At 51.6% G+C, this 249731-nt stretch overlaps 2 protein-coding genes across 4 annotated transcripts; one reads left to right on the top strand and one right to left on the bottom strand.

Moving 5' to 3' along the window:
• Positions 1-8566: 8566 nt before the first annotated feature.
• Positions 8567-66916, bottom strand: LOC114106837 (pseudouridine-5'-phosphatase). Its single transcript, XM_071606995.1, has 4 exons — positions 66815-66916; positions 42430-42648; positions 23105-23334; positions 8567-9872 (listed from the first exon to the last, which is right to left on the bottom strand). Exons 1-4 carry the CDS (start codon positions 66888-66890, stop codon positions 9696-9698), a joined length of 702 nt encoding a protein of 233 aa, XP_071463096.1. The 5' UTR covers positions 66891-66916; the 3' UTR covers positions 8567-9695.
• LOC139703511 (steryl-sulfatase-like) lies at positions 64399-165032 on the top strand. Of its 3 annotated transcripts, none has more exons than XM_071606994.1 (11): positions 64399-64496; positions 87431-87552; positions 115791-115931; positions 117625-117746; positions 117826-117948; positions 120649-121072; positions 126888-127024; positions 145029-145166; positions 152346-152505; positions 157999-158120; positions 164206-165032. In XM_071606994.1, exons 3-11 carry the CDS (start codon positions 115795-115797, stop codon positions 164583-164585), a joined length of 1743 nt encoding a protein of 580 aa, XP_071463095.1. In that variant the 5' UTR covers positions 64399-64496; positions 87431-87552; positions 115791-115794; the 3' UTR covers positions 164586-165032. The 3 variants fall into 3 exon arrangements, with proteins under 3 accessions (XP_071463095.1, XP_071463094.1, XP_071463093.1); XM_071606993.1 differs by lacking the exon at positions 64399-64496 and adding an exon at positions 65556-66153; XM_071606992.1 differs by lacking the exon at positions 64399-64496 and adding an exon at positions 66618-66845.
• Positions 165033-249731: the final 84699 nt, after the last annotated feature.

Below are 249731 nucleotides of genomic sequence, written 5' to 3'. Positions count from 1 at the left end.
AGCCCTGCTCACCGTTGTTTGGGGGACACTTGGGGTCCGCTCACTCGCCAGCCCTTGTGAGACACCGTCTTCCTCAGTGGTCCCCGTGCGTGGCCCAGTGCCGTCCACTGAGACTTCCACTGTCCGACTTCCCTTCTGTCTCACAGTCAGTTCTGAGCGGCGTCTCTGCAGAGTTCTGCTCCTCGGTGACACAGGACCCGCCACGGTTCAGCCAGGACACGGGGCACCGTGGCACAGGACCCAGACACCCCCGGCAGGGGTTTGGAAGGGGGCAGCCGTCCCCTGTGCAGAGAGGCGAAGGCCCTGGGGACACGTGAGGACTCAGGTGGCCTCCTGGCTGTGGCCTCCATGTTCCGACCCGCAGGTCCCTCATGTGGGCAGCCGCAGTGCTGGCTCCTGGCCGGGAACCCCGCGTCCCCTCCCTCCAGGCCTGGGCTGCGGCCACCTCTGTACGGACCATGGGAACGTGGACCTGAACCCTCCCGAGTGGCCTCCCGCCAGCGCTCGCAGCTGGATCGGGCGCCGCGTTGTCACAGGGGGTGGCAGGTCATGCCGGAGCTGTCCCCGGGAGGGGCTCCAGCTGCCTCCCCAGGCCTGCCCCTGTGTGACGTGTCCCCCCCCAGGTCTCCCTCCCGAGCCTGCCTGGGCCAGCACCTCACTTGGCCAGGTCAAACGCTGGCCTCCCTGCGTCCACTGGGCGAGTACGCGTCTGCCGACGGGCATCAGCCCTGGGCTTGCAGACGCCATCTTCTCCCTGTGACCTCCCTGGGCCGTCCCTCTGTGTGCGTCTGTCCTCATGTCCTCCTCTACAAGGACCCAAGTCCACTCCACCCCATCACCTCTGCAAAGACCCGTCTCCTCACACGGTCACGTCCCAAGGTCCTGGGGTCCTGGGGTCCTGGGGTCAGGGCTGTGCAGTGGCATTTGGGGACACACGGTCACCTCCTACCAGCAGACCTGGGTTTTTTAGTAAAGGAGACACGTAAACCATGACGAATGGAGCAGACAACGTGTCAGGAGCCGGTGGCCCGGGCGCAGCACCAGGCGGAGAGGACCTATGGAGGACACTCACCCAGCACAAGGTCACAGGTGATGGATGCTCACACCTCCACCCCTATTTCACCCCCGTGATAGATTTTCATTTAGCCTGTTGTGACAGAAAAGATCCCTGGGGACCGTCACCCGGGAGGGCGTGCCCCGCCGCAGAGAAAGGCCCCTATTTACGGGTGGAATTCGATGCAGCATCCCAGCGGCCACCTTCTGGGGACAGCCTATTCACGGCCCCGGAGTGGATCGATACCCTTCATTTAGGTCCCTAATTGGCAATTTCATCTCATTCAATCTACCCAGGGCACACGGGCTGCGGGGCGGGCGCGGGCCAGGGTGGGGCTTCTGAAGACGCCATTTCAACAGAGATGAATCCGAGGCCTTTAAGAATCTCAGAAAGGTCCACATTTGTTTTTTTCTTTTTTAATCTAAAGCTCTTCGAAGCCGATCTTCAGTGAATACTCGGAAGATTTATCTCGGGGTGTGTGTGTGTGCGCGTGGGGTGGGCCGCCTGACCCCCGATTCTCCATCCCCGCCCTGCGGAGGACGGAAGCACAGAATGCAAATGGGGGGACTTTGAGGCAGACTCACACTCCTGTGTGCACGACCTGGTGTGCACCGCACGGCGCGGTCACCTTATCATGGCTGGCCGACAGGCCTGACCACAACCTGAGAAGGTTCCTTTTGGCTCACGGCCTCAGAGCTTCAGTCCGCGACCAGCTCTGCTCTGGCCCAAGGGCAGGCAGACATCATGGCGGAGGGGCCCGGAGGAGGAGACCTGCCCGGCTCATGGCACCAGGGAGCACAGAGGAAGGCGGGGCGGGGGGACGATGGGCCTTCTGTGCCCTGCCCCCAGTGACCCACTCCCTCCAAAGAGGTCGCGCCTCCCCTCAGTTCATTCAGCTTCCAATGGACCAATCCATCAAGTGGATTAATTGAATCCCCCGATGTGGGTAGAGGCCTCGTGATCCGTCGCTGCCGAAAGTCCCACCTCTGAACTCTGCTGCACTGGGGACCAAGCCCTCAACAAACGAGGTTTGGGGACACTGCGTATCTGAACCGCGGTCGCCGTCTTCACCCACACACGGGCTACTGCCGTGTTCCCTCTCTGCTGGGGCTAACAATGGAGTGTCCCCCAAAGCCCACGTGTGGCCCAGTGCAAGAAAGGTTAGAGGTAAGAATAGTGGGTTGTAACAAGTGTAACCTAGTATGTGGATTAATCCACTTGGATGGACTCACTGGGTGGTGACTGCATCAGGTGGGTGTGGCTGGAGGAGGGGGTCCCTGGGCTGTGCCTTTGGGGTCTCTGTCCTGTCCCTGGTGAGCAGAGCTCTCTCTGCTCCCTGGTGCCCTGTCCTGAGCTGCTCTCCTCCTCCAGGCCCTGCCGCCATCTTGTTCTGCCTCCCCTTGGGCCAGAGCCATGGAGTCGGCCACCAGGGACTGAACCTCGGACACCATGAGCCACAGAGAGACTCTTCCTCCTCTAAATGCTCATGTGTGAGACGCTGCAGGAACATTCAGAGGTGAAATGAGTGGGTTCTGAGGGGTGTAGACTAAAAGTGGATTAATCCACTTGAATGGACTCACTGGGTGGTGACTGCAGCAGGTGGGTGTGGCTGGAGGAGGGGGTCCCTGGGCTGTGCCTTTGGTGTCTCTGTCCTGTCCCTGGTGAGCAGAGCTCTCTCTGCCCCCTGGTGCCCTGTCCTGAGCTGCTCTCCTCCTCCAGGCCCTGCCGCCATCTTGTTCTGCTCCCCTTGGGCCAGAGCCATGGAGTCGGCCAACCAGACTAAAGCCCTCTCCCTTTGTGGAGTGTATAGACCCCACTGACCTCCCTCCTGTCGAGGCCACTTTTAGGGAGCACTCTCTCCGTGTCCATGTCCGTGGGACCCTGGGGGGGGGTGTGGATGGCCGTGCTGACCCTGGTAGACTTCCTCGCCGCCCCTCCTCGGCCCCCCCAACTCCTCCCTCTACCTGCGGGTCTTCTTCCCGTCCTGGAGAGGCCCCTGCACCTTCTCCCCCACGCCCAGCCCCCAACCTGAGAGGACCGTGCGCCCTGACTTCCTGGCTCTGGCTCCCCTCTCCGGCAGGACGGTGTCCAGCTCCACCGCGCATCGCTGCCCGGCACGACCCACCCTTCTCTGGGCCGTGAACCTCCTTTGTGGCCGCGACGGCCGTTTCTTTACCCGCCCACTGGTGGGCAGCTGCCGGGGTCCACACTGGGCTGCTGTGAGTGGGTGCTGTGACACTAGAGGGCTGTACCCCGACGCTGCGCTGCGCTGATGTTATGTCTCCTGGATGAACCCCGAGGAGGCGGGGGGCCGGGTCACAGGCCGGTTCCATGCTAGTTCTTTGGGGGGAATCTCGTACTGCTCTCTGCAGTGGCTCTGCCACCCACAATGTGTCAGTGGGTCTTCTCACCCCACCCTCCCAGCCGTCATGGTCATTCATATTCTTGATGATCAGGGACAGTTGCTTTGAGGACAACACTATTCCTTTTCCTCATGCATCATACAGAGATTACTTGCATCAAGGGATGTGTCGCCCTTCACATGTGTCACAGTCGAAAACTGCCCACCCCTGGCACAGGAGCTGCCAAATCAACACTGATTTTTCCCACACTGAAAACTAAAAGAGCAGGTCTGGTGGCGCACGCCTCTCATCCCAGCGGCTGGGGAGGCTGAGGCAGGAGGATCTCAAGTTCAAAGCCAGCCTCGGAGAGGCCCTAAGCCAGTCAGGGAGACCCTGTCTCTAAATAAAATGCAAAATAGGGCTGGGGACGGGGCTCAGGGGTCAAGTGCCCCTGAGTTCAATCCCAGGTACCTGCCTCCAAAAGAAAAAAATTTAAAAAATAAAGATTCTAGAACTTTCCACGGGGTAAAGATGGGCTTGAAGGTGAGTAAGATGTCTTAATGTTCTTACTTTGAGATAGCACACGTGCCTCCAGAATGCAGCGTTCCCGGCCTGCCTGACCATCCTGCGGTCCTTTCTACGGGGTGAGTTGGGGTGCTGCCCTGCGGTCGGCCTGGGCAGGCGCTGACCCAACTGTAGCTTGGACATGGAACTGCGGAGGGCCCGCCCTGGGCTCACCTCACCCTCAGCTGCACCTGTGCGTTTGTTTTATTGTCTGAACGGGTCACACTCTCATCTACGACTGCCACGGTGGGTGACGTTTCTTTGTGTTGTCATTTCACAGGTGTAGACTCAGGTGTCCTTCAAGTCTGTGGTGACTCTTTTAGACACAGCTTCCCCTGGCTGCTGAGAGTCTACCCTGTTTGTTGGTTTGTTGGTACCAGGGATTGAACTCGGGGGCCCTCGACCCCTGAGCCCCGTCCCCAGCCCTATTTTGTATTTATTTAGAGACAGGGTCTCACGGAGGTGCTTCGGGCCTCGCTGTGGCTGAGGCTGGCTTTGAGCTCGGGATCCTCCTGCCTCAGCCTCCCGAGCCGCTGGGATGACAGGCGTGCGCCTCCGAGCCTGGCTACCCTGTTTGTAAACTCCCCACTGGATAAGGATTTCCAAATGCGGTTTCATGCATGTTGTCAGAAAGCCCTCAGATTGGTGTGCAGGGCCGTCATGATGGAGCTCCCCAGACTGAGTGGCTTGAACCACACGTACTTGTTCTCTCTCGGCCCCGGAGGGTGCAAGTCACCACCCGTGTCCCTGTCTCCTCTCCACACGAGGAGTCCTGCGCGGCACCCAGTGGGACCGTACACTGAGTCAGACAAATCTAAATCTCACACAACAAGAATCATCATCCCACGTCCCTTGTCCCCGTAGTCAAAGACGGACAAGAGATGATAGATACTTCAGGAAGACACTTTGGATCAGAGATGGAGTCTGAATGTCAAGATCATCCATCAAAAAGCACTCCCGATGCACAACCCAGAGGTATCAGTTTTCTTGGCAGCTATAACAAAAGGTCCCAGCCTGGGGGACTTCACGACACAGAACTCACTTTTCTGTTGTGTTTCGTTGCGTGGGATTGACCTTAGGGGTGGGCCTGGCTGGGAGCATGGGGACAGATAATCAATGCTGACGGGTTTGGTCACTCATACCACCAACCTCAGGCTCATGAAGACCTACAAAGTCAGAGCGAGGCTAGTAAAGCCGGCCAGGCCTCGGCGGAGCCAAGGGCCGTCGGGAAGTCTCAGCTCCCAGCGGTGGGCAGAGCCACTGTCCTCCAAGGTGGGAGGGCGGGACCAGGGCTCGATTCCAACAGAACCCCCCCCCTCGAGGGTCAGACAGGGAAGCGGAATCCTCAGATGGTGGGAGAAGGCTGCTTTCGAGCGAGAACCCGGTTTCCAGAAAAAAGGTATTTTTAAAGAGCAGTGGAATGAAGACATTTCCAAGCAGAGCACGGCCCGTCTGTCGGCACGAGACCCGTACCCGTGAGACGGCAGCCGTCACCCACCGGAGCTCAGGAAGGATCCAGGGCCTGATGGTGGCACCCCTTCCGTCGGCGGTATGGGCTCAGCGTTCCACATACCTGAAGGCCCTAAGCCGCCACAGGATTGTGTGGACCCAGGACCTTTGCAGAGGGGATAGGGTGCACTGAGGTCCCAGGGGGTTCCTTGTAGAGGAGGCGATGAGGATACAGACGCACACAGAGGGACGGCCCCGGGAGGACACGGGGAGAAGACGGCGTCTGCAAGCCCAGGGTAGAGGCCTCGGGAGGAGCCGGCCCTGCCCAGCCTGGACCTTGGGCTCGCGGCCTCCAGGACTGGGGGACAATCCACGTCTGTTGTTTAAGCCTCCGACTGTGGGATCGTGCCGTGGCACTCGGAGCAGACTAATACTCGTTGTTTCCAGCTTTTGTTCTTTTGGTACCAGGGACTGAACTCAGGGGCACTCGACCCCTGAGCCGCGTCCCCAGCCCTATTTTGTATTTTATTTAGAGACAGGGTCTCCCTGAGTTGCTTAGGGCCTCGCTTTGGCGGAGGCTGGCTTTGAACTCGCGATTCTCCTGCCCTGGCCTCCTGAGACCCTGGGATGACAGGCAAATATCTCCGTGCCTGGCCTGTTTCCAACTTTTTCAAAACAATTATTTTTTTTTGAGACAGGGTCTTGCTAAGTCGCCCAGGCTGGCCTCAAACTCATGATCCTCCTGCCTCAGCCTCCCAAGTAGCCAAAATCACAGATGTGCAGTACCGAGCCCAGTTTGCTTCTGAGTTTTAAATAAAATGTGTGTTTCACCACCAAGTTCTGTAGTTACTATTGGTTCGTGAAGAAATGTCTATTATCGTCACGTTAGTTAAATATGTATGTGTTTGCTTAGGTCTGAATTTACTAAGACACGAATATGAAATAGATCCTGTCTTCCTCGAGTGGACGTGGCTAAGTGATTCTCTGCATGACACATGAACTCACAGCTCCATGGCACAGCCGTTAAGTAGGAAGCGAACGTCTAGTCTGTGTGTTTGCCAAGGGCCCTGATCTGAATCCTAGGACCTCACATCAGAAAGGACAGGGGGACACCCACACTAGTTCCCTCAGCTTCCTGGGAACGGGGCCTCACCCCGGGGTCACTTCCCCAAAGGCACCCCCTAATGCCACCCCAGTGGGGACCAAGCTCAAATGCACGTGGGGGCTCCCCTTCAAACCCGAGTGCCAACCCGGGCACTCTGCACCTGGCTGCACAAGTCCCCTAAGGTGTGCGACTCGTCCGTGTGTCCGAGTGGCCTGCCCACACAGGCCAGCAGTGTTTCCTGATGGAATTCAATTTCGATAACAGGTGCAACTCGTGAACCCCCCGTGGCTGATGAAGGAGGTGAAGATTCTGTGCTCAGGCGAACAAGACGACGTTGTCCACTCCACAGACTCATGGGATGCCCCCCGAGGTGTCCTGAAGACCTGCTTTAGGACGCGTGAGCCCCTCCATCGACAAAGTCCTCACAAGAATCCTGTAACCTGAGAACCTTCAACCCACACCTCGGGACCCTCCGTGGGGTGAACTAACGCAGTCCGTCCCCCTCTGTGGAAGCCAGTTCTGCGCTGCCAAGGGCGACCTTAACGACAGACACACAGGGAGGAAGGACAGAGACACAGGGAGGAAGGACAGACACCCAGGGAGGAAGGACAGACACACAGGGAGGAAGGGCTCATCCTGTCTCGTGGTTGGGGGTCCCACTCCAGCCGCCTGGCCTGTTTGGCCTGTGGTGGGGCAGCACCCCAGGGTGGGAACCTGAGGCCCAGCAAGGTGCTCACCTCCTGGCAGCCAGGAAGGCAGAGAGAGGGGGAGGGGGAGGGGGAGGAGAAGGAGGGAGGGGGAGGAGGGGGGAGGGGAAGGAGGAGGGATGAGGGGGGGAGGAGGAAGGATGAAGGGGTGAGGATGAGGAGGAGGAAGAAGTAGGAGGGGAGGAGGAAGTGGGAGGAGGAGGGGGAAGGGGGAGGGGGAGGGGAGGAGGAACGGGGAGGGGGAGGGGAGGGGGAAAGGGGCCACCACCACGCCTGCCCCCGGGACACGCGCTCCTCTGCTGTGGACAGGGACCTTCCCGCTCCCTCCTTCTAGAAGAATCCCTCCACCTGTGCCGGAGGCTGTTGAGTGGGAGAAGCCTGTGACCAGGGGCGATCAGCAGTTCTGAGCGGGGCTGGGCGTGCTCCGTGAGGTGGGATGGAGGAGGCTGACGATGCCACCTCCCGGGCACTGCCACCGAGTCACCTAGGGATTCATGGTGCTTGAGCAAACGTGAGCTGCTGGTCAGCACAGGCCCGGGCACCTCTCAACTCTCTGCGGCCCCAACAGCACACTCTGCCATGGAGCCGACGGCAAGGTGACGGTTAAGCTCTTGAAGCCTTCCGGGCAGGTGTCCTCCTGCAGCGAGCGTCCATCTCCCACCCCCAGGAACTCGGAGTCACTGGAATAACACCCCGAGGTCGAGGTGGCAGGGAAGAGCAGCGTGAGTGGTGGCCAGGCATCGAGGGCCAGGGCTCCCCTCTACAAAAGCACCACGCTCTGCCCCAGCCGTGGTCAGATGGAAGTGACCGAGGGAAACAGCCAGGTGACGGGCTTCATTTAAACAGACGTCACCCCGATTGCCCCGCTGAGCCAGATGTGGGCGCCTACGGAAATTCCCAGGTAGACAGAACTCGGTAGGTGAGTCTCAGACCTGAAACGTGTGCGCAGCTGTGTGCTGTGCAATGAGGATGTGATGACTGTGAGTCCAACACACGCATCACACGGGAGCGCTAAGGTGTCTGGTACCTGCTGTAATGTGCCCGTCATTTGGTTAGGACAGTCGTGGGGTGAGGATTGGGACTTGCGGGTCGAGACCCTGCTCTTTCCCGGGGACGACGGCCCAATGATTAGAAACATCCCCAAGGGCACAGCGTCAACAGTGGCACTCACATGGAGAGCCTGTGTGCCGTGTCGGGGGCACGTGGCGCACTTCCCACGTCGGTGCCCTTGGCCAGCTGAGCCCACTGTGGCTAAAGGACAGAAGGCGGAGGGACTCGGGGCCCGGGGCCGGGTTTTGGAGGACATGGTGTAAAGGGTGAAATCTGGACTCACGAGCACCACGTGGACGGCTACAAGGACTTTATTACACCCCATCAGCCTGCGAGGACACCGGAAGGCACTGCCGTGGCGGCTCAGGAGGCTTCTGGGGGCAGGCGTGCCCTGAGAGCCAGGCGGGGTGCCCGGAGAAGGACCGTCCCCCCAAACACCCGCCCCTCTGCCTTCTCTCCACCAGGCACGGAGGTGACAGTCAGCTCAACAGTGGGGCACAGAGCCACCCGGACAGACAGGCGTGCAGATCAGACCGTTTCTCTGACAGGAGACAGCCCTCGCCAGGCAGAGCGAGCCCACCAGTGTGGGGAGGCCGACAGCACCCCAAGAGTTCCGTGGCGCTCAGGCCTCCCGGGTCCTACCCTAACCTCACCGTTTCCACCAAGCACCGGAAGGCCAGCGTCCCCGAGGGACAGGAGTGGGCTTGTGAGGTGGGAAACTCTCCTCAACATGGAGATGGGCCACGTCCAGGCCACAGGGACCCTGCTGGGGCGGCTCCTGGGAGTCGGGGTGGGGGGCCTCCTGGGAGTCGGGGTGCGGCTGTGCAGGGAGGTACTGTGAGGAGCAGGGGGCGGGGAGGGCTGCTCCTCAGGCTGGAGGCCGGCCCTCCTCTCAGGCTGCCGAGCAGAGGGAGTGGGTGCAGGCCCAGGGTGTGAAGCAGCGCAGCAGAGGGAGTGCGGACACGCCTGCACACACACACACACATGAATGCATACACGCATGCACACACACACACATGAATGCATACACGCCTGCACACGGGGCTGACATGGTGTAGCTGTCAATGTTGAGAGAAGTAGAATAAGGGAAGGGCCACGTGTGATCTCTGCCTGGAGGGCAGGGGGCACGCACGCAGACCACACACGACACGCGTGTGCCGGCGGCATGGGCTGCACGCTGGACCTTGCTCTGCACGGTCTCTGTCCTCCCTCAAGTGTCCAGTGGACGGCCATCAACCCTGGAGCAAAACTGGGCCACGGCAGCTCAGGGCACAGGCCGCTCCCCAGTAGGGACGGAGGTGACGCGGCTGCACCTGGCCTGGGTGCACCTGCGGCTGCCGACTCCCTGTGACCCTCCCCTCAGCAGGTGGACCCTGAACGTGGGCGGGGCCCAGGAGGCCCAGGCGGGCGGGTCGCGGTGGCCCTCAGTCGTAGGCGGGCAAGCCGAAGAGCTGGGGCTGCAGGTCCTGCAGGGAACGCAGCACCAGGGTGGCCTTGCTCGTCAGGTCGCGGCTCAGGCGCTCATCGGGGACCATCACCACCTGCATCCCGGCCGCCAGGGCCGCCTCCACCCCGTTGGGCGCGTCTTCGAAGACCAGGCACTGTGGGGACAAGAGAGCGAGATGCCGTGCACGCCCACACACCCAGGGGGCTGAGCGCCCTCCTCGGCACGGGCTCCGCCACGTGCGCACGGGGACGAGGGTGCTGCGTGACTCCTGGGTTAGAAGGCGGCAGAGCAGCTGCGGTGGACCCCTACGGGGACAGCGGTGGGGAGAGGTGTCCATCGCCACAGAGCATCGTGGACACGCAGAGAAGCCTTGCCCGGCTCAGGGCCTTGAGCCTCACCCGCGTCCTAAGGATCTGCTGGGCCAAGGCCTGGACACGCGGGGACCGGGGGAGGGGCTCGCAGGGAGCGAGGAAGGGACACAGCAAGACCCCGTCCTGCCCCGTGTCACAGCGGCACGGGTCGGGTCTCGCGGACTGTGGTGGGAAAGGGCAGGGATGGGGTGCTATAGTGCAGACCTGTGTCCCTGGGCGCACAGCTTACGTGACACATGAACCTCAGGAACACCAAGGCGTGGCGCGTCCTGGGGGATGGTGACAATCACCGTGCCACGGGGGATGGTGACAATCACCGTGCCACGGGGGATGGTGACAATCACCGTGCCACGGGGGATGGTGACAATCACCGTGCCACGGGGGATGGTGACAATCACCGTGCCACGGGGGATGGTGACAATCACCGTGCCACGGGGGATGGTGACACGAGGGCACACTGCCTCCTGGCCCTCCTCACCCGGTGGCCTGTACTGGCACTGGGTGTCCACATGTCGGTGCCCAGCCCCCCCCCACGGTGCCCCCCAACACCCCCACCCTGCGGCTCCCCCACACTCCTGGAGCCCCCAGACACCTCTGCAGCACCCCCATACCCTTGCAGCCCTCCTACACACCCTGCAGCCCCCCACCCCTGCAGCACCCAGCCTGTGCCCCCTGGGGCTGGGGTGGTCAGGAGAGCAGGCTGCAGACCCCCGCACGCCACCTCAGGGGAAGATGGTGTCCTTCTGCCCTGCAGCTGGCTGCCACAGCCCCTCCCTGCAGGGGAGAGCCGCTCCCTGGGCTCCGGGGTGCCCAGGGCGCTCTCATGCATCTCCCCTTCCCCTCAGAGCCGGCCCCCGGGGCTGTGGAGGTCGGTCCCTCTTTCTGCACCCTCCTCTGCGCCCCGCCATGATCTGCAGCCGTAGCGGGACATGGACTCCTGGCCCACCACTCCCTCCCCCAGCCCATTAGCCAACTCACTGCCCACAGGAAATGAGGAGTCCCTCCCGAAGAGCACTGAGGTCCCCGGGGGGTGCAGTCTGCCAGGGTCCTGGAGCCTGGGTGGGTGGGTGGATGGGGAGACAGTTGCTGCCCACACCTGGAAGGTCCTGGGCCAGGGCCAGGAAATGAGTCACCTGGGACCACCCAGGTGTGCTGTGCGCTTCACTGATTCCCTCTGCCTGTTCCTGTCCCAGCCTTTTTAAAGCCACGGGTGGTGTATTCTACCTGCACTCACCCAGAGCACACAGGCACAGACGTGTCCCATGACGGGGCGGGACAGACGCCCTGTCCCCCGGGGACCTGGGAGGGTGTGCAGTCGGCCCACAGGATGAGGGGTGGGGCGCAGGAAGACTTCGCCCATGCCCCAGGGTGACAGCGCTTGGCTCGGGTCACGAGGGCAGCCTTCCCGTGTGCCTGCGTGTGGCTGCTCTCTGGAGCATGGCGGGGGACCAGCTGCAAACGGGTGGCTCAGCACTAGACGCTGGCTGAGGAAGGGACGCTGTGCCGGCTGCCGGGCAGAGGGTCCACCCGCATGCAGCCCGGGTCTGCAGTGAGGGGCCACGACTGCGGGCCCTTCCCAGCTCAGAGCTCCCTGCACAGCTGCACGTGAAGTCAGAGGAGGGGCCAGGAGAGGGGCCCATTCCCGGTGGACTCCGCTCAGAGACTTCTCTTCCTCGTGGCTGTCACCCGACTGTGGTTTCCTGCGCTCAGCTCATCACTTGTCCCTCCAGATTCTAGAATCATCTAAACAAGGCACTGGCAGCTGAAATACCCACGCAGCATCTCCAACCCGAAAATCCACGATGCTCCGAGATCTCACAGTCCTGGCGCCCCCACGGCTACCAGAGGGAAAGCCACCCACGGAACTCACTGGAAGCCTGGCTCAGAACGGCCGAGGTCACGTGGACCAGGCGCGTAAGGGGCACGAGTGAGTCCCCTGAGTCCTGTGTTCAGACGGAGCCTCACCCCAAGGCACCCACCAGGTGTGGGCAAATATTCCAAAATGAGAAAGTACAGCCACTTGTGTCCCGGCAGGTCAGATAAGGGCTGTCCACCCGTGTCCTGCGGGACTGCCCAGAGAGGTGGAGAAGGGAAGGAGCCCTGAGACGGGGTGGAGCCGCGGCAGGCACGTCCGAGTCAGAATAGGAAGGTGACAGGAGCGCCCACAGGACTAAGGGCCACTGAAACCCGCCCCTGTGCACAGTGAGTTCCCAAGGGCCCAGGGATCCGCGGCCGTCCACGGTGCCTGAGCGCTACCAAGACGGGCGCTTCCAGCCGAGACCCCTCTGGGAGAAGAGCAGGGGGACCTGAACACGGGGAGTGTCCGCGCTGTCCGGCGCGGCCTGCCACCTCCTGCCACCAAAGCACAAATGCCCTGGTTACGCAGAAGGACCGTGCCCGTCAGTCCCAGGGCTTCAGGGTCACAAAGGAAAACAGACCAGGAGCAAAACCCAGCAGCCACTGGAGACGAAGCTCGTCCGACAGACGGTGCTCACACAAAGGAAGGCGGGCGGAGGACGCCCTGTGCCCAGACCCAGGCCCACCCAGGCCTGGGGACCAGCGGGACCCTGGCCGAACCCCGCACGGGCCACCCACGGGGACCAGCCTGTTCTTCCTGCGCGCGACCCTGACCTTAGATGCGGTCCTTCTGTGAACTGGGCACCTGTCCTTCTGGCACCTGGGGGAAGAAACTGCTCCCCGTAAGCAAAGGGACTGCGGCCACTCCCAGCAGGGGGTGGACCTGGGGGACAGACGAGATGGCGTTCCTCTCCAGGGATCTGGGGGACGTCTCCGTGGAGGTGGCCTGGGCAGGGGAGGCGGGAGCACCTGCCACCTTCCTGGGCCCTACGGGGCCTATGAACCCATGAGCCAGAGGACAGGCGCTGGGTGCAGGGGTGGGGCTGGGCCGCCTGCTCCCCGAGACCCTCTTCCCCAGGAAGCCGCCCTCTTGGCTCTGCACGTCACGGCCCCTTGGAGAGTCACCCGGATGTGCGTGGGCCTGCGGGCTGCACCTGGCTCCGCCCGGGCCAGGCACTGGTTTGGGCAGCCCCCACTGGACATCCTTGGACACGGCTGCAGGACCCGAGGACAGCTTCCTCTGCACCTGCTCAGAGCCAGGCCACCACGGGAGGCACGGGCTGACAGGGAGGCACAGGCCACCACGGGAGGCAGGGGCTGACAGGGAGGCACAGGCCACCACGGGAGGCACTGGCTGACAGGCTGCAGGGCGGGCGGGCGGCAGCCAGGCCGCCCTCTCCTCTGCTCAGGGAGGGAGCAGAGCCCAGGGGAGATGAAAGGTGAGCGCTGGGTCACAGTCACCTCGAGGAGGGGACTCTGAACAGCATCCACGTTCTCTCCCCACCCTGCTGACGGCGAGACCTAGCCGGGCCCCAGCTGCAGGAGAGGCGCAGAGCTTAATTAAACTGTAGCTGGAGGGATTTGATTCAGGAGGAGGACGTCTCCCAGTGGAAGGGAGGGAGGCACGTGGGTCACCGGGAGTCTCAACTGGCTTCTCTGAAGACGCCTGAGGTCTGCGTGGCCTCGGGGTCACGCTCCCTCCCTGGTCTGCTCACCAGGTGCACGGGACTGAGCTCTTGTGCCTTCGTTTTATAGAGCTACACGTCCCAGCTGGGTGCAGGGTACACGCCTGTCTTCCCAGCACCCGGGAGGCAGGGGCAAGAGGATCACAAGTTCAAGGCCAGCCTCAGGAACTCAGCAAGACCTTGTCTCAAAAACAAAAGGGCTGCGACGTAGGACAGTGGTGGAGCCCCCTGGGTTCCATGTTCAGGACCCCCCCCCAACAAAATGAGCTACATAAGTAAGAAGTTACGTCTTACAACCAGGAGGCCCTGTGAGGCATCTCATGTGACGGTGGCGAGCTGTCTTCATCCAGGTGGCTGCCATAACAAAACCCACAGCTGGGGTGCGCTGGGCAGAGGCAGCTGGTGGCCCGCAGCTCTGCTGTTGGAAGTGCAGGGCCCACGCAGGCAGGTTCAGGGTGTGCTCAGGGTTGCTTCCTGGTTTTCTGGAAGAACTGGCTTCTCTGAGAGAGTGGGGCACACACGGATCCAGGACACAGCAGACTCCGGAGCAGCTGTGTTCACGACACCTTCCCCCCAGCCTCTTTCCCCCAGCCTCTACAGCGCGGAGTCAGTCCAACCTGCAGCCTGGTAAGGGGCAGGCAGTCCATCCCCGTTAGCCGCTGTGTCGAGGACGGAGATCCGCCGTGGCTGTGCTAAAACTTCATGGGGGGTTCGGATTACACAGGTTGGGGAGGGCGCAGGACCTGCTCCTCGTACCCTGGCCTCCGCACTGAGCCTCGCCACCAACAGCAGGGCGTTAACAGCTGCAAGTGAGCGGGCGGCCTCTGTGAGCTGGTGAGGAACGCTGCCCGCCCGCCCGCTCTGGGCTGGGGTCATGGTGAGTGGTAGGGCGCCTGCCTGGCCCGTGGGAGGCCCTGGGTTCAGTCCTTGCCCCACATATAAATAAATAAGAGACCCACCACAACTAAAAACGTTTAAAAAAAAAAAGGAGGCGGCGGCCCGTTCCCGTGCCGAGCCAGGCTGTATCCAGAGCTGTCGGCCATTTGGGCCAGCTGCTGAGGTTCTGGGACAGCAGTGCCCACAGGACGTGCCGCCCGGGGAGACGATGACGTGGAGGAGGGTAGTGGCCCCCGTGCTCCTGGGGACCTGCCATCCCAGCCTGCCGTGGGGACAGCCACATGGGCGCACACGGGAGGGCAGACAGAGGGGACCCCGAGTCCATCCCCAGGATCTGGGAGGTGCACCTGCAGGAGGTGGTGGGGGAGGCTGCCTCGGAGGCTGCCATCAGGCAGGTCATGGGATATGGGGACAGTCGTTGCATGGACACGGTGCTGAGGCAGAGGCAGGAACCCCAGGCAGGGGAGCCTCGCGGACCTGCACACGTGCTCGCGGCTGCCCGTGGCGTGGAGGCCCTGGTGTGAGGGACACCCTGGCGGCCTGTCTGGAGGGAGACAGGAGAGAGGCTGAGGCTGCGTGGGGTGTTTCACGTGGGGTCAGCGAGGAGCCTGGGGGCCTTGGCGGAGGTGCTTTCCGTACCCAGGACGTGGAATTGGAGAAGAGGGCGGCCAGGTGGTGGGAGGCCAGCGTCTGGCCAGCTTGCTCCCCCTCAGGGCTGTGCCCCTGAGAGACGCCCAGAAGGTCCCGTGATGGCCCTGGATGGTCCAGAAATCATCCTGGAACATTCCTTCCGTGCAGGGCTGTGTTTGCAGAATGCACAGAGATCCTGGGGGAGTCTTGGGCTCCCTGGCCTCCAGAACCCCCTGGGCTATCCCATTTCTGATCCCTTAAGTCACAGGAACGTGGCCCAGCTACAGGGTCCGGTTGGGCCACGGAAAACGGCCGTCTTCTGACAGACGAAGATCTCCCTCAACTCCTGTCAGAACACCCAGGGGAAAGAGCAGGGCCTTTAGGGTCATCAGGCGAGAAACGGACTCGCTCAGGAGCCACGTCGTGCTCGGGTGTCACACACAGGCCACGTCTTCCTCCTCCTCCTTCAGCAGCGCAGGGTTGTCCTGCCACTTGGAACTCTGAGGAAGAGACCAGTGAGTGACTGCACCCTCCTCCGGCTCAGAAGACCTCAGAGGCGAGGCCCGCGTCCCTCTGCGAACGCAGCTCTCTGGGGACCAGCCCTGCCCGGTCCTGCACCAGGGCGAGCGGGGCACCGGCTCAGGTCGGAGGGCGCTGGGAGCCGCCTGCCCACCAACACGGGGACAGCAAGGACAGCTGTACGAAGGACACCTCGAGGTCAGAGGGAGCGGCTCCCAGCCTCCTCTGTCCAGGCGGCAGCGAGCGGCGGTCTCCAGGAGGGGAGGAGGGGAGGAGGGCCTGCCACCCCGAGGATCTGGGCACTCGTGCCAGCCCTAGGAAGCCCTCCCCTCTGCTGCTGTCCTCCTACTGTGTGTCCCCTGCCCACCCGCCCGGAATGGGGGTCCCAGATACATGCCCGGGTCCTGGCGGTCAGCTCCTGGCCCCCCAGCCATGCTCCTGCCCACGGTGGCTTTCACGCGGTGGTGACGAGTGTGCAGGCCGGCCGGGTGCACAGCTGCTGGGCCACCTGCGCAGTACCGTGGCCACAGGGCAGCACTGGGTGTGTGGGTGGGGGACGAGCACGCACCGTTTCAGGACCCTCACCTGGGAGGGCTGGACGGGCCTTTAGGGCCATCACCTGGGCTCCTGGGAGAGCGCTGTGGCCCTCAGCAACTGGATAAAGCCCCACAGAGAAACTTCCGCGGAGACAGCCCAGGTGGCCCAGGGGCCCCGTGTCCCTGCAGGGCGCCCAGAGTGCACTCTGCCGTGACAGGAGTGCCTTCTCCACCCCCAGGTCCCTCCAGCACGGCCTGCCCACGGGCCTGCACCCGCCCTGAGCGTCCTGCCTGTGGTGGTGCCACGCTGGGGCAGGCCAGGAGGTCACTCCGCACAGCCCTGGCCCTGTGCTGGCCGACACCCTGCTCTGGGAATGGTCCCAGTGCTCCCTTTCTAGCTGTGGTGACACACAAGCTGCAGGTGACATACCTTTCCTCCTGTCTGTGCTGATGGCCTGTGCCCTCACCAGGAAGCCACCCAGTCCAGGTCCCCAGGTGACAGCTTCTCAGAGGCTGTGGGACATGAACACTGCTGGGACCTGCTCACGCAGGGACATGGGGCTGCCACCCAGACAACACCAGGCCTATGGCGGCTGCAGGCGGCGGACCTCCGGGGACCTCCTCCCCCACCAGCACTTCAGACAAGCACCACCGCGGTAAGAGTTAGGCATCTGGCAGGACTTCCTTCAAAATTCACCAAGCGGCCGCCAGCCACCCCGAGAAACAGAACCAGGAGGGAAGAGGGCCTGTTGCCAAGAACAACACGAGTTTCCAAGTGAAAATCAGAATTTAGAAAACGGGCCTCTCCCGCCACGAGGCTCATCACTCGCCAGGATCTGGGCTTTTCTGGGAGATGGTGACCCACAGATGTGCGTGTTTGATGTTGTTACAATGAAATGCGTGCGCATTCTGGAGACCTGATTTGTTGGTTAACCAGGACCTCCAAAATGAGGCTATAAAACCATGCAGGGAGACAAGGCGGAGACGGAGAGACAGATTTCAATACCAAAGGGAAGGGTCAGGTCACCGAGAAGGCTTCCCCTTCTACGTTGCAGCACCTGGGAACCCACGACTTGTTGAATCTTAATGAAACATCAGAGAAAAATCGCTTAAATCATCTGAAAAGATTATCAAAATCTCTTTTCCAACTGATAATCTGCACAAGGCCAGACTTTCAATATGAACTTCAACCAATACAAGGGGCCCAAATGGACTGCATACAGAAACAAGATGAAAGAGGTACCTTCCATTAAGAAAGCACTAAAAATATTTGACATATGTAAAAATTTGGAAAAAAGCTATTTTCAAATATGGTGCTTATATTACCACGTAATCAGTTTATGATACTTTTTTTAAAAATGAGTATTTTTAAAACGTCAGTTTGACTTTTAACCCAGTAAACAAGAAGCAGCATAATCCACATCAGCCAAGTCTTATGGATAATGTTGAAGAGTAGAAAGAAATCCTAAGAATGTCTGAAAATGGCTCTTCTTCTAAACGGTATGGAAATGAGGTGCCCTGACCCCCTTGAATAAAAACTCTAGCTTAGCGGCAACCTTACAGTTGTAAATCATCACACAGTGCTTTTGAAATCATTGTTATTGCCAGAAGATTGACTTCCTGCCAGGCGTGGTGGTGCACACTGCAATATCAGCTATCCGGAGGCCGAGGCAGGAGGAGCAGAAGCTCGAGGCCAGCCTGGGCAATTTAGGGAGACCCTGTTTCTAGAATAAAATTTAAACAGGGCTGGGGAGTGTAGCTCAGCGGTGGAGTGCGGGCCTAGCATTCCCGAATCCCTGGGCTCGATCCCAGCACGACATGCTCGAAAACCGCAGCCTTCCTGTAAAATCCTGTGCACACGTGTGTACACACAGAAGCACCTACTCTCTCAGGTGTGCACACAGCGTGGGAAACTGACGCTCTCTGCAGTTGTGTGCACTTGTCGGAGATGACCCAACAGCCTCATGGCCGATTTTAAACTCTTCTTTACAGGACATGTCACCTGTGACGGATCTTTCTCCTGTTACCCACCCATCCACCCATCGTGTTGTCCACCACCTGCCCACCCACCCTCCCTCCCACCTGTGTATGCACCCCCTGTCCATCAGCTCTCAGTGTATCTATGGTCTAATTAGTATCTACCTGTCATCTTCCATCTATCTGTACCTGCATCCATCTGTCACCTGTCCATCATCTCTGTCATCCACCTGTCCACCAGCCTTCTTCTCTATCATCTGTCTACCTGTCCTCCAGCTGTCTGCCCACCTACCATCATGACCTGTTTGTCATCTGCCTGTGGTCTAATAGCATCTGCCTATCTGCTGTCATCCACCTGTTCACGTCCACCGTGTCCTCTGTCGTGCATCTACCCACCCACCCACACTCTCCACCATCATCGGCCTTTTTATCATCTGTGTGTGCACATAGGACCTATCTAGTTAGTGTGTGTCTGTCTACCCACCATCTTCTGTCTATCTATACCTACGCATCCATCTATTCAGGCCTACGTACCTGCCGTCTGCCCACAGTCATCTCTGTACTGTCACCTGTCACTTGCTTACCTGTACCCTCGCGTGTCGTCTACCTGTCTCCCCATGATCTATGTGGCAGTCTGCTCCCTGCTGCCATGGTGGTCTGGGGACCACAGTCCTCCTATGCACCCCTACTCCCAGCCTGGTGAGGTGTCACAGCCAAGGCCTGGGCTCAGCTCAGCAGAGCCACCCTCCCTGCTTGGTGGCAGGTCCTGGGTGCATCCTTTCTCCTGCAACGCCCTCTCTCTCAAGGGCTTCTCACCGTCAGTCACTCCTGTGTGGGACGCTGGAGGGAAGTGGCCGCGATGGCTGGCCTTAGTGCTTGGCTTTCCTTGCTGGGGTCCCGGCCGGCCTGTGCTCGGTACCAGGCCCCTTCAGATGTGAGGTCACTCAGTGTCAGGCCAGAGTTCACGCCCCTCTTGGTGGCAGGGCAGCCCTGCTGGGACTACTCCCTCTGTGACTCGCCAGCCGCAGAGCAATCTCAGATGCCCCCGCGCACCCTATAAATCCCCGGCCCCAGTGGCAGGTCACTGGTCACTCCAGCTGCCTTCGTGAGCTGGGGTCAGCTGAACCTTTTTCCCTGTTTCTTTGTGAGATGCTGGGATTCCGCCGAGGGCCTGGCGCCCGCTGGGCCAGAGCTCGACCACTGAGCCAGGTCAATCGATCCCTCCAAGTGGACAGAGGCCTTCCTGTTGAGTGACCTGAGAAAGGTACAGGGTGTCGAGGGTGGAAGGACCCATGGGCTTTGCTGCAAACCAGTGGAACCACTGTTGGAAAAGGGCACCATCAACTCGAGCCAGTGGAGGAGATGCGTCCTGGGGGAGACTCAGAGATGCGACACGTGGTGGTGTCACCCATGGGCCCGGTGTCCAGGTGACATGCACCGCCCTGTGACCAGGTGCTAGGCAGGGGCCCCAGACTGACACTCAACGAGACGCCAAGACTGAGCAAGGGCTCGGCACAGATGGCCCAGGACAGAGTCCGGGCCAGGACAGGTTCAGGCCGAGGTGCTCCAGCCTGGTGTGGCTGGGGGAAGCCAGCGTCGGGGCGCACTGAGCAGCCACACCCTCTGGGGCCCTGGGCGTGGGGAGGGCTTCTGCTCTGCGCCTCCCAGAGGCTCCTCTCCCAAGGCCGGCCCAGGCCTGGCGAGCTGAAGAGCTGCACTGGGGCAGGATCCGCGGGCGCAGCCTGGGGCGGCAGGTCTGCAGGCGAGAGCTGGACCTACAGTGCCCCGCAGGCACACGGCAGGAGGCCACAGGGGCTGACCACGGCGTGGCCTGCGCCAGGCTGAAGGACCCTCACAGAGGTGGCAGTAGGCGGGGAGCCAGACACCACAGCTCCACAGAGGACAAGTCCCCTGAGGGTGGGAGTGGGTGGGGGTGAGCTGGAGGCCGGCAGGGCTGAGGCAGGGGCCTAGGGCAGGTCCCCACCGGGGGCTGCTGGACAGCAGCCTGAGGGCACAGGCACAGGGAGAGGCAACAGAAAAGGAGATGGGCCGGGGCAGGGCTCTGTGCTCTTAGAATGGCTGAAGGGGGGCCGCAGCAAACCCAGAAACTGCTCAACTGCCCCCCCCCCAAGGGCTCCAGGGGGTGCTCCAGGGGGTGCTCCGGGAGAGAGCCCCAGGGCGAGGGCTCCACGGGAGCTGGAGGGCGGGCACATGCTCAAGGAGGCAAGAGGCCGCAGGGCGAGGGTCCCACAGTGCTCTGTCCACGGCGAGGCCTGTCCCCGACCGTAGCTGATGCAGTTTCTAGAGACACAACCTGTCAAGCAGCTGCCGACTGATACTGCATGTGGCCGTGGGGCTGGGGAGGAGCGTCTGTTCTGGGGTCAGGCAGGCGACCACAGAGGGACCAGTCACACTGGGAGGTCCCGGGTGGACAGGGGACAGGAGTGCTCCCACACGACAGGGTTTTCAGAGTGCCCTGGGGAGAGGTGACCTGGCTCACAGGCGGAGGGCTGACAGGGCCAGGTGACGTGGGAAGCCCCTGGACAGCTGCTGCCAGGAGGACAGCTGGGGAGACCCAGACGAGGGACAGGAGAAAGCCTACCAAGGGGGCGGACCCCAAAAGACATGGATCAAAAAGGTCGCAAGCAGAAGAGACGGAGGAGAGGGAACCCTGTGGTAAGAGGCGAGAGCCGCGGCCAGGAGGACCCACTGGGGGCGGAGACGCTGGGCCTGGCTGGGCGGCGGAGTCGCCAGGCGCAGAGGGCTCCGGGTGGGTGGGCCCTGGGACCCCAGACTCCAGACCGGGCTGAGCTGGGAGCGTCCCACCCCCCGCCTGCTCCACGGGTCCCCTGAGCTTCCCTGGGATTTCCTTAGGCCCTCCCAGGAGCGAAGGCCTGGAGTCCGCGCAGGAGCTCACGGGAGGTGAGCGCACCCCAAGGGCAGGGCAGAGGTGGGGCCGGGGCGGGAGGACCAAGACAGCACGCGCATGGAGGCAGAAGGGCCAGGATGGACACCTGCAGACAACGCTTTGCCACTTGGGCCCAAGTTCCAGGGAGACGGGGAATGGGGCGGGGTGGGGGGGAAAGCGATTCCCAGGCACCCCGAGTTCTGAACCCAACTCTCCTTGTCCGAGGGGAGGCTGCAGGACAAGGCCAGGAGCGGCCCTGATCCTCCTGCCCCGCGGCCGCGCCCCCACACACTGCCCAACACCCTGCGGGGGTGGCCCCCGGAGCAGGAGCCCGCCAACTCTACCACAGCACACCACCGTGGGAGGGCCCCAGAGCCCCCGCAGGGCAGGGGTGACAGCTGCAGGACACAGGTGCCCAGCGCCCACACGGTGCCCCGGGGTGAGAGCCTGGGAGCTGGCCTGCCCTTTCCACACGAAGGGCTGCTCTCCTCTGACCAGTCACGTGCCATCACGGACAGGACGGCAACGACCGTGCAGTCCCAGGGCCTCCCCAGCCCGTCTCCTGGACACACTGGTGTGCGCGCCCCTGTGACCCTGGCCTGGCCACCACACGGGATTGTGCACCTGGACCCAGGGCAGGCCGTCCCTCCGCCCTCACACAGCGCCCACACAACCTGGACCAAGCTGCCCCCAACACGTCCCTGAACACCCTGCGGGGTCCCCGGGAAGGACCCTGAGGGCCGCGGCAGGAAGTCACAGGGCCATTCCCACTAGGCCCTGCATGGACCACAGCCGGAGGCTGAGCCCTGGAGGGTTAGGGTCACTTTTCAGCTGCTTTGTAGGCGTCTGAAGCGCCCTGCAAGTTCCCCCGCCCTCGGGGAAGGAGAGAGGTGGCCTCTTTAAACTTCCCGCCTGCTCCCTGCCTGGACGAATGCGATGTTCATCTGTCAGGACTGGGTCCCCTCAGGACTGGGGTGCGCTGGTGGCCGAGGGGGACTGCAGTGTCCCAGGAACCGGGCGTCCCCCACTCCAGCTCAGAGTGCTCCTGGGGGCCACAGGAGTCCGGGCCGTCCTCTGGTGATTGACTGATCCTCGAGCCCCCGTCCCCAGCCCCCGGTAAGGGGACGCCTGAAGGGCGGCTTGCTTCTGCAGGGTGAGGGTCTCGCTGTGCCCCAGCCTGCCGCCCTGTCACCACTGACCTCCTCCTCGTGCCCTCACCCTGCTGAGCCAACCCAGCACCTGGTTTCCTCCAGCCGCGCCCAGGCAGACCCTCCCTCTTTCCCAGGGTTGGTTCGCCTCGCTGTCCTGCCTTGGGGTCGCGTGCTTCACCCAGTCTCTGTGTCGGGGAGGAAGAGCGTTCCCTCCCTCCCCGTGCAGGCTGGTGACTGGGGACTGTGGGATTCTTTTACCAAGAGAAGGCAGAGGCTTTGTTCCCAAGTGTCATGAAGGGGGAGTTCCCAGAAGTTGGGACCAGGAGGCCGGCAGAGTGTTGGCTTCCTGAGGACTTCATGGGTCTACGGAGGGGCCCAGGGCCCTGAAGGGCCGCAGTGCCCCTGCCCAGCTGCCTCCTCCCCGGGAGACATCTCAAGTCCGACCTCAGGATGGACGGATCTGCCCGAGGAGCAAAGCCCTCTGCACAGCAGAAAGTGGCTTCTCAAGTAGCTGGGGCAGCAGGGTCCTGCGGAGCTCCTCGGAACTCGGGGGACAGGCTGGGGGGGCCGGGGGACTCCCTGGGTAGAGCAGTGCTGCAGGGAGTGGCCCTGATTGAGGGAGGGTGACAGCCCTGGTTGGGGCAGGGAGCCCCTCCCCGCCCCGCCACGCTGTCCCCTTCGGGCAGTGGGGTGTCCACTGTGGGCCTGGCCCAGTGTCACTGGGGACTGGGGCGCAGCTCTGACCTCACCGGCTGCCGGCCAGGGACAGGCACCAAGCCCTGGTGTTCAGCGGGCGCCACGTGGCTCTGCTCGGTGCAGCCACAGCGGGACCCTCGCAGCCCGCACCCAGCCTACCTGCTCCAGGGGCGGCGCAGGGGAGAACCTCCGGGCGCAGGTGAGGAAGATGTCGGGGTCGGGCTTGCCGCCCTTCACCTCGGGGTCGTCCCCCAGCACGATGTGGTCAAACAGGCAGAAGAAGGCCTTGTGTCTGCCGGTCTTCATCTCGAAGGACGTGGTCCCCGAGCTGGTGGCCAGGGCGAAGGGTATGCTGTGCTTCCGCAGGTGGTGGATCAGCTTCTCGGCCCCTGTGAGCAGGACAGAGACCCCAGAGTGGGGGACGGCTCGCCTGGGGGGGGGGGCTGCAGGGGGGACTTGGAGCAGCCCCCAAAGGCCGTGCGCTGGAGGCTGGGTCCCCAGGCCGGGTGCCAGGAGCAGGGGTGGTCCTGCAGTGGGGCCCAGGAGCCAGGGGCCTGGCGTGGACGGAGACCCTGGGCACCTGCTCTTGCCCATCTCTGCTTCCTCGCTGCCAGGAGGCGACAGCCCTCCTCAGCCACCTGCCCCCACCTGCCGCAGTCTGCCTGGGCACTAATCTCGAGCCACTGAAGCAGGAACAAACCTTGTCTCCGAACTCCCGCGAACACCACCCACGCAGCCTTCTCCCGGGACACACCACACACCAACTGGAGATCCCTCCTCTGGAAATCCCTCCACTGGCACTGCCCCAACCAGTGGGAACTCTTTGGGAATCCCCACAGACCTCCAAAGTAGGCAGCAAGAGCGGCCCCACTGCCCGACAGTAAAGGTCAAGTACACAGTGGACCCGGCATCTCAGCGATCACACACAGCTCAACTCAGATCATCATCTCAGTGGTTCCCTGGCCTCACCCTTCAAACACTCCCTCGGCAAATGCCAGGCACCGGCCTGGCTCTCAACACCCACCAGATGCTGCCCTTGCCACAGACCCAAAGTGACCGGCCCCAGTGGCCACAGACTGAAACCTCTGAAGTTTTGAGCTTCCGTGAAGGCGGCTCACCTGGCGCCTGTCACAGTGAGCAACAGCAGGCTCCAGCCACCTCCTCCAGGGGACTGTCTGATGGCTGAGGGGCCGTCTAGGAGGGGTCCCCAGCTCAGACACAGCCCTACACAGAGGTGGAGACAGAAAGCAGGACGTCAGCGCAGGTACTACTGTGGCGCTGCCCTGCACAGGGAGCAGGAGACGATTTCCTGGAAAGAGGCGTGGCGGGCACACAGCAGCTGGGGGAGGCGGGGACCCCTGGGGCACGCAGGGCGCAGGAGAAGGCCAGGGCCCGGTGGAGCTGCCGACCCGACCGTGTCTCTGATCTCAGGCAGCGAGCACGCAGGACCACGCTCTGGGCCTTTCTGAGAACCATCTGTACTGCGCACACAGTGGGTGGCCACCCCACGCTGGGGTGAGGGGGGCCCAGCGGCCCCGCAGAGGGGAGGAGAAGCAGGACACAGGGTCAGCTCGGCACCCGCCCCGGCACCAGGGAGAAGCAGCCGCGTCCTTCACAGCCCAGGAGCAGCACCAGGCAAGAGCACCCCACGCGGCCATGGCGAGGAGCAGTGACCACAGGACATAGGGACACAGCTGCCCATCAGACAGGGACACAGGCTGGTACCTGGGTCACAGGAGCCACAACTGCCACCTGCCCTGAGACTGCTGGGAAGGACACCTGGACCAGCCGAACCCCAGGGCTTAGCTGAACGTATTCCAAACAACTGCCGTGTCACTGTTTACCAGTGACAAGGGGCAGGACCTCTACCTGTCACAGAAACTGGCACACCTACAATCTCCTGCGGGGGGACAGGGCCATGGCAGGGGATGACCTGGAGAAAGGGTGCCAGCTGAGGCTGAGAGGCAGGCCCGGCGGCCCCACCCCATGACAGGCAGGTCAAGGCGTCCTGCGCCCGCCGGGGTAAGGACACAGCGTCCCCACACACCGACACTGCAGTCCTGCAACAGACGAACACGACTCACCCAGAGGCAAGAGCAGTCAACCGGAGCAGACACAGATGAGGTCGTCGGCAGAACCGGCCCAGCAGCGGCTTCACACTGGTCACCAGTGCGCCCAAGCAGAGGTGGGGACCCAAAGGGGCAGCCCAGCGCCTGCGGTCCACAGAGACCAACTCCGAGGCAGACACAGAGCAGGTTAAAAGCACAAAGGGAGAGAGCCACAGATAACGCGGCTCCCCCGGACACCGCCAGACGAAGCACAGGCAGAAGGATCTCAGAACAGTGACGGGCCATTACCAGGGACACAGAGGGACACTCTGTTGTGATAACACACGACTCATCAAAGCAGACAGCTCTGAATGTGTGCATACCACGTGACACGGCTTCAGGCTACATAAGGCAAACACAGTAAGGATCAGTGAATGGAGAGACGCACGAGGGTAGACCGCAGCCTCCCTCCCGTCCCGTCTGGGTAACGGCAGGACAAGCACACAGCAAGTGGGCGAGGGAGGGCGGACGTCCAAGGTCTGACCTAGGGTCTGTAATATGAACACAAATTCACAGTAGAATCCTGGTCACTTTCCAGAAGACAGAGGTACTATAACCCATGATGACATCGTTCTCAAAGTTTTTCAGTCATTGAGATCAGGCAGAATCTGCTCCCTGAGCAAGACAGAGCTAAGTGTGCTATCAACAGTGGATGGTGCTGGGAAACCACAGGTGTCTGCATGTGAACAACACGCTCCTAGGTCAAGGTGACCTCCCGGGGACTCTGACAAGAGTGTAGAGAACAAGCCACGGCCGGGTCCCTGGGCACACCTAGAGGAGTGGAAGGGAGAAGGCGGCAGGAGGAGGAAGAGGAGGAGCCGGCGAGAAGCTGCAGGACCACAGCTGGTTCCTGGAAGAGGTCATCAAGCAGCAGGCAGGCGGGCCACAGCTGGCCGGCCCAGGGAGACAGGAAGAGGGAGCTCAGCCAGCCAGCCGGCCGGGGTCAGAGAGCGGATGGAAGCTGGAGCCCCTTCACGCCAGCAGCTGGGACCCTGGCTCCGGAGCCCAGCCTGGGACAGACACCAGCTCGTGGGAAGACAGGGACGGGCCGAACGGCCTCCAGCCAGGAAGGAAACAAGGTGCAGGCAAGGCCTTCCCTCTCCAGGCTACAGGGGCCTGAGCCGCAGGCAGGAAACTCGCAACCCGTTCAGGCAAGTGGAGGAGCGCTCCCCAGGTCCTCACGCCACCGCACTTCCCGGACGCCAAAGCCGCACACAAGCCAGAGGAAGAGAGCTGCAGCTGCCTCAGCCCCCGTCCACACACACGCCTGCGCCTGCACAGAGGTCCCCGAGCAAAGGCGCGCATCTGGGAGCTGCTGCGGAGCTGCCCACGAGTAGCCACACCCTGAGGTGGCCGGCAGCACCTGCAGACCCGCATCACACCTGACTGCAGGCAGGAGCCGCATCCCAGAGACCCGGGGACAACTGGACGGCGGGCAAAAGGCAATTACAAGAGCGGGGCAATAATGCACCTCCTTCTGGATACTCAGGGATCACAGCAGAGTCCCCCAAGCACCCCAACTAAAAAGATGCGCACATGGCATCTTAACCAAGTTCAAAAAGTCAAGGGAGTGCATGCTCATCTCTGAAGCATGCTGTAAAAAGAAAAAAAATGGTTCAGGTTCTTTGGTGCTATGAATTTTTAATGTCACCGCTGTGTTTTGTTGAAGCCGATCCTGTCACACTGTTCTTCCTGTGGTTATTTTCAAGGTACTAACGTAGCAGCAGCAGGGGCGCAGTCAGGGCGCACTAAAGCGCGTCTCCAACTGCAGGGCACACCCGCCCAGGAGCCCAAAGGGGCTTCGGGTAGTTTTCTGCAGTCTGGGGAGGGCCCTGAGCCGTGCTCCACAGCACTGTCCCCTACCTGCCGTCCACAACTGGTCCCAAGCAAGCTCACGGGCCAAGGTCCCGCGAAGCCTTTGGGAGCAGAGGGAAAGGGGCCCATGACAACCGTCTGAAGGCAGGTCTCAGGCTCGGGACTCTCGCCCTGGGCCTCCACTTCTGCCAGCGACCAGCAGCACAGAGGGACCCCTCAGCTGCTGTGGGTGATGCGAGTGCAGGGCAGGGAAGCCCAGTCCACGCGAGCCGGCTGCGCAGCCCTGCATTAACGCTCGGTAACAAGGAACGTGTCACTGTCCCTCCAGAAGCTCACGTCCAGGACATGCTGGCCACCAGCACTGCCGGTGCACTCTGAGAAGGACAGGGCTGTAGGGGGTACATGGGCCAGTCCTGGGGAGAAGCTGCTTAGTTGACAAGTAAGGGAACCCCCACAGCTCCCAGGGCTGGCTGCGGGGAAGGGCAGTGTCCATGGCCGGGGTCAGCTTCCCCAGGCTGCCCTGCAGGGCAAGGCACAGCATCACCACAGGCACAGGCTGGATCCTCCTCGGGGCCCAGGGTGGGGAGAACACTCTCAAGGGAAAGTGCAGCGAGACTGACAGCGCCACAGGCTTCAGGGGTGCTCCCCAAGCCCCCGTGAGTGACGTGTGCATGGAAACCGGCCAGCTAGCTCCACGGGCCCTGGCCTGAGCGCGAGGGGGGAGGAACTGGGCAAGGAGGGGAGCCCACCCGCACAGCTGACCACCCGCACAGCTGACCCCCTGCAGAGCCGGGCCCAGCGCGGACGCCCTGGGTGCAGAGACTCACGTCTGAAGAGCTCATGGCCAGGAGCGTGGGAGGGAGCCCTGGGGAGGGACACGTGGCTGGAGGGCCAGAGCCGCCCAGCCCCCTGGAAGCCACATCACAGTGCTGCGCAGGGGCCTGTCCTGCCGCCTAGCTCGCGCTGTCCGTCCACCCTCCTGCTGCATCCTGAGGAGTGGGGACCCCCGCACCCGGCCCAGGCTCCTCTGCCAGTCCCCTAGGGGCAGGGGACCCACAGCACACGCGCCACAGTAGAGGTTATGGGCTGAGTAGAGGGGGTGCACGGTGGCCCCCTAAGGTACGGCCCTCCTCTACCCGACCTTGTCTGGACCCAGGGTCTTTAAGTGAAGGACTCATCCTGGGTCAGGGTGGGCCTCATGCAATGGCAGTGTCCTCCCAAGACACACAGAGGGGACCCAGACCCAGAGGAGGAGCCCAGGAGCTGGAAGGCAGGAGGGAGCCTCCCTGGGCCCCCGAGCAGCAGCCCAGGTCTGGGAAGTGTGCCCTCAGGGCTGCAGCCAGCTGGCTCAGCTGCTGGTACAAGTCCCCGATTCCGGAGCTTCCTCACAGTGGCCTCGGGAACCAAGGCACAGGTCCGTCTCGACTGTGACGGAGCAGCACGCACGCAGGGCCAGGCGTGTGCAAAGGCTCCCATGTGAAGACCCAGGCAAAAGAGGGTCCTGCTGCTAACAGGAACAGCCACGTGCAATCAGGGCTCAGGGGGACGCGAGTCAGGGGGTCCCCAGAACAAGAGCAGAGGCTACAGAGGAGGGAGCCTCGGGACAGAGAGAGCCCTTGAAGACCAGCACCAAGAACCACCGGCCGCCGTCTGGATCGGCAGTGTCTCCCGAGGGCCTGGGCACTGAAGCCTCGGTCCCCAGGCTGGTGCCAACGGAAGGTGGCCAGACCTCCAGGAGTGAGGCCCAGGGGAAGGTCTTCATGTTTGGGGGCTGAGCCGTGGAAGGGGGCACTGGGACCCCAGTCTCTTCCTCTCCTTCCACTTGCTGGCTCACTCTGAGGGGGAGGGCTGCTTCACCACAAGGTCCCTGCCAGCCATGCTCTTCAGCCTGGAGCCAAGGGGCCATCTGCCCAGGGACTGGACCCCCCAAACCACGTGCCCACAGAGAGCCTCGTTCATAACTTGGTCATGTGAACCCCAGCTCTTCAGGAAGCCAGCAGCGGAGAGACGGGCAGGAAAGCACAGTGACAAGTGTCCCCCTACGGCTTGTGTCCTTGCTGGTTGGAGATGTAGGAGCCACGTAGACTCCAAACAAGGGACCACGCTCACACAACCCAGGCAGGTCCTGGCGGGGGCTCCTGAGGCCAGTTCCACTTCCTGGCTATGAAGACCCTCTGGACACCCAGGACAGCCTCTCCTGAGCCCTCCCCCCTCCCCTGGGGGACGCTCAGGGGGGCAGTTTCCTGCTCTGTCAAGGTCCCCTGGGGGCCTCAGCCCACTCTCCAAGGTCACACCCATCCTTGAAGCGGGAGAGACCCAGCACAAGGTGTCCTGGGCTGCTCCGCCCCTCCCCCTGTACCAGGTGCTGCGCTCCCCTCCCCCCGTACCAGGTGTGCGCCTCAGCCAACAGAAGGGCAGTGACCTCAGGGGAGCTGTCGTGACAGGCACCGTCTCCCTTCCGTCCTGGGTCTGTCCCAAGGCAAGAGGAGAGGAAGCAGGCTGAGTGGGGGTTGGGAGGCCAGGGCTCGGCCGGGCGTCTGTGCCCCTCGGGTCCTGCACTCTGTGTCAGGAGGCATGGGACGGGGTGGCTCTCAGGAGACCCGGGCAGGCTGCCCTAGATCCATCAGCGGGAAACTCGCAGGAGAGTCCTGCGCAGGGTTCTCGGCACAGAAGACAGCAGCATGTGACGTCAAGCCTAGGACGCAGCCACTGGCAACCACAGGTGTCTCCAAACTCTGTACGAGAGGTACGCGCTTCCAACCTGTGGATGGCCCCACGCTGTCCTAACCTCCCAGATGGGAGCCCCCTGTAGGACCTTACACTCAGCAACCAGTGATCACACACCTGTGTCACAGTAGATGACATCTGCGGAGCAGCAACCTCGGGGCTTCGCAGGTTAAACGTGGATTCAGAACTGCCGTTCAGTTACCTGTGCAGGGGCGGGGAGTCTGTCCAGGGCTGGCCCGTCCTCTCCGCGGGCCTTCGTCATAAACACTGGCATGTGCGGCGGGGTCCTAAGGCGCCCCCCGTGTAGGCGGAAGACAGCACTTGCTCTGACACCGGTTCCTCCCACAGAGGGCCCTGGCCTCAGCTCTGACCCAAGGCTCCCGAGGCTGTGGCCTGGGGATCCAGTTTCAGCCTGAGGCCCCCCAGGACACACACACAGCACCACACTCACGCGGTGTTTAGAATGGTAATGATAAACATCACATAGATTTGTAAGTGGCTGAAACACAGGCCTTTTCTGTTTCAATCTTGCACCTGTGCCCATGCCTAGGGAAATGTCCTGCACGACACGCCGTCTGCTTGTGGCCGCTTGCAGGAAGGTGGGGTGGCCGCACAGCTGTGTGTGGGCCTCTCAGAGTCCTCATTCAAGGCTGCCGACCCCATGGGCCTGGATGCCAGCTCCTGGGAACGCGCGTCCACCTAGGCCGTCGCTGGTGTTGGCAGGCCCCCCCCTTCCCCAGGCGGTCCCAAGGACTTCTGCACTGCGGGGAAGGCATGGGCTGCGACAGGGCACCGTGACCGTGCCCAGACCTGCAGCACTCATTCCCAGGGGCCTCTGCAGAGCGTGAACAGCTGTGGAACTCAGGGACCTGGCCCTGCAGCACGGGAGGCAGGGGGTGGGCGGGGGGTGGGCAGGGGGTGGGCAGGGTCGGGCCAGAGGGAGGAAGAGGCTGGGTGTACAAGAGAAAGACTCCTGCAGGAGGGAAGGGCTCTGGACCTTCTGCAACAGGGGCCCAGCTCAGGGCAGAGTGGGAATCCGCACCAGGGCCATTGCAGGCTGGGCTTGTGGGGGGATGCGGGGGACCCCTGGTGAAGAGCCCAGCTGCAGCCTGCCCTGGATGTCCCCAAGGATCCTGGGTCACAGGTGTGGTCCCCAGCCTGGGGGATCCTGGGAGGTGGTTGGTGGAATCTGGGGAGGCCTGTTGGGGGAGGTATCGGGAGGTCCCAGGAGGACCCCTGCGCCTTAGAGGGAGTGGGGGCGCCTTGCACCTGGGAGGGGGTGGGAGGGGGCGGGACCCTGCTCCTGGGAGGGGGTTGGGGGCCATGCGCCTGGGAGGGGGTGGGAGGGGGAGAGACCCTGCGCCTGGGAGGGAGTGATGCACCTTGGAGGGGGTCCCGGGGGTGGGGCCCTGCGCCTTGGAGAGGGGGTGGGGGGGAGGCGGCCCTGCCTCCCAGCCCTTTGCTCCAGGCTACCCTGAAGGGAGCAGGTCTGCCTCAGTGCAGCTCCCACCACTGCACCTGGGCCGCCCTGGGCTCAAAGGCCCGCAGAGACCAGGTCACGCAGTGGAGCCTCTGAAACCCCGGGCAACACTCACCTCCGCTCCCTACACGTCCAACCTCAGGCGCCGTGTCCCAGGGAGGGACCGACTAGCCCAACTGTCCTGCCCTGATGCTCAGATCCAGGCAGCACCTGGACGGATCTGGCTGGCCACAGGGCCTTTGCAGAGTCCCCCAAGTCAGCCTGAGGCCACTGGACTCCTGCTAACACTCCCTCAGCTCCCGAGTCCCAGGGCTGCCTCTGCGACACCTCCTCAGCACGTGTCCCCTGACCGCACCAGGCTGCCTGACCTTTCTCCCACCCGTGCCCTTGCAGGGAAGGCCACACCAGGCTTCCCTCAGGGGTGCCTGAGCAGAGCAGGGCTCTAGGCCAGGACGCGCCAGCTGGGTGGGCTCAGAGAGGTGCCCCCAACACGGTGGGCTGCCACGCAGCCTGTTCTGAAGTCAGGGCCACGGGACTAACCTCTGTCCTGTCCTCTGTCCCTGGTACCTTTACCGCCCCCAGCATGAGTCAGAGGAACCCCAAGTCCCGTTCCCTGGGCAGGTCAGAGAAACAACAGCTCTTCTGCCCCAAAGCAAGCCGTAAATTAGTAGCACCCTCCCTTCTCCCTGGAAGGCCCTCTTTCCAGAAGGCCCCGCTGTACCAGGAGGAAGGTGCACTGCCCACGGAGGCCGAGAGGAATCTGATGGAGCAGGCTGAGCAGTTGGCTTTCTGAGCCTGGGACCACAGCACCTGGCAGGAACGACTCGGGAGAGATTCATCACGGCTCACGGGAGGGAGGGAGGGAGGGCCGGCGGGCGCTGCCCAGAGAGAAGACGCACCCAGAGGCCTGCTCCGGCACCCAGGCTCCCCATCGCAGCTGCCAATCACAGCTACAAATGACTCCTCCATCGACAGAGTCAGAGGCCTCCTGATCAGCGCCTGCCCAGCTCTAAGGTTGCTGCTCCAAGGATTTGTCGCTTCAAACCAAAGTACAAAACATCTACTTAAACAGCACGTTGTTATCAGCAAGAGAACAATGTAAGTCAGAAGGTGTCGACGGCTTATTGAATCCTCTCCGTTCTCTGTTGCAATTCCATACGGCAAGACCATCCAAACTCACTTGTCAGAAAAGGACAGAGCTTCATGGCACAGATGTGAAGAAGGCGCTGGATTCGTCACACAGAAGACCCCACTCGATTCTCTCAAGGTGGCCCTGCAACGGCCTCCAAGCCGAGGTCAGCGTGCCACCCTCCTCCACTTCTCTGCATCCTGAGGTGACCTCTAAGGCGTGAAGTGGACCTGCCCTGCCCAGTGCACAGGATGAACAGAAAACTGGAGACGAGGGAAGACGCGGGAAGACCCCCCAGTTCAACTCCCGTGCAGCGAGGCACTGGAGGAGAGGTGAGCGCCTCTCAGGTCAGTCCCATGCAAGCCAACTGCTCAGCAAGCCTCCCGTGCAGAACGGACTCACCTGCCTCGAGCATGCTCAGCAAGACGGGCACGGTCCTGCGTCTCCCCATGGTCACCTCAAACCAAGCTGGACATCACTGACCCGGCCTCGGGCTTGTACAGGAAACCAAGACTGTTTCCTTTCACTGTTCTTCCCGGACAGCACCCTGCAGAGACGTCAACGCCGTGGCCCTAGCGCGTGCTGTACCGTGTCTGTGGGGACATTGAGCCGGTCCCCTCTAACGTAACCCCTGCCCTTACGCTTCCAAATCCATGGGAGTGCCTGCCGCCACGTGTTTACAAACAGAAACGCAGTGCAGATGTCCACGTGCCCAGTCACACCACATCTCGGGTCACTGGGGGCAAAGACCCGAAGGTCATTCCTTAGTCCAGGATGCGTGCGGTAGTTAGCAGCCTGCGGTGAGGAGCTTCTTAGCAGAAGGACTCCCGCCCACATCACCCCAGAGCTGGACTCCCCAGGGGACAGGAGGTGGAGGCTCGGGGCGTGTCCCCTTCTCCAGGGACACAGATATCTGCAGGGCTCCTTCTCTGCTCTGGGCACAGATGTCCCTAGACCCAGGCACAGTCTGGTGAAATACGCAGGAATGTTGGCGCGTGGCCGGTCACCTGCGTGCTTCTTGCCAAGTTGGCACAGCTGCCCATTAAGAACTACAGAGGCCCAGCGTGATCAAGAGTCAGCTGAACAACCCCAAAGACAGACGGCCACCAGCAGAGCCTTCGGAGGCAGGGCCCAAGTGCAGGGGCTTCTGCGACCAGAGGGTGATCCCCAAGCCAAGCCATGGCCCAGGGCACCAGGGCCGCAGGAGTCCTGGCTCAGAGCACCTCTGCATCTCCACCTCCGTAAAGGGGCCTGCAGGAGCTCGGGTGGTCACGCAGCCCCGCGGCCCCCACGTCCCCCCTGTGTGTCAGGAATGCCAAGGGCAACCACTTCCATGGGGGGACGGGCAGGAGGCTGAGGCCACACCCAAACCTGTGACCCCAAGTAGCAGGACACCGTGATGCTCTGGTGGCAAGGGACCTAACACCACTCAGGCCAGCTTCCTAGACGTGGCAAAGGTCACTCTTCTGGGGTCCATGGCTGTGCTAGTGAGACTGCAGCCCCTAACCCCTGTGGGACTGATGGGCACAGCCCACAGCCGGGTACGGAGACGGGGAGGGAGGGAGGGGGAGCTGCCCCTGCGACGGGACCTGGACAGATGCCTTCTCTCTGCCAGAGTTCCTGCCTCCTAGAGGTCATGTCCCCCCTCCTGCCGCTGCCCCCAGACAGGAAAGCAGTGGACAGCCAGAGGGACCCATAACTGAGGGCTGGGATTCCGCCCCTGGGCCCCCCACTGCCCGGAAGCAGACCTTGGTGCCATGTGGGTCCTAAAGGTCTCGGCTGAGCCCCGACCCCACCAGGTATGGCCCCCAGATGGGAGACTGCATGCCAACCTGGAGAGCAGGCCTGCACAGGAGGGGACGGTCAGGACTCTGGTGTGACCGCTGCTCTGTCCCCAGGGAGTCAGGCCCTAAGTGCAGGCCAGCATAAATCATGGCTGGCCACTGCCCCAGGCTGCAGTCCGTGCCTCCCAGCCCCCAGGTGCATGAGCAGGCTGCCACTGGTCCCCGGCAGTGAAGCCAGAATCAGGCAGTGTCCATAGGTAAGTGGAGTCAGGTTGGTCAGGGAGGCCCATCTTGAGCGAGTCTGGGAAGTTGGAGACTGTCTCCCCCCCCCCCAGGGGTCTTATCAAGAACCTGCCCTGCTCCAACCTGTTGCCAAGGTGACCTGTCCTAGGACCTGCCCCTCCCACAGGGAGCTGTAAGGTGTCCTGGGTGCTCCACGGGGAGAAGTCTGTGTCGCCCTTTTTAAGTGAGCCCCGCTCTGGGTGCTGGCCTGGGTGCTTCTCCAGCGCCCACACTTCAACCTGAGGGAAGCAGGACTGTCACAGGTAGTCACAGATGACCCGCAGTGTCTGCAGGACCAGTCCCTGCCGCCCAGCCCCGGGGCAGAGCAGCAGCTGGCCCTGGGCAGGTCGCAGAGGCTGGGGGACAGGGCTGGCCGAGCCCTGCACAGAGCAGCAAGCCACCAGGGGAGGCCGGCAGGGCTCAGGGGACGCCCACCCTCGTGCCGTGCCAGGCAAGTGCAGAAACGCAGACGCGAGCCAAGAGGAGTGGCCCCTGATGTGGCCTGTGGCCATGAGAGGACACTGTCCCCACGCCCGACCCTCCTGTCCTGCGTGGCGGCAGACTTCCTGAGGCACAGGAGCATGTGCCTGAGACTCTGCCTCCTCTCCTGGGAGCGGACCCAGGCCTTGGTGGCTCTGGGAGGGCCCAGCTGCCCCGCCTTCCGCTCAGCTCCTAGCTCGGAGGCCCTTGCTGCCAGGCCCGCAGGTGGGTCTAGTTGTGGCCAGCAACACGCACCCTGCCACCCCAGGGCTCGGGTCCACTCAGACCTTCTGACCCACCCCCACAGGCCAGTTCTGTGTCTTGGCCACAGGGGATGGGAATGAGCCTTGTCCTGGGAAAACCTGTTCCGGGGCACATAGCTACCCTGCAGAGTCATGTGTCCTACCAGTGTCCTTGACTCAGCAAATGTAAGACCAAAAGAATGCTTGAGGCCTACTTCAGAGCACAGCAAGAACCAACCAGCGTGACACAGGGGCAGTATCTGGAATGCAGGTGACCCTCCCAGTAGTTTAGGGGATGGATAACGTGATCCGGCCACCCAACCCCTCAGGGTCTAGACCCATCGGTTCAAATGTGTCCACCTCTTGAACTCACCAGTCACCCTGACCCACTTGTTCCTCCAGTGAGCGTGCTGGTCAGTGCTAAGAGTTCTTGTCTGACTTTCCCTGGTGTGGGGTGACCTGCTGTGTGGTGTTGTGGCCACAGAGTGTCCCCTAGACCTACAGATCCTCACTGAACTAAGGGCAGGACTCACTCCCTGGGACGGCTGTGGGGGAAACGGCTGTGTGTCCAGCTGGAGCTTCTGATGAAGACTCTTGTGTGATGGCATGGGCTCCGGGAGGTCTGTGGGGCCCAGGAATCCGGCATAACAATGCCCCTTCAAAGGCCCCAGCCTCTCTCCTCCCCAGGGAGCTGCCAGCAGGTCAGAGGTCAGCAGGGGCCGGGACTTGGAGGACAGAGAGGTCCTGGCCTGTTCCTGGAGCCGCCACAGGGAGGAGGAGCCTGGCTTCCAGGAGGACAGAAGCGTCCCCTTCCTGGCCCTGCAGACTGCAGTGTGCTGCTCCCCCCACCCCCCCACCCAGGGCGCTCCCCTGGCCCCAGCTCAGACCCCCACCCCCACTCAGGGAGCTGTCCCCTCCCCCCCCCACAGCAACCAGCTTCTCCTCCCCCACCCCTCCAGGGACCCCTTCCCGAGTCCTTCTGACAGGAAGCTGCCAGGGGGGCCCACTCCCCTGCTTAAAGCACAGCCCCCGAGGACAGAGACCCTCCAGGGGCTCCCAGCACCTGCTCTGGATGCCCAGGTCTAGGAGGGAGGGGAGCAGCAGCCCAGGAGCAGGAACGCCCGCCCAGGGTGGGGGTGGGAGGCAGGGGCAGAGGCCAGGGCAGAGGCAGAGGCCAGGGCAGGGGCAGAGGCCAGGGCAGAGGCCAGGGCAGAGGCCAGGGCAGGGGCAGGGGCAGGGACAGCTGCAGACAGCTCTGGGACCCGACAGGAAGGAGTGAGCCAAGAAGGAAATGATCCTTCCACAAAAGGCAGAGGGTGGGTCCCACAAAAGGCAGAGGGTGGGTCCCACAAAAGGCAGAGGGCGGGTCCCACAAAAGGCAGAGGGCGAGGGCGGGGGAGGGGGCGGGGGAGGGGGCGGGTCCCACCCAGCAAGGAGAGGGCCTGGGCTACCGGCAGGCTGCAGCTGGGCTTCCGTCCTGGCTGGTGCTCTCCTGGGCACTGTGCAGAGGGAGGGAGGCCACAAACAGGGCGGGCTTCACATGAGGGCGGAGCCTTCCCTGGGGGAGACCAGCCCCTCAAGAGCCAGCCACAGTGCCCCAGCACCCCCAGGGGGTCTCAGGGTGGGACCAGGGCGGGGCCAGGGGTGTGCGTAACAACACACCTGAGGCTGGCGGTTTGTAAAGAGGACAGACCCACTTCTTTCAGTTCTGAAGCTGTAAGCAGCCTGAAGTCCAAGAGACGAGGAACTGGCTCTGTCCCCAGAGAGGCTCCCTGGCCCCACATGGCCTGGCGCCTCCTTCATGAGCTCCCCTCCCCACCCAGGGGCAGCGCGCTGCGTGCTCACAGGGCAGCGGAGAGAGAGAAGGGCCGGAGCCGCTCTGCGGGCCCTCTGTGAAGCCAGCCCAGACCCCACCCATGGGGCTGCCCCTTCCCCTAAGGGTCCCACCTCTTAGCCCCACGCTGTGCCTTCACATGCACCAGGTCTGGGGCAGTCAGAGCACGGCACTGCACAGTAGGGATGTCAGTGCCCCCGCCTCGTGCCGTGACCAGGGCCAAGCAGGACATGCAGAGGACTAACCCCCACTGACCAGTCCCCACTGTCTGCTCCCCCCTCAGCTCTGTGCTCTGCAGAGGGCGCTGTGGGCAGCGGACGTGAGAGCGCCGAGCTCAGGCTTGGTGCAGCCGCAGTCCAGCCCCAGGAGGCCCTGCGTGGCACAGCGCCCAGCCTGCCCAGGAGGGAGCACAGCACTGCGGCCCGGGGAGGGCGCTCAGGACCTCGGCGCCTGTCCCACTCCTCCCCAGGCCCAGACGCCACTCTCCATGACAACATGGGAGAGGACAGGGCCAGGGCCCGGGACACGAGGAGGCCCTGGCTTTCTGGTCAGTGGCCTTCCAGTGTGAAGCTCTCCGTTCAGGGACACCAAACGCAGCTTCATCCATCCCAGAGGACCCCCTCCCAGGAAGAGGGGCTGGAAACACGAGGAGGTAGCCACAGGGTGGACACACTGCTTGACATCCCAGGTGGAGATGTTCTAAGGCCACGCGACTCGGGTGGAGTGACAGTGACTGTTTCAGAAACTCAGAGAGCTCCCAGGACGTGAGCCACATGCTCTCCTTCTCCAGGCCCCTCACCTGAGCAGCTCTGCAACCCTCGCTGCCCACAGCCGCGCGTCCAGGCCTAGGCGGGAGGTCTGCCCCGCCCTCGGGCAGCGGGCCCCTCCTCACCACCCTTCCAGGGCGCCCAGGGCACTCGGCGATGCAGCCCTGAGGTGCCGGGCACCGTCCTCCCGGGGGCCCCTCCACCCCACCCAGGGCCCTGCTGGCAGGCTCAGGCCCAGCCCAGCCTGGAGACACCCTCCTGAGGGCGACAGGGAGGGCCACCCACTGCGTCACAGCCAGGCGACACCTCCACTGCAAGGACACACAGAGCCCTGACCCCAATCGAGCAGACAGGCCCACGGGACACCAGGGCCGCCCGCTCCCCCAGCTCACTTGCCCAGACCTCCCTGGCCCCACGGTGGCCCAGAGAGCAGGAGGAGGAACAATGTGACATGAGGTCACCCTTCTCTGCAGCCCCTCCTTCCTGATGAGCTCCTGGTGACGTCCAGGCCCCACACTGTCCTCCCACAGGACGCTTCCAGGGAGAAGCACCCCTCGCAGCGCAGGAGGGGACAAAGTGGCAGGTGCACCAAAGCACCTCTCCAGACCTGGGAAGGGGACAGGGCCCTTCTGTGTCACTGAACAATGACACAAGTGTCCCCCAGGGTGGGACTGGGATTGGCTGAGGGCAAAGAGGAGACGGGTGGATGCAGAAGAGGCGCACCCCCCGCCAGGAGAGGGGCGAGGGGCAGGAGGCTGTGCTCCGCCATCCCTGCGCTCTCATCCCTGCGCCCTCGTCCCTGCCCTGCGCGCCCATCCTGTCCCTATGCGCTCTTGTGGTCCTCCTCTCCCTTCCCCTGCTCTGTCCCTTAGGCCACCTCCCCCTCCTCGGCCTCCCCTCAGGCCACTCCCCATCACTGTGGCGTCCAGTCTTCTCAGCCTGACTCGGTCTCTGCTCCGCAGGGCCACCCTGCACTGCCCTGCACCAGGTCCTCTGCCTCTGCTCAGGGTCCTGCTGAGCAGAGTGAGCAGAGCCAGGGGGCTGCCTGGGGCGTGCCTAGGGCCTCGGGCTGCGGGGAGACCTGTGCCGTGGCCGAGCAGGGCTCCTCCGTGTCCCTGGGAGGTCAAGCACACAATCTCCAGTTAAGGGTCACAGTGACCGACTAAGGGCGCTCTCCAGTACCCCCCACCCTGTCACAGGGAGGAACAACAAGAGCGCCCTGAGGCGCGTGCCAGGGGCCAGGCTTTGAACGTGGGGCTCCTGGTGGCGTTCATCGGCCAGGCCCTCCGTGACCGGCCCCTCGTCACCGGACACCTGGCCTCAGGGGACCAACGAGGTCAGCAGCTGAGGGCACTGCAGCGGCCTCCACCCACAGACCCTCGGCGTCCCAGCCAGGCGTCCAGGCCAGCAGGACGAGGGGTGCGCGCAGAACCACAGCAGAGCACGGGAAGGCAGGCAGGGAAGGGGCTGCACGGGCAAGACCCGGCGCTCCCGCTGCGCGCAGTAGCTGCTTCCTCAACCCGAAGAGAAGGTGGGCCACGGGAAACGGTCTCCACAGGCCCTTAGCCATCTACGGGAAAAGAAGACCTGGACACAGGAATCCGAAAAGAGGGGGCACTGCAGCCCCACAGCAAGGGAGAGCTAGAGAGGGGGCCGTCTGCCGGGGTGACCCCAGGAAGGGCACGCCCTACAGGAAGGGCACGTCCCAGACGCTCGGCCTGCAAGGCCTGAGTCGTGAGAGCAGAACTGAGCATGCCCACGAGAGTGGGGAGACTCAGCAGCGATCCTCACAGCGACCTCCGGTCCCAGCCGCTGGGGCCAGGGCTCCACGGGGAACCCCACGGAGCAGGGTAAGAACCGCAGGTCACACCCCTGATGAGGCGAGGCAGAGCTCAGGTTCAAGAGCAAATCAAGAGAGTCAGCTGGCAGCACAAGAGGGGCTCGCTCAACACAGGAAGAGCAGAGGACAGCACCCACGGTCACTCCCCTGGGGCAGGCAAAGCACTGCAGAGGCCGAGCACGGAGAAGAGCCAGCAGCTTCCCAGAACAGACGGTCACAGTCCAGCAAGGGGCCGGAGCCTTCCCCCCAGGCCTGGGCAGGACAGGAGGCCTCCCAGCATGGCAGGTCTAGCTAGAGCAACAGGGAGAGGGAGGAACACGGGAACCCACCCTGGAACAGAGGTCAGGTAAGATGGTTCACAGGTAAGATGGCAGTGCACACGGAGAAACTTGCAGGGGGACACACCTGTGCACACCAAACTGCTAAAGCAAACAGACCCACTCAGAGGAGTCGTAGGACACAAAGCCAACAGAATCAGCCACATCTCTGCACATACAACCAACAGCTCCAGAGGAAGTCACTGAATCCAGGGCGTTCGGATGGCCTAAAGAACACAGACTCAGGGACGACCCACTGCGGCTGATCGGCCTGTGCACCCAGACCCCAGAACGGCAGGAAGAGATTAAGGGGGACGCCCACAGACCACGCAAACGCCACGGCAGCCGACGTGCTCAGAGCCAGGACAGCAGCCTGTGAGTTCAAACAATCCCACCCAAATCCCAGTGGGGTCTTTTCAGGAATAGAGAAACCCACCCCGAAACCTGCCTGGAATTTTTAGAGACCCAGAGCAGCCAGGAGCCATCTGGACAAACAGGCCAGAGCGGGAAACCGTCACTTCCTGCTCTCAACAGGTGTCACAAACCTGTGGTCACCACAACAGTGTGGCCCATGGAGTCCACAAGCCCAGAAATGAGCCCTCCCACGTGGGGACGGACACTCTGTGACAAGACAGCCAGAGCCCTGGCCACAGGAAAGAGAAGACTGGAACACATGGCAGGGGACAAAGGGACATTCCCACGGGAGGGAACACAGTCGGACCTGTAACCAGGGCCACGTTCAGAATTCATCAAAGTGGAGCCAAGATGGGACCCAAGACGTGCAGTGATCAACTCGTGGGAGGAGACGAGGAGCGCACTGGAGAGATGGCACAGCAAGAACAAAAGACCACATCACGGAAGGACAAAGGGCGCGAGGAGCATTTCTCCACCGCTAGAGATGGGCAGAGCTCCTTCAGATGCTCTACATCCCCAGGAAACGCCAGTTCACAGCCACAGTGAGACGTCACCACACCACTGTAGGACAGGTGTCACCCACTGTGAACTAGGCACGCGGAGGGCTGAGGCGGGAGGACCCAGTGAGACGCGGGCCTCCGCAACTGAGACTCAGCAGTCTGGTGAGACCCTAGAGCTCAGCGGTCAAGCACCCCCGGTTCAACCCCCGGGACCAGCAAGAAGAGAAAGGGGATGTGCGGCCTCCGTGGCAGTTCCTTCACTTCTGGGCACACCCCTGAAAAACTGAACGCTGGCCCTCAGGGACGGCCCAGCCCAGGCTCAGAGCAGCATTCTTCAGAGGCCGGGAAGCAGGAGCACACACCGAGCCCCCAAGACGGTGGCGAGGAAAGGAGGCGCGGCCCGCACACGAGGGAACGCTACTCCGCCTCATGGAGGACACACGTCACGTGCTCCAACGTGGTGCTCCCAGGACGTGGTGCTCCCAGGACGTGGTGCTCAGTGAGACTGGCCCATCCAGAGGACCGACCCTGCAGGATTCCACCGAGCACAGGTGCCCAGAGGGGCCAAGCTCCCAGAAGCAGCGGCAGGGGGCTGGCTGCAGAGGCCGAGGGGGTGGTGTCAGATCTGCAAGGTGAAGGCCCTGCGGACCCGCGAGGTGGCAACAGAGTACAGGTGAACCACTCACCCACAGCACTGGTGAGGCGCCCGTGGAGGCCGTGCCGTGTGAACCCCAATGTGAAACACAAGTGTTAACTGTCCAGATGGGTTCCCTCAAGACTCGCCAGGGCTACTTCATGCACAAATGGTACAGGAAGGTCAAGATGCAGAGAAACGGGATCATACAAGTAAGAGCGCGACTGCACGATTCCCCTGACACAGCTGCAGGTCCACGGTGACCTGGTGGCTGCAGATCTCTCCCCTGGCCCCAGGAATCTTAGAGAGCACTCCCTCTTCACCTAGAGGGGTCAGAGAGCCCAATTCCTGGCCTGTACTCAGGAACCCCTGCCCTTCTGTCTTTAGCAGGCGATCGAGGGCCGACGGACCTCAGTTAACAGGCCCAAGGGACTGGACTCGGGCCAAGCAGCAGCCTGAGCTGGGGCAGGGAGGAGGGCAGCTCAGGGGAGCACTTCCCCGGCACAAGGCAGGCCCTGGGTCCATCCCGAGCACCCCTCCAGAAACTATTAAGAATTTAAGGGCTACCTGACAGGCATACAAACACGATAAATAAAAATGAATCAGGGCTCTAACTTTTTGAAAATTAAGGCTCTGTGGAGAGATTTAGCTGCTTATCGCACCGTTAAAAGTTTGAATAGTTGCTGAAATATTAATCCTATATCTGATTTTGCAAAGACCAAGGCAAAGCCACTGCTGGAGCTCGACTCTGGAGTAATTCCAAGAGGAACACAGCCGTTAGAGACGGCTGACAAAGAGCTGGGGGTGACTCGGGGTAGAGCGCCTGCCTCGCATGAGCAAGGCCCTGGGCTGGACTGCCAGCACTGCAGGGAAGAAAAAAAAAAAAAAGGCAGGATATTGATAAAAACAAAACCCAGGTGTGTTTGGACCCAGGCATCAGTGAAACTGACGCGTGTGGTTTTAGCAGCCCCCGAGAGAACACAGCGTCACCACACCCCACGGTGTGCACCCAACTCTGGGGTCCCGAGACTGTACGGGACACAGAAAGGTAAGCCGAGCGCGTGGACCTCGAGCGCCTCCCCAGGTCGGGGGCAGGCTTCCCACCGCGGCCCTGAGGCGGGAGACACGCACCTGGCATGAGCTGGGCTGCAGGGAACAGCCCCTGGAGCTTGGCCTGGCTCTCCTCCACCAGCTCCTCTTTGGACATGGGCAGCTGCAGGACGTCGATGATGATCTGAGCCGCTTCCAGGGCCGTCTTGCCCATGACCAGCGACTTGACGTCCCAGCTGTACTCCTTCCCGTAGCGACCACAGATTTCCTGGAACACCACGGAATACAGCCGCTCCGTATCTGCAGAGACGGAGAGACGGAGAGTTCTAGTGCCCAGACACACTGACAGGAAGTGGGAGACAGACACCACGCAGGCCTCGCTCTGCGCAAGAGGCTTCCGGGGAGACCCAGGCAGATGGCGGAAATGGCTGAAGGTCACTGCCATCGAGGGTGCCGGACGCAGCCGGCCTTGCAGTGCTTTGTACCCCCTGGACCAGGTCCCAGTGTGGCCTTGGGGACCTGCACTCCGTCCCACAGCTCTACCTGGCATTCCCCAGTATGCCGGGATGGCACCACGCATGGTCAGGCGTGAGGTCCACACCGTCAGAGACTTGTCACACTGTCCCCTGGATGGACTCCTAGTCAGGAGGCACCTGGCCACGGACGCTCCCACAGCCTTCGAGGTGAGAAGGGAACACACACAGGGTGTGTCCTGGCGTGGGGACAAGCTGGCTGAGCACTGAACCCCAGCTGTAAGGAGGGGGCCTCGCGAATGTCCACTTGTCCAGGGACACGGATGCAGATGCCTAGGAAACACTAGAAGCACGTCGGCTCTTGTGTCTGTGCTCCCCTGGAACTGCCCGAGTCGGCTCTGGAAGTTGTCCGAGTGCGAGATGCTCATAATCGAGAGTCTCTGCAGCTCTGAACCCCCACATCCTCTCCTCCCAGACGCCCAGGCCGCCAGCTGCACTGGTGGGCAGGGTGCCGGGTGGGCCTCGTCTCCCGAGGGTGGCCACCGCGGTGCCAGCTACTGCACTTCCCCTTGCACCTACCTCACGAGGGGAGGGACACCTGTGAGAGCATGGGTCCCAGCAGTGTGACCCTCACCCCCTGTGACACCCCAGTGCACCCAAGGCAGGGAGCAGCTCTCCTGCATGGGCTACGCCCTCCACCACCAGGGATTTTTTTTTTTTTGGGGGGGGGTTACCGGGGATTGAACTCAGGGCCCTGGACCCCAAGGCCCCTCCCGGCCCTAGTTTGCATCTTATTTGCAGACGGGGTCTCCCCAGCTGCTCAGGGCTCGCTGTTCCTGTGCCGGCTGCCCTGGGGTCTGCTCCGCACGGTGCTGGGTGCTCGTGGTCGGCCTCAGGGTCACCACAGGCCGCCCCGCAGGCCGCCCTCCTGGCCCAGGGCTGGCGGCCCTCCCTCTGGGAACGCTGTACCCTCCTGATGGGGCGATGGCAGCCCCCGCTCCTGCGTGGAGCAGCACAGGTGGCTGGTGGGGGCTCAGCTCCTGCCTGGGCTTCAGGGTGGGCCACGGCCCTGCCCGCCCCCTGCCCTCCTCCTGCAGCCCTGTGTGGCAGCCGTCCTGCTCCTGGGACCCTGGACAGGCAGCGAGAGTGACAGGGACAGAGAGGAGAGCCCGGGGAGGCCCAGGCACAGCCCGAGCCCAGCCAAGGTGAGCTCGGGGCAGGAGGGGGAACGCCAGGAAACGCGACTCCAAAGCCAGAAAACTCTGTCTCCTTTCAAGACGGTTCAGACAGTGCTTACTCAGAGCCGGGAACGTCACAGAGCTTTTGATTTAAAACACACAGAGCTGGAGGATTATCAATCTGTCGGGGACTGCACACACAGCCACTTTCCCCACAATGTAGATAAAATCACCCTAAATCCTCAGCAGAATAGGGACGGATCTAAACAAGTAATTAAATTCCTCAGATCAAATGACCCGACAAGCTGATGACAGCATCCTGAAAATTAAAGGTACAGCGCTTTCGAAGAACCCAGGGGTGAAGGTCCAAGCACGCTGTGCCAGGGATCCGGCGCGTTACCCGGCCCACGGAGGAGCGTCACCCTCCCGCCATCTCCACCAGGAAACCCAACTGGGTTTTCAACGTGTGGCAACCAGGGACCGAGGAGCTGCCTTAGGGGACACCGGACCCCACCCAGAGGAGCTCCAGGGCAGGTATTGAATGGAGCAAGCAGGCGAGGAAGGGGCAGGTAGGAGACGGAGCCACAGAGGCTGGCACCGTGAACCCCAGCGCAGGCAAGCTCCCAGGTGGGAGGACACAGCGTCCTGTCCACATTCACAACAGGGCTGCAGGAGGAGCCCTGGCCCCCCAGTGCCTGGTGCAGGCCCAGGGTCTGCGGCCGCAGGACTGTTCAGTCAGGCCGCCTCTGCACGCGGCTCCGACCATCTGTGGTCCCAGCAGCCAGACAGTGAGAACAGCAGGAGAGCAGCCCCGAGCCCTGCGCAGCACAGACGGCTCTCTTGCCGTCACCCCCGCGCACAGTGTGACGACCATCGAGTAGCACTACATCCTGTTCACTAGGGATAGGCTGCGCGGAGGCGACTGAGGGTCAGGGAGCAGGGCTGTGGGTTCCGGGCAGACGCCGCTCACTGGCATGTACGGGGCACCGTGTGAGCAGCCCTGGGCTGTGGTGTCACTGGGCGTCCACGGATGCCAAGGGAGACTTACGGGGAACCAACCCAAGAGCTGGCCGACGTTGCACTGCTACCAAACCCAGCCACGGTACGACACTGCAGTCACAGAGCCGTGCCCTTCTCTAGGTCACTTTTAACAAGCACACACAGTCGGCAAGGGGCGCTGCCGAGTAGGTTCAAACGTACCTCCAGGAATCCGCTCAGCTCGAGAGTCCACCACCTGCCTTCTTTACCCCGCGCCCCGTCCCTCCACGTGTGGTCCCTGGGCCAGCGGTCAGCGGCCGTGAGAAGCTGTGTCCAGAGCAGAGCCCCGGGCCGCACCAGCGAGCCACAGAATGGGAGACGGGGGTCGGCCCGGTGATGGGTGCCACCAGCCCTCCAGGGGAGGGCCCCCTTGCCCCCATCTGACTCACGCCCACACGTGATGGGAAAGCACACTTCATAACTGACAAATCTTAATAAGCCCCACGATTCCCAAAGGTCACCCCAGCAAATGATCCCAATCAGTGGGAGCCCTCAGTCAACCAAGGTGCAGAAACCACGTGGCACCCCAGCACTGAGAGGGGAGAGCAGGGAAAGTCAACACACCGCCTTCTCAAACAAGGCCCGGGTGCCCAGGCTCTTCTGAAAGGACACCCCAGTAAGCTGGTTTCTCCCCGAGAAATATGTATCTAGAACAAAAGCATCCTCAGTGGACACGGCGTGTTTAAGGAACTGGCTATCGGGCGCACCTGTCTTCAGTGGAAATCAACCAAACAAAAGAAAACACCCCCTTTCTCTAGAGCCTGGTTCAGCCTCAGCGTGACGGCTGCTCGGGAGGTCCAAGGCCGTCCGGCTTCCCGGCTGGGCGCGGGGGCCGTGGGCATCAGGGCACCGCCTGCCTGTTCTGTCACCCTAGAGCAGGGCTCTGAGGTGCTGTCCGCGACTCCCGGACAGTCTCCTGACAGGGTGGTGGAGGGGTCAGTGTGGAGGAGTCCATCTGTCCACGCCCAGCAGCAGTGGCTTCTGCTCAAGGCTGGCATGCCCCAAATGTCCACCCCCATTAAAGGGAACGGTCCAGGGCCTGCACCACAGGCAGCCCCCACAGGCCCCAAGGGTACGCCCCTGCCTGGCCTCGGGTGTCCTCCCACCTGTGACCACCAGCAAACCCTCAGTGTGGGATGGCCGGGGCCTCAGCACTCTCCAGGCTCACCCCCTCCCTTGCTCCCTCGGGGCACTGTCACCCGGGGCACATCTGCCTCCGGAACCATGCCACCCTCTTGGGGACAGTTCCTTAGAAGGAGCTGAGGTGCCAGCCACCTGCACATCAGAAAGACCCAGGACGGCGCAGGGGGTGCCGAAGCCAGGACCCGCCGTCCTGGGAAAACCTCAACACGATTTCTGCAAGTGTCACCTGGGGGCGGTGCGGCTGCTGCAGGTGTGGGTCCGCCCTGCCCGACCCCAGCAGGCTCCACAGGGAGAGGGCCTCGTGGGCCTCGTGGCCTGGCCGTGGGGATCACCCCAGAGCAGAGGAGGGCGGCCAGTATGAGCTGCAGGCAGAGCAGCAGGTCCCGGGCAGAGGGCAGGGGGACACTGAGATGGTGTCGTCCGAGACACCAACACAGGCTCGCTCCTCTCCTGAAGCTGGCTCTGCAGACCTGCATCCAAGATGCCCCTCGATCGACATCCACAAACTGGGACAAGAGCTACCGTGAGCCTCGTTGTTCATCTACGCCTCTCTCTCTCTCTCTCTGAAATGGCACCAAGTGAATGTGAACTAAGAGCATCCAGTTCCCACCTAGATCCCCGTTCAGTGCGAGGCTCACCCAGCGGAGAGGTCCTCCTGGACCAGCGTTTCCAAGTTGGAGACAGCGCCACGGGTCCCAGGAGGGAAGCCAGGTGCCCATCTCGGGAAGACGGCGCAGGCGCTGGCCCGGGAGGCGATGGGTGCGTCACACAGGCCCGGGCCGAGCGCCAGGCTGTGCTAGGACTGAGACAAACAGGGCTCCGAGGCCAAGGTGAGATCCATCCACACACAGAAAGGAAGACACCGTCTACGTTTCCTCAAGCAGCAAGGGACAAAGGAACACCTGCGAGGTGAGAGGCTCCCCCACAGAGTGGTGGACGGAATGGCTACGTGTCCTCAGCTGAGCGTCACCTGACGCGTCCCCTTCGGCCAAGCTCAGTGACAGTGTCCATACCAGGCCCTGCCCTGCCACAGGTCGACAGCGGGGATCAGGAGTGTGGCCGCCCTGGCCACGTGTCCCTGCTGCACTGTGATCAGGGAGAGGGACCCCAGTCCTGGGCCACTGCCGTCTGACCCTCCCTGGCGAGTGAGCAGGTTCAGGGAGCCCAGGCCCGACACGAACCAGGGACCCGCAGGAAACCGAGCGCCCTGACCCCTGCCTGGAAGGAGCCGCTGGGCAGGGGGAGAGTGCTGGGTCATCACCCGGCCGGCAGCCACCCTGCTAGACTGAGACCAAACAGACACGACACCAGGGACGACCAAGGAGCGGCGGCTCTGCTCAGCGCCCGGCAGAGCACACTGCACCCCGGGGCACGGGCAGGGCTCTGGAGCCAGGAGCCTTCCCACAGCCCGTGGTTAAGGAAGACGCCATTAATGTGCGGACTGGCGCAGCGAGGTGGCTGGGTCACTCCTACGGGGACACGTCTGCAGGGGGAAAGTGAACGCCAGAGCTGTGGGACTCGTGGAGTCCAAGGGAGGACAGCAAGGGCCACGGTGACAGAGGCAGGCTCGCTCGCGGGCCAGAGGGCCAGGACCCAGCTCCTCCAGGTGCCTCGGGCGGTGAAGGCCCCTGGCTCCTGGACCCACCCCCACCCCCCGACTCGGCCTCCCGCAGTGTGAGGTGACAACAGAGTGTGGGGCTCCAAGCCACCAGGGTGGTGACGATCTCTTACAGCAGTCACAAGACGCGCACAGCCCAGGAGGAGAGCGACTCCTGCCCTGTTAGACGCTGAGGCGCTCACCAGGAGGACGGCCTCATTGCAGGACCAGCAGTGGCCGTCCCCGTGGTGACCACCTGAACGGGGGAGGTCTGTGTGCGCTGAGCCTCGGCGTCTCGGTCCCTGAGCGACCGGCCCTGCTGCTGTGGACCTGGGGGCACCGCCCCCATGGGGGGGTGGCTGCCAAGGAGGCCTGTTCCCCCCGCCCCCACCTGGGAATCGAGAGGGCCCAAGACGACTGGGGGCCCCAGCACCCTGAGGACAAGCCTCCATTGACCAAAACCTCCCACCAGGCCCCCTCCTGAAGGTCCCCCAGCTCCTGACAGTGCCAAGCTGGGCACCGAGACTGCCACCCAGGTCACTGGGGTGCTCTGCAGATCCAAGGACAACAAAGCCATAGCTAATGTGAAGACTTCAGCACGAGGTCACTGCAGCAGCTTCATGTGCAACAGAAAGCTGCAAATGACCCATTCAAACTGCGGAGCCTCCACCCAATGGGATGGTACTCCGCAACCAAAAAGGATGCACACGGCTGGTGGCAGTCCCCAGACATACACGCAATGGAAACGGAGGACACGCTACTGTGACAGAATCCCTGAGGCGGGGTGCGGTGTGAAACCAGAGGGTCGCCGAGCTGCCATTGTGGAGGTTCAAGAGCGCGGTGCCCACACCAGCTCAGCCCAGGAGGCCCCGTGGGGATGACGCCTCAATGGTGGGGAGTGCCGACGGGGATTCGGGGGACCAGGCTTGCTCACCCAACCAGTCTCCTGCAAGGTCACGAGGAGCCTCCGAGCCACGGAGACGGACGACATCAATGTGGAGGACATGCTGCCAGCGACCTACTTCCCTGGCGGGAGGCTCCCATCTTAAAGGTCCTGCCACTGGGACATCCCCACGCTCCAACTGGAGCAGGCGCCACCAAGTGAGAACCGGGTCACACAATCCCTCCAGGGACCTCTGTGGAGCCTGGGATTTCTGGGGTCTCGTCCCCATTCCTGTCCTTCCCACGGCACGGCCCCAGGCACCTTCAGGGTGACTGGAGGCCCAGCTCCCGCCCACAGGGCCGGGCTAACAGCAGGCTCCGCTCGGTGACAGCGCCGCCTAATTATGGGGCAGGGGGAGTGAGGAGGAGGGCCAGCGAGGTGCCGCTCCAGGGCGCAGGCTCCCGGGGTGCAGACGGCGCTCACGAGCACAGGAGGGAGGCTGCTCCAGGAAGACACCCACAGGTAGGCGGCCGGCGGGGAGGCAGGCGCGGCGAGGGTCCCGGGGCAGCTCAGAGGCGCGCTGGTGGGCCTCTGGTGGGCTGCACAGCGGGACCCAGAGGTGGCCAGGCACAGGGTCAGGACACAAGGCCACCATTGCTCCCTGCTCATCTCAGGGCACTGCAGGGCAAAGGAAGGCTGCTCCCCTCTCCTGGACACAGCTGACCGCGTGTCCTCCTGTCCCTCTCAGAAGGTGCAGGTTCTGAGACAAGAAAGCCTTGGTTTCCCTTAGGGAGACAGCAGGTGCTCCCTAAACGCAGAGTGGGCCCTGCACCCTCTTTTTGAACCTGGGCTCCATCGGCAAGGGGCCCCCTGCTGCGCCTTCTCTAAGCAACTCAGCGCGACCCCGTCTCTAAATATAAAAAGAGCTGGGAAGGGACTGGGTGGTGGCTCAGTGGTAGAGCACTTGCCTAGCATGTGAGAGGGACCGAGTTCAATTCTCAGCACCACATAGAAGTAATCGGATTAAAGAGGTTCACCGACAACGAAATATGTACATTTTAAAAAGGGAGGGGCTGGGAATGTGACTCGGTGGTTAAGCACCTCTGGGCTCAGTCTGCAACAACCCCCCAAAAAGACCATGTACACAGGGCATGCTCGCGCACAGAGTCTCTGGACCAGTTAGGCTCCACATCCTCTGGGAGAAGACTTTCCTCCCAGGCCAGAAGCACGGAGACTACTACAGTCGCGCGTTTGACTCTGTTCCCCTGCAACGCCGCTTCCACTATCTGAATAGAGTTTTGCAAACAAAAAAGGTGCCGACTCAGATTTGTGGCTGACTTTGGGGGGCTGGGGGTGGAGCACAGTGGTAGAGCCCACCACGGCTGCATGCCCAAGGCCCGAGTGGTCTGAGCAGGACCAAAGACAAACGAACAAACAAAACTGAAAAAAAATTTTAAACTGAATTTTACTTCACTATTTTGGAAAATATCATCTAACCAGGTGTAAAAACACTTAAAACGAAACCCTTTCATACATGAACTTTTGAGAGGTTCGTTATCAGACAAAAACTGGCCAATCTGCTTGAAATGAGGCAAGAACAGTGACACTCCTACACACGAACATATGCACAGATTCATTAGTGCATTTTTCATAATCAGGGGTAATGTGATCATTTTCTTTGTAAATCTCTTTCCTTTTTGTGGTGCTGGGGATTGCACACCGCCATGCGGTACCACTGAGCTACCTCCCCAGCCCTTTTATTTTGAGACAGGGTCTCTAAGTTGCTGGGGCTGGTCTTGATCCTGCGACCTCCGGACTCAGCCCCCCGAGTCGCTGGGATTTCAAGTGTGTGCCTCTGTGCCCAGTTATAAGTCTCGTTATTCTTCGTAGCTGACGTAAAATAAAACGACAAGAATTAAAGGTTATAAATCTCTCCTGATGGCACCCGAAGTGTTAAGGTATGATTTGCCTGTCACCAGCACAAAGGGGATCTGAGGACGAGGCTCCCTGGGAGAGAAGGTTGGCGTCCCACTGAAAGTCAGCTGTGATTAAGACAAACTAGGTGACCGTCCATTAGGACGTCCAGCGTGATCTGCACAAGCACCCCACTAGGGAGGTAGCTCAACTTACTCCCAGGCGCATCCGGAAAATTCTCCAGCAGTGGCCATAACAGAGCCTCAAACACAGGAGAAGTAAGATCCACAAAGAATGTTCCTAGTCCCCACCGAGGGACACAACTAGAAATGAGGGACAGGAGACTATTGGGAACGTGTGCACACGCGCAGACTGCACAGGGCCGCCCTCCTGAACACTCCTGGCTCTAACCTCGCAGGAGAAATCAGAAGGTGCCCTGAGGAAGTGCCACAACTGAGGGGATGGGGAGAGCCAGGCGTGGAGAGGAGTCTGCGCCAGACGCTGCATGAACATACCACGCAGGAGCTCAGAGGTGGCAGCTGCGAGCCCAGGAACCTGGTGGCCTCTGAGGGCCAGGCCAGGATTGGCCCCAGAGCCTCCTCCAGGGCAGGCGGTCTCGCCTGCGCCCGAGTGGGCACCTGGAGGCTGCCATGGGACCCCCAGAGCCTGCAACCTCAGGTCCCCCCAAGGCCACCTGTTGGAGAGTGATAGAAACAAATGAGCATCAGGGACCTTCATTTCCCCTGATCAGGCCTCTATAGGACGCCCCTCAGACCATCACAATGACAGTCCCACAACAGGGTCTTCCTAGTGCTTCCCTCACAAAGGAGCACGGGGGCTACAGACGCGTGTGGCCGCGTCCTGGGGCAGCCCAGTCCGAGAACCCTGTGCCGGCCTCGGTCAGTGCTGCGGGACAACTGTGCACGCGTCATCTTGCCCGTTCCTGCCTTCACCGGGTGGGTGGGTGGCCTCAGGGTGCGTCACTGAGCCGACCTGCACGACTTGAATTTTCAGTCACTGCAGATGAGCATAGGGTCCCAGGCTCCAAGGGGACGTCCCAGGCTCCGTGGGGACGTCCTTTGGCCCAAACGCTCTGCTTCGGAGCCAGGGTCCCGGCAGGCCCTGTGTGGGCTCCTGCTGCACCCAGCTGCCTCGGGGCTCTGAAGGCAGGGAACCACGGGCTGACCTCTCGGTCCAGCGTGCACTTTAAAGGCCACTCCATCCTGCCATCCTTCCTAAGGGCCCCTGGCAGGGCCACCTCTTGCCACCCTTCCACTTCTGTCCTCCACCCTCGGCTGTGCTCCTGTGAGAGCGTCACCAGGAACGTAAGCACCACGGGGAGGGTGACCAGCCCATGCAGAGGGCCTCCCGCCAGGCCGGGCCTCACGGAACCTGGGAGACCGGGCGAGGGCAGACGGCGACCCACAGGTGAAGGGCCGGGTGTGGTCAGGGCCGGCTGGGCCTGGCGATCACGTGTTCTGCTCACGGACGTTTCGTGTCTGAGTCGGGGGGAGGGCGGAACGTCAGAGGACTCGTGTCGAGGAGACGGGGTTAAGGCTGGACACAGCGCACCCTCTGAGACGGGCTGATCACGGGGGTGTGGCCCGGGGCAACAGCGACCCTGTTCTTTCGAGGTGGATGGTCTGATGCACCACACATTCCCCGCCGATGCCTGATGTGCTACCACAGGCCCAGGCAGCAGCATCCACCTCCCAAACTGAGCCAAGATGAAGCCCTCTCCCTTTTCTTCTGCCCCCTGGGACGGAGCCCAGAGGGGCTCTGAGCCACCTCCCTGGCCCTTTTCATCGTTACCCATTTTGAGACAGGTCTCCACCTGCCTGGCCAGCTCACACCCGCACCCTGCCAGCTGGCAGTACAGGCGGGTGCCGCTACCTGTCACCTCTTCTCTTCACAGGCCGACTGTCGCGGGCGTTTTGCCAGTGACAGAACGTTGAGCACCATGTTGCTCCGCTAGGAGACAAGCTGTGTGTGTTCTATAAACGTGGCGACCTAGTGCCGAGGGTCGGGTTTATAACACATGGGCCCACAAGTCAAACACGGTAAGACCTCTCCGCGGCGACCTGTGAACGTCCTCGATTGACAAAGACCACAAGCAGAAACGGAAAGTCTGAGGACGGGGAAAGGGTGCTAGTGGCCAACTTGCGTGGCTGATGCATTTCCAAAGTCCAAGTGCAGGGGACCAAACTGAGGACACAGGACGTCCCAGCAGGGACCACACTACCCGCCCATAACTCCTCACCCTCTATGTGGGGGCTTTCTAAAGGGACAGAGAGTGAGGGACAGCTGCGTCCCAAGGGCCCACCAGGACAGAAGCCATGTGAGAGCAGGGCTACGCTCCTGCCCTTCAGAGCTGGCACCAGAGGGAGGCTCCCACGAGACCTGAAAGGTGGCCGCCCAGAGACAGCCGTGCAGAGGCAGGGGGTTCTCTGAACAGGGCGGGGTGAGGGGGCATTGATCTCTATGTGCGGCCTCTCCGCCACCCAGAGGCAGTTAGCCGTCCCAGCACTTGACCCAAAGAGTTGTTTGGGGCCCTCCGTTTACACTCTGGTAGGGGGGCTGAAGACGGGTGCTGGGGACCAACTTCAGGCAGGCCCGGGACGGCCACCACATGCACCACGCAGACCTCACATCCCTGTCCAAGTTCACGTGGCCATGCCCACGAGTGCACCCCCAGGACGGGGTGGTCGTAGCTGCTCGTTAAGTGATGGGACCCAAGTGCCAGTGCCCGTGAGCCCCGACGGGGTTACAAGTCACAACCCAGACCTCCGAGGGGAGAAGGACAGAGGGCCCTGGCCTCGGGCAGTTGTGCCAGCCGTGGCTGGGGCATAATTAGAGAGCGGACATGGGAAGCAGGTGCCAGAATATAATTAGCGACGCCCCAGCACGTCATTCACCACTCTTAATGACACCCCAAGATCACAGGCCACTCAGGGCCACCTTCCCTCTTCCTGGTTTGTGTTCTCGCATGGCCTGCGCTGTGTGGAGGGGAAGTGGGAAGGAAGAGGGTCCCCACGTGTGTCCACTCTTGGACCAGGTGCTCCAAGAGCCATGGGAACACTCTAGACCAAAGCCCTGCAGGGAGCCGGGGTCTATGGGAGCTCTGCTCGGGGTCCTGCAGAGGGAAGCACCGCTCTGTGCCTTGAGACTAGTGCCAAGCTGCTGCCCGCCCACCCGTGTTCCCGAAGGACTGCAGGCAGAGACGGGACCTCAGCACCGCCCTCTGGGCGCACCGCAGGCGCTGGACCCGTCCTTGGAGCACACCCTGCCCCCCACTCACTCAGCACCCTGCTCTTACAGCACCCCGTGCGGCTGGGCGCGGCGACTCCGCGGAAGGGAAAGGGAGCCTCCGAACCTGGGCCACCCCTGGAAACCATCCTCTCGGGAGGGGCCTCGTGCCCCTGGGTGTGACCGGCATCAGCTGGCAAGTGGAGCCCATGTGGGCACAACGCAGCAGTGCTCTGTCCAGCAGAGCCCCCGGGGTGGCCGCCGTCCAGGCTCCCCGCACTCCATCCGGCGCCCGGCACCGCCCTCCCCCGTGTCTGGAGAGTGCCGTGTGCCTGCAGACCAAGCCACGGCCGGCGGCACCAGCACAAGAGCAGAAGGAAGGGGGTGGAAGCCCAGGCCACTGTGAAGTCCCTCAGGGCCAGTGTGACCAGAGGGGCCTCCCATGGCAGGGTGGGCACAGGAGGGAGGGCCAGCAGCCCTGCATCAGGGCTGTGTACCTTCCTCCTGGCTCTGCAGGCCTGTCCTCCACGTCCATGGGGGATGGGGGGGCGAGAGGGAGGGAGGGGGAGGGGCGTGGTGACTGACGGGAGGGGGAGCTGCAGCCAGGGGAGGAAGAGTGACAGGAAGCGGAGCAGGAGCACAGCAGCCACCACTGACGTCATGGTCAGCAGCCAACCTGCTGGACCCTCCCGGGCAGCACCCGGCCACCTGTGGGCAGGAAGGTGCCCTGGAGCTGGGGGCCTCGGGGGCTGCTGCAGGGCCAGCCGCCAGCCCCGCGCCCCTGTAGCAGCTCTCCTTGGGAGGCCAGACCTGGGGTTCGTCCTTCAAAGTGAAGCTCATGAGGTTTCCACCCCGGTGCTGACCTAAGACACTGGACCTTGGGTCGCCGGCACTCAGCCTGCCCGGAGCCCAGGCCGCCCTCTCCGTGTGGCCACTTCCTGCCTCCCTGCCCTGCTCCGGCTGCGCTCTCCCAAGCCTTCGGGAATCCTCGCCATGGGCCGAGGACCGTCCCCTGTCCCCCTACACCTAGGGTCAGCGCAGCAGCCCCATGACCAGGCCTTCCCTGTCCCGCCCATTCCAACCTACAGGCCCTCCACGTGGGCCAAGACTGGTCCCCAGGACAGCTGTCCACCCCCAGTCCCTGACCTGGAAAACGGCTATCCGCAGACTGACGAGGACCCCACAAGGGAGCCTCTGCGGTCCCCGAGTGAGGCCCGAGTCCAGCGTCAGCTGTCCTGACGAGGACAGGAGACAAGACCTCGTGAAGCAGGCGGCAGGAGGGGGGGGTCCCTGGAGGGGACTCAGCCCTGCTGGCTCCCTAGTTTGAGGGACCCGGCCTGCACACTGTCAGAGAACACCATCTGCAGCTGTAAGCCCCCGGGTGTGGCTCAGTGTCACGGCAGCCCCAGGAAACTCCTGCAGACCTCCGTCACCTGAACGGGGAGGCGGCCACCAGCCAGCCTCCCGTGCCCAAGCACCAACCGCCACCACTGTCCACTGTGAGGAAACCCTTCCACTGAGCCCCCGCTAGCAAGGCCACAGGAGGCCCCAAGACAGGATCCAGAGTCCGCACCTGTCCCTGCTGGCCTTCCCAGCACCTCTGCTGCTGCGTTGGCAGTGACCTCCCGCCGCACGCACCCCGCCGCCTGCGCCCACCTATGCACAGGAGCGCCCTGTCCCAGATCACCCCGGGCCCTTCCTCCTCCTCCACCTGACACCCACAGCTCTGCCTGGAGCTCAGGATGCAGCTCCCGGAGGCCACCCAAGGAAACTGAGTCACCTCTGCCAGATGACTAATGGCGACCTCTCAGGATGGAAGGTGTCCACCTCCCTACAGGCTCCTGCAGTGTGAGTGACGCAGTCCCCACGAGGCAGGGATCTGGCCAATTGGGGGCTATGGAAGCTGCAGAGGCCCTGGTCCCCAGGTGCCTTCACAGCCCTGAGGAGGGGACGTGCCTGCCACCGTGCTTCCCCAGTTCCCAGGACTCGGCCTGCCCCGAGCCTTCCACCCAGCACACAGCCACGTGGCCTCTGGATGCAGGCACTCCATTTGCCCGCCTGGGGACTGACCACCTGCACTGCTCACCCAGGGGAGGCTCTCAGCGCTCCCGCCACAGGTCAGCACAGGTGGCCGCACAAGAGGTGGTGAGACACGGCACAGCCACAGGGGACAGAGGTTCTGGGCCGCAGCCGGACAGCTCGCCTGTTGGCATCAGACCAGAGCAGAGCACGGCAAGGCCTCGAGCAGAGCACGGCAAGGCCTCGGGCAGAGACGCACGCGCGCACGCACACCCGCAGACCACACTCGGGCTGAACCATCACAGCAGCAGCCCCCACCCAGGAAGCACCTGGGGCAGCTCAGGACCAGATTCCCTGGAGGGCGGTGGGGAGAAGAGGACGCCCCGGGAATCCCAGCCTCTACCTAACCCGCCCCCAGGACTCGCAGGGTCACCTGTGAACACCAACCCGCAGCCGCCACCCTGCCCCCTGCAAGCAACGCACAGACAGAACCATGGGTGCAAGGCGGCCATCCCCCAGAGGGGGCCTGAGAGCCCCAGGCATGACGGGCACCTGGAAGGACACCTGGTGCTGGTGCTGACCTAAGACACTGGACCTTGGGTCGCCGGCACTCAGGGGCTTGGAAACACTGAAACACGCAGGTCCTGGGGTGACTGCACCGCTGCGGGGGGCACAGAACGCAGGATGGGAGACTCCCGGCTCAGCTGTGGGCCCCAGGGGGCTCTCCAGAGACGGAGAAGTCGCAGGGCTGGAGAGAGGCCACCGCGCAGCACAGCAGGCCAGGCCGAGAAGCCCATCTGAGAGGGGAAAGGAGCAGGAAGGGGCCCACCCAGGGAGCCCGGCTGGGAGTGGAGGCAGGAAGGGAGATAAGCCAGTTTCAAAGACGCCCTGGCAGGGACGCCCACCTCGCGGCAGCCCAGCTGGGAGACACCTTCGTGGGCCAAACACAGGCCAGGTGCGTGCAGGCGTGGCTCAGCGCCAGGGTGACGCGAGGACGCTCCCTGTCAGCTACTTCACAGGTAGCAGCCTCCACCCAGAGAGGAGGTCATTTCCCTCCATCTGGTAGTACACACTCATCACGTGACCAAGGTCTTACATCTCTTTGCAAAATCCCGTCACACAGGCGGTCGCGGTCCTGCCTCGCACACTTAACATGGGCTTCCACCTAGTTCCTCTGTTATAAGCCCCCACACCCCGGGAGATGTCACCCATTGCCTGGGATGTGCCACACACAGGACAACGTGGAGACTGCACAAGGGCTCTGGGACGCTCAGGATGGGGACTTCACCAAGTCAGCACGGGGCCAGGCTTAGGAATGGGGCTGACGTCTCCCGGGAGCTGGTGGGGGCTTGGGCCGTGGCTGGCGCCTCTCTGTACATCACCAGGAGATCAAATCACCGGCAGTGTCGGCTTGGAACCCCGAGAGGGGTCAGCATGGGCACCGACAGCCGTGAGCGCCGCTGAGAACAGGATGCATGGCACAAAATCTGGGCAGAGCACAGCGCCAAGGCTGCGCAGGACAGCCTGTGGAGGCACCGGGGATGGGTGCGGGAGCCGGGTTCACGGGCTCTTCACCCACTGCCCTGGTTGCCCACCTGGTTTCTGGGTCGAGAGGACAAGTCTCCTCAATTCCTAATGCCAACCTCGATGACAACCCCACATCGAAAAGCTCCTCACCCCAACATACGACCTTAAAGCTGATGTGCAGCCATCGAAACACCCCCACAGAACCCAGGGTCAGGAAAGGGAGTCACTGACCTAGACGTCTGTGTGACCCTCATTCTATGCAATGCTCAGGCAAAAAGTGCGTGCACGCATGCACACACAACGTACAGCATCCCTTTGGTGAAACATGCAACGTGTAAGACAGACAAGAGCAAGAGGAACAGAGAGAATGACCCTCAGAGCTGCACCAAAATAGGAAAGTGTCTAATATGTAATGAAACCTATGATTATTTGTGGCCAAAACATAAGTGACACCTCGGCGTTAGCTCTGTCACAACAAGCACATGGGACAAACCCACCTACAGAGAGCAAAGTCTTACTTGGGCTCAGCTTTGGAGGTGCCAGTCCACGCTCAGAGGGTCTCTGATGGGGGGCGGGAGCAGGCCATGGCAGGGGACGGGGCAGAGCCGAGTGGTGCTCACCCTCACCGCCCGGCAGGAGGGTGAAGGGGGCCAGCAGCTGGGCTCCCAACCCTCAAGGGCATGACCCCTGTAGCCCAAGACCTCCGCGGGCTCCACAGGCTGGGGACCAAGCCCGCAGCTCTGGGCCCAGCAACCTGTGCACCAAATGCTCCCTCAGTGGCCACGTGGAACTGTTTATTCTTATTTTTTAAGGAAGGGCTAAAAGTGTCGACGCTATAGAAACTGGGGTGCACGGGGCAGGAGGACTACAGGTGCCCTCCAGGGCCTGGTGCCAGGGAAAGCTGTCCCAGAGATGTCACGAGACATGGGCACCACTCTGGGAAGTCAAGCCGTTACTTTGCTGGGCGACAATGTCCACCTTGGTTTGCGCAGCCCTGGGGCCAGGGAGGCCCTCAGCACAGCCCTGCAGCCCACCCAGAGGCCACTGGCCTGTGTCCTGCCAGGTCCCACGAGCAGGGCCACCTCCTGAAGACTACTGGGAAGCTGCCACCCCTTGTTGAACTGTGACGTTTGGACGGAACATGGACCTTTAAGACCCTCCAAGAGCAAAGGCCACAGGCGACCATCTGCAAACCCGGGGCGGCGCCGTGGCAGTGAGCTGGAGGACAGGGGAGCGGGGCTCTCTCCAGAGGTCCCTGCACAGCAAGGATCGAGGGGCCTGCCACCACCTCAGTCCTCCAGAAGGCCGCAGGCTCTGGGGATGCCCTCTAAACTCCTTCCAGAAGGTGGACCTTCCACAGGTGCAGGGAGTCCGAGGAGGAACCCACTCACTCCCTCTGTGGGAGTTCTCCAGGACAGACAGGAGCGTGCAGGCCCAGGAAACGCGCGTGTCCGCTCCGCCCCGGGCAGTGCCTTCCAACACGGGCGCTGCCCTCCTTTACTCCAGGGAGTGCTTTGAAGGAGGAGGACACCCCACACATAAAGCCCAGCAGCAGAGCCTGGCGGGAGCCATCCCTCAACACGACCTGGGGGGTGCACGTCACAGCTGTACACTCGTCACCACCTGGTCCTTTCCAGACCCCCGGGAGGGAAGTTAGGTCCCTTTAGACTATTCGTCTTGGTCAGCTATGGTCACTGTCACACACCTGAGAGAATTGACTCCTAAAGAGAAGAGGTTTGTTTCCACTCACAGTTTGGAGGTTTCCGTGCAGGACTGATGGGCTCGCAGCCCTCAGGAAACATCGCCACGCCCTGCCCTCAGAGCCAACCCAGACCCAGGGGCCCATGGGTGCCCCAGAGCAGCCCGCTGCACACCCTCCTGGCCACAGCCCCTCCTGCCTTCAACCCCGTGTTCTTGGCTTCCCTGGGTGACGGCTGTGCCCAGCGCTTAAGGTGGGGACTTCAAAGCGGGGACCACCCACCTGCACCATTCTCCCCGCATTACATTGCGTTTTTCCTAAGGGAGCCTCCCTCCGCCAACCATCACGGCACGCAAACCCCTTTCCCCCACGTAGAATGTCACTCTGTCCGCACTTTCTACCACACAAACTCGTTCTAGTATGTTCTATGGAAGACAGAATCCATTCTGCCCCTCCTCTTGCTCTCTGCCAGGGGACTATGGACGTTCCCCAGGGTCAGCTGTGCTCACCTTGTTGCTGCTGGCCCTGGACTGGGCCCCGGTGCTTTTCTGGGTCCTGTTTCCTTGCACTGGGCGACAGGTCTACAAACCAGGTGCTCACTGCTCCTCAGTGCCGTGAGCGGGCCTGGGCCGCCCTGCTGAACGCCAGCCTCGGGGCCAAACGCGCACCTGGGGGGGCCCCCAAGCCGGCCTTCCACAAGACACCAAGCACCAGCACCAGGATTGCTTCTCGGAACCTACGCTTTCCAAGGACAAGGCCAGGGCCACAGGCGTCCGGGTCTCATGGCAAATGGTCCTGCAGAGGCCGTGCTAGGAGACCCTCCCTCCCTCCCTCCCCCCCCAGCTCCCTCTGGGCTTCACACAGAGCTTCCTGCTCAGCCCTTCCTCCTCCTCCGGGGGCTGCAACGTCCCTTCCCTCTGCTCCCACACCCTCCCCAGCACAGCCCTGCGCTGACACAGCTCCAGACACTTCTCTGTCCCGTCTCCCACAGCCACCGCCATGTCGCCGAGGTCCTAATGGGGTCTGGGAACCCCAGCAGACTCACTCCGAGGCCCTCCAGCACCTGCCGATGCCGCGTGAACTGGCATGGGTGGCTGCATCGGGGCACAGGGCAGAGCGCTGGTCAAGTCTGGCAGAGCACCCGCAGGGAGCCGCTCACAAGCCCAGCTCCTCGGGGAGGCCGTCCACAGGGCCCACCCGCCAGCGGGGCTCTGCCTGGGGCAGCGCAGACCAGGGCATTCCCACCTCGGCACCCGCCAGCTGGGCAGTGCCAGTCTGCAGGGCAGGTGGGTGCGGGGTTCTCATGGAGAACACCTCCTCCTGCCTGCCGCCTGCGCAGGTGGGTGGTGCGTGGAGGGAGGCCTGCTGCTCATGTTGGCCTCGGGCTCCAGGCCCCAGATCAGCTGAGGGCCATCACCTGTGCCAATCTGCTCTCGCTGTACGGGCGCACCCCGCAGCGCTGGGGGTCACAGGAGCCGGGAGTGCTGGGGTGGGGTCCCGCGAACCCAGCAGCACTGGGGGGTGTCACACGTACCTGGCAGTGCTGGGGGGGGGGGTGGTCACGCGAACGCGGCAGTGCTGGGGGGGTGTCAAGCGAACCCAGCAGTGCTTGTGGGGGGTTGGGGGGTCACGCGAGCCAGGCAGTGCTTGGCGGGGGTCACTTGAACCCGGCAGTGCTGGGGGGGGGTCACGCGAACCCGACAGCCGCGGGAGGGGGTTAGGTACACCAGGCAGCCACGGGGGGTGGGGAGGAGAGTCACAGGGACCAGGCAGCCATGGGGAGAGTGGGGGTGTCATGTGAACCCAGCAGCCACAGGTGGGGGTCAGGCGAACTTGGTTTGCTCTCTTACCTATCTGGATGGCTGTCACCTGCAGCAGATTTTAAACAGATCACTGATTGCAGGAGAGCGTCACCGAGTCTAGCTCGCAGAACTAGGGGCAGAGAGTCTAGGGGTGCGAGGGCCCACCTCGGCGAGGACAGCAACGGCAACGCGGGACACCTGGTAACTCACAGGGAAGGAACACGGGACGGGAGGCCGAGGCGTCCTGCGCCCAAACCTGGCTGGAGCACCCCTGTAAAGCCCAGGGGAGGTCACGCTGCCCTGGGGGTGGTCTACGGCAGAGACGCAGGGGAGAGGACAGGGACAGTCTGTTTTAGTCAGCGACTTCACTGCTGTGACTGAAAGACCCGACCAGAACAACTGTAGAGAAAGAGAGGTGGACCTGGGGGCTCCACTCCTTGGGGGCTCCACTCCTCGGGGCCCAGGAGAGGCAGGACCCATGCAGAAGAGGTGGCGGAGGGAAGTAGGTCACATGAGGGTCACGGAGCAGAGAGGCCCTGCTGCCAGTCACAAAATATATGCCCCAGAGCCCCGCCCCCATGCCCGCCCCCTGCCGCCGTCCCACCTGCCTCCAGTTCCGCCCAGCTAATCCCCGTCGCGGGACTGACTCATGGTGGGCGAAGGCTCTCACAACCCACTCCTCCTCTGAACCTTTTTCCATTTCCTCGCACATGAGCTTCTGGGGGTCACTCACACCCACACCCTAACACTGTCCAAGAAGATTCTTGGTAGGAACCAAGGCGGCAATTTTAAACCACAAGAGCGTGGACCCAAATCCCTGCCCCCGCCCTGGGACCCAGGGGGACGAAGCTCATGGTGGACAGGTGCCACGTGTCAGGCACTGCTGATCAGCGACACCTGACGTGGGAGACGCCCCTTAAGCTGTGCTTCCCTCTGGCCGGACGCCAGGCTGCTGTCCCAGCTGCCGCAGCACTATGCCTGGCGCTGGGTCGGCCTTGGAGGGGAACGGGGGTGCCCCTGGTTCTGGAGACGGGGTCCAAGCCCAGGTGTCGGCAGACCTGGCGCTGGAGAGGCCTGCTCTCTGCTTTGCAGACGGCACCTCCTTGATGTGGGCTCCTAGGGCGGGCAGCTGGGGCCAATCAGCTCCAGGGCCTCTCCGAGAGGCCCAGAGGCCCACTGCAGAGGCTGGAGCCCTGGTGGCCTAGCCCCCCACCCCTTTCATGCGGCTGCACTGGGGACAGGTTCCAAGGCAGCAGTGACTCAGGCCACAGGTGAAGAGTCGGAGAGGTCACCTGGGAACCTAGAAAACACTGCCTTCAGCAGACATCTCTCAGGGGCTGGCTCTTGATGGCCACGGATCTCCATCTACCCCTGAGTAATGACACACAGGAACTGAGACTCGAAGCGCAGAAGCTGAAAAGAGCGAATCGGGGTCGAGAGCAGACCATCAGAAGGGTACAAGGAACCCACAGTCCCCTACCTACACGCAGCTTCTCCAGGAGAAAGGCAAAGTGACACCTGTCCCCAGACAGCAAACAAAGGCCATGAGCAGGGTGCCTGACTCTGCCCAGATCCCACCCCAGGGAGGAGGAGGAAGGGGGGGCGTGGTAAGGAAGCCCCCTCCCACCTGCAGCGCGGCAAGACGCTGTCCACCGCCAGCTGGACACGAGGCCCATCGGCCTGCAGAACCTGCAACTGAAACCGCAACCGGCTCCGTCACTCAGACAAGGGCAGCTGGGCTGCACACTCAACACGGACACACTGACAGACGGGGCTGCCCGGTCCAGGTCTGCGAGGAGACAGGACGCCCGGGGCTGAGGCCTCAGGTGCTCATGGGCCTCCTCCACGTGCTGAGGTTGCATAAGGGGAGTCTATTTTTGTCTTCAGGTCTGAGGACGTCTGTCCTGGGGTTTAAGGCAGGAGTCTGGGCCAAGTTAACAGGACACGGGACCCTGAGCCCGCTGACCTCCTGTCTGTGGGTGCCGGACCCACTGCCCACCGCTCAGCACACCAGTGACTGCCTGGGCACACGGCTCCCTGAGCACTCCAGGGACCCTGCCTCCAGGACCTGAGGGTGTCACCTGGGACCCATCAGAGGCGGTGCCATTCCCTAGAAAGAGGAAGCTGTGGGAGGGCGAGGGGTAGAGGACAGGCCTTGTCCCAGCACACGACGGTCAACCACAAATCCTCCTGTCACCCATCAAATCCTGCCATCTGGTACATCTGGGGGTGTGAACACCAAAACCAGAACACACATATTTTTACTTCCCCTCTCAGATTTATCATCTTGGTGTTTTCTGGAGCTACACGCGTGTGCACGCGCACGCACACACACACACACACAGTGTGATGCTGGGGATGAGACTCAGCACCTTGTATGGGGCAGATGTTCTACCACTGAGCTACACCCAGACCTTTCTGCCCATTCTTCAAGAATTCAAAAACACGTTTATTTCCTTGGTGACTCTCTAGGAAGTTTACATAACTACTGTGGGAGACTCCTAAAAACACCTTTCACATTTGTGTACACCAAAATGGCTCTTTCTGTGCCTTTTTACATCCACCTCCGCCTGGCCCTCCCACCTCAGCCTTCATCCAGAGGGGCTGCTGTCCCATAATCTGGGTCTGTGCTCTCCAGCCAGTAAGTGGCCAGTGACCCCTCAAAATGAGGCTAGCTCCCCAGCAGCTCAGGAGGCTGAGGCAGGAGGATCGCGAGGTCAAAGCCAGCCTCAGCAAAAGCGAAGCGCTAAGCAACTCAGTGAGACCCTGTCTCTAAATAAAATACAAAGTGGGGCTGGGGATGGGGCTCAGGGGTCGAGGGCCCCTGAATTCAATCTGCAGTACCCTCCCCACCAAAAAAGAAAAAAAAAAAACCACATCACTCTGAGATGTGTCGAGTGTAAAATACACAAATTTTGAGGACTTAGTATTAAAAACAAGTGTAACAAAACTCCAAGTTTCTTATACTAAGTGAGAACAATATTTTGGGGAACACTGAGTTAGACAAACACATCATCCAAATCAGAATTGTCTAAATCCTTCTGCTTGTTTGAAGCTGCTCAGAAAATCCCATGGCTTCACTGCATTCCTGAGACCCAGCCACTCCGGAAAGCAAGATCCCTCCACTTCTGAAGAAACCGGGATCTTTGGCTCTCGTCCCTACCCTGCTGCTGAGGGGCCCAGACACTTGGCCTCTTCCCTCAAAATCATGTCCCTCTTCTCTTTCTCTGATGGCATTGGCTATTATGTGAGTCACAGCCGATTCATCGCTACCTGTGTCAACAACCACCAAAAAAAACAAAAAAGATCCAGAAGTGCTTTTTCTGTTTAAAAGGACAATCAACAGCACAATAACACTCACTGTAAAGTGCCCGGGCGGGCGTCCTTGAGAATCTCGCTGAAGTCCTGCTGACTTCCTCATTCTTGCATTGCACAAGTTCCCCTAGAAACTGTTTTGGATTTCACTTCCCTGTGAACTGCACTATTGGGGCTACACGGGACAAAGCCGGCCTCCTGGGGAAGTGCATTCAAAACTCCAAAGACAAACAGACCCACGGAGAAAGGAGCCCTTAGAAATCCGGGATCCATTGTTATGCAAACAAGATATACAGCAGTCAGAATTAGAGGAGGTACGCTTTGGTCCTTGGGAAAGCTAAAAGGAGACTTGGGGAAGATAAGAGGGCAGAAAGTGGGGGAGGGTAACAGGGTTAGGTCTCTCTTTCCAAACATCAGGAATGCAACTCTCTGATCAGAAGAGAGGATCACCAGGGTAAGGGTGCTGATTGGCCTCTGAGAACCGGTCCAGCTCAGCTGTCAAGAGACCCTGGTCCATAACTCCATAACCACCCCCCACGAGCAATGCCACCCAAGTCACATCCATATGGCTCTATGTGAATCTAGGATCAAAATCAGGCATCAAGCTAATTTTACAAGTTGACTTTAATGAGAGATCTTGGTTTGCATTAAAATTCATGAGCCTCTTAGGACAGGTCACCTGGACCCTTCACTAGGGGGATAAGGAACGTATTCGACAATTAAACTTCTTGACCACTTGAGTAAGAAAATTCACATCTAGGAACTCTACTTAGGTATCCCAAACGCCTTCTGAAATGGAGTCATTTCAAACTGAGCACCTACAAGACACTGCTTGTTCCAATTAGGGACCTCTGTGGGGATTTCTTCAACCCTTTTGAAATTCAGCAATTTACATCTGTGTCCATAAAATGAAGAGACTAGTTGGTGTGTGTTAAAAAAAAAAAAAAAAATCAGTCTCATTACCACTGAATACTCAGCAGTATGAACAGAGACCAAGGTCACATTCAAACATGAAGATGAGCTAATTATCACACATATTTAGAAGCAAATCAATTCAGAATCCTTCTCTGCTAACTTCTGTACTGGCTGTGAGACCTTGGGCAAGTACTTTTAGGTGTCTTATAATTTGGAAATTGAATGTTCCCTATTGGTCCCCAATTGCACCAATGTCCAGAGGTGGGGCTTTTGGAAGCGACGGGATCCTGAGGGCTCTGATTTGTAATTTAATGACATTTTGGGGGAGGTGGTGGAAACTGTAGCGGGTGGGACCTGGTTGAAGGGTGTGGGTCCTTCAGGGTGTGCCCTTGGGGACTATATCTTTCTCCCCATCACTTCCTCTGTCTGCTTTCCAGTGGCCACAAGGTGAACAGGTCGGCTGCATCACGGTGTCCCTCCTCACCACAGGCCCGGGGCGGGGGAGACAGCCCACCACCGAGTGAAACCATGAGCCAGAACACATCTCTCCTCCTTGCAGCTTGTTTTTCTCAGTTGCTTTATCACAGGGACAGAGAGCTGACTTCACAGCTCTCTGAGCCTCAGACTTTGTTTTTGTTTTTAATTAGTCAAAGGCAAATACTTGCTCCTACCTAGCCGTGTTGTGAGATCAGCAATCAGCTATGCACACGCAGAGGTCGGCCGTGGAAGGGCAGTGTGTGGGATGTTGACTCATCTGCAGGTCTGGTGTGCATGTGAGCGTGGGACACGGAGCCAGGCTCACTCTGTTGGTTCTGCTGAGGTTGGGGGTCGAGTTCCTGTCTGCAGTTATCTACCTGGTGTTGTCTTTGAACTCTCCCTGGCTTCCTCCAGGCCAGCGAACTGTCCACGACCTGCACTGACCGGGGTACACCATCCAGGATCTGTTGGGCCTCAGATCCGCAGAGCGGCACTGCTCACACTTGCAGGCGCTTGGGTTCAAACGCAGAGTCCCACGGGGCAGGTGTGGGCTGGGGCACCAGCCCCTGCACTTCCCAGGTAATGCCCTGGCTGCTGGCTGGCCAGGCTGGGCGGCCAGGCCACTTGGCAGGGCTTCCCCACCTCTGCACCAACGGGGACACCTGGGGATGGATAAGTCCTTGTCATGGCTTGCTTCTGAGCTGTCTTGTGCAATGGGCTGGAGTCCACTAGGTGCAGGTAACCCCACCTCCCTGCTCCAGCTGGGACATTCAAAAATGCCTCGGATGGTGACCAGGTCCCCAGGGGGACGAGGCGGCCGGGGTGAGAAGCCACACCTTGCGGGGCGCGACAATCAAGGTGCGCTCACCTCGGCCGGCGGCCCGGGGGCAGGTACCCTCCGCGCCCCTTTGCAGTGGGGGACACTGAGGCTGGGCGCGGGGCGGGTGGCACACCGGCCGGGGGTCCCCAGGGACGGCGCCCCACGTGCTCGGGCCCCGCCGGAAGCGGGCGCTGGGGCCGCGGAGACGCGGCCGCGACGCGCACCCGGCAGCCTGGTCATGGGACCGCGGGCTCCGGCCGCCGCCCGACTTCGGGGACGGCCCGGGGCGGAGCGCGCGGAAGCCCGAGGGTCCCGGCCCGGACGCCGCCGCCGCCGCCGCCGCCGCGCCGCGGGTCCCCAGCCCTGAAACTCCCCGTCCCGCCCCGACTCGGCCGGCGGCCCTCGCCGGACGCTACCCACCCAGAAGCAGGCCGTCCATGTCAAAGATGAGGTGGGTGACGGGCCGCGGCGGGGACGCGGGCGCGGGCGCTGCCATCTCTGCCGGGGAGGGGGCGGGGAAGAGCGGCGCGCGCCCGGCGTCCCCGCGCACGCGCCGCAGCCTCGCTGCGCATGCGCACTGCCTGCCTGCCGCCCGTCGGCCGCGGGCCTCTGGCGCCCCCCGCGCACGCGCGCTCTCGGGCGGACTCGCGCGGCTCCGCGCACGCGCGCTGCGTGCCCGGGCCTCTGCAGCTTCGGCGGCCGCCGCCGTCGCCCAGCACAAAAGCGGCGCGGGAGAGGGGCAGGTGTTCACCGGTTTCCAGAAACTGGCTGAGCCTCGCAGCCTCAGGCCGCGCAGAGGCGAGTCAAGGAGGACTTGGAAAGGGAGTCAAGGAGGGGGCAGGCAGGGGTCAGGGGATTGGGCAAGGGGCCGGCAAAGGTGCTCCGAGTGCCACCGCCGCCCGCCACCGATTGCACACAAATGGCCTTGCCCACGGCCACCCGTAGCGGGTCGGTCCGAGCCCCCAGGAGCCGACTCCGGGTCACTGGGCCAGGCTCCCTCTCGGGTTTGGCCGCCGGCTTCCCTGCAGGGCCCGGAGCGGGGCCCGCGGCGCATGCGCAGTGGAGCATCCGCCTCTCTCTGAGCTGCACTAAGCAACTCAGCGAGACCCTGTCTCTAAATAAAAGGTGCAAAGTAGGGCTGGGGATGGGGCTTGGTGGTCAGGTGCCCCTGAGTTCAATCCCTGGTTCCAAAAAAAAAAAAAGAAATGCATGTGCCAATCCTCAGAGCAGTGTGCATTGTCCAGGGGGAAGCTGGGCAGAATCCAGAGAGTAAAGGAGGATCCTGAAATGATAGAAAATGATTAAAAAATAATATGCTGCAGCTGTTCCTGTCTTAGGGCTTTTTGCCTGCCTTTTCGCCCCCTTTTCCAATGTTTCAGGGTGCAACCTGAAAAGCTTGTCCCAGCCCCCCAACTTCAGAAATTACCTTCTGGTTACCATTTTTACATCTTCTCATCCATGAGGGTGCCAAATGAGCAAGAGGCAAGGGAATCCCTTGGTACTAAGGAATAGTATGTGGTCGACAAAATTACATTTTACAATCTATAGCCGCTTTCCACCATGTAATGCAGTCGCAATTTCCCTCTGAGGATGCTGGGAAGACAAGGGATTGTAACCCAAATGCAGTCATTCATGGATTCTGCATGAATTTACTATGGCTATTATAACAAAGTCCTACAAATTAAGGGATCTGAACCACAGAAATGTGTTGTCAGTTCTTATGAGAGCCCGGAATCCTAACTCAAGGTGATTTCAGGGTTATTTCCTTCTAAGTGCTGTTGGCAAAGGGTCTATTCCAGGTCTCTCTCCTTGGCTTATGTGTGGTTGTTATTTCCTGTATCTTGTAGTATCCTATTCCCTCTGTGAGTCTCTGTGTCCAAATTTTCTCCTTTTCTAAGAACACCTGTCATATTGGGTTAAAGTCTACCCAAATGATCACATTGCAACACCGTTATCTCTGTAAAGACTCTGCTTTCAAATAAGGTCACTTTTTCATGTATTGAGGGTGAGGAATCCAACATATCTTTGGGGGAGATACAGCTCAATCCACAGCAAACTCACTGCAGAAATATCGGTGGGATGCCAGGCGCGGTGGTGCATGCCTGTAATCCCACTGGCTTGGGAGGCTGAGGCAGGAGGATTGCATATTCAAAGCCAGCCTCAGCAAAAGCAAGGCACTAAGCAACTCAGTGAGACCCTGTCTCTAAATAAAATGCAAAGTAGGGCTGGGGATGGGGCTTGGTGGTCAGGTGCCCCTGAGTTCAATCCCTGGGACCAAAATAAAATAAAAAATGCTGGGTTTACTACCAATACTCAATAGCTGGAGTCTTTAGAGTTCTCCTCAATTTCCTTCCATTCTCTGGAATGGAAAAAAAAATGGATATTCAGATGAGAAAGTTATTTTTGTTTGTTTTGGTCACATCACGACATTCTTGTTTGTTAGGTCTTTTTTTTTTAAGTTTGTTTTAAAAACTTAAAACAAAAATCAGAAGGCTAGCTTACGTGTCATAATTGATCCCTAGGTCAGGGGTAGTTTACTCCTAGCAGTGAGCTGAGGGGTTTGCCTGTCTTTTGAAGCCTCCTAGAGATGTGCTACAAAAATAAGCCAACGTTTAGAAGAAGAGGTCGAGGGTGTCAGACTTCCAAGGACTTGAGATACTTGGGAGGGTCACGCTTGCTCGATTTCGTGTACAGCAGCTCCGGGCAGGAATCGCGGGAGGCGATTTCTGTGAACCGCAGTTGCCGCGGCAGAGCCTCTTGTGAACTGCAGAGGAGAACATCAGAGAAATGCGTGGCCTTCATCTTTATTGTTCCCCAGACGTGAAGACGTGGTGCATGTCATTGTGTTTTTTAGGAGTATATCTTTCTATTCATCTTTATACTCTCAGAAGCTAGCACACTGTTGTTTTAAAGGCTCATTTTCCACATTCTTCTGAAACATCCCTTGCATGCATAAGACGGAAGACAAGCTCTTGAAAATGGAATCAACCGCAGGGTGCAGTGGTTTATGCCTGCAATCCCAGCTGCTCTGGAGGCTGAGGCAGGAGAATGACAAGTTGGAGGCTAGCCTCCGCAACTTGGCAAGGCCCTGAGCAACTCAATAAGAGCCTGTGTCTAAATATCATATAAAAAGGGCTGAGGATGTAACTCAGTGGTTTAGTGCCCCTGGGTTCCATCCCCAGTACCCCCCCCCCCCGACAAAAAAAATTAAAATAATCCAGTATGATGATGAATGCTTCTCTATCACAAGCTAGATTGGGGTGATAGGTCTTGTACACAATACTTTAGCTCCTTTATGACCCTCCTAACAGCCAAACATGGACGGCGCCTATGCAGAGGTAGGAAATTGGTTTCCTTCTGTGAATTACAGTTTATGTTGGCAAAATCATCTTTTCCTCATGGGACACGGGGGCTTGCTGCTAAGTGATCCTTGGATGCCGTCCTGGCCTTAAGTTCACCTGGGAGGAGCCCGTGTGATGCAGGAGGAAGCTCCTCTCCCAGGGTGCTGGACACTTCCCAGTGGGGAGCCCCAGGTCCCCATCAGCCACAGGATCACCAGGGGGAACACAAGACCCTCTCCAGGGTGCTGGGTGGAGAAGCTGGGCTGTTCGGGAGGTTGGATGCATTCAGTACACTTGGCCTTACAAAGAGTTTCACCTCATGAACGGGTTTATCGGGACGGGATCCGAGTGCAAGTTGGGAAAGGTCTGCGTCTGCCTGGCGCCTTGGAGAGGGAGGTTGTGAGCTCCCGGCCCAGGAAGGATGCAGGCGGGAGACCTCGGACCAGCAAGCTCCCCTTTACTCTGCAGAGAAGCTGATCCATCGGGCACGGGAGGGCTCCTTTTCTGGGTAGGAAGATGGCCCCCGGGTGACAGAAGGAGTTTGGGATTTAGGGTTTACGAGGACGGTGAATTAGTCACTGGAGTCTGCGGACATGTGTTTGGACAGTCGGGTTGAGCCAGATGGATCTTAGCTCAGGAAAGCTGTTGGAAAAACTTTGAAACTTGTTGTCACTGTGAAAAACTCAGAACTGGGTTCATGCACCATCTTATCTCTGGGACCCACTGTTTCCTAGAAGTCTACTGTTTGCTTTCCTCCCTCCAGGACACATCTGCAATGGGCAAGGGTCAAAGGCCACGGTCCACCCGGGGTGGGTAGGGGGGTCAGTATCGCCTGGGGATCTGTCTTGTAGAAATAGACTTTTCCGCAGCCCATCAGAGGTCGTCCTCCTTGGCTGGTTTCACCACGTGAGTACAATCTGTGTTCAGGAAACAGGTGAGGTCTGCCCCCCTGCACTGGGGGACATCGAAAGTGCTCCCCAAACTGACGTCCTCCAGAGCTGTCTAGAAATACAGCATCCCAGCACACACACCCCACCCCACTCAACGCCCGCCCTCCCGCTACACCAGGGGGTCTGCTGTGGCGTGGACCGCCCTCCAGGGGCACACCGGAGGGAACGGAATTTTCCGAATTATTTTGTTGTGGCATGTACGAATGTGTCACAACGAACGCCACTATTACGTATAATTATGAAGCATTCGTGAATTTTTTTTTTTTTTTTTTTTTATAAAAAGAAATATTCGAAACGGCCTGTGCTGAGAGTCCAAGATTAAAGAACCATTCGTTGCTCGAGGGAAAAATGGTCTCCTTATTTCAGAAATTGCGTAGACGTAGCCACAAGCTCTCAAGTGGCTGGGAGTAACCACGTGTCATTCATCTCTTGTTCCGTCAACCATCCTGCAAAGTAGGCAATGCAACATTTCTTCTAGAAATAAGGACAAGGAGCTTCAGAGAAGTTCTGGTTGGACGTCCTTGTCCCCAGCTTGCTCATGTCAGCCTGGGCAGCCTTGGATAAGGCTCCGTCCGTCTGCAATCCACAAGCCACACGCTCATTACACAACTCCCATTCCTGTGGCCAGAGACTGTCTTCAGATTTCCCAGACTTGCCAACAGGGACCTTCATGCACCATCTCTAGCTATTAATGTCCCACTGAATTGGATCCCTCAAACACCCTTTAGAAATGCCAGATGAGCGGGGTGCAGTGACACACACCTGTGATCCCAGGGACTCTGGAGGCTGAGGCAGGAGGATTGGAAGTTGGAGGCCAGTCTCAGCAACTTAGTGGAGGCCCTAAGCAACTAACACTTAGGCTTCCTTTTGATTTTCAAATCCCGTCTCCCCCCCACCAGATATCTTGAAGCAATCAATTTCTAAGAACTTGGGATGTGGGCAAGGAACAGGAACATCAAACACACGGAAATCACAGAGTAAAATTCACAGATTCTCAATCTTTTGGAGGCCCTCAGATAGTTGAAATCTTGAGAATATTAAGGGTAATGGGATGTGGGCGTGTATACGTGTGTATGTGTAGACACAGTCACGTGCACATTTATTTTAGAAGTTCATAATCGACTGATGTGAGGACGTTGAGAGACCTGAAGGGTAATTTAGATATGTTTAATCACGTGCAAATACCATGTTACGTGTTATATGAAATTTGTTATATAATATATAAAAAGTAACGTGTCTGCTTTTAAGAAAATTAAGAAAAATATTGTATGCAGATTAAACGTATTTAATTTATATATGGTGTGTATTTACACATACTATATATGTTAGTTATATGTACATTATATGTCATATGCTAAATACACATAGATATTAAATAGATATGTATAAGTATATAAATATATGTTATATATTAATGCTCATTTATGTGGCATATATATTTTGTATATATTTATATATACATTTAATATATATCATGTATTTATATATAAATATATGCACCACATACCAGATTCATATGTTCCTCAATTATAATGGGATTATATCTTTAGTCAATTGAATATGTCTTTAGTTGGAAATATATCTACTGCATTTATCCCACCAAATGATCCCAGCCTATTTTTGAGGGGGTATCAGGGATTGAATCCAAGGGGTGCTTCACCCCTGAGCCATATTGCCAGACCTCTTTTTGCAGGGTGGGGAGGTGGTAACCAGGGATTGAACCCAGGAGCACTGGACCATTGAGCCCCATCCCCAGCCCTATTTTGTATTTTATTTAGAGACAGGGTCTCCCTGAGTTGCTTAGGGCCTCACAGTTGCTTTGAATTTACGATCCTCGTGCCTCAGCCTCCCGAGCCACTGGGATTACAGGTGTGCACCACCCTGCCTGGCTCATAGCTTTTTATTTTTAATTTTGAGACAAGATCTCACTAAGTTGCTTAGGGCCTTGCTGGTTGCTGAGGCTGGCCTCCAACTTACGATCCTCCTGCCTCAGCCTCCCGAGCTGTCAGAATCTCGCACAACATATCACTAGCCCAGGAATAAGATCCAATCCAGTTTTTGGGGTACAGTTCTACTGAATGTCTATCAAGTTCACATCATTGTACAGTAAAAAAATAAATTAAAATAAAATAAGAAAACACTCCAAGCATCCCAAGTCAGGGTCCCCTTGGATAGAGACACACGTGGGTGGTTACATAAGAGACTTAAAACCTTGCATCTAAGGTACTAAGGTACGTGTGTGCCTCTCTATATTTAAGTTAATACTGATTGCATGGGTTGTATAATAGGTAAAGTTGTATAACAGGCGAAAGAAGTAGAAGGCTCTCACAGGTACAATGTGTGCCTTCTTGCTGTTTGGTGGGCACATTTCATAGGCTCTGGTTGTTGAGGGCCGTGGTATTCATGTATAAAGAATAGCGTTTAAGAAGCCTATATTTCAGCTCCATTTCCTGGGGCTATTGAAACGACTCTGGAAAACCGTAGAGGCCATCAATTTCCCGGGCTCCTTCCTCCCGGAGTCCGACTGGAAGGCTATTTAAAGAAAGGTAATTTACGAGGACTTAGTTTTTTTGCTTTAATAATAAAGCTATAACTTCCAACGGCAGAAGGCAATACATCAGGGGGAGAACCATGATCAGGCCCATGTAGAAGCCCAGGAACGGAACGATAATTAAAACTCACAGTAACCCCAAACCACCGAGAGGACTCACAATTCTCCGTCTTGCTTATCTGATGGGCCCTCTCCCATGTCACTAGTAATGGTGGAAGCCGGATTCTGGGAGGGAGGGGGTTTCCCTTGGGTCCCCCCCCCCCTCCCAGTGCGACCTTGTCACCTTCATTTCAGTAGCTAAGGAGGGTCCTCAGGCCACGGACAGGACACTGAGAAGCCGTGTTAGCTTTCTGTTACTATAACAAATGCCCACGGTAATCAACTTATAAAGACAAAAGGTCCATTTGGGCTCCCGGTTTCTGAGCTTTGATCGTGCATTTCTAGGGGCACCAAGCGAACAGAGCCTCTCTGCTGTCTGACTTGGTACCGGTGAAGGTCGGAATGAGCCAGCATAGAGTGCATTTCCAGCACCCGTCCAACAAGGGCATGATCAGAGGACCTCCCAGAGCCGCTGGGAACCAGTGCGGAGGAAGGTTTGCCTTAGGATAGACCTTTGTTTCACAGAAACTCTTGGGAGGTGGACTATGGCAGCCCCCACCTGTGATCCCAGCAACCGTAGAGGCTGAGGCAGGAGGATCCCAAGTTTGAGGCCAGCCTGGATAACCTAGGGAGACCGTTGTCTCCAAATAAATAAAAAAAAAAAAAAGAGGTAGGGGTTGGCTTGGTGCTTGCTTAATGAGGCCACGGCTTCAATGCCTATTCCAAAAAGAAAACAAAAATAGTAATAATAAAAGCGTCCTTGGGAGGAGGAAGCAGGGTGGCCTCCAACAGAGAAGGAGAGGAGAGAGATGAGAATCCTGGACCATGCTGGCGGCTCTGGAGGCTGAGGCAGGAGGATGGAGAGTTCCAAGCCAGCCTCCGCCAAAGCGAGGCCCTGAGCCACTCAGGGAGACCCTGTCTCTCAATAAAATGCAAAATAGGGCTGGGGACGGGGCTCAGGGGTCGAGGGACCTGAGTTTAATCCCTGGTACAAAAAAATAAATAAATAAAAGAATGGAAAATAGGTCAACGCCAGCCGCGTTACGTCACACAGAGTCATTCCCGGTGAGCCCTGTTTGGTTGCTGGAAGCAGAGTTAGGAAAACAGAGGCTGAGCGTGCCCCTCGTTTTCTTCTTCATTTCCTAAATGGGGGGAGTGGGAAATGACATGAAAGAGAAGCCCTGCAGGTTACTGTGTGAGGTGTGGGTTTGGAGGCTCCCTGGGGATTTCGTCAGGGTCACCAGGGCACCTCCCTGCTCTGCACCCACAAAGGAAGCTTCCTGACCTCCCGGGCCATTGCCTCACCTGGGTGTGTCCACAAGAGAATGAATTCCTCGGGGCTCTTTGGACTGCGTCCCGGGGAACTCTCTTGGGTGCCTCCGAGACTCTGAACAGATCATCGGGAGCAGCCACCGCAATGCTTCCGCACAGAGGACAAGCGGGGACCCGGTGCCCACCCCTCGTCACACCTCTGGTGCACACTCAGTGTTTTCTTGCAAGAAATGCAAAGTGCAGCGTGTTCAGGAGACGCTCTCGGGGACCTCGTGTGCGTCCCCACTTCCCCCAAGGTCCCCAGAGTCCGTGGGTGAATTCGGATGGCAGGGAAGGACTCAGAGGTGACAGCAAAGCCCCCCCCCCCCACCCAGGGGACCGCAGGTCAGGAAGCGCACCTTATCTCTGACTGACATCTGAGGCACGTGGGGCGTGAGGCCAGGCAGGGACACGCAGGCAGCCACATAACTTCTCCATGATGGATGGGTCCGTGACCCGGCGATGACTTCTGCACCAGGGATGGCCTGATAAAACGGCCAGGGCCGTCGAGTGGATCTTCACACGTCGGGGAGCTCCTGGCCGGGCGCTGTCCCAGGCGATAATGTGACAATCTGCCCCGAGGATCCTGAGAGCGCAGGTCCAGAACTCGGGGAGCAGCCGTGTCTGAAGCCAGGCGTCCGCGGGTGAGTTGGATGGCTGTCACGCTGTCACCATCGTCGGCCTCTGTGCCAGGGAGATATTGAGATAGGACAGAGAAAAAAAAATCAGGGCGTCTGGGCTACTTACCTCCCTGTACTGCGTCCAAAGGAGCCTCGGGGCTTTGATTTCTTTGGCTCCTATATTTGTATTATAGCTTCTATAAAGAAAAAACAAGTTAATTAACCTGATGTATCTAGCGTTAGGACCACAGCCTCCAAACGGGATGCAACGTGTATAAATGTGTGTCATGCAAGACTGATGTTACTCTGAGATTGTCATTGGTTGCTATTTTGGTAGGAAAAAAAAAAGGATCGTGAATGGGAATTAATAGTACTTCTGCTTCTTTTTATTTTTTTCTTTCCGCTTTGTAAGTTTTTCTTAAATGTTAAAGATGTCAGCTGGGCGCGGTGGTACAGGCCTGGCATCCCATTGGCTCGGGAGGCTGAGGCAGGAGGATGGAGAGGTCAAAGCCAGCCTCAACAACAGAGAGGCCCTAAGCAACTCAGGGAGACCCTGTCTCTAAAAAAAATACCAAAAAGGGCTGGGGATGGGGCTCAGGGGTTGAGCGTCCCTGGGTTCAATCCCCAGTACCAAAAAAATTTAAAGATGCAGATTCCAAACTTATTGTGGACACCGTGAACCTGTATCCTAAAGAAACATGAAAAAGAACAGACCTTTGTCCTTGATTAAGAGGCGTGCACAGAAATTGCTGGGTGTAAGCCCAGGCCCACGGAGACGCGTGTTTGTGATCACGCTGTGCTGCATTCCTTGTAGAATGTGGTCTCTGTTTCTGATCGTCATCGCATTGTGTAGGTCTGCGTTTCCCTGTTCTTTCGATCATCTCTGTTAAAGGACTCAGTTTGCTGAGGAATGAGTATGAGGCTTAGAAATTTGTCCGTTTTCTGAAAATTTGTACGAATTCCGTTAAGGGAACGTTAAGCTGATGTTGGCAACGCATGCTGAACGTGAATTAGGAACCAACCGGATATATGATATTTTTCTCCAAAGAGAGACGCTGAGACATTTGATGTACGTGATCCCTTGTAAACTAGACCCCCCCAGATAAGAGGCTGAGCTTTATAGGAGTCCACAGTGAATTTCGATGTCCACTTTGTGCCCATGTGACATCATATCTGGGTGTTAAGAGATTCCGTGCACTTACCAATTACCTCCTCTGTGTCATGCCTTACCAGATGGAATTCGAAGGGTGTTGGAGACAATTTCATTGAAAGCAATGTTATTAAAATGCAGAAATTATTTTATAGAAAGATTGCCCCTCCCGTAGCCCTGTTCTGCATGCTCTCTCTTTGTTTTGCCAAATGCTTGATCCTTGATAGATGATCCCCAAGAGCTGGTGTCCGTATTGACATTAGCCAGAATGTCCCCATGGGAAAATTAGCCGATATTCATTTACAACGTGATTATGACGTAATCGCTGGTGACATCGGGGTGCAGAGATCTCTAGATATGAGTTCTATTTTCCCAAAAAAACCTGAATGGTAAATGTCAGGCATCTCTTTAAAACTGAAATACAGCAAGGATTTAAAAGTTGGCAGGGACGCTAGGCACAGTGGTGCATATGCCCCTAATCCCAGCACCTTGGGAGGCTGAGGCAGGAGAATCACAAGTTAGAGGCCAGCCTAGGCAATTTAAGACACCCTGTCTCAAAATACAGTGTAAAAAGGGCTGGGGATGTGGCTCCGTGGTTAAGCACCCCTGGGCTCAGTCCCCAGTACCACAGAGAAAATCATCATAAGTTTGCTGAGCAGCCACATTTTTTCTCTTATTATTATGTATCATGATAATGCAGTAGTAAAAAGCATGATTTAAAAAAATAACGTAAGCGTTTTGCTACATGGGCAGCTTCTTCCAGATTGCACGGAAAAACAAAGGCAGAATTTGCAGGGTTGAAGTCAGGGCTCCGTGGCTGGGCATGGGATCAGCCTGGGGGAGACCTTGGCTTTAATTCCTTTGGGGGGGGGAGTGGGGAGAAAGAAAGACAGAGGGAGCGAAAACCAGTGCTCTGCACAGCGTGTTTGGAATCATCCCTTGGACACCCTGGGCTCTGAGTCAGGGGAGCTTCCCGTGGGCCCTGGGGTTATAAGTGACAGGATGCACGGTGTCATAACAGGGGCCAGCTCACCTCCGGTGCTGTCTGCGGGAACAACAATGCTCAGTGCACATACGTCAAGTGCCAATGTCAATAATAATCCGACGCTGACTAGGAGACGGAAGTAGACGGAGGCAGAGGCTTGCTGCCGGATCCTTAGGAGCTGCTGTTCCCTGGACCTTGGAGTGTGCCTGGAAATGTGCAGACCCCGGGTCGCAGGTCGCTGATTTGCAGATAGACGACAGGAGGCTCTTTGGCAGAGAATTGGTCGCCTGCAGGGTTTCTGGATGCTGAGGTGGTGCATTGCAGCCCATGGCTCTCTGTGCACAAAGTGTCCCTGCAGCCCACCCACCGGGGACCCCTGGTGTGCCATTGTGTATATGTACATATATATATATATATACACATGGATGTCTGGTGTTTTGTTTGGGTTTGGGATTTTTTTGATACCACGGGATTCAACCCAGGGTCCCTTAACCCCTGAGCCCCGTCCCCAGCCCTATTTTGCATTTTATTTAGAGACAGAGTCTCACTGAGTTGCTTAGGGCCTCCGTTTGGCGGAGGCTGGCTTTGAACAGGAGGCCATCCTCCTGCCTCAGCCTCCCGAGCCGCTGGGATTACAGGTGTGCACCGCCGTGCCTGGTCTCACTGGGGCTTTGAACATGGAACAAAGATTGTGTGACATGTCTCTCTGCCCCTGTAGTACGGAAAAACTGTGTTGTTTTTCTGCACTATTAACCTTTTCAGTATGAGGATTTTTTCCCAGTTGAACCCTGGCAGGGCTGGGAGTCCTGAGTCCCATTATACAGGTGGGAAAAGCAGCCCCTGAGCATCTCGAGGTAGCGTCCGAGGTTTTGCAAAGTCATTGATTGGCCCTTGGTGGCAGACTGGGTCACATCAGGTGATCTGCATATTCCAAGGCCGAGTCAGCACCGTCAGCAATTTGGAAACGGTGCCAGGAAGTTCCAATTGCAGACGAGTCCAGGTGACAGGGGAGCTCATGAATGTTGCATTTCTAAGTCCTGGGCGCCTAGATCCCACAGGTCGCGTGACTCATGAGTTTTGAGCTGCCCCGGCAGAGAGCCAGGGCAGTCTTGCTCAACCCCCGGAAGGGATTTTTTTTTTTTTCAGTTGCAAAAGTAAAGAAGCTCACAGAATAGAAAGATGAACCGTGGGTGAGCATTGATTGCCTTGAAGATTCAATACTCTAACCGTAATCCATTGCCAGAACCAGTTTGCCTAGACAGTGACTTCCCATCTGTTCTCTCTTTTTGAACCTGCATCCTTTTCCATAGCTGAATACTATTCCGCGGTGTCGATGAAATATCTTCTGCCTGTCTGTCCCTCTCTTGACAGACACATGGGTGAGGGTGACCTCAAAGTCCATATCTTAGGGAGGGCTCTCTAGTTTGGTCCAAGAGTCCAGAGACGTCAGTCCCCTGATCTGCAGGACCATGTGACTTCAATCTCTAGAGACAGAACGGCCAGAGGATGGGTCCAAGGGTCTGTGAATGTCAAGGTCATTTCATTGGGTTTATCGGAAAAGCACCCCTCGGCGTCCACAGGAGGTTGGTTGTGGGAACCCCGCTGCAGATACCAAAATCCAGATGCTCTTTAGAAATAATGGAATAGTATTTACCTAGAACCAATGTGTGTTCTGGGCACTGCAAATCCTCTCCAGACGACTTACAAAACCTGATACAACGCAGATGCTGGGGACACTGTGGTCGTGCTGTGGTATTTGGGGAATATTGATTAAAAAAAAAAGAGGCTGTGTGTTATGTTCCGGGCGTTTTTTAGGTTTTATTAGAGACAGGGTCTCACTGAGTTGCTCTGGGCCTCACTTTGGCTGAGGCTGGCTTTGAACTCACCATCCTCCTGCCTCAGCCTCCTGAGCCACTGGGTGACAGGCATGTGCCATCGCACCAGCTCCTGGATGTATTTTTGCACTTAGTGACTTGTGGATGCACGTGACGTACATTTGTATACACGTATATGTAAATGGAAAAGTTAGGTCAGATTATCCCTCTGTCTTTCCCTACCCCGTCCCTCTTCCCTTCTGTTCATGCCTCTTTATCTACGCCACTCATCTTTCTACTGTCTTCTTCTTTTTAATCCCCCACCCCTTACGTTGGATAAACTTCCACATATCAGAGAGAACACTCAGCCTTTGGTTTTTCGGGATTGGCTTATTCCACTTAGCATGATAGTCTCTAGTTCCATCCATTAACCAGCAAATCCCATCATTTCATTCTTCTTTATGGCTGAGTAATATTCCATTGTGTACATACACCACATTTTCTTTATCCATCCATCTGTTGAAGGGCGCCTGGGTTGGTTCCACAGTCTAGCTATCGTGAATTGAGCTGCTATAAACATGGATGTGGCTGTGTCCCTGTAGTGTGTGCTGATTTAAGTCCTTTGGGTATAGACCGAGGAGTGGGATAGCTGGGTCACATGGTGGTTCCCTTCCAAGTTTTCTGAGGAATCTCCATCCTGCTCTCCAGAGTGGTTGCGCCATTTTGCAGCCCCACCAGCAACGCACGGGTGTGCCTGTTCCCCACGTCCTCACTAACGTTTATTGCTGATTTTAATCTTGATGATTGCCATTCTGACTGCAGTGAGATGAAATCTCTGTGTAGTTTCAATTCGCATTTCTCTAATTTCTAGAGACGTTGAACGTTTTTTCATGTATTTGTTGATGGATGGAGTTTCTTCTTCTGTGAAGTGTCTCTTTGGTTCCTTTGCCCATGTATCGATTGGGTTATTTGTGGTTTTTTTTTTTTTTTGGTGTTGGCTTTCTTGAGTCCTTATAGATCCTGGAGACGCGTGCTCTGTCAGAGGGGCAGGGGGTAGAGATTCTCCCGTTCTGTAGGCTCCCTCCTCACCATCTTGATGGATCCCTTCACTTTTGCATTTAGGACGATGTTTGCTTTATTGCGTGGCCCTGTGAACCCTGTGTACAAATGACCCTGAGGATGTCGCTCTGTATTTTACCAAAAAAATCTTGGTTGTGTGCATTGCGTGAACCAAAGAGCCTCGGCAACTTATTTTGCAAACCGAGTCAACACACATCCCTGTCTGTGTCCCCTGGACCTCCACGGAGCCCCCCGTCCTCCTGGGTCCAGTGCCCGTCACCACCCCCACAGTCTCAAGTGCCTCTCTGTCCTGCAGCGAGCAGCACCGGTCCCCAGACGTGACCTGGAGCCCTGGCTGGGGTCACCTCCCGCCCCCCCCTTCTCCTGCAAGGTGAGCTTAGCTGTCCCGGGTCCCCGCTGCCCGTCTGGCCTTTGTGCTAAGACCAGTGCCTGAATCATGGCCTCCGCCATCATGTGGCTTGTCCGTGCTGGATGGTTCTGGAAGGCAGAACAGGCTCACTGGACCGTCTTGCAGAGCACGGCCATTTCTGCACTGGACTTTGTAGGAGCTGTCGTCAACCAAGACTCAGAAGGGGATTTCTCTAGGGCCACTTTGTGCACGGAAAGATGTGGGGGAGTTACCGTCCCATGTTCAGTTTGGTGGCCGGGAAGTGTCCCCACCCACCTTGGAGGGGACCTAGGGGGGCCCTAGCACCTCCCTGTGTCACCCATCAGACACTGGATGATGGACCTGAGGACGAGGTCCAGTCCCTGGTGGCCGACTCCCTGGCTCTGGCCCAAGGGGAGCAGAACAAGATGGCGGCAGGGCCTGGAGGAGGAGAGCAGCTCAGGACAGGGCACCAGGGAGCAGAGAGAGCTCTGCTCACCAGGGACAGGACAGAGACCCCGAAGGCACAGCCCAGGGACCCCCTCCTGCAGCCACCCCCCACCTGCCTAGACTCATGACCTCACTGATCCACTTCGATCATTGGTACCAAATGGATGAACCTATTGGTGTGGTCCTGGCTCTCAAGATGAAGGCAGTTTACCTTGATCATAAAAATGGGGGTTTTGTGGGGGGATTCCTCCACTGCAACCCCCCACCCACCAAAAAAAAAAAAAAGATTTCTCACGCAGCTGCTGTTTCAGGTTGTTTCTTTTAGTGATTTTGCTGGAAATCCTGTTGACAACTTTTCTGAGTCCTTTTTTTCCCATTTGATTTAATTCGCCCACTTTTACAATTCAGAGGCTTTTATTAAATCCCCGAGCCGCCAGATCATCTGGGCTCGCTCGGCACCCCCGTGAGACCCCCCCGTGCCCAGGGCGGGAATCTCTGTCCCCACGCTCTGCTTGGATATGGCCGAGTGGCCTGACGCGCTGGGCTCCCTCGGGTCCCTTTGAACAGCCGAAAGAGCGTCAGGCCACGTGGTCACAAACCAGGGGCCTCCGTCAGGAGGCTGAGGCAGGAGGATCGTGAGTTCAAAGCCAGCCTCAGACAAAGGGAGGCCTTAAGCAACTCAGGGAGACCCTGTCTCTGAATAAAATACAGAATAGGGCTGGGGACAGGGCTCAGGGGTTGAGTGTCCCTGAATTCAGTCCCTGATAGCACGCCCCCCCAAAAAAAAGAAGTGTTTGACGTGATGGGTATATTTGTAAGCTTGATGTACCCATTTCTAAATGTTCACCTATGTCCAAATGTCATGCATGTCTTCGATTTATGCAACTGTCATTTCTCGGCTGTGCATGAATGACAATTTGAAAATAAAATAAAATTCGAATAAAATCAGAGTTTGAAATTAAATCATGATTTGAAAAAAAAAAAATAAGAGTAGAAATTATCTCCTCCTTTCATCTGCTCTCTGGGGCCAGGTAACAGTTTATTGGGGAGATTTGGGGAAGCTGAGATCCGGCCGTGATTTTTGGACCTGCGTTCCTATGTGACATTGGCGTGAGGCACTGGGTCTTTGGTATACAATGACGCCTCTGGATTATGATTCCTGCACAGGGTTTTTGTGATTTGTTTTGTTATTATCTTATTTTTTTTTCCTGGTAGGTAGAGCCTGAACCCCTATGTGCTTGTGCGCTCTTGGGGAAAGTATTAAAAAGATCCAGCGTCCGTCCGGAGGTTGCTTACAGCTCAACTGCGTGTTAGTTTAACTAAGTGGATGCACTGGGGTGAGGGGCAGGGTGTGATCCGGTGGGTTGATCCAGGTCTCCGCGGCTAACTGTCCAGCGTCTCCTTGGCCTTGACTGAGGGGCCAGTCCCTGATCTGGGCTTCCCCACCACACACCTGGCACGTCAGGAGCTCAGGCCAGCATCGGGGATAAGCCGTGGGGTTGGGGGCATTTGTCAAGTTACCTGTGACCTTGAGCATCAGCCGCAGGTCATCTGAGAGGCTGAGATAAGACCCACTGGTCCTGTGCATTGATGCCGGGAAGACGTCTTCCACATGTGAATTGGGTACCACGGATGGAACCCAGGGGTGCTCAACCACGGACCCTCACCCCCAGCCCTATTTTGCATTTTATTCAGAGACAGGGTCTCACAGAGTTGCTCAGGGCCTCGCTTTGGCCGAGGCTGGCTTTGAACTCGCGATCCTCCTGCCTCAGCCTCCGGAGCAGGTGGGATGACAGGCGTGAGCCACCGCACCCACTCTGTTTTGGTATCCTCATGGGGTCCTGGACCGAATTTCCCGTGGACACTGAGGACATTGGGGGCTAAATACCTCTGTGTTGTGTGGAAGGGAAAAGATGTGGGGCTTTTGCACACGTGGTGCCTTGGATGATGGCTCCATATTGACACTGTATCCGGCCATTGCTGATGGATGCGCCTTACCTGGCGAGATTCTACCCTGCAGTGGGCCTCTGACCAGACCTGGGGTACAGCTTTGAGGCCACTGTGTGGCTCAGAAGAGGCAAGACACTGCAGCACTATGCTGTGACCCTTAAGCCCTGGGGACCTGTCACCTGTAACGGGGGAAGCAAATACAGCCCAGCTCTGCAGACACGGGTGGAAGGGAGGTTGGACGCCCGTGTGTGGTGCACACGCACTAAATGCGTGCAGGTCCTGGAGGCTCCCTGGGGTCCGATGACGGATGCTGAGAACATCTGTGGACACTCAGAGCTGGGGAGGGAAGCAGTGGGCTCCGGCCCCACGCAGGTCTCTCCACAGACTCAGGCGGGGCGCCTGCCCTGCTGTGTTTTCTGCTGCTGATCGCATGATACCAAAGACTGAACTAGTTACTGAGGAAAAAGGTTTATTTGGGTTCCGGAAGTCCAGGGTTGATGGCAAGCTTCTGCGGCTGTGTTCTGGCCGGCAGGATCCCTGAGGGCAGAGCCCAAAGGCCGTTCAGAGCTTCCACCTGGCCCCACCTCCTAATGTCTCATGGCGAGCTTGAAATTTCCACACGTGTTTTGCGGGGGGCAAAGAAGAGTCGCTTGGTTAACAGACGCAATCAGGAAATTCACGATGAGCTCAGCCTGGTGTGGGGGTTGTCTCTGACTCGGGGTGACGGCTGTCCTCACGAGACCAGGAAACGAGACCCAGAGAGGGAGTCACGCGGGCCGACGGGAACAGAGACAGAGACGCAGCCACATTTCCACAGGCAGACGGGACGGCTACATCCAGGAGCCAAAGGCGGCCAGAATGTGTTCTAATAAAACTTTATCGACAAAAGCAGACGGTGGCCCTCACTGGTGACCCCTGCTCTGTGGGACGGGTTCACCGCTCCATGATAGACACCGTGACTGTTATCGTGATGCATGATCACTGCATTGCAAATATGAAGTGGCTGGAAATGTGTACCATGGGATGCTTCATGGAATTCTGAATGCTTTGGCCAGAAGACTAGATTATGGATGTTGCATTGGGGAAAAGATGAGCAAACATGACATTTCCAAAAAGCGTAGGGTAAGGAAACAAGACCGGAAATAATAATGATTTTTAAAAAAATAATGATAAATTTATTTTTATTATTAGAGGACTTGGGCCCCCTCGACCTTTGTTAGGATCTCTCAAGGATTATAGCCGAGTGGCCCAAAGATGCTGTTTCCTCAGCATGGTGTGCGTGATCAGGACAAAGTGTTTTATTTCACAGTGATTCTTAGGTTGAGTCCAGGAAAAAAGGTTGTGGGGTGATGACTGCCGGGGTGCGGGGGGGGGTGGTTTGTGGGTACATTCTTGGGATGGCCACAGTGTGGTCCCACGTTGACCCCCCCCCCCCCACTGTGCCAGGGTCTGTGACTTCATCTATTTCGATGTGATTCTTCTTCTTTGTCCAGCACCAGGGGCTGGTAAGCACCGAGAAGTGAGTACAGCTCACACCCCGATCTCTCTAAAAATCTCCTTTCTGAGACCGAAAGGTGTGGGCCAAACAAATGGGAAATGATATTTGGATCTTCCGTGGGTCACGAGAGAGGGTCACCCTATTGTTCAGATCCACGGCCGCTGAATCCCGGTCTTATCGACTGATGTCGTGGTGGGTGGGCAGAAAGACATTCTCGTCATCCCCGCAGCGAGAAGCCAAAGATCAGCTTTGACAGCACCCCACTCCATTTGTGCAAGAATCTAATGTGAAAAGGCACTCTTGGAAGATGGATTGCTGCTTCAAATGTCACCTCTGCACGTGGGGGGGGACATGTTTCTAGGATGCCGATGGAAACTAAGAAATTGTGGCTGGGATCTTAAACAAGATCCACACTTACCCAGATCTATGCTGTCGTGATTTTTCCCTAACGAGATGTTCTCCTGTGGGTAGGTTCCGCAGAGCGGGACGATATTTCATCAAGCATCAGCGATAGGTCGGATGGGTTCACAAACTGTGGGGGACACGGGCTTGTGTTGGTCGAAATGTCAGCTCTTACGCATGGAGGGTCTTTAAATTAAAAAGTTCTTCCTCAAGTTCATAGCCACCTTCTGGGCCGTCTTTGGAACTCTCTTTTGGATTGGTGGGTAGGGATCTGCGTCACCCTATGTTTATTCAGAAGAATTCAATGAGAAATCAGGGACCTGGGGCCAATGTCCCGTATGACCCCCAAGTTATTGGAAGTCAGGCCAGGGTGCAGTTGCATGGTAGAGCACTTCACTAGCATGTATGTGAGGCTCTGGGGTCCATCCCCAGTAGCACACACACACATACAAAAAAAAAAAAAAAAAAGAATGATGGAAAAGCATAATATATACCCATAGTTCTTATGCATATATTTATATATTGACATGATTCATCCTTCTGTTTGTCTCTGCCTGTATGCCATTCCATTCTTACCAAATGATGTCATGGTGGGTGGGCAGAAGACAGGCGCCTGGCTAGTTACTTTGTCATTCCTGTAGCAAGAGGCTAATGCTCAATGTAGATAATGCTGAGATATCTATGTGTCTATCCATTCATTCCTCCATGCATCTATCCATCCATCTATCTGTCCATTCAGCCATCCATCTATCCATCGATCCATCATCCATCTATGCATCTATCCATCCATTTGTTCGTCCATCCATCTATCCATCCATCTGTTCATCTATCCATCCATCTGTTCATCTATCCTTCAATCCATCCATCCATCCACATCCATCCATCCATCCATCCATCCATCTATCCATCTATCCATCCTTCCATCCATCCATCTATTCATCCATCCATCCATCCATCTATCCATCCTTCTGTCCATCCATCTATCCATCCTTCCTTCCATCCATCTATCCATCCTTCCATCTATCCATCTATCCATCCATCCATCCATCTATCCATCCTTCTGTCCATCCATCTATCCATCCATCCATCCATCCATCCATCCATCTATCCATCCTTCTGTCCATCCATCTATCCATCCATCCATCCTTCCATCTATCCATCTATTCATCTATCCATCCATCCATCCATCCATCCATCTATCCATCCTTCTGTCCATCCATCTATCCATCCATCCATCCATCCATCCATCCATCCATCCATCCATCTATCCATCCTTCTGTCCATCCATCTATCCATCCATCCATCCTTCCATCTATCCATCCATCCATCCATCCATCCATCTATCCATCCTTCTGTCCATCCATCTATCCATCCATCTATCCATCCTTCCGTCCATCCATCCATCTATCCATCCATCCATCCATCCATCCATCCATCCATCCATCTATCCATCCTTCCGTCCATCCATCCATCCATCCATCCATCTATCCATCCTTCCATCTATCCATCTATCCATCCATCCATCCATCTATCCATCCTTCTGTCCATCCATCTATCCATCCATCCTTCCATCTATCCATCTATCCATCCATCCACCCATCTATCCATCCTTCTGTCCATCCATCTATCCATCCATCCATCTATCCATCCATCCATCCATCCATCCATCCATCCATCCATCCATCCTTCTGTCCATCCATCTATCCATCCATCTGTCCATCCTTCCGTCCATCCATCTATCCATCCATCCATCCATCCATCCATTCATCTATCCATCTATCTATCCATGCATCTTTCCATCCATCCATCCATCTACCCATCCATCCATCTATTCAGTCATCCATCATCCATTCATGTGTCTTTCTATCATCTATCCATTCATCCATTAATCCATCCATCCATCCATCTACCTATCCATCTATCCATCCATCTATATTTCTATCATCCATCCATGCATCCATCCATCCATCCATGCAACCATGTATCCATCTATCTATCCATCCATCCATCCCCACCTCCATCCATCTATCAATGCATCTATCTATCTCTCTCTCTCCCTAGATGGCATATGTATATATGGAGAGATGTATCTTTGTGTCTCTCTTATGCACCAACATGCAGTACACAGAGCCAATCAAAGATGGCATGGTGGTACACGTTAGTTTAAAAACAGTGCCCAGTAAACTGATCATCCTGTTCGTAATGACACACATCTGCTCTCAAGGGGAAAAGAGGTCGTCTGAAGGTCAACCATGGGGGACTCTGTTTTTCCGTGGATTCACTGTGGAGGGCACTTCTTGGAGGCAGTGGCTGGAAGGTAAGGCCCGAGGATGGAGGAGACTTAAACAGAGTAGAGAGAGTAGCTGAGGCCGAGGAAACTTCTACGCAAGAGGGAGCTCACCTCATGTGAGTATCTCGCACACGTTTTTGAAGTTCATGAGTTTTTCTTCTTTTGGACAAATTTGCAGGGTGAGCCTGGTGCCGCTGGCCGATCGCCACTGACAGCTGAGCGCAGCCCAGCACATGTGATCTCCTTTCCTCACGATCTTTGGAGGACGAGTGCCGGAGACTGTCGGAAATCCAGCCCCAGGTGAGTGAGCGCACTGCCTGTGTGGGTCGCCCGTCCTGGAGAAGCACCCGGGGCTTGCTAGGTGCCTGGCTCGCCCCAGGTGCATGTGACACAGTGTACGTCTGGGATCTTTGAAAGACTGGTGAAATCGGCAAGGTGGCAGACGCAGGGCAGGCTCACGGCTGTAGGCAGAGGGACTCCTCTGGGGGCAGTGAATGTGTGCAGGGTCAGGTGGGAGGAGATGCGCAGGGTTTGCAAGGTCTCCAGGTGGGCAGCTGGGCTGTAGCCTGTGTTTAGCCTGTGTGGGCTCTGGGTCCACCCCCAGGGCTCCCAAATGTGTGCAGACGTCAGGAACAAAACCAGGGCTGGGGTGCGGCTCGGTGGTAAAGTGCCCGGGGTCCAATTCCCGGTTCCGCAACAATAAATAGATCGAAATAAAAATCTTTAGACCTTTTGTTAAATAATCGGCAGCTCTATGTCACGATGTCATCGAGGTGAGCCACCTTGGCGGGGACCCTGTGGTCACCCTCCTGTAGCAGCAGGCTCAGAGAAACGGAGCAGACAGATGGCTTCAGAGGGGACAGGTTCAAGTCTGTATGGAAAGGTCCCCAAAGACAGAACCATGCTTGCCCTCGGAGAGCCCTGGCGTGGGGTCGCAGCCCACTGTGTCTCTGGTGTCTCCCCTTGGTTCTGAATCAAAATGAGGATGAAGAGACAAGGTGGTGTCCTAGGATGGTTCCAGAAAGCGGAAAAGTTTTGGATGAACCTTGGGGGATGGAAAGTGGGTGGTTTTAAAAATCCAGAGGCAGCGTGGGGTTTGTGGTCACCGGTGGTAGGTGGCTCTTCCCCACCAGGGTGGAGACCACCTGGAGATGCTTGGGGTTGTCAGAGTTGGGGCCAAGTCTCAGTGGCATGTCCTGGGCGGGCCAGGGTGCTGCTGAGCCACCGGTGAATGCGTGGGGCACCTCCCTACGCACCCTGCGAGGTAGGTCCTTGGGGGGTGCTCCAGCTGGGGGTACCTGTTCTGGGGGGGCAGGAGGCTGCGGCTTCGCCTCCTCCTTCCTGGATCTTTGGGGTACTTCTATTTTCAGGGATCTGATTCAGAATAAGAATTTTTTTTTTTTTTTTTTACTTGTTCTAATCAGTTATCCATGAGAGCAGAATGCATTTTGATTCATGGTACCCAAACGGAGCACAGCTTTTCAATTCTCTGGTTGTACACGATGCAGAGTCGCAGCACATGTGCAGTTGTACATGTACCTAGGGTGAGGGTGTCCATCTCATTCCACCGTCTTTCCTGCCCCCATGCCTCCTTCCCTCCCCACCCTCCCCTTTGACCAATCAGATTCCTCCAGCCCCCCCCCCCCCCCCCCCCCCGCCCATTATGGATCAGCATCCACTTATCAGAGAGAACATTAAGCATTTGTTTTTTGGGGGATTGACTAACTTCACTTAGCCTGATATTCTCCAACTCCATCCATTTACCGGCAAATGCCATGATTTCATTCTTTTTTATTGCTGAGTAATATTCCACTGTGTATAGATAGCACAGTTTCTTTATCCACTCGTCAGTTGATAGGCACCTGGGTTGGTTCCACAGCTTGGCTACTGTGAGTTGAGCTGCTATAAACATTGACATGGTCGCGTCCCTGTAGTATGGTGATTTTAAGTCCTTTGGGTATAGACTGAGGAGTGGGATAGCTGGGTCACATGGTGGTTCCATTCCAAGTTTTTGGAGGAATCTGCATCCTGCTCTGCAGAGTGGTTGCCCCAATTTGCAGTCCCACCAGCAACGTATGAGTGAGCCGGTCCCCCCACATCCTCCCCACACTTATTATTGCTTGTCTTCTTCATAACTACCCCAAAAGACAGTGACCTCCTAGCACATATTTTTCCCCTGTTAAATTTAAACCGACAGCTGAGGATTCTCCTTCTGGAAGGTCCACCCTCTGTGGCTAAAAAGGTGCACCCTCTGGGCTTCTATTCCTTCCTGACGCTGAGCAGCTTAACAGACGCATGGGCTCCTGTCATGGCCGCAATTTGTTCTTCAAAAGGATCTCCGGGTTCCTTTTCTCTGTTTTGGAAACCAAAAAACTTTCCGGCTCTCTTCAAGGGTCATTTATTTTCTAAAGGTCATTGATCTTACAAGATCCTGCGTCGATTTCTAATCTAGCCTTTGGAAGCCTTCAGCACTTGCAAAGTAATTTTATTTTAGTTGTTTTTTTTTTTTTTATCCATTTGGAAAACAGCTATAAATTTTGCAGACAAATGCATATATATATATATATATATATATAGAGAGAGAGAGAGAGAGAGAGAGAGAGAGAGAGTGATTTTAGCCTCCAAAGGAGATTGACATTCTTTAGACCCAGCTGCAGAGTGCCCTGAAAAAAATTGACAGAGTCTGTAGCTAATTAAAAATATGTGGCTGAAAAGGTTCATGATTAATTCATGATAAACGAATACAGCATCCATTATCCTTTCTTAACGTCGTCGGGATGGAAAGTGGGAGTCTTTCAGTGTAGCCGAGTTGAACGGCGCCTCCTAGAAACCTACTAACAATACCCATTATGTCTCCCCAACCCGAGCCCGTTCTCCTGGGCTATTTTAACGCGCTTCACAATTCAGAAGTCGGCGTTCCCTGACACGGCATATTAAATCTCTTCCCTCGGCTGAAGTGGATGAAGACTTAAGAGATCATCAGGAAAATGCTTTTATCTTGTCCTCAGATTTTCTAATTTGTCCCCCTCTTTTTTAAAAAAAAAAAATGTTGGATGTTATTAAAATAGAGTTTTCGGACAAAGCAAGAGAAAATGAGAATTTTTTCGGTGGTACTGAGAGGTCTTTTTCGTGTAGACCGTGGATCCCTGGTGAGAATATTTGAGGGCGTCCAGTGCACATAAAAGGAAGCATATTTTAGAGTCAATCTGTTAATTCCAGCTACAGAAGTGAAGGCTGATTACGGTGTTGTCTCAGGACAAGATAAAGGAGAAAAATCAAATGGAAGGTAATGGCTAAGTGGGAAATGAGCCCCAGGGCCTTACCCAGGGGATGCCCAGGTGGTGGGCATCGGGCACCATCTTCCTTTGGCCGTGGACTCATTAGAAGGACTCAGGGTCACCTGCGAGGTGTCCCTACCAGGACCCTGCAGCCTGAATCCCATCTCAGGGACACCTCAGAGGCATGTCTAATACAGCACACGGTTTTAAGGCAGAGACCCAGGGTCTTCCAAAGAAGTCAGTGTTGGCGCTTTCTACGGAGCATGGCTACCCGACGGTCCCAGATTTTAAGAGCGTGGAGAACTGGACAGTCATGTCTCATCTGTGGATCCTGGATGTCGGGTGGAGGGCGGGGGGCGATGGGACCATTCTTTGGGGGTCTCTCTGCGAGTTGAGTTGCTTAAATCCGTGTTCATCTTGCATCGCTGATGGTGGAGACGTGGTTTCAAAGGGAAGGGCCCTTACTTGGGGAGTCTTGTGCGGAAGAATTGGGAGGGGAATGTTGTAATCCACGCATCTTGGTATAGATCATCACAGGGGCCGAGTGCGTTCCGTCTTACATTCCATCCTACACCACACACACACAAAAAAAAAATCATGATGCGTGAATGCAAATATTTTATTTCTTATCATTTTATATTGTAATGATGTAGAAAAAATGTAGCGTGTGCATGTGTGATTTATCTCTATCTACGCAGATGTATAGTTTCAGTCAGCTTTTTTTTGGTGCTGTGAATAAAAGACCTGAGAAAAACAATTTTAGAGGAGGAAAAGTTGATTTGGGGCTCACGGTTTCTGAGGTTCAGTCCCTGGTGGCCGACTCCATGGCTGTGGCCCAAGGGGAGCAGAACAAGATGTCGGCAGGGCCTGGAGGAGGAGAGCAGCTCAGGACAGGGCACCAGGGAGCAGAGAGAGCTCTGCTCACCAGGGACAGGACAGAGACCCCAAAGGCACAGCCCAGGGACCCCCTCCTCCAGCCACACCCCACCTGCTGCAGTCACCACCCAGTGAGTCCACTCAAGTGGATTAATCCACTTCTAGGTTACACCTCTCATAACCCAATTATTTCGCAGCTGAACTTTCTTGTAGTATATCACACATGAGCTTTTGGGGGACACCTCGCGTCTCAATCATAACATGTGTGTCCACATGAAAAACATCTGTAAACTGACAGGAAGGAAGAAACACAGGCAGAGAAGAAATGGTTTTGCTCCCCACTTCCTGGGTTCTACTAGGACAGAGCATTGCAAGAAGAGGGATTAATAATGAGAAAAACAAGGTGCGTTGGCCTGTATGCATCCCGTGTACCCAGGAGATCCCCAGGGGAGCCTCAGTCAATCTCCAAAAGGTTGTGTTCGGGATCACAGGACACCGTCTTCCGAAGCCAACAAACAAGGATATGGGAAGTCCAGGAATGGGAAGTCAGGAGGAAAAGAAGGGAGAGGTACATAACGCAGGTGCGCGTCCGTGCCTTCTTCCTCGGGGACCCCTCTCCCCTGACGGTGTCCACTCCTATTTATATGAAGTCTTCCACTGTCGCGTGCCCGCAATGGAAAGTCCTGTGGAAATCTCTCTCTTTTTTTAGGGCGTGAGCGCAGTGGAATTTCCCCCATTTTAATAGTGCCTTCTGGAATGTTCTGTGGAAATCCTTCATATTTCGGAGGGCTTTCTAGAAAGCTCTATGGAAATTCTCCATTTTAGCAGTGCTTTCTGGAAAGTTCTGATGAAACCCTCCATTTCAGGAGTGCATTCTGGAAAGTTCTGTGGAAACCCCTGTATTTTAGGAGTACACTCTGGAAGATTCCGTGGAAATCCGCCATTTGGGGAGTCCATCCACAACACAAATATAAAATGTAATATCGTATGAAGTTAATTAGGAAGTGACCCACTACAACTTCAAATTACTCAGCATATATTAGAATAAAATACTAGGAGGCAGTAATAAAATGTCCTATATTAGATTGATTTTGTAATTCAGGAGCAGAGTCTTCTAGGTTTAAAACAATCGCCTGTTGGTACGGCTGATATAGTAATTTTTTTAGACCTCTACTACTTTGTATCTCTATTTTTATTAAACTCTGAATAATTTGATGACACAATGGAAATTCACCATTTAGTATCACATTGTTAAAATTCTTGCATTTTATGGATTAAAACCTAGGGTTTCCCCCCGCTTTTATAGTTTAATAACTGTTTTTAGAATTCAGGAGTCCTTAGATATTTCCCTGTTTATCTGTACAGGCTGAGGGGATTTTCCATGCATATTTAATTGTACATCATTTCATATGAGGTGAATGGAAACTCAATTTAGTTTAAGATTTTATTTAGTTTTTTTAAATATTTATTTTTTAGTTTTAGGTGGACATAATATCTTTTATTTTACATTTATATGGTGCTGAGGATCGAACCCAATGCCTCAAGCGTGCTAGGCGAGCGCTCTACCACTGAGCCACAACCCCAGCCCCTAGTTTAAGTTTTCGAGTTTCTTATAATTTGGATGGGAGTTAATGAGCCCATAGTTAATTCACATTTAAAATAACTCATCAGACATTGATTCCTTGCTTAGTTACTTGCGTTCAGCTGGGCGTGGTGGTACACACCTGTCATCCCAGCAATTTGGGAGGCTGAGGCAAGAGGATCACAAATTCGAGGCCATCCTGAGCAACTGAGCAAGACCTTATCTCAAAATAAATCTAAAAATGGCTGGGAATGTAGCTCATGGGTAGAGTTCCCCTGGGATCAATCTCCAGTTCAAAAAAATTAAAATAATAAATAATAAATAATTAAAACGAGCGTTAAACTAGTTATTCTGAGAACAGAGACTTGGATTGTAGAATAAATGTATCTTTAAAGGTCATTTCTCTTTGCTAGAAATAGGAAATTGCCTAATAATATCCTTAGCTTTTGAGGACATTATCATACCAATGCAAAAGATAAGTGAGTTAAGCACATTTAATAACACTGAATATCATAATGATAACTCAAAGTCATTTGGATTCTGTATTCAGAAACCATACTTTTGTAGTATTAGAGAACTTTTGTGAACTTTAATTTTTTTTTGTAATAGTGTTCTGTCCCTTATTTTAAAGGTTATTGTAGGTTCCACTTTTTAAGAATATCCAGAATGAGTTTCCAATCCCCCGTTTTCTTCTTGGTCTCTTGAAACTATTATTTAACTCACATTCTTGTCGCTGTGGCTCTTTGATAATGCCAGAAAAGACTCAATAATTTCCCTTGATATAATTGATATAATTTCCCTTAAGACAAAACGTTCACCAGCCTTGGCAGAAAATTCGGATTCTGTATGGTAACTCTGGACTCTCAAATCTCCAAGCGTCTTGCAGAATCTGTGATGTGAAAATCCACTTGAGCTTTCTCCACCTTGGTGATGGCTTGAACCACCTCCCGTTGTCACCTCAAGGGGCACAATGGGGTGCTGGTTGGCACAAACATGGAAATAAGTGCAAATCAGTGCTAGGGAGTGGGAAGAACCAAGATCAACTTGAGCTGTTTGTTGAGTGACGGGGATGAGTCTCCAAGAACCAATATGGAAACCCTGGTGCCTTGGCCAACACGTTTCCTTAGCTCAGAGTCTTGGGGTGGGTGGGGGTCTCTGGGGAACCCTGGCTCCAGAGTATGCTGTAGCCGCGTCAGACTCACTCCCCGACACCACAGCTTCTCTTGGACACTCATTGTCTGTTCAGCCATTGTGTCTCTTTTCCTCCATGGCCCCCAAAGCCATGCATGTCCCTATCACCCCGGTTCCAAGACACTAGCTGCCAATCCACATGTGCTTAGCACTGAACCGAGCCTTACGAAAACCATAGACTAGTGATGGAAACAATCATGTTAGGTCACGGGAAAGATGATTGATGAGTTGATAGATAGGTTCACAGCTACATGGACAGATCCATCAAATAGATCAGTAAGTAAGTAGTAAGTAAGTAGGTAGGGGAGTGGGTGAATGGGCAGACAGATCTACAGAATGAATAGGTGGACGAATTGGTAGGTGGGTGGTAGGTAGGTGGATAGATCCATCAAATAAATGGGTAGGTATGTACTTAGTTTGTTAAGTAGATAAATAGAAGATTAGGTAGATAGATAGATAGACAGACAGACAGACGGACAATACATGGATACATAGATGAAATAAATGGATAGGTATGTACCAGTGGACAGACAGTGGACTAGATGGGTAAATAGGTAAGTAGGTATGTAAATAGGTAAATAGATGCATATATAGATACATTGAATAAATAGAGACTTAGGTGGGTGGATGGGTGGATGGACAGACATACAGAAACATAAGATAGAATAGATGGATAGATGGATAGATAAGATGGATCGATGGATGGACAGATGGAGGGATGATGGATGGATGGATGGATGGATAGATAGATAGATAGATAGATAGATAGATAGATAGATAGAATGGATGGACAGATGGATGGATGGATGAACAGATGGATGGATGGATGGATGGATAGATAGATAGATAGATAGATAGATAGATAGATAGATAGATAGATAGATAGATAGATAAGATGGATAGATGGATGGATGGATGCATGGATGGATGGATGGATGGAAGGAAGGATGGATGGATGGACAGATGGATGAATGGATGGATGGATGGATGGATAGATGGATGGATGGATAGGTAGGTAGCTAGATAGATAATATGGATGGATGCATGGACGGACAGATGGAGGGATGGATAGATAGATAGATAGATAAAGATGGATGGATGGATGGATGGAAGGATGGATGGATGGACAGATGGACGGATGGACGGATAGATGGATAGATAGATAGATAGATAGATAGATAGATAGATAGATAGATAAGATGGATGGATAGATGGATGGATGGACAGATGGATGGATGGATGGATAGATAGATAGATAGATAGATAGATAGATAGATAGATAGATAGATAGATAGATAGATAGAAAGAAAGAATGGGTAGGTCGGTAGGTACAAGGCAGGGAAGGAGGGAGGGGATGGTTGAGTGGACCAGGGTAGAAACAGATAGAATATAAGGATAAATAGGTAGATAGCTTAGCTGATTAATAGATAGATAATAGATAAATGACTAGGTGTATAGATGTAAGTAGATGATAGGGAGGTAGTATATTGATGATAGGTAGATGGTAGATTATAGATGTACATCTAGGTGATTAGAAAGATGTAAGTAGATGGTGGGTAGGTAGGTGACAGATTATAAATGGACGTCTGGGTGACTAGATAGACGTAGTAGATGGTAGGTAGGTAGGTAGGTAGGTAGATGATAGATTATGAATCTAGGTGGTTAGATAGATGTAGTAAATGGTGGGTAGGTAGGTAGATGACAGATTATAGATGGACGTTAGATAGATGTAGTAGCTGGTAGGTAGGTAGGTAGGTAGGTAGATGATAGATTATAGATGGACATCTACGTGGCTAGTTAGACGTAGTAGATGGTAGGTAGGTAGGTAGATGATAGATTATAAATCTAGGTGGTTAGATAGATGTAGTAAATGGTGGGGAGGTAGATGATAGATTATAGGTAGACATGTAGGTGGCTAGATAAATGTAGTAGCTGGTAGGTAGGTAGGTAGATAGATTCCAGATGGACGTCTAGGTGGTAGATAGACGTGGTAGATAGATGTAGTAGGTACACAGTAGAGACAAGGTACCTAAACAGATTGTTTCTGCCCCCCTGCCCCGTGGTGTCCATGCTGACACCGCAGGGACCCTATTGTGATTGAGTCACCTGAGCCAACAAGGACCCCTTGGAGAATGGTCTCTACGTAGAAGCCCACACCAGTCCTGCATCCCAGGCTCTTAGTGCTGCCTCTCAGGCACGTGGAACCCTTGGTTTGGCTCTCATGACAGAGTTGTCACTCTGGGAATCCTCACTGACCACGGAGCAAAGTCCGCAGGCTGATTGCTGATGGACAAGGATCTGCCTGGGCCCCTCTCGGCTTCCTGTCTGTGCTGGGGAAGGACGGTCCTTTACCCTCCCCTCCTGAAATGCATGCCAGTCCAGCAGGGAGCTGTAGGTACCTTCTGGATTTTTTGCAGGAGGCTGCTCTGAGTTCAAGGACTGCAGGGCTCTTTGAACACACTCTTGGGGGCTTCCTGCCCCCTGCTCTGTCCCTGAGTTTCAGGGACACAGGAATTTCTGTGACGTTATGGAGGAACAGGCAAGAGTTTGGAGATCCTGCGCCTCCTCGGGGTCAGGACTTGGCAGGGTCCCTCGTGCAAATGACCCCCACAGTCCTGCCCACTGTCTCCCTGGTTAAATCCCTCCTCTGCGGCTCACAGTGCTCTTAATTAGAATCCATCACTGAGCTGGGGGTGGTGGCACATGCCTATAATCCCAGCGGGCCCGGGAGGCTGAAGCAGGAGGATCGCGAGTTCAAAGCCAGCCTCCGCCAAAGTGAGGCTCTAAGCGACTCACTGAGACCCTGTCTCTAAATAAAATGCAAAATAGGGCTGGGGATGGGGCTCAGGGGTGGAGTGCTTCTAATTTCAATCCCTGGTACCAAAAAAAGAAAGAGAGAGACTCCCTCCCTGGACCTTGTATGTATCTCCTTGTTTCAACTGGATGCTTAGGGTCACGTTCTTCTGGTTGCAGTTAAAGAGATCCAGTTTGATGGTTATTGATGAAGGGTCCCCAAAATGGGCCAGATGCAGGAGTTGAGACCTAAGGTGTGTTGGCTACCGTCCTGTTATTAATCAGAGCCTTTTCCCACCACAGAAAACCTCTGTGTTCATTCAGTTCTCTGCAACAGGTGGTTGTTCGGCGTTTTGCCGGGTGTCTGCAAAAAGAATAAGGGCGCAACAAATCTCTCTAAAAGGGAACCGTATTCTTTTTTTTTTTTTCTTTCCATAATTATCTCACCAGGGCCAGCTGCAGTCACGAGCGAGCTCATCAGATTGAAGTTGTCTGCATCAGGGTCTCTTCAAGGCAACTTGAAACCCGGGCTCCTTTTCTTTCCTTCCCATTAGCACAAATTAATCAAGTTGGAGGAGCTTGGGACGCTGAACTGCAGCACCGCCTCATCAGCAGGAAGACAATGGAACTAAATTCTGCTTTGCAGTCTTTTCCCCCTCATTTTAAATAAGTAGAAAATCTGGTAAGTGCACGCATGTGTCAGAAAACAAAAATCTCCAAATAACCGTCATTAGTCCAGCTGTCCCCAAATGAATTACAAATAAAGGTTGTCATCTTGCTTCAGATGCATATGTACACACACCTGGTACACATATGCACATAATTTTTTTTTTTTTTTGGTACCGGGGATTTAACTCAGGGGCACTCGACCCCTGAGCCCCGTCCCCAGCCCTATTTTGTATTTTATTTAGAGACAGGGTCTCCCTGAGTTGCTTAGGGCCTCACTTTTGTAGAGGCTGGCTTTGAACTTGCTATCCTCCTGCCTCAGCCTCCCAAGCTGCTAGATTCACAGGTGCGCACCACCAGTCTCGGCTCCTTATGACGTTTTAAAAATTTGTGATCATTGACCTTTATATAATGATGGGTTCTAACTCTTCCACTCTAAATGCATACCGTGAAGTTTTTCTGCAGGATAAAATATCCTTCTGAAATCGAGAACTTTAGAGGCTACCTAATGTTCTATTGTGTAATTTATCTAAACATTCCCCAAGTCTTGGAGAAATAAATTTTCTAACATAGGTAAGAATATACTGATAAAAGGCATAAAGCTTCATTGTGTGTCTCTCTCTATATAGAATAAATCTCCATATAGAAACACGGAGAAAAAGAATGTGCAGATTTTGAGGGACAGGATACCCACTGTCTAAAATGTTCATGAAAACTCTGCCTAAATTTGCATTTTTACTACCATCCAGCAAAGGTCTCTGTCTCATCCTTTGCCAAGTTGAGTTAAAAATACCATTCCCCTTGTGCTTTTTAACTTGATTTTTGATCCCTAAAGAAATTAGAAATTTTGCATATTATAGTAATTCATAATTCTTCTCTGTGCACCGTATCTTTTTGACATTTGAAAATATGAGTTCAAAAATTTTAAAAATATATATGTAGGTACAAGATGGAGATGCACTTATAAACCAAGTATCTCTAGCCCAGGAATTCTCTGGCTTTAGAGAGAAAAGCATTTGCTTTCATATTTGTACATGTTTTATGCATTTTGGGGGTGGGGGTACTGAGGATTCAACTCAGGGACACTCAACCCCTGAGCCCCATCCCCAGCCCTATTTTGCATTTTATTTAGAGACAGGGTCTCCCTGAGTTGCTTAGGGCCTCACTTTGGCGGAGGCTGGCTTTGAACTCGTGATCCTCCTGCCTCAGCCTCTGAAATGTCGGGGATGACAGGCGTGGGCCATGTGCCCGGTTAATTTTATGCAATGTCTTTAGTATAGCTATCTGCATTTCAATTATGAGACTTCATAGAGGTCAAGTGTGGAATGTTCCGCTTGCATTCCTGCCCTAAGAGTTTGCTGTTTTAAATAGATCCCTCACCCACCCATCCAGCCATACTGCTTCTGATTTATTTGGAATACTGACTTATTTACATCCATATATGCTCTCCTCATTTTTCTTTTGATGTAAATGGCGAGGAATTAGTTTTACGCAAACTGATTTCTTTCTAACAAGGGTGGTGCTTGAGGGAATTTGCATGATTTAATTGTAATCAGCAGAACACTTAATGCCTGATGGGGAAATATTGGCACGTGGGGTTGTTTTTGGAAATGATGCCCAATGATGCCATCTCAAGGAGTTTTGAACAACGTTCTACTTTCCTGGAAAACAGGTGTGCCTAGTGACTCAGCTACATCCCCAGCCTTTTTAATTTTTTTTTTTTTAAGATAAAGTTCTTGCTAAATTCCTGAGGCTGACCTCAGCTTCCCAAGTAGCTGCGATGACAGGCATGCATGCCATTGCACCACCTCTTACTTTCTTGGTTTTTCATGTTTATTTGTTTTGGTTTTTTTTTTTGTCTTTGTTTGTCTGTTTTGGTACCAGGGATTGGACCCAAGGGTGCTTAACCACTGAGCCACATCCCCAGACCTTTCAATTAATTAGTTAATTTCTTTAAGTTGAGGCAGGTTCTCGCCAAGTTGCTCAGGGCTTCCCTAAGATGCTGAGGTTGGCCTCCAACTTGCAATCCTCCTGCCTCAGCCTCCCAAGCTGCTGGGATTATAGGTGTGGGACTCACTGGGAGACAAGCCCACACACATCTATGAAGCCAGCCCTGGATCAGACCCAGTCTGGCTCAAGCTGCCTCCTCATTTTGTCATGGAAATGAAACACCCTCTGATCTTACTCTCTAAGAAGTGGGCGGAGCCATTGCACCCACCTGAGGGCCGACAACCTGGTTCTGAAAAAGGGCTTCTGAACCTCCTGGCTGTGTGACCCTGGACAAGTCACTGTATCTCTCTGAGCTGTGCCTTTTTCATTATCAGAAGTAAGGGTTGAGATTTGGCTTTCATCGTAAGGTGCCGAAGTTCGGGGCCTTTGTCTTGCAGACTGGGGCACTGTGTAGGATGCACGAGGGGCCAGTTTGCCCTTTGGTGGTCTGTGTTTGTCATAAGCTCTTCATGGTGTCTGTGACATTCTAAGGTGTAGCTGTACCTACTGTGGGTGCAAGTCTCCAAGTATCTCCATCCACCCATCCACCCACCCACCCATTCATCCATCCACCCATCCACCCATCCACCCATACATCCATCCACCCATCCATCCATCCACCCACCCACCCATCCATCCATCCATCCACCCACCCATCCATCCATCCATCCACCCATCCATCCATCATCTACCCATCCACCCATCCATCCATCCATCCATCCACCCACTCACCCATCCACCCATCCACCCATCCATCCACCCACTCACCCATCCATCCATCCATCCACCCACCCATCCACCCATCCATCCATCCATCCATCCATCCATCCATCCACCCATCCACCCATCCACTCATCCACCCATCCATCCATCCATCCATCCACCCATCCATCCATGCATCCATCCATCCATGCATCCATCCACCCATCCACCCATCCACCCATCCATTCATCCACCCTTCCATCCATCCATCCATCCACCCATCCACCCATCCATCCACCCATCCACCCATCCACCCATCCATCCATCCACCCATCCACCCATCCATCCATCCATCCACCCATCCACCCATCCATCCATCCACCCATCCATCCATCCATCCATCCATCCATCCATCCATCCATCTATCCACCCATCCACCCATCCATCCATCCACCCATCCATCCATCCATCCATCCATCCATCCATCTATATTCCCACCTCAGAATTTCCACTGTTCCTTTGATAAACCACACTCTTTTTTGAGTCATTGTGGGGTGGCACCCAGAGCAAACCAACAACTGAGGCACGTTGTCCTCTTCCTTTCTGACCCCCTTCCATTCAGCCACCCTGCACTGCCTTCCTGCACTAGGTGACCCCAGTAGACCCTCATGGACACCCATTCTCTAACACAGACCTGCCATCTTTGGACTTGAATGGAAACCCACCTGGGCCAGGCCAGTCCTTCTCCTAGTCAGCTTTTGTGTCTTCTCTTGGCTCCTAGAGTGAAAAGAACTTACACATCCGTCAGGAGTGGCGACCACAAGGTGCAGGTCATCTTTGGTGTGTAACCATTTGGGTCACGAGTTTCCACCTTCCTGACGGGGTGAGGGTGGTGTGCACGCAGTGGAAACCGTACTTCAAACTTCAAATTTGGATTTTTCCTGGAATTCGAGGACCGCAAGGGCAATCAGTGGACTTTACAGAGTGCTGGGTTGCTGAGCCAGTAGTGCAGTAGCTGAGTGGTACTCAGTGAATTCTTGGCGGATGACGTTGTCTTTCTGTGGCGGGTTTTTGGGGATGTAGCCCATCCTAGGTGCAGGAGCATCTGTGCCAGGCTTCCATTGTAATTTCTTTTCCTTGTCCTCCTAGCCCACTGGGCCACTCTTCATTCTTGCACCATTGTCCACCCTGGAAGATGATCAGTGGGCGCCATCTTGTGCTTGGGCGCTGGTTGTGTCTGGACAAGTCAAGCCAACACACTGGAGAGCCATATGGACGTATCCACCCGCCTCTTGCTTTTTGGAGATTTATCAGGGAGGGTTGCACGCTTGAGCCTCGACAAATCTTTTAGAGAAAGGGGTGATCAGACATGCAGGGTGGGAGGTTCTTGTTCAAACTGGATTCTGCACAGAGGTGGTTCAGGTTGAGAGTGAAGGCAGAAGGTGTTGGCTGTGCCTGCCAAGAGACTAGGCTGGGGTCATGCCTCTTAACAAGGACCAATGTGACCATGGGGCAGGGCCCCGGCTGTCTGTCACTTAGCAAGATGACACAGCCCTGGCGTTGGGGATTTCCAACTGGGATAGAGGGGGTTTCCAGAAAGTGAGGCCATCTCAGTACAAAGGCAGATTTCATCAGCCTTAAATGAGCGCTTGCTCTTGCCACAGTGGTTTGAATTTCCTTTCTGAAAGAGACATCTGGTAACTGACCCCACTGAGTGCATGTGTAGAGAAATGGAAAGAGAGAGATGAAGATAGACAGAAGACAGGTAGGTAGATTGGATGGATGGAAAGATAATAATAGATAACTAGATCAATGACAGATAAATAGACCAGATGGGGATATGATTGATTGATAGATAGATAGATGGATGGATAGATAGATGGATAGATGGATGGATAGATAGATAGACAGTAGATGGGTACAGTGGATGCACAGAGAGATAATCAGAGTGGATGAATGGACAGGTGATAGATAATAGAATGAGAATCGTTCAAAAAAATAGACTGTAATAGATAACTAGACAGATAACTGATAAATCAAGTAGATGTATATGCATGATTGATAGATGTAGATGATGCAAAGCAGAGAGATGGAAAGAAGAATGGATAGATGGATGGAAGTATTAACAAATCAATGATAGCTAGGCATATGGTAGATAAATATATATAGATCAATGAGAGAGACGATAGGTAAGATGGATAGATAACGATGCATAGATAGATAGATAATCACAAAAACGTAGATGATAGGCAAATCGATGTGGATGATACATAAATAGGGAGACAGATAATGATGGGTAACAGAGAGAGATAATGGATAGATGGATGGCTGATGGATGGATGGATAGATATGTGAGAGAATAATAGACTGATAGATATAGATGGTAAAGAAATAAATAATGATAGAAGGTGGATGAATGGATGGATGGGTGGATGGAGAGAAATAGATAAATCAATGATATAAATATAGATGATTGGTGGATAGATAGTGATAGATGATAGAAATAGATACCTGTCATGATGTCAATCTCTATGTGTCTATCTGTCTATCTACCTGAAGAAAAGGGTCTAGCTAGCTCATTCTCCTGCATATTCAAGATGGCGCCCACTTCCACTTGCTCAGCCCAAGGCCCCAGGCAGGTGGGGTCCCCATGGTAGGAGTGATTTTGAGAAGAAGAGATCCCACAGACAGGAAACCAGGACTGTCACATTGTGCTCAAAATAACCCAAGTTGGGAAGTCCAAGAGAGCTGGCCGCTGGCCTCACGCCTTCTCCCGACCCGTGTTGGGTGGTACTGGTTTCTTAAATCTGCCGTCGCTGGGTGATTTCCATTGATTATAATGATTTTCTGCGACACTTGGCGAGGGAAGGTTCGGGAGGGGTTATAAATGGGGCTAATCAGGAAGATGCAAAGCGCTTTTGTGGCTGTTTCCAAACATCTCAATGACCCATAATTAAACCATGTTGCCAAATTGGGGGTTCATTATCATCTTCCTGTCGAGAGCGCTCCGTGAGGAGCTCTCACTCCCGTCCACGGGGCAGAGCAAGGGGCTTCACGCCAAGCCGTTTGCAAAGGAGGAGGAGGAAGATGGTTCTTTCTTTGGGGTTGCCTGTCCCCCTTTCTGTTTCATTTCGGCTTCTGTGCATCTTAGATGACCATGTTGCTTATGGACGGATGGAATCGTCTGGTTGCAAAGGAATGATTCTGTAATTCTTCTTGCTATGTCCCCCACCTGGGAGGATAAGGATGTGCACAGTTGGGCAGCTCTTATAAGATCCTGCAATTCATTGCTTTCTACGAGGCCCGTGCTCCGTCTCTGAGCCGACAGGGGAATCCTCTCTTCTGCAGACACACATTTGAATTTGCAAAAAGAAAAAAAAACAAAACAAAACTCAAATTTAAAGACACCTCTATTACTGTTTCCTGCCCCCAGTGAAAAGTGGCTAATTCCAGGCGATAACACCTGTCAAACATCTTCTGAATGCAACGCAGTTCTTTCAGGCACGGCATCCTGATTAATCTACCCTTGGCATGCCAATTACTAACCCCGTTAAGAGGCACTACAGGAAAATGTTCAACTCACTCCTTTCTGAGTTACCTTTCTTGTCTTAAAAATATCTTCCTATTAATGGATACAATATGGAGGATGCTAAAGAATCTAGAAAGAAGCTACCCTACCCGAGGGCCCCGCCACCTCTCCCCTGGGTACATACCCAAAGGAAATGAAATTGTCACCTCATGGACACACCCGTGCCCCGATGTTCAATGCAGTATTATTCATAAAAGCCAAGATGCAGGAAGAAACAACTTAAGTGCCTGTCAAAAAAATGGATGAATGGATGAAACATTGTGACCAATAATAGAATAGTATTCAGCCTTCAAAAAGGCTGCCATTTGTGACAATATTGATGAATCTGTAGGACGTGATGCTAAGAGAAGTCTCACGCAATCGCACCTACAAGTTGTACCTGGATAAAGAAATACTCCAAAGGGGTGTTGATTGCACAGCGTTTCATTGCAAAGGATTTTGAGACCCCAAGGAGGGAGCATGCTGTCCAGCGCTGGAGGCCACCCCCCCCAGGTCCTGGAGAGTTCAGCATGTGTCCTGCCTGTCCCCAGTTGGGACCCCGATGCACACAAACCATCCGTAGAAATGACGACTTGGGAATCTCCAGGCAGGTCAATGTCCGGCTAAAGGGTCTCTGGTCTTTTATGTCTTCTGTGGTCTCCTTTGAGTGATAGGGTAACCTCACTGTGTGCCCCTGGAATGTGTCAATGGGACAAAGGACACTGCTATTCTGTGGCTTAGTGGGCACTTGTTGCTTTCCTTTGCATAGGGGCTGCTGTGGTGCTGTAATTCTGACTCTCTGACTCCCCCCCCCCCCTCCGATTCCTGTAAACTGAATGGATCTGATCCCAAAATGTTTTCTGTTGGGAAACCTAATTGATGGTATTAGGAGGTGTTGCCTTGCACGGAGCTGAGCTCACAAGGTGCAGCCTATGAATGGGACGAGGGTCCTTATAAAAGAGACCCAGAGAGCCCTGTGCCCTTCCACCACGGAGGACCCAGGAGAAGGCACCACCTAGGAGCCAGGAAGCAGCCCTCAGCAGACCCTGTGTCCGCCCCACCTGGACCTCGGGCTGCAGCTGCAGAGCTGAGAGCAGTCGGGGTCTGTGCTCTATAAGCCCCCCCCGGGCTGGGGTGTTTTGTTACAGCAGCTCAGGAAGACTAATACAGTGATGCACCAGCCCTCTGACCAGTGCAGTGACCTGAGTGTGTGTCCCCAAGTTCCCATGTTCAATTCTCACCCCAGGTGCTGGTGTTGGAGGGGGGGCTCTGGGAGGGGCTGAGTTCCCGAGGTGCAGCCCATGAATGGGACGAGGGTCCTCATAAAAGAGACCCAGAGAGCCCCCTGCCCTTCCACCACGGAGGACCCAGCCCACAGAGCTACGAGCACTCACTGTCTGTTTCCACTACACCTAGATTTGAATGAATGAGTTGAAGCCTAGAATCCCGCGGGTGACTGCAGCGCACTGAATGTGTGTGGCATTTGTAAGTGGGTGTCACCTGCTGTAGGGCGTCTTCTTCACTTCCTGTGCCAGCCACACATGAATACCCTGGCGGGCAGGGATCCCTGCAGACCCGAGTTCCAGGCTTTCGAACTGAATAGCGGGAATGGTGACTGTCGCAGGTGGGGTGAGGCTGGAGGAGGGGGTCCATATGGTAATTCTGTTTTTAATTTATTAAGGGACCACCCCTCTGGTTTCAAAGGGGCTGGGCATTTGTACGTCCCCAGCAGCAGTGAGCAGGTGTCTCCCCCCCCCCCAATCCTCTCCAATACTCTCTCTTTGTGATTTCTTTCTTTCTCTCTGTGGGATAACAGCCATTTTGACAGGTGTGACGTAATCTCTTGCTATGCTTTTGATTTGCCTTTCCCCGATGATTAGTGATGGGGAGTACCTTTGGAGGGGACAAACCATATTTTAACCAAAACAGACGAGATGAAGGTCTTCTGTGGTGTTTTGGCCAGTGCATTCTGGAAGACTCCACTCTTCCAATTCTGTCTCGACCCAAGCTCTGTTCCTCCCCATGAGATCCCCAAGCAATGCCTATTTGCCGAAACGGTCTCCGGAGGTGGAGTAACATTGTGCTATTATTTCTAGCTCTGATCCTCGGATACCTCTAGCAAAGGAGATGAAAGTTGCACCAGAACTTGTTTCCTGAATGCATCTTGCTACTGTTTCCTAAGGCCAGGTGTAATGTTGGAAGCCATTGTGGATATGCAAGGAAAGACACATCTTTTTGTTCAACAGGAAAGGAACTAAGAGGACAGAACAAATAAAAGGAGAATGGATAGTTATAGAGGGTAGGGAAGAGGCTACAAGGGAGGAGGAGATGGTGACCAAGGAAGGAGAATTGACCCTGAAGTCAGTGGCGGCCCCGTGGCCCTTAGCTCGTTATCACTCTTAAGGCAGTCTTCAAGATCCTTATCTTCTCTGTACGCCTCCCCTCGGGATTCCGTCCCCTAACCAATGACTTCAAACCTGAGCATCCCTTAGGTCCTATGGGGATGTGGCCTTCATAGGGAATTTTTTGGTCTTTAAACTTGAGTCTGTCATAGGAAAAGGCAGAGAGAAGGGAAGCAGCATTGGATGCCAGCATTGAGCTCCCTCAAATGTATGACATCTGTGTTTGGAGGAGGAATGCACACTGTGGTCACTTACTATAATCAGCCCCAGTCCACTGAGCTTGAGAGGCATCACTCACACTCAGAGACTAGAACAGACTTCAGAAAAAAAGAAAATATTTGAAAAGGATTCAGTCTCCCAAAGCACAAGAACACTAAAGGCAGTGGAATTGCTTATGGGCATAACCAATGTTTGTTATTCACATTTACACATGTGCCTGCTTCTTTGGAGGGTGCCATTCCATTGAAACAATGCACTTTGCTCTTGGGTTTGCAGAAGGGAGAAAAAGAAATGTGCAGTTTATCATTAAGATAACTACTTGCATTAAAAGGCAACCCACTCATTACACAAATATAGTTTTAACAATCGGATGCTTTATCAAGACTTCATGACATTGCATATCTTCTAGGGAGTATGATACTGTGACTAAATATTTGCATACTATAAATATGAACTGTTATGCACAGAGTGGGTGAACTGCTAATCATCTTTTGCCTTCCAAGGAGGCCATGAAATATAAACACAGAACTCTGTGTTATAGATTCAACTATTTAGTAGGAAAATTAAAAAAAAAAAACATCAGGAGTTCATTGTTTGGTGATATTTGTGAAAACATTGGAATGCTAACTTTTATGAAGCATTGATATACATTGACCTTTAAAATAATTCTTTCAGATGTGTTATGGTTTAGATATGAAGCATCCAATAAAGCTCAAATGTGAGCTCATACAAGAATGTTCAGAGATGAAATGATCAAGTCATGAGAGTCTTGACCTAATCAGTGGATTAATCCACTTGGATGGACTCACTGGGTGGTGACTGCAGCAGGTGGGGTGTGGCTGGAGGAGGGGGTCCCTGGGCTGTGCCTTTGGGGTCTCTGTCCTGTCCCTGGTGAGCAGAGCTCTCTCTGTTCCCTGGTGCCCTGTCCTGAGCTGCTCTCCTCCTCCAGGCCCTGCCGCCATCTTGTTCTGCCTCCCCTTGGGCCAGAGCCATGGAGTCAGCCAGCCATGGACTGAATCTCTGATACCAGGAGCCCCCAAATAAAGTTTTTTTCCTCAAAAATTATACTTTTCAGGTCTTTTGGTCACAGCAATAAAAAAAGCTGACTGAAACAAGATGTCATATGTGTACATGTGTATAATCTATGCTTATATCTAGATCTGTGCTCTATTTATCTATCTGTGCCTATCTATACATAAACAAAGGAAGTTGTATGGATTGGCATATGCTGTTCTATATATATATATGCACACACATGTGGTAACACACACACAATTTATAATTTATATCCATAGTGTGCCAAAATTGCATGTTTTCACTTATTTAGAATTCAGTGATAAATTGTGTGATGAATAAAAGTTTTCATCTGTTATATTTCATAAACAGGAGCAAAGAAAGCAAAATACCACGTAGAGTTACCAAACCTGTTATACAGCTTCTTTGAAAGTGTCTGTATGTTTGTAAATTTTAATCTTGCAAATAGCCAAGATAAAGAATGCTCTAACCATGGTCAGGAGTCCCCAAGATTGATATTAATAGCAGCTAAGCATCTGGCTTCTCATTTTCTACAATTCCCCTTTATAATTGCACAGCTGATACAAATTTCTACAGTAAGTACTCTTCATGATGAATATGATGAATTCTATATTTGCTGCTCATTATTCACACCACCCAGCCACATGCACAATACATTAGAAGACTCCCTCCAGCCGGACGATGTCCCAATCTTTTCCAATTTGGGGGTGCATAGCGCCCTCCATTTTTCTGGGAGCTGGTTCAGAGTCAGGCAGACCTGGGCTAGGAGTTGCATTTCATCTGTCACTTGCCATTGTAATCCTGAGCATTTGATTTCACCTCTCAGCCTCAGTTCTATCATCTGTTAAATGGGGGTGGAAACCACGTCCGCCATATTGGTGATTGGAAGTGTGTCTAGAATGGGTAGCTCTCGGCTGGCGGTTCACTACTCTCTGAAGGCTCTGTGTTGCTGATATTGTTGCCTTTGATATTACTGTCATGCTGCCTGTCTGAATCCTTTGCTTCCCACCACCGCTTTTGCTAGTGAGGTTGAATTTGGCTGGGTCATTAGGAGGCAACAGAACCATTAATTTGAGAAATTCCCCAGCTTCTGCACTGGGCTGAAAGGTATCTGCCCTCATGACAGATTCAGTCACGTCTGTGCTACCCATCAACCAGAGCTCTCTTTTGGGTACCTGTCTTCCAGAGATGCAGTCTCAAAGTGCATCTCTGGTAACGAGAGCCCGTCGAGACAGGCAGAGCTGTACCCTGAAAATCAGGGAGCACGTTTATGTCAGCAGCTGAACACAAGGGATGTCACATACTCCTTTGTCCCTGCTTTTCACGCTGCCTGTTGAATTTCTCACTGTGTGCTGATAGATACTCACCGAGTTCACCCCCGTCCTTCCTTGTTAGAAAGTAATGGAGTCCGTTCCAGTTAGACTCGAGAAAAGCCATCAGATGATAGAATCGCAAACATCACGGGGCTGTAGACTGGGAAGGGGCCCTTTGGTTGTTGGATGGCAGAAATCAGGATGGAGTGACGTGTGCAAATGTGACCGGCTACCTGAACAGTAGGCACTGTGTCTGGACCCTTTGGTCTCTGAGCCTCCACTTTGTCCCGAGGCTGTGTGAGGTGGACCAACCGAGAGGAGGCAGAAAAGCAAGGTGCAGTCCACAGGAGAGTCTTCTTCTTGCAGAATCTAGTTAGGTGTCACTGAGCATATTTTAAAATACAAAGAGCCAGGTAATCTGCTCGGGCTGAATAGCCTATTAAAAGAGGTTTACGGAAGCAGAGACATCCGAACACTTATCTTACAAAAATCACAAGTGATTTGATGAGGCATTGAAGTCGGTAGCGATGCCGGCTGCAGATGGGTTTTTGCCAATTTTGCACGAGGCTACCTTTCTTTATCGATTTAAAAAGGACCTCTCTTAGAGGATCACACCTTGCAAGCCAAAACCCATGCATTCCGCAGGGCTCAGGCTGAACGAGAGTCTTGCATTTTCTTTTCCAAAAATGTGTGGCTTCTCATGGAGGTTCCCCACCCCCACCCCCCGTCAGCCTCGTTCCCCAATAAGAAAACCGATTGGGAACATTTTCCCCGCCAAGGTGAAGTTTCCCGTTATGTAAGCGCAACGTTCATTTTTCTCTTAATGAACAAATTGAATAGAATTGCATCTCTAGTTATGAAAATGTTCCTTTGTCTCCCTTCTTCATAATAATTGTGTTTTATGAATAGCTGATTTCTCCAAAAAAAAAAGATTTTTTTTTCCTTGGCTCTTATGCCAAATTAAGGGTGTTCAGAAAAAAATAATTTAATTTTTAAAGGGGGAAATCATGCAGGTTTTCTGTGAATGTGCTGTGCTCCTCATATGTCGGAATGGTATGCTTCCATTTAATTTTTAAGTACTTTTGCATCAACTGACTCTGTTCGTTTGAAACCTCTTTATAAACACCTTTTTTTTCTAAGGCTTGCTTGTAGGGAAAAATTAATTTAAAATAGAAAAAGGTCATCTGGTGACTTTAGGTGGTGCTAATTTATATGCAGCGGGATTCTAAGTGGCTCTTAACAAACTTCAATTCCCACACCTTCTTCACGTGGGCTAGATGATAACTCACATCCTAGCCCTAATAATAGCCACGCCAGGCACGGTTGGGAAGTGTCGTTAGTGCTCTGCCGTGCCACGGAGCTGAGCAAGACCATTCCGGGGTTCAGAGATGAGTGCAGACGTTAATATTATTAATGTGCTTTTATCCTTTGGGGGTTCAATTTCAGTAAAAAAAAAAAATCTGCTCAGGAGCAAGGTCAAGGTCATCATCCTGGGCTCCCTCTGTATATCCCATGCATTTGGTTGTACCTCGAGTCTACCGATTGAACCTGTCCCTCTCCTGCCTGCCTCCCGTGGTACCAAGCTCCTGGTGGGATTATACCAACAAGGGTCAATGTCACCTTGTTTTTTGGATTTTATTTAGAGACAGGTTTTCCATTAAGTTGCGTAGGGCCTTGCTAAGTTGTAGAGGCTGGCCTCTGATTTGTGATCCTCCTGCCTCAACCTCCCGAGCCACTGGGATTACAGGTGGGCGTCACTGTGCCTGGCTTCCTAGGCTTGTGGTTCCAAGGCTAGCAAGCACAGGAGCATGCATTGAACCGTCTCTGCACCTAGGACAGTTTCTCAGGCCACGGCTCGTGGGAGTGGGCCTTTGTGATGTAATGAATTCTAAGGATTTTATGTCGCCCCCACGTCTGTTTTGAACACAGGCTTAAATGTCTTGTGCCAGGAGCCTTGGGTGACTTTTCCCGCCATTTCTGTTTCCGTATTGTGCTCAAGTGGCTCACGACTTTCGGCGCATCTCCCTCCCGGTAAACTCACCTCACCCAAGCAGCTCAGCTCCTCAGTTATCCTGCAGACGTCTTCAAAGAACTCTGGGGCTTTTGACCCAGAGCTTAAACCCACAATTCATTACTTCATATAAAATGCTAGTTGCCTCTGTGTGAGTATGCACGTGTGTGTGCACGTGTGTGTGCATGCATGTGTGTGTGCACATGTGTGTGCGTGCATGTGTGTGTGTGCACGTATGTGTGCATGCATGTGTGTGTGTGTGTGCACGTATGTGTGTGTGTGTGTGTGCATGCTCATACACTCCTTGTGTTACACAAGACCGAGGACTACCTTCCTGACCAATGGCTTTTATTTCCTGATCCTGACTCTGCCCAGAATCTGTACATAAAATTCTTGGCCCTTGTTCCTCCAGGGGCGCCATATTGAATTTACACCTTCCATTGGAAAGACCAGCCCCAGCCTGCAGGGAGCCAGGTGTTCCCCCAGGAGAGCAGGGAGAAACACCAAAAGCAAGGTCACAAACACCAAATTCCCTCTCCTGGTTATTTTTAGATCCATCATGCATTAGTAGAAGTCCTGGCCAGAGCAATTAGACAAGAAAAAGAAGAAAATGGGTATGTCCATTGGAAAGCAGGAAGTTAACGGATCCTTGTTTGTAAGAGAGAGCTTCTTTATATAGGACGCCCTCCAGAAGACTGTTGGACTAACAAACCAGTTCAGTCAAGTGGCAGGATAAAAAACCCAGCGCACAAATCCAGTGCTGGACGAATGACCCCCAATTGAGCTGGGGGTTCTCAGAACTGTTCTCTGCCTGCGAATCCCTGACTGGATGATCAGAGCGCTGTTGGATGGTTCTGTGTCCCACTCAACCCCAAGACTGCCCCACCATCTTCTTCCCGGGATGGTCGCCATATGCATTTGTGGAATGGAAGTGGATCTGGTGGATCTGCTGGTGAATTGCTTTGGGTGGCAGAAAATAGATTAGGTCAGCCAGCAAGTGACCTCTGTCTACCACTTTATCATCCTGGCAACCTTTTATTTCTGTTATCCTAACCGAGTGCCCTGTGGTCAAGGTGGCATCTCAGGATGATGGGGAGGAGAGGGATTCAGAAGGGGGTCGGAGCTCATGGATAAAACCCGCTAGCTGGTGACCCCAGGTGAATCCGTACCCGACTTTCAATTCTGGGCTCATTTTACTAGCTCCCGAAAAAAACAGAAGCTACCAAATTAAGGAGAGAGAGAGGAAAGAGCAAATAGCTAACAAGAACAAACTGAGTGTTTCATTTTATTTTTGCAGCTAGTGCAAAAAGAATTCTTGCTTCCTTTCTCAGCCCACTGTTAGCAGAGAGGAGTGCAACTGGGCTTTGGATCCTACAAGTTTCCCAAGTCTGTTTATTAGTGCCAACGGTTTTCTGGTGAAGTCTTGAGGGTTTTCTGTATACAAGACCACACCGCCTGTAAACGGGGGGAGTTGGATTCCTTCCTTTGATTCTTTTTCTTGAATCGCTCTGGCTACGACTTCCAATAATGCACTGTGTATCTCGAGATAATTACAAGAGAGGGTTTTGAATCTACTCATAATAAAGGAATGATCAATGTTCGGGGGCATGGATATGCTCAGGGTCCTGGGGTTGATCATCACCCAATACATACGTGCATCAGAAGAGCGTGTTGTATCTCATAAATATTCGCAAACAGGAGGTGCCAATCAAAAACATAAAACAAGTAATCATGGAAAAACTAACAAAACTGCATGCATGACTTATTTCCTTGCTTGCTTATCTTTCAAGGAAGGGAATCGAGGGAAATTGAGTTTGCATTTTTTTTTTATGGAAGTGGAAGATATTTCAAAGGGAGAGGGGACCAAAGGGTCCTAAGAAGATGGAGAGCATTAGTAAAGCCTGGCTCTGCGGTACCCATGGGTGGCAGTAGGGATTCTCGGATTTGGGTTCAGACAGAGCCATGGTGGAGCGAGACGCTGGTACTCTTCCTGTGGTGCCCAGATGATGGAGATTTGGCCCCCTGGATTTACCAGATAAAGAATGAATTCCCTGGAATCAGAGGACTGAAATGGACAAGTCTTTGGATCGCTGGTTCAGGTACAGGATGATGTCCTCTGTTAAAACCTCGTGCTTGCCGTGGTGCTGACGTTAGGAGAGGTGTTGTTTTGTTTTGGTGCTGGGGACATAACCCAGGGGCACTTTGACACTGAGCTACGTCCCCAGCCTTTTCATTTTGCTATTTTGAGACAGGGTCTTACTAAGCTGCTGAGGCTGGCCTCCATCTTGCTGATCCTCCTGCCTCAGCCTCCTGAGTTGCTGGGGTTAAATCACACCCAGCCGGCTGTTTAGACGGAAGCTTGCTCTGTTTGGATGTTGCTGATCGTACTTGGAATTCTTTTTTTTCTCCCCTCATGGATATGGGGATGAAGTCTGGGTTTACCGGTGGCAGCATAAGTTAAATAATGGATTGCAATGGAAAATGGTCTCTCAAGGGTGATTCTAGGGGTGGGATGGTGTCTTCCATGGAAGAACCATTTGGTGGACTCATCATCTGTTGAGACCAGTCCCTTACAAACCCGTTCACAAGGTGGACCTCTCCTCGCTCTTTGTCAACAGGTGTGTGAGGAAGGAGCTACGATTCTGTTGGGACTTTCAACTCCAAGCTCAGTACTCATAGCCCCCCAGCTCAGGCAGCAAAAGATTTTACATTAAAGATGGATGTTTGAGTTGGCTTCTTCATTAATGTGACCAAAAGACCTGACAAGGACTATTTAGAGGAGGAAATGTTTATTTGGGGCTCACGGTTCCAGAGGTTCAGACCACGGTTGGCCGACTCCATGGCTCTGGCCCAAGGGGAGGCAGAACAAGATGGCGGCAGGGCCTGGAGGAGGAGAGCAGCTCAGGACAGGGCACCAGGGAGCAGAGAGAGCTCTGCTCACCAGGGACAGGACAGAGACCCCAAAGGCACAGCCCAGGGACCCCCTCCTCCAGCGACACCCCACCTGCTGCAGTCACCACCCAGTGAGTCCATTCAGGTGGATTAATCCACTTTTTAGTTTACAGCTCCCATAGTCTTATTATTGCACCTCTGAACATTCTTGCATGGTCTCACACATGAGCTTTTTCATGTCTAAACCATAACAATGTCACAGGGGATGATAATTCTCACCTGGGGGGACCCATGATCCTGAACCCACACCCTCACCCATCTAAGCATCCTGCAGCGTATGTATAATAGAACATGCTCCCTCCAACCCTGGCTCATCCATCCCCAGACGCCCATCCTGCAGCGGAGAAGAGACCCTGCCTGTCCCCTCCTGCAGCCTGCAGGACGACGGTAGCTCATGACCTTGCCGTCCACTTGGTATTGTGAGTGCTTTCTTGCTGAGTCTCAGTAAAACAATCGAGTCAATCCTCATTGACTCACAGGAGACCTGCCAAGGAAATTTGCGGGCGGCCTCACTCTGGAGGGTCGTGAATACCTCAACGGGAAGGCAGAGCAAACATGGTGGGGGGAAAAAATCCACTTAAAAAGCGCAAAGCCGGATGGACAAGGTCAGGCCCCGCCGAGTAGCCAAGGGAACTGAAGTGTTGACGGGTGGAGGACTGAGGAGGCCTGAGGGTATCCCATCCTGCTCAGCAGTTCTGCCCCGTCACCCGCGCACCTTGCTGTGGCTCTGCTGGGTCCCCCCTCGCAGCCCCGTCCCGTCCTGAAGTCGGCCCTGTTCCCCCTGAGCTGTTGGTGGCCCTGGTTGACTCAATGAGCAAACTCCGAACTCCTCCAACAGAGATGATGGGGCGTGGTCGGAGGCTCCGTTGGTGTTGGGTTGGCGAGATCTGCGGGCCTCGGGGATAGTTTTCTGAGCACAAAGTCCAGTTTGGGTCCAGGTTAGGAAGGAAAGATCTTGGCCGGCCGCTTGGAAGGAACTGCGTGTTTTGCAAATAAACACACTAGAAAGAGAATGAAGTTTATTCTTTCTCCTCCTCCTCCTCCTCCTCCTCCTCCTCCTCCTCCTCCTCCTCCTCCTCCCCCTCCTCCTCCTCCTCCTCCTCCTCCTCCTTCTCCTCCTCCTCCTCCTCCTTCTCCTCCATCTCCTCCTTCTCCTTCTCCTCCATCTCCTCCTCCTCCTTCTCCCCCTCCCCCTCCTCCTCCTCCCCCTCCTCCTCCTCCTCCTCCATCTCCTCCTCCTCCTCCTCCCCCTCCCCCTCCTCCTCCTCCTCCCCCTCCTCCCCCTCCCCCTCCTCCTCCTCCTCCCCCTCCTCCTCCTCCTCCTCCCCCTCCCCCTCCTCCCCCTCCTCCCCCTCCTCCTCCTCCTCCTCCCCCTCCTCCTCCTCCCCCTCCTCCTCCTCCTCCTCCTCCCCCTCCTCCTCCTCCTCCCCCTCCTCCTCCCCCTCCTCCTTCTCCTCCTCCTCCTCCTCCTCCTCCTCCTTCTCCTCCTCCTCCTCCTCCTCCTCCTCCTCCCCCTCCTCCTTCTCTTCCTCCTCCTCCTCCCCTTCCTCCCCCTCCTCCCCCTCCTCCTCCCCCTCCTCCTCCCCCTCCTCCTCCTCCTCCTCCTCCCCCTCCTCCTCCTCCTCCCCCTCCTCCTCCTCCCCCTCCCCCTCCTCCCCCTCCTCCTCCCCCTCCTCCTCCTCCTCCTCCTCCTCCTCCTCCTCCCCTGCCCCAGGGCCTTGTGCATGCGAGGCAAGCACCCTACCAACTGACCTCTGTTCCCAGACCAAGAATGAAGTTGTTGAGTAGCAATTTCCTAGACCTAAGTGTCTCTGGAGCCTATGGCGTCTGGGGTGGCTGGGACATACGTGTGGCCTCTTATAAATCTGCACAAGGAGGACGGAGGGTCACAGAGAAGGAAGAGGGGACCCCCCGCCCCACCCCACCCCATGCTACCGGCGTCTTTCAATTCTCTTTTGCAGGAAGATGAGGGTCCTTTTCCTCCTGCTGGTATTTCTGGGGGGAACCCAGAGCCACACAACGTCAAGGCCGAACATCGTCCTGTTGATGGCGGACGACCTTGGCATCGGAGACCCTGGGTGCTACGGGAACAAGACTCTCAGGTTTGCACGCCCGGCTCCTGGGTGGGCACGTGGCGCTGTTCACCGGCAACGGGCTCCCGTAGAGGTGGGCGCGGAGGGACAGAGCTCAGACCGCAGGGCAATGTGGAAGTCCCTTCAAGTGGGGCACCCCCGGGCGTGGCTTTATGTGCACACAGGGAGAAACGGGGAGCGTGGATTGTCCCTGAGTTTGGGCTTGACCTGGAAGACCTCAAAGCCACCACAGGAGTGAGCGCGCCCCTCCAGATGTTCTCTTGCTCTGCCGACGGTCCCCCTGTCCCCCCTTTCGTCCCGTTCCGTGTCTTTTCTTGGGCATCTGGCTGGGTTCCAGGTGGTCCCGAGCCTGTGCCAGCTCATCGGAGCTTAGGGACCTTTATTGTCACTTCAAGACCCACCACCCGGCTCTCTGTCCATCTCCAACCCACCTGCACTCTCCTGGGCCTCGTGGGCTGCAGGAACAGGACACCCCAGCCCGGGGGGCTTATCAGCAAAACGTGTCCTGCTCTCAGCCCTTGAGGCTGCAGCCCGAGGTCCAGGTGGGGCTGACCGGGGTCAGCTGAGGCTGCTTGCTTCCTGCTCCCAGAGGGGCCTTCTCCTGGGTCCTCCGTGGTGGACGGGCAGGGGACTCTCTGAGGCACCAACCCTATTCATGAGAATCTCCCCTCACAGATCCTACCTCCTAATACCATCACCTTGGGGCTAGGCTTCCACACAGGAGATTCAGGGCATCACTTGCATTCAGACCCTAGCCCTGGCCAAAAACCCACGAGGAGCAATGTCACATTCTACGGTGGTACAGCTTTTTAAAAACCAGGGATAACTCCAACAGTGGGGAGAACACAAGGTGGGGCAGATTCGGGGCACCCACCTCACGGGTATTAACAAGCACCTCCTGGAGGAGGACATAGGGTTGGGAAGCCCTGTGCCTAGAACTGCCATCACTCGGGATGTCATGCAAGGGCCCTGTGGTCGCTGTGTGATAGGCGATGGGAGTTCCAGATTCCTTTTCTCTCGTGAACAGTGAATAAACCCTGCTCCCTGTGCAGAAGACCAGTATAACCTAAATTAAAAGAGAGGGCACCCAGCTCTAAAACTGGATGATTCTTCGAAAAATAATAAGAACAACTTGCTCATAAGACATCGCCAAGGGTACCTCACGTTACGCCTGAATCTTCTTAACTTTTAGGCATTTATTCACTTATTTTTTAGCTGTTCAGCTTGTCGGGTTATTGTGTTTATTCGTGGTTGACGGATAAAGACAGTGAGGGACAGGAAATCAAGCAACTTGCTAAACTTCACAGCACAGGTGACGGCATTGAACTTGTTGTTTTTGAAAGAGTCCTGCAAACTGGGTGCCGGGGCGCCCGCCTATAACCCCAGGGGCTCCCGAGGCTGATTCAGGAGGATCGCAACAGTCTGCTTGGCATTCAAGCCTTGCCCCCCTTCTGTCCCACGAGTCCACTCTTCCCGTCCCCCAAGGCCAGAGGGACCAGGAGCCCGGTGCCCTTGGAGGACATGAGTGGACCCACGTGGATCATGGTTTGGTTCCCATCTTGAGTTCCGTGCCCCCACTTGCTCCCCTCCCCTACGTGACACCAGTTGCCCTCGGTCCCTGAGAGAGTTCCCCGTGTCCCAGAGGGACCAGGTCAGCTTGGCTGGCACGGTCCTCACCAATGGCGCGGTTCTTTCACCCCAGGACACCCAACATTGACCGGCTGGCCAGCGGGGGGGCCAAGCTGACCCAGCACCTGGCGGCGTCTCCCCTGTGCACCCCGAGCAGGGCGTCCTTCATGACGGGCCGGTACTCGGTGCGATCGGGTAGGTGACCATCATCCCGGGGGACGGCCAGCTCCAGGGTCACTCTGGTTCTTAAGGGCGTCTTCCGTTGGCCCCTCAGGAATGGCGTCGTGGAACAGAATTGGCGTGTACATCTTCACGGCTTCCTCTGGAGGGCTGCCCCCCAGTGAGGTCACCTTTGCCAAACTCCTGAAGAGCCAGGGCTACTCGACGGCGCTGATAGGTATGGAGTCCTCAGGAGGGTGCAGGGGGGCGTGGGCAGGGCTAGCCAGAGAGCAGGACAGGCTCGGGCAAGCTCAGGGCAACGTCACCCGCACAGGGCACATCGTTACATAGGGAGCCTCGGGGACGGTGTCACCCAGACAGAGCACATTTTACATGGGGGTGAAGGCACTCGGCTCAGGGCAAAACCATGATGAGCATGTCAGGCTAATTGTGTGTGAGTGTGTGTGTGTATCTTTATATGAGTTGGTGTATATGGATGGATGGATGGATGGATGAATAGATGGAAGGATGGAAGGATGGATAGATGGATGGATGGATAGATGGATGAATAGATGGATAGATGGATGGATGGATGGATGGATGGATGGATGAATAAATGGATAGATGGAAGGATGGAAGGATGGATAGATGGATGAATAGATGGATGGATAGATGGATGGATGGATGGATGAATAGATGTATGGATGGATGGATGGATGGATGGATGGATGAATAGATGTATGTATGGATGGATGGATGGATGGATGAATGGATGGATGGATGGATGGATGGATGGATGGATGGATGGATGGATGGAAGGATGGATGGATAGATGGATGGATGGATGGATGGATGGATGAATAGATGGATGGATGGATGGATAGATGGATGGATGGATGGATGGATGAATAGATGGATGGATGGATGAATAGATGGATGGATGGATTGATGAATAGATGGAAAGATGGAAGGATGGAAGGATGGATGGATAGGTGGATGGATGGATAGATGGATGAATAGATGGATAGATGGAAGGATGGATGGATGGATGGATGGATGAATAGATGGATGGATGGATGGATGAATAGATGGATGGATGGATGGGTGGATGGATGCATAGATGGATGGATGGATAGATGGATGGATGATAGATGGATAGATGGATAATAGATGCATAGATGGATGGATGGATAGATATGGTGGACACACAGAGTAGATAGAGAATGGATGGATGGATAGATATAGTGTGCATAGAGCAGGTAGAAAATGGATTGATGAATAAAGGGATGGATGGACAGAGTACATGGGTAAAGTGGATAGAGAAATATAGAATGAACGATGGATAGACCCATATATCTAGTGGATGGACAGAGGGGATACGTTGTAGATGGATGGATAGATAGAGTGGATCGATAGATAGAGAATTGCTGGGAGGATGGAAAGATAGACAGGTATGGTGGATGCATAGAATAGATAGAGGATGGATGGATGGATGGACAAACAGACACATACATATAAATAGTGCATGGATAAAAGATAGACAGATAGATGAGATGGATGGATTAGATAGATAGGGTAGAGTAGACAGGATGGATGGGTGGATGAATGGGTGGATGGATGGACGGATGGATGGATGGATGGATGGATGGATGGATGGGTGGATGGATGGATGGACAGATGGACGGATGGATGGATGGATGGATAGGTGGATGGGTAGATGGATGGGTGGGTGAGTGGATGGATGGATGGATGAGTGGGTGGATGGATGGATGGATGGGTGGATGGGTGGGTGGATGGATGAGTGCATGGGTGGATGGATGAGTGGATGGGTGGGTGGTTGGATGGACAGATACAATAGTGCATAGATGATTGATAGAAAGATAGATAGATAGGGATGGGTTAGATAGGATTGAGTAGTTAGAAAATAGATAGATAGAGTGGATGGAAGAGGAGATAGAAAATGTGCGGATGGATGGAAGTACAGAAAGGTAATGCACACCTACAGTGGGTGGACAGAGTGGATAGACGGATGATGGACGGATAGTGTGAATGGGAGAAGTAGACGGGCGGGTGGGTAGATAATGATAAATGGATGGGCGGGCAGACGGAAGGAAGAATGGATAGAGGGGTGAAACGTGAATGAGCCAGTGATCAGTAGGTAGATGATGGATAATATGGCGGCGGAGAGAGTCATGGCAGATGATAGACAAACAGCTGGACATGCACAGAGGATGCTTACAAACCTACACGTACGCACCGTCCTATCATATTTTCAGTTCTGGGAGACGGTCCCATCCACCTGAGTGATGTCCCCTTGTGCTTACTGATTGGTTTTAAGCTGCTCACCTGATGAATCCCAGATGGTGTAGCCAGGCGCGGTAGGGCACACCTGTGATCCCAGCGGCTCAGGAGGCTGAGGCAGGAGGATCGCAAGTTCAAAGCCAGCCTCCTCAACTTGGCGAGGCCCTAAGCCGCTCAGCATGACTCTGTCTCTAAGTAAAATATAAAAAAGGCTGGGGATGGGGCTCAGTGGTTAAGTGCCCCTGGTACCAGAAAAAAAAAAATCCCTATTATCTTTCTCCCTGCCCCCCACTCATTTGGTGACACGATTAATACTTTATAAAAACGTTTTGAAATGATTGCTGAGCCACTGGGTGTGACTTCCTCGTGCCCCTGGGGGTAGCTTTAGAGTCAGGGTTCATTTCCCGCATTTAATACCCAAAGAACTCGATTTAGGGTCCTCAGATTTGTTCTTACGGCACGGTTTGCCACCAGGTCTGGGGAGGACCCCGGAAGGTTCTGTGGCTGCTCTTTGGTTTCTCTGCTTGTGGGTAGTTTGCTGGTTTGAATCTCCAGGTCCCTTCTCCTCTGGGGGGGGGGGGATGCGTGGATCCGACACGCCCGGGACTCAAGTTGTCCCCGCCACTTGTCTTCTCAGGGAAGTGGCACCTCGGCATGAACTGTCACAACAAGACCGACTTCTGCCACCACCCCTTGCGTCACGGCTTCGACGAGTTCTTTGGGATCCCCACGACCAACCTCAGGGACTGCAAGCCGGGGGAGGGCACGGTCTTCGCCTCGGCCCACCGCTGGCTGGTGTCCGTCCCGCTGCAGGTCATCGGGCTGGCCGTGCTGACCCTGGGGGCGCTGCGCTGCCTGGGGCTGCTGCGGGTGCCCCCGGCCGTCTTCCTCGGCCTCCTGCTCCTGGTGGTCCTCGTGCTCCTCCTGTTCCTCTGCTTCCTGCACTTCTTCCGGCCGCTCAACTGCTTCCTGATGAGGAACTACGACGTCACGCAGCAGCCGCTGTCCTTCGACAACCTCACCCAGAGGCTCACGGCGGAGGCCACCAGCTTCATACGACGGTGGGTGTCCCCTGTGCGCCTGGGGATCCCCGGGGAGAGGAAGCCCTTGGCTTGATCCAAAAAGGGAGGAAGGTTCTCTAGACCCATGTCCCGTCCACGCCCAATGGGCTTCTCTGGCCGGGTCTCTGCAGGGGGGACGCAGGACCCACAGGCTATGCATTAAGGGGACTCCCCTCGGGAGGACCCCCTCGAGCAGGTGACCAAAGGCCCCGGGAGTCACCTCGGGGTCCACTGAGATGTGCACAATGACAGACGATGACCTTGGGGTCTAAACACATGGAAAGGTCCAGAATATCTTAGGCCGATCCTCGAGCCCAGAATCTCCGTGAATTAACTGTGTGACGTGTGCAATGGTTTGGGGTCTGGGGGATCCCATTTGGTCCGTGGTCTTGGATATTTGGGACTTAATTGTGAAACACACTTTTTAAAAATTCTTCTAAATTTGTTCTAATTATATATGACAGTAGAGTGAACTTTGATACATCACATATAATGGAGCATGACTTCTCCTTCTGGTTGTACGTGACGTAGAATCACACTGGTCATGGAGTCGTATATATGCACATAAGATAATAATGTTGGATTCATCTACTGTCCTTCCTACCCCATACCCCTTCCCTCACTTTCGCTCCCCTCTGCCTAATCCAGAATATCTTGATTCTTCCCTAGTGCAGCCCCCATTGTGAATTAACATCCACATATCAGAGAAAACAGTTGGCTTTTGTTTTTTGGGGAATTGGCTTATTTGACGTAGCATGATATTCTCCAGCTCCATACATTTACCAGCAAATGCCATGATTTCATTCTTCTTCAAGGCTGAGTAATATTCCATTGTGTATATGTACCACATTTTCTTTTTTTTTAAAGAGAGAGAGAGAGAGAGAGAGAGAGAATTTTAATATTTTATTTTTTAGTTATCGGCGGACACAACATCTTTGTTTGTATGTGGTGCTGAGGATCAAACCCGGGCTGCACGCATGCCAGGCGAGCGCGCTACCGCTTGAGCCACATCCCCAGCCCCCACATTTTCTTTGTCCATTCACCTGTTGAAGGGCACCTTGGTTGGCTCCACAGCTTAGCTGTTGTGAATTGAGCTGCTATAAACATGGATGTGGCTGCATCCTTTAACGCAGCTCTGAGAGAGACGTGCTCATGACTTGGTGGTCTGTTGTGGTTTGAACGGGGTTTGTGGGCTCTGGAGATCCAGCCGGTGGAGGCTCAGTCCTTGGTCTGGCAGAGTAGAGGTGGTTGGCCCTTTAAGAGGCGGGGCCTACCAGGAGGTCATTATTTCAAGGAGGACATCACTCCCGGAAGGGACTGGTCGGCTGCAAATAGCTGGGCATCTTTCTATGAGTCTGCATTTCCCAGCAATGTCTCAGAAATATCCATCTCTCGTGCAAGGACGGTCCCTAAGTGGCCCTTGGATTCTGTGGCCAATCCTTTATGAGACCAAGTTGTCTTTACAGAAGTGACTTAATCGCTTGATCGTGTGAATCTGGGGCATCATAGCAAGACATTGTTGTGGTCTCTCAGTGCAAGAGTTTGGAAGAGAATCAAAAATGTTTTCAATTATCATATTACGATTCTGAAGCCTGACCCGATTATTGGGATTCTATTGAGATTTTCTGCAATTTTCTCCCAGAACCAGAGGTTTGAGAAGTTTCAACAACACCGTGCTTGGAGATTACGGTTACTGAGTTATAATGAAAGGGATTTTTTTTCTCTGTCTCTTGGAAATAAATGGTTCTCGTGTACATGACTCTGATTCACACGGCTGGTATTAGGGAAAAAACTAGCATTTTTAGGCCGTGATGTTGTTGACAAAAAGATGCTTCTGACTTGCATGGTCTCAACATGCAAAGACTGAAAGCAACGAGGTAGAAATCACACTTGGATGAAATGGCCCTCTTGTGTTTTACCAGTTACCTGATTCAACAGAGATGTCAAGCAAGAGTCCCGAGAGATTTACCTCCAGATAGTGCCAAAGCGTCACAGCAAAAGTGGCTCGGCGCAGTGTTGACACGGCATCTTTTTCCCCAAAGATGTGAGACACAGGTGCCTTTGAATTCAAAATTGCCCAATTTAAGCCCAGCACAGTGGCACACACCTGTCATCCAGCGGCTCCGGAGGCCGGGGCAGGAGGATCGCGAGTTCAAAACCAGCCTCAGCCAAAGGGAGGCCCCAAGCAACTCAGGGAGACCCTGTCTCTCAATAAAATGCCAAATAGGGCTGGGGACGGGGCTCAGTGGCCGAGTGCCCCTGAGTTCAGTCCCTGGTACCAAAAAAAAAAAAAAGAAAGAAATCTTATTTAGATGTGTTCAAAGTTTTAAAAACTTGTGTGTGTGTGTGTGTGTGTGTGTGTGCCTGGCTCCCAGCGCATCATACATCAGAGATGTCGTAAGAAGCTCTTATTTATAAACGTCACCGTGCATGCCGTGTTGCTGGCGGGATTTCTGTGCACGGCGAGCTGCAGATCGGGGAGCGGGAGTGACAGCCCTCGGGGCCAAGACGCTTCACGGGTGTGACATGCCCGCAAATGAGGTCGGCTGCGTCAAAGCCGGAACGTGCCCCGGGATCCAAGGCACCTATTTCCGAGGCAGGAAAGTGATGGTTTGGCCTAGGGAGCTGCCTCCTCCCAGAGGGCCGCACAATTAGATGAGGGGTGACCCCGGAGCCGGCTCCTCCTCCGTGCCCTCTAGTTAGCAGGAGGTCCACGTCACCGCTGCAGAGAGGAGGGAGCTGCAGGGTTGGAGAAGGGACCCAGCCCTCCCCGTGCGTCCGGAGTCCTGTCTCAAAGCTCTGGTCTCGGTGCCGTGCGCCGCGAATCCCACTCAGGTGCAGGACCAGACGTGACAGAGACCAGCCCCTGGGTGGTGGCTGCCAGGTGTGCAATGAGGCACCGAGGACGTTCACATTGTCCTTGTGTGTGTCCTGCACACCCATGTCCTCTGCTCTCTCTCGGGCAGGTTTACTGACAGGCACAGTCAGCGTTAACGGGCAGGGAGCTGGGGCGTTGCACGGGGCCAGGGCCTTGGCTCCAAGCACAAGAGTCTGCACCCAATGCCTGAGTAACCAAGGGAAGAGACGGTAGCTGTGTCTTGTAACTGTGTCACCAAGTAGACCTCGGTGCCCTTTTCTCAGTCTAGCCATCACTATGAGGGTCTATCTTGCAAAAGAGAAATGATCTAATTTTTTTGTGTGTGTATCATGACCACACAATGAGAAAGGAGTGATAATGGGTGAATTTAGGCAGATCTTTGTTGTCGTTGTTTTTGCGATGCTGGGGATTGAACCCAGAGGCACTCTACTATGACCTACACCCCCTGCCATTTTTTAATTTTTTTTTTATTTTGAGACAAGGTCTTGCTAAGTTGCTGAGGCTGGCCTCCAACTTGTGATCCTCCGGCCTGAGCCTCCCGAATAGCTGGGATATCAGGCGTGTGCCACCGCACCTGGCTTAACTTGATGATTGTATTCACAAAGCAGTGTCTTCTTTAGTTCAAGTGAAGGTTGAATTTTTAAAAGGTGTCATCCTGTGTGTGGGTGGAACAAGAATCACGTTTTAAGTCCTCTCGCCCCAAGGGAGACAAACCTCGGTTACTCTGCTTTGTGAAAAGCCAGCTTTGCCCTCTAAATTGACCTGAAAGGGAGGCCTTCTTGCTGAGGATAATCATGAACATTTCAGAAATTACTCTGACTCATTCCTAAAAAAAAAATACATGCATGCTCACCGTGAAGGATGAGCCCTCAAGAACAGGGCTGGCTTTGTACCACCCGCGTCATCGGTGTGGCTTAGGGGGACCCAACTGTCAGGTTCACAGATTCATGGGACATTTGCTTTGCATAGTCTCTCCTCCAGGCCCTGTTGACGTAAGTCCTAACGACTTATTAAATATAGATGTGCACACTTTGAGAGGCCGTTATTAAAAGTCAGGTAGATGCTGATTCTTCTCAGTTGAGCTCAATCAAGGCTAACTCTGGTGCTTCCTAAATGGGTCCCTTAGCAAATCCCAAACTTGCAAATGACGTTTTTAACAGATCTGCTTCCCGTCTGCATCCCCCTAGAGTATTCCCTAGAAGGAGAGAAGTCCCTCCTTCTGGCCTATTTTTTGATTTTTTTGTTACTAGGGATTGAACTCAGGGACACTCAACCCCTGAGCCCCATCCCCAGCTGAACTGAAGACAGTGTCCCCTTAGGGTCCAGTGGGGGGGTTCGTTGCAGGATCTGTCCCAGATCCAAAGTCCACGGACGCTCAGGTGCCTGACCTCAAATGGCCTGGTGCTGGTGTGTAAGCGACGCTCGTCTTCTTACGTATCTCAACCGTCTCCCCGTGGCTTATAACACCTAGGGCCACGCCAACGCACACTTGTTAGTGTTATTGAGGGATTAATGACAAAGAACAAGATCTGTACATGCTCCGCACAGAGACTCTTCTTCTTCTCCCCGAATGCATGCATCTGGCCCGAGGTTGGTTGAATCTGTGGGTGCAGAGCCCCCGGATACAGCAGGCCTCCAGTGGACACTTATGGAAGGATGGTCTCCGTGCGCCATATTGGATCATGGAGGTGCATGGAATTCCTCGCTTACCGTGGCATAAGCGAGAACCGCTACCCTTTGCAGGAGTGGCCACGTGACTCCAGAGAGTGGCCTTTGGTGCCCTCGGTTTCCTGGTTCCTACCCGACTGTGGTCACCAGCCGCGGGGTGTGCAGAAGGAATCCCAGGTGCCCCCCCGGAGCTGGGTGGGTGCTGGGAGGGTGTGGCCAGACGCAGTGGGTAACTCAAGGTGCTGTCTTCACTGGGTACCAAGGTGTGTGAGAGTGTGTGTGTGCACGCACGTGTGTACAATGGGTGTGAGCATGGATAGATCGACAGGTAGACACGTAAATAAATATGCATATAAATACGTCAAGATACGTATGTGAGTAGAGATAAACACACACACACATTTAATATATATATTACCCTCTCCAAAGTGAAGATGGCCTGCAAGATGAGTATTTCAAAGTGAATGCTTTTTCCGCGATGTCCGAGTTCATGTTAATTGCCATATAGAGAAGGAAGAGTAAAATAAATCAACCCAATCTGCATCTCTCCCTGATCACACCGTACCTGCAGCACCTCTATGTCCACATGTCATGCCACCAAAATGCCTGGAAGAACAACTTACAGGAGGAAAGATATCCCTTGCCTCACTGTTTCAGAGAATTTGATCCATTGTTGGCTGGTTTCACGGCTCTAGGTCCAAGGGGAGCAGAACAAAATGGCGGCAGGGCCTGGAGGAGGAGAGCAGCTCAGGACAGGGCACCAGGGAGCAGAGAGACAGAGAGAGGGGCAAGAGGGAGCCAGGGACACACACAGTCCCCAAGGCCTCCCCTACCTCCGGCATGCCCCACGGCCCAGTAGTAGTCCATTCATGTTATTAATCCACCAAGTGGATTAATCCACTGATGACGTCATAGCCCTGGTGATCCAATTGTACCACCTCTGAACAGTGCTGCAAAGCCGAGATTTGGGGGGACCCTGCTGATGCAAACCAGAACAGGGCTCAGGTCTCAACGATGTCATCCTTCTTGTTGCCGTGGAGGGTCACAGTGGGCTGGCTGCTTCCCGGGGACCCTGCAGAGACTGGCCTGTCCTCCGATGGAAGGGCCCACATCAGGGAATGACACTGTGGACGTCTGTGCGTTTCCAAATGGCATCCCTGAATGCTAAGCTGGTCCTAATCAGAATGGAGGGGGATGTCCTCTATGGTCCCTGACACTCTCTCTCTCTCTCTCTCTCTCTCTCTCTCTCTCTCTCTCTCTCTCTCGCAGGCACACTGAGACTCCTTTCCTGCTCTTCCTGTCGTTCATCCACGTGCACACGGCCCACTTCTCCTCCAGAGAGTTCGCCAGAAAGAGTCTGCACGGCCCTTACGGGGACGGCGTGGAGGAGATGGACTGGAGCGTGGGTACGTGCGCCTCCGCGGCCGCCTCCCTCTTCTCCTTTGTCAGTTTCTCCCTGTCACCCGGACGCCATGGGCGACCAGGCATTTGTATTTCTTTTCAAAAAAAGAGAAGCCAGGAAGACTGTCCCGTTCAGACTTAGATTAAAAACGCATGCCGCAAACTGGGTTCAGTGGCGCACACCTGGAATCCCAGCAGCTCGGGAGGCCCAGGCAGGAGGATCGGGAGTTCAAAGCCAGCCTCAGCAACTTAACGAGGCCCTGAAAAATTCAGTGAGCCTCTGCCTCTAAATAAAACATGAAAAGGGCCGGGGATGTGGCTCCGTGGGTAAGCACCCCTGGGCTCAACACCCAGTACCCAAAATAACGTATGTCCTCCAGGCCCGTAAAGGATCCTAACTGTACCGTCGTCATCTTGCTCACCTGAGCAATCTTGATTTGTTCCATTGGGATTAGGGAAGGCCACGGTATGTGGATTTTGCAGAGGAATAAGCGATCACGGGGCGCGGGATTCTGTCTTGCATCCCAGTCGTCTCTGGCAACCACACCCATGCTCCAGTGTCCTCTATTTTTCCTGCCTCCCATGATGAACCTGGGCGATGTCTAAAATCTCCTGGGTGTTTTGTTTGTCTACTCTGAAGAATTTGGAGTAGGCAGGTGGTAGCTTCCTCCTCCAGCCGAGAGAACAGATGATTCAGCAAAAGAACAGGGGCGAGCAGCAATGATACATGCTCAGCTGGGAAAAGATGGTTGTGCATAAAGAACAGGATGACTCCGCCAAAGAACAGGAGTGGCACCAATGGTAAGTTGGGAAAAAAAAAAATAGGAAATGAGGACATTATCTCCGTGGAGCTTTTGTCTTACTCACAGGGTTGCTCTACTACTAGGTTTCATTTTTTTCTTCTTCTTCTCCGGATGATTTGGAGAGTGTTTTTCCCTCTGAGATCTGTTGCAGGCTCTGATGGAAGAGGTAATTGGGTTTTCTCCTGTTTGAACAAAAGATAAATTTCTCTGTGTGTCCCGTTCATCTGGGTGTTTTGAGAGCACGTTTAGGTTTGTCAGAAGGGCCTTTCTTCCTCACTCACGAGACTCCTGCAGATTCTGAGATGTTCTGCCATAAAGCACGCGGAAGGCGGTTTCTTAAAAAGAAATATTTTTTTCTGGGCAGAGGAAAGCTGACGCAGGATCGGTGAGCTACCGAGGACCCAGGGGAGCGGCTCGCGGGGATTTGTGTTGTTTTTTCAATCATCCTACCTACGTGTCTTACTGAAACACGCTAAAAAGGAAGGTTTGGACAATCGTCTTTTTTTAATTTGTTCTAATTAGTGACACAGGACAGCAGAATGAATGCACTTTGATCCATCTCATATAGATGGAGTGTCACTTCTCCTCCTTCTGGTTGGACATGGTGTAGCATCACCCTGGTCCTGTGGTCACACATGCACACAGGGTCATAATGTCCCATTCATTCCACTGTCCTCCCTGCCCCACACCCTCCCGTCCCTTCACTCCCCTCTGCCTGATCCAAAGCACCTCAGTTCTTCCCTAGACCCTCCCCCTTATTGGGAATTAGCATCCGCAGATCAGAGAACACAGTGTCAGCCTTTGATGTTTTGGGGACTGGTTTAGGTCACTTTGCGTGTTAGTTAGTTTCCAGTTCCATCCGTTTACCTGGAGGTGAAAGTCCATCAGGTTTTATTGCAAAAAATGTGAGGGCGCTACAGCGGCGACCTTCTCCCCCCGGGGTCTCGCGGACCTGGAAGGCGCGTGCATAACCAAGAAGTCTCATTATGTCATTGTCCCCGGGGTCAGTTCCTCCCTGGGACCTGGACTTGGTTGCTGTGTTCTTAGCTGCGTGTGTGGTTGTCGTATCCGGAGAAAGGCTGGCCGCACGGATAGAGCCCAGGGGTTTGGAAAGGGGCCTCACGGTGGGACCCTACAGGGGAGACCAGCCTCCCGGGTGGTGGTACCTCTGTGCAGATTCCAGGGGTGCTCCACAGCTGTGTGTAGAGTCACGGTGACTGCCTGGGGACAGCCTGCCCTGCGCCTGGCCCTGGATTCTGCACACATGTCCTTCCCTTTGGGCTGCTGGGGCCCCATGTCACGTTCTCATTCCTCGGGTTCCTCGGGTAAGGCAGGGGGGACTTGCAAAAGGTGAGGTGCACAGCCTCAGGTGACAGAATTCCTGATGCATCCTCCATGTTCACAGGCCGGTGTCCCCTCCTGAGCCTGAAGCCCACACCCCCTCTGCCCCTTCTGTCCACATCATAATAAAGACCGGGTCGTGGCTGGGCACGGTCAGCACAGAGTCTCAAGGAAAGGACTCCTTCCTTCATTAATCACGATTACGCGCTGCCACCTGGGTGCCTGGGCCTTGTGTGCAGGAGGGGACCACAGCGACGAGAAGCCGTTGGCCCCCCACAGAGATTGAAGAACCCTCCGGGACGTGGCGCAATGAGAACTCAAGGGCTGGCAGGCGCAGGAGATGGGTGCAGCTGGCCACCCCCTGCAGCCGTGGAACCCCTGAGGCCGTCATGGTCATGGGACGTGGCCACGTCGGATTTCCAGTCCCAACTCATGGCATTGGGGTCGGGGGAGGGCATAAATGTGTAAGACCCCAAGTGGGCACCTAGAAGGTCAGGGCCGTCCTCGGGGCCATTTGGACCGTGATGTCGGCGTGTTCATGGAGGACAGGGGGGTGGACGGAGCAGGTGGAGGGATACCTCGGTTTTTCCAGGGCCGTCTCCTCTGCAGCGTGTACCACCCTGGTGCCCCCAGCTGCAGTGCATTAAGCAGAATTTGCATTCAGTCAGCGTCCATTCCCAGCCTGGGGCTAGTACCGGAGCTTCGTGGGCAGGGTCAGACTCAGCGAGTTGTACGTGATTAAGAAGGGAACGCGAGCAGGTCAGGGTAGGTCAAGGCTAAAAGGGACGTCTGCCTTTAAAGAAAGACTCTTACTGGGGAACAAAAGAAATCCCAACCACGGCTCAGGGTCCAGGTCAAATTTTTTGGTCTATTTGTTTTTGACTTTCGAGAGTCTCAGTTTCCGAGGAGAGTGGTGAGTCTTTCTCATTAGCTAGAAAAAATTTTTAAAAAAGAGACCTTCAAGCTAGGTCCTGAGGTTCCCGGAGGCTTCGCGGGTTCAGGTGGTCAGTGCCTTGGAATCTGTGGCTTGGCCCCTGTTGGTGGTCATGTCTCAGGGTTGCTTTTCCTTTGATGGCAACATCCTCTCTGGTCTGCTGAGGGCTGGGTGGTGCTACGTGCAGAGGCTCGGCACAGAAGGAAAGAAGGGGTGCATCCATGACGATGCTCTGGGGAGACGGGGCGCTCTCAGTGCCTCTGGACTGCCCCTGACGCGTAGTCACACATGCACAGCAGACATGGCCATGCGTCCACCCCTCTGCAGGGGTGCAGAGTAAATCAGACGTTCTCCTTCATAAGAGCGCAGGATGGAGTCCAGGAATTATAAGAAATCTCTGTTTATGGAAAGCAGAGCTACGGTCTGAGTCCCTCCGATATACGGAATGATTTTATCCAGAGTTTGGCCACTGGACGGGGTGCTGCCGGGTTGCCCATCTTCAAATGCGGCCCTTCTAGGAGGATTGGAATAAAATAGTTATGGGAACTTAGGGTGCAGGGTGCAGCAAATAACCCCCCCCCCAGTTTATAGGTGCATTTATGGGTGCAAAATTGCCCTGGGTTAGGTTGCATGGGGAAAAGCGCTTTTTAGAATTTTATACACCAGGTGCATACTAGGTGCTCCATAAGTAACTTTTAAAAGTGAGATCCCGCTGGGCGTGGTGGCATAGGCCTGTCATCCCAAGCGGCTCAGGAGGCTGAGGCAGGAGGATCACAAGTTCAAAGCCAGCCTCAGCCACTTAGCAAGGCCCTAAGCAACTCAGTGAGACCCTGTCTCTAAATTTAAAAATAAGAAGGGCTGGGGATGAGACTCAGTGACAAAGTGCCCCTGAGTTCGATCTCTAGTACCAAAAATTAAAGTGAAATTCTAGAGGACAGGTGCCTGATGTTTGCAAAGCCCCGTCCAGAGATTGCTAAGAGCATGGTCCTCAATGAGGCTGGGTGTCTTTCCCCCGTCTATGTAGATGACGGCCCAGCCACGGGCTTAGATAAGACACCCTGCCAAAATGCTGAAGGCCACTGAGCACCCCATCACCCACAGTTTGTCTCCATCTAGATCTAGGATAAAAGCTGAGACGTCAACCTTCTTCTCTCGCCTTCTCGCAAACCGCGAGGCCTCCACAAAGCCCGCGTTCTCTTGGTCAACCTTCTGTTCAGCTCGGAAGGTGGCCCGGACCTCAGGGCTGTGTGTCTCAATAAGTAACTTGCAATTCAGTGTGTGACCTTTCCGTCTTGAGTAAAGTTACAGAAAAGTGGAGACAGATGGAATTCGGGGGGGGGGGGCAGAGAAGTTCAAGGAGGGAGGATCAACTCGAGATGCATCAGAAAGGGGTAAATAAAGGGACAAATTGAATGCAGCCTGTATCGATTTCAGAAGGGTTGTGCATGATATTGGGGAAGCCGTGGCCGATTGAAGACAAACGGGTGAATTTGCAAGAAGGCGTAACCTATCAGGCTGTGTCTGACGTCAGCTTTGCTTGCAGATGAGGATTTCGGTGTCGGTATCAGCAATGAGCCTGAATCTGTTTTCTGTTGCTATGAATGAAAGCCACAGACTGATTTATAAAGGATGAAGGTTTGCTAGGCACACGCCTGTCATCCCAGCAGCTCAGGAGGCTGAGGCTGGAGGATCACAGGTTGGAGGCCAGCCTCAGCAACATGGAGAGGGTGGGAGGGAAAGAGGGCAGATGGGAGCCGGTGCCTTGGCTGGCCATGGAAGAGAGACTCCAAAAGACCTTGCAAGGGACGGTCCTGGTTCCCTGGATCTGTCGGATGATGGGTGGGAGGCAAGTTCTGTGTCTCGAGGAGATGGAAGATTCACAGGGAGCCTCCACTTGACAGAGAACCCCCAGCTCAGCCGTGCCCGGCCGTGCTGGGGTTGTTAGGACTGAGTAAATGCAGTCACTTTCAGGGCAAGGTTGACGGCTGGGCAGGGAGAGGGCAGGTGGGATGGTGACCATCATGGCGAGGGAGATAGGCACATCATGCACCCCGCGTTCATCCACAGAGCCTCTTCCGCAGTAGTGGGCACAATGCGGAGTGAATTCTTAAATGTGCTGCCCATTTTCATTTCATTTAAACGTGGGCTTTGTGTCGTTCCGGTAAAAATCGATCCATAAATCCACACGTCATCAGCTGCAGGGTAGACTGATGATAGAACGGGAAGCCCAGAGGAGAATATGGTGGAAATGTGAAGGTGACGTTTCAAGGCAGACACCCAAGAATAGATGACATATTGAATGAGCTTTTGCTGGAGGGGAATAAGGTTGCTTGTTTCTGGCACTGTGCTAACGGTTTTCCGTGCACTTAATGATGGTGGTGAGGATGATGGTGGTGGTGATAGTGATGACAGAGATGATGGTGCTGCTGTTGATGGTGGTGGGGATGATGGGGATGGTGTTGACGATGATGATGGTGCTGGTGTTGATAATGATGATGATGATGATGGTGTTGATGGAGATGATGGTGGTAGTGATGATGACCATGGTGATTTTGATGGTGGTGATGATAATGTTGGTGATGGTGATGGTGATGGTGGGGATGTTGTTCATAAGGATGGTGGCACTAGTGTTGATGGAGATGATGGTAGTGATGATGGTCATGGTGGTGGTGATGGTGATGGTGGTGGTGATGGTGATGGTGGTGGTGGTGATGATAGTGGTGGTGGTGGTGACGGTGATGATGGTGGTGGTGACAGTCATGGTGGTAGTGATGATGGTCATGGTCATGTTGATTCTGATGGTGGTGGTCACGGTGATGGTGATGATGGTGATGGTAGTGGTGGTGGTGGGGATGGTGATGACAATGATGGTGGTAGTGTTGATGGAGATGATGGTAGTGATAATGGTCATGGTGTTATGGATGGTTTTGGTGGTGGTGATGGTAGTGCTAATATCATGGTGATTTTGGTGATCATGATGATGGTGGTGATGATGATGATGATGATGGTGATAGTGATGGTGTGGATGGTTTCATGATGATGGTGGTGCTAGTATTGATGGAGATGATGGTAGTGATAATGGTCATGGTGGTATTGATGGTGATGGTGGTGATGGTGATGCTGATGGTGATGGTGGTGATGATGATGGTGATGGTGGTGATGGTGGTGGTTGTGGTGGTGATAGTGATGGTGATGATGGTGATGGTAGTGGTTGTTGTGGTGGTGGTGGTGATGATGGTGGTGATGACAATGATGGTGGTAGTGATGATGGTGGTGGTGATGCTGATGCTGATGCTAATGGTGGTGATGGTGGTGATGGTGGTGGTGGTGATGGAGGTGGTGAGGACGATGATGGTGGTAGTGAAGATGCTCATGGTGATGCTGATGCTGATGATGATGGTGGTGATGATGCTGATGGTGATGGTGGTGATGATGCTGATGGTGAAGAAAACTTTGACAATGAATAAGAGATGAGGAGGAGGAAAATGGTCGAGGGGAGGGATAAGGGATACAGTCGTGATGCTTAAGATCAGAGACGTTAGTTTTATAGTGAACTGGCGTCTAGAAGACCATGAACCTTACCCCAAACACGAAAACAGCGTCTGGTGGTGTGCTGGGCTTCTCCCCGGCCCTGCCCGTCCTCTGGGCTCTGCGTCTCTTCCTCGTTGATCCCAGGAAACCTTTCCTGCCGGTTGAGTTTGGTCGGTGAGACTAACGCAGAAAACATATCGGGGCGTATTTACCTGATTAACGGTTGAGTTAGTCTTTCTGTGCATAAAAACCACGGAATGGATAAATCAAAGCGAAAAATCAATAGACGTAAGCACATGAAGTTGAAAATTTCTTGACGTCAGGAGAAAGGATCAATAATAATCTGGTTGAAAAAAAAAAGACAAAAAATACGTGTTACATTAATCTAAAATACAAAGTCCCCAAGATTCCGAAAGAATTCCTACGAAACAAATGGTAAAAAACCGAGTATCCTGAAGATGCATGGGTCGTACCCATTTTTTTTAATCAGTTCACAGTATATTTTCTAGCTTTCCATATTGTGGATTCTAGGGAAAAAAATGCTCAAATGATAAATGAAAAACAGCAACATTTTTTTAAAAAAAAAAAAAATCACATATGCCCTGTAACAATGGTTCCTAAAGAGATCGGAAATTTTTCTTGTATTTTTTTAAAGACTAATTAAACGACAAAGAGAAACAGAACAGGTCAGTCCCGCGGACCTTTCCGGAATTTTCCGGTCCTTCCCCTCGCGTCCTTCTTTCGGCCGACGAGGTGCACTTTAAATATGCAACCACCAACACCGTTCGCTTCTGAGTCCCCAGGCATCCGTGACACGATTATTAAACCTCAGCTCAAGCCACACGTTGGACGGCTTCATTGGCATGGTGGTGCTCGGGTGTACCACAAAGTCCCCTTTTGGGATCATGAAAAGGCTCTGTGTGTGAGTGTGTGTGTGTGAGTGTGTGTGTGAGTGTGTGTGTGTGTGTGGTCCAAGTCGTTTTCTTACACAGTCTTATCCAGTCTCTCCTTGATCACACTTGCAAAAGACAAGTTTATAAAAGGTCCTTAGGTCAGTAACTTTAATGGGCGTTAATTCCCCTGCACGCGCACTGGCTTAGTTGTGGATTCCTTGAAATATGGCCCCCCAGTCCCGTCATTGCAAACCCCTATTTAGTAGGTAAGTGTGGTATCGACCGTCCCTTCCCGGAGCTTTTGGAGAGGGGCTGGTCTTAAACCACTCTTGTCTCACAAGCAGGTTTTTCCATGCCAGCAGGCGTAGACAGGAGGGACGTGCCATCATCCCATCAGAGAACACCGTTGACCTAAACTTAAGATGCACCGCGAAGCCTTGGAATTTGAGGTAGACAGACGTCCAGGAAGGGAGGAAGCCCCATATCGTAGGGCAATTGCTAGTACCTGCCCGGCTCTGCATGACGCTCTCTCCACAATTGCCAGATGTGCTCATGAGACCCCGTATAGAAGCCCAGTTACTTGCTCGGCTGCAGAATGACCCAGTGAGCAAGGAGACACGAGTCGTTACGTGTTATTGCCTGAAGAGGTATTACCAACACTATGTAGAAATAGTTAAGATCCTCTGGGGACAGTAGCACACGCCTGTGGTCCCAGCTGCTCGGGAGGCTGAGGCAGGAGGATGGTGAGGTCAAAGCCAGCCTCCGCCAAAGCGAGGCCCTAAGCAACTCAGGGAGACCCTGTCTCTAAATAAAATACAAAGTAGGGCTGGGGACGGGGCTCAGTGGGTGAGTGCCCCTGAGTTCAATCCCCAGTACCCACCTACCCCCCCAAAATTAAGACCTGACATCTGTTTTTAACAACATTTAACATCACCTCTGCGTGATGCTTTACCGTCGTCTGTTTTTTTTCACTCAAAGATATATTTGAGCACTTTTTGTTTCAATGTTTTGAGTTTCCCTCTTAGACTACAATTTATTTAAGCATCCCTACATGAGGAACATCAGCAGATTCCTATTTCCAGCAGAGCTGTAGTGAATATTCTATTCTGTAAAGCTGAGTGAACTTGTGGGAACTATTTGGAAATGAAAAGTCAGCCAAATTAAAATGCTGTATCAGAAAGCATATTAAAAATTCTAATTTTATATTTCAATCTTGCCTAAAATGGGATATCCTTTTTCCCCCACTGTGACAATACAGTACTCACTGCTAATCTATGATAAATGCTAATTCGTCCATCCTCCCACAACCCTAGATATTATCAATCTATTTTATTTGTCAGGTGACAGCCACAATTTCATCGTTTAAATTTTCCTTTCCTCTTGCACACAGAGCTGAGGTGCTGTATGTTTTAGTGCATGATTTCATTTCTTCTTCTGAGAATTCTCTATTCATATTCATTGAGCGTTTTTTATTGGATTATAGATTTTTTTTATTATTATTGACTTGTATGGGCTATTTACATATTAAGGACATTACTATTTTATTTGTATGTCACAAATATTCTGCCTCATTCTTTTGTCTTTTCATGGTACTTATAGACACATGGGTATGATCAATGTCCTTGGTCAAGCCTCAGCATGCCTTCATGATGGGTAGAGTTTAATGGGGCTGACATACAGGGGGACCAGCCAGACAGATGTGGCCAGGTTCCTTATCTTGCTGGGTCTGCATTTCCTTATCTGTAAAGTAAGTCTGTGACCTCGTGTCTCTTGCTGGGTAAGGTGTTGAGAAATGCCAGGGAGAATCTGAGCACCTACGATTGTTCACAGGACTTTCATATCCTCCCAGCTTTGAAGGATTCTGTCCTTCTCTTTCTCCTGTGTGTGTGTGTGTGTGTGTGTGTGTGTGTGTTTAATGTTTTGGAGTGAATGGGACCCGAACGGCTATAGGTACCTTGGAGCCCAACTTCACGAGTCTGAGTCTTGGGACCTTCTTTGTAACCATGAGAAGGAAATCCATGCAGTGGGGTCTGAAATAGTTTGGGAGCAAGACTCTTCACCTATGGTCCGAAAGAGCCACTTCCCCAAGCGTATTGGAGTGGGAATTGGGGGGATTGCTCACAGGGTCTGCTGGGAGCCAGGAATCTGGGTCCTCGGGCAATTTCTGGGCTCCCCCTCTTGGAGAGCAACTTTCAATATGGCAGCAGGAGCCCCAGTGTGAACCACCAATGACCTTTTTTGAGGGAGTACCAGGGATTGAACTCAGGGGCACTCGACCACTGAGCCCCATCCCCAGCCCTATTTTGTATTTATTTAGAGACAGGGTCTCCCTGAGGTGTTTCGGGCCTCGCCATTGCTGAGGCTGGCTTTGACCTCACGATCCTCCTGCCTCAGCCTCCCGAGCCGCTGGGATGACAGGCGTGTGCCACTGTGCCTGGCCGCATGGATTACTTTAATCCACAAAGTGCTGCTGTAAGACATTTTACAGCAGCCCCTACACAGCCCTGCTTTCAGCAGCTTGAAATGACTTGAGGGCTGTTGGACTTCATGGAGACAGCGGACCTGGCTGGGGGTGAAGCCTCAGTTCTTGAGCTGCGGCAGGTTGTCTGTAAAACCAGCCCGTGTGAACTGGTGGCATCCACCGGTTTCCTTTCAGCCTCGGGTTTTTGCGTTTGCTTTGCATATTACAAATGCATTAACCCGAAAAGGGCACCTAGGCAGAAGACAGTAGAAATGTCACATGGGGAGGTCCTGGGAGACTTGGCTTCATGCTTTTTCTGGAACCACCAAATCCTTCCTTAGTAGCCCATTTAATTTGCTTGGTGACTATTTCAACAAAAGACACATGGGGGGGCCAGAAGCTTGGGTTCTATCTATAGTTAGTAGACTCCATGGCTCTGGCCCAAGGGGAGCAGAACAAGATGGCGGCAGGGCCTGGAGGAGGAGAGCAGCTCAGGACAGGGCACCAGGGGGCAGAGAGAGCTCTGCCCACCAGGGACAGGACAGAGACCCCCAAGGCACAGCCCAGGGACCCCCTCCTCCAGCCACACCCCACCTGCTGCAGTCACCACCCAGTGAGTCCATCCAAGTGGATTAATCCACTGATGAGGTCACACCTCTCATCATCTGATCATTTCACCTCTGAGCCTTCTTGCATTGTCTGACACATGAGCTTTTGGGGGACAGCTCTTATCTCAACCTCCGTACTGATAAGGTACAGATGTGGCTGTTGGGGGGGTCTCCTGCAGACCACGGCTGGCGTCGGTGTGTCTGGGGACCTGAGCTCACGCCCTGAGCTGCCCTTGTGGCCTTCAGTGAGGAGGGTGTCTGAAAGGAAGTGTAGACTGGATCACTCGAGCCATCCCCGACGAGTGGCAAGCTGTCAGTCAACGCATTTGGTCGTGATTGGAGTGGACAGGCAGGGACGGCTCTATGATTGATGTCCCGGGGGTCACCAAAGAGAAGCGCCCTTTTCCATTTTCTCTCTTTGGCTTTCGATATGGTCAAGTCCAGTGCAAAAAAATCCAGTCCCGCAGCAGAAGGGAGGACGGACGGCGTGCAGGGCATTGTCGAGACGGAGAATCCCGAGGGGCTGGGCATCCTGGCCGGAGTTTGTGGGCCCTGGGAATGCTCTGCTCTCCCTGCTTCTGTTTCTACCCCACAATCCGGCCCAGAGAGGAGGGTGACGGCTGCGTTTCCAGTTGACTGTGGCTGCAGAAGTTCAGACTCGCTCTAGTTTGGACCTTGGCTGTTTTCTGAAACCCCCGTGCTCAGGGCGTGGTCCCCAGCCTGGCGCCGTTTCCCGACCTCTGCAGGAGGTATCTTGTTATCGCGTCAGAACGCTGACTGATACAATCTAATCCGTTTCCTGAGCTTCATTGGCCTTGGTCCTGGACATGATCCCCTGAGCCTCTACCTACCTGGTCGACCTCATCAACCTTAGAAAGCCTGGGTCACCTCCCATGATCAGATAAGATAAGCTGGTGGCCATCCATTGTTTGTTTTGGGGTATCAGGAATTGAACTCAGGGGCACTGGACCCCTGAGCCCCATCCCCAGCCCTGTTTTGCATTTTATTTAGAGACAGGGTCTCCCTGAATTGCTTAGGGCCTCGCTTTGGTTGAGGCTGGTTCTGAACTCACGATCCTCCTGCCTCAGCCTCCAGGGTCGCTGGGATGACAGGCGTGCACCCCTGTGCCCGGCTCACCCAACCCTTCTTTTGTGCAAGAAGAGAGAGTCCAACAAATGCAGCGCCCTAGCTGAATCAAGAGTGGACAGGCTATGTTGGCTCTGTAGTTTGCCCGTTCAAAATATCCCCTTCCAACCTGGAAAAAATGCACCGCTCTGGTGTTGCTGACCCTATGGGAGCAGCTGTCCAGAGTGACTTTCTCCCAGACACGTGAGTCTCTTTCCATGGAGTGGATTCTACAATCTTGTTCCACGTGTCTTTGCTCATCTATGCATAAAAACACTGCGGTTCTCTGCAAGAAAGGGAACCAGTGTGCACGTGCATAGGACGGAACTCACTCAACTGAGAGCTCCCAGCCCAGCGCAGAAAGGGTCCTGTATAGGATGGCCACCTCTCCATCCTAGTTTCCCTGGTCACCCTAATTACGTTAATTATTAATTTTATGTGTATTATCCGTTTGTGGAAGTTGCCGTTAGTGGTGTTGTGTTTGACATCCACAAAGTGTCAGCGTTGGTTACATATTTCACCATATTTCCTTGTCAAAGGGCGGTCCTTGGGCCAGGGGTGGTGGCGCACACCTGTCATCCCCGTGGCTCGGGAGGCTGAGGCAGGAGGATCGCGAGTTAGAGGCCAGCCTCAGCCACAGTGAGGCTCTAAGCAACTCAGGGAGACCCTGTCTCTAAATAAAATGCAAAATAGGGCTGGGGACGGGGCTCAGGGGTCGAGTGCTCCTGAGTTCAACCCCCAGTAACCTGCCCCAAAAGGGGGGGGTCCTTGGGTCTCATTTTAGCCTGGTCCCCAGGAGATAGATAAGCTGCTAAAATTTGAGGGACGCTGGTGTATTACAGAAATTCACCGCGGAGTCTGTGTTCTAAGGACTTGGTCTTGAGGATTCAGGAATGAGCCAAGCAGGTTGAAAGACGACGACGTTCGTCTAATCTGCCCTCGAATGTCACCTTTGCCTGCTTGTCCACGGCTATGGGGGACGTGATCAGGCGCGGCTCATGAACATGTTTGGGATTTTCAGGTTGATGACAGGGTGCGGAAGTGAGGAGTGGTCCCTCCGTCAGTGGATGGCGAGGGTGTGACTGAGATCGAGACTGGGCTCCCCTTCTTCTTTCTACCTCCTTAGCCCCTGAAACCCACCCTACAAGAGTTTCGTTCCCGTGCCCCAGAATTGAGGTCCGGTGCACATTTGCCTGACTGAGCCCTGGACTGCATTGGGTGCAAAAAAAAAAAAAAAAATGCATGCAGATCGCGTCTCTCTCGGTGTTTGGCTGTTTCACTTAACATAACGCCTTCCGGTTCCTCCCGTTTTCATGCAAATGGCAGGATTTATTCTTTACCCTTCTTTACTTTAGAGTGTCATACAGAATAGTCCACATCTTCTTCGTGTTCGTTTTTGATGGACACCTGGGCTGATTCCATCTTTGCTTACTTGGAATAATTTTGCAGTGAACATTTTGGAGGAACGTCCTTTCTCTTCTCCGTAGTGGCTCTGCAAGTTCACAGTCCCTACGACAGCGTGTGACGACAGGTCCTTTGGTCCCACATCGTCCCCAGAATTGGCTGCTGTTTGTAACCACCATTCTACTCGAGGTGGCGATGGCATCTCGGGGTGGTTTCTGTCTGCATTCCGCTAGTGGTGAAAGTTGATGGGGCATTTTCATGAATCAGTCGGCCTTTTGGAGGCTTTGGAACTTGATTTTTATCCCGTAGATAAATGACCCAACTTGCAGGTGGCCCATCTGTCGGCCCCTTGAGCCTCCGATGAAGGGACAAGATCAGGGCTGTGGTTCTGCAAATCCTTGACCATTTATTTCAGGGGGAAATACGACAACGAGTTCCCCTATGTTAAACGCGGACATTGCTTCTCACTGGTCACCATCAGTCTCTGGGCGGCGACAGCTGTCCCCTGACGGATGGGATGTCGGTGACGCTTCTGACCCTACGTGAGCTAACAAAGGATGGCCTCTCTGGAGCCAGAGTGTCTGTGCTCCTCGACTCATGCTACAGGAGAGCCTCCGATCATGGCTGTTAGGTCCTCCTCCGCGGCACAACGCCGAGCGTTTATCATTGCAGACGGAGACTCGGAGCCAGCACCCGGGCTGCAATTACCCTGCCTCCCATCTATCTTAAAACTCCAGCCTCAGTGACAATACAGGAGTCCCGTGTCCCCCTGTCGAGCCGGTGAAGCACCCACGGTTTTAGGGAGACGACTTCTTAGGGTTTCCTGTGTCCCCTGGAATTCGGGGGCTGGTCCCAGACCAAGCGTTCAGCACGGAGCGCCTTATGCACTTCTCAGGCCCAGTCTCCGACGACTGCTTCGCTACCAAGAGGACCACCTGCTCTTAGCTGCAGCATCTCCCATCTCGAGGGTTGAGCCGGGGACCTGGGTTTCCATCAGGAGCGTCAATCAGAAGCGAGGACTCACTCAAGGACCTTGGGTGGTGACCTCTTGCTCACAGGCCACCTGGAATCCCACCTGCAGGGAGTAGCCTCCTGCTACCTCTGAGCGGTGGCTTCACACGGTCTTTGCAAGAGCGTCAGAGCCACGAGACAGCTCTCCAGCATCCAGCCTTCCTCTGCAACCTGTGTCCGCCCACGACGGAGAAACCGCCACGTTCCCGCATTTCCACGTTTTTTCCCTCCTCTTGAGGGTGACAAGGTATTGGGTCAGAAAGCCCTCGCTTTAACAGTAAGCTGGTTCCTGAGCCTCGAGTTAAGCCCCAAAGTGCTCTCGAAATGGCTTATTTTCTGTATTTGTTTCATTCCGGGAGCAACGAGAGAGGAGGCTTTGGAAATAAAACATTTCGTTTAGAGGCTCCCCGGCCGCCCGCTGTCGGTAATTCAAAACCATCATCCTATATAAATTGGTATCATTAGATCTCAAGAACCTTACTGGAAAAAAAAAATAATATTTGCAGACCTCTGACGGCTCTGAGGGGGAGAGAAAAAAAAAAGGATAGAAAGAGAGAATCCTGCGGCCCAATTTGTTCCCAGGGGAGACTTTCCGTTCAGAATTCCGAGGCGAGAAAGAGGTTAGACCTTTGATAGGATCAATCTTATGAAAAATTAAATGGTTAATGGGCTCTGGGCTCTATAGATGGGATGCTGGCTTAAAACTTGCAGAGCTCAAGGTCCAGAGAGTGCGTCTTTGGGGAAAATCACTGGCTGAGAGGGAATCGGGACTCGGACAATTTCTCAGCACATTGAACCCGATTCCCCACCCTGCACGGTCCCCTGGCGATGGCCTCAGCAGCTGCGTTTGCAATCATCCCGGCCCCGGGTGGAGATGGAAATGATAGAGCAGAGTCATGGCTCTGGGCAGAGAAGAAGAATGGGGACACATTAGATATGTCATCGTGGTCATTGGAAAAAGAGTGGAATTTGGAGGAAATATTCGGCAAGGGGCATCAGCATGCAGAAGGACCCAGGGGGTTTGGTTGGAAGGAGACTGCACGCATGCACGTGCACATACACACATATACGGAGCTGTAGGTCTGTAGCCCACGGGGGTGACTAGACACACAAGGCGGCCGGCTTAAACAAAGAAAAGGAGTTAGGAGTCCAGCTCCAGATTTAAGCTCTGCCCCTGCAACCCTATGTCACCCCAGCCCTGCGCACACAGCCTAGGTCAGGTGGCTTCTGCACAAACACACTTTGAGCCGGTCAATAACGAAGGCCAGGAGCCCAAGGTGCATTTGAATTAAAATTATACTTGAGCCATTTTAGGTCTGCCTAAAAAAAAAAAATTGAAAAGAAAGTAGAGCCAGGCAGAGTGGCGCACGCCTGTCATCCCAGCGGCTCGGGAGGCTGAGGCAGGAGGATCGTGGGTTCAAAGCCAGCCTCAGCCAAAGAGAGGCTCTGAGCAACTCAGGGAGACCCTGTCTCTAAATAAAATGCAAAATAAGGCTGGGGACGGGGCTCAGGGGTCGGGTGTCCCTGAGTTCAATCCTAAGGAACCAAATAAATAAATAGAAATAAATAAATAGAAAGGACAGAATTTTCACATATATCCTGTGCCCTCTATGGGACAAGTTGCACCTTGACCTAGTTACTATGTCATCTTTGTTACTATTGCACGATGTAATACTTGTTACCATTGACCACCCAGGATTGATACGTTGTTATTCTCGGAAGGCTTGATTGACACTAGGGGTATCTAACTGCATCCACCACTGCAGTATCCTGCCAGACGCTGGTCAAAGCCCAGAACATCTTCCAGGCTCAACCTGTTCACCCACCCCTCCCTGTCTCCCCTCACAACCACAGAACCTTTTACAATCTCCACTATTTGCTTTTTCCGTAATAACGTCACACGGCGTGTTGACTTCTTTCCCTGAAAACACGCATTTATGTTTCCTCTATGTGTTTGCCCAGTGGGATCCCTCAATTCTTTTCAATATTTGCATCAGCTGGGTTCTCTGCAGCCTAGGTATCCACTCACCTTTTGCAGGGCATCCCAACGTTTTGGCAATTGCAGGGAAACCTGCCCTACATATGTGTGTGGGTTTGGGTCTTTTTGCTTTGTTTTGTTTTGTTTTTTTGTGAACACAAGTTGTTGCAGAAGCCACGTATGTTACAAAGCATTTTTTTTTTTTTACTGCAATTTCTTGGTGCTAAGATTCTTCTAAACATATGGAAGGTGAATGGGGTTTGAAATGAAGGAATAGTGCTCCATTATTATTTGCAGTAGAAGAATGCAATGTCCTGAGTCCTCTGCCTGTAAGATTCTACCTGGAAGTCGTGTGCGGAAGAAAGGGGAATTTTCCTCTCACAGTAGGGGTGGGGGTGATATCATTTGGCTGCTTCTACTTCTGCTCGTTAAGCTAATTATCACTTTCAAAGAAAGAAGGCTTAGGTTTGTGTCGCAGCCAAATAACCCCAGAGCCAAATGAGCTCCCGCGCACAGGTGGCTCGCTTAGTTGTACCAGGTCGGACCGTAATAAATGTCGTGCTGACGATGATTGACCCCGGGAGACAGATTGCCAGCTGTCTCACTCCTGGTGTCTGACTGACATTTATGTATACGGTGCAGGATCCAGAAATGTTTGTCATTTGAGTTAAAAATTGAGAAAGATCGAACTACTCTGGCCTGTGACATTGGCAATCAAACGGCAGAAAGACATCTTTATTCTTTTAGTCTCTTTTTTTTTTTTTTTTTTTTGGTACCAGGAATTGAACCCAGGGGTGTTTAACCACTGAGCCACATCCCCAATCCTTTTTTATATTTTGTTTAGGGTCTTGGTAAGTTGCTCAGGGATTCGATAAGTTGCTGAGGCTGGCCTTCAACTTGCAATCCTCCTGACTCAGCCTCCCAAGCCACTGGGGTTACAGATGTGCACCCGCGTGCCCGGCTCTGAGGTCTATTTAATGTCTCTTTGGCTCCACGGTGATTCTCACTGTGTCTACCCACTTATCCGAGTTTCAGACTCACACCTACCTGACTCTTACTTCCTGGATGTCCAAGCTCGAATGGGTTGCTGATCTTGTTATAGCATCGTCGCCTTTGTCTGCACACCCAGGGTCCCGTGTGCCCTGAAGTAGAGAATATGAAACCAGACTCTCTGCCTGCAGAGGGGACTCATGGATGGTACAAAGGATGGCTTTTGTCCTTACTGTCAGAGTTATCATCCATAAAGTCACATGTGCAGGTGGTTTGCAGCGTGAGGTTTGGAGAGAAGAAGGTGAGACTGAGAAAACATTTGAGGTCCCGACAGTGGGTTCCCGAGTTGGGTGGTGTCTGCTGTCACTTTTTCAGGATGACGTTCATAGCAGATGCAGGGGTGCACCCCTGTGATCCCAGCTACTCGGGAGGCTGAGGCAGGAGGATGGCAAGTCTGAGGCCAACCTGGGCAACTTAGCGAGAATGTGTCTGAGAACAGAATAGAATAAATCGAATAGAATTGAAAATTCATTGTAACTAGGAGGTAGCGCCTGGGTTCAGTCCCCAGTACTTTGCAAAGAAATCAAAGATAGAGACACATGGAGAGAGGCAAAGATCCTTCATCTTGCCATACCGGTTCCCAGGACAGGGACACTGGTGGTTGGTGGCCAAACCACTCCTGACCCGCGAGGCTGGTTACTTGTAGAAACGACGATGCTTCTTCTAAGTGAGCTCCCCTCGGTGACTGGACCTTTCGGGTGCTCCTTCGGGAGCCCTGCCTGGGCCGGTGTCACGGAGGAGGTCAATTCCACGTACACCGCGGTGGCCTCCCCACCTCGAGGAAGGAACCCACCAGCGGAGGAGGGGACCCCGTCCCTTTCTCCCCGGATAGTTGAACAGCGTTAAAATGCATCTCTTCTGTCCCCCCAGGGCAGGTCTTGGATGTCCTAGAAGAGCTGAGACTGGCCGACAGTACCCTCGTCTACTTCACCTCGGACCACGGAGCCCACGTGGAGGAGGTGACCGCCAAGGGACAGAAGCATGGCGGCAGTAACGGCGTCTATAAAGGTGAGAGGCGCAAAGTGGACCAGCGCTGTCCTCCCTCCTGCTCCGTGGCCGCCGTTTCCTTGAGCCCCCATCTGCTGACTTCTCCCTGACTCTCTCTGACTTCCGGCCCCGTCGCCTCCGATCCCGTGACTCTGTCCCTTTGTACCTTTCTGTCACACAGAGTCTGTGAGGCCAGCTGCGTAACCCCGGCCTCTCTCGCCACCTCGAGACGCTTCTCTTGGTCATGTCCGTAGCGTCCCTTCTGCCGTGTTTGGGACATTATTGACAGGTTCTAGGGATGGGGACCAGGACGTCTTTGGGAAGCCATTGTTTGGCTTATCGGAAACCGTGGTCCCCTCTGCCACTTGGTTCTTGCCGCAGGGTCACCGTAGCTGTTCCCATGAAGGATCAGGTTGGTCCCCGGGGAATATTTGGTGACATCCAGGTGCTGGCTGGTACCAGCGCGTCTGGTGATAACCCAAGTGTCCCCCATCACAAAGGCTTTGATAAGATCCTAACAGGACACACCTGGTCACTCAGCCACATCTGCAGCCGGTGTGGTGGGAGACACAAGCAGACATGTCCCCTCGGCTCCTAAGAGAGGGTGCGTGGACGTGGCCAGTGATCATATTGACCTCACAAAACCAAGGAACAGCCCATCTCTCCACTGGAGAATCAAGGATTAATGGGGCATGGTGGCACATGTATGTCATCGGGTGGCTCTGAAGGCCGAGGCAGGATTGCAAGTTGGAGGCCAGCCTCAGCAACTGAGCGAGACCCTCTCTTTAAATAAAAAATGAATTAAAAGGGCTGGGGATGTAGCTCATTGGTAAAGAGCCCCTGGGTTTGATCACTCATGTGGGGAGAAGTGATCAAGGATTCCTTGTCTTCGTTAGTGGGATTAGTTAATCTAACTATGTTCTCCTACCAAGTTGTTAGGATTTTTATCCACAGCAAAATAAATAAGTAAACAACAAAAAATTCTACAATATTCACATTAATCCGTGACCCCTTGTATCTATTTCCTGGAAAAATTCCATCCGGGCCATTGAAATATTGAAGAATGTCCACGTTCAGCCTTTGGCCTTCAGGAGTGGGAATCGCTGCCTACAACTCGGAGGGGACTTAATGCCCATTCTCTTAATGAAGGCACAAGTGTCCCCACCCCCAACTTCACCCTCTAAATCAGGGTTTTTATTTGTTCATTTTTTAGTTCTGGGGATTGAACCCAGGGGTGTTTAACCGCTGAGCCACATCCCCAGCCCTTTTTTTAATTTTTTGCTTTGAGACAGGGTGTAGCTAAGATGCTTAAGCCCTCAGCTAAAATTGCTGAGGCTGGCCTCCAACTTGCTATCCTCCTGCCTCAGCCTCCCAAATTGCTGGGATTACAGGCGTGAGCCACCATGCATGGCTCCCAGGACCTTCTCCAATGGGTTTCTTGATGGTCTCCCTGATGCTTTGTAGCAATATCTCCCAGGTACAGCCCCAACCCCTGATCTTGGTATCGATTTTTATTTTTTTTAATTGCCAATCAACAAAATTTAGTTGTGCGTGTGGATGGGGCTCATCATGACATTATATTTTATGAAAACAGTGTCAGATCATTAGATCCGGTGAGTGGACATTCTGCCTCCTCGGTTATTTATCGTTCGCTCTTGAGAGTATTTGAAATCGAGTGACCTTCTCTGATCATCAGGAGATGCATGTTAAACCCAAAGAGATAGCAGCTGTTAAAGTGCATGAAAGAACCTGGCAGAGGCTCCTGCCTCTCATCCCAGCTACTCAGGAGGCTGAGGCAGGAATCAAAGGTCCTTAGGCAACTTGGGAAGACCATATCTCAAAATAAAAATGAAAAGGACCGGGATCGTAGGTCCGTGCCCAGTATTGCAGAAGAGAGGGGAGGAGAGGAGAGAGGGAAAGTATTGGCAAGGATGTTGCGGGAAGGGAATCCTTGCACGCTGCTACAGAGTAACCGTGTAAACTAGCACGGTCCTTAGTGCAGAAAACAGCGTGGAGATGCTCAGATGCACACAAAGTGCAGACAGACACCTGCACACGGTTCACAACCGCCAAGCAACAGTGCACCTGAGTGTGCATCCGTGGGTGAGCGGGGACAGGGTGCAGAATGAGTGGCAGCTGCCAGACGTCTCTACAACTTCTCCAACACGGAGGCAGCGTGCAAATCAGACAATTCCATCTACCAAACTTTGTTCGCGCCCAGAGTCATTTACAATGTGGCGTAAGATGACCTCTAGCCTTTGTGCCTAAGGGGAGGATAAAACTAGTATATTTTTGTGTTTGGAGCTGGTCCCTCACCCTCAAGGATGTGACTGTGCTATGCAAATCTTGCAGAAGTTAAATAAGTAAATCCTTCACTTGCCAAGCACTTTGGATCAGGGGTGCTCACCTGCAATGCAGTTTAAGTGGCTTTCCTGGTCCCCACGGGGCAGGGTCTCCTGGAATCTCAGAAACAACTCAGTTAAACGGACTCTAACATCTTTGCCATCTCTCTCGTCAAGGTCACCCTGAAGGAGGCTCATCCCTCCCTCCGTTCCCTCTGCCGATGGGCAAGTGATAAATGTCAGTGGAATAGATAAATTAACTGCACGGACTCTCTCTGCAGACTAGGGGGGAGTCATATTTTCCTAAGTGTTCAACCACAGACACCCTCTGGCGTCCTGCAAGATGCTTTTAAAATCCGCCCCCCCCCCCGACACCTGCAAGAAACGCATCTATCTTCTCCCTTAAGCACAAATTCCAAAAGCAACGGATTGTATGAGTTGCTTTAAAAAAAAAAAAAAATCACTGATTTTGGCATCCGTTTGCCTCGCCGAACAACACGGCTTTCAGGGAGCGATTGATATTTTTAACCGGGGGGAAGAAATACCATGGGGATCCCAAGTGGTTCATCGGATGGTAGTTATGCCACGGTCCTGTCTGCAGAAGTTGGCAGGTGAGCTCATCGGGAGGCTGCTCTTGGAGGCACGTCTTCTAGGAGTGGCCTTTTCAATTTGGAAAGATCACCTACCCCTCATTTATAGAATAAATTCATTTGGTTCCATTCGATTGAGGTGCATTTGTTGATGGGCTGCGTGGAGCATGCTGGGCGTGGGCTCGGTTCTCAGGTAGGACCCCAGAGAGCGCAGGGTCCTGGGTGGTCTCTAGGAGGTTAGATCTACTAGCTCTTTGTGCTGATCGGCAACGGTGTTACCGGTTCTTCTGATCCTCCTGCTTACGGAAAGGACCCTTAGCTACAAAACAGCATTCTGGTTTTTTATTTTTTAATTGCAAATCAACAAAATCTCTCTCGGTTGTATTCTTTTCTCTTTGCTTGATTAGTCTCACGTCCTTTGGTTCTTCATGACCCAAGAGGATGAGGCTCTGCAGACACACACGCTCCAGCCTAGGTCTGCAGCAGGCAGTGATGTCTAGGTTGGGGTAAGTGTGCTCTGTGCAGTTGGCATCAGGATGACATCCTTTGCAATGCGTTTCTGAGCAGGGGACCTTGCAAAGCGTGTCATGGAGCAACCCAGCCAGGGTAACGTACCGGTAAGAGAACTCCCAGGGGGGAATGGTAACACTGGGAGTGAGCTAACCATGATATGATTATATTACAGGCCAGAATATATATAACATAGGTATTTATATAATATCTGCATTATATACTATGTGTCACATAATATATATATATAACATTATATGCATTATATTTCACATATAATATATATAAGATATTTACATATAGAGGCAGATATATAATATAGACAGAAGATATTAAGGAGTTTGATTAGGTAAAAATATAGTTCATTAAGTGGCTGTGATGATTCCCTCAGTGTTGAAGAACTTAATGGTCTGGATTAAGGACAGGGTTGGAGCCTAACCCTAAACCGGAATTCAATGAACTAATGCAAAGGTGGCAAGAGGTGGCCCAAAGCTTGGGCTTTATAAATAAAGTTTTATTGAAACACAGCCATGCTTATCTGCGGAGGTTGCACAAGACGATTGCTGATCTTTGGCTTCAGCTGCAGAGTTGGGTCATGGGGAAAGCCCCCCCATAAATATATTTAATGATAGTGGCCATCTGGATCTTATGTAGAGAAAACATTTGCAGCCCTGGACTTTGTGGCAGTCTGGTGGACAGGTTAGGGACTGTCTCTTAATTGTTGAAGTTATATCGGTTAATTCTACAGGGATTTATCACTTGAGCAGAGAAATCATCAGGCCCCTTACTTCCCCACCTGGTAAGGGGTGGATATAGGTTGGTAGGACCCACAAAATATTGTCATTTCTCCCATCTGCCCTTTGGGGACTAAGGGCTTGGAATCCGTCAATCACAGAGAGCGTAGCGTCCCCCGCCTTGGAGCAGGACCCAGCTAGCGGGAATGACAAGATCCTCCTCCTTCCATGTGCTTGGCCTCCGTTCAGTGCTGTCCCAAGTGGGTGGACACCCAGAGAGCAGGAAAATGAGAAGAAAAAAAAGAGAGAAATATTTCTCAAAACTCTGTGCCCGGATCAGGCTGGAGAATGACTGGCATATGCTCTTGCCGTGCTGAGTGACGGCGTTGGGAGGGACGAAAATAGCAGCCTCGTTTGGAAACAGCTGTCCCCGAGGAGAGCCCGGAGGAAGAGCCTTGTCCTCGCTTGCCTGGGGGCCCCAGGACCCTGCCGTCGGCCTTCTGTGGCGGGCAGTCACGATGTTGAAAGTGGGGACGTGTGACAACCTCCCAACCCCCTGTCCTTGGAGGTTGTGAGCTTCTGCAAGGCACGAACCCCATGCATATATCTTTGTGTCCCCTTTGGTGACTTTGGGATCCGAACAACCTAAGGACAGATCCTTGAAACTCTCTCTGTAGCTTCGGTCACTTGCTGTGTACCTTGGACCAGGTTTTCTCAGGTGCTGAATGGGTTGTGCGCTGGGGAAGAGCGAGCCGTGGCTCTTCAGCCTGTTTGTTGGGCACGTTTTTTTTGCATTTTCGTTTCCACGTCACGTTGCGAGAGGAGAAGGACTGCAGCCAGGCCATGTGATGAGCAATCGTATTTGCCTCTGTGACTCTGACCGTCGATGAGGAAGCCGTATCTGATACTATGCCACCATGCACGCGGTGGTCGGCAGGAGGCTGGGTCTGGGGGCTGCAGAGACAGCTGCCTCCCTGGGGTCCTGGGCCACCACTGAGGGTGCCCTGGGCCTGTCACCTGCACACACATAAGCCACGTCTTTGCAGGCAGGTGTGAGTGTTGTGTGCACATGGCTGTTTGTGGCTTGGAATTTTTTGGGGGGATTTGGAGTCTCTGGAATGGGACTCAGGGTCCTCGGGTTTCTCTAGGAATTTTCTTTGGTTTTGACTTTGGTTAGACTCATCTCCCGTTACCTGGAAGTCGGGGACATTACCAAGGTCCCCGAGGGGGAATGCATTCCAGACACGTGACATACACAGACCTTGGATTTTTCCTCTGGATGCCTGTGGGGCCATCTGCTTTTTAAACAGCCAGGTTTCCTACCCACGCTGTTACGTGGCTCTGCAGCCAGGTGTACGTTAGATGAAGTGAGATGAAGGAACTGTACAAATTCACGGGCTTCGGGGATGGACTCGGCTGGATTCGTGTCAGTAACTCTACCGTTGAGACCAGGCGCGTTCTGCACGTCACTACATTTGTCTCCGTCTCAGATTGCGCATGCTTACAATGCAGAGCGCCAGCTAGCTGTACCTTCATGGGTCAGGTGTGAGGATTTAATGAGATAAGGTGTGTGCATCTACCCACGTCACATAATAGCTGAGCAATTAATATGGCTCATGGTGATTACCCAGGAAGAGTCCTCACGCAAACGCCCTGAGCTAATTCCTCGGGCCACCCCTGCTTCTCTGGCTTGAAAAATGCTAACGCACTTGGTCGACTTGTGAAATATTTATTTATCAAGCGTCTGTGTGCATGTCGATATGGGGCCTCCCTCATTGGAAAGCCAAGGGCTCTCGGGTCGGAAACTCGGGGTAAGAGCATCTCAGTCCATTACCTTGAGGTGATGTGAGAAAGATAAGGGAAGAGCCTCGGCTGTCACCAGACCCCGGATCAGAAATGACACACGCAGGTGGGAATGGCACGTGAATTTCCCCTGAATGTCTGTGCACGTAAAACAGCTGAATGCATCTTGCTGGTGACAGATTCCAAGTCTTCAGCCGTGAGACCCCATCTTTGAGAAAGGCAGACGTGCTCCAAGATCCCTGGGCACCCCGGCGGTCGTAGAGATTTAACTTCCTCAGTTTAGATGGCATTGATAGCCAACGTGGATCGTGCATTACCCAGCTCTAGGTTAGACTGTGAATGCATCTTAAGGTATTGCTCTAGAGAAGCAGTTCATATATTGACTCATCGTCCACACACCACCTGCAAGGCTTGGGGACTCCAGCCTGACCTCTCTGAGATCCACCATCTGTTAATATTCGGATGCACCCTGAGCCTTGCGGTGTCTCCCAGGTCCCTTGTCTGGTAGCTTTGATTATATTCTAATTGCTTCCTGTGCACAAACCTTCTTTCTCCAACTGCACGGGAAGAGCTCTTCTGGTGATGACCTACAGCGACAACAGGTTTTTGTTATTTTGCTTTCTTGTCGTCGTCGGTGACTAGGCTTGGAACGAGGCATGATCATTCTGTCTAGCACCAGCGCACTGCGGGGACGTGACACAAACACGGTGCAGCCACAGAGCACAGGGCAAAGTCCTCATTTCCTAGCACCAGTGTGACTAGTGGGCACAAATCGGGTGGCTCAAAGCAGCTTGTATTTATCACCTTCTGCTGCCAGAAGTCACAACCTTCCTGGGCTAAAAAAAAAAAAAGATCACTGAAGTCTTTACGGAGCTGGGTTCTAGTGTGGGTCGGGGAAAGGATCTGCTTTCTCGCCGGCTGGGAAATGCTGCCCACCCTTCATTAGCTGGGGGGTGCCCTTCTCTGGGTTCAAAGCCAGGACTCGCGGGCCACCTTGCAGAGCTGATCCTGTCGGGCATAGCGTTGACCTTGTCGTTTATTTCTTCCCACCACCGTGGGCGCCGTCCTCAGTCTTGAAGTGCTCTTTGAAGCCCACCCAGTGAGAGTACTCGTTTGTCCCCAAAGTGACCGAGCACTGAAAAGTACACGGACGTGCGTGAGCTTTGAAGAGACTAAACGCTGATCCCTGTCCCCTCTCTTTTTGGGGGGGATTTTTTTTAGGAGGGAAAGCCAACAACTGGGAAGGAGGTATTCGGGTCCCAGGCATCTTTCGGTGGCCGGGGGTGATCGAGGCCGGTTTGGAGATTGACGAGCCCACGAGCAACATGGATATCTTCCCCACGGTGGCCAAGCTGGCTGGGTCACCTTTGCCCAAAGACAGGTACGTACGTCCGTTCGAGGGGAGGGGTGTGGCCTCCCTCTGATTTCGCTGACCTGCGTGTCCCCTGGATGATGGAGCGCTATATCTGGCTGGACCTGTGGTCTGTGTCCAGCCGTGGGACTTCCTAGTGGTTGGCGAATGGGAAAAAGGCTTCTGTCTGTCCCGCTAGCCCGCGGGGAAAGAAACCGAGAGGCAGATGATCAGCCTTTCCTTATCCTCAAACATTTCTCTTATCTGTGCTTTGGGACACTTTGGACGCTTCTTGTTGAGTTAATCGGACCTCGACCCTGTGAGGGGCCCGCTCCATCAACGCCATTTCTATCTCTTGGCCAAGGTGAATAGCGCTGGATCAAATGTGGGCGCGGCGGGTGCTGCTAGGGATTTCATTTCCTGTGGATACACACCCAGGATGGGGTCGCCAGATGCACTTTTAATATTTTTGAGAAAACCCCACACACTGGTTTCTGTGTGGATTGACGCTGTCACCCAGGGTCACTGGACATTTTTTAGTCCCCTTGGAGGTGACGTAAGACAGTTCATCCAGCCTGCTCATGCTCTCTGCCATTTGTCTGGCTCGCCACTGAGCAGCAGGGCATGTACCACAATCGGACCCCACGTCTTTCCTCTCCCCCCCCCCCCACTCAGTGGCGGTTTGCAACACCCAGAAAGGCGGCCGGTTCCCCCCCGCGGGAAAATCCATGATGGGACATTCTGTGACTGTCACCTCCTGTCTGGAGTGGATGGAGGTCCCTCCGTGATCCCTACTCGTGACTACTGAAGAAGGCAACGGTCTTCCCTTTGGTAGACCCAGGTGTGGGCTGTGTACAAATATGTAGTAACACATGCCATCGTTATTACGTGCAACTATTATGCACCAGTAAAAAAATAATTAATTGACCAATGATTAATCAACCAACGAATGGATTCTCCATATGCAAGAGTTACCTGGGCTGCTAGCTCCCCATCCGGGATCCTGGTTCTGATCTAAGTCGGCCCACGGATATTATCTCTGTGCTGGGATCCTAAGGGCTCAGACTCGTCCAGCTATAAGGGCCTTCACCATCCTGAGCCAAAGCACATGACAGCAGAAGCTAGCTCCCAGGTACCTGTGGTTTACAGTGACGGGGACACCTCGTCCCGGAGGTTTTCTTGATCTGTTCTTCCCATATTTTGGGGGGTGGGTTACTGGGGATGGAACTCTGGGCTGCTTAACCCCTGAGCCACATCCCCAGCCCTTTTTTGTTAATTTTTATTTTGAGACTCAGTTGCTTAGGGCCTCGCTAAGTTGCTGAGGCTGGCCTTGAACTCGGGATCCTCCTGCCTCAGCCTCCCCAGCAGCTGGGATTACAGGAGTGTGCCATGTACTTTTTACTGGTGCATAATAGTTGCACATAATAATGATGGCATCTGTTATTACATATTTGTACACGCACACAATATAATTTGGCCGATATCACTCCCTAGCACTTCCCTGTCCCTCTGTACATGCCCCCACCCCCCACCCCCCGCCGGTCTCTTTTCCTCTCCTGATCTCCCTTTGAATTTTATAAGACCTGTCCCCTATCTCTCTTTTCCTTTGCCAACTACTGCTTCCACATATGAGAGGAAACATACAACCCTTGATCTCCCTCCTGTGGCTTCTTTCGCTTCCATGTACCTGCAAATGCCATCATTTCATTCTTCTTTAAGGCTGAGTAATATTCCATTGTGTGTCTACACCACATTTTCTTATCCACTCACCCACTGATGGACACCGAGGCTGGTCCTATAGTTTGGCTGCTGTGAATGGTGCTGCTATAAACCTGGGTGTGCATGGATCACCACCTAAAGCAGTGGCTACCACCCAGTGTGACTGTCCCCTAGGAGTTTATTTAAAATGTCACAGCAAGGGAGAGCTGCCTACCACCCCCAGAGGCATTTTGATAGTTTCACCACAGGGCACCACCTGCAGCCTGTGGGCTAAGGCCAAGGGCGCTGCTAAGCCTCTCCCAGAGCATCAGGCAGCTGCTCAACAGTGAATTGTCTGGCCCAGAATGAGATTGAGAAATCCTGCTCTAAAATTTATTGTCGCTCTTTTACAGAAAAGGTAGTTGTTATAGGAAATTCCATCAGAAGTTTTCATTAAAAGCTTCTAGGTTACATCTTCATATTTCTCTCTGTCTATAAACTTGATACTCAAAGACATACCTTTTACAAAGGAGCCTTAACTCTTTCCCGCCAAGATGGATAGAAATGGGCTTTGTCGATTTCTTTGCTTTTTTTTTTCCTTTTTCTGGGGATTGAACCCAGGGGAGCTTAACCACTGAGCCACATCCCCAGCCTTTTTTTTTTTTCTTTTTTTATTTTGAGACAGGGTCTCACTAAGTTGCTTAGAGCCTTATTAAGTTTCTGAGGCTGGCCTCCAACTTGTGATCCTCCTGCCTCAGCCTCCTGAGCTGCTGGGATTTCAGGCATGCGCCACCACCCTCAGCCAGCTTCGTCAGTTTCTTGCTAGAGCAACATGAAGTTCGCACTTCTCAGGAGAAGAAATCCATCCTCTTAACGAGGTGGCTTTCCTGTACCCACATGATTTGTCCGAAGAAGCAAAATTCTGTTCAGCCACCATCCTGCCTTCAAATGTAACCCCGTAATTGCCAAGAAGAGTCTTGGACCTAGCGCCAGCCTTTTCCCATCCGTTAAAGCCTGGCGGGAGAGGGTACACCCTGAGAGCCAGGGTTTCTACTTAATTAAAAGAGAGGCAGCAAGGATTTCTGCTTCCGCGAAAGGGTTGGTGAGCTGAGGGTGCAAGGCAGAGGGTTTGCTGTGCCGTCTTCCAGCGGCAGAGAACAGCTCCCCACTCTGACCCCGTGGCTTGCCTACGTGACATTGCTCTGTGCCGTGGCTTATCTAAGGCACTTTTAGTGACCGACACACAGGCATGTTTGGAAAAATCCAATACGGGGTCTCCACACAAGCAGATCCTAGTAAGACGTGGAAGGCAAAATTTTTTGTGTGTGCAAAAAAAAGAAAAAAAAAATACAGTATAAGACCTCAATGCCTCAATCCGTGAAGATGGAATATTTTTTCTGTGGATTTCGTCATTGCAAACCGACAGACGACGCTGGGCCTGTCCATTCCTCGCAGGGGTATTAACGAGGGGCAAGAAATCTCACTTGGTGAAGCTTTGGGAAAACATCTCAATTCTCTTCTGTGGGGAGGAAAGCAAATATTCTCAAAAATGCTGATATTCTAAAAAAAAAATCACATTTTAGAGGTGGAATACTCGCATCTCCTATTCCACAATTTTAATTTTTTAGGGCCGGAAAATAGATGCATACTATCGTGGTCGATGTGGGTGCTAATAAAGACAGGGAAGGTGATTTTTATTCTCTCTCTGTGACTGGGGAGGATTTAAATTGAAGTGAGGCCGTTAGGTCTTGTGGGACGTGCCACAGACAGACACGGAGGCAGCTCTGTGTCCTGGACAGACGTCCAAGTCTCCTCTGAAGAATAAAGAAGGACCTTCTCCCCACCCGAACCTCAGTGGTTAAGTTTCTGAGGCTGGCCTCCAACTTGTGATCCTCCTGCCTCAGCCTCCTGAGCTGCTAGGATTTCAGGCACGCGCCACCGGATTTCAGGGACCCCACAAGTGGCCGTTGATCTTGCTTTCTGTTCACGTACGGCAGAGGGTTTGGTGCTTACCAATGTTTTTTGGGTTATGAAAATGACTTTCTGGCTACTAGGGATCTGAGTTGGGGTCTCTGCTTCTATGAAAACTGGCCCGTGCTACTTAACCTGACCCAAAATGCTAAAATGAGGGCCCCTTCGAAAGGTTTGGTCAATTTTGCTAGCAGCATGGTCACGGGGGAAACCGATGGGGATGATCTCACCTTTCCAAATCAAAAACACGCGCAAACAGATACCTTTCTCAGCGGGAGCCATCGGGCGCGTGGCTTTGGCTCTCTGTGCAAACTCGCTGCGGAGGCTAGAATTAATTCGCAGCCCCCCGAGGCCAATCGGGTGACAATTTCTGTCGAAAATGGCCGTGCTCTGTGTCACGTGGCAGGTGGACCCACCCCACTCCCCTGAATCATATTATACAAACATTTCTGGCCGTGTGCTCTCCCCCCTGGTTATCACCATCCTTAGCCAGGAACCCCACAAGTGGCTTAAAACAATCCCAAGTGTTTTGATAGCGTAGACGCCGCTTAAAAGTTTAGCTCCATGGGGTCACTTTTGATTTTTCATAGCAGGAATGAGCTTCCGTGTGACAGGCCATATTTCTGCGGCACCGTTAAACGGCAGCTTTTCGGAGTGGAGTGATTTATAGCCTGCTTCTAGGAAGGAGCGTGTTAGGTGTCGGAGAGAGTATTTTTATTTTTTTTAAGAGCCTATCTGTGCATAGGAAGGAGGAAAAGCTTACGGCGTAGACTGCGTTCCCCTCCTTCACTTAAACTGAAATATTTTGCTTTTTAAGTTAAGAAGAAAACTTTTTAAGACGTGGAGCCTACGATTTTTCATGCAATCCCATTTATTGTTAGAAGTATGATAACGATTATTTCAGTTACAAGTGCCGATCTCATAAAAGCACTTCCCTCTCCCCAAATCTTAAATCTCACGTTGAGTTTCGTTGGCATATAGGGGTTCGAAAAAGAAAAATAACAGATTCAAGAAGTTAAGGTTGAGCCGGGCGCGGCGGTGCCCGCCTGTCGTCCCAGTGGCTCCGGAGGCTGAGGCAGGAGGATGGCGAGTTCCAAGCCAGCCTCCGCCAAAGGGAGGCCCTGAGCAACTCAGGGAGACCCTGTCTCTAAATAAAATGCAAAATAGGGCTGGGGACGGGGCTCAGGGGTCAAGTGCCCCTTGGTTCAATCCCCGGTACCAAAAAAAAATAAGAGGAAGCAGCAAACTGAGGCTTTGGCCCTTTTATTGAAACCCGTGGCTGATGGTGTCTGTGCCTTGTTTGCCATCGGGAGGGACACGGGACCACTGAGCCCGGTTTTGTATTTTATTTGGAGACAGGGCCTCACTGAGTTGCTTGGGGCCTCCCTGTTGCTGAGGCCGGCTTTGAACTGCAGTCCTCCTGCCTCGGCCTCCCGAGCGTCTGGTTTGACAGACGTGCACCACGGGGCCGGCTTGCGGTTCTTTATAGTTGATGCATAAAGCATCCCTCTTGTTGGGATGACCATCAGGAAGGTGGGTTTAGGAGAAGCGGAAACGTCAGATGGCCTGTGTTTCACCGCCATCCTGTGTAGCAGCGCAAGAATTGCTCCAAAGTCACGGCTCGTCTCCTCGGCTCTGCACGAGAGTGACTGACTGACCGCAGCCTCGTCCATGCACGGTTTGCTCTAATGCATGAGCGCTGGGCTCCCCTACAGGTGGCCCCTGCTGCGGTTGGTTGATGTCCTTGGTGCTGGTGACGGCCCCCAGACCGGTACCTCAGCGGGGACGGACGTTCCCCACACAAGGCTCCCAGGTGATGCACACCTGACCTCCCCCGACCTCCTTCTCCCGCAGGGTCATCGATGGCCGAGACCTGATGCCGCTGCTCCAAGGGAAGACCCGGCGCTCGGAGCACGAGTTCCTCTTCCATTACTGCAACGCCTACCTTAACGCCGTGCGGTGGCACCCGCCCAACAGTGAGTACCGGCCTCCCTGCCTCCCGGAGGCCGCCGGCCCCCAAACAGGAATGCGCTTGACTTGGGCCCCTTTTTCCTTCTTTCTTCTCTTAGCCACTGGTCACATAGGTGTCCGTCCCGTACTGTCCTGGCTCACCTGAACCTGTCTTCCCCAGCGGGGGAAGCCGCACCCCCAGCCCTACTTTGCATTATATTTAGGGACCCTGTGGCCACGTCGGCCAAGTTCAATTCCTGGGAACTCTTTCTCACTCTGTTCCCCTGAAGCGCTCTCTGCACGGCTAGGGCTTCACCTTTCAGATCCTTCTTTAAAAAAAAAAAAATGAAATTAAAATGTCGTTTTTAGTTATACATGACGGTAGAGTCTACTTTGACATAGTTACACAGACATGGGATATCTCATCCTAATTAGGGTCCCATTCTTGTGGTCGTACATGAGGTGGAGTTTCTCTGGTCGTGAATTCATATATGAACGTAGGAATGTTCTGTCTGATTCATTCGACTCTCTTCCTAATGTATGTGTCTATTTTTTTTTTTTTTTTTGGTCCCAGGGATTGAACTCGGGGTCATTCAACCCTGAGCCCCATCCGCAGCCCTACTTTGCATTTTATTTAGGGACAGGGTCTCCCTGAGTTGCTTAGGGCCTCCCTTTGGCGGAGGCTGGCTTTGAACTCATGATCCTCCGGCCTCAGCCTCCCGAGCCGCTGGTATGACAGGCGTGCGCCACCGTGCCCGGCCCCTTTGCTGGATTTTGACAATTAAAGCCAAAAGATATTCTAACAAACCCTGAAGCAACAAATAGACCAATTTGTCCCCTCGGTGTGGTTGCAGAGTTTAACATGTGTGCGTGTCTGTGTGTCCTTGAAACTTAGTATGACAACAGAGTTCATGTCCCTAAGATGCCTGGGAGCCGATGGAAGGTGACACTTTATCCTATGTTCTAGAGTCAGAGGCTGAGGTCGGACTTTCCATTCCCACTGCAAAGGGGAGACCAAACGTGCCTGTTTTCTGGGTGCTCTGAAGCTCATCTCTGGGGCCGGACGCTCCTGGGTAATGGGTGGCCCCAGCGGATGGCTTGTACTAAGGCTCAGGGTGCTTCCCCACTGCGGGCTCCTCCCCATCCCTCCTCATCTCCCTCCACCTGTCCTTCCTCCCTCCCTCCCTTCCTGCCTGCGGTACCGTCCTCTCGGGCTCCACTGCAAAGACTTAACCCGGAGCAGCCCCCCTTCCTTGCATTTTTAAAGTGCAAAATGTCGCGCCTGCCATTTGCCGCAGAAACCGCACCAAGTTGGACGCTTCTTTGAAAATCTGGATGGCTTCCTGGTGGCATGTTCTAGAAGGCAGAGATCATGGGCTCGGGATTCTGGGTCCATGGAACAATTAAATGCACGGTTATGCAAACGGCAAATGAATGCAGCCAGCCAGCCCCCACGCAGAGAGAGACCCAGGAGGAACATATTGGATCAGGGGCTGCAGGGACGCCTTATGTGGAGGAGTAAAGAGAACCGAGGGTAGAAACAGGGGTAGGTGAGAAAAGCAAGACCCAGTTTCTGGTAGGCAACTGGCCCTGGGATAAAATTGGCTCCCGAGACAGGCGCCGGTATCAACTCCTTTCAGTGCAATTTCTTAAACTCTTGGGTCTCGAGCCAGACACACATAAAAACAGGAGAATTCACCGTATTGCAGGGCTGGGCTTGCTCACGTAGCAAAAAGAGACCCTTTTCCTATCCACAGTGGGTTGCACGAATCCACAGTGGATTGTGAGAAGGACTTCGGATCTGTTTTTCCCAATGAGATGCAAAACTCACGCACCACGCTTGGCCCCGCCCGGGTTTTTGTGCGTGTCTGTGGTGGAGTGCGGCTCCGTTGCACATCTGTCACGGAGCAAAACGGACACCGTTTTCCGTTGCAAGTGGATTCCATTCTAGAGCATTCTGGGCCGCAGACTGGTGCTTGGAATAATGGGGTGCGTCGGTTTCCTCCGTACGGAGGTTGATTGAGGACTTGTCCGGGGATTCGGCTTCGATGCTCAGACCTAGACGTGGCCAATGTCCATCACAGTATGTGGAGTCCTCTCCAGGGGTGTAGACACAAGGCTTCGCTACAGAGAAAAGAAATGCAGAAAGAAAGAAATTTAGGATCAAGGGTTTGGGCAGTGGTATGCATGATGGATTCCCCGTTAGTCAGGGGTCTCGGCAGCTGGTTATTAGACCTCTTTGGTTTGCACTTGGCCCAAGTGGGGACTGTTGACACCCCATTCATTGGCAAACTCAGCCAACCCAGGTCTGTTTCTCCTTCCAAGAGCTACGTTACCCCCGTTGACGTTAACACCCGTCAACCACAGCTGTCTCCCAATGTGAAGACCACTTACAGTCGGCCCTGGTTAGGTGGACGCCTAAACATCACCTCTTCACACTGGATAAATACTATTCCCAAGCCACTGAGAGCTAGGACTGTATCCCCAACCTTTTATTTTTATTTACGTATTTATTTACTTGCTGGGTGACTGTACCGCTGAGAGCTATATACCCAGCCTTTTTATTTTTATTTTTATTTTTTTTAAATTTTGAGACAGGGTCTCATTACATCGCCCAGGCTGACCTCAAGTTTGCAATCCCCCTGCCTTGGTCCACAGAGCACCTGGGATTGCATGTTCTAGCACGTTCAACCTGATTAAAACATGAATCCCTTTTACTTCTTATGTACACCACCTTCTCTATTAAGTCTCTCACCCGGTTGAGTGACGTGAGTGAATTGCAAGCCAGTGTCATTACTCCCGACGTATTTTATTTACTTATTTATTTCAGTACCCGAGATCCAACTCAGGGACGCTAAACCACTGAACCACAACCCCAGATCTTTTTTTTTTTTTTCTTTTGAGACAGAGTCTCCCTGAATTGCTTAGGGCCTCGCTAGGTTGCTGAGGCCGGCTTTGAACTCACGATCCTCCTGCCTCAGTCTCCCAAGCCGCTGGGATTACAGGTGTGCGCCTTCAGAACACCTGGCTCCCACTATGTTTTTAAAAACCCGTGAAACCATTATTATAACATGGATATACTTTCATGCAGTAAAATGAAGATTTTTGAGGCAAGCATTCATTGTCTGATGCATATTAAAAACGGTCACTGTGAATTCTGGCATCTGAATCAATACAGCTAATGATTGTAGTCGGTGAAAATAAGTGCTTCTATTTAAGTAGGCGTCCAGAATTAGGTGGACACATTGCAACTCATACTGCAGTTCATGGGACGGCTGTAGGCATATTCTGGATACAGTGCATTATAATATATAATTAATACAGCCACGTGCCGTATACTGACTTTTTTTTGGTGGGGAGGGTATTGGGGATTGAACTCAGGAGCACCAAACCCCAGCATTTTTTTTGTATTTTATTTTGAGACAGAGTCTCACTGAGTTGCTTAGGGCCTCACTAAGTTGCTGAGGCTGGCCTTGAACTCACGATCCTCCTGCCTCAGCCTCCTCAGCCTCTGGGATCACGGGTGCCCAGCCATACACGGACATTTTTTATCAGTGACGGATTCCATGGCTTGACATGGCACACAGTGATAATGTGATCTTTCTTGATATAAGTCAACGCTAAGATGGTCGCGCACAGCCGTGAGATCACGTAAGGATCTGAGAACCGGTTTTCAGAACAGGGGCCGGAGGTTACATGACCCGTGGCTCTTGGGTAAAGCATCTTCTGCAAACATGTAAGGTATCTCGATATTGTCTATAAATTATTTGTCGTATTATTTATTTGAAATCCCATGCTTTCGTGAGGGAGTGGGCGACAAACATTAGTTCAAGCCAAGTGCTGTGGGGCACCCCTGTAATCCCAGAGGCTGGGGAGGCTGAGGCAGGAGGATCGCCAGTTCAAAGCCAGCCTCAGCCACTTAGTGAGGCCCTACGCAACTTAGTGAGGCCCTCTCTCAAAAAGTAAGAAAGGCTAGGAAAATGTAAAAAAAAGAAAAAAATAGGCGCAGGATATGGCTCCAGGTTAAGTGGCCCTGGGTTCAACCCCCAGCACTAACACCTCCTTTAGGATAAAGGGTTCGCGACACCTCCTTCCCCTTGGAGAAGGTGAGGATCGTTCTCATACTGACCGAGCATTCCTTGGGTCATAAAAAAGTGATCCATTTTTTTTTCATCCAGTTTTGTTATTTTCTTCCTGTGATTAAGGGGGGGAAAAAAAAAAAAAAAGCTTCCTTTGAAACGATTAGAACAAAAAGCAAAAAGCAATCAGATGATAGAATCCATTGGAAAGGAATGTGTTCGTGTTTCTAAAAGGCCCCTCTTTGTCCAAACTCGGAGACGAGTCGTGGTTTTAACATCAAAACAGCTTTCCCGTGGCAAGGGAATCCACATAGACTGCCGGAAGCCCCCGTGGGTGATGCTGACCTCACCCTCTGACCGCACCTGACCTTGATTTCAGTCGGTGCCCGGTCCTGCCCATCGGCTGATTTCGCCCTGTATCTTGGGCATCTCTTTTCTCCGACTTCACCCGTCCTATGTCCGCCCTTCAGATCTGACCTTGACCTCCCTGACCCGAATTTGCTCTCATGGGCTGCCCGACCCGGTGTTTTCTACAGGATTCTAGCCGGAGCCTGTGAGGTCTAATGATCCTTCATCTCTTTTCCTGTTGGCATCCACGACACTAAGGTGCTTCCCGGGTAGCCACGGACCTCTCCCTGGATGGCTCTCTCATTCCGCCTCCATGTCACATAGAATCCTTCCTTCAAGGTCACCTGCAGGGTGACGCGTCTTCCTGGGGTCTGGTCCACCTGAGAGCATCATCGTGGTTGGCTCCCAGGCAACGAGGTTTGCGTTCAGGGTCTGCCCGCGCGTTGGCGGGTCTTCAGCCGGGACCGTGATGCTCTTCTGTGGACATCGAGAAGATGACCCGTCCACCTGGTCACCTCTCTGTGTGCCCCTGGGGCTCATCCGTGTCCTCTTGACTCCTGTGTGTGGTCTCCCAGGAGGTCATCGGCCCTGGTCTTTCTTCCGTGGGCTCCATCCCTGACTGTTACGGTTTGGATGTGACCCTGACCCCGCCGTCTTTTCCATTTGATACCCAACACGTTTTTATCGATCATCTATTATACGCGAGGTATTGTGCACCTGAGAGACATGGGAGATAGCAATGCTTGCGCTCAGAGAGGGAGCCGTTCAGCCGGCAATAAGGAGACTGCAGACAGCCGGAGACCTCGAGGGCCAGATGAGTGGTCAGAACTGGTCATTTCCGAGCTGGGAATCCGGGACAGGCTCTCTAAGTGACTCAGAAGCAGGCGTCTCATCAGGAGCCCAGATGGACTCAGGCCGGGCAGCTCACCCTGCCGGCCCTGACGTCTTCCCAAAATAAAAATAAAACCACCAGAGGGTCAGATTTCCCCGGTATGCACCCGCGTGGGAGGTCAGGGCTGCTCGGGGGCAGTGCAGACGCCCGTGTCCAGTGCTTCAGGTAGATTCTGCTCCTTTATGTCGGGTTCTGATCCGCTGATCACGAAGCCTGCGGTCGCCAAGTGGGGCCCGTGGCATTATGAATGCACATCACCCTGGCAACCTAAATGGGTCCTGGGTGGGTGTGGGAGGGGGCTTCCCCTTAGAAAGGTCTCCGGTTTCCTAGGAAAGGCCTCAGGAAGGTGATCTATGATCTCAGCAGCTCTGGAGGCTGAGGCAGGAGGATCGTGAGTTCCAAGCCAGCCTCCGCCAAAGGGAGGCTGTAAGCAACTCAGGGAGACCCTGTCTCTAAATAAAATGCCAAATAGGGCTGGGGACGGGGCTCAGGGGTCGAGGGCCCCTGAGTTTGATCGCCAGTATCCCCCCAACCAAAAAAAAGAAGAGAGATTAATTGTTACTCATCTCAAATTCTCAGGATCAGAAGAATTTCAGGGTTTTTTTTGGAATATTGTATTTGCATCTCTTTGAGCTCCCGGGGGGCTGGGCGTGAAGTACGAGGTTCCACCCGAGACCGAGGGACACGTCCTGACCTTCTCAAAGCCCCTGCAGCGTGGCTCTGCCTTTGTGCCCAGTCGCGGGTGGCTCTCCGCCGTCCTGACCCTGTCTCCTCTCCCCCCCCCCCCCGCAGGCTCCTCCATCTGGAAGGCCTTCTACTTCACGCCCAAGTTCAACCCCAAGGGCGCCAACGGCTGCTTCAGCACCCACGTGTGCCTCTGCCTGGACGGTCACGTCACCCGCCACCGGCCGCCCCTGCTCTTCGACCTCTCCACGGACCCCGGCGAGACGAGCCCCCTGACTCCGGAGACGGAGCCCCGCTTCCAGGACATCCTGAGGGTCATGCAGGAGGCCGCGGACCGCCACACCCAGACCCTGTCGGCGGACGTCCCCAACCAGCTGTCCCTGGGGAACACTCTGTGGAAACCCTGGCTGCAGGTCTGCTGTGCCTCCTCCTCGGGTCTGTCCTGCCAGTGCGACCAGCAGAGGCAGGAGCAGGGGACGAGAAACTAGCCGCTGGCCACAGAGAGGCCACGCTGTCACCGTCCGCAGGAGCTAGGGGCTTGCAGGGCCTGCGGACGTCCGTCCTCGTGGGCCCTCGGTGACCCAAGTCGGAGAGGACCATCAAGTGTAGCAAGAGCTGCTCAGACCTCAGCACGGGCCGCCTTGGAAGGGACGGCGCTTACAAGGAGGACCATCATCGCTAGCAGACGGTGGTGACGTCCAGTCCGGGGTAACGGGAAGGCAAATGAGTACCGATCACCCCGATTACGTGGGACACAGGATCGACGCTACTCACCATGTACATCCAGATAGAGAGACGGACAGAGAGACACAGGTGTACCTATATATTTATATGCATAGACACATGCACATCCCCCACTGATTCCTTCCCTCAGGAGGGTTGACATGTCAATGGCCTGCCCCCCCACTATTTAAATAAAAATCAATCAAAGCTAACAGGTGTCCTCAGTGAATGCGGGGTCAAATCCTTCAATGACATCAGTCTCCCTGAACCCGATTTCCATTCCGTCAGTGATGGTGCTGCATTCGGGTTCCAGGGTTTCTTTGCTCACTGGACCTTGGGGTCCCCAGGGCACTAAGGGAGATACTGCAGTTGAGGGGATCCCTTCCAACAGCATTCAGAAGGACCAGCGTGGAAAGTCTGTGTTGTTTTCAGGGTTGGGGATGATTCCTTTTTCTTTTCTTTTGTAACCAGGGATTGAATTCAGGACACTCGACCCCTGAGCCCCGCTCCCCAGCCCTGTTTTGCATTTTATTGAGAGACAGGGTCTCCCTGAGTTGCTCAGGGCCTCGCTTTGGCGGAGGCTGGCTTGGAACTCGCGATCCTCCTGCCTCAGCCTCCTGAGCCGCTGGGATGACAGGTGTGCACCACGGCCCCCGGCCCTTGGTGACTTGTTGATGTGTCCACACAAGGGGGGTTATCTTCAGTTGTGGGTGTGAGCTACAGAGGAGAAAGCCCAGCCCGTGTGAACACCTTGGTGTGGTTTTATCCCATAGTGGAGACACCCATCTCCAAGCCACCCTCAGATGCACGGTGAACGGTGTTTAGTCAAGACCTTGGGTGCAGGTGGGCGTCCAGGAAGCCCCTGGTGATGGGGCAATATCTGTCGGGGGATTACGTCACTTGGCCAGCTTTTGGATGGGTGTGGGATTAGTCATTTAATCTGCAAAGCGCAAACAGCGCATCAAGCACCAAGCACCCGGGTTGGATTTAAAAGTGCCTCCCAATACAATTCAGAAGGTGCTACCCTAATCAAGAAAAATGAGATGATGGCGTTTGCAGGGTCGATGGGGGGAGTTGGAGAATGTCAGCTGCTGGGGGAACCCAAGGGAGCGACCTGTGGGGTGTCTGCTGGGTTTGATTAAAAGCATGAAGTTAAGTCATGTTTAGCAGCTAGACAGCAAGACCTTTCCGAGCACCAGAGATGCCACCGAGAAGAGGTAGAACGATCAGAGGGTGCAGCAAGGTCCCATTACAGCCTTTAGAAGGGCTCCCCACAGACTTTATTATTTTAAAATCTGAATTTGTTTTAATTAATTGTACATGATGTGTTTACGCCCTGTGATGGATCCTACGTGAATGGGGTCTAATGTCTCCTATTCCTTTCATTCTTCTTTATGGCTGAGTAATATTCCATTGTGTAGATATACCACAGTTTCTTTATCCATTCATCTACTGAAGGGCACCTAGGTTGATTCCACGGTTTAGCTGTTGTGAATTGTGCCACTATAAACATTGATGTGGCTGTGTCCCTGTAGTATGTGCTGATTTTAAGTCCTTTGGGTATAGACTGAGGAGTGGGATGGCTGGGTCACATGGTGGTTCCATTATAAAGACTGAGGGTCAGGGGTGTGGCTGTGTGGTACAGGTGCGGCTGCCCGTGTATGAGGTCCTGGGTTCAATCCCCAGCACAGCATCCATCTGCATCTGTCAATCAATCAATCAAATGCAAGAAAGGAATGTGAACCCTGAGGGTTGATGGTGTTTGGTCCAACGCAGTCACAAAAGCAATTTTTGCCGGGATCTGCGCCTCGTGTTGTTGTGCCGTGTGTGTCCACACTGAAACGTCGTGTGTTTTGCAAAAGCCCCCGAGACGGGTAGTGATCTTACCCTGGAGACCAGTTCCCTTTGCTTTACTATTCAGAGTAGAAATCTGACAGGAAAATCTCCCTCACACACACCTTGATTCTTTAGGAAAAGCAAAGACAGGGCAAATCCAAATCCGCTCTCGTCGCTTCAACACAGCCTGCACACAGGGAGCATAAAGAGGAAGCAGGAAGTAGCCTGGGACACACTGTGTTGGTGGGGTAGAGGTCTCTAGTATCCAAGTGCCAAAAAGCTGAGTCTTTACTACTACCTTCTTTTTAATCCCCAAAGACTAAAAAATGTGAATATGAAATAAAAAACAGCATTCATGTATTGGAAATGACCTGCACCTCTTAAGTCATAGCTGGAATCCAATGTCTGTGCTTCTCACATGCACCCTGGGCTGCACTGACCGGTTCTCTGCTTGGCCAAACTGGACTCAGGCTCCACAACCCACGTGTGCTCGTCCTTAAAGAATCCAATCTTACGGTGGTACAGTGGTACACTGGCGCATGCCTGTAATTCGAGAGGCTCGGGAGGCTGAGGCAGGAGGATCGCGAGTTCAAAGCCAGTCTCCGCCAAAGCGAGGCCCTAAGCAACTCAGGGAGACCCTGTCTCTCAATAAAATGCAAAATAGGGCTGGGGACGGGGCTCAGGGGTCGAGTGTCCCTGAGGTCAATCCCTGGTACCTAGAAAGAAAGCAAGAATCCAGGGTTAGCAAGAACCCTGTGAAGTCACCTTAGCAAGGACCCACTAACCCCCATATCTCATACCCTGCACTGTCCCTGGGTGACATCTGATCAATGTGGCCTGTCATCAGCTGGAATGACTTAGGTCAGTTCAGCTGGAATCCCCTGCTGAGGGGTCCGCCTACCTCACCCTGCACCGCGGGCTAAATCCCCCACTTTGGGGGCTGTGTTCCGAGTCGAGCCCACCTCTCTCCCCCACTGTACCCGTGGCCCCGAAGACAGTCTTCCTTACGCACCTTTAACTAGTGTCACTGGAAGGTGATTTTCTTTACCGTCCCCCACCGCAATGCAAAATCTGCCCCGGGGCCGGGCCTGGTGGCACACTCCTGTAATCCCAGCAGCTTGGGAGGCTGGGGCAGGAGGATCACAAGTTGGAGGCCAGCCTCAAAAACTCAGTGAGACCCAGTCTCAAAATGAAATGTAAAAAGGACTGAGATGTGGCTCAGTGGTCAAGTACCCCTGGGTTCAATCCCTGCTAGAGAGAGAGAGACCTTCAAACTTGATGCATTTCTTTGCCTCTACTCAATAAGTTGAAGTCCTCTCAAGGATTTTTCTTTTTTCTTTTTGGTACTGGGCATTGAAGCCGGGGAGCTTTACCACTCAGCCATACTCCAGCCCTTAATCATCTTTTATGTTGAGACTCTGTCTTGCTAAGTTGCTGAGGCTGGCTCCAACTTGCGATCCTCCTTCCTCAGCCTCCCCCCGAACCCCTGGGATTATACGCACGCACCACCGCACCCAGCTTCATGAAGGAGTTTTCACGATCACACTAAGATGAGCTCACAGAGTGACAACTCTTTATGCCATAGTCCGATGGCACCCGTTATTAGGAATATTCTAGAAATGGCTTAAAGTATACAGAAGGATGTGCATAGATTCTGTGCAAATTTCACAGGGTTGATGTCGGGGACTAGCATCCTCCGGTTCTGGTGTCCTTGGGAGGTCCTGGAACCAACCCTCACGGTTTTCGAGGGATGACTGTGGATCATTCCGGTGGAGGGACGATCGTGCTTCTAAGGGCAAGGTTTTCCAATGAATCCGGCTTTATACCTGATTCTTTGAATTTCCTGTAAATATTTGCTTGGATGGACAGAGTGATCTTTTACTTATTTAAAAAAAAAATGAATGGATAGATTCATGACCTTCAAAAAGGACCGTGCATGCTTCCTGCCGCACAACTCTGGGGGCAGCCTTAACTGAGACTGCGGTGAGAAGACTGCTTTCTCATTTATGCAGTGCACAGCCTAGGTCACTGTGCATAGCAGTATTAGTTGGGGAGTGATGTTGCCTCAACAGGTACAATCAGAGTCTTCTCCAGGCAGCTCCGGTTCCCTGGGACACCCCAGGAATATCCTAGGATTCCATCAGACTTGGAAAGATAATTCAGAGAGCTGGAGGGGAGGAAAATGAGGACAGCTTTGGATCAGGGCACAACAAAGTCAGACCTACGTTCATGTTGTACACTGCTTCAGAAATGCCCAGGTCCCCTAGCCCCCAGTGAGGACGCCCCAGGAAAGCAGATGTCCGTTCCCTGCATGGCGTCTATGCCACCTGGAAGCCAAGCAACCGCTGTGTGAGTTTCAATCCCTTTGCTTTCAAAAACAAGAACGAACTCCACGTTTGTGTGTGTATTTTCTTTTCTTTTTGGTACCAGGGATTGAGCCCAGGAGCACTTAACCACCGAGCCACATCCCCAGCCCTTTTTATGTTTTATTTCAAGACAGGGTCTCGCTAATTCGCTCAGGGTCTTGCTAAGTTGCTGGGTTTAGTTTTGAACTTGTAATCCTCCTGCCTCAGCCTCCCAAGCTGCTGGGGTTACAAGTGTGCACCACCGAGCCTATTTATTTGTTAATTATTTTGGTACCGGGGATTGAACTCAGGGGCACTCAACCACTGAGCCCCTGCCCCAGCCCTATTTTGTAATTAATTTAGAGGCAGGGTCTCACCGAGTTGCTCAGGGCCTTGCTTTTGCTGCCTTTGAACTGTCAATCCTCCTACCTCAGCCTCGCAAGTTGCTGGGATTATAGGCATGTGCCACTGCACCTGGCAAATAGACATATATTTAAAGCCCTCCATTTTAATGGCATTTTAAAGTGTCTACAGTGTTGAATTCTGTTTAATTATATGTTAAAAATGTTGAGAATTCTTTCAAAGTAAAAAAAAAAAAGATATAGCAAAATCAATAATGTATATTTATATTCTGCTTATTAACATTTTGCTGGGATTGATATAGGGTTGTTTAACCACTGAGCCCCATCCCCAGCCCTTTTTATATTTCATTTAGAGACAGGGTCTTGCTGAGTCGCTTAGGGCCTCACTAAGTGGCTGAGGCTGGCCTCCAACTTGCAATCCTCCCACCTCAGCCTCCGAGTTGCTGCAAATATCAGCGTGTGCCTCCACAGCAGGTGGCTATAGGCACTTTGAATGCAAAGGAACCATCTTCTGACCTTTTATCATCTGAATTAGTCTTTCTTTTTCTTTTAACTCCTGTCACAGTTCGTGAATTCTGATGTCTGAAAAAAAACTGAAAAATAAAAAACAATGGTGTAGTGTCTTATTTTCCATGACAAGGCTTCAAAGGGCAACTTTATGTAGATTCCACCAGGCATGGAATGTTTCCCCGAGGGGCCCCGTGTCCCTGGTCTCAGCGTGACGATGGCCCTGTAACCCTGTGTCTTGCAGCAGCTCCGCTGGTACGGCACCAAGGGCCTGATGAATGCCCCGTCCACACAGCTACTTAAGCTCCCAGGCAGAAAGATGGGCCGGAATTTCAGACCTTCACCCCTCACTGTCTCGAGTGTCTAAAAGAGTGCAGGGACCCGGTGTCAGCTCATCGCTTACCGCCGCGTCAAAAATACATATTTCTCTGCAAAAAGAAAAAAAAAATATGGTCTCCGGGCTTCTCTCCTCTGCAGAAAATGGCTAAAAATAAAAGGAATCCTTTCTGGAGATGCAGAGGTCTAGCGGAGGACTTAACGATGCCCTTGGGTTAGCTCTCGATGAGGTCTGGCGGGGACCGTGCCTCTGAGAGATTGATGGCTCGGTGCCCTTCCCCGAAAAGGAGGCGATGGCTAAATCGTTCCTGCCAAGGCTCTGCCCTGTGAATGGCACCGAGACTTGGCATTGCCCAAGCATCTCCAAACCTTGAACCGCTGTATACAGCTGGACCTGTCCTCTGTGCGTCCATGGCCCATCTGGGCTGTCGCCAGTCGAAACCCTCCTGATTGTTGCAATATCCCAATCGCAGAATGCTCCCAGTGCGGGAGGAGAAAAAGCCTGTGGCCTTGTGGATTCATGCCACCCCTGCTTGGTCGATGAATATCTTCCTGAAATGTAAAAATATGGATCGGCCAAAGCAGGGAGTTCATCAGATTGCCCTAGATATTTTTTTTTTAAATCTTGGCAGAAAAACAGAGAGCTCTTTCGAGCATGGAACCCAGCTCTCCCATCAGTGCATGCTCCTCGCTGGTGGCCAAGACCTTAAATAGCGAAAAGCAGGATGTCTCTGTTGAGCACTGAACAAATCTATAGGAAAGACCGCGGTGTGCATTTTTGTATTAAATCTGAGAGTAGTAAAGGTGGTTGGTGCATCATTTCCAAGGGGTTTCCTGGTGCTTATGCTTCAAGGGACGTGATTTTTCGGTCGCCTGTGGAAACCTCACCCCCCCCCAAGACCTCGGCCCTGAGCTGCAGAACTGGTCACAGTGTTACCCCGCAGCTTTGGCCACAATGTTTCAACAAGTTGTTTCCTCCCCATTCTTGCGCAGAAATGGAGACTTGCAATGCGTGCTTCAAGGTGGACAGAGTCAATCGCTGTGCAAATATTCTTCTTTTGAGCATCTCTATTTTTGTTGAAGTCCAGCACCCGTGGAGAGATAAATTACGGCATCAGTATTTTTCAGGAGTAAATCGTAACGGTGGTGGATTTAATAACGACCTCGATCATACATATTACTACCGTGTTGTGTCAAAAAAAAAAAAAAATCTCCACATGCAACGGCTTCAGACAGTACCCATGTTGTGGAACTGTGGCTTGTGGGAAATCGGTGGAATGATTTCTGTGATCGAGGCTGAGACCAGATGCGGCATCTGTGTCAGGTCCGTGAGCAGCTGGGGGCTGTGGGTTACTGTGGGTCGTCAGGAATATAGGGACAGGCAGGGCCTCTCAATGTGTGGCTGTTGCATTCTGCAGCAAATTGTTCCAGGATTGTCCCCGGAGGTTGCAATTCAAGGGGTTTCAAATTCAGCAGAAATGGATAGTTCCCCCCCCACCCCATGCAAATGACCAGCAGGTTTCTGCCTGGGTCTGTCAGAGAAACAACCGTACGCGGGTGGACAGGGTGGACAGGGTCCCTGTTCGGTTTTACAATCTACATTAAAATTTTAGCAGCTCTCCCAACAGGAAGTCAATGGGGCTGCGCAGAGACCTGTGAAAATCCTCTTGTCCATAGAATCGACAGCATAAACCACGGAGATGGTAAAGGGGAGATCTTCTGCAAATCTAGCAAGGTGTGCCCCCACACACACACGCACCCTCTGACATAAATTCCTGCAAGACCAAAGTGTCCTTAAGCGGGTTTTGAGGAAGAGCTTCCAGAATCCATTCAGGGTCAGCCTGAAATGTGCTTCGCAAGAATCCGACTCCTCCAGGGAATGACATTTTGACGTTTGCACAGAAGGTGGTGACTCCCTTCCGTCCAAGGGCCATCCAGAAGCCGGGTGGTCATCTGTGCCCGCTCAGAAGAGCCCCCAACGCTCGGTTCTCTCCATCCAGCTTGGGCCAGCCCTAATCTAACAACCACACAGTGCGGCTCCAGGAAGTAGAATCAGCCACTCCAGCCACATTTGTGCCTACCCCAGGGACAGACAGAATTACATATCAGTCGAACAGGGTTCTATGTCAGCCCTACCCAGCTGTGACCGGAATCATTACCCCGTCCTCCTCCCCAGCACTCCTTCTCCCACACCGTCAACCCTGGGCGTTTCTTCCCCGGAAGCCCGTACTGGGAAACGAGGTTATTTCGACACGCTTTCCTGATCTATTTCAGGCAAAACTGAGAGCCCAGAATAGGAAGGAGCCACTGTGTTCTGACTTGGGGAGTGGCACAGATTTTTTTTATTTTTTATTTTTAAATGCAAGGACTCAAATGCACCTGGCAAAATGGAGGACGATTTCAGAAACATGCGTTCTAGAAAGTTCCATCAAAAGAGGTCAAGTTGGTGGGGCTTCTGCAAGCCCTGTTCACGCTACTCTGAGGACCTCGGCCCTGACCTCTCAGCCACGGTCTGGAAATCAGGAGAAGAAATAGGAGAAGTTGAAGATTTCGATTTGTCTTTGGGGCTGTCTAGATCATCCAGGAGCAAGCAAACCCCCCAAAATGACCTTTAAGGATCTTTCTTGTGTCATGGTTTGGACTTGGAATGTCCCCCAAAGAGCCATGGGATGAAGCCTTGCACCCCAATGCTGCAGTGTCCAGAGGTGGGGCTTTGGAAAGGGCTTGGGTCACGAGGGGTGTCTGAGCTGCTCAGCGGGTTAATCCATTGGTGGGTTCATAAGTGAATGGACACTTGGGTTATTATCTTGGTAGAATATTAATCTGTTGCTCCGGGGGGGGGGGGTCACCTGGGCTACTAGAGTCCTTGGAGATGTTGAGGCCATCGCAGGAGACAGCAAAACTTGGAGAGACTATCTATGTTGTGCTACTGTAACAAAATACCTAAGACAATCAGCTTATCAAGATAAAAGGTTTACTTATCTCACAGTGCTGGAGGATTCCGTCTACGATTTGTCGCTTTGGGAATGCACATTACGGTGAGAACACGGCTGGAAGAAGAGGCTCACTTCATGGCGGCCAAGAGGCAAGGAGAGAAGGCAGAGGGATTGGAGTTCCGGTAGCCACTTCAAGGGCACAGCCCCATGGGACTGAAGGACCTTAACTGGAATCCGCCTCTTAAAGGTCCACCACCTCCTAATGGCGCCATGGGCTGTTGACCAAGCCTCTAATGCACGAGCTCTGTCTGGGGGAAACACTTGTCCAAATCAGCACTCATCAAACCTCTGGGGCTTGCTCTTAAAAAACAAATAAATAAAAGAACCCCCCAGGGACAGCACATTTCTCCACATTCCCAGCAAGCATACTGCTGATGGTCTAGATGGGAAGCATCCACCAGAAACCCATCTCTGAGACGGTGCAAGGACATTCAGAGGTGAGATGATTGGGTTATGAGAGGTGTAGACTCATAGTGGATTAATCCACTTGTTTGGACTCACTGGGTGGTGACTGCAGCAGGTGGGGCATGGCTGGAGGAGGGGGTCCCTGGGCTGTGCCTTTGGGGTCTCTGTCCTGTCCCTGGTGAGCAGAGCTCTCTCTGCTCCCTGGTGCCCTGTCCTGAGCGGCTCTCCTCCTCCAGGCCCTGCCGCCATCTTGTTCTGCTCCCCTTGGGCCACAGCCATGGAGTCGGCCACCAGGGACTGAACCTCGGACACCAGGAGCCCCCAGATGAACTTCTCCTCCTCTAAGATGTTCTTGTGAGGCCTTTTGGTCTCAGAACTGTGAAAGGTGACCATAACACAGAGTCTCTAGGCTTTTGAACGTGCAATTAGCTCGGATGGGTGTGCCCCCTTACATGTCCACGTGGCTAGGTCCCTCACTTCACCGAAGGTCTCTCTTCTCCAAGAAGAAGAAGACGGCGTTTCTCTTAAGTGGACGACTCTTTCCAAGTCCCCTGTGGTGTCTGTGCTGACTCTTGATGAACTCAGTCACTGATCTCCGGAACATTCTGGGGGCAGCCCACGAAGCTGCGGTGCGAAGGGAATTCACAGAGACTTGGATCCAGGAGAAAGGAGGTGGAGGGCACTGGATATTCAAAATCCACTTTGGTTCCTTCACCAGTGGTCCATTCAGCTATAAATGGATTAATCCACTTGGTGGATTAATCCACTCCTGAGGTCAGAGCCTTCATTGCCTCTTAAAAGTCGTACTCTCTTGAGGATGTGCTTCTTGTGCATGAGATTTACAGACATCCTAGACCCAAGTGTTACTTTGCAGATGGGGGAAAATGAGGGGGAATCGGAAGAGCTTGCCTCATCTATGGGCTCATTTTGGTAGGGGGGAATGCTGGCCTCTTGAAGCTCATTGGCTGGAATGCAGTCACATGACCCAGTCCAGCCACAAAGGAGGTTGGGAAGAGGATTCTTGAGCCGGCCGGCTGCATGCTCAGATTTTATAGATTCCGTAATTATGAAGGCAACGCAGAATGGGTCTGGCCCCCCGTGGGCAGCCTCTCTCCCCCACTTTAATGACACCCATGCCACCGTCATCCATGTTGCTGACATGACACCATCCTGCTCTCCTAGCACGTCCACGCGGGAGGCACCGTTTTCTCAATTTAAAACAAAAAAAAAAGTTGTAGATGTCTGTCACTTGAGGACATGGTGCTCAGCAGGTGGGTAAGACAAGGAAGAGATTCTGGGCAGGAGGTGGGAGAGAGTCCAAGAAAACAGAGAGAGGGTGAGAGTGTGCAATTGCACATCCCTGAATGCACGTGTAAGTGTCTGTGAGTGTGAGTGTGTGTGTGTGTAAATATGTGTGTGAGAGTGTGTGAGTGTGCGTCTGAATGTGTATGTGAGTGTGTGTCTGAATGTGTGTGTGAGTGTGTGTGAATGTGTATGTGTGTGACAGTATCTGTGTGAGTGTGTGTGAGTGTGTGAGTGTGAGTGTGTGTGAGTGTGCATCTGAATGTGTGTGAATGTGAGTGTGTGTAAATATGTGTGAGAGAGTGTGTGTAAATGTGTGTGAGTGTGTGTAAATGTGTGTGTGAGTGTGCATCTGAGTGCATCTGAGTGTGAGTGTGTGTGAGTGTGAGAGTGTGTGTGAGTGTGTGTGTGTGTGAGTGAGTGTGTGAGTGAGTGTGAGTGTGAGGAGGGTGTGAGAGTGTGTGTGTGTGTGAGTGAGTGTGTGAGTGAGTGTGAGTGTGAGGAGGGTGTGAGAGTGTGTGTGTGAGTGTGTGTGAGTGTGTGGAGAGTGTGAGAGTGTGAGAGTGTATGTGAGTGTGAGTGTGTGGAGGGTGTGAGAGTGTGTGTGTGTGAATGTGTGTGAGTGAGTGTGTGTGTGTGTGACTGAATGTGGGTGTGAGTTTGAGTGTGTGTGAATGTGTGAGTGTGTGAGTGTGAGTGTGCGTGAATGTGTGTGTGTGAGTGTGTGTGAATGTGTGAGTTCATGTGAGTGTGTGCAAGTGAGTATGTGTGAGTGTGTGAGTGTGTATCTGTGTGTGTATGAGTGTGTGTGTGAGTGTGTGAGTGTGTGAGTGTGTGTGAGTGTGCATCTGAATGTGGTGAGTTTGAGTGTGTGTGTGAGTGAGAGTGTGCGTGAATGTGTGAGTGTGTATGTGTGAGTGCTTGTGAGTGTGTGTGAGTATGTGAGTGTGTGTGAATGTGTGTGAGTGTATGAGTGTGTGTGTGAGTGTGTGAGTGTGCATCTGTGTGCCCGAGGAGGGCTGGACCTGGACGCCATGGTGGCCCAGGCAAACACAGCCCAGTTTTAAGAAGGAGGCTAAAACCTTTCTCAGAAATTAGACTTGGGGGCCGTCTCCTGGTGACTGTCCAGAGCCTGCGGGGTCAGCTGCGGGAGAGGAGGCGTCCCTCAGGGCACAAGGCTTTACCATTGACACAAATCAGTGCACCTGTCACCCAGGAGACAAGCATCCCCACTTCTGTTTTATTCCAAGGGGGGAAAGAAATACGTCGCGTCTGCACAAGGCTCTGCAAGAGGCAGAAATGCTCCCTTGGTCTCGGCGAGCGTGCTCCGAGGTTCCAAGATGAAGAAGGTCCAGGGGCGGCCTGGGTGTCCCTGGCCGGTTGGACAGCAGCTGTCTCTGCAGTGGTTTCCTGTTTCTTGCGGGGAGTGGAGACGCTGTGACCCTGGGCAGCAGCTTCACTGCCTGCCAGCCCTTGTACGGAGGGAGCCCCAGCACCCGTCAGGAGGCGAGTTCCAGGTGTGTGAGGAGGGCCAGTGGGTTCGCGGGGCAGCGGTTGCAGTAAACGGGCTGCTGCCGGTTGAAGTGACACGGGTGCCATCCGATATGTCTTGGAGGACAGATGGGGGTTCCTCCTTCTCCCTTCTGGACCCTGAGGCACCTTGTAAAATGCTCCAGCAGCCAATAAACGGGGATGGGAAGAGTCGTAAATTGCAGGGCGGGCAGCTGGCAGTGGATGTCCTTCAAGGTGATCGTGTGACCTAGAGGTCTTCTCCAGAAGGGTCCTTGCAGAAGCCCCTGCTCCGAGGTGACGCCAGCTTCTGGACCGGGCAGCGCCCTTCCCTCCTCTCCTGAGGCCACCCAGTGAAATGCACAAGGAGCTTTTCGGACTGAGCACAACGATGCCTCCACAGGCCGAGGAGCCCCCGGGTGCCCCGGGGACGGGGGGCAGAGGTGCAGCTACGGGGGCAGATTTCTGGCTGGGAATTGGAGACCGGGAACCTGGGGACGTGAGGCCAAGGCAGAGACAGCTCAGACTGAGATGTCACTGGCTCTTGGCTCTCGGTGGACCTTGGGAGACGGCTGATGTCTGATGGTCAGAGAGAGGAGCCACGAAAATCAGGAATCGAGGGGGAATAACGTGCGGCTCACACCCGGGGAGAGATGCAATTATTGTTGTGTGTATGCAATGATTCCAAAATCCAAAATCTGCAACACTCTTGGGCCCCAGCATTTTGGATGAGGGGCACTCCACCTGTATCGGACCCTGAACCCCCCTGGCTCAGCCGTTGTGCGGACATTTTCTTAGAGCACTCGTGGGTCCACACTGGGCATTTCTGCTGGTGCCTGATGGTGGGTATTTCTAAAGAGAGGACAACTCTGGAGGATAGAGTGACAGTGTCCATAGGAAGTGGTGATCCTAGGTGCCCTCCAACAGATGAGTGGATAAAGGAAACGTAGCATATGTGCACAATGGAATATTACTCAGCCTTAAAGAAGAATGAAATGACGGCATTCGCAGGAAAATGAGTGGAACTGGAGACGATCGTGTTAAGTGCAATAAGCCAGTCCCCAGATCCAAAGGCCAAATGTTCTGTCTGATATGCGGATGCTGACACATGCTATCTGCTAGGGAAGATTAGGAGTTCACTGGGTTAGACCAAAGGGAATGGAGGAGGGATGGGAATAGGAGAGACCGTGGAATGAACTGGACATCACCCTCCTGTATGAACCCACAACCAGTGTAACGTCACACCAGGAGCAACCACCAGAATGGGAATGGTACTCCATGTATGGAGGATAGGTCAAAATCCATCCTACTGTCGTGTGTGACTTCAAAGAACAGCAACAACCACAAAAAACTTCACCTGGGGTCGCTGTCACCCACCGTGATGGTTCCCCTGAAGACACTGCAAACCCAATGCATTCAAAACAGAAAGAACGGACCTCCTCCTTCCCCCAAGGGTGCACAGCCCCACCCTCCCTCTCTGGGCTAAGTGCATTCCCGACTTCCAATTCGCTTAACCCCGGCGTATCGAAGTCACCTTCTATTTCTTTCCCAACTTTTTCATTCGATTTTTATCGACTTCTTCTCATTCGAGTTTAGAAATGTCTCCTGAACTTTTATTGATTCCAAAGGTCCCTCTCCTGGTCGAGGGTCACGTCGTCTCTGATCTACGTGATTTCTGATGGATTGTGCTTCCTCTGGACTCTAAACTGCTCCGTGGGACGAATGCTAGAAGTTTCTTTCTGGACACTCACGGCCCGACCTTGTCTTGCCTGTGCCCAGTTGCTCGGCTGACCGTATTTTTCAAAGTCTAAAGATCCTACCCATTTCCCCTCCTTGGTTAAAGCAAGGAACCTTGGCTCCGTGTAATAGATTCTGTTGTCCGCAATGAATTTTTCTCCTTTTCCCGCTGTGAATTTGATTATTTTGAAGGTGACAATGTGAAACGTCACACCTTACGTTATCTCACAGGCTTTGAATATCTCAGACTTTCCCTTCCCCACCAGCTGGAGAAAACTATTAGCTCTAAAGGTTTTCATGAGACTGCAAGTTCCCACCAGAATGATTCAAAATAAGGTCTACGCCATCCGGATCCACAGCCTTAAATCCATTTGCACGTGTAACAGGCACATGTTCAAAAATTGACGACGGTGTGGAAAATCAGTACGGGGGGATCCGACCCACCCTGAGAGTCTGCCAAATTGTGCAGAATACAAAATGCTAGCTCTGTGAAGTGATTCCCACTCACTGGCTTCCTTCAAGGTATTAGGAAACACTGTGCCTATTAATGTCGTCTGACATTTACCTTGGGCAGGATTTTATTACAGGGGCTTATTGACGAATACGTCACCCACCGTCCGTGATCGATTACGCGGGCTTGGAAAAATGTACCCTGATCACCTTGCAGAATCTGGCCCCACATCTCCAGGGCTGGGGTCTCCAGTGCGAAAGTCTGACCGGGGACAGAGTTGAGGGGGTTGTTGGCAGACACATTATCACTGGACCCTTTTGAGGACATCTTCCCGTACCATGTGCAGAATTCCAACACGGCAGACTATTCAGGAGGCTGAGGCAGGAGGCCCACAGAGTTGAGGCCAGCCTGGGCAACTCTGAGAGACTCTGTCTCAAAATAAAAGATTAAAAGACTGGGGATGTAGTTAGTGGTGGAGCACTTGCCTAGTAATGTGTGACAACCTGGGTTCCACCCCCAGGAACACTCCTCCCCACACACATGTGCACACAAATTAGATGGAGAGGCTGACGTTTTGAGGGAAGTCATTTTGACAAATGGAGAGAGAATAAGTGAAAGTTTAAAATTAGTCATCTTGAGATAAATAATCAAGGCATATCCCAGAGGTTCACAATGCTGCCTGTCTGCTTCTCAACTTATAAAATTAAAATGCAACATATATTTGGCAGGGGGCAGTGGTGCACGCCTGTGAACCCAGCACCTTGGGAGGCTGAGGCAGGAGGATCGCGAGTTCAAAGCCAGCCTCAGCCAAAGTGAGGCCCTAAGCAACTCAGGGAGACCCTGTCTCTAAATAAAATGCAAAATAGGGCTGGGGATGGGGCTCAGGGGTCGGGTGCGCCTGAGTTCAATCCTGGGTAACTCCCCCCAAAAAAGAATATTCCAAAGACATGTTCTTAAAAGATATTTAAGAAAAAAATGATAATTTCGACAGCTCTCAAAACAGCATTCTTAAGTGGAACTGGCATTGATTGACTGCACAAACATGGTAGTGAACACTTACTAGCGTATCTTGGGGCCGCTGTCTTGATTGCTGTGACTGCACCAGGAATTTGAACTACCACAGATTTTACACCTTCAACACCATTTCTAACAAGTGAAAAAAGGTAAAGGACATCTCAGCGTTATGAAGAAAATAGAGGAGTTCTTGAATAGCCGGTGGAATATCTCCCAGGAGGCTGGGTTCTGTACTCTGCAAATTGCTACACTGTACTATAACAACCCGCGTGCCTACGTGATGTGATCCTTTAACAGAAAGTCACGAAAGTTGACAGCTACTTAACGTGGAACTCAGCTAGACTCCTTATATTTCCTCTTCAGTTAAGCCTTGTGTGTTCGTCAGCTTCCCATTACTATAAGAAACACCTGAGACAATAAGCGTGTGAAGACAAAAGGTTTCTCTGATTGACAGTTTTGAAATTTCCGCTCCATGATCAAGAGGCCCCATGGTCTTTGTGCTTGGTGGGATTGAATAGGGGAGTCAGGAAGCAAGGAGGAAGAGGAAGAGACTGGGGTCCCGCAATCCCCTGGTAACAGCTCTAATGATCTAAGGGCCTGCCGTTTGTCCTGACCTCTAAGAGGTTCCACACCCTCCCCACAGTGAAAACCAATAGTTGGTGACAAAGCTTCCAACACATAGGGCTCGGGGGACCCTCATGTGAAGCGTTGCACATTTTTCCTCCAATCATTTCTGTGCACACGAAAAACAAAGCAAAACTTTTCAACTTAGAAAGAAATTCAATACGGGTGTGATAGACAGCTCTCTGACGCTGTGACAAAACACCCGAGAGAAGAAAACTGAAAAGGAGGAAAGGTTCAGGTTTATTATGGCTCACGATTTCAGAAGATCAGAGCCCTCCTGAGCTAACCGCTTCCCCAGTGCCGACCTGTGGACATTGCTGCTTTGGGACCCAAGCCTTCAGCACCCGAGTCTTTGGGTCCAAACCCTAACAACGGGCTCCTTCTCTATTAGTCAAATCTAGGACTTCAGACCTGGATTGTTGATGCTGTTATCCTTCATTGCTGCGCCTGAACTCTTTGATTGGTTTGCTCCTATGTTTCTAACGTCTGTCTCTCTCAATGAGACCGGGTACCCCTTGAGGATGATTCCGGGTCTTTCCACTAGAGCTTCCTACATTCTGAAACACCCAACGCTTTGGAGAGCGCCGTGAAACACAAATTAATGGGACGTGCACGATCTCATCACGCTGGGAAGAAAAATGTACGGTTCAGCTTAAGAGCCCCGCGGAGATCGCAAAAAAAAAAAAAAAAAAAAAAAATCCTTGTTTTCACAAAAGCAAGGAGACCAATGGGAAATAAAACTCATCGACGGAAGCTTTCAATTGGATTTTATGCAAACACACCTTGAAAAGCTTATTGGAGCACGGACTATAGGCCACACGAGCAATTACAAATAAAAACAGTTGTAGAGAGAGAGATTAATAGAAGCCGAAATGAAAATTAAATGAAGAACAGAGAAACTTGAGAGCAAGTGTTCTCTTAATTGCTCCTTCACCACTGAGGAAACAGCCTAAAATGTAGCAGTGATTTTAAACGCTTGTTGCCTACAAGAGTTAATAAATGGTATGACATCAAATTAAAAAGCTTCTACACAGCCAAGGAGACAGTTAGGTGCGTGGAAAAAAGAACGTGCAGAACGGGAGAACCTCTCTGCCTGCTCCTCTTCGGGCCGAGGATTAATGTCTAGAACAAGAAAAGAAATCAAAGAATTTCACACCAAAAAAATCAAAGACCCAATTCATGAACGGGCCAAGGAATGAATCAGACCATTCTCAAAGAATCAGTGCAAAGGGCTAATGGATATAAAAAGTAAAAATGTCCAACACCATTAACAACTGGGGAAATGCGTGTCCAAAATCCACGGAGATGTCCTCTCACCCCAGCCAAAATGGCGGTCATCGAGAATACAAATAATAACCAATGCCAGAGAGGATGGGGAGGAAAAGGAGCACGTGTACCCTGTTGTTGGGACTGTAAATTAGTGTGGAAATCAGTATGGAGGCTCCTCAAAAGACTAGGCATGGAACCACCAAATGACCCAGCTGTACCCCTCCTTTGTATTTATTCTAAAGAATTAAAGTCACAATACTATAGTGATCCATGCACACCAGTGTTTATAGCAGCACAATCCACAATAGCCAACCTATGGAACCAGCCTAGGAGTCCATCAGTGTATGAATGGATAAAGAAAATGTGGTGTATATATATATATATATATATACACACCGTGGAATATTACTCAGCCATGAAGAAGAATGAAATTATGCCTTTTGCAGGAGAATGGATGGAACTCGAGGCCATCGTGTTAAGTGAAATAAGTCAAACTCAGAAGGTCAAGGGTTGTATGTTTTCTCTCATATATGGAAGTTTGAGAGGTAAAAGGAAAAGAAAGTGGGAGGTCAGGGATCTCATGAAAATCAAAGGGAGATGAGTAAAGCCAAGAGGGGGAGATGGAGAGGGGGTAGTACTGGGGAGTGATATTGGACAAATTATTTCTTTCATGATACAGGTGGAGTACCTTGTACATACTAGATGCTCAATAAGCCTAAGTTGTTTGTGCTAAGGGCTACTCTATACTATCTTATAACCACTGCCCTGTTTCATGGATGTCTGAGAGAATGTTTCTCTTAAAAATTCAATTATTGGCATAAGTCACTTCCTAGGAGCCACCTTCTCCAAGGAAAGTGTCACCGATCGCTAGTGACGCATATTTTACCCTTTACCATGCCTATTCGTCACGCACTCGTCCCATCTGAGATGAGGGTTGGGGACGACTCGTTCTTCTTGACAAATTCTGCCTTGGGAAGAAGTCTCTTTTCGTCAGATTTTCATTGCTGTAACCAAAATCCCTGGTGAGAACCTCTTAGAGGAGGAAATGTTTATTTTGGCTCAAGGTCTCAGGGGTCTCAGTCCACTGGGGTCATCTGACTCCAAGACAGGAACAGCATGACTCCAAGACAGGAACAGCATGACTCCAAGACAGGAACAGCATGACTCCAAGACAGGAACAGCATGACTCCAAGACAGGAACAGCATGGCGGAAGGATGTGGTGGGGGGAAGTTGCTCAGCTTGTGGTGACTCGGGTACCCAGAGAAAGTGACAGGGGACCAAGGGAAAGACAAACTCTTCTAGCATATGCCCCTAGGGACCTAATTCCTAGATCCCAGCTGCCAGTAGTGTATGAATCCATCAAGTGGATTAATCCACTAATGTGGTTACAGCCCTCATGATCCAATCCTTTCCCCTCTGAACATTGCTTAATACATGAGCTTTAGGGTGGGGATCGGGGGTGGACCCACCAGCTGAGAACCATAAACATACCTTCCGTACCCCCAAATTCCTTGACGACCCTCTACAGCCTGTGTATCTAGAACCTTCAAAAGAAAAAAAAAATAAGAAAGTGGCTCCTTCCAACCCGCCTATCATAAACCTTTCATTTGCACCAGAAAAGTTAGATCTTAAATGCAAGATAGATGTGCTGCAATCCACCTTGAATATTCATGGCCGAGACCTCTCCCCGTGGTGGCCTGCTTACCCACATCTTGCGTGGTGCACTGAGTTCTGATGAAAGAGATGGAGAGACACGGCGGCGGGCGCTTTGGTTTGGTTTCTGTAATTCTGATGCATTATTAATTTCCTTAACCCAGGGGGAAAAAAAACACACCCCCATCTGCATGTCGAAATTAATCAGAATCCTTAATGGCATATTTAATTTGAGAACTGCCACACCATGACTTCTACCCCACAGAACTGATTGTCGGGAAGGTCTGATTCACCGTCTACTAAGCTAGACTAATACTCGTGCATGGATATCGTGTCTAATGATCTCAGACAAGCTTCCCCGGCTAACTTTATGTCTACAAAGCCATTTACACTTGTTTTTCGTAATTGAAATTAATTGCAATAAATATGTGTCAAACCGTTAAACTCAGTAACCTAATTTTTAATGAAATGATGGAGCTCTTTCTCATACTAATGAGGTGGCTTTTTTTTTCCCCCCCTTGGTCTTACACATTTGTCCTTGGGTGTGCCTTTTCGTGACAGCTGGGTTTTTTCCATAGGGCAAGGTCAAAGAGCTCCGTAGGATTCAGGATCAACCCGCTAATGGGAAAATAGGAGCTAGACTCAACCATGTCACCAAAGCAGCTACGGCAGAGTGGAGTAGATACGACCCTTTTTGGCTTTCCCATTCTGTACTGATGTGCATACAACCGGAGGTAACTGATGAGCAGACACAGACATCTTTGAGAGGTTTCTGCATGCCTAACTTACCCCAGGCTAGCCTGCTTCACCCAACAGGTGGAGACTCTTTGTCTATAGAGCGAGAGACGGAGAAGCCACACGTCAAGGGGAACCATCTTGAAACCGAGGTATTCTTACCGTGTTGAACACTCCTGTTTAGAGCCTCCTGTTTAGGTTGCTGAGGCTGGCCTCGAACTTGTGGCCCTCCTGCCTCAGCCTCCCGTATTCTTGGGATCACAGGTGTGCACCACCATGCTTGGTTGGTAGAATGTCTTTTTAGAATGTAACGGGCTAAAGCCGTCACCCTAAATTCTGGTCTTCACCCAGCTCAGGTTGCTATTCTTACAGGGTAGGATTTGTGAGCCTTGGAAAAGAATGAAGTTCTCACCAATATCTCCTGTAGCAATTAAAGGAGTGGCCACCTGGGCCTTTGGACCCTGGGGACCCCAGTTTGTACTTAGAGCCTTATTTCCCACTCTGCTCTGATCCTGGCTTCCTGAAACTCACACTTTGCCTGCTACCACATACCTTTCTGTTTAGCTGGAATATTCTCCCTGGGCTTCTCTGATCTTCTGGAAGGATAGGAACTAACAATCAGATGGTTGGTCATTGTCGGGGGGAAAGTAGATGGTGTGACACCACACATTCTTATATCCTCTCCCGGCCCCCAGTGCCGCCATTTTCCCCCGAGACAGGTGTCTTGTGCACACCGGCTCAGGAAGGGCCCCAGATGTAGAGTCCAGGAGACTAAGTTATAGAATCTCTCACTCAAACTCGTATTTAGTCATACCCTCGCTGTACAATCCTATGGACTTAACTTCATCTGTTAAAATCTCACCTTCCTCAATGGCAAAATCTGAATTATTGCCACCTGCCTATATGGCAAGGTTGGGAGGAGGCATCAGTGTTGCATGGCCAAGTGCCCAGGGCACGGTCCATTCTCAATAAATCCCTCTTCTTCCAAAGACTCACTCAACCTCCTATTCCCAGAAGCATCTCGACCCACCATCTCGGATCCCCATTTGGGCTCAGAATTCCTTTTCGCAGTGAAGGTCCTGAGAGCCACAGGTTGACATGAAAATTGGACCTCACAGTCTTTCTTTTTTTTAATTTTTTTTTGACATTGATTTCAATGTGAGTCTCCTTAATATTCATGGTTTTCAAGGTCAGTGGAGAATCCTGTTGATTCCCACGACTCGGGTTGATTAGAGTGAAGGGTTTTTGACTTCATCACTCGCGGCTGCTTAATGCCTGGAGAATTAATGAAGGGAAGACGGCGTGATCGGGGCCCAAGGATCGATGATTAGCGTGGCATGATTGAAGAGTTTTTCACGTGCAGGGGGGAAAATTCTGTCTGCCGTCCGCCCTTTAATGCAGCGGTGTTTTTTCTCCTATCTATTAGCAAAGTGCTGTTTTTGCTGGTGGAGTTAGTTTTTCACTTGGAGAGGGAACCATGTGTCAGTCATAGCTGGACAGCCGAGTTGGAGTTCAGAAGGTTTCCTCTAATGGGTGGGTAAGGAAAAGATGGGTGCATGGGGCAGGGGAAGAGAGAGGGAGGTTGGGAGGAGGATAAAAGAGGAGAGGAGATGGAGAGATGAGAAAGCAAGCTCCAAGAGTTTTTCTTTAGCAGAAAACAAATAGATCCGTCTATGCTGGGCTCCTCCTAAGCTTGCTCCTCAACCCAGCAGGCGGGCACGGAGTCACTGGTGAACCTGGAAGAGCATTTTCAAATTGCATTTCTTCATTATTCTGCATACCTTAAGGAGTCTTGGTTTCCACCAGAAGCCACACAAAAAAAACTACAGTCTCTTTTTCTTGCAAAGTCTTTACATGGCTGAATTCTTGTCCTGCTGATATGGTGAGCCCCTCCTGGAAGTCGGAGATACATCTTGTTTTTCAACATACTCTATTGAAGTCCGTGGAAAATATGCCATGGATAGACTTTGTCGATCCACCTGCTATTATTACGCCCTGATAAACGTCAGTTGGGGAGTGGAAGGACATGGACCAATCCCCTCTGTTTTTAATCCATTTTAGTTCTCATTCCTCTCCGTCCAAGAAATTGCTAAATTCTCTAGCTGAGGATGCTACACAGACCAATTTTTGTTTGTTTGTTTGTTTACATCCTGATCAGTGTAAACACACACGGGACACATGGACACGCTGCATACCCCTGACCTTGGGTGTCCTTAACAGAGCTAGCTAGCATGAGGTCTAACAGAGAAGTCAGAGCCAGAGTGGATTTTAAATATTAAATAAGATCTTGGAGAAAGGCAATCTCAAGCCGAACTAGATGTTTCTAGCTCATCTTAGTCGGAGATAGTAAGGAGGCTACTTTGATGTGTCCACTGGGGAGTCTCCTCTCTGTGAAGAGCAATTCAGTGATGAAAAATTACAGTTCTATTCTGCATCTAAGAATTCTGTCTTATGTCCATACTCCCTCTCCCTTTTCCACTCTCTGTGAAATCCCCTCTAATTTTGAGTAATCACAAGTCAGTTTTTTAATCAAAATCCAATTAAATAAAAAAAGAGAGTGCCTTATTTTCTTTTTTATTTGTTCTGATTAGTTGTACATGACAGCAGGGATGCATTTCAATTCATCGTACACAAATGGAGCACAGCTTTTCATTTCTCTGGTTTTACACGACGTAGAGTCGCACCATTCATGTGATCATACGTGTACCCAAGGTGATGATGTCATTCCGCCATCTTTGTTACCCCCATGCCCCTGCCCTCCCCTTCCTTTGCCCTATCTAAATTCCCCCGTGATCCCCTCCACCCCCATTATGATCAGCACCCACTCATCAGAGAAAACATTTGGCCTTATTATTTGCAATAATAATGATGATGTCTAATACACATCCAGCCCATGTTAGGAGGTAGGTACCCATCAATTTGCATAGACTACATGATTCCATGTTGGTTAGCTTTCCTTGCTGTAACAAAGACACCTGAAGAGAACAGCTTAGCAAGAAAAAAGTGTATTTGGGCTCATGGTTTCAGAGTTCCTAGTCCATGATCATGTGACTCCATTGTTCTGTAATTTAGCTGGGCCAGGACATCATGGTGGACGGGGATGCTCAGGACATGGCAGCCAATGGTGAAAGAGAAAGGGACAGTAATGAGAAGTCCAGGGACGAGGTAGAGTCCTCAAGGGCATCCACCCCATGACCTACTTCCTCCAGCCATACCCACCTCGCCAGAGTTACCACCTATAGCTTTTCAAATCATTAAGCCATCAGGTGGATTAATCCACTAATGGGGTTAGAGTTCTCATGATTAAATCATTGCCTTAAAGCTCTACCTCTGGCCCCTGCTGCCTTACGGACAATGATTTCAACACCATCCTTTTGGGGGAGACATTCCAGATCTAAATCATAACTGAAAAAATGATCAAGGCTTGCCGTCAGAGAAAATGCCCATTTATTGAGGAACAGCTCTGCATATTTATAGAGCCGGGGTGGTTTGACATTTGGCATGGGGTGCTTTTTGATTGGTGGGTAAGGATCAGGTGAGCCAGCAGGGCTAGTCTGATTGGTGGGTAAGGATCAGTGAGCCAGCAGGGCTAGTCTGATTGGTGGGTAAGGATCATGTGAGCCAGCAGGGCTAGTCTGATTGGTGGGTAGGATCAGGTGAGCCAGCAGGGCTCTGATTGGTGGGTAAGGATCATGTGAGCCAGCAGGGCTAGTCTGATTGGTGGGTAAGGATCATGTGAGCCAGCAGGGCTAGTCTGATTGGTGGGTAAGGATCATGTGAGCCAGCAGGGCTAGTCTGATTGGCGGGTAAGGATCATGTGAATAAATACTTGCTGAATGAATGAATGTATGTCTAAGAAGCTATGCTTGGAAGTCTGGCAATGAAAAATTAATGGACCGTTCCCTGAAGTCCCCAGAAAGAATGCAGGCCGGTCACCCCCTGACATTAGCCCTCTGAGACCCTCTTCGGATTTAGGACTTGCACAAGAGAACTTTATAATAAAGGTGCACTGTTTGAAGCCATGAGTTTGCAGTAATTAGTTGAGCAACAGAAGGGTGTTAACACAATGAGCTCATCTCCTGAGATTCTTTTCTTTGCTTGAATGCCTTTTACTGCACACAATAAAGAAGACTTGGAATCCTGAGGGCATTAGATGCTCTCCACTGACCCTCAAGGACAGAGCCCCAGCAGAGGGCTGTTGGAGACATTTAAGATGCCCAAGGTCACCTGACCCTTTGAGCCAAATGCACACTTGATTCTGTGCCTCTGGTTGCGCTGGGACATAGATTCTATAGTCAAACTGCTTTCCCCGCCCAAAAGGAAATCCATCAGGTTTCAGGTCCCAAGAAAGGGGCTCTATTTATCGATGGTCATTCTGGGAATTTGGATTGCCCTTTTGCCAGAAGTGGTACCTCGGAAAGACATCTCGACAAGACTTCAAAATAGCCGGCGTCGAACACGGAGCACATCTCTGCCCTGGTGTGTGTTTCCTGGGCTCACCCAGCTTCACCTTCCTCTTTTCCCACAGAAACCCATGAATCGTTTCTGCAGAAATATAAAAGACATTGATGCCAAAGGAACCGCGTCTACCGTCTCATCTTTTTTCAGTGTCCGTGTTGAAAAATGACTCTGTTCGATCGTCATCAATAATTATGACATTTCTGAGTCGGATAAAAACCCGCCATCAGTGTACGACCTTCAAGGATTCATGTATGACCTTCAAGGATTCCTGGGGATACGAGGGTTTCATGCTTCAGGTTTTATTTTATTTTATTTTAATTTTAAATCATGTATATGCAGCTACATTCTTTGTTTGGCCGTGGAAAACATCAGAGATGCTTTGGATTTCTGTGCAATGAGGGAGTTCCAGCTGTGCCCCCGAATTTAACATAAAGGGGTGGGTATTTCTCTCCCCTTCACTCTAATCCAGCCCTGCACACGCTGGAGCTGACCCTGATTTGAAACGGGGACTTCTGATAGAAGGCAATCAGAGACACAGAGAGACTGCAGTTCAAACTTCCTGATCCTGGGGCACAAATCAAACCCCCAAATCCAGACAGTCTTATCTTGAAACTCACTTTAAAGCCCAGCCAAGATGAACGAACGGGCGAGTTTTGATCTAGCAGAATCCCTGTTTTCCAAGCCCACACAGAAATGTTGCCCATTCTGGCTGATGTGAGAGCATGGATATTGCTAAAATTCACGTTATCCCACTCTTTAAAATTTCTGCAATCTGTATGGGGGAAAAATAATGATTAAAAAAGATAGAGTAATAGATTTAGCAAATATCCACAGGATGAAACTAGTTGAGCTGATTTCTATGTGTTCAAAAGTTCTATTGATCCGATTTAAAGACTTAAAAAGGGAGACTCCACCAAGCCAATGGGGTGAAATCAGTGACCAGGTCAGTCTTTGAGGCCCCAGGGCAGGGGAGGCCAGCACCAGTGACCTCCGTCGATGGAGTGGAGCGGCCTAGTGGAATCTGTGGGTACTGCATCCTGTCATGGGATTGTCCTCTAATGTGGGTGAAGATCCCAGTCCTGGGGACTCTCAGGGCTGCAAAGACCTTGACGGAGGAGTCACCCAGTGTCTACTTAACGTGGGTTGCTATAGATAAATGGCCCTTATTCCAAGTGCCAGGAGCCCTGCCCTTCCCAAGAAGAAGGTCTAGGTAGCACCATTGCTGTGAGCCCTGTGACCCCTACATGGCTGATGATCTCCCTGCGTGCGTTTTTAATTAGCGCACCAGTTACCCGAGGTTAACCACAGTCCAAAAGACTAAATGGGAAATGACAGAAATACAAGATCCATGACAATGATAAAAATCTTTTGTTTTTCCCTCTCTGTTTCACCTGGGACATGAGTCATCTCTCGGTCCAATGTATCCACACTGTATATACTACCCACCTCTTCGTTACCACCTTGGTTTTCAGATCCACTGTTACGGTGGTATCGAGGTGCTGTGTTCAAGTTACCCTTACTTAGTAGGCTAATGCTACACCATAAGGTCCACATCATTTATCTCCCTTCATCTCATCACATAATCTCGGTATCATCTCACATCATCACAAGAAAAAGGGTGAGCATAGCACAGTAAGGTATTTTGAGAAAGAGGTCACATTCACGTGACTGTCTTTAAGGTACATTGTTACCGTTTTTCAGTTTTATTATTAGTTATTGGTGTTGATACTTAGTTGTACCTAAATTATAAATTTCACCAGAGGTATACATTTTCTGATATATGTATGTATATATATGTATATGTATATATACATCAGAAGAAATAAAACATATTTAGGATTTATTGCTATCTGTGGGGTCAGGCATCTGATAGGTGTGTACATATTTTTGTGTGTGTGCTGTTCAATATTTATTGAGGCTGCCTAGGTGGTGAGAAATGCTTTGGGGACCGTAGCCCTGATATTCCCCAATTGTATTTCAACACGCGATGCAATATTTAGATTAAAGAAATGAATTCTGAATTCCATTTATTGCTATCTGTGGGGACCAGGCATCCACTGAGGGTCTTGGAATGTGTCCCCTGCAGGTCAAGAGGGGGCTCTTGCACATACTAAATGCATACTGACAGGCTTGTTACGACCTGCGTGATCACACGTGTTTTGAACATGACAATTTTTAAAATATTCACTTTTTAATAGCTGCATTAAAAACAAAATGTGCACATTGATAGGGTACCATATTATATTTTAATGCATTATTTTATAATGGTTAAACATTCATCTCCTTCAACAGGTATCATTTCTTCATGGTGTGAACTTTCAAAAGCCTTTTATTTTTGTAGCTTTTTGGAACGTGTCTGCTATCTCCCCACCCTGCAATGCCCAAGCCCCTGGCTCCTATCTTACTGTAACCCAGAACCCATCCATCAACATCTACCCATGCGCACCCTCTTCCTCTCCATACTCCGATGCTACCCTTAATTCTGATTTGCAACGGTAACTTGTGAGTTTGGTCTTGCTGATAGAGCAAACGCCTGACTTTGGGTTTGCTGTTTAATCCAGGACTTCAAACTTTTACACAAATGAAATGGGGGTGGGGTGGGGTGGACATTCTTTAATTTCTCCCAGCAACTGTAGGGAAATCTTTGCACACGACTTCACTGCTTTTTAAACACCACGGCAACCACCATGTTCACATCCATCATATCGGATTATCGTTGCTTCTAGACATTCTGAATTAGCCCCTATGTAAACCTCGGACCCTTTGTTTATTTCTGGCAATGTGTGTCTTTACCTCAAAGTCAGGAGCATTCAAATAAATCCAATAAAGGTGGTAGGAGAAAAAAAATCTCCCGGGGCTGCAGAAAATGAATAGACAAATGCAAACAGGTATTTGAAAAATCTTCCATCCATCCCAGCACGGAGCCTCTGATAGACATGTACATATTTTTGTGTGTGTGTGTGTGTGTGTGTGTGTGTGTGCTGTTCAATATTTATTGAGGCTGCCTGGGTGGTGAGAAATGCTTTGGGGACTGTAGCTCTGATATTCTCCAATTGTATTTCAACACGTGATGCAATATTTAGATTAAAAACTGGATTCTCTATTTCAAATTCACCACAAGTATCATAAGAGATTTTATTGGAAGGAGCTAAATGCAGAAGATACCGTGTATGAAAGTCTACGTGGGCAGAAGACGCTTGCTTAGCCTCTCATCTTGCATGAGCAAAGACTCCAGCTACATCCACAGCATTGGTTGGATCGCCCTTTGCACAAAAAGAGAATCTGAGCACAATCTTAAAAGCCAAGGAACTCATAAATGTAAGACTATCTTTGGCTCTTGGTGGAGCGGCCTAATAAATAATTTATATTAATGTGTAGAAGAGATGGAATTTACATACTTTCTCTCTTATCATTAGCACAGCAGAGAAAAGTCTCCATTCTTTATGAAGCTATTCAATTTCCCCGTTTTTGGCTACGGAGCTTGACTATGAATTAGTGCTTTTTAATAGAGCAGCCAGGGTGGTATTTGAAGAACTGGATTCCTGAGAAAAAGAGGGTTTGTGCAAAAGCAGAGCAAACCGACAGTATATTAACCCTGTACCTCAAATCCCCAGATGTTTACCAGTGTGTCAACACCCATTGGTCATAGGGGAGGACTGTGGGAGTAGCGGCTGTGTCCACTGCCCTGCAGGTGTGGGGTTGGCCGAGTTGAACTCTCATTTGCAGAGAGATATTCTGTTGCTTGGAGATTCTGACCTCCAAACCCTGTTTTAAAAGGCTCACCTGATTAGGTCAGGCTCACCCAAACTGCGCTCCATATTGATGAACTCCAAGTCAACTGATAAGGAGAACCTCAACTATACCTGCAAAACCAGTTCACTTTCACCATGAAACATAACTGTGTTTTAAAATTTTATTTAAAAATAGTCTATGTACACATGATATTTGTACATATTTAGGAGGCACAATGTTATGTTTTAATTCCCGTATACATTGGGTAATGATCAACAGGATAATCAGCCATATCCATCTTCCTAATTTTTATCATTTGTTTATTATGAGTACATTCAAATTCCTCTTGCCCAACTATTCTGAGAACAGAGTTCAATATGGTCAATTATTCACCCTGCTGGGACATGAAGCACCCAACCGATTTTTCCTGTTAATCAATAGCATTGAACCTATTTATTTCCCCCTGTTCCTGATAACCACTGTTCTTCTCTCAACTTCTGTGAGGTCAACTGTGTTGGATAGACCCCATCTTCTTGATCTCCACCAATGCTATCAGATTCTGCGAGGTCAACTGTATTAGATACACCACATCTGCTTGATCCATCCATCTTGACCCATCCCTCAACTTTCCCAGGGGACCCAATGGATTGAATATACTGTCTCCTTGATCCATCCATCTTGACCCAGTCTCCATTTCTGTGAGGTCAATTGTGTTGGATATACCCCATCTCCTTGATCCATCCATCTTGACCAAGTCACCATTTCTGTGAGGTCAACTGTGTTGGATATACCCCATCTCCTTGATCTATCCATCTTGACCAAGTCACCATTTATGTGAGGTCAACTGTGTTGGATATACCCCATCTCCTTGATCCATCCATCTTGACCAAGTCACCATTTCTGTGAGGTCAACTGTGTTGGATATACCCCATCTCCTTGATCTATCCATCTTGACCAAGTCACCATTTATGTGAGGTCAACTGTGTTGGATATACCCCATCTCCTTGATCCATCCATCTTGACCAAGTCACCATTTCTGTGAGGTCAACTGTGTTGGATATACCCCATCTCCTTGATCCACTTATCTTGACTCATACTGTCCACTTCTGTCAGGTCATCTGTGTTGGATATACCCCATCTTCTTGATTCATTCATCTGTTAGTAGACATTAATTTTGATTCCATAGCTGGATGTTGTCAGTAGTGCTGCATTTCACGTGGGCGTTCAGGTGTCTTTTCAACATGCTGAGGAAATATTTCTTTTTATATTTCCCTCTTACAGATGAGGAAGCTGGTGTTTTATAAGTATGACCCAGGACCCTCAAGGTCAGATAGCCGGAAAGGTATTTTGAACCCTGATAGGTCTGTCTACAACCTCTATGGTCACTTATGAACCAATGTTACCACTCAGTTTGGTATTGGCATCTCGTGGGTACAGACCAGAGATGCTGCTCTACATTCTAGAATGCACAGGACAACCCTCACAGCTACGGATCATCCGACCCAAAATGTCCTTAGTGCCAATATCGATGGCAGTTGAGAAATTCTGTACCAATCCTATACTTATTTACACTCTATTATTCAAACTTTGCTTTTAAAGAAAAAAGAAATGGGAAAGAACGTGCCTTTTTTTATTCTTCAGATATTCAGTGGATATAAATATTCACCGCGGATGGCTGAAGCACTTACTCCAATTCATTTTTTGTAATTCTCGCCTCCTACTTCTTTATGCTTTCTTCCCCTGTGGGTAAATGTTTTGCTGCTACAAATTTGTTTATTGTTGTTTGTTATTTCTCTGTGTTTTGCTATCTATTCTGCGGCTCTGGGATACTTCTGAGGGGTGCGGTACAAAATAAATAAGAATAATGACGATGTTTACAGTACTTATCTCTGGCAATTTCAAGAGCCTCGTCTTGAAAGGAGACAGAGAAATAAATGGCAGAAGCAGTTACTTTGCATCTTTGTGTTCTGCCTATAAATATGTACGGGGCGGCTTTCCCCTGGAGTGCATCACCGGGAGAGGGTTTTTCTGGGGGACGCTGGTGTCGAGTGGTCGGATGCGATTTGCCCTTGAACACGTTCAATTTGTCTTCATTTTGCCGTTTATTCTGTTAATTAGAAAAGGTTATAAGATTAATAACTAGTCATTGCTAATGCATTCAATGGATGGCTCGTGAGCTTGATGAGAGTCTGCTCCCCCTAAAGGGATATAAATGATCGGTTCGCACCAATCCTATCAGGCCCTTGATGGAATGTGCAGCACACAGAGTACTCCAGACTACAATGGTCTTTTAATGATTTCCAGAACCATCCACACATCAGAAATGCAATTATCGCCAATGTGCATAGTAAATTGACTATCCTGGATGGGGGGGGGGGGGGAGATGCTATTAATTACAATAATGCTGATCGTGAGAGTGGATTCTCCTTGAATGCACAGAATAACAGGAACATGGAATCGTTGTCACTCAATCCAAATTTTAGGATGGCTCAGGGTTTTGCCGTCACCAAAGGATTTTTGATTTTCACAAATGGGCTATACTTTCTGCTTTTGCAAACTCGATAGCAGTTTAAAAGTGTTCCCCGTCCCGTAGGAGGTGAGAATCCGGGGCTGGACCCGTTCCTGGTGACTTTGAGCCATTCCCTCTTTGTTTTGGGGACAGGGGATATCAATGAAATCAGAGAGGCTGGGCAGAGCACGTTGCACATGAATTATTTAGTAAAGAAGAGTTTGTCCCTAATGTGCTCTTCTGAAGGATTTCTGTGGCCACTTTTAAATGTTGCTACAACCTCAAATTAACAGAAAAAAATGGCACGGATAGTTTGTCGAACTCCAATAAACCCTGGAACCGGATTTGCCAATAATTGATATTCTGACCAACTTTCCTTAGTCTCTCTTTCTGCTTCCTCTCCCACCCTGTCAAATAGCCCCCCCCATTATATATGCAAGGGAGACATATTCCAAGAGCCCCCAACGGTTGTTAGAAACCATGGTTTGCACCCAACTTTATGCATTCTATTTTTTTTTTCCTGGTATTGGGGGTGGTAGGTCTTCCTGGTGTGTTATCACGTGGTAGAGCGCGTGTGCAAACAGGGGTCTCTCTTCCTCTTCTTCTAAAGCCACTAATGCCTTCACGGGGGCCCTACCTTCATGACGTCATCTAATCTTAATCACCTCCGCAAATCCCCACCTTCAAATGGCATTCACATATAAATTTGAGGTTTAAGTCTCCAACCCCTAAACTTCTCGGGGGCATATTCCAACCATAACACATCACCTTGTATTAGAATGAGTTGGGGTTTTAAAGAAGATTTCTATAAATAGTGTGGGATATTATGTGAGCAGTCAATAAATTTTGGAAATAATAGATATATACTATGTAATCAAGACATCTTTGATTTTTTTGACATATTTATACAGGCGTGGAATGTATCTTATTCTCTCTTTTTTTTTATCTATACGTGACAGCGGAATGCATGGCAATTCTTATTACACAGAGAGCACAATTTTTCCATATCTCTGGTTGTGTACATAGTTTTATAGTCACACCGACTCGTGTCTTCGTACCTGCACTTTGGATAATAATGATCATCACGTTCCACCATCATGAATAACCCCATGCCCCCTCCCAAGAGGAGGAAGTAGGAAGGGTTGGAGAAGACCGAGAATCTTCAGGAGTTCGCTGTAAGTGTCTTGGATCTGCAGTAGAGATTTCTAGAGCTGAAAATATCTCAGTGGCTTAAAACGATGCACATTTATCATCCCAGATTCCCAGGTCGAGAGTCCCTCCCGGCTGGGCGGCTGTCTCAGGGTCAGTCCTTCACGGGCTACGTGCAGGCGTTGGCTTGGGTGGCCTGTCCGCTCAGGCCTTGGCTTGGTACGATTATGTCAAAATGAAACCAACTGTTATGTACGACTACATTGCACTAATAAAAGCATTAATAAAACACACCACTTAAAAATTGTACGAAAGGACCAAAAAGCCGGGTACGGTGCTGGCACACGCCTGTCATCCCAGCGGCTCGGGAGGCTGAGGCAGGAGGATCGCGAGTTCAAAGCCAGCCTCAACCAAAGGGAGGCCCTAAGCAACTCAGGGAGACCCTGTCTCTAAATAAAATATAAAATAGGGCTGGAAAGATGGGGCTCAGGGGTTGAGTGCCCCTGATTTCAATCCCTGGTACCAAAAAAATAAATGAATAAAAAGACCAAAAAAAACTAAATAAGAAAATAGAAAATGAAGGCTTTTCTCCCTCTTGCTAGAATTCATGTATTCAGTGGTTCAGAAAATGTTAGGGTGAGCACCTAGTAGGTCTCAGACACGCATCATGCTGAGATGCTGAGTTCCCAGGATCAGAGGACAAATAAAACATGACCTCTGCTCTTCAATTCTCTCGCCAGCTAGTTTTAATTGCCTCAAGTTATTGCAGTTGTAGAATGCTATTAAAATCCTATCACAATAAGTGTTTTAAGCCTGTCCAGACACGGAAAGGCTTTGATAAAATGAACCTCCATCTCTTGAGAAAAATTACCTTTTTCGTGTTCTGTGAGTACGTACCTTCTCGGGGTGAATCTCAAAAATAAATAAAGATGTGATTCAGAAAGAGAAAGAGAGAGAATCCATTAGCAAGATGGACGTCGCACTTCTTACAAGCTAATCGGGAAGTACCATGCATGACTTTTGCAATATTCTTGTAAAGGTGAGTCCTGGAGTTCCAGCCATACGGGAGGAGAGGGGAATCACAAGAAGATGCGAATTCAAGACCTGCGGATCACTGGGGCGGGGTGGGCATGGTAGACGTCTGCCTTCCACAGATGTCTACCCTCGCTCATGAAATTAGGACCAGCAGTTTATCTAAACGAGACCAAGTTTTCACAACCACCTGTTAACTCCAGGAAAACCAAGATACCATCAATAAGAGGAAGCCGAGTTACCTTGTGATCTTGACAAAGACCAGATCCCAGAATTCAGGGAGACAAGGCTAATTTCCCCTAACCCCATAAAAGCTGTAAGAATATATAGTTAGGAAGCTGGAATTGATCTAACCCTCCCATGCTCCCCCTCCCTACCCACTATGAGTCACCATTGTTTTGGGGGATTGGCTGACTTCACTTAGCATTATCTTCTCCAACGCCATCCATTTACCTGCAAATGCCACGGTTTTGTTCTTTTTCAATACTGAGTAATATTCCATTGTGTATAAGTGCCACATTTTTTTTTTATCCATTCATCCACTGAAGGACATCTAGGTTGATTAATTCTAGATACGGAAGACGGGTGGGAGGGAAAGGGAGGGAGAAGGGGATTAGCAAGGTTGGTGGAATGTGATGCTCATCATTACACAAAGTACCTCTGTGAAGACTTGAATTGGGTGTCAACATCCCTTATATACAGGGATATGAAAAATCGTGGTACACATGTGTATTGAAAATTGTGATGCAGAAACAGTACACGTACAATGGCACAAATTGGCATACTGTATATGCGGAGATTCGAAAAATTGTGCTCTGTGTGGATAATAAGGATTGTAATGCATTCCACTGTTGTTGTGTATTTAAAAAAATAAAATCAAAGATATTTTTTAAGAATCTGATGAGAAAAAAAATCTCATTAGAAATGGTCAGGCAATGGGCCACAATTAAGGTGTTTTCAAAGGCAGAGAGCATACGGGAGCGGGGGTGTTAATCCTCAGGGGCAGGCCAATCCTTTTTCAAATGGGAAAGACCTTGGGACTCCTGTGGGACACTCCAAGCCAGCTCCTTAGTCCCAGACAGGAAGGGGAATGGAGGTTGGGAGGGAACCCAAGTGGGAGATATAGGAAGGGTGGTCTCAATGGGACCTGGTTCAAGGGAAGCAGGTTCTCCGTCACCTACACAGACTGAGCTTTGAGATGACCGCGACCCGAATCCCATCCTGCGGTGAAGTCAAGGTTTCTTTCCCTTTTCTCGGGTAACTGATTCACCCGCAAGAAGGTTCAGCTCCATTTGGCAGGAGATCACGGTAGCTCACCCCCTGGGTTCCCTGGGTGATGAGTGATCCACTCCCTGGGCCCCAGGGAGAGGCAGGGCAGGGTCCTTTGGGAATTTGTGCAGTCTTCTTTTCTACCATCTGTCCGCGGACAGCGGCTGTCAAAGAGGATGCCTGTGAGTGGTATTTCACAGCCATGAACCATTCGTCGCGCTTCTTCCCCACACGACTGCCGAGGAGTGTCCACCTTTGACAGATTCTCATGATCGCGGTGTCTGTCCCTGATGCATGTCAGAGACCGTGCCTGGGGTGAGGTCGAGGGACGCTAAGCAAAATTACAGCTTCTTTTCCCCTCGGATTCTTCTTAACCAAGGGAGAATGGGATGCAGAAACCGGCAGATAAAATGTACTTTGGGAAGTTGAGAAAACATCAGCTTGTGGTTACGGAGGGTAAAGCACCGTTAGCTAGAAAAGGAGGGGAGAGACACTCTCTAGGACAAGGCCCACTGTATTGTTTTCTCAACTGAAATGAGGATTTTAGACGCGGAATGTCATGTCCATATCAGTGGCCAAAGCAGGGCATGACTAATTCAAGAGCAGGGAGTCCACGGGGCTGCTGCACGGAAATTGCATTTCTTGTTGATAATGTTTAGAGTCGCAGAGAACTGCATAAACAGCTCCAGAGAAAATGTTTTTAAGGGGGAACATTGGAGGGTGGAGCAACCACTGAGGGTATGAAGAATGGATGGGCGGTGGAAGTTCGGAGACACCAGAGACCCTGTCTCTGAATAAAATGCAAAATAGGGCTGGGGACGGGGCTCAGGGGTCGAGGGACCCTGAGTTCAATCCCTGGTACCTCCCTCTGCAAAACAAAAACAAACAATAACAAACGCGAAACTGCAGCACATGGGTAAAGCCCAGGATCCTCAGGGTCTGGTAGAACTACTTGCTCCATCAAGTTGAGAATCCCAAGCGCCCCACACTCCAGAGTAAAAAATCAAAATGGCCGTAGTGAGAATAAGTCGTCCCCCACCCCAAACAACTAGAAGTCTTCCAATCATGTTGAGCAGAGTTCAACTACTGCGATGGTTCAGATAGGAGATGTCCCCAAAAGCTCATGTGTGAGAAAATGCAAGACAGTTTAAAGGTGGAATGATTGGTGTATGAGAGTCTTCGCCTAATCAACGCATTGCTCTCCGGATAGGGACTCACTGGGTGGTGACTGCAGCAGGTGGGGCGTGGCTGGAGGAGGGGGTAAGAACAGTGGGTTTTAACAAGTGAAACCTAGTCAGTGGATTAATCCACTTGGATGGAGTCACTGGGTGGTGACTGCAGCAGGTGGAGTGTGGCTGGAGGAGGGGGTCCCTGGGCTGTGCCTTTGGGGTCTCTGTCCTGTCCCTGGTGAGCAGAGCTCTCTCTGCTCCCTGGTGCCCTGTCCTGAGCTGCTCTCCTCCTCCAGGCCCTGCCGCCATATTGTGAAATGATTGGGTTGTAAGAGGTGTAGACTAATAGTGGATTAATCCACTTGAATGGACTCACTGGGTGGTGACTGCAGCAGGTGGGATGTGGCTAGAGGAGGTGGTCACTGGGCTGTGCCTTTGGGGTCTCTGTCCTGTCCCTGGTGAGCAGAGCTCTCTCTGCTCCCTGGTGCCCTGTCCTGAGCTGCTCTCCTCCTCCAGGCCCTGCCGCCATCTTGTTCTGCCTCCCCTTGGGCCAGAGCCATGGGGTCGGCCAACCACGGACTGAACCTCGGAAATCATGAGCCCCCAGATGAACTTTTCCTTTTGTAATTGTTCTTCTCAGGTCACAACAGAAAAAAAAAATGCTGACTAAAACAACTACATTTCACATCTCCCTAAAATCTATGAATAAATTGTTGGTCAGCCCAACTTAGCCAATGGCAGTGATCAAGGATAAGACCACCCAACCAGGGGAGTTATTAGAGAAATACATTTGCATTAATAGTATGCTTTGTAGAGATAAAAAAAAGAAAGAAAAAGAACATTGGACGTCTGCGTACACAGAATTTTCGGCACTTGTGGTCCTGGGAAAAAAGCCACATGGTTCTGATGTAGTATCATGTTTTTTTTCATATCCTGTTGGATGTATTTGTTAAAATTCTCTTGTTCTTCCTTTTATACCAGTTGAGGGGGTTGGCTCAGAAGTATTCTTTCTTATGTGCACTTGTCAGCTACTAGAATGAAGATCATATGCTGGTAACAAAAAAAAAATGATTTATTGAACGTTCCTTTCTCAGTTCCCCGTAAGAGTCTGAATGAAATTGGAATCATTTGTTCCTTGAATGCTTCATACAACTCATTGATGAAGCCGGAAATATTTGAGCTGGAAATTCAGTTTTATTAATGAGTCCATGGTGGGACGTGATACTTTTCTCTTTCTTCTCTCAGTTTGGAAGTGACATCTTCGCAGGGATGTATTGCGTTTGAGATTTCCCCATTGTCTTTTTAGTGGATAAGACCTGGGTGGACTTATTTTTTTTTTATTTCTGGTGTTGATTATATCTTTCTTCTGTCCTTCCTAACCCATTGGTAGGTCTTGCTGATTTGTACATTTTGTTAGATTTTTTTTGAAGAACCAACTTTCAGTTTTGTAGGATATATATATATATATATATATATATATATATATATATATATATATATATTATATTATTATATATGTTATTATATTATATAATATTATATGACATCATATATTATATAATATCATAATATCCATCAAGTTGAGAATCCCATTATTATATTATATAATATCATATATAAAAATAAAAATATAGTAGATTAAAATAAAATAATATAAATATAGTAATATTGTTACTATATAAATTACTATATATATACCCTCAGCATCCCAAGCCCAGAGCGTGGGAGGAGGGGATAATCAGCTCAATCTCAATTAAACTCCACTGTGTGCACATAGTGAAACATAATAACGTATACCGCCTTATCTTAATAACTTATATTATCTCATCCGTTGGCAGACACTTTTATTAAGTTTACAATATTCAGGTTTTCCCTTAAGATTGGCTTTTGGTTGCCATGGCAAAAATATGCACGTTCTGTAATAAGTATTTACTTACATTTTTCCACTGTCCCCATTTTAAAAAGTGCATTCTGTGGTTTAATGAACATTGCTCAAGAGGGTTTCGATACGTTTGCATGTATTTAAAGACTCATATAATTCAATCAATAGACTTTTTGGTGGGGGGGTTACTGGGAATTGAACTCAGGGGCACTTGATCACTGAGCCCCACCCCCCAGCCCTATTTTGCATTTTATTTAGAGCCAGGGTCTCACTGAGTTGCTTAGGGCCTCACTTTGGCGGAGGCTGGCTTTGAACTCACCATCCTCCTGCCTCAGCCTCCCGAGCCACTGGGATTATAGGCATGCGTCACGGTGCTGTTATGAATATTTTAAAATACCATGTAACTAAGGAGTCTTGAAAGAGACTCTTGGTACAAACTAAAGCCAGTTCAGAAAGTTCTGTGTACCTGGGCAGAAAACACTACCATCAATTTTTGCTTTCAGTGTACGATAATCATAACCTAGAGAAAAATGTACTTTTCATTTCTTACAGCAAAGACTGGGAGTATAAAGTGTGCTTACCTTTAAGAAGGTTCCAGAAAGTGGAGGGATTTATGATCTCGAAATAGGACTTATAATGTCGGGAAAATGGATTTTTGTGGTGGAATAAGATTGGGTCCCTCACGCCTTGTTTCAAGAGAGAAATCTCCAGCAATTTGAAGATGACTGTGTCAGTTAGCGTTTCCTCCCCGTGACCACAATACCCACCAGGAACCACGTAGAGGAGGAGAAGTTGATCTGGGGCTCATGGTGTCCGAGGTTCGGTCCATGGTGGGCCGACTCCATGGCTCTGGCCCAAGGGGAGCAGAACAAAATGGCGGAAGGTGAACGTGTTCTCATTTATGGGAGCTGATTTTCAAAAGTTTTTCCTGAACATTTTGATGCCTTCTGAATTTTTTTCACGTCTTCCTATCTGTATGTGGTACATATATACAAGGGAATATTACTTGGCACTAAAGAGGAATGAAATGATGGCATTTGCAGGTGAATGGATGGAGCAGGAGACTATCATGCTAAGTGGAATAAGCTAATCCCCCAAAGCACAAGAATTGAGTGTTCTCTCTGGTATGCGGATGTTAACGCACAATAAGGTGGGGGTCTAGGGAAGAATGGAGGTACTTTGGATTAGGCAGAGGGGAGTGAAGGGATTGGGGAATCATGGCGTAGGAAGGACAGTAGAGTCAGACATTATCTCACCCCACATCATGTACAACTAGAAGAATGAGAAGTTGTACTCCATTTATGTAGGATGTGCCAAAATGCATTCTACCGTCATGTAGAACTAATCAGATCGAGTAAAAAAAATAAGTCAGATCATGTCACAGTTCTCTTTAAAGCCATCGGAAGGCCCAGCTTTCAATAATCAATTTTTGGGATTTTTTTTTTCATGCTCAACCCCAATAAGCTCCCTCTCCCCATTCTCAGTCTTTTTTTAAAAAACTTTTCTTTGCTGCAGTCACGATTTGAAGTCATAGTCATATTCTTCGTGTCGGAAGCCTCTCTCGTCCCATAAGGTCTGTGAGGACTGTAGTAGTGGTATCTCTTTGGCTTCCCAGGGTGGCACCTGCCACTCAGCAATCCCGTCCTCCCTGCTATTCAGTGACAACAGGTGCCCCTTCATGGGTCCTTAGGGCACAGGGGAGGTTCTGATATTATGGAGGAGGGTCCCACCTTGTGAGCCCACGTAAGGCACAAAGAAGCTGAGTTTGGAAACCCGAAATAATCACCCACGGGGTTTTTGTTACTGGAATCTAAACCCCACGTGCAGAACCGTTGCACGTTATTGTCGCGAATTTTATCACGTCCCTCCTGCGAAATCTCATCTCTCAGGTGCCTATTAAGGGATGCGTGGTCTGCGGCAACCCGTGTTGGAAAATAACGACTCTGGAAATCGTCTACGTGAGGGTTGATTTTGTCCTAGGCGTTGTTTACAGTTTTACCTCACCCCCTTCACTCTAGGCCCAAAGAGTCATGGCCAAAAAGCAAGAGCAGTTGTCAGTCTGCTTAAAATCAAGTAGGACTTATTCAGAATTTCCTTGGAGTTGCCCTTGACCTTGCCTCCAACTAGGGACATTGTGAGTGTCCCTCTTCACCTCCGTCCACCCACACCAGGTTGAAGAGCTCCAATTTCCACACAAGTGTGCACCTGGGTTTGTTCTCACTTGTCATTCTTCTTCTTAAGACTTTTTTCTTTTATAATTAAGGTGCAAGGTATCCCCCCAAAATGTTCAAGGCAAGAATGAAATGATTGGGTTATGACACTCTTAACCGAATCAGTGGATTAATCCACTTGGATGGACTCACTGGGTGGTGACTGTAGCCGGTGGGGTGTGGCTGCAGGAGGGGGTCCCTGGGCTGTGCCTTTGGGGTCTCTGTCCTGTCCCTGGTGAGCAGAGCTCTCTCTGCTCCCTGGTGCCCTGTCCTGAGCTGCTCTCCTCCTCCAGGCCCTGCCGCCATCTTGTTCTGCTCCCCTTGGGCCAGAGCCATGGAGTTGGCCAGGAGCTCAAATAAACTCTTCCTCCTCCAATTGCTCTTGTCAGGTCTTTGGGTCCGAGGGGTGAAAAAGTTCATGAAACACTTTCCCTAATTATCCACCCACTGTGTCTGCAGATGGTTGCCTACCTTCTTTGGTGCTCCCACACCAGGTGGGACTTTTCCATTCCCACTAGACCCTTGACCTCCTCCTGCAAAGGTTTTCATGGGACCATTGTACCTACTGGGCCTTGGGACTTGGTCACACCAACTAATATTTTATTGCAGCCTGATTTTCTGGCGGTAAGCAGAGCCACGGTGCCTGGCGGCCACTTCAACAGAGAGGGTGAGAGGGCAGATGTCCTGAAGGCTCCCTTGGACTCCCCTTTGGCTACAATCACTCTGAGTTCGATCCTTTCTACTTAAGAAAGAAACAAACAAAAAAGTGTCCTTGTCTGCACAATCTTTGTCACCAAATAAAAATATTAATAAGGCACCTCCTCATAATTAATGCAATGAAACCAGCTACTCAACTCCTAACATGTCAAATACAGACTTCCCGGATGCGTCCTTTAGAAAACATGGGTCTTAGGTATCGACGTATGTTCCCATCGTAAAGACGACCTCTAAGCTGCCGCTTTAATAACAAGGCATATATTTTCAAGATTCTCGCCCCCGATTGTTTCAAATGAGCTGAAGGAGACCTGTTCGCACAAGTGACATTTGCATTGCAGATCAAGTGACAACTCCGGAGAGCTTGGGTCACATTGTGACTCTCCAACACTAACAAGGCTTAATTTATGTGGTGACATTGCACAGAGAGAACTGCAATGGCTGCTTAATTATCCTCGACTTCAAAGAGGAAATGGGAGGCAGAGCGGCTCGCAGACACAGGGAGAAAATTCGGGAAGCCAAGGAGATCTATCTTAGGACACGGGGGTGTCGGACATTTTCCTAGACGTCCAACCTACGCGGTGGGAAAAAAAGGAGCCATGTTCTGGTTCATTTCATGATGCTTTCGTCTCCCCTGTGGGAGAGCACAGATAAAGTCCCAGAAAAAATTGGAAAAGTATAGATAAAATGTTTTAGGCTCCTTGAAGCTGTGCATCCCAGAGAAATAGAAGCCATTGCTAAGTCTGTTTATGGGCACCAAAGACAGAGTGAGTTCGGCACAGTGGCTTGAGAAGGATATATGAGTCCAGAATAAAATATTGCAAATACCACGCGATAACAGAAAAAAAAAAACATTTTAGAGATTATGTCTGTTTGGGTCTCTGTGTGGAAATCATTTTGGCCTTATGTTGCCATGTGCGACTGTATTGTCCTTGAATTTTAAAAGCTCTGAGAGCCGTTGGGTACAGTGTGACTCTCAAGGGAAGCTGCTTGGGATGATTTTTAATTTTTATTTGTTTTGTGGGGCTAAGGCTGGAACCCAGGGGGTCTCAGTGTTTAAGTCAACTGGCAAAAAGAGTCTAAGAAAAAAAAATTTCAGCACCTCGGGAGGCTGAGGAAGGAGGATCGCAAGTTCAAAGGCAGCCTCAGCAACTTAGCGAGGCCCTAAGCCCCTTAGCAAGACCCTGTCTGGAAATAAAATACAAGACAGGGCTGGGGCTGGGGCTCAGGGGTCGAGTGCTCCTGGGTTCAATTCCTGGTACCAAAAAAATAAAAATAAATAAAAAGATAAATAAAAGTTCAGATACTGGAAAGTACCGACATTGATATGGCCTTAAATTACATAAACAGACCCTCGTGCAACCAGAGTGCTTTCCTCTGTATTTTTTATTAGTGCATTAGAGGCGTACACGATGATGGATGTGTTGTTATGTATCCGTGCACGCACACAGAATATCAATATCATTTGACCAATATCACTCCTCTAGGTCTCTCCTCCTCTCTCCCCCGGGTCCCCTGAGTTCTGAATTCCTGTCACAGAGAGCTCTTTGTATTCCGTGTGCATGGGTTTCCTGACACATTTCATTGCCGGGCGAGATGAGAAAATCGAAACCGACTTTGTGGATAAGGTAGTAAATATTTATTCATTTTTTTTTCCCTATAGTTTTTCTTCACTCTCTTTTCGTATATTTCTAGTTTGAAGATATTTATTTTTCCTACAACTTTTCTTCGTTTTATTTTTTTTTCATATATTTCTAGTAAGTTAGTTTTACATCCTGTCTTCTTCGGTCAAAATTCATGTATCATAATTCTTCATAATTTGTGTGTCTGTGTGTATATGTGTGTATGTGTGTGTCTGTGTGTCTGTGTGTGTGTGTGTGATGCTGGGGATTGAACCCAGGGGCACTTTACCGCTGAGCCACATCCTCAGCCCTTTTTATTTTTTTTATTTTGAGGCAGGGTCTCGCTAAGTTGCTGAGGCTGGCCTTGAACGTGTGATCCTCCTGCCTCAGCCTCCCAAGTTGCTACAGTTCACCGGTGTGCACCTCTGGAGCTGGCTGGGTGCTTCCGTTTACAGCCGTACATGCTTGCTAAGCAAAGTCTGCGCAAAAGCTGTGTTTGTTTATCCTCTGGGGAGACTGGCAGAAATGTACAAAAACTATCATCCTGGCTCAGATGTTGAGAAAGGCAACCCAGAGAAGTCCAAGAGAAGGAAATATCAGCTCTCTTTGCATGTGCCTGCCCCTGGTCCAGGCAGACCCAGCCTTCCGCGAGGTCTCCCAAGTCGTATCTATTGCACCAGTTGGTCCAGGGATCGGAAAATGCACCAGTTACTCATTTGTGAAAAGACCCAGGTTGCGAGAGATAATGAACGCCCGAGATCGACGAGCCACTGTGGATCAGGGGAATCTCTAGGGCCCCTATAGAGAATGTTTTCCGCTTGCGCAAAACTCCAAAGACAAAGTGAGCAAACAAACTTTGTTCTCCACCAAACTTCTGCGACGATTGAAAACCTTGGAAAGGGAGTTTGCTATGTCTTCCCCCCCCCCCAAAAAAAAGTGCCGAAATACTAAAATAATGAATTCAGAGCCAAGGAGAATATCCCATAGCAACGAACAATGATCTTTTCATTGCACAATTAAAAATGCTCTAGTTTTATGTCGGCGGATGACGTAGTATGCATGGCTGGTTTGCATTATGTAGGTATGCACTGCTTTATAAGCATTCTATAGTTTAAGCACCAGATCCAAGTGTTGTTATTAAGTGAATGGATTAGAGGCAGCCTGTTCCCTCATCCCAACCTCCTATCTCCTCACCCGCCTCCCATCTTGGTTATCTGGAATTAAGATCAGGTCTTGGGTACCACTCACACAGATTCTGGGTTCCGGGTGTTTTCTTTATAAAGCCACACACACACACACACACACACACACACACACACACACGTCAATCAGGTTTTATCTCCATGTCCTCCTCCTTCATTTATTCCAATTCTGGTTCTACTTGGAGACATAAACCATTTGTATCTACTGTGAGGTCCCCCCCCACCACCAACCTCCATGTGCTGAGTTACTCTTGGTAACTTATTCTACTTTGTAACTTTTCCAGAGTTACTCTTTGTCACTTACTCTACTTTGTAACCTTTTCTCTTAATAAGTGAATTTCTTCAGGCATTTTGTTATAGTGATGAAAATCACCGAGTCTGCTTTGCAATTTTACTGCAATATTTTAAATGGGTTGCAGGTCTTGTTTATCCCTTTCTTTATGACAGTATCATAGTTCCAAACGCAGTGCATGCTATGGACGGAAATAAAAGAGTCCCCAATTGTGGAGAAGAATTTGCTGCTTGGGAGATATAGAATCGAGATAACATCTGTGCATTTATTGATTGATTCATTTTTTTGTCACTCTATATTGTTATAGTTGCTTTCTATATTTGGAAGTGATATTAGCGACCGTGCATTTTTAACACTGGGATCGTACTTCAAATGTCTTACACTAACAAATGCTGTTTAATTAGTGGTTAAAAGAACATGCATCGTTTCATGGAAATTAGAGTCTGAATTGATGCTAGCTTCTAAGAAAAGAAAAAAAAAATAATGTTAATCCCTTAAAAATTAATCAGCTAAAGACAATGATAGAACGTAATTTCTATAATAATTCCAGGCATTTGCAATTAAATCTCATTTTTAAAAAAATAAATAAGGGACATGGAACGCAAGGAATGACAACCATTTAATGGCATATTGTTCATCACTATAAACTACTTACAAGTAAGATCCATGTTAGATACCACCCACCAGGAGATATATGGTGAGATCATACTTCTTTCTCACCCCTTGCCTTATAAAAATGAAGGAGGAATCCAATTCAATTGTACCTGGAACAATTAATATCAAGCCGCGGTAACAAATATTTATTTAAAGCAGGTTAGTAATCCATCTGAGGATAACGATGGTGACTGCTGTGAATTCATGAAGAACCACATAAATCATGGAAGCCAGAGGAAGAAGCAGCACACACAGATCCGTTGTTTGGCTTGGTTCACGTATATTTGCTGTTCCTAAAAGGAACAGAGAGACGGAGCCTGGTGAGAGGTGTTTATGTCACTGGGGACCTGTCCTGAATGGGGACTGTGACACCCTGGTCCCTCCCTTGCTGATGATGGAAGCTATTGGCTTCACCACTTATTATTACCACCATAATGTGCTGCCTCACCAGAAAGGAATGGAGACACTCTGTCCTGGAGTAGGACCCCCACAAGCACCAGCCAAAACAAACCTTTTCTCTTAATAAGTGCATTTCTTCAGGCATTTTGTTATAGTGATGGAAATCTGTTCTCACTAGTACAACTGCCTGACCTTAGGTCCATAGCAATGGGGTCCTCCGGCCATGGACCAAGCCTCTGAGAGAGTGAGCCCAGAGTAGACCTTTCCTCCGACGAGTTGCTCCTGTCCTGTGTTTTGGGCACGGCGATGACCACCTGACACACACCATTCCTGACGAAGACGTGGGAGGTATCTGCACCACTGCGTAAGACTGAGTCGAGAGAAGGAGGCTATGATTTCAAGGCAAAGCTATTACGTCGGAGGTGCCTTGTGACAATACCCAGGCATCGACAGGACACATCTCATCTCCCCGCGGGATGGTGTTAAGAGGCCAGGGAAAGAGAAGAAGCAAGACAAAAGAGTTCTTTCTTTTTTATTTTTATTTTTATTTTTCTTGACAAGGAGAGACGCATCCATCTGAACATGGACTTGAAGAAAGAATTCTGCCGAGTGGGCTTTGCAGAAAGATGCAGACAGCAGAGGAGGCACTGGGTGAGATCGAGGCAGACGGCTGGCTTCTGGTCTTGGGTCCTTAGCTGTATTTCCATGCATAAGTTAAATGGCAGCCTCGTTCACTTGTCGGGCTGATTTCTCATTCGTCCTTTAGGTCTTGCGTAACAGTCCTCGAGCAATTAAATTGATGCATTGAACAATGTGCATCTGGATTCCTTTGCTCCCGATACTCTGGAATAAGACTTAGTCTTTTTAAATTCTTTTTTTATTGGTTGCGATTTTCCCGATTTCTTTCTGCTTTCAGCCATGAGCAAGTTCATGCCAATCACAGCCAGAGATTTTGAGTTCATTTTTCCCCTCCACGTGGACGGAGAGATGGGTTGCTGGGTCCTTCTTGGTCCTGCAATTCATTTCTCCCAAATTCCCGTCTGGCAGATGCTTTCCTTAATTGTCCTACAAAATGGCTTTTCCAAATCCCAGCTTAGCGATCCTTTTTCTTTCGCCAGAGATTAAATATGGAGAGACGACAGCGAGACATTGGTCATGTTCTCAGTAGGTAAAAGAGTGCCAAGTTCAGCGTAGACACTCGAAAATATTTGTGGTACAGAGAATGAATTTATTGGTCACCCAGCCTAGGGTCCTGGTGACACCATGAGTCCCAGAAGAAAATAACATAAACCTTTCTACCCTGTGCTCCACGAGTTTACCCTGACACATGTGCTGCTGTGGCCTGAATCACAAATGTCATCTCCAAGTTCTTGTCCCTCAGGAGATATTGTTGGCAGGTGGGGGCCAAGGTCATGAGAGTGTCACCTCACGAATGGGATGAGGATCCTCAAAAACAAGACCCCAGAGTGCTCCCAGCCCTTCCCACCATGTGAGGACCAAGCAAGGAGTTGCCATGTATGAGCCAGGATGTGGGGACCTCCCCAGACCCCAAATCTGCTGATACCGTGACCTTGGACTTCCATACTCGAGAATAGTGACAGATACATTTCTGTTTATAAGCCGCCCAATTTATTGCATTTTGTGATAGGCATCTGCATTAGTCAGCTTTTTGTTGCGGTGACTCTAACACCCAAATAAAACGACTTAGAGGTGGACAGGGCTATTCTGTCTCCTGGTTTCAGTCCATGGTCTGCTAGATCCATTGGTTTGGCCGTGACTTGGGGAATCATCAGGGCAGAAGAACATGGCGGAGAAGACCCATGCAGTTCATGGGAGCTGGGGAGCACAGAAATAGGAAGGAGCCAGAGACATGATATCGTCCCCAAAGTCCAGTCCCCAAGGATTCACTCCCTACAAATAGATCCTGCGTCCTACACTGTCTACCACCTTCCACCTGTGCATTCAGCTATGACTCCTTCAATGGATTAATCCATTGATGCGGGTAGACCCTCATGATCTAGTCGCTTTCCAAAAGTCCCACTTCTGAGCCCTGTTGCATGGGGACAAAGCCTTGAAGACTTTGGGGGTCGTTGCATATCAGAACCCTAACACCATCTGTATGGGCTGAGGTGCATGCTCTTGTGTGTTCTTGTGTGTTTTGTGTATTTCCTCCAAGAAAAATTGGATTCATCCATTAGGTGGAATCATGCAACATCTTTTACCAATCGTAGGTTTAAAATCAAATAATCCATCCCCCCCTTGAATGAGTATCACTGTTAGATGTCAAATTTTACACGATGTTGGGTACAAGGATTGTGAGAATAACTGGTATTTTTTTAGACTTGTCTATATCAAAACAGAGGAGAAGATCAACCATGTTTTGTTGATGCCACTTTTATTTAGAATGGTGACCTGAGCTAGGTTTCTCTCTCCCAGCTCCCATATTGCCATGAAGACAGGACCCATCCACTCATCGCAGCTATCGAAAAACTACAAGGAGAAATAAAAGCTTCCAAAATGGCCAGGCAACAAAAATTGATCCCAACTAAGAAAGCGTCACGGAGACCCTTTATGTTGGCTTATTCAATCAGAAAGATTGCTTTTTAAACGTAGAAAAGGATATGTCTGACTCGCATGCATCATTGATCCCATGTACTCAGAAATGCATGCAATTCCGGAAAAGAAAATCAGAGATGAACCAAAGTTTTCAACATCTTGACCGAAAAGAGACTGGGGGTTAGAGAAATGTCTCAAAAGCTGCCGATTCTTTGACACCAAAGGGTGAAAGTGAAGAAAAATAAAAAAGTTTGTTGGAAAGTGTCTTCTGTTTGCCTTTCCTAGTATATTTATGGATTCTATCTCTGCAAAAAGGAGAAAGAGTAGAAACACAGTCCATTGGTGTGAGTCGGTAAGGGGCGTGGATTTGTTCAACCAGATCCCAAGGAGATGCGGGCATTGTCTAAAATGCACTGAAAACTGTTCCGAGTTAATGACTTGTGTTAGGGTTAGGGTCAGTGGCTGTTTTCTCTGCTTAATGTTTGCAGATAGAAATAACACCCGGAGCTGGGCACAGGGGCACTTACCTGTAATCCCAGGTCCTGGGGAGGCTGAGGCGGCAGGATTGCAAATTCTAGGCAAACCTGGGCCACTTAGAGAGAACCAGTCTCAGAAAAAAAAATGTCTAAAAAAAGGCTGGAGGTGTAGCTCAGTGGTAGAGTGTCCCTGGGTTCAAACACTAGCACTTCCAGATAATAATAATAATAAAAAGTAGTAGTCGTTTTGACAGAGAGAATTAATTAAATGAGAATAGACCTTGAAATCCCCACCCATCTGCAAAGCATTCACTTTATAAGCAGAGGAAGGTAAGGAATCAGAGATGGAATCCAACAATCATGCACATTTTTTTTTTCTGATATGGACAATGGAAATAACCGGAGTCATGTTCTTTTTCTTTCCATATATGTATATATTTTTTTCTGCTGTTTCTTTGCCTTAACATCCTCACAGCTACCTACTTGGTAACCACAGCTGCTCACCTCACTTAGGGCGAGGATCCTGCATAATGAGCTTACGGATCTGGGCTTCTTTGGGGATTTGCGCTGCGGCATGTAAACCTGCCACACATCCGTGGAGAACACCACTTTGGACATTCAGCCTTCCAGCCCCACGGAGGAAGATGTGGGACGGCAGGATTATGCACGCTTGCTTGCAGGATTAGCGGGGACCATCTAATTTGCATCGTGTGGTCGGCATGTCCTGACCCATGCAGAGGGGACTCTGTTGGAATACCAACGTTTTCATCTCAGAATGTTAACACTCAGAATGGGAACGGGGACCGCGTCTGAATGCCAACATTTCCATCTCAGAATGTTAGCATTCAGAATAGTCAAACCAGACGTTTGCTTAACATCCTGGGCTAATTTTTCCTTTCGGATTTCTTGCTTTTTTTTTTTTTTTTTAATTCTTTCTGTTTTAGCAACAACGATAGAGTAGGTGGTGCATGAAAAAAAAAGTGTAATTGTTATTGTAATCTGAAACACCTCTGCAAATATTTGGCACTGTGCTTTCAATAGAGGAGCCTGTGACCTTGACCTTGATGGTTGCCCACAGATCCTGTAATCTGTGCCCCAATTGGGGTCTATTTTCTCCTGCAGGGAAGGTGTCCAAATCTGTATCCTGTGAGAATGATTGGGTCCCTCACTTCCACAGCCAATCTCCACCCAATTGCACAGGGAAAAAAAAAAAAATCCTACTGGGATCAAACTTTTCCTTGTGAAACAAGAGGGATGCAATTTGCTCTCCCACGGGTGGAAGTCCCGTTGAGGGAGAAGGGTTGAGCTGGAAAGAAACAAAGGAGATTGTAAGAGAATCAGCCACACTTTGCTTCTCCTTCCCCTCCATTTCCTGGGACCATATTTTTTTTTTTTCCTGGAAACAAATAGATCTAAACCCACTGTGCGGTGAGAAGATCAGGGATGAGGGTCTTCTGGTGTTTCCCTTCAAAAGGGACTACAGGTGTGCCAAAGCATGGCTTGCACCCACCTTCCCATGAGCAGAATCCTTATTCTAGGGAAAGAAGAGCCATAGTCCCCCAAGGGCATGACCCCCAAAGACTGTCTCCCTCCAAAGTAGGTCCCACCTCCTACAATTTCCACCAGTTCCCCATAATGCATCTAATGAGCTACCCATGGGTTAGTCCACTGATGAGGTCAGAGCCCTCATGACCCAGTTATCTCCCCAGAGCCCCATTTTAGACACATTTACACCATTGCATGAACGCTATTGTGCTGAACTCTATGCATCCATCAATGTTTCACCCTGTGTGTTTTGCAGGGTGCCACCCAATATATCTCTGCACGTCACGTGGAGTCATTGAGTGACTGATGTTTAATTAACTGAGGCAGACACAGAAAGACCAATGTCACATGCTGTCACTCATGGGCAGAAGCTAAACAACTGATCTCACAGAAGTGGAGAGGAGAGTAGGGATCACCCACCAGAGGGCAAGGGGTTAGAGACAGGGTGGATAATGGATAATGAAATCCAGTCACCGAGAAGGAGGTACCTCTTGGGTTGTAGAGCCCAGTCGGGTAACTGTAGACTACAACAATCCCTTCTGCATTTTGACATGGACCAAAAGAGCATCCGCGCTTGACTCTACTGGGGACTGAAATCTGGAGATCATGCATGTTAGGCAAGAGGTCTACCCCTGAGCTGTATATCCCCAGACCTTTTTACTTTTTATTGTGAGATAGACTCTGGCTAATTTGCTCAGGCTGGCCTCGAAATTGCCATCCTCCATCCTCAGCCTCCTGAGTATCTGGGATCATGGGTGCACGTCTCCTGGCTTTACAAATCATATATGCAAAGATCTTTTCTTGGGAGATGATCGAACCTCTTCACGTCACGAGCTCTGAAGTAGGTGAACCCTTCCCTTGTCTGCCTAAGAGATGGGTCTGTGAGTCATGTTTGCGTTTCTGGGACAAAACTTAGAAAAATAATTTAGAGGAAGAAAGATTTATTTTTCAGCTGATGGTCATCTGGATCTGTGGGTTTTTGTCTCATCACCGATCCATCGGGAACCAAGCCCTCAACACATAAGCTTTGGGAAACATTTTGGATCCAAATTATAAGAACAGGTCAAGGTCTTTGGAATGGTATATTGCTCTCGTTTTTTTTTTTTTGGTCTGAGCAAGAGGAACTATAGAAACATTTTGAGTGTTCACAAACACTCCTAACTCTCGCAATTAAGACTAAATGGCACTCCGAAATGACAATCCAAAGTCAATATTCGGAAATGTCATCTTTTTGGAGTGAAGCTGTTTTGACACGTTAAATGCCAATAATTTTAAACATCTGTCACTTGAGAGTGTGTGTGCCGAAGGCTCGGCTCGGTAAGATTGAAATCCTGACCACTGGAGAAAAAAATTAAAAGACAGAGAGAAGCAAGGTTCTCAGATGAAATTAGAAGGAAACTGAATTTTTTGGCAGTGCATATATTCCAAGAGTTGCTTTATTTTTAAACCCCAAGGGGAGAAATTTTTTTTTAAAAAAAGAACCTTGAACCAATATATTTATAGGTACAATTATAAAGGCAATCAAATCCTCTTTTCACTTTTAAGAAACCTCGTTGATAAAAATCTGACATCAGACACAATAGAAAAAGGCTCGAGCTACAGAGTTGGGGTGGCTAAAATCCTCTTTCCACAAAACACCCAGAAAGGAGCAACATAAGCCTGGCTACTATTTTTGTCTCCTCTTTTTAAGCAAGCTGCAGGTTTCACAATCCACTTTTGTTCCTGTTCCTGCTTTGTGACCGTAAAACCCACTGACAGGATCTATTCTCCAAGCCCTGTGTTGTCCCCATCTAATTTAAAAGTAAAATAATAGTAATTACAAAAGGCGGGGGGGAAGAGAGGGAGAGAGATCAGTCGGAATTGTTTGGCGTGGACAAGGAACCTGGCTTTCTCTTTCAAGACATCTGATTTTTATACAAAGGAAGTTGTTTGCCTCTTTCAACAGAAATAATGGTTGCAATTGCTTGAGTTATTTGCATGGTGTTTGCAAAAAAAAAAAAATTGTTTACATGAATCAAAAAAATTTTTTTTTCATGAAAGTTCAACCGAATTTTCTTCTTTGTACCAGGATGGGGACAAGGTGACAAATGTCTACTTGCACAAACACTCTGCTCCTTCGGGGTTACTGAGTCTTCTCTCTGATGGGATGTGTCAGCCTTCCCATTGCGTAGGCTTGACAGGACACCTGGCTCACAGTCTCAGAGGTTCCAGTCCGTGGTTGGCCAACGCCCTTGCTCTGGGCCCAAGGTGAGACAGAACATCATGGCGGACGGGATGCTGACGACTGGGAAGCCGATCCACAGAGAGACAGGGAGGGGCCAGGGACAGGGTATAGTCCTCCAAGTCACGCCTCCAGTGACCTACTTCCTGCAGCCACAGCCACCTGCCTACAGTGACCCTGCAGCTGACCTGTGTCGGATCTGAGTGGTGCATGATGCTCAGAAGTCATCACAAAGTGCTTTACTTAACCAGCAAGGAGCACATGATGGCTTCTGACTCACTTGGATGCAAGGTGGATTCTGAGTACTTCAAGGACCACCTTAACAGTCAGTTCTTGAAGCCCCCAGTTCCCATTGTCTTCCTTGATTTTCATAAAAAGACCATGTTTGGGCTTTGGGGAAGCAGTTTCAGTGAGCATCCTGGGAAGCTACAAGCGTTAACCATCTAGACCAAAGCCACCCAGTTCCAAAGTCCTGAAGCCGGCAGGCTGGGTTACATTCCGCAGCAGACTCCCTGTTCTCTGCAGGAGAAACCCAGGCCCTAAACGCTGCTAAGAGGGACCTAAGTGACCCAGAATGGGAGACGTCTGTGACCCTGACACCGACCAGATCCCAGAACTCAGGGGAACGAGGATCCTTCCTCCAACCCTAAAATCTGCAAGAACAGGTTCCAATGAGAACCAGTCAGCAGGGGCCAGGGTGACCCAGAGTGGCCATGGCCCTGGGGACTGGAAAGACCGATGTCACCCTGCTGTCCGTCAGAAGTCACGAGGTGGACCTGGGCGGGGCTCTCTGGAAATTCCCCTGGGACCCCAGTAAAACTGGATGCAGGAGGGGCACGCTGTCCCTGTCCTGAGAGGACCCCTCTCTCCTCCTCCCCGATCCTTTCTAATAAACTCGTGCCTGCTGCTCTGATATCTTTCTAGGATGCGTGCAAAGTCGGGATTGAAAATCCGCCCTCCTGGCTATTTTGAAATCTCCAATCCAGTGTCGACCACAGCTGCCCCGCACTCAGCCATACAACATTCAGAAGTGGCTCCTGCTGTCCCCGGTGTGTTTGGAGGGCCATGGCTACGTTTGCAACGGGAAGGGCACATTCTCGGGTCGTTGGAGGGCTCAACAGCTGGTGAAGAGCTCTCGTGCAATGTCACCAGTCAAGTGCCCCTGACCTGTGAGTTGTGGATTGGTCTTTAAACAGACAGCAGAGTTCCCCCGAGAGGCTGCAGCGTGGATGGATGTATCATCATGCCAACGGGATCCCACTCCAAGGGAAAGTGCTCAGACTCCTCTCCCTGCCTGTGGGGCTCAGCAGCCCCATTATAGGAAGGAAATCAGCCTGTGGAACCTAAAACCCACCGAGGTGCAATTATGCAAATGCACCCCTTGTTGACAAAACACACCTGCACACAATTGAGCATTGCTACCTGGACTTTGCATTTGAATACTTGAGAGTGAGTTTCTCTCCTTTTTTAGATTTTTTTTTTTTTAATTTTATTTTAAGTACCTACCTTTGTTCCTGTGCCTTTTCCTTGGCCGGTTCCAACGAATCGCTTTGCATATCCTATAATCTGACATCAGAGAATAACTCAAGGAAAAATCGCCCACTTCTCAAAGACATGGGCAGAGCTCTATAATTGAAGAGCCATTCTGAGTCTTTTGCAAACCTATTATGAAGCCCTGAGCTTCAGTGGATTTTTATTTATGGCAAAGACCCTCTCTGTGCCCAGACAAGGATAAGGGTCCATTTGTAAGAAGAAAGAGTGCAGACCCCTGGAGGGTGGGTGGGGGCCCAGGTCAACATCTCCCCTGGAAGAGAACAGAGGCTCTGCATTCCAGGTCATTTCAGTGGCTGCCAGATTCACCCTGGGAGATCCTTTCATCGAGCACTTGCCTCAACCAGGGAGGCTTCTATCCTTCAGAGTGCAAAATGAACGCAAGGAGCGGCTTATCCGCTGCTAAACTGGTAGAACTTGTTATAGCAGCAACACACAACTAATACAGGCCGACCTTACCTTACAGGTGGTCTCTGACCTCAGGGGATTTGGACTCTTATTATACAGAATGGGTTCCCTACACCAGAAGCAGAGGCAGCCTAGATTCCTAAGCACCGCCGTGGTCTACACCCAGAACTCTCTCGAATCAGAATGGTGGATCAGTGGGCCCACATTTAAGGGATACCTCTGTCCGTTTTTAACAGTGTCCACATTTTTAGCTCTTCGAAGGTAGCCCTTGCTGCTCTGGTTTTTAAAATGGACCTGTTTCTTTCTTTCTCTTCCTCTCTGCCTAGTAGACGTCATAGTATGACTCCCCCTGAAATTGAAAAGACCATGATTTCGGCTGTCGCCAGCCTTGGGGGATGGTACCAGAGGGTCTCGGAAACGACTGTCTCCCAAATAACAAGCAACTGGCAACTCCAACAGAACGCGGACTTTGAGTCACCTCTTGAAGAGCCCCCTGTTCCCGCTGAGGGGCCGAGTCCCAGCCTCGGGGATAGGAGTCTCCTTTGCTACCAAAGCAATTAGCCTTCTTTTTCCTTTTTCTCAAAACTGTGTTCTCGTGATCGGATTGGCATTGGGGACAGGGAGCGAGTTTTCGGCAACGCATTGAGATCCAGCTGAGCTGAGGAAGTGTTTTTCCTCTCTTTGGAGACATCCTGAGAGGTTTCCACGGTGATCTCAATGAAATAAACCTCAGAGCTCTACCACGGAGGAGCAGGTGCATGCAGTGATTTCTGGTCTTGGTTGATCCGGAGCCTTTTCGCTAGGCGTGATTCCTGTGGTCGTTGATGGACGCTATTCTGTTAAGGTAATGTGCACAGGGACATGCCTGGGACCAACGTGACAGTAGCCGAAATCATGGTCTTTTCCATTTCGGTCTCTTCTCCGTGACGGCTCGCCCGGCAGGACAGGCCAGCTGCTGATTTGCAAGAGCCACTCCAAGATCAGAAATCGGGGACCATCTGATATTTATGAAGCTGCCTCGTGCACACTGTCCTGCTCTTCAAATCCTTGACTCTGTCTGCCTTTTTTCCAGCGGATGATGCCTGTTATCCTCTGAACCCAACTCTCTAATTCGGGAGATTCTTTAAATCCTAAAACATCACTTTTTTTTTTTTTTTTTTTTTGACAACTGTTCCTGGGGATTTTTTTTTTTTTTTTGGTACTGGGGATTGAACCCAAAGGTGCTTGGCCACTGAGCCACATCCCCAGCCCTTTTTATTTTTATTTCAACATAGGGTCTTGCTATTTCAAGATAGGGTCTTGCAAAATTGCTGAGGCTGGCCTCAAATTTGCCATCCTCTTGCCTCAGCCTCCCAAGTCACTGAAGTTGCAGGCGTGAGCTCCCCATCAAATTCTTTATCATGCATTTTGGACCCTGTCCTTGATTTTGGCAGACACAGCATTCTCAGTCTCTGTTCTCATTCCACGCAAGAGGATATTGGCTTGGATTTCTTGGCGCTGCGTTTTAATTTTCTCCCTATTCTCTATTGTGATCAAAAGTCCGGTGACCTAGCAGCTAGTTTTTCAAGCAGCTTGTCTGAAGAGAGATCAAGCAAAAACGTTGCCTTGATCCAGACTTTGAAGAGAGCACATATGACTAATTATTCTAGAGTCAATCCCGGATAGATACCCAAAGGAAACCAAATTGACCGCCCCTCGACAAGACAGTCAGACGGGGTTAATCCAGGTAGGTTTGGGATTTGCCTATTGAACAACACCTTCATTGAAATATTCATTTGATATGCAATTATCCTATGATTTTAAATATTGTAAACTGCCTGTGTTTTTGTTATTGTTGTTGTTTTGTTATTGTGTTTTTACATATTGGTATTGCTTAAATCATTACATTTATAAAGATAGTAGCCAGGAGTCACTAAGCTCTTCTTATGATGAAGCCAGTCCTGTTGTGTGGGGTTCATGTTCTGCGTATTCAAATCCGTGAAAACTCCGTTTGGCGAAAAGCACCACGGATGTATTCAATAAACTCTGAGGACAATGAATGACATTTTAGTGGTCACTGATAGACGGTTGATTCATCAGGGAAATGTAGCACGCTTACAAATAAAAATGCACATGACTTCTCTTCATCAATGTGTGCCCTGAAGAAATAGAAAGGCCAGTTTGTGGATCGGAGAAAGTCATCACTAAACATATTTGAAAATGAGACTTACATCCTGAATATGTAAAGAACGCCTAAAAATCAATATGCAAAATGCACAATTGATCAAATTACGGTATGTGCATGTGTGAATAAAGTGCAGTGAATCCCAGTGTTGTGTATAATCACATGTGCCAATAAAAAAATAGTAAAAAAGTGCAAAAAAAATGGAAAAGAAAGATGAGCCGAAATAGCCCTTGAAAAAGCCAATGAGCATAATTGAAACCATAGTGTGAGACCATTGTTCCACCTTTGAAATCCGCCTTCATTGGGGCTGGGGATGTGGCTCAAGCTTGGGTGCTGGGTTCAATCCTCAGCACCACATAAAATAAAATAAAGATGTTGTGCCCACCAAAAACTGAAAAATAAATATTAAATTTTTTCTTTCTCTCTCTCTCTTTTTTTTTTAAAGATGGGTATTGGGATGAGTATTGAAAGAGAAGTGGAATTTGATTCTCGATCAGGTCTACATTGGCTTTGGCTCACGTACACAGGTGCACATGCGGTTGACATAACACGCCCCTGGCACCCCGGGGATTTGTGTATCTTTCTGTATTTTCACTGATAAATCTCCCAAAGCTAACCCAGCACCCAGCACAGAAGAGATGCCTGCTGAACTTCCTAAGTGCACGTCCTTTGGAAATAAAATGAATTAAAACAACTCTTTGGGCTCTGGGATCATTGCCTGCTCTTCTGCCCCTCCTTGGAGGTTTACTTCAAGGGTCACTTAAAAACTTTCAAAGGAGATTTAATTATAAGAGAGAACGTGGGTTGCGTTCCATCTTAGGCTTCGCTAATTGGATTTGGCTACTCAGAAAAGATGAATGGATTTTGGAGAATGAGAACCGAAGGTCTCTCATCTTCATACTGAGAAGCTTTGTTCACCAGCAGCAAGAGGCTCCCCGGATAGCAAAGCCCTTGGCCCATGTCCTTGACCTCTGTTTGTGCCTTCCAGGGACTGCGGAGGCTGAGGCTGGAGGATTGTGAATTCAAAACCAGCCTCCGCAAAAAAATGAGGCCCTAAGCAACTCAGGGAGACCCTGTCTCTAAATAAAATACAAAATAGGGCTGGGAACATGGCTCAGGGGGGTGAGTGTCCCTGGGTTCAATCCTTGGTACACTCCCCGCACCCTCTTCCCCCAAATGTGAGCCCTTTCCTGATGTTTGCCAGCGGCCAGCATTCAAGCAGAGGACTCCTTTTTCCCCTTCTGGGTCACATCTAAGGTGGATGGTGGAAAGACCTCCGTGCACCAGCCTCTGCCCACAGCAAGACGTGCAAAGTGCCAGTCCCAGACTGGGCTCAGCCTCACTCCTTGACCACCATGAAAACCGAGTCTCTCTCTCTTGCACTCCCAAGACCTTTTTTGTCCCTGCTCGGGAGGCTGGCTGAGTGACTAATGGACCTTTGCGTACCTGCTGGCTGCCTGGGCTGTCTTCAGTCTCCACCTCGGAAGCTGATTCGGGGTGTGTGCCTGAGGGTGTCCATCCGATGCTTTTGTGGAAAGACTGAGGACAAATAGCCTTCGGCAATATCGCTTTGCACCATACACAAAACCTTAGACTTTGGAGCCAGAGTGTGCATTGGTAGTTGAAGAACTTGGCTTTTAAGTGCAATTTCCAGTGGCAATATGTGTTATCTGCTGCTGTTTCCTTAGAAGTCTTCCCCACGGAACGCTCTTGTACATCCACGGCCTGGAGGAAATGCGCTCCACCGTGAGAAGCCAAAGTGTCTTGTTTGTGGGTCTCTTTAAAAATGTACTCTGTGGCTGCACCCGGGGGCGCACACCTGTGATCCCAGCGTCTCACGAGGCTGAGACAGGAGGGCTGCAAGTTCAAAGCCAGCCTCAGGCACTTAGCAAGGCGCCAAGCAGCTCAGGGAGACCCTGTCTCTAAATAAAATGCAAAATAGGGCTGGGGACGGGGCTCAGGGGTCGGGTGTCCCTGAGTTCAATCCCTGGTATCCTGCCCCCTCGAAAATGTATTCGGTGATTCCTTATATTACAGATGTGTGGGTGCGCAGCAGAGCTTTTGGGAAGAGGATTGTCTTGGTCACTGGGAAGCAATGCCTTCCACAAATCCGTGGTCACCGGATGAGTCTGTGTTGAGCGCCATCTGCTAACGTGTGATGGAAGATGTATAACCCAGGGCTCTGCACATCCAGGCAAGTGCTCTACCACCTGAGCTACACCCCCAGCCCCGTCAACGCTTGCTCCTCATGAAGGAACTACACACCATCACCCACATGTGACATTTGACTTGTGACACCTCCCCGTGCAGAGTGATACGCCTTCTCGAGAAACCGTGTTTTGAACCTTTCATCTTCGTCTTTTCAAAGTGCAGCCGGGGGGTGGGGGGGTGGGGAGTCCCTCTGCAGGATTTCACTCATCTACAGCCGCCTTGGTCTGAAAACACCAAGTGGGAAATTCAAGGACAAAAAAAAGCGACTCCCGGGTTTTGAACGACTCTCCTTACAGTGCATGGCGGACAATGGTTCATTCTTATTGTCCGTGATTGCTGTGGATCTCTTAACGGGGACTCAGGAGTGGACAGACTTTTCCTATTCAGTTAAGGACGGAGCATACCTAGGGCTTCAGACGAGGGGTGGCTTCAGACCCTTGGGGGGTCCTGGAACCCTACCCCACTTCCAAGGGAGGACAATCTTGCACATTAATAAGCTTCTGATCGCTCTCCTTGGCTAATCTGCCTTTTGTCAAGGGGCCAGGGTCAAGGACCTGGTCAGGTACAAGCAGACCCTTTTCCTTTGTACAGGACACAGGTCCCAGGGAGCTAGATCTGGCCCTGCACGTCCTGTGACTCTAATGAGAACCCCCCAAAACAAAGCCCAGTCCTCGGAGCGGTCAGCAGCACGGGCATGAAGAGGCTCCCGGGGCCTCCGCTGGCTCTGTGGTCGCGGGATCCCGACGAGCCGGCGTGGTTGACCCCCTTATGATGAATTTCTAGTAAGCGGGTGGCCACCTGCGAGCCTCTGACCCCCCTTCTCGGCGGGGGATTTGGCTGCGAGGATGATTCTGCGAGGTTGAGCCGATGAATATTTGTGACAAGATGACACACATTTGATGTGACCAGGAGGAATAGACGGCGAGGGACAGGAACATGCACTTCTTTGATTTTTTTAATCTTCCCGGGGTCCGAGTTTGGAGAACTGGGCGCTGAGCAGAGAGGACAGTACCAGTGGCCGGCCATCACCGGGGAGGCCACGCGTCCTGCCTTGTCAAACAGTCTGGAAGCCGTTCCTGCGCTGGTCCCCTGTGCTCTCACGGCATGGGGACATGCTGGGTACTTTTCCAACAAGCTACGTGTCATGCCTCCAAACCTTGAAGACTGTGGATACAGACATACACATTTACCCTCGACCCCAATTGGCCCTGCGGCGGGCGGCACCTCATCCGAGGTGACCAGGAACAGGGCCCAAGAAGAGGCCATTTTCTCGGTAATGGCCACTTAGGTTAGTAAAGCCTCAAGAAATATATATTTTTTCTCCTCCTCTGTTCTCCAATTATGTTTTCAAAGAGTGTCTCAGCACCTGGCACGACGGGATTCGTTTGGGGAAATACGAGGACGGACGTGGCAGGTAAAGTTGGACGGTGTGGGCCTCCCCAGAGCAGCCTCCTCTGAGGCCCGTGCTAATCCAGCAGGCACTGGAACGAACGGTCAAGAAAAATCAGAAATAAGATGCTTGACTCCCCCTGTTAAAAACAGAAGGAGATTTAGGGTAGGCATGATGGGATGCAGGGTCTTCAAAAAAAAATCCAAAGCACAACTACTCTAAGATCCGGCTGTGCCGCTGCTGGGTGTTTATCTAAAGGAAAGGAAATGAGTGTGTTAAAGAGACCGGGGAGAGAGGGTAGAAAAGGAGGGTGGAGCAGAAAAATGGATTAATAGGTGCACAGTCGCAGTTCCATGTGGAGTGAGTTCTGACGTGCTATTGCGCAGGACAGTTGACGGTATTATATCCTGCATTTCAAAGTAGCTAGGACAGAGGGTTTGAAAGTTGTTACACCAGAGAAATGGCAAATGTGACAATTACGGAAGAGCTAAGTATCTCATTTTGGTCAATGCACCTCATGCACTTCCACTGAAGTATACATGACAGCGTATTCAGTGAATATGTGCAATTACAAGTGTTCATTAAAAGCTAGTGAACGTGCACCGAACCGGGTGCCGTGGCACACACCTGTCATCCCAGCGGCTTGGGAGGCTGAGGCAGGAGGATCGTGAGTTCAAAGCCAGCCTCAGCAAAAGCGAGGCCCTACGCAACTCAGGGAGACCCTGTCTCTAAATAAAATGCAAAATAGGGCTGGGGACGGGGCTCAGGGGTCGAGAGCCCCTGAGTTCAATCCCAGTATGTCCCCCGTCCCCCCCAAAAAAGTTAAAAAATGAAAAGCAGAGACATCCATCCCTTTTCTTGAACCATTTATATTAAAAATCTCTCTGTTCTTTGAAATATAAGTTCCTTTGAATTATATGTAAGTTCCTTCAAAAGCTAAAGAAGTCTTTTAGCAGATTCAGGACCAAGAATGTCTTCCTGAGGACCTGGGGCCATCTCTTTGAAGCAGAAACATCAAGAGATGTGGCATCTCTCGCGGGTGATTTTGGAGGGGCTACCACTTGCCAAACCCTCCCTTCTTGTAGATAAATTTATTTTTTCCTTCATATAAAATGAATTATCTAACATCCGTGTCCACCTCAATTATGAACAAGGTGGCTCTGGTGACTGTCCTAAATAATGTCACACAGCTCTCTTACTTGAGGGCTGGTTATTGTCTGCCTTGAGCCCCTATACGGAATGGGTTGTGTCTGCTTGGCTTGGATTTTGGTCTTTGGAAGTCCTCAGTCGGTTCCCTGAGATGAGCATGGTGTTCCAAACGAAGGCTTATGCCCTCGTAAAATTGCTTTTATTTTATTTTATTTTTATCCCTCCACTTGCTGCGGGAAGAAGTTTTCTGTGCTACAAGATCTTTGGTTTTTAATTAAATTTCCCGACAGCATTTCCAGGCGGTTCTCTGCGCTCCTGCAGCGGATGCCTGGACACGTTTTAACGGGAAGTTCTGGTCGCCTGATCTCCCTCCCTCTGCTCTGCGCAGCCTGCAGCAGGTGAGCAAGGCACAGTCATGTTTGCCCTGGGTCCGAAGGTTTTTCCCTTACCGTGGGGACCTACTCTCAGAGACTTTGCATGCATAAAGGAATGGAAGGGATGCTGTCCAACTTGTGCATAGGACAGAGGACATTCAACCCTTGACTTTCCCAGTCTGGCTGATTTCCCTCCAGCATGATGTTCTCAGTTCCATCCATTGAAATGTGGGGGGAAATGGCACTTTGGTGCATTGTTGCTGGGACTGAAAATCAGTGCAATCACTTTGAAAAGCATCATGGAGATTCCTCAAAAGACTAGGAAGGGAATAACCATATGAAACAGATCTCTTTCTCCGTATTTATCCAAAAGGTCTAAAATCAGCACACTGTAGTGACCAAGTCACACCAATATTTATAGCGGCATAATTCACAATAGCCACTTTATGCAACCAGCCCTGGTGCCCGTCATAGATGATGGATGAAGGAAATGTGGTACATAGACACAATGGAGTATTACTCAGCCATGAAGAATGAAATCATGGCATTTGCTGGTAAATGGAGACTTTCTTTTTAATCCACCCTTCCAGGGGTTCTACCTGGTTCTTTCCTGTGCATCATATACAACACAGTCGGGGCAATATTTCTTTGGTGAGGTTCTGCTCTGCAGATGCGCCTGCAGTCCGCTACAGAAGCTTTGGGGAAATAATAACGGGAAAAGGCACTACAGTAACCACACCGTTAACTCATGCATCTGCGAGCAAATACTTGCAACCTTTAAAACACTGAAACTCAACAGGGGAGCCCCAGGTGCTCCCCAGCCACCTCCTGCTTATGCAGCAAATCTGGTTGAAAACAAACCCATTGTGACATTACAACTTGGGAGAACCCTCTCGGAGACTGCAAGTTGTGAGTCTATTCATGCATTGAACACTCCTTTATTGCTCTGTCTTTAAAAATACAGGCCGTTTCATTACCCTAGCTATTGCTATTGTTATTTGGTGCACCTAATAATTAAATTTAGTTCATTAACCCGCATGTCCTACAGTTTTGTTTTAACATGAATTTTACCCTCACTGATACCCAGGAGAAAACAAAGAATATAGCTCCGAAAAGCCATTTATACAATGCCCTGGGTTCAATATTCGTTCCCTGCGTTACCTTTTCTCTCTATACCGTTGGAAATCATAAACTCTGGATTTATTCTTTTAATATGCACATTTGGCTTATTACAGTCCCCAGTGAATCCCTGCCTGGTATTTTTTCCCTAGGAAGAGCTAAACGCGCCATTTATTGAAAAAAAGCTAACCTCTCCTCCCAGATGAGATCACAGGGCTAGCTTGGACCTACGTCAAGGGGGAGATTTTTCTCGACTGTCTTTGGGTGTTCTGCTGGTCAATTTGTGAGCCATGACTCCATCACCTTCATTATCATAGTGACATATTGAGGGACGGAAGATCAACCAACGGTGTCCAGATTATATAGGAAAATAGAACCCTGAGCGTCGCAGAGTTAGATTGTTCACCCTCCATGAGACACACCCAACTGCATCTCAAAACGCGGTCATGTAAAAAGGGCAGCCTTTTAAATTTTTATCTTCCAGAATCCTTGGCTGTGCTGGGTCCTTTGAGTCTGTCTAAATTTCAGTACCATCTTCTCCTTTTTTTTTTTTTTTTTTAAGCTGTCAGAAGTGATGGATTCGCTCATGATCCCTTGTGCGTGCCAAGATTTGTGTGTGCATTGGATAGAGAGGGAGAGGGAAAGCGAATAAGTGCTCGCGTTCTGTGGGACTTGATCTGCAAAAGTCCCCTGCTGTCTGTGTTTTCAGTGATCTCTTCACGTCTTGCTTGCTTCAACCCTGCACGGCTTGCTCACACACTTATGCACGCTTTATGGGGTGAAGACGTGGTGACGTGGCTACGCAGGGAGTCTACTTTCAGGAGGTCAGCTTGCCCTGAGGTGGCCCTTACTTGAGAATCCTGGCTTTGCATAGGGGTCTCAAACTGCACTTCCAGTGTCCCGGCCAAATTCTTCAACCCTTTGGTGCTTAACTGAGAGGTTTAGGATCTGCCAGGCGGCTGGAGGGGAAGAACCCGGGCTCCTTCCCAGAATCAGATTCTCAGATATACACCAGATCAGGTTTGCTTTTAAGAAGAGAGAGTGTTTACATTTTACCCGTAATTGGTCTCTACCAAGAGCCGTTGCTACCACATTTAATCTACGATAATACTGCAAATGGGCCCTGCGGCCTTCAAAAGTCTATATGTTCCCTAATTCATGTTTCTAAAGTTCACCATCCGTCACTTACATAATGGAACATCACACGGTTATTGATTCTTTTTTCTCCTATAATTTTCTCCTGTCTTTAACACGGGAGCATTAAAAGAAATAGGGGCACCTAACTAAAAAAAAAAAAAAAATGGATACTTGCAAAGCTAAAGAAAAAATTTACTGCCGGGATTTGCTTCTCGGAAGATTTTTTGAATTTAAATTTGTTAACAGATGTGACCAAAAAACAAAAAAAAATCCTTTTATCTCACCTGTGCTGTTCAAGTTACGCAGAAAAGACTCCATAAAAGTATTATGTACAAAGGGCCATTCATAAGCAGTAAATTAAAATCGATAGAGCCTTCCGGTTTTAAAATTGCATTAAAAATAAATTGAGATACACAAAATGAGCTACTTTTAGTTTGGCGTTTTACAAAAACTGAGCAGCACCCTTCTTGGAGGAAGACCACAGCGTCTTTACGGCCCCCTGGTTTGGGCTCTATGTTACAGTAACAGTGTTGACGCAGCCAATATTTTAGCAGGTTTCTACTGCCCTTGCCCAGTGGGCACGGACACAGAAGGGTACACTCTCTGAGGTCACATGCATTGTGCAGGTACCCGTGCAACTGGTTGTTCAATGCCTAGATGAGATGTGCACACTCCTGGATTTCAGATGTGTGTTGGTTAGTTTTCCGACACTGTAACAAATACTCTTTACATAGTCAACTTATAAAGAGGAAAGGTTAATTGGGGCTCATGCTTCAGAGGTTTCCATGCATGGTCCCTCCGCCCAGTTGCCCTTGGGCCTGAGATGAGGTGCTTATGTAAACCTATTGCTAATGCGTAGCCTCCTGGGCATCACCTTGGCCCCCTCCTTTGAGAACAGAGAGGACACTCTTCCAGGCCCGTGTATCCTTCCAGTGCCTGGTATAGCCTTATCCCAGGCTCCTTTGTCAAAAATTTGTCAAGGGCACATTCAAAAATAATGTTCGTTAAAAATCTGAGGCAGGAGGATGGCAAGTTCAAAGGCAGCCTCAGAAAAAGCGAGGTGCTAAGCAACCCAGGGAGACCCTGTCTCTAAATAAAACACAAACTAGCGCCGGGGATGGGGCTCAGGGGTTGAACGCCCCTGGGTTCAATCCCCGGTACAAAAAAAAAAAAATCTGGGATATTGACTACCCAATTAATAAGTCTAGGAGTGTTTGTGAGATTTATGAAAGTTAAAAAATGACAGGGACTGTCTTTCTCTAAATCCAGAGAGCTCACTGACCTTTTCAGAGCGGTTCCCGGAAATAATTTGCACAGAGAGGAAAGCTAATTGCTTCTTTCTTTTGAAAAAAAAATCTCTCTTCCACGTATTTCTCTGAATGAAGATTCTTTGAGTTTGGATTTCCTTCAGGAGGAGCACGATGGGACTTTAGTTCCTCAACACGACCTTGTGAATAAAAAAAAAAAAAATGCAACAGAATTCTGGCCAAACTTTCAATGACATTCTCCAAACCGCCAATCAAGTGTATGAAAATAAATTCCCAGAAGTTGAATTCTAATTGAAACCCTTCATTCTCTGGAATTGATCCTTGTGAGGAGATTGGCATGTTAACAGAGAGTAAGACAAAGATGCTGGCTCTGGGTTCATTAGTATCTTCTTTGTTTGTATTATTAATTAATTAAATATATATATTTTTTGTACCAGGGATTGAACCCAGGGATGCTTAACCACGGAGCCACATCCCCACCCCCTTTTTTTTTTTTTATTTTGGGAAAGGGTTTTGCTAATTTGCTTAGGGCCTCACCAAGTTGCTGAGGCTGGCCTCCAACTTGCAATCCTCCCACCTCAGCCTCCTGAGTCACTAGGATTGCAGGTGTGCGCCACTGAGCCCAGCTAGTATTTCATTCTTAACTCTAGAAAGACAATCAACTTATCAGCTATGACAAGCCTAAAGTGGCCTGAAATTAGTTTTTGACTCTCAAGAACATGCCCAATTTGGCAGAAGTGGAGCAGAACCCAGGGAAGGTTCTTTGGCTCTAATCCAGATCTCCAGGGCACACTTGGCTGGTCTCAGATACCTAGTATCTGCCTGCGAGAAAGTGGCTTTATTATTTCCACTAAATAAATAATGCCTGGCACGGAATTTTACATAATGACGCTCTGCAAACCATTGCCTAGCTGTTGTAGAAAATTGGAATTAACTGAATGATACTTTGTATCTATTTATCTCTGTGACTGTCCTGTGGCTATCCATACCCACCATGTTGCAAGTGGCCGTCCACGGCAGGGAGCTGTGGGCTGGTTCTGAATGCTGCTCAGGGTTCAGCCTGCTTCTGCTGAGGTCCAGCTGAGGTCTGCCTGTGCCACTTCCCTTTAATTCAGATGGCAGTGACCGCCGTTTCCCAGGCATGGGCTCCCTGGCCCAGATGAGCTGACCCATACGCCAGCACCCCCCTACCCAAGCTCCATTTCTGTTTTCGTAGCTATTATAAAAACTGGCGTTTTTTGCTTCATGTATTATTCCAGATCGTCATCCATTTAATCCATTTCCAGATCCGGATCAATGTGGGTAAATAGATTAAAAAATGGGATTTTCGAGTCGGTCCTGACCGCATTGATCGGAGACCGGAGGTGACGGCAGCGGTCGATGGCAGCGGTCGGTCGATGGCAGCTGTCCCCTTTTGGCCATCTGGACACCCCGGCCAACCTGGATGTGAGGATCGTGGGGTTGAAAGACATTTGCGTTAGGAGCCCAGACGACCCTCACGGTGCATGGTAAGAGACCCGCGATTCCTGTGGCAGTTAATTGCACGTGTCTGACTCGCTGGGTCCGGAGATGCCCACAAATCTGGTGGCACCCTTATTTTGGGGTGCGCATGTGGAGGTGGAGAGGGCGCTGGGATCCGCAGAGTCTCTGTAAGACGCATGGCCCTCCCTATAGGGGGGATTTCACCCTATCCATGGAGGACCTCAATAAACAGGATCAGAGGAAGGAGGGACTTCGTCATCTTCTGCCTTGAACTTGGAGGCATATTCTTAGGCTTAGGTTCATGTTGAATTATTCCACTCACTTGTCCGAGTCTCTGGACCCTGACTAACCCCTTGGCCGCCCCATGGATGGCCGGAACCCCGTTTTGGAAGCCCTGAGAAGATAAATAAGGACAGACCCACTGTGTCCCATGCACGACCCGCGGCTCTCACCTATAGGTGCTTGGTGCATGGACTCAGATGTCCACGTGAGGTCATGGTGTCCTCGCTGGGACGGCAGGGACAGGAAGAACCTGGAGGTGATACAAAGCTCTGGGCAGCCAGCCCACTGCCCGCCACAGCCGGGGGACCTAGGTCCCAGTCCTGAGGGACACATTGTACAGGATGGTTCTGAGCAGCCCAGGGCTGGGTCCAGCAAGGAGCAGGTCAGGACAGAGGGGGAGTGGGCGTCTGGGGGCTGCCCAGGCCCAGGCTTACCCTCATCCCTGGGAACACGGAGGTTAAACAGTGGCTTCCAGGACTCTTCCACCTCCTCTTTCTCCTCCTCTCCCCAGTTGCCATGGCTGTTCTCATCCTTCTCCTTCTTCATCTCCTCCTCGTCCTCCTCCTCTTCCTCCTCCTTCATCTCCTCCTCCTCCTCTTCCTCCTCCTCCTCCTCCTTCTCCATCTCCTCCTCCTCCTCCTCCTCCTCCTCCTCCTCCTCCATCTCCTCTTCCTTCTCCATCTCCTCCTCCTCCTCCATCTCCTCCTCCTCCATCTCCTCCTCCTCCTCCATCTCCTCCTCCTCCTCCTCCTCCTCCTCCTCCTCCTCCTCTTCCTCCTTCTCCATCTCCTCCTCCTCCTCCATCTCCTCCTCCTCCTCCTCCATCTCCTCCTCCTCCTTCTCCTCCTCTTCCTCCTCCATCTCTTCTTCCTTCTCCATCTCCTCCTCCTTCTTCATCTCCTCCTCCTCCATCTCCTCCTCCTCCATCTCCTCCTCCTCCTCCATCTCCTGTTCCTCCTTCTCCATTTCCCGATGAGGACCACAACCAAGTCAAGATGGCACCTGGCATTTTCCCAGAGGGAGTGGTTTGAGAAGTGAGCCATTAAGATGATAGAGATTCCTTAATGACTGACTGCTGTCTAGATCATGTCAATTGGGTCAAGCTGTGTGTAATCATTAAGATGATGACTCCTTATTGGTTGACTGCTGTATCTACTTTATGTTAATTAAGTTAAGCTGTGTATTCAGTTATGTCTCTATACCCCTCCTGTCCTGCAATAAATGGCTCCCACTCCTGCTGTACCAATCTACACAAGTTGCTCGTCACCCCCCGGTTATTTTGCTGCAGCCGGACTGTGGCAATTTCCTCCTCCTCCATCTCCTCTTTCTCCTTCTCCATCTCCTCCTCCTCCTCCTCCTCCTCCTCCTCCTCCTCCATGTCCTCCTCCTCCTCCTCCTCCTCCTCCTCCTCCATGTCCTCCTCCGCCTCCTCCTCCTCCTCCTCCTCCATCTCCTCCTCCTTCATCTCCTCCTCCCCCTCCTCCTCCTCCATGTCCTCCTCCTCCTCCTCCTCCTCCTCCTCCTCCATCTCCTCCTCCTTCATCTCCTCCTCCTCCTCCTCCTCCTCCTCCTCCTCCATCTCCTCCTCCTCCTCCTCCTCCTCCTCCTCCTCCATGTCCTCCTCCGCCTCCTCCTCCTCCTCCTCCTCCTTCTTCTCCTTCTCCATCTCCTCCTCCTCCTCCTCCTCCTCCTTCTCCTCCTCCTCCTCCTCCTCCTCCATGTCCTCCTCCGCCTCCTCCTTCTCCTCCTTCTTCATTATCTCCTCCTCTTCCTCTTCCTATTCTCTTCCTCCTCCATCTCCCCTTCCTCCTCCCCTGCAAGCAAGAGACCTTCCCCATCCTCACCACCCTCACTCTCCATTGCTCTGCACACTGGCCGCACTTTGGGGCTTGGTGCGGTCACAGGATGGAGATGCGGAGTGACATAGGACCACCGGCTGCTTCCCTTTCTCCACGCTCCGGTCCTCTAGCACCAACGGGTGCCCTGATAAAGTGCCGGGAGAAAGCCCTGAAGAGGTGAGCGCTTGGCACCCAGAAAACGGTACAAACGATTTTCTGGGAATTTGACAAAACTCTTCCAAATTTGGCTTCAGTGGGCACATTGTGTTTGCGGAACTGAAAATGCATTTACCTATAAACTCTGTAGTGGCTCAAGTCTGTGGCAAACGGGAGACTTTTAAAAAAGAAAGGAGAAAGCAGAAATCCATCTCCACCTCCAATGCATTTCTTGCAAGGCGAATAGCATCATTGTTGGTGGGTTATTCTTTTCCCAGCAATCATCCTTACAGAAAATTGCCTAATCACAAAATGTCCTTTTAAAAATAGATTCTGTCAGCCATGTGTGGCTAATCGAATCTCGAGTTTGTGGGAGGGAAATGGGTTGATCAGAGAAGACAGAGGGGGACTTAATTCGGGGGAAATTATTGAAGAGATTTATGTAGTGGCAGAAATGGTTCTAACTTGGACAGCAGCCAGATAAAGCGGAGCTGGAGGGATTATGGCTGGATCAATACTCCCGCGAACAGGTTGCCCGTGCAGAGAGAAGCTCTGGTCCGTGAAGCCTGCTCCAAAAGCCCATGCAACATTTTAAGTCTGAAAAGAATTCAGAGGTACACTGTTCTCCCTGATGAAAAGTGGTGATGAATGTTTATTTGCTTACATGTTTGATAGTTTAACAATAAATTTTCCCTTGATCTCCTCCTCCGTCTCGGCCTTTTTTTCAACAGAACCAGGACTACTCTAGCACCTAGCTGCAAGTGCTGATCTGTGTCTGGAGTTTGTCACTCGTCCATTGTCTGGCAATATTGGACCAAGTAGGACAGACAGGAAGTCCAAATTCCAATCCACAGGCTGAAACCTGCCCTTCATTTTTTTTTTTAATTGTAAATAAAGATTCATTGGAATGCAAACATAGCCATTCATCCATGTCTCATCCGTGGCTCTGTGAAGGGAAAATTTGCTTTCCTCTGTGTTAGGGTATGGGTGCATTCCAAAACCCACAGCCTCTCTTTCCTCCTTCATCTGCTTTATAGGAAAATCATATGACTCATGTGACAGTGAGCAGCACATTCAACATCCTAAGAGAGCACATAATGTCAGAATGGATCTCAGGAGAGAAAGTGTGTTCTATTGTCTAATAATTTCAATAAGTGTGTTCAAAAACAGGGGAAAAAAAGGTGAAACACCTCCAGATCTAAATGATGATATATCTCCAGGTAATAAAGCAACAGATAAACTGCCATTTATTTTCTTAATTACTTTGGACATTTATACATTTTGACAATAAGCATTTAAGTACTTTCTGTGTTGATCAGCTTTCTGTTACTATAATGAATACCCATGACCGTCAAGTTATAAAGAAAAAAGGTTTCTTTGGGATTTGCCATTTTGGAGCTTGTTGTCCCTGTGGTGTGGCTGCAAATCTTAGTGGAAACACATGACAGAGCCAAATTCCTCATGTCATAGCCAGAAAACAAATGTGAAAGAGCAAGAGACTGGGCTCCCATAGTCCTTTATCAAGGGCATGTCCCCAAATGACCTGAACACCTCCTAGTAGATTCCACCTCTTATAAGCTACAATCATGTTCCCCCATACCACCACTCTGGGGGGCCAGTCTTTGGGGTACATTCAAGATCAAAATTGTAGCACCTTCTTTAATAAAAAAATCAAATTTTAAAAACTCTACATCCTTGCAAAAAATCTCAGAGAAGCTACTTTCTCCTTAATTGTTAGCAGTCGGGTTGTATCTTGCATATAAATCCACGACTAATAAGCATCCTCAGTGCTAAGAAAATTTTACATATTCTCCTAAAGGCATGGCAAAAAAATTTTCTGAATTCCACGTTACTCTTCTTCCCTCAGGATGCTGGAGACGTTTCTCTAGTACCACCGCTGTGCTGGGTAGGGAAAGAAGAGTGTTGGAGAGACAGCTGACTTCAAGGGTCCATCCAGTGTGTCACCTATATAAACATCATCCAGAGCCAAATGAATTAGAAGCATTAAGGTGTGTGGGCAAATAAGTCATTAAGCCAATAATATATAACTTACGTGGCAAAGGGTAAAATAAGGCGCTATTGTTGGGACATGCTTCCTGTTACCAGAAAAAAAAAAAAAAAAAAAAAAAAATATATATATATATATATATATATATATAGGTAGGTATAAAATAAATATGCTAATAATGATGAATCACAAAGTAATTGAAGTAATTTTGGAGCAGTAATCTCCATTACAAATGTGTCTATTAGGCAGACATTAATATTCATTAGTAAATAATAAGAAGGCTTTTAATAGACATTTGATTACAGGTTCTATTTTCATAAGTGTCTACGTTGGGTCAGGTGCTATCCTCATGTTCTTAAAATAGGGTCAATAAACAGCTCTTTTGGAAGTAGAGTTCGGTGACTTCCTTCTGCTCAAGGCTGGCTGGGTGACATGGTTTTGCGTGTCCTCTAGCAAAGGTCTAAATGCATTTAGCAAATGAAACCTGATTTTATTTGCACTACCAGAGTCTTCAGAGGTTTTACCAAAGTTATTTGCCAAGGGGATTCTTATGGCTGAAATGGAAGGTGTCCCCCAAACGCTTCTGGGTCAAGGCAGAATGTGAAGTGATTAGATCATGAGCGCTGTAACCTGGTCAGTCCACCCTGGTTTGAATGGACTCACTGGGTGGTGACTGAAGCAGGTGGGGTGTGGCTGGAGGAGGGGGTCCCTGGGCTGTGCCTTTGGGGTCTCTGTCCTGTCCCTGGTGAGCAGAGCTCTCTCTGCTCCCTGGTGCCCTGTCCTGAGCTGCTCTCCTCCTCCAGGCCCTGCCGCCATCTTGTTCTGCCTCCCCTTGGGCCAGAGCCATGGAGTCGGCCCGCCATGGAATGAACCTTGGACACCATGAACCAAAAGAAGTTTTTACTTCCCTACATTGTTCTTGTTGGGTATTTTGCTGACTAACAGAGGGGTATTCTGGAGCGGGCACCAGTTCACTGATTTTCTAAGCATGTTCTTGGCATTATCTGGAGCCATTTTTGATTGTCACATTGGAAGTGGGCAGGGGCTGGCATCCAGTGGCTAGAGCCCAGGGATGCTGCTAGTGTTATCAGCTAGCTCTGTAGCAAAGAGAGATCTAGGCTAGGTGTATGTTGTGCCAAAGTGGAGGAGAAACCTTGGATTGAGGAGGGAGGCGATCTGGAGTAGCTCACGCTTTGTCTTACCCTGGTGCCTTCGGCCTGGGCCTGGCGGTATTGCACAGAACCCCAGGCCCCTAAAAATTGCTGCCTGAAGAAAATCCCAAGTGCCGTGGGATTTTTGACCCTTGAAGGTTTAGGGGCATGTGTGTGTGATCTGCTGATAGTCAGTGTTTGGTTACTGTAACAGATACTTCAGATGATGACCTTAGAAAGAGAAAAAAAGTTTCTTTGGAGCTCATAGTTTGGGGAGTTCCTGTCCCCGGAGGATTGGCCGCGTTGCTTTGGGGCTGGAGTTGAGACAGCACATCACAGAGGGAAGTGAGAGGGAGTGGTTAGAAGGAGAAAGAGAAGAAGAGGTTGGGGTTCTACTGTCCCTGGAAGGACCTGCGTCCAGTGGTTTGTGGACCTTCCATTAGGTCTGACTTCTTAATGGCTCCGCCAGCTCCCAAAAGCAAGCACCATAATCAAGGCTTTCTTTACCAGTAGGGACCTCTGGGAGACACAACTAGGAGCCAAACTGGAACAGATGCCCGGGACACATAAATAAGTTCTAATTTACAGTTGGGTCACATCTCTCGTTGTGAATATGCAACTCATCCAGAATCCGAAGCATTCTGATTTCCTTCCGGTCCTCAGCGTTCCCCATCAGGGGCACTCAACCTGTTTTCAGAGTGACTCAGAACCCAAAGCTGCCTCCAGCCCCGCCCCAGGATACAAGTGTCACTCTTGGAAAGAGCAAGTAGCTGCATGATAGGAGCTGCCCCCCACCCCACCCCACCCCCGGGGAAATACTGCAAAGGCTAGAGGGATGTTCAGGTTTAGTGGACATTCTGCAGAGCTCCTGATGTTTAGTGAGAACGCAATGACTGTGAAATATCAAAGGAGAATGTTGGTAAGCAACATTAGAATAAAAAAAAGGTGTATGCATGCAGTCTGTTTCTTAACTGTCTGCCATTTCTCTCTCTCTCCCTCTTTTCCTATGATGGATGCCTCTCCTTACCTCCTCCATTTACGTATCTAATTGCATCAGAGAGGGTGATCATAGGAGCCCAATTGCATTTTATCAGAGAATAGAGTTTGATAAGACTATTCAAAGAGAAGAGAGCGAGCCCATTGGAGTTGTAAATTTCCGTTGTGTATTTGAGCTTCCTGCCAGTAATTTAGGAGGCTGGAGCTGATCAACAGGAAATGGCAGGTTGGGCAGGGGAATCCAAGTTGGGACCAGCTCGAGGGAGGCTTGCAAAGCCGGTGGGGGAGTGTTTCACGGTAGATGGGTAACCTTTGTGTTCTATGTTGCATTTCTGTTTCATTTCCGTCAATGCAGGGTGAGACCTTTCAGTGCTGCCTGGGCCAATTTTTCTTTGCAGTCGTCTTAACCAAGGAGGACCTCACGCCCTGCTTAAATTCCGCCCTGCACAAGCGTGCACCAGAAAGCTCATTCATTTCCAATGAAGAAGGGAGGCAGCCATCAGATTGGTTTAAAGCCACCAGCTGGCTCCTCCTGCTCAGAATACAAATCCACTTCCTCTTCCTTTGCGAGACACCTAAGAAAGAAAAAAACAGACCCCCAAAAAGGACGTCAAGGATTCGCTGACCCTTGCCAGTCACGCCACCACACCCAGGTTGCTTTGGTTGGTCATTCTTCTCTGCGATGAGGACGGTGTGTTCCTGCCGTGGGGACCGCAGCTTGAAGATGCAGACGTAGAAGCTGAGATGACTTTTTAAAAGTCAAACTGTGGGTACCAGCTGCAGGTGGAGGGTGTACATTTCTAGATTTCGGATTTCTGCCTGGAGTTCAGGAAGTGTGGTTATGAGGCCCGACGTGCACGGCACTGGAATTGGCTAATTATTGATCTCACACTAGAGAGCCAAAGGGGGAAATTGTCTTTAATGTAAACACAATATTTTCAGCAAATCCATAGCTGAGTGGGTTGCGCTTCTGTATCTGAGGTGCAAAGTGGAATGTGTTACAGTGGCAGGTCTAAGGCAGGTTCAAGGTAGGAGAGAGAGAGGGCTAGCGGGTCCCTGTCACTCTCCGTCCCTACAATACATTGGCCCCACGAGGGAATCAGGAATCTCATTCTGGGATGGATTGTGCAAAATAATGCATCATGGAATGGAGACCAGAATCTTCAAGACGGAACTCTCGCTCACCAAACGAATCAATTTGAAGAGTTTGGTGAATGAAACCATTGGATTCATTGAGAAATAACCCCACAAAGACACTTCTTAGGATACTTATCAATACCAGTAGGTTCTAGGGTACACAGAGTCTTACTGCAGTATTTCCTGGGACATCTGGTATTCGACATATTGAGTTTTCTCCCATGAAAGTGAATTCTTTAATTTCTTTTTAGAGTTGAAAATTGATATCAGGGAGAAGCTGTTTAAAAACATGGAGTTTATATCTAAACCTACTATGTTTTTTTTTCCCCAAGATTCTTTGAGATTTGTAGAAGTCATGCTAGGTTCATTCATGTAAAGGTTAATCTGAATTGTTAACTTGATTGCATGAAGAGATGCTGTGGATTAAAGGGCTCATGGGCGTGTCCATGAGGGTGTGTCCAGGAATGATGGGCATGCGAATTAGCCAACCGGAGTGGAGACCCTCCCTAAGCGTGGGCAGCCGCGTCCAATAGGATGGTGGCTTGGATGGAATAAAAATGGGAAGAACCTGTTCTTCTTGAAGGGGTTCTTGATTGCTGCTGGGATCCTCTGAGGACCTCAGACTCTGGCTTCTTCACTCTTCCAAAGTGGACGCTGCCAGTGATTCTCCAGGGAGTTTCCAGAACCTTCCATCTCAGACTGGGTAGCATTGCTGGTCCCTCTTATTCTGAGGCTTCAGACTTTGGTAGTGTGCATCTACCTGCTCCTCCAGCTCTCCATCCTGCAGACAGCCAGTGTGGACTGTCCAGCTCCTGGTGGTGTAAACCACTCTAACAAATCCCCTTTTTATACCATACTTCCTGTTGATGATGTTGCTCTGGAGAACCCCCAGCTAATACAATTTATATGCAAATCATGTTATTTGATGAATCATAGTTTTATGCTCTGGATTTGAACACATAGTAAGGCCCACAGACATAGGAACGAATTTAGTCATTACTACACAGCTGAGATTTACCACCGCAAGGATATTTTCCCAGAAGGAAAATATTTCTTGGGACATTTTTTTCTTAGGATTCACATGAGCTTGCTTAGTCAGAGATCTGGGTTTATAACCCCTCGGTTCATAAACAGCCTGATAAAGTGGATAATCATATAAAACGAGTCATGCGTGCCTTAAGTAGAATGGTTGGCTCTATCTATACATCTGTATTCATTCATTGTATCAGCCTTTTGAAAAATGAGCAAGTCTTTAAGTGTGTGTTCAGTGGAGTCCTTTGTTTGTATCCTTTATGTCCAAGTGGCTGGCTGACAGTAAGATGGCCCTAGTGTTAATCCTCTAGACCCTGGAAGTGGGTTAACCTCGGTCGAGCCTTCAGATGAAACCTCAGCCCTGGGTGACACCTTAGTTTTAGCTGAGAGACAGACACTGACAGACAGCAGCAGCTAGCTAACTGAGGGCCAGATTCTTAACCCATAGAAAACCGAAACCAATAAATGTGTATTCTTGAGCTACTAGGTTTATCGGTGATCAGTTAACCTCTAATAAATAGGTAATTGATCACATAACATTGGTAATATTGATTTCTTCCAAGCAGAGGCAGAAATTACAACACATGTGATCTCAGTGTAGAATCCTATGTTTCTATGATTTTGTAAAAGGATTTATAGTTATATTGGCCACATCTAATTTAATGGAGATATTTACTTCTCTTTCACGTGTTTTTCCCCTGGAATCTTAAAAATAATAACTATTTTTCTTGCTGGGGTGGGGGGTGGCACACGCCTGTCATGTCAGAGGCTCGGGAGGCTGAGGCAGGAGGATTGCAAGTTCAAAGCCAGCTTCAAATAAGCAAGGCCCTAAGCAACTCAGGGAGACCCTGTCTCTAAATAGAATACAAAATAGGGCTGGGGATGTGGCTCAGTGTCCGAGTGTCCCTGAATTTGATCCCCTGCTCCCCCTTTAAAAATACCTCTCTTTCTTGATGCATTGAAGTGCTATGAAGTCCCATAAATGGCGAATTAAATCTCAGAATTCCAATAATAAGTTCAGGTAGAATGAACAGGTGTGGGATCAAAGCAAAGGGTTTATCTTGGGCAAATAACTCTGCGTGGAAGCAGATGGTACGGGCAGCCTAGATGGTCCGGTGTTTTTCACAAGAATTCAGAGAATCGGCCAAAATATTTGGAGAAAGAATGCACTCTGGATTCACCTGATGAGATAATTAAGTAGGGGTCATTTTAGACAGCTCTTACTGTGATAGCAAAACTTATCCTTTCTGACATGAGCGTGGTTTTTGTTTTGTTTCGTTATGTTTTTGTTTTTTTGTCTGGTTTCGCTGCTTTTCCTAAGTTAGGGATCCAAGCATCCGTGGAGGAGTTCAGCATTCAGACATCCCTAGCCTTCAACCACCTTCCTTAGGTTTTGCCGGGGGCAGTGATCGTTGAATTCACAGTCCGTTTGAGCTATTTCATTCTGTGGATCTCATGCACCTGGTCTGACTCCAAAATCGTCTAATAAAGACTCCCAGGCAGCAAGTTGCATAAAGGTTGGAGGAACACAATTTGACATTCTAAGGAAAAATTCATGATTCTCTCCATCTGTTCACCAAAAGGAAAAGAAAGGGAACCTCACTTGAAAGAGAATATTGAGTGAGGCCTTTCTGGCTCATCCTGCAGGGAAACGACCCAGGCTGCTCCCGGGTACATTTTTGTGTCACCTTGCATGAGTGTCACTCTTTTATTTTTGAATCTAATGAATTCGACCTCAACTCACCTTTAGTTGTTACAAGAGATGAGGACGGTTTCTCCGAAATCACGCTCCTTGGGTTTATCTCTGGGGTTTGATGTCATGCAATCGTCTGAGCCGCATGACATGCAAACCAGTCATAGGGGGCGGGGAGAAGGAAGCAGGATTTAAAAGGGGGCTTGTTGCTGGGTGCAGTGGTGCACACCTGGAATCCCAGCAGCTCGGGAGGCTGAGGCAGGAGGATCATGAATTCAAAGCCAGCCTCAGCAAAAAGCGAGGCGCTAAGCAATTCAGAGAGATCCTGTTCCTAAATAAAAATACAAAATAGGGCTGGCGATGGGGCTCAGCGGTCAAGTGCCTCTGAGTTCAATCCCTGGTACCTTCCACCCCAATAAAAGGGGACTTGTCTCATGGAGCTTAGATCCACCTATTAACCAGATGATTCCAAAGACCAGCCAGAATTCTGCTTCTCCTGAGTTCCTAAGGAATGAGAGGTGACCTGTCACTCCAAACATTTATCTATCCAAATAGGTAAGAAGTTAAGGACTTCTTTCCCCATGAAGCAAGAGCCCACTTGAATCGCTACCTTGCTCATGATGCTCTTTGCTGAAATACTTGGTCTAGCCATTATGAGGAGCATGGTGCTCCTTCCCATCCTTATAGCATACACATTTGCAACATGTTAGCAATAATACTATTTCACTCATCTGTGGTTACTGGGATTCAACGCAGAGGTTCACCTCCCAGCACAGGACAGAGATCATGATCAGTGCTAGTGAATGCATGAATGCAAACCTTGATTACCCTTCATCTCTGTCACCGCTGCCGATAATCAATAGCGCAGGTAGTCTGCCTCTATCTAGCATCATTTTAAATAACTCCTTTATGTTTCATTGCAATTTAATTTTTGACCCAACTTGATTGACAGATGGAGATCATCCAGTTTCACTATTTTTAGCCAAAATGTGAAGCGTGCATTCGCACACCCGCCGGCGTTGCTTCCTGGGATACATTTCCAAAGTGGAATCACTGAGTAGAAGGGGGTACACAGTTGAGGGTTTTGATCCCTGTTTCTGTTTTTTTCTCTTCTGCAGTTACTGACGTGGTACGTCACGGGTCCCTTCATGACGGGGATGCAGTGTGAGAGATGTGTTGCAGGCTGTGTGAACCCCAGAATGTACTCACACCAACTGCGGCGGCTGCGATGGTGCTCAGTGATGTAGAGGTGGTCTCTTGTTGGCTGAAACGTCACTGTGCAGGATTGGATATAGATGCGAGCCGTTGCTGATGCTCTTCCTCTCCATCTATCTGCATAGTGGAGACAAAGACCATTTTCCATCCAGATTCAGAAGCAAACTTTAAAATTCAACCCTTCAAAATTTTTAAGTGAAATGGGTTCCTTCTTTGCCAAGGGGCCATTTTTCTTTCTTTTCTCTAGTAATTCTGGTGATTTATTTTGGTTTCACTGTCTGTCTTGATCTATGGTGAATCTAAGTTGGCGTCTGCCAACCCTGGAAGACTGGCTTAACCATCCTGTGGGTACCCATTTGTGGGATGGGGATTCCATCCTGCTTTTGTGGGATGGGGATTCCATCCTGCTTTTATCTGGGGAGCGGGCTTGGCTAACGGGGGGGGGGGGGGGGGGGGGGGGTGTAAGTTGTCATTTTAAAAAATCCAGCCTCACCTGTTCCTAAACATCACGTGCATATTCACAGTGCAGAAGGGTGGGCGGTGAATTCCAATCAACACCTTAAGTTAGGTCTTTTTTTTTTTCCTTGTATAACGTTAGTCTGTTTTGCAGGCTGCCCAAGGTAACATTATCAAATCAAGAGTGATTTTCAAGGTCATTCGTGCACAAATGCTGCCTCCGCACAGGAGAACTTCACACCTTCTCCGAAGCTGCTCTTGAACCTGCTTCCTCCTGTATCTGTTTGCAGCAGGGTCTCCATTGTGATCTACAGCCTGAGGCTGAACCCCCCGGGTGTAGGTAGTTCAGCATTCTTGTCTTCCAAGGAATGAATGCAAACCAAACACCAGCTACTTTCTTGTAAGAAGTACAGTTGAGATCCCTGCATCTAAACAGAATCACAAGACACTGGGTAGATGTGCATGCACACACGCACGCACGCACGCAGGAGGCCTCAATTCCAACTTGGCACAGAGAGGCTATCTAAGTTCTTTGGTAACAATTAGACCTGCCGTAAGGTCACTGGATTTACCCATGTTTGGTTTCCCTACATGCAAAATGCGCTGAGCCTTCTGTCATCTTTATACTCCATCTTGTGTCCTTGTTTGGATAGATTTTATTTGAAAAACTGGAATCCATTATAAAGAATCATAACGTATTTGAGGCCCAGAGACCTAGTTTCTTTTCCACTGTGACTGTTGGATCTGACTCTAGGAATCTAAAAAAAACATTTTAATACTGTTCAAACGTAGACGTCTGTATGTTTGATATTCTGTCCTCGGTGCCTGATGACTTTGAAGCAGACATATCAATTAGGGCCACAGACACACTTCTGATTCTAGTGATGAAAGGCCATTTCAGCTATTTTAATTGTTAATTTTAATCAAGCCTGTCCACAGGAAAAAGAATCAAGGTGGTTCAATCGTTCTTTGAAAGAGACAGAGTGATTCGGAAGGAACACGAAAGTGAGGCCCTATAAAGAAAAACGAAATTAACATTCTAAATATACGTTTCAAGAACAAGCTTTCTCGTCCTCGTGATGAGAAGTGGCATTGAACCCAGAGATTTCATAAGTATTGATTTATGTGGTTGAAATGTATTTAAGTAATGCTATTTTGTGCAGAGATTGATTGGTTTTCTTCTTTTTTGGTACTGGGAATTGAACCCGGGGTGCTGAACCACTGAGCCACATCTCAAGACTTTTTTGGGGGAAGAGTATCAGGGTTTGAACTCAGGGGCACTCAACCACTGAGCCACATCCCCAGCTCTATTTTGCATTTTATTTAGGGACAGGGTCTCATTGAGTTGCTTAGGGCCCCACTGCTGAGGCTGGCTTTGAACTCGAGATCCTCCTGCCTCAGCCTCCTGAGCCACTGGGATCAGCCGCCGTCACACGTGGCTTGCTTGGTCCTCTAAATCACTATTTAGGTAGGTGGGCATCACTCTGCCCCTTGTTTTCCAAGTACCATTATTCAGACCGTCGCCTTGCTGGGGTGAGTTGTGTTTGCGTGGACCCTGGACCAGCAGCCCAGCAGGGCAGACCTAAGTCAAAATGTGTCTCTCTCTCCCGGGTGCCCTGGGTTTCGCTTCAACCAAAATAATTTTGAGAACCCTGTATCCAGCAGAGGAGGGTTCACCGAGTCCCTTTGGCAAACATTGGTGGCTTTTTGTTTTGTTTCTGAAGCAAGGAATCATGGATACACACACACACACACACACACACACACACACACACACGGCATTGGCTCTTACCACCAATTTTCCAGGCTGTAAGTTCTAGCACTGTTTATTGTCTTTGAACTATTTTCTTTGTCAATTGCAGGTGACTGGTACACAGCGTCTGTCTTCTTCAATAGAGTTTGAACTGATTCTTAAAAAAAAAAAAAAATCCAACAGTCTTATCCCCATTTGTAATTCAATTTCTCTGCTGTGTATGAACGTACACATGCCCCCCACCCCTTTGAACCACTTATAATATCTGTCGGGTTGTCTCATGGATTAATGAGCAAAATAAAATCTTTAACATGGGCTTCATTTTTTTTTTATCAGAATAAAAGTCCTGATTTTACTTTTATTTTGGAATTCGTCTTTCCCGTGTCCTGCATTTGCTCTTTCTGAATGGGCAGGGGAATGTGGAGCCCATACCGTGTCATGTCATGCTTGCTACAAAGAGGCACATGGAACTCCAGCGCCAACTGCGGTGTTCCCTGGGCTCATTACGCTCCGTGTGCTGGAATGTTCTGGAAGTTCTCAGGAGTGCACAGGTGTGTGTGTTTGTGTGTGCATGAACTCTTGCTGGTTAAGACTGGTTCTTGTACCAGACGAAGAGTCAGATCCACAGGCGACTCAGACATTCCTGGGAGAATTGGGATATCCACAGGGCAGAAGGGGACCTTGATGTCCCGCAAACAGGCTTTGCAAATGGATTCTGGAGACCACTTCCAACCAGGATGCGAACATCAGAACCTGACTCAAATCAGCGCGGGGGGGGGGGGGGGGGGGGGGAAACAAAAACAAGAACTGCTGTTTGTTACAAGAGCATCTCATGCAGAAAAAGAAAGCGAGGCTCTTGCAGGATAAGAATCAGGCACTGAGACACCGTGTGGGATGCAAAAGGATCTCTGTTCTTTGTAGGTCTCCTTTTCTCTCAGTCAGTCTGTAGGAAAAAAAAAAATGTGTCTTTCAATGAAGATCTTTGCATATAGTGCATCTGATTCTGGCACGGTTCACGGTCTCTGCGCTATTTTGTGTCTCTTTCCAAATTGAAGGTCACTGATGGATATACAAACCGCCCCTCCTCAGGGTGAGCCTTCTCCTCCTTTCCATTCTGGGGCCGCCATTTGCAATCGAGTTTCTTTGCCCTCTGCGTGCCTTGCTGACATTTATTTTTCGACAGAATTTAACATCTTCCAGTTTTCTTCATCACGCCAATAAAACCTTTAACACGTTCATTTTATAACTGGAGGAGACTTTGGAAGAATCAGATTAGCCCCCTTTTTTGGGCCCGGGTTCTAATGGAACCCTCTGGCTGGGCAGGGGGTCACACCATTGTGTGCAGGAGGAAGTTTTAAGGATAAGTTGATTTTCCGTGCGTTTTTCTCGCAGAGCTAAACCTAAAATCATGTCATTTCAACTTAGTGAGCTCTTACCACAATCTAACTGGAATCTCTGATGTATTTCATTAATATAAGTGGGACGCAGTATAAGTGCCAAGAAAAGCAAATCTCAGACTCCATTTCCAAAAAGCTCTGAAGCATCCTTTCAATCATGGTGGTTTCCCCCAAGGAGGGTTTGAACTTGTGAATCTGATATCGAAGATGTTATAAAATAGATTGAGGTGGAATTCAGGAGAAACCAGTTGGAGGCTCCTTGTATCTCCCAAACCACACTCTTTTATCGGTGGGAGTCCTTCTCTTCGAGTTTCATATGATGAAAGTTATTTACCACGGGCACCGGGGGGATTCATTGTCTTGGCATTACAAGGCAACGCATTGTTTATTTATTCCCTCACCATCCTTACACCGAGACCGGCGTGTGAAATCCTTTCTACCCAGCCCGGGAGACAATTTGATTCTAGTGTCCATCCTGAAGCAACTTAACATGAAATCTGAATCCCAAGGGTGTGGAAGATTGAAAAGCACCCCTGGCAGAGAAGAATCTTCCGGCAGAATTTCAGTTATTCATTGGAAAGTCAGAAAAAAAAAATAAAATAAAATGGAACTCATCAGGTACAGTGGCCCCATCCTCAAAGGGTCCTAAGACAAACCAGCGGAGGGGGACAGATGGGATCTGACCGGGGGTGAGAAATAATCCACCAAACTGGGTCCATCAAGGAAGAGAATTACAGGAACACCTTTGAAAGAGAAATTCCCTGACTTAAAGACGCTGGTTATTTCCAACTGGAGTTGGAAACACCTGTGGATCCCCCATATCGCTCCAAGGATTTGTGAAAATTGAGAATCATCCGGGCTGGCCTCCAACTTTTGATCCTCCTGCCTCAGCCTCCCGAGAGCTTGAATCACAGAAAGAAAGAAAGGAAGAAAAGGTAGAAAATGTAAATAATTCACAAATCTCTATAAAATGCGTACAGAAGGGCCGCATCTCGTTCCTGTGTCTTTCCTGAGAGTTCAAAATCATCTTAAAATCAGACTTTTCTGAAATATTAAATGGTTGGGACCTCAAACCGTTTGTGGGCACAGGAAAAGTGGCTTGTGGTGATTCTTCATATTTTCAGTGTATACACATCTTTGAATGTGTATGTGCAAAATTCGTGATGCAAAATTTGGGCTTCACAGAATCAATAATGCATTACATCATTTTGCTCTCTCTCTCTCTCTCTCTCTCTCTCTCTCTCTCTCTCTCTCTCTCTCTCTTTTTGAAGGCCTGTGTCCTTGCCAAATACAAATTTTTTTTAAGTCAAAAGAAAAATCTATTGTTGGTGGATGTCAATCTAAAAATAAAAATGGCAGGGAGGGGGTGAGGTCCCAACCATTTAATATTTCAGAAAAGTCTGATTTTAAGATGATTTTGAACTCTCAGGAAAGACCCAGGAACGAGATGCGGCCCTTCTGTACGCATTTTATAGAGATTTGCGAATTATTTACATTTTCCATCTTTTCTTCCTTTCTTTCTTTCTGTGATTCAAGCTCTCGGGAGGCTGAGGCAGGAGGATCAAAAGTTGGAGGCCAGCCCGGATAATTTAGCAAGACTCTGACTCAAAATTTTAAAATAAATAAATTAAAAAGAAGGGGGAATGTAATTCAGTGGTAGAGCAAGTCTGGGTTCAGTCACCAGGACCCCGCCCTCCAAGAAAAAGTAAGTTAGGTATCATGTCTATTTACTTACAAATATTTCTGTGTATGGTTCTTTTTTTGGAGGGATGGAGTACTAGGGATTGAAGTCAGGGGCACGGGGCCACTAAGCCCAGCCCTATTTTATATTTTATTTAGAGACAGGGTCTCACTGAGTTGCTTAGCACCTTGCTTTTGCTGAGGCTGGCTTTGAACTCACGATCCTCCTGTCTCAGCCTCCACCTCAGCCTCCTGAGCCACTGGGAGTACAGGTGTGCGCCACCACACCCGACTGTGTACGGTTCTTAAGAAGAACAAAGATAACTGTGGTACAAGGAATGAAGAAAATTCTTCGGAAGCCCCTGTAGTTGTTTGTCCCAAGGAGCTTAGACTTTATCATCGGCTGGATGAGAATCCATGATAGAAATAAGACACCATCCACTGCTCTGAAATATTCGTCTCCAATAATCCTATTTTAATCACAAATACCATGTGTGCGTAGAGGGGGAGACTACCCAATTGACAGAGAGAAGCCGAGACCGGGAGATTACGAGGTTATGATTCCACGGGAAGGCCACTAGAAAAATTCATGGGGGACGGTATCAATTTTGGTGACATCAAGGACAAGGTCTCCGGGAAGACAAGAGGATTGAGCATGAGGCTTGACTCTTAACCTTGATGAAGGAAAGCGAGGGATTTCACCGAAACTCAAGGCAGAAATACCCAGGTTCCTGTTTTTTTTTTTTTTTTATCCCCTCTGCAAATACTTCCCAGAAGGGAGTGGCCCTTGGAAAATGAGCACCTGCAAGAAATCAAGAAAGAAGAGTTGGAGCGAGGAGGACATATTGCTTTCTTTCTTTCTTTTTTGCGCTGACAATCAGGAAATAAGAAATGAAGACCAAGACCTCAGGGTGTGGAATGTGATTCCCGAATCAAGGCCAGGCTGGTGGAAGCATCTGTCAATAGCGGGCAATTCCACATGGTCATTAGATGTTGTTGTTAGCTGCTGTCGTGTAACAAATCACTACCCACGTGGCAGCTGACAGTGGCCTCAATTTATTATCTTACAGTTCTGTATCTTGGAGCTCCAAGGAGAGTGGGCTGTATTCTTCTGCTCAGCATCTCCCAAGCCTGACTGGGCTAGGGTCGGAGGGGAGAGTGGGCTTCCAATCTAATTGTGGTCTGGATCCTTGCAGGGGACAGGGATTCCTTAGTTGACAAACTCGGGCATCTCCAAGGCAGCCTATGCATTAAGACACAGAAAGCTCTCTGGGAAGTTCACATCTCTGCAGACTAGCATTCTTTGTGCATGTGCGATTTTGCGAAAATTTTTGCAGGTCTGCTCCTCAGATGTGAAATAAAGAAAGTGGTGGCAGTTCAGGCAAGGGGATATTTGAAGGATTAAACCCATGAGCACTTGTACGGGTAGAAGGGAGGCGCGTCTGCACCCATGGCAATTTTATGCTCCGTAAGAATTAAGTATGATTTTTAAAGGGAAGGTACAGAAAAGCAGCCGGCCTCAGCACTTAGAGATGAATTCCCAAATCAGAGAAGGATGGGAATTCCAAGTGGAGACCATCATTAGATGAAAGGTCAAGAGAGCTGTATTGGTCAGCTTCTTGTTACTATAACAAAATACCTGGAATGATTAACTTGTAAAGAAAAAGGGTTCATTGGGAGTCATAGTTCTGGAGGTCTCAGTCCAAGACCAGGCAGAATCATTGCTTTGGGCCTCTGATGGGGGGTGCTACAGACAAGGTGGGAGTTGGTGGGGTGTTATCTCATGAGGCTAAGAGGTGGAAAAGAGACCAGGGCCCCACCCTCCTCTCCACGTTACCCAGGCTGGTCTTGAACTTGTGATTCTCCTGCCTGAATTTCCCCAGTAGCTGGGACTCTGGGCTGCACCCCCAAGCCTGCACCCCTGTGTGACTGTCTGATCTCGACCTGGATGGCTTAGATTTATTTCTCTCCCCACTCTCAAACCATCTCCTTGATGTTGTCATGGGAAGGCCTGCCTCAAGGATCTATGCATTTTTTAAGCTCCTCTGGAGATGTGTTCACTGTCCTTAGAACAAAGACGGTGAACAAATTGCCTGGCTCTTTTTTCCTTCTTTTTTCAGTGCATAGTATCAGCTGTGCTTGTTTCAAAACCCAAAAGGAAGACACTGTGGGGAAATGAGGTCAGCGGAGGCCACCGAGAAGCATGTCCTCAGCTTGGGGGGAAGATTTAAAGTTGGCTGCACGCTGGAACTCCTAAAAATAAAATTAGAAGAAAGACATTTTTATTAGGATTTTCTCTTTGTGCCCCTGACTCCCTTCGGTGAAAGTGCTGAGAACAAGATATTGCTTGTGTGTACCGAGAATAATGGGGACATAAACCTCCTCGGGATTGAGCTATGTGCAGAAATGGCCAAACCTGAGTCAGAGAACTTCTCGAAAGGCACCGGAGAGAAGCTGAAATTCCAGATGAGATAGTTGCATTCATTCTCCGGTAGGCGTGGGTTCCACCAACCGTGGGTCGAAAATATCAGAAGAAAATCTCAAGTGTGCTGCATGCATACACACTTGTAACTGTCCCCTGAATGATACAGTGTGACCACCTTGGACATAGCTCTGACACTGTATCAGGTGTTGTAAGTCTTCTAGGGACGGTTTATGACAGACAGGAGAGTGTGCTTTGGTTATATGCAAATGTATGTAAATGATCTGAGCATGCCCAGATTTGGGTGGGGTCCTGAAACCAACCGGTCCTTCATGTATACTGTAGAACTGCTGTCTGTCTGTCTATCTATCTACATATCATCTGTCAATCAACAGATTCGTTATGAATTACTATAATGATACATGTTATCCATTGCATATTTGTCTTATAGCAATATATATATACGTAATATGAGGCTTTGGATTCTATTATAATGCTGTGTACATAGCATAAGTTTATATATAAATAGCACCTTACATACACACACAGGTACATGTTCGTATACACACGACTTTTCACTTGAGAATCCTGAGCATGGCCAAAAGCAACGTCTTTCCCAGTTTTTGTTAGCTGAGCTGATCCATGGTCTAGATGTAGTCATCATTAAAACAGTTTATATAAATGTGTCAATAACTCCCCAAAATGGGCCATTAAGGAAATTTGCTTTTTTTTTTGGCTTGTTTCGGGGGGCTATCGACTTCAGTTCTGAGTTGACAGCTGGAAGTCCTGAGCTCGTACCTGAAGATAAACTAAGGATTCATTCTGGAAGGTTCTAAAGCAAGATCTATTCATGCACGCCCCCCCCCCCCAGAAGGCTTTATTATATATATGCACACAAGAGTCTTCCTTGTGTGGACTTGATTCTCTCTGAACTGTATTCTATCCCGAATTCCCTGTCGTTTTTCTTCTCTGTTAGGCAAAGCACATGCACAAACACCGCACTGTCACCCAGGTGGGCTGGGACTCAGGTAGGGGAGACGCAGGTAGCACCTTTCCCTCCGTGGCATGCCGTGAAGAGGTGTCTCTGGGCTGGGCGGAGGACACGCTGGGATTTGTGCTGTGGTATGGAACACCCTGCCTGGGTACCCATTGGAGATGCAGTTGAAGGCCACCGCTGGCCACAGCCGGAGTCCCCTGGGAAGTTATGCCCGGGTCCAACTCTCCTTCCTGGGGAAGCACTGGCTGCAGGTAGATGCTTATCAAGGG

The sequence above is a fragment of the Marmota flaviventris genome, chromosome Y, assembly GCF_047511675.1.
Source record: "Marmota flaviventris isolate mMarFla1 chromosome Y, mMarFla1.hap1, whole genome shotgun sequence".
Lineage (NCBI taxonomy): Eukaryota > Metazoa > Chordata > Mammalia > Rodentia > Sciuridae > Marmota > Marmota flaviventris.
This window is presented reverse-complemented; position numbering and strand designations above follow the sequence as displayed.

What these genes read in the sequence shown, in the direction of transcription:
- LOC114106837 (XM_071606995.1), bottom strand. Translation starts at nt 66,890, where the DNA reads ATGGCAGCGCCCGCGCCCGCGTCCCCGCCGCGGCCCGTCACCCACCTC. An exon ending in CATGGACGGCCTGCTTCTGG is followed by an intron (nt 42,649 to 66,814) that starts GTGGGTAGCGTC and finishes CCGTCTCTGCAG; the next exon opens with ATACGGAGCGGCTGTATTCC. An exon ending in TGCAGCCCAGCTCATGCCAG is followed by an intron (nt 23,335 to 42,429) that starts GTGCGTGTCTCC and finishes TCCTGCTCACAG; the next exon opens with GGGCCGAGAAGCTGATCCAC.
- LOC139703511 (XM_071606994.1), top strand. Translation starts at nt 115,795, where the DNA reads ATGAGGGTCCTTTTCCTCCTGCTGGTATTTCTGGGGGGAACCCAGAGC. An exon ending in TACGGGAACAAGACTCTCAG is followed by an intron (nt 115,932 to 117,624) that starts GTTTGCACGCCC and finishes CTTTCACCCCAG; the next exon opens with GACACCCAACATTGACCGGC. An exon ending in CAGTAACGGCGTCTATAAAG is followed by an intron (nt 145,167 to 152,345) that starts GTGAGAGGCGCA and finishes GATTTTTTTTAG; the next exon opens with GAGGGAAAGCCAACAACTGG.